We start from the raw sequence: 208,655 nt of genomic DNA, 5'->3' as shown, positions 1-208,655 counted from the left end.
TTAATGAAATGAAAGCTTTCCAGACTTTCCAGTTTAGAACAAGTTTCTAATTACATAATGTGAATGCTCTATGAACTTATTTATAGTATTTATCAAAATAATAATGGGATAATTAATTATGCAATTATTTATTTCATATCTGTCTTCTCAAATAGAACATAAGATCCATGAATAAAGAGCCATCCTTTCTATTTATCCTTGTGTCTCCAAGACCAACAGAATTCTCTGCCAATTGAACTGTTCAATAAATACTTTTGAGATGAATAAAAGAACAAGTGAGAATAAATTAATCGTCTGATTTCTATAGGGCAATTTCAGCTAGGGTATCAACCAATGATGTCAGTTTGGGTGATGTGGTATCTTGACTTGGGGCTTGGGTGTTATATTCTAGTTGATACCTAGGAATAAAATATTAAGCCAGAAGTCTATTGGGTTTAAAGGTATAGTCAGTGAAGGGTATGAGGAAACCTAAAATGTAATAGAAATCAGGAGACCAGAGACAGACCAGGTAAAACAAAATTAATTTAGGAGCAATGCTAATAGAAAACTGACAAAATCCTCGAAATTCATATGAATGAAATTGAAGAGAAGTTTGCCTGAGTTAACTGGCCTGGATACCCATTTAGGATAGGTGGGTTGAACAGAGTTGGTTTCAGGAGAAATAAATGTTAACATAAGCAAAAGTTATGGTCCAAGGCAAGGACATAACTACTTATTTTTTCCTTTAAATTTTAAATACCTCCTTTGAGTTGTTACATATTACCCCTTACTATAACTATTATGTTTTCTTCATGGGATACAAACTATTTGTATTACTTTACAACAGGTATTCCTAAACCATTTAGGAAAGCATTAAAAGTAAAGCATGTAGCATGAAGAAATTTAGAATACTTTATTAGACTAGAAGAACCCTGCTAGTTTTAATTAATAGTCTAGTTCTCCCAACTAGAAATGTATGTCATTGCCTGCCAGATTCCATCTATGCCTTTGACCAAGGAACAGCACTTATTTTTTTCTCTCTCTGGGGGCTTGAATTTAATTATAGTACATTGTTTATTGCTCTGATCTTAACAATAGTCTTCTGCAAAATATTCTGCAGTTAGATCAGTAATATGAGGACATTAACTTCAAATGGCAGTTTTACTTTCTGACTGTGATTTATTTTTATTACTCTGAAATACTTTTATCATAAATAGGTGGAAGAATAAATTTTAATACTTTTTTTCCAGGTGATATTTAATACATTATTGTACATGAGATTTTTGTCCTGATTATTTCATAAAGATGTCTTTTACCATTTGAAATGCCAGCATCTGACAGTTGTGAACCCCCTACTTTGTTGAACAAGCTCTAACTCGGGAAAAATACCAAGAGTATACATGTGATTGACCTTTAAACAAGCCTTGCCTTCTATTAGAATTTGTAAGTGTCTGTGGCTAAGCTTCCCTCAAAGGAAATTTTTTCTATTATATATTATCATACAAGAAATACTTAGTTTTTGAATTCTCCAATAACTTTGCATTCTGTTTACATCAAAATATCAGACTCAGAGGTAATATCTTCAGTGTTCTGACAGTTACAACACTTAATTATCATATAAGTACTTACAGATTTGTTTTCTTTCCCATGGTGCTTCTTGTTTTGATCAATATTAGTTGTATAGAATCAAATTGGCCAAATTCCACACATTATATTTCTTTTATTTTATACATACTACCTAGAAAGTATATATCTTTTCAGACAAATCAATTGCCTTCTTTGTGTCTCAACTTCCTGTCAGTAAAATGAAAATTTTGAAAACAGCCTATTGAGCTTCCTTCCATTGCTGTCACTCTATGTTTATGTATTCTCAGTGGCGATTATACTATTCCCAAAGATGTGAAAATTGCTTTGGGGGGAAATGTGATCTTAGTGTGTAGCCCTCCAAAGGGCCACCATATATAAACAGATATACAGTAAATAATGATATTAAAATTCCATGAAAGGGAAGAAGTGATTAAGAACAGTATCTGTAGAGATGCCCAGGTGGCTCAGTGGTTGAGCATCTGCCTTCAGTTCAGGGTGTGATCCCAGAGTCCTGGGATCAAGTCCCATTTTGGGCTCCCTGCAGCGAGCCTGCATCTCCCTCTGTCTATGCCTCTGCCTCTCTCTCTGTCTCTCATGAATAAATAAATTAAAAATCTTAAAAAAAAAGAACAGTATATTTAGAAAGGTTCCTTAGGAAGTGATTATTAAAAACAACAACAACAGAGTTTAGAAATACTACTCCAAGCATTTATGCATCTCAATTCATGCACCCAGGCTAAAATCATTTTTAAAACTCTGTTAATCCTTTTTTCATTGACATCATAGAATCATATAACTGCCATATAATGTAGGTCATACATATAGGTATTTACAGTGATTATTTTTCTATCTAACGTCTGTTTGCATGCATACATTGTTTATTTTTTTCAAACCTATATTTCTAGGTCATTATTTCCACAAAAGGACTTGAACCCTAACTAAAATTTTCCTCAAGAATAATTATAAAACATAGAGAAAAATTTCCAGCTTAATAAATATTTTCTTTATGTTGAGAATTGTTGGATTAAATTAGTTCTGAATGATAAGCCATGATTTTAAAATGCAGCAAAAAATCAAGTATGATTCAACTTACTACCCAAATATATATTTAGAACAGTTTCTTCTTTTTAATATTAGATACAAAGTATACCAATACAAAATGTGTCTTGAAAATGTTGAATCCAACATTCAGTGGAGATATACTAAGCATATGTTTGTCTAAACATAATTCTAGTATAGATTTTAATAACAATTCTAGTATAGATTTTATAAACATAATTCTAGTATAGATTTTTTTAATTTCCCTTTGCTTTTCATGAGGAAATTAAAAAAGAAAAAAAGAAAGCTTAAGTAAATATAAGCAAATGACCCAGGTTAATAACAGACTTGTCATCAAAATGTAATCAATTTTCACAAATACAGAATTATACTCTTGAAGGTTTTATACTTTACAACAGAGAAGCAGGTTAAGTTCAGATTACAGTTATTACTATTGTGGCTCCCAAGAGTCTGGGAGAGTGGATAAACCTGCTATGTCTTGCTATAGTTTCATTGACCAAATGGCAATTTCCAACAAAAATAAATATATGAGTAGGTAATACAGGTAACCTTTTCTAAGTTTTAGACTAATAAAAATATCTAAGGTACAATTAAGTGGATAGTTAATTTAACTTCCTATTATATTATGATGATACTTTGCGCACACACATACACACACAAACAAAGGTACAAAACACCCAGTATAAATATGTCATGAGTATGGTAGGCAGAATAATGGTCCGCCAAGATTCGTATGTAGAATCCCCTGAGCCTTTGAATGTGTTATATTACATGAGAAGGGGCAATTAAGGTTGCAGATGAAATTGAGGTTGTGAATCAACTGAACTTCAAATAAAGAGATCATCCTGGATTATTCTGTGGGTGCAGTATAATCACAAGGTTTCATAATGGGGAAAGGGGGATAGAAGAGTTATAACACAAGAAATGGCATCATGAGAAAGATTCTCCTGGCCATTGCTCACTTTGAAGATATAAGGGAGCCACAAGTCAACAGTTGAGGGTAGCCTTGAGAAGCTGGAAAAAGCAAGAAAATGGATTCTCTCTTACAGCCTCCATAAAGGCATGCAGCCCTGCCAATTTGATCTTAGGCCAGTGAAGCCATCTCAGATTTCCGAGCCCTGGAAATAACATATGTAGTGTTTTTTTTTTAAGCTGCTAAATTTATTGTGTAATTTGTTATAACAGCAGTAGGAAACACATAGAATGAAGTAAATTATTTGAAGACTAGAAATATATTACTGAGGCCAAATAAATTACAAAAATATCAGAAATAACTTATGCCTTTAAAAACATTATTTCTGTAGACAGGTAGTACAGCAGAATAATTCAGAAAGTCTTTAGAAGTAACTTACTTTGTTTCAGATCTTAGCTTTACTGTATTCTAGGTGGGTAACCCTAACAAATTGCTTAATATCTGTGACTGCATTTTCTCATTTTTATAGTGGATGAAATAATAATTGTACCTCAAAAATTAGACCAAATAAATAACTCTGTTATTACAATCAATAGTACCTGGCACAGAGTAAGTCCTATGTACATCTTTCTTATTATTTTTATATTATCCATTATTTGCTATTTGTGCTATTATTATTCAGAGAGACAGCACTATAACATCCAATTTCATTTTTGTATTATATCTTACATAGACATAATTCTTTTGTTTTCAGCATTATACCTGAAGGAACTAGTATAAATTTTTAGCCTTCGGTTATCTTTATAGACTTACAGAAGAAGGTTATTTTTAAGGGACATTTTGTAATAATCTCATTATCATAGGTGAAGCATGAATCTGTATATTAGAGATAAATATGAAAAAGTTGATAACTTTTAAGCCATTTGGTTGTGAGCATTTCAAAATGAATTGGCCCATTTTGAGGCTATCGTTCCTTCTTTGCAAATATGTAATGATTTAATGTATTGCTCTATCTAGACATATGTACTGAAGACTTAAAATTTATGAATTATCTGCTGTTTTGTGTTATGTTTTGGTTAAATAGGTCTATTATGAAAATGAAGTTGTTTATTTTGGGGTGCATTTGTTTTGTGTAAAGAGGACAATTTACACCGAAGATAAACTTCTTTTTTTTTTCATCCTCACCTTTTAGGGAAGTGTTGATGTTAGCAATTTTTAAACAATGAAACATCCATTCCCCTTAATATATTTATACCACCACAAATTCACTTATATCAGACAAACTCAAGGAAAGGAGAACATATTGTACATTGCTCAAAGCTACACAAAACCATTGATATGTAAAAAATTATCTAATGACAGTTTTTATTTTAAAAATGAAATTACTTTTACACAGAGTAAAAAAGAAACCCAAGCACTGCAAAATCGTTTTTTTTTCCTCTACTTTTGTAAAATGAATTTAGATTAAACATTCCTAGCTTCATCTAGTTTTTTGAAGTCTGTTTTTATTGTACAAGATGGAAAGATGTTTTGCAGTTATAACCACATCAAACAGTGAAAGGTGATACTTTGATAGACTCAGCATCTTGTAGAGCTGTGAGAATTTTGAAAGTCATCAAATCCACACACACTCAGCTAAAATTTGACAATATATTGAATAAACCATTAAAATTTTATATCATTTTTCATATTTAGGATATGAGAGATCTCATGTATTTATGCTATGACATAAGCCCTTTCAGTTTGCCTATTTATAGTAGAAGTTAAAAATACTAGAGTGTAGTTTTGCTCTGTTTTCATGATGAAATTTCATGGGCTTAAAGACTATGTTGAAGCTTATTTTTCCCTGTTCTTCTAATTCTTTGTTCCTTAGGTTACTATTTCCAATACCTGGTCTTTTTCTCAACATAGACTTCAAGTTTACTCCAAGTTTCTAGAGAATATATTGACTATAATTTAATTGACTTAATTTACTTTAAAGGCAAAACATTTACTTGTATTCTCACTAGATATCACCACTTTATGGATGACAAATCAATCTTGTTTTCATTGAATGCATCTGGCATTCAACATCCAAGCCTAACAAAAACTACAATCTAACGAAGATGAGAAAAAAGAACATCTTCTGTTTTCTTTAGATTGATAAGTCTAGTCAAACAACTGAAATGTTCATTTCTAGAAGAAGCAAAACTTCTTTATCATCAGAACTGGATTTATCACAGCTGAGTTTCTCCTATACTTAAATTTCCTTGGGATATATTTTTTTAATAAATTTATTTTTTATTGGTGTTCAATTTAGCAACATACAGAATAACACCCAGTGCTCATCCCGGCAAGTGCCCCCCTCAGGGCCCGTCACCCATTCACCCGCACCCTCTGCCCTCCTCCCCTTCCACCACCCCTAGTTCGTTTCCCAGAGTTAGGAGTCTTTATGTTCTGTCTCCCTTTCTGATATTTCCCACACATTTCTTCTCCCTTCCCTTATATTCCCTTTCACTATTATTTATATTCCCCAAATGAATGAGAACATATAATGTTTGTCCTTCTCCGATTGACTTACTTCACTCAGCATAATACCCTCCAGTTCCATCCACATTGAAGCAAATGGTGCATATTTGTCATTTCTAATGGCTGAGTAATATTCCATTGTATACATAAACCACATATTCTTTATCCATTCATCTTTCGATGGACACCGAGGCTCCTTCCACAGTTTGCCTATTGTGGACATTGCTCCTAGAAACATTGGCTGAAAATCAGCACAACAGGCCCCTCCCCCAGAAGACTGCATCCTTGGGATATTTTTTAAAGCAAAGTTGATTTTAAAGGTAAAAAAGGTAAAACCAGTTTAATTAGAGAGATCAAGAAAGCATAGGTGAATATCACTTTGAAAATGTTGCAGTATTATCTCAGATAGTAGGATATGATAATCTTTCAACAGAAAAAATACAAGTATTTCTATTCAGGGAATTGTAGGAATAGAAAATGTGAAGTGGGAGGATATGGTAGTAGAAACTGAAAACTGAAAAAAATTATGTTAAAACATATATTTTTATGTTTCTTCTGTCCTGAACCCTGAGGACTAGATAGCCCTGTGAAATTATTTTGGTGCAGCTTTAATGTGGATGTATATGATATTGTTTTTTTCAAAAGAAATTCATGATGGAAATTAAAAATATAGGGAGAAGTTTAAAGTAGCAAAGAGTCTTTATCTCTCCTTTTTTTGTCCAGTTTGAAAACATGGCATTAAAAACACACATGTGTGTGCTTGTGTGTATAGTATAATGTATTACAAATATATGCATATATTCTTTACTGAAGTGAAGTTTGAAAATTGGCATGAAAGTTATAATATTCTCCTTTATTCAGGATAATAAAAAATACAGTGCATCTTTTAATATTCATTTTATGAATACTATTGTGGATTTCAAATGCTAAAATGCATCCTTAAGTGATTTTGGCTTTTATAGAAAGGTGGTAGGGGCAGCTAATGATATTTTTTTTAGAAAGCATGGAAAATAAACAATAAAATAAAGCTTTATTTTAACATATTTTAGTAAGAATTATTATAAAATAACTAAGACTGCCTTAAAGGGTATTTTTCCTTAAATTTGTTACAATTTTAGTGAAGCAATGCCAAGCAAGCACTTCTAGACTCTTAAGATATGAACTTAAATTACTATCTGTAAATTGGGAGCAGAAACTTGTTAATTTAATTTTAAAAGGCCTTTTTAGGGGCCCCTGGGTGGCTCAGGGGATGGAGCATCTACCTTTGGCTCAGGTTGTGATCCTGGGGTCCCGAGATCAAGTCCTGCAATGGGCTTCCCGCAGGGAACCTGTTCCCTGCCTCCCACCTATGTCTCTGCTTCTCTCTCTGTGACTCTCATGAATAAACAAATAAAAATCTTTAAAAAATTTAAAAGGTCTTATTTGCAGATTTTTAGGAAAGACAATAATATAACACTAAGCATCAACATACACAATATATTATGGCCCAAAAAAATCTGTTTTGCTAAGTCAAAATAAATATCAAACACTACTTCCCAGTGTTTGGCAGTTTTTTTTGTCCCCACAAAAATTCCTTGACATATTATGTACCCTTGTATTTTATAATATGAATTTATCTAAAGTGGTTTACATGCTGAACACCTTTGGTAATAAGAACAAATCCTTTATTACTATTTCCAATGTTCTACTTTGCAAATATGTTTAGTAAGTAAATGCAGACGAGAAGAAAAAATCTAAATGAACCTCTCAACTATATCTGAAAAAGGTCAAGTGCATTACTTAAAAGGGGCCTGATAATTAGTAGGACTCACAAGCCTCCACAGGGCATGTTAACAAAAAGCTTTAGTAGAAGAGCACAGTACATGAGGAGAAAGAAAGAATTTACCATCATAGAGGGTCTGATGCTTTCAGGTATAGCCCCATGTTTATTCTCAATTGCACATGTTCTTTTCATCAGATTATAAATCAACAAGACATGTAAGGCATCTTATTTTCAGGATTGCCCAAAAGTTTACAGTAGTACTTTTTTTTTTTAAAAAAGATTTATGTATTTATTTGAGAGAAAGTGAGCACCAACAAGAGGGGCAGAGGGAGAGGGAGAGAATCTCAAGCAGACTCTGCATTGAATAATAAGGCCCTGTGGCAGGGCTCAATCTCATGATCTGAGATCATGCCTGAACCAAATCTAGAGTCAGAGGCTCAACTGACTATGCCACCCAGGCACCCCTACAACTGTATTTTTTATATATTTACTGGTTATGTAGCTAAAACCAGGTTGTGCAGATTGAATAACCATTAATCTGTCTCTAAACAGTGTGGGCAATTTGGCACTGGGCACCTATACTATATGGGAGTTTCAAACTTTATCAATAACTAACAAATCTTTATTGTAACTAACACATCTCAATTCTTATCCAATGTCAGTACCAGATTTCTAGACATTCCTAGAAATGAGCACAGAGCAGACCAACTGCAGCTGAAAGATGACCCTACCTTCCACACAACTGGTAGTATCTTCACTTCATTGAAGAGAAAGCAGAGGCAGAACCAATGATCAGTTCTCTCAAGTTTATTGTTGAGAGAGCTAAAATGGTTACCACCTATTGACACCTAGCCATGAATCTTCTAGTGGAACACACACCTCTCTGAACAAGAGTCTGATGTTTACTTTTGGCTAGAATTAGCCTATACATTCAAAGTTCTTTTGATTAGAATGACAAATATTGGCAAAAAGTGAGAGATTTTGTGTTTTTTCCATTCTCTTTGGGAGCATTGAGTGATCACATAGTGATTTCAGACATGGACAAAGAAGCAAAAAGAAAGAAGGAAAAAGAGAGGAGAATAGAAGAAATAAGGAGGGAGAGATGAAAAGCGAAGGTGACAGGGAGAAGAAGAAGAAGAATCTAACTCATGCAAAATTATAAATGCACAATTAAAGATCTTTGTCTTTTGGCAATCTCCCCAAATACATCCATGTCAAAATGAGAAACAATATCATAAATTCTGGGAATTATTTACTAATGGTAGAAATATGAATTATAAAACACAAGGATAGTTTTCACTGGGATTCAAACAATAGTGGAAATCCCAGTTCAGAGTAGCACCCATCTCTGTGGAACTGTTAGTTTTACAGGGTATAGTGTGCATATAGGTACTTACTAAAGGCACAATTCTTGTGTGTGTGTTTGTCGGGGAGGGAGGTTTACCCATTTTAGAACTCTTTAGCTTAATTGGATTCTTAATTTTATCAAAGAGAAAAAGATCATAGGCAAAACCATGGTATCAAGAAAGCATAATATTTGCTAATTATAAATGAATAATCTCTATAGCAATTATTTAAAGCTAGTAGAAAAAATAACTTTCCAGCACCATTCATGACTTCTCACTTCTTTATTTTTTAATACTTTTTTGCAAATAATACCATGTGTTTCTAACATAAAGCCATCATCTCCCTTTTTTTTTTTTTTTTTAACTGGAGCTTTATGTGTTCTTGATATCAACTTCACAAAGAAATGCACTTACTGTAGCAGGTTTTCTGGGTCAGAGTGCACAGAATTCTTTGGGAAAAAAACTGAAAAGAAAATATATTTTTATTCTAAGACTTAAACATGTAACTCTAAATATAAAAAAAGTCTTTAAATTTTCCACTTATGTTTATTCAATTAAAATATCATCTTTATCATTTTAATACATATATAGCATCACATAACAGTACTGCTGTGGTATAGCTGCACACATTTACTTCCAAGAGATGGCCTGGCCTGATTTTAACACAAATTGGGATAACTGGTGTGAATACTACTCTTAACTGAAAGAAAGCACCTCATTATAGAGCAAAAGTAGCTTGCTCAAATCATTCAGTATAGATATCTTCCTTAAACCCCTCTCTAAAAGATACATTCGAAGTATGAGAGGAAATCAGAAATTTGGCATTTCAAATAGGTATTTATTACAATGCTATTTCACTTTCTCTGGCCTTTTTGAAGTCCAGTTTACTACTTCTTTATAATGTTTTTGAGTGCTCATCACTTCTTTTCTTTCCCACTTTCTGTTATTAGTTCTCAGCACTGAGGAGGGTAAAGAACATAAAATTTATTTACCCTTCCTATGGGTGTCGCAGATCATGAGGAAGGAAACTCAATTTCCTTTAGCTAACTCACAGTGGAGCGACTATAGGGAATAAAGAATCTTAAAAATAAGATCTTCTCCTTTGACACAGTATCTGCTATATGCAGGGTTAAATTATCTTGGATCACTGCGGTAATTCATACTTTTTTATTCCTGTTGGTAGTAAATCTTAATCGATGCTCTTATGTATTTGAGCCATCATGAATTTATCTGTCTAAATCCTGCTGTCAAGAGGCTGCAAAGTATTAGAAGCAAAGCTATCAAGAAAAGAGAACTTTCAGAATTCAATGGGATTCTGAATAAATCTCACACACTAAAACATCCTAAGGGGGTAACAGCATGCACTCTGATATTAAGTTTCTTATTTGTTTGTTCATTTATCCACTCAACAAATATTTCTTTGGTGCTTACTATGTGACAGGCAGTATTATGTATACAGTGTCCTCATGGAACTTATATTTTAGTGGTAAAAGACGTTCAATAAAAATACATTTTATAAATAAAAATCATGTTAATTATTATAGAGAAAAATAAAAGAGGAGAAATAGGAAGGATTGAAATAAAGGATTATTAGTTATTGAGCAGGAAAGGTCCTTTTGAGGTTAAAATTAATAAAATTTGTGGTCAGAAAGGATCAAAATTTATGTTTTTGGAAGAAAAGAGTATTCAGACAGAAGGAACCATAGGACAATTTTGCTTGGCTTAAAGCTTACATTTTCCTGTCATGGTTGCCCTGCCTGAGTCAGCAATAGCTTAGCAACCAATAAAAACTTGACACAGTTGTTCATAGATTTGGCAGTTTCTCCATCTTAAATATGTAGAAGTATTTCAACATAACAAAATTAAATTTTAAAATTATTATTATTGTGAAACAATATAAACTTTCAAAAAAATAAACAGAATTTGCCAAATATCCATATACTAATATCTTATATATAAATTTAATCTTAAATTTCTGCCACATTTTCCAAAATTCTTTTAAGGAAGTAAAGCCTCTATAGGAGTGATGACAACACTGACTCCATCTTTGGCCTTCCATCTTGTTGTCCAAACAATGATGTCCCTCCCTCAAGGCTACATGTTCTAGGCCCCCTGGAAGTTAATGTAAGCCCTGATCAGAATGCAGAAAGGCTTGTTCTGATTTTCCCTAAAGGGAAAGAAAGTATAGCAATCTCCACTTTAGCTAGCCATTAGAAATGACTGGTGTACAGATGGCCCCACTGGAGATAACTACCATGTGACCCCACCACCCTGTCCTTATCTCTATAGGAGCTGGGGATTAAGGTCAAGGCTTGGTGACGAATATCTTCAGAGAATGGGAGCAGAGAATTGTTGTGGATGCCCTGGATCGTCAGCCCCACTTTCTTTCTGTCACTAAGTTACCCTGACTAAAACTCTGTGTAAAAAGTATGTTGTGGCTTGCATTATATTTTGGTTTCAAAATTCCTTCTCAGTCTGGAGGATACTTTACCGATTCTCCTCCTACCCTTTAAGAAGCGTCATAGAGACAATGAAGACATTTGTATACCTGTGTTATTTGGGTTTATTCTTGGAGGTAACAAAATAGTATCAAAATCAAATTGTTGGCTGATGCTAGCATGGAGAATGTGAATATGGTTATTAGGCCACAAAAGATCCAGCAGTGAGTAGAAACACCCCATCTAGTCCAGCATGAAAAAGAGTTGCCACAATGAAAAGGACAAAGCATCAGGAAGGGGACACTATAGAAAAGAGCTTCAAATTTCTAGAAATTCAACTTTCTACACAGGTAATGCACAAAGGCATAGATATACCAAGAAGCAAAGTCTACAAAGATTGCCATATTCTCTGATGATGGGATGAGATGTAAACACACAAAGTATATCTTTATCCCCAAAAAACGGTGCTCAGGCAGTAAACAGTACAGAAGGCCACAGAGATCCACTGGAAGAAATGTCCGATGTGTACCTACGAGGGTATACAGAAAGGGATTGAGTTGATCAGAAGCATATAATCTTCTTCCAGTGAAGAGACTGTGTAGAAATAAGGAATGACATACTTGGCCAGCAATATATGGAACCAGTGTTTGCTGCCTTAATCAACATGTGGCAGGTAAACAGAATGCAAAAGATGGCAATCCCATCATTATCTCAGAATACAGTTACAGATCAGGAGATATATTCAAGTTCTATAATCATTATGGAAGCATCAGAAGCCTAGTCCCTGCAGGCTTGAGCTATCTGGACTGCTAATATTTGATGATGATAGTAAAGGAAGCTATAGGACAGGGACATACTAACATTCTGAGTGATGAAATAATGTGGATAAAATGAAGTGCATGGAAAATTGCACAGAAATAATCATTAAGCCTGGGTAAATCATTCTAAATAGTACCACTCCTAGCCATCAGATCAGTTATAGAAATTTTAAAAAACCTTCTTCAGCCAGGAATTGGGTAGTCCAATAATTAAAGTACAGATAAAATTTGTTGATGACATTTTAAAATCTCAGGACAGCCAAGAAACAAGTGAAGAAAGATAACAGTGACCACTAACAGGATGAAAACCTTCCGGGAGCCTGGGTGGCTCAGCAGTATAGCGCTACCTTCAGCCCAGGGCATGATCCTGGAGACTGGGGATCGAGTCCCATATCAGGCTCCCTGCATGGAGCCTGCTTCTCCCTTTGCCTGTGTCCCTGCCTCTCTCTCTCCTTCTGTGTCTCTCATGAATAAGTAAATTAAAAAATCTTAAAAAAAGAAAAGAAAAGAAAAGAAAAGAAAAGAAGAAAAGAAAGAAAAGAAAAGAAAAGAAAAGAAAAGAAAAGAAAAGAAAAGAAAAGAAAAGAAAAGAAAAGAAAAGAAAAGAAAGAAAAGAAAAGAAAACCTTCACAGGTGGGGATGCCTGGGTGGCTCAGTGGTTGAGTGCCTGCCTTTGGATCAGGGTGTGATCACAGTGTCCTGGGCTTGAGTCCCATATCGGGGAGTCGAGTCTGCTTCTCTCTCTGCCTGTGTCTCTGCCTCTCTGTGTGTCTCTCATGAATAAATAAATATTTTTAGAAAAGAAAACCTTCACACGTGTCTTCTGCCTCTCAAAGGTAACTGTAAAAATCTCAACTAAGTCACCTTGACAAGTGCTGGCAACTCAAATAGTCGCACAGCATTCCTCAAGAACTCTGTTCCTTTGGAAAAGAGGTTCTGAAAATATGTTACTGGTTAATTTTTTTTTAATGGTAGAGTACACTTCATTGAGTAAAGTGAAATTAAATGATAAATAAAAGGCTTACAATTATTAAAACAAGTAAGAAAACAGTGGGGAAAGTTATGGATGGAATGAAATGCTTTCCACAGACTCTAGAGCCTTACGTCAGTCTTCAAACATAGGGCACCACTGACCCATATAGGATAAGAAAATTGGATTGTCTAGCTTCCTTAGAGAATAACAGCATAAGGAACCAATGTAATAACACTTGCCAACTGAACTCTGGTTCTGTACCTTTCTTACATAATGCTTTTTAAATCTTTTAACCTATTTTTAAAATCTGAAGTACTGATGCTATTAAAAATTTAAATCTAATTGTCATAAGACTACTTTACCTAGCTGGGATTTCATATGTTCTTAATATATGATCAGAATGCAGGAGACAATTAATTCCTTTTTTTAAAATTTGGAATTGCCTTTCATTTGTTGCTATAATCAGACTCTAACAGGGTTTCTCAACTTTAATGTGCATATAAATTACCTGGAGATCTTGTTAAAATGCAGATTCGGTTTCAATAGGATTGAAGCTAAACTGAGTCTAAGAGTCTGAATTTCCAACAATTTCCCAGGTGATGCTGATGCCGTTGATATGAAGGTAAGACCTTCAATGGCAAGACCCTGGACTTCACTTTTACTATTGCAACCCCAACCTTGTCCAGCTGAGAGCTTTCCTATTAGTAAGTGAAGTCAGGCCTGGAGACAATGAAAGAAACAGATGAGAAATTATAATAGTTTTTTTTTTTTTTTAATTTTTTTTTTTAATTTTTATTTATGAATGATAGTCACATAGAGAGAGAGAGAGAGAGAGGCAGAGACATAGGCAGAGGGAGAAGCAGGCTCCATGCACCGGGAGCCTGACGTGGGATTCGATCCGGGGTTTCCAGGATCGCGCCCTGGGCCAAAGGCAGGCGCCAAACCACTGCGCCACCCAGGGATCCCATGAGAAATTATAATAGTTTTTAAACAAACATCTCATCACCTAAAGAAATTGAACTTTTTCCCAAACAGTGGTTTTCTTGCAGGCAAGTTGTTAGATCTGCAGAGATGTAAATAGGTTATTCTTTATACAGCATAAGCTTATCTTAAACACTTTGTAATATTTTTGATTAACATGTAGCAAGAAATAGGCCTCTGAAAGTTAAGAACCACAAAACAATAAAGAAAGTAAAACCTTTTGTTGAAAAGCTCCAATTCCCATGTTAACATCTCATTCACAGCCTAATCGTAACCCAATTAAGAAAATTAAGATAAGTAGAAACAGCTGGAACAGAAGGCACTCAGAGTGAAGTGTACCCTCCACACTCATTATTTGATGGAGATCATTACCCAACTCTACACACAGTGCATGATATTTGATATGATTGGACTAATTTATATCTGAAAAGAATAAGAGCACCTATGTAAAGAAATGAATTGACCTATTAGCTCTGATTCTTTAAACACTCCATTATTTGATGTTTCAAGTGGAGCCATGTGATAAGCCTCAGTAATGTCAATCTGCTTTCTATGTCCCTCTATGGCTTTCCTCTTTTTCCTTTTGGTCATGGTATTATATTCATCCTATGAGGCACTGGTAACAGCATTGAAAGGTCCAGTGTTCCAATGTGGTAAGTTTTAAAGACAGAATGAAAGCTTGGTTTGAATTTTACTTTGCTAATTGCACAAAATTAATCTTGCTATTCAAGGAACTCTTACATTGAGGAAAATCCCACATTGTTACAGCATGTTGTTTAAGAAGACAAGCTATGTATGTATCACAAAGGGACATTTTTTTCTCTTTCTTTTTATTTTATCTATAAGAGGTGATGGATATTAGCTAAGCCTATTGTGGTAGTCATTTCACAATTCATGTAAATCAAGCCATCATACTGTATACCTTAAACTTATACAGTGATACATGTCAATTATTTCTCAATAAAACTAGAGGAAAAAAAGACCACAAGTTATACTGCTAAAATTAGTGATTTAAACTCTCTAAGCCTTACTTTTCTCATGTGCAAATAATAGGTAGTAACAGTGCATATATCACAGGGCTGTTGAGAAGACCAAATTAAAATTCAGGTAAAACCCTTGGATTATACCTGGTCTATCCAACTACTCAGTAAATACTAGCTATCTTTATGTATTGGGACACAGCACTTGGATTATTATGATTCATGATCTCTCTTCAAGATCAGCTCCTAGACAAGTTAAATACATGGTAATTTATAGATTGTCCAGTGTGTCTATTTATGGATATCTTATCATTCCAGCATCTACAATTCTGCTGTGGAGTTCATGAAAACAACTAAAATAAATTACAGGAAAAAATAATACTTTGATATGTACATCAACAATATGAATATAAGCTAAAATATTAATGAAGACATAGTTTCAAATTATCTTGGTGTGTTTCCATTTTAAATAAAAACTCAAAGATATTGCATTTTCTTATCTGAAATAATGTTTAGTTGTTATCTATGGCTTCTGCATTTTGAGTGGTAAAGTAAGCAAACATAATAATGCAATATATTACATGATATCTAAGGACTACGAACTCCCATTCCCCTCTACACACACACACTCTGTACTATACCTCCAAATATGTATTTATGGGAAATATAGCCATCTAGATAGTGTCCTGAGAAAATTCTGATAAATTTGAACTTTGTCTACACAATACTAACATGACTCTTCAATTTGATCAAGACCGAAAAATAACTCATCAATTTCATGATAGGTAGGGTTGCTTCATGCAATTAGCCCGTGGTTCACTAAGCTCACCGATCAATTCAGTGAACTCAGGCACTGAGTCTGATTTACACTGAAATGATTTATATCAAGCACTATTCTGATTTACACTGAAATAATGATCTTGTTGGTTGCTTAGCCATATTAGGGTTGGAGAGACTTCTCAGATTCTATAAGAAAAGGAGCTACTAGCTCTATTTTGTATTACCAGGAAAAAAAAAAAAGGAACAAAAAAAGATTTGCTCTCTGGTACATATGTAATGCGTTATATCCACAGGATAAATGGGCTAAATTTCTATTTCTGATATAGCAATCTCTGATTCAGAAGAATAAAAATAATATATTCATGACTGTGACTAGATTTGCATTAACATAGCTAAAGGTAAAATTTTACCCCTTGTGTTTATGCTTCTTGACAATCTGGTACTTAATTTTGGGGGAATTTCTATTTCCAATATCCCTAGGCAATATGCATATATAGAAATGTTCAGCTACTTAAAACTGACATGGAAGCAATTCTACATATCTTTTATGACTAACGGAAATACAAAAAAAAAAACAAAACAAAACACTTTCTAACTAGCTAAGCTTGACAAGCTTAGATTTATATTTCACAAGCCTGATTATTTATAGCCCATTTATTTCCATACTAACTATAGAACAACAAAATAGTCAATGACATTTGACAATTATTTTGAAGATTTGTAGCCAAATTAGTTTGCATTTTGTTTGAATTGTTTTTTCCCAATAAAGTTATTATTTTTTAAGAATCTAAAGAAAAATAATTGAATATGCGTAGTATTAAGAAATAAATAATGGTTCTTAAAGAACAAGAATAATTTCAACTAACAGTAAATTTAATAATAACTGGTGCTTTTTAAAGGACCAGCATTCAGCAATTAAATACACAAATTAATCAGTATTGAGATAATATACGATTATTGGGAAAAAAATGAAAATATAAAGACTCCATGAAATAATTGTCCATACATCCAATCTTGTAAAGGCTTTCCTGGGCTCCCTGACTCCCCTAGGGCTCCCTCTGGTTTGCCTTCCTAGATCCCACCAGCAATGTGTGGTCCTAACTCCAATTCAATTGCTCACCTGGGGAGCTAGAAACAAGAATGGGGGCTGTGGGAACACTGTGAACCATGCGGAAGAGATTCAAGGTGCTGGCAGAAGCTTCCACTGCTGGTGCTCTCTATGCATGGGTTGCAGGACTAATTTAGATGGTATGGCAGCAATGATGCATGATGAAGAGATCTACTTGCAAAACTTGGTATGGAAGGAAGGATAGGCTGGAAGGCTACCATTGCAGCCAGGGCACTGGCACTTTCATCATGGGCAGTGGGGAAAGGATGGGCAGCAAACCCGAATGTGTTCAACCACATATGGCTACCAGAGACCCAAACACTTTGAAATTTTCTCAGAAATACAGAGGCACTGGGACACCTGGGTGGCTCAGTGGTTGAACGTGTGCCTTCCACTCAGGGCTTGATCTTGGAGTCCCCAGATTATGGGGCGCCCTGCAAAGGAGCCTGCTTCTCTCTCTGCCTGTGTCTGTACTTCTCTCTCTGTATCTCTCATGAATAAATAAAATATTCTTTTAAAAAGAAAAGGAAATACAGAGGTTCTGGGAAGTGTTCCACATGTGGGGATTCTGTAATGCTGCTGAGGAGGTAATTGGAGCTGGAAAAACTTAGCACAAAAAATCGTTTCCTATGTGCCAAGTGTGGGAGGGATTTTGAATCAACAATTGTATAAGAAAGAAATTGAAATCTATTGTAAAGGATGCCATGCAAAGAACTTTGTGCCCAAGGGATTGGCTATGACTATAGAGTATGAGTCCTTGTTTACACTCAGTAAAGGTATAAACCCGGAACTGAGATCACATGTTGAGATCATCTAAATTCTATGAGCACATAGGTATTATTACCCTTTCTGTCCATGGATAGGCTGATTGACAAGCAGCAGGAAGAGAGTACTGTATCCTTTTGCTTTATTCGTCAGTATTTTCAAGAGCCATTTCTTTTACATTTTATTTTTGAAATTTATTATTTATTAACTTACTTATTAGAGAAAGAGAGAGAGAGTGGGGAAAGGGGAAAGGGGCAGGGAAAGGGGCACAAGCAGGCAAAGGGGCAGACGGAGAGCAGGGAAAGGGGCAGACGGAGAGAAAAGAACAGATTTCACACTGAGCAGGAAACCCAACATGGGGCTCAGTCTCAGGACCCTGAGATCATGACTTGAGCTGAAGGCAGAAGCTTAGCCCACCAAGCCACCCAGGAGCTCTCTTTTACATTTTGAATAGAAGTTCGAATTGAAAGTAAAAAGAATCCCTATGTAATATTTACTATTCAAATATAATATTTTAAAAACATTTAAATTAATATTAAAGAAATATGTTATAATATAACTTCTATTCCATTTAAATTTTCAACCTTATTTGCAATATCTTGTTTTGTAATTGGGGCAATATCCTAAGTTTCACTAAAACTCAGCATCTGTAAGTTTCATTTGGCTTAATTTTCTGGTACATCTTTTTAAATACTTATGGGCTATAAAGACATAAAAAAAAAACCTACAGATTTCTGAGAGGCCAAAAGTTGGATTTGAGGAGTCCTTACAGATCATAATTATTATGGGCTACAGAAAGGAGTAGGGAGGGTAACACAAGATTGCTAGGAAGTACATGCTTTCTAGTAAAAGTACACTTTGATTCTTCCTAATATATACTTGATATGTCCTTCATACCATATTTCATTGAAAACTTCACCAATTCTGTTCATTGTCTTCAATATGTGGTTAAAAACCTATATTTGGATATTTCCTTGATTTTATCAAGCCCAAGTTCCTAATTTTGTGATTTTTTTTCCCCCAAAGATGAACTTTGAAATCTGTTTGTCCCCTTGCCTATGACAACCTTCTTTGTTTAGAATACTCCTCCCTTTCCTTTCTTCCAATTAATTCCTATTCCTTCTTTTAGTTTCGGTTTTGATTTCACTTCGCCTAAGTCAGGAGGGCTATGTTATATTGCAGTAACAAATAATCCCCAATCCTCGTGGCTAACAACATCAAATGTTTGTTTTTCACCCAAGTTGTCCGTTTGATGTAGGCTGGCAGGAGATTCTATTAATTCCAGCTCCTTAAGGTTGGCAGAAGCCCTATCTCTTCCTTTCAGGATTGAGGTATGGCAGTTAATGAGGAAGGAAATGCAATATGGCATGCACTGGCTGCTTAGGCTTCCATTCCAAAGATGACACATTATTTCTGCCCACATTTCATAAACTGAGCCAGTCACCTGAATACACCCTTTTTAAACAGGAATATTAAGAGTACAATATAACAGTGTGCCCAACAGAAGTACCAGACATTCGTGACCATCACTTTGTCATCAAGGGAATAAAAACTGCATCATATTTATAGTCATAAACCCTGGCTATGCAGCGTTTAAATTCCACGTGTATATCCTGAGTGCCTATTCTAACAATTTCTAAGTTATTTATTACTAATAAGCATAACATATCATCCTTGCTCTTGAGAACAGGAAATCAACCTTCAACCATAAACTAATTACCATTCCATCTCTAACTTGCAATACTAGAACATGCTTAAAAAATCAATAGGCCTTTGAGGTGATTTTTTTCTTTCTTTTTTAAACTTTGAGGAAAGACATTTGAGCAAACAACTAGCTTGCATAATCAAGGGTAGGACAGCATTAAAAATTAGTGGTAAGGGGGCATCTGGGTGGCTCAGTGGTTGAGTCTGCCTTTGGCTCAGGTCATGATCCCCGGGTCCTGGGATCAAGTCCCATATTGGGCTCCTGCAGGGAACCTGCTTCTCTCTTGTCTCTGCCTCTCTCTCTCCCTGTGTCTCTCATGAATAAATAAATAAAATCTAAAAAATAGTAATAATAAGTGCTAAGGAGCTCCTGGGCAGCTCAGTCAGTTAAACAGCCAACTCTTGTTTTTGGCTTAGGTCATGATCTGAGTCCTGGGACCGAGCTCTGTATAGTACTTCACCCAGTGGAGAGTCTGCTTGTAATTCTCTCTCCCTCTGCCCCTCCCTCACCTCTCTCTCTCTCTCTCTCAAAATAAATAAATAAATAAATCTTTAAAAAATAATAAAAATAAGTAGTAAAGGTGAGACAGGATGAGGAAAGATCTATTGCCTTGCTAATTAGCTTCCCATTTTCTAAGGCAGTGGTATATTCAGACAAATGGTAAACCTTGTCATAACATTGAGGAGGAACCTAAATTTTCAAACTAGAACATCTAAAGCATAAATGAGGTCCCAGAAAGAATTACCATTTTGTTTTTAACTATGGCAGAGCAAAAAACTGAGTGTGTTTCCCCCATAAGAGGGAAACACACTCTCTTCTCCGCCCAAATATAGGAGACTGTGAAGGTGTTAATGACAGACCTGAGTATGCACCAAAAGAATTGTAACATCTGCACATGGGCAAAGAGTCCCAAAGGCTGACTGACAATTCTCCTTTAGCAGATAGCTCTTGAAAGGGAAAAATGAGTTTCCGTTATCACCTGTCACCACTTCTCTAATGAACACAGCCTGGATCTGACTGGCAACCCCTTACCTACCACTCACCCCTGCCTCTGAGCTGTACCCAAATATGGTTATAGAATAGTGCTAGGGAGAACATCTGTTTTTTATGCTGGAGCCATATGTGTGCTCAGCATATAAATCCTTTCTTCCTGGGTCATATGATCACATGATTTTCTTGTACTTCTATGCATCATTTTTCAATTAGTTTTATGTTTTATTATTTTTTATTAGTTTCACTAAAGCTGATAGTGTCTGTAAGTTTTTACCTAGCTTAATCTTCCTGCTCCTTTACACATATGAGAAATGCTCTCAGGTTAATGGAGATACATGGACATGTGGTAAAATCAGTTTGCAGAAACATAAATGACAAGACTTAAGAAAGTAAATTCACATTTTCATTTGTGTAACAAGGAAGAGGGTCCTTGTTTAATAGAATTTAAAATAAAATTCAAAAATTATAAGTTAATCAAATTAAGATACTATATTCTTATTTATTGCAATTCCCTAGCATTTTGAGCATTGTAGGATTCTTAGTAAATATTGTCTCATGAGAATGATGATCATCATTCAGTGATTGATGATAATAAAGTCTAAATAATTTTGTAGAGCTATAGCCAATTCAGATTTATTATACTGCCTAACACTTCTGAGGAACTCGAGACTAGGCATTAGGACAAAATTATGTGGTGCAGAAATATTTCTCACCCTGATCCACCTTCAACATTTGTAGACACTTACTTTGTAATGCCTTTCAAGCATTGTGAGCCATGATGCTATTCATTTACAAACAAAACAAAAACCTTAGGATATATCTCTCTCCTCTATGCATTTATAAGTTCATTTCCCCCATTGTCTTTTATTTACATGGGTTATTTTAAAAATAGGGTTATTTTAAAAATCATAGTAGTGCAGGAAAATTGACCTTAAAATTTTTTACTTTTTTTGGTCTTCATCATAGGGTTTAGCTAACAATAGTCTTGCTTTTTCAGAATAATAATACTTATATAACAATAAAAGACCATCCCTATAAAAGTAAAAAAAAAGAGAGTAGTTAAATACAAATGCTATAATTTTGAAGTGTTGTGCTCTGGTTTGAAAAATACTCCCTTTTCTTATGATATTTATAGAAGTAAAACCCAAGATGATAGTGTTTCCCTGAATTTTGGTAGATGTGCAAATCTGATCAAATAGAAATATAATATGTTTTATTTGCTGGCACAGGTCCATATTACTTAGACAGAGTTAGCATTTACCTTTGTATTTCTTTTTTAAAAAATAAGATTTTATTTATTTACTTAGAGAGAGAGAGAGCACACAAGCAGAGGGAGAAGCAGAGGTAGAGGGAGAAGCAGGATCCCCACTGAGCAAAGAACCTGATATGGGGCTCAATCTCAGGACTCTAAGATCATGTCCTGAACCAAAGGCAGATGCTTCACCTACTGAGCCACCCAGATGATCCTACCTGTGTATTTCTATTTAAAAAATAAGAAAAGGAAAATTACTGTTTTTCACATTCACAATTAAATATTAAGTACATATAAATATCTACAATACTATGGGAACTATATAGCACACTATGGATAAAGTAGTAAATACCTTAGCATCATGCAGAAGACATAAAAAGAAGGAAATAACAGCTACCACAGAGAGAGATGAGTGCCATAAGAGAGAAGTAATCAGTTATTGGGGCTAGCTCTGGGATGGTGTATCATAAGGCTTGTCAGAGAAAGTAATTTTGAAGTAGATCTACAGATTGAAAAGTAGTTTAATAGAGAGTTGGAGATGGACAGCAGATGCCTGATGGGTATGTATGTATGGGTGTGTGTGTTTTCTTTCTGTGTGTGTGTGTGTGTGTGTGTGTGTTGTAGTGTGGTATAGTGTGGTGTAGTTGCAGACAGAGCAATATAAGTGGCTGAACAGATAGAGGAAAGGACCCAGTTTTGAAAGTCTTATAAGCTCTATTAAGAAATGAAAATTTTATCTAAGAGTAGAACTGGGTCTATAATTTGCAAAATGAGGATATCAGGGTCTTCATTCAAAGAATAATAATTTCAGGGGCACATGGGTGACTCAGTTGGTTAAATGACCAAGTCTTGGTTTTGGCTCAGGTCATAATCTCAAGGTCCTGGGATTAAGCCCCACGTGTATTCCACACTCAGTTGGGAGTCTCCTGGAGATTCTCTGTCTCTCTCTCTTCTCCTCCTCTCTCTAAAATAGAAATAAAAAAGAGAGATATACTAAAAATAGAAACTAGAAAGCCCTTGGTATTCCTAAAAGAATTTGATGGTAATATATTTGAGACAAGTTACAAGAAACTATGTACAGTATAGAGAATAAGGCTATGGGGGATCCCTGGGTGGCTCAGCAGTTTAGTGCCTGCCTTCAGCCCAGGGCTTGATCCTGGAGTCCCAGGATCGAGTCCCAGGATCGAGTCCCGGGATCTAGTCCCGGGATCGAGTCCTGCATCGGGCTCCTGCCGTGGGGCCTGCTTCTCCCTCTGCCTGTGTCTCTGCCTCTGTGTGTGTGTGTCTCTCATGAATAGATAAATAAAATCTTTTAAAGAGAGAGAGAGAGAGAGAGAATAAGGCTATGAATAGAACCCAAAAATAAACTAACATGAAAATTATATGCAAAAAAAAAAAAATCCTGAAACACAGAAGAAAGAAAGAAAGACAAACAGACATAGGTGGAAAACTAGAAAGGTAGATTCTACAGAAGCCTATAAAAATGTTTTTCAAGAAGGAATGTGTTGTCAATGGCATAAATGTTTCCAAAAGGTCAAGTAAGGCAGAAACTGAAAAGGAGCTTATGATAAAAAATCACAGTGGCCTTGATGGAATTGGTTTCTTTTTTTTTTTTTAATAAATTTATTTTTTATTGGTGTTCAATTTACCAACATACAGAATAACACCCAGTGCTCATCCCGTCAAGTGCCCCCCTCAGGGCCCGTCACCCATTCACCCCCACCTCCCACCCTCCTACCCTTCCACCACCCCTAGTTCGTTTCCCAGAGTTAGCAGTCTTTACGTTCTGTCTCCCTTTCTGACATTTCCTCTCCCTTCCCTTATATTCCCTTTCACTATTATTTATATTCCCCAAATGAATGAGAACATATAATGTTTGTCCTTCACCGACTGACTTACTTCACTCAGCATAATACCCTCCAGTTCCATCCACGTTGAAGCAAATGGTAGGTATTTGTCGTTTCTAATGGCTGAGTAATATTCCATTGTATACATAAACCACATCTTCTTTATCCACTCATATTTCGATGGACACCGAGGCTCCTTCCACAGTTTGGCTATTGTGGCCATTGCTGCTATAAACATCGGGGTGCAGGTGTCCCGGCGTTTCATTGCATCTGAATCTTCGGGGTAAATCCCCAACAGTGCAATTGCTGGGTCGTAGGGCAGGTCTATTTTTAACTCTCTGAGGAACCTCCACACAGTTTTCCAGAGTGGCTGCACCAGTTCACATTCCCACAAACAGCGTAAGAGGGTTCCCTTTTCTCCGCATCCTCTCCAACACTTGTGGTTTCCTGCCTTGTTAATTTTCCCCATTCTCACTGGTGTGAGGTGGTATCTCATTGTGGTTTTGATTTGTATTTCCCTGATGGCAAGTGATGCAGAGCATTTTCTCATGTGCATGTTGGCCATGTCTGTGTCTTCCTCTGTGAGATTTCTCTTCATGTCTTTTGCCCATTTCATGATTGGATTGTTTGTTTCTTTGGTGTTGAGTTGAATAAGTTCTTTATAGATCTTGGAAACTAGCCCTTTATCTGATATGTCATTTGCAAATATCTTCTCCCATTCTGTAGGTTGTCTTTTAGTTTTGTTGACTGTATCCTTTGCTGTGCAAAAGCTTCTTATCTTGATGAAGTCCCAAGAGTTCATTTTTGCTTTTGTTTCTTTTGCCTTCGTGGATGTATCTTGCAAGAAGTTACTGTGGCCAAGTTCAAAAAGGGTGTTGCCTGTGTTCTTCTCTAGGATTTTGATGGAATCTTGTCTCACATTTAGATCTTTCATCCCTTTTGAGTTTATCTTTGTGTATGGTGAAAGAGAGTGGTCTAGTTTCATTCTTCTGCATGTGGATGTCCAATTTTCCCAGCACCATTTATTGAAGAGACTGTCTTACTTCCAATGGATAGTCTTTCCTCCTTTATCGAATATTAGTTGACCATAAAGTTCAGGGTCCACTTCTGGGTTCTCTATTCTGTTCCACTGATCTATGTGTCTGTTTTTGTGCCAGTACCACACTGTCTTGATGACCACAGCTTTGTAGTACAACCTGAAATCTGGCATTGTGATGCCCCCAGATATGGTTTTCTTTTTTAAAATTCCCCTGGCTATTCGGGGTCTTTTCTGATTCCACACAAATCTTAAAATAATTTGTTCTAACTCTCTGAAGAAAGTCCATGGTATTTTGATAAGGATTGCATTAAACGTGTAAATTGCCCTGGGTAACATTGATATTTTCACAATATTAATTCTGCCAATCCATGAGCATGGAATATTTTTCTATCTCTTTGTGTCTTCCTCAATTTCTTTCAGAAGTGTTCTATAGTTTTTAGGGTATAGATCCTTTACCTCTTTGGTTAGGTTTATTCCTAGGTATCTTATGCTTTTGGGTGCAGTCTATTCTGTAGAAAGTTCCATGTGCACTTGAGAAGAATTGTATTCAGTTGAGGTTGGATGTAAAGTTCTGTAGATATCTGTGAAATCCATCTGGTCCAGTGTATCATTTAAAGCTCTCATTTCTTTGGAGATATTGTTCTTAGAAGACCTATCGAGTATAGAAAGAGCTAGATTGAAGTCACCAAGTATAAGTGTATTATTATCTAAGTATTTCTTCACTTTGGTTATTAATTGGTTTAAATATTTGGCAGCTCCCACATTCGGGGCATATATATTGAGATTGTTAAGTCCTTTTGTTGGATAGATCCTTTCAGTATGATATAGTGTCCCTCTTCATCTCTCACTACAGTCTTTGGGGTAAATTTTAGTTTGTCTGATATAAGGATGGCTACCCCTGCTTTATTTTGAGGACCATTTGAATGGTAAATGGTTCTCCAACCTTTTATTTTCAGGCTGTAGGTGTCCTTCTGTCTAAAATGAGTCTCTTGTAGACAGCAAATAGATGGGTCCTGCTTTTTTATCCAGTCTGAAACCCTGTGCCTTTTGATGGGGTCATTAAGCCCGTTCGCGTTCAGAGTTACTATTGAGAGATATGAGTTTAGTGTCATCATGATATCTATTCAGTCCTTGTTTTTGTGGACTGTTCCACTGAACTTCTTCTTAAAGGGGAATTTTAAGAGTCCCTCTTAAAATTTCTTGCAGAGCTGGTTTGGGGGTCACATATTCTTTCAGTTCCTGCCTGTCTTGGAAGCTCTTTATCTCTCCTTCCATTTTGAATGAGAGCCTTGCTGGATAAAGTATTCTTGGTTGCATGTTCTTCTCCTTTAGGACCCTGAATATATCCTGCCAGCCCTTTCTGGCCTGCCAGGTGTCTGTGGAGAGGTCTGCTGTTACCCTATTATTCCTCCCCATAAAAGTCAGGGATTTCTTGTCTCTTGCTGCTTTAAGGATCTTCTCTTTATCTTTGGAATTTGCAAGCTTCACTATTAAATGTCGAGGTGTTGAACGGTTTTTATTGATTTTAGGGGGGCGGAATCTCTCTATTTCCTGGATCTGAATGCCTGTTTCCCTTCCCAGATTAGGAAAGTTTTCAGCTAGGATTTGTTTAAATACATATTCTGGCCCTCTGTCCCTTTCGGCGCCCTCGGGAACCCCAATTAAACGTAGGTTTTTCTTCCTCAGGCTGTCGTTTATTTCCCTTAATCTGTCTTCATGGTCTTTTAATTGTCTGTCTCTTTTTTCCTCAGTTTCCCTCTTTGCCATCAACTTGTCTTCTATGTCACTCACTCGTTCTTCCACTTGGTTAACCCTCGTCGTTAGGACTTCTAGTTTGGATTGCATCTCATTCAATTGATTTTTAATTTCTGCCTGATTAGCTCTAAATTCTGCACTCAAGAAGTCTCTTGAGTCCTTTATGCTTTTTTCTAGAGCCACCAGTAGCTGTATAATAGTGCTTCTGAATTGGCTTTCTGACATTGAATTGTAAACCAGATTTTGTAACTCTGTGGGAAAGAGGACTGTTTCTGATTCTTTCTTTTGAGGTGAGATTTTCCTTCTAGTCATTTTGCTCAGTACAGAGTGGCCAAAAACAAGTTGTATTGGGAAAAGGAGAAAAAGAGAGAGAAAGAAGGAAAGAAAAGAAAAAAAGAAAAAAGAAAAAAGGAAGGAAAAAGGAAAAAAGAAGAAGAAGAGAAAGAAAAAGAAAGAAAGGGGGAAAAAGGTTGGGGGAAGCAATCAGAAATCAAAAAGAAAAAAAAAAAAAACACAGGGGAGTATCTTCTGATTCTGTGTACTTTAAGTCCCTTGACTTCCCCTGGACCTTGTCCGTCTAGCTGGTGTTCTGGGGGAGGGGCCTGTTGTGCTGATTTTCAGGTGTTAGCACTTGGGGGAGCTGCTCTGCCCCTGCCTGGTGCAGGGCTCAGTGGGGGTTGTTTACCCCGTGGGGCCCCAGGAGGAACCACCGCAGTGGCGGGGCAGCTCTGGAAACCTGGATTCAGCTCCGGCAGGAACTCCGTCTGCAGGGCCTGGAGGCTCCGGGGCGGGGCCGCTGATCTGCTCAGCTGGGGCAGGAGCGTCCTTGCCGTCCTTGGCCCTCCCGGCCTCTGCCTGTCCCGGGGGAGGCGGGATCCTGGGCTGTGTCCCGGCGCCCTGTGCTCCCGGGGCCTGCGCTGGTGGATTCGTGCTCCCGCCCCGCAGCCCCCTCCGCGGAGCCGCCCCCGAGCCCCCCGAGCTGCTCCGGGTCCCGCCGTGCGCGCTGCAGCCCTTAGGGAGCTCGGCGCACTCTCCCGGGGCGCAGGTGCCTGTTACTGTCCCCGGGAGCCCGAGGGCATCCCCGCCCTCCTGGGTCCTGCTCCACCTCCCCGCGAGCCCCTTTCCCCCGGGAAGGTCGGTGCAGCTCCTGCTCCTCCGGGACGGGGCTCTCCTGTCCTGGGGACACTCGCCCCGGCCTCAGCCCGGCTCCTCGCGGGCCCCTCCCCCTTGGAGGCCTTTTGTTCCTTTATTTCTTTTTCCCCGTCTTCCTACCTGGATAGAAGCGCGAACTCTTCTCACTGTAGCGTTTCAGCTGGTCTCTCTTTAAATCTCAGGCCGAATTCGTAGATTTTCAGGATGATTTGAAAGTTATCTAGGTAATTTGGTGGGGACAGGTGATTTGGGGACCCTGCTCTTCTGCCATCTTGCCCCTCCTCCGATCTGGAATTGGTTTCTAACAATGTGTGTGTATGTGTATGTAGGGTGATAAAAAACAAAACAAAACAACTAAGTAGATAACTCCAAGAGATTGTTTCTGAAGAGGTTAGAAATTAAGTGATCACATAGCAGGGCTAAGAGGAAAGACTAGAAATGAGCATTGGGCAGTATGATAGGGAAGGATGGCAGACGGAATGATGGTTCTCTGAAGATGCTTATATCTCTAAGCCTCAAAACTGTGAACATATTTCCTTAAGTAGCACAAGTGGCTTTGCAGATGTGATTAAGGATGAAAGCAGAGATTGAAATCATATGCTTCCTAACTGGAGGCCACAAGCAAAGAAATCCAGGCAGCCTCTAGAATTCAGAAAAGGTAAAGAAACAGATTCTCCCATAAATCTTTCATGAGGAACAGAGCTCTGCTGACATCTTGAGTTTAGTCCTCTAGGACCAATCTCAGATCTCTGAGCTCCAGAACTGTGAAATAATAAATGTGTAGGTTTCTAAACCACTAAGTTTGTGGTCATTTTTTACAGTAGCAATAAGAAAATAATGCAGAAGCTATCATTAGGGAGAAAAAAATGTAAAATATAGAAGAAGAGGGAAATCAATAGTGAGACAGCCCTGAGAGAAGCAGGAGGAGATGAAATCTGAAGCCAGAGGAGTTGAGCCTGGACAGAAGGAACCAAAGGATGAGGGTACAGAAAAGCCCAGGCTTTACATAGGCTAGAAGTAGAGAGAAAGTGGTCATATGGGAGGTCTGAGAAGAGAAAAGGGGTTTGAAGTAATTGAAAATTAGATTAGAAAGATGCCCTGGAAAATTTAGAGAATTTCTAGGAAGTGCTGAAGGCCTTTGTAGACTTAGAAGTCTACCCATATAGATCAGCAGACACAGCCAAGTAGAACTATGTATTTTGTTTATAAGTGTTCATAAGTTCAGATTCAGGAAAGTCAGATGTTGGATTGATTTTTAGGTGAAGTATTAGAGCAAAGTAAATTATATCATTGGCAAGATAATGGCTACAAGGATGGCCATGTGTTCTAAATCTGTTTGATCTTATCTTCTATTTTAAGAAGTTGAGACATTTACCCAAAGACATACAGGTAGTAGGAAAAGGCAATATTGCCCTCACAAACCCCTACTCATCCTGATATTAAAGTTCATATCTTAGTTACTTCATCATGTATCTGTCATTATGTAGCAAAATTAGTAGGGATGTATAAACTAGTGGTAGATAAAAGATTAAAGGAGAAGAAACAAACAGATCAGAATAGCCACAAACTCATTTTTGTTCCTTCAAATAATCTTGAGTTGATTATTTTAACACCAGTTTATAAATATTCCCCAATTCATAAATATAACCACTGCTATCTACTTGGTTGCAGTGCTGCTCAGCATGCAGAATACTATGCATGGATTTCATTCATTAAAAAAGACTAATATTTTGAGAATATGTTTTACTTTGCTAGTAATGACTACATGCTGAAGAAACTTCCAAGGTTTTATTTAGATATATATATTTAACACAAAATTATAAAAGTGCGTTATCTGAATTTCCTTAAAATAGTTAATGTGTAGATTCAGGCTTAGAAAGAGCAAGAAGTATTCTTTCTGTTTGCTCAAGATGCCTATCTTTGAAGATCTATTTTACCATTATCTTGATCAATGAGTGGTTTTAGTGGGGGATGAACATAACTTTCAAGTCCCAGTGGTAAACATATGCATGCATCTGACTTATCAGTTCTTCCTTCCATGGATGAGTACTTAGTCCAAAAGAGCAGCCTATGGCCCAAGCTGGGCTAATAAGAATCTTTGTTGGGATTTTCACTGAAGATATCTGGAAAAACGCATGCTTTTTATTTTTCTCTCTGGCATGCCAACCTCCAAGGAATATATGAATTGGCAGTTGCCTGGGGCAACTTGTTGCTTCACTTGAACAGCATCTTTCTGAGAATGAAGTCAAACAGAGCGAGAAAGGGAGAAATAAAGAGTTCTCAACAACTGAATTCCTGAAGCCAACCATGCCTAAAGACAGTGTCATCTTTTGAGTCATTAGGTTTTTTTGTGTGTGTGCTAAGGATAGATTGAGCTGTGTTGTCATTTGTAACCAAAGTAACCATGACTGAAAAAAAAGAGAATAAGTATATATATATATATATTTTTTTTTTTTGCCTTTATTAAGATTAGTAAACTTAATGGAAAAAATCTATCAGTTTGCTTTCTGTTATGAAAGTCTTAATCATGCTACTCTTTCAACAATGGTTTCACATCAGAGATAATTTTTAAAGTTTCAAGTGCAGTGAAACTTCTCTAACAAGGAGAATCTTTGTCTATTCAAATTATAGTACAGGGGATGTTTCCAAGAGATTATGTTATAAAAGACTGAAAGTATGAACTTAGAAATATAAATTAAAGAAAGAGTAAGTGCAAAGTCATAATTAGAAATTCGAGGAAATATTGTTTTTTATTCACCAGGATGATGGCTCATTTGTCCATATAGCCACATAATCAAAAACATAATATATTGGGGGCACCTGGGTGGCTCAGCTGGTTGAGTGTTTGACTTCAGCTCAAGCCATGATTGCAGGGTCCTGGGATCAAGCCCCTCATCGGGCTCCCTGCTCAGTGGAGAGCCTGCTTCTCCCTCTACCTCTGCCACTATCCTGTTTGTGCATGAGCTCACTCTCTCTCTCTCTTTCATTAAACAAAAATTTAATAAAAAATGATATATTGGAAATAAAGAATTTTGGAAATTTTAATCCTGTTTGTTATATGTGAAAATTTAAAGGACCACTTTCATACAGCTTATGAGAGTTTATATTTCTATATTTAAGCTCTTTCTTGCAGTCAGAGGAGTTGAGCCTGGACAGAAGGAACCAGAGGATGAAGGTACAGAAAAGCCCAGGCATTAAGTAGGCTAGAAGTAGAGGGAAAGTGGTCATATGGGAGGTCTGAGAAGAGAAGTGGGGTTTGAAGCAATTGAAGATTAGATTAGAAAGAAAAAAATACTTGCAGGGTATTTTTCTCTATACATCTCTCTAACATCTATAAGGGAAGTTAACATTTAAGAGTGTATACCACAACTTGTGCAATATTTAAAATCTTTATAGAATATTAAAGGTAAAATGTTTACATATTTAACATCAAGTAACATGCAAGTTCATGTAATTCTTGCCTATTACAAAGAGAATTAATATTAATGCTAAATAGTTATGATTAAATTTCCCAATTAATAACCTTAGCAAATTTATTCTAAGAAAGAAGAATATCAACTGCAACATTTAGCTTTGTCAGAAAAACTTTCCAACCTCTGTGACCTAAAAATTCTTAGGGATTTTAAGAATTTTAAATGAGACAAATTCATTGGTTACTGATTTGTGGTTTAGCTGACTTCCATTTTCAATGATTATTTTTTGTCATTGAGAGATGTCAGTCTGAGAGTTTAGCAGAGTGCATTGCTATAAATAATGCAATACAAGACATGTTAATATGCAGTTAAACCAAGTGTAATATTGAATATATAGTCTATGTGATAAAGGTTACACTAATTAAGAAAACACACAAACACATGCATGCAAACATATATATTAAGAGTTAGTAGATAAGGGAATTAGATCATTTCCTGAAGGTTTTTTTTTAATCTGTATAATCTCCTTTGCACTTACTTATTGCAATGATTTTGGTTTGTGTCGATATTTACTACTGCTATTAACAATTTTCTAAAATACTTTTTCAATAATCTATTATATTTGATAATTGTCATCCATGAATGTTAAAAATTACTACAGTCTATTTTCATATTTCATTTTTAAATTTATATTTCATCATGCTTCAACTAGATGTATGCTATCTCCATTGGAGAGAGCAAACAAGTAATATTGATTATCAATTATAGTCTTTAATTATTTAGTATAACTTCCACTCAGTTATTTTCCTAGTCATTTCTAATCATTGAATAGGCTAAAATAAGATATTTCCCTATTTTTATAAATTAGTTTTAATAGTTCTTGTTTAACAAGGAAGACTGTATAAACTTAAGAGATCCTTCTGATCATCCAAACTGGTACCCCTAGCCCTATAAGACAGCATTTGTCTCAATGAATTTATCATTGTCTAAAATATGGTAAAGACTTAGATAAATACAGACTAATTTGAGGAGCATATCTTTAAAAAAGGTTTATTTATTTTATTTGAGCACAGGCAAGAGAGAGTGTGCAGGAGAGCAGGGGGAGGCACCAAAGGAGGTAGGGGGAACAGATCCCCTGCTGAGCCCAAAGCCTGGAGCAGGGCTCATCTCACAACCTTGAAATCATGACCTGAGCCAAAACCAAGACTTGGACATTTAACTGACTGAGCTATCCAGGCACCCCTTTGGAGACACATTTTAAAAATATCCATATATCTGAGCTGGTCATACATTAACTAGTCTCATTCACTGACTGAGAAAAGCCCAATGATATGCTAATTTTTACTAAAAACACAAATGTGCCAAGAATGCTGAAGTTAATGCTTTTTCTTTCTGCAGATTACTAACATGTAAAGTCAAAGTATAATTCAAAAATATTTTATAAAATGCACAATTATGTGAACTATGGCTCATCCTCTCACACTGAAGGCAAGTTATATCAAGCACTACATTAATCAAAAGTTTGGTTGGTGATCATGAAGGCAGAACAAGGTAATTAGTAGATATTAAGGAGTTTCTTCTAGCTAGCTAGCAACAAAAATTATCTTTTATTTTGGGAAGCCTTGATAAAGGAGCATGAATGTTGGATTCTGCATATTTAAAGCCCCTTCTCCATGACCAATCTCAGACTTTGCTATGCTTACTTCTACTCATAGACCATCCCAGTGTCCTTAGATGGCTTTCCTTAGTGTGACACTAAATGAGGTCTCTTTTATAACACTGGAGTGGTTACTTCATAGCACTTAGCAAAATCTTGATTTAAATAATTGCTTAGTCAATGTCTACTGTACTGTAAGCTTCAGGAAGTCAGAGCCTTTACCTGTTTTGATCATTATTTCATACACAATGCTTGATCCACAATAAGAATTTTATTAAGTATTTTTTTGCATGTTGCAAATGACAACAAGCTTCAGTCTCTAACCTGGCCTTGCGCTGTGGTATAAATGAATCCTTTCCCTCCCCCAATCATATGTTGAAATCCTAACATTCAACATTATGATATGAGGAGGCAGGGCCTTTGAAAGGTAGTGATCGTTAAGTCATGAGGATGGAGTCCCATGAATGATACTAGTGTCCTTATAAAGGAGACTCTATACAATCTCTGTAAGAAGGCACTGGGCATGAACCAGGAAGAAGGCCTTCACCATGCTAGTACCTTGATCTTGGACTTACAACTTTCAGAACTGTGAAGAATAAATTTCTACTGTTCATAAGCTACCCACTCTGTGGTATTTTGTTATAGCAGTCCAAATGGACTAAAACAGTTTGATATATGCTTGATTAAATTTTGATTTATTAAATTAAATTTGTCTTCCCAAATATCAGTCTCTTAAGAATACCATGATTTGAATTCTGGGACCTTTTATATATGTTATCTAATTGTTTACTCTCATATGTGGCTAAATTTACTGAATGTGAATTTTCTAGTAAACCATTGGGACAATCATATATTTTGACAACCATATATTCTTGGGTGTCCACTCTGTTAATCCAACATACCTTCCTCTGAAGCACCTAAATTCTAGGACAGAGAACATTTTGAGTGTACACATTTAATAACAGTTCCATTTTTTAATTGTTTAAATGTAATGAGTTGTTGCAATATATTTTTAGTCGACTAATTATGAATGTCAAAACATCTAGTGAATTCACATGGGAATATATATATATATATATATATATATATATATATATATGTCTTTCTAGACAAATAAGACTTTGTTTTTCTGTTTGGAAGTCTAAAAGCTCAAGTCCATGTATCTCCTTCAGTTAGAGTTTTCAAAAATAAATGAATAAATAAGCATACAAACCAACTGACCAACCAGGAAGTGATGTTTCAGGCAATGTAGTTATTTGAATATCCATACCTCATAAAGCTGTGAAAAACTCCTAATGTAATGACAATTCAGTTTGTGGTGTATTTCAATTCTATGTTTCTAAGTGAGTTGGCTATGTAACAGAGACTGATTTTTCATTAAATTAACTCATTCTGAGGTTTATCTAGACTCCAAATGTATGAAAGCTCTCAGATATACAATACTTCGTATAGTAAATGTTCAAATTTCCCCAAAGTGATTTTTATCACAGAAATCATTTTAGTATTCCATTGGGAACACATCTCCAATACAATAATGGCTAAACTCAAATCAAAACATATATATTTATTGTTACATGTTTCTAAGAATGGAGAAAGTAAAATTAAAAAGTCAAGGTTAATTATTAAAATATAGAAAGGAAAATAGAAATTGGTAGATATTCATATAGTACTATGGACTTTCATTTTCATAGGATTTGGTCTGTACAATACCAGAAATGCCATAGTCCTATGAGAATATTTAATAACTGGAGATAAACAGATACTGACACATAGGAAACTAAAGGCACTGACTAGCGCATAAAGGACCAGATAAATACTAACGTCTATCAAGAACTATAAAGGATCTGAATTTCTAACCCTCTCATAAGCAAACAATTTAGCCTGCTATCATCGTATAGATGCTGGTAGGAGGCACACAACTACTAGGCCAGAGACAGAGCAGGGTTGGTTACTCAGAATAATAGCAGTACATCACTTTAATAGGTCAGACTGAGAAAGACAAATACCATATGACTTCACTCGTGTGGAATCCAGAAAACAGAGATGAATAAACAAACAAAAACCAGAACATACCTATATATACAGACAGCAAACTGAAGGCTGCTAGAGGAAGGGGTAGAGGATGGGCAAGATGGGTGATGGGGAGAGGGAGATACAGGCCCCCAGTTATGGAATGTAAAAGTCACAGGAATAAAACACACAGCTTAGGGACAATATTCAGTGATAGCATAATAGCTTTGTATTGTGACAGATGACAGCTGCTCTTATGGAGGGCATAACATAATGTATAGGGAAGTTGAACCACTATGTTGGACACCTAAAACTCATGTAACACTGTGTGTCAAGTATAATAAAAATTTTTAGGGGATCCCTGGGTGGCTCAGCGGTTTAGCGCCTGCCTTTGGCCCAGGGCGCGATCCTGGAGTCCCGGGATCGAGTCCCACATCGGTCTCCTGGCATGGAGCCTGCTTCTCCCTCCTCCTGTGTCTCTGCCTCTCTCTCTTTCTATGTCTATCATAAATAAATAAATCTTAAAAAAATTAAAAAAAATTTTTTTAAAGTATTTTTAATATGTTATTTAGCATCAGTTCCCAAACCCCAGTTCTCACATGGCAATGTAAAGATGGCCTAAGAAAACAGCACAAGCAATGTATTTGATTACAAAAGAGGGCAACCTCAATTTTTAGAATGGGTAGAAAGCATGCCCAACTTTTGCTTCAGAGAAAGACACTATCTTTATTTCCCAAGATTTTTTGCTATATAGACATCCTTGAAAAGTGAGTCTGAACAAAAGAGTAGTAAGTGTCTTGCTAATAAAACATGCAGAAATATGAGAGAGCCACAAAGAATTGTTTCTCAACAATGGGTTCTTTAAATAAATTGAACAAGGATCATCACTGGGCAACTTAACAATCATTTTGGATTCTGAAATAAGCAATAAACCTGCACTTAAACTTTTGGATGGTGAAGTGTGACCATTCTGAATCATATCTACCCATTTCTGGAGCTCCGTTTGAACCTGAGCATTGTCTTAACAATAACTCTCTATTCATTCTCTAGAATGATATTTTTGTTTAAAAAACCAAAAACAGCAGAATTTAGAGGTTTTTAGACACCAAGAAAGGAATGTCTATAATGAGTAAAAGGAAATTGATGGATTTAGAGTTAAAAGCACAGTAGCATCTCTGTAATGTATTTACCTAATTCTAAAAGAATACAGAATGCCCATGAATGGAATTATCCCTATCCCCATCACATGTGCTATGTAGCCATTTAATCAAGGGATACAGGTTGTAATGTATAATGAACATGCTATGTTTGAGATGCCTATTAGATATACAACTAAGGACATATAATAAAGTATTGGGTTAACCATCTGAACATATAAATTAAGTAATCACATAATAAATATTTTTACTCAGCCATTAGGAGAATACCCACCATTTGCTTCGACGTGGATGGAACTGTAGGATATTATGCTGAGTGAAGTAAGTCAATTGGAGAAGGACAATCATCATATGGCTTCACTCATACGGGGAATATAAGAAATAGTGAAAGGGATTATAAGGGAAAAGAGGGGGAATGAATGGGAAGAATTAGAGAAGGTGACAAAACATGAGAGACTCTTAACTCTAGGAAATGAACAAAGGGTAGTAGAAGGGGAGACAGGCGGGGTGGGGGGAATGGGGTAACTGGGTGATGGGCACTTGATGGGATGAGACTGGGTGTTATACTATATGTTGGCAAATTGAACTTCAATTTTAAAAAATTAAAAATAAAAATAAATAAACATTTTTACAGCTATGGTATTAGATGCAATCATTCAGGGTGGAGAATAAATAAAAAAGAGAAGAAAAGAAAAATACTCTAATCTGAACTCTGGGGAATGCCCATGTTTAAAATTTTAAAATGGTCTCTCCAAGAAAGATGGCCTTGATAGAAAGAAAAGGGAAAGAAGAGAGGAAAGGGATGTGTGATTTCAAGGAATCCAAGAGAACCATCCCAGAAAGAAGGGGAGGTTGATGAGATTTCAAATAAGATGAGGCTAAATATCGATAAGTGAAGAACATGATGGTTTTTTATTACCTTAGTACAGTCTGGGTAGTTGTGGAACCAAAGCCAATTTACTGGTTCACAAGTAAATAGAAAGTGGTAAAGTCAGACACAAATTAGAGAAGATGCTTTGGATATTTTTTTCTATAAAGAGGAATTGAAAATGGCCCATCATTAGTGAAGTTATGTCATCAAGAAGAAATTTGTTTGTTTGTTTGTTTGTTTGTTGGACAGTAGAATTATAATTCATTTAGTTGGAGACAATCACTTAATGGTGATAATCCAGTAAAGCAGGATAATTTGGTGATTCAGAAGAAAATGATGAATATAGGGAATAAGCTAAATTTTTAAATAAAGTCAAATATATATTATTTAGAACCAAGGAAAAGATATTACTGATAGGAGTAAGAGAAAAGAAAGATGAAGGATACAAATGGTGTTGGATTATAGATGTATTGGTAGGGAAAATAGTTCCTCTTCTGTGTTAGATTCTATTTTCTCAATAAATTTGAAGTGAAATCATTATCTGAAAGTAAAAGGTGGTAGGGAAGGGAAATGGTGAGACTTGAAAAATTGTAAAGGAAAAGATGCCAACAGAAAAATAGTAGATTTCCTTGGCAGTGTTATTTGTGTTTGCCATTGTGAATTAATAGTGAAACTGCTCTTCCCCCACAGCGGGTTTGGTGCTATGTGCAGAGATGACTTTGCACTGATGGATGATAGAATCTGAGTGGACCAGAGACTCTTGAATGTTTCCAATGAGGATATTTTAATAATACATCAATATGTACAAATTGAGTGAACATGGAAGTTGCAGGAAGGAAGGTACTGATGAATGGAGAAAATGAAAACAGTAGAATAAATAAGTTGGATCAGTAAATAAGAAGTGGTTGTACGAAAGTTGAAAGGCTTAAAATAAAGCTTTTGAAAGTAGAACACACCCTGTCTACCTTCTAGATCTGAGGGATGCAGGCAAAACATTATCATGGACAGTTACATTTTAGATAAGATCAGGAGGTGAGCAAAAGTTTTAGGGATTTAGGGATTGTTAATTAAGTGATTCAGGGCTTCCAAGGACACAGTGTTTTAATTCTGACCCTCACAAAGGGGAATGAAAGATGAGATCCAATTAGAAGATGCCCAAGATGGTAAGAAAATCAGAGTTCAGGTGACAATGCATAAAATGGGGTGTGTTGTTTCTGGAAATTACAAATATTTCCCACAATAAGTAGTAGTAAATAGTGGGATTTGAAATGGTTGTGTCATTGGGCAAAGTGAGCTATTACTTCAAACGTCTTGTTATAGGTTCCTGGAATCATTAGTCTGTTTTATAGCTAGAAATAGTATAACACTGTTGAGGAGGAATGGATAGTTTCCCCTAGTTCCTAAGCTAAAGTGTCTCCCCTAGATCTTTAAAACAATACAATCAGAAATAAAATAGACATAGCTTCAAATCCTAGCTATGTAACTTAATTCTGGGAGAATCACACAATGTTAAGCCAAGAATATTTCATTTGTTAAGAAAAAAAATAAAGAGAAATATTGGGAACAAAGGTAATTACTCTCATATTGGTAGAGTGATGTAAATGTTAAAGACTAAGTGAAATGAAGTATATAGGAAAGTATCTACAGAATGTCTGAACATTATTTTCTTTTCCTGCATTTCTTCTTATCAGACCTGTTTTACCCGTACCTCTCTCCCTTATCCCACTGCCACCAGCCTACTATAATGATAACTTTAATAGTGGACTTTAATAGATAACTTTAATAATTTAATTTTTGATAACTTGGCTCATAGTTAAGTTTCCTAAATATTTATCTATTGAATTACAAAAATATGTAACTGTGAATATGTTAAATCTTCAGATCCAATAATTGCAACTTTTGTACCAAGAAGCTACCAGTATCATTTTTATTATTTAGAAAGATGTGAAAAAGATGTTTCTTTAACATTTTGGATAGACAACTGTTGGCACTTTAGGTCCTCCCTTTTTAATTTAATGTACAGAGCTAGTACAATTTCTACTATATATCACAAATATGTAGATGATATTGTTTTTCTGCTTTGTAAATTCTTATCAGCTCCCTTGATTAATGTTTACTGAACTCCCACAAAGAACATGACATTGAATTTAATAATTTCTTCAAAGCTGATGCATCAGCACTGTGGGTTGCAAGGATGACTTAAAACAGGAGTACTCTACAAAGGTGGAAAAAAAAGCTTTCAGATTATTCATTCTTCTTCCCAGTGCTTTTGTCTTTATGGTCCTGGCAATCAGGCATTGTCTTTGCTTTGCTCACTTTATAAAATGCTCTCTTAGTACTGCTAGTCTTATTCTTGCTATTTAACTTTTTTTGTTGTTGTTGTTGTTGATGCCTTTATATAGAAATCATAAATGGATTACACTCCCAGAAAGAAGAAGGTTAATTGTATTCTTATTTTAAAAAACTGATAATAATAAAATTTTGTAAAATTTGGAATTGCAGCACCTGGGTGGCTCAGTTGGTTAATTGTTAATTGTCTGACTTCTGCTAAGGTCCTGATCTCAGGATTCTAAGATCCGAGTCCTGTATGGGCTCTCTGCTCCTTGGGGAGTCTGCTTGTTCCTCTCCATCTGCCCCTCCTCCTCTCATGCATGTGTGTGTGGATGTGAGTGTGGGTGTGTGCTCTCAAATAAATACATAAAATCTAAAAACAAATTGGAATTAACTCCTTTCTAACTCCTTTCCTGAAAATCAAATGGGAAATTCCTTTAAGTTAGATCATAAAATATAATTAGCACATGCCCTCCTTTTCATGTTTTACACAAATTTAATCATTCTTTTTTGTTGCTAGATAATTAACATACATTTGAATTCATATATGCTTTAAAAAACAAATTTTGATATATCTGCAAACTTTCTTTGCTAATATGATATGAAATTTCTCTGTTTAAATTTTAATGATATAAACCCACAGTGCTAAAACTCCTATGCTCTTTGCCTGATGTTTCTTATTGATGTGGTCTGAAGATGCATATTTTAATTTAAAGCACTACCAACAGGAAAATGGCACTTCTTGTTTTCTAATACAGGGTAAATCAAGAAAAATAAAACTGATAGGAAGGCCTGGGTGGCTTAGAGGTTGAGCGTCTGCCTTTGGCTCAGGGTGTGATCCTGGGGTTCCAGGATCAAGTCCCACATCGGGTTCCCTGCATGGAGCCTGCTTCTCCCTCTGCCTGTGCCTCTGCCTCTCTCTCTGTGTTTCTCATGAATAAATAAATAAAATATTTATTAAAAAAAGAAAAAACTGAGAATATAAAAATTAAGTACTTGGAAATACTCAAGTCCAGGAAGATCCTGTCCACATGCTGGTTTTCTAAGTAGTGATTATATTAACAAATGGCTTTGCTCCCAGTCACATTGAAATCTTCATGTGGGGGTAAGGGTTTTAACTACATACAAATGGGTTTCATTCATTTGGAACCTTGAAAACAAAAGCAATAATAACTTATTTAACCCTGTTTAGTAATCAGATGGTGTTTATTTTGTTTGTTTTGCTTATTTGTTTCTTTTCTTTTCAATACAGTTTTCCTTTGGTCTTTTGCTTTGCCTGACGAATCAAACAGTATTTACTTCTTTGATTTGATTAAAAACTACTTCAGTGGAGCTCCTGTATCCTTGGTTATTAGAAAAATGTTTATATAATATAAAAATCTTTGACAGGTAATATAACAGGGACCCCTAAGTATCTGGAGTAATTTCCAGAATATTATAACCAAATGAAAGGAAGTCAAAGACTCCAAAATACAAACTCTCTTTCCAATATTTTTTAAAATGATCAGTATGTAATAGGAGTTGTGTGGGGGTGGGTGGGTGGTTGACTAAATTAGGAGGATGTTTTAGAAGAAGGTATAATAACACCTATAAAAATATATAAATCATCCAAATTATTTTCCTCTCTGAGACAGATTTTGAAATGGTCACAATATGCTTCCCTGATAAGGATTGCAGCCAAGACTTAAATAAAATTTGCTAAGATTGCATGACTAGTGTTTTCTTCTTGACTTTTTCCTCGGATCCTAAATGGCCAAAATAGCAAAGTCGAGAGTTTTAGTAACATAGATATACTTTAAGAATTCACAAATTAACCTAGCTTCCCATTAGTATAAGTAAAACATTAGCTTTTCATGGTCTGATTTTTAAAACCTTTTCTAAAATTTTGTGTTTGCCTTTATTTTCATGGAGAAGGCTCATTTAATTCGGTCTTTGTTTATTTAAGTCCAAATTCTAGAACACAACTCAATTTCCAGTACTCTGCTTCTGGTAACATCACTTTTGTCTTTGAAAAATTTCTGGTTTACATTTCCTCTTTCTGTATTCATTTGGGGGGCTTTTTAACTGAAAATCTTTTGTTTCTGTTAGCAGATCTAGCTTTCTCATTTACCAGCTCCTCCAGAGAGCTCTAAGAACCTCCTGATTTGTCCTCAGATCAAAGGCCCCCAAATGAAACATCATATCTTTAAGATGCATTGTTTTGTCTACAGAGAAGAGTTGCCACTTCTTTGGTCAAAATCCAATAGAAGCTTCACTTTAACCATCTTTGTGGTCTACTCTAATACTTCTAATGGCTTTTGAGATTAGACCCAGTGACCTATGTTGTTTCTGCTTACTCCAATTTGCTTGATAGAAAAATTTTTAAATTTCAAATTTTGAATGAGACACACATCTGGGCTGAATAAGTCAAAAAGGATACAATTCCCTTGGGAAACTATAGAACATAGCCTCCTTTATTCTTCACTACTTTACATTGAAAGAAAAATATCACCTTTTTCTCATTACTGTCTTGTAGAGTAAAAATATCAGCATTTATTATATAAAAGCTGCCACTCATACCCAAACCGTGATGGCACAGCAAAAAAAAATATTCTTCAACATTGAAAGTTCATTCATGCTGACTGTCTATGTGGTTATACATAGGTGTACAGAATTCTAAATTCATTAATTTCTCTTAATAAGCCATTTTCTTAAAAAAAACACTTTTAATGACCTTTTTCCTAGTATTTAATCATAGCTTTTGGCATAGATCTGTAAAAACAATTATGAGACAACACATGTTTGGCAGCCTTGTCATTATCTCACGAGTTAAGAAAGGTCAGACTTGCAATACTTGGATGGAAATCTCCAAAGAAAAGCCAGGTGTTTCATGGATAAGCATTAGGAATTCACATGGAACAACTCTGTCCTTTGAGACAGAACAGCATACTCTTGATAAGACAGTCAGTAAATTCCCACCCTCCCCCACTCTATCCCATGAAGCAGCTGTTGTTTTCAGGTGAGGAGGAGACAATGCTCATGAATGCACATATTAAAAAGAATGAAAAATGGACAGTAGCAACTTTTTTAAAAACAAAGTTCTTCTAAGAAAGTAAAATAATTGAACTGATAAGATATAGAGTTGTTTACACAACATGGTGACTCTCCTCATCTCTCTCTTTTCTAATCTGCACAAGAGAAAAGAGAGAAGGCAGGTATTCATGGTGATTAATTACACACACATGCCTCCCCAGAGTCACATCATGGTGATAGATGTCTGAGTAGTGCTGAAGTCCTCTAATTAGGGCTGACTGAATATCGTAGATTAAAATTCTAAACATTAGGCTTTGGGGAAAAACTCCAGCCCCCATTCAATTTTCATTAGCTTAGAGTCACTTCATATATTCAAAGTTATCTGAGAAATATTTATAGGTTTCCTGAGAAATTTAGCTACATCCCAGGAATGCTGAAATTTGACAATTATTTTAAATTCTTAAGCTGACTGGGTTCTTTCAGTGGCACCTTCTAGGAAGAGGCAATGTCCTCAAAACTTTAAAATAACTGAAGAAAACTAGAATATTTTTTCAACTGTGTTTATGTTGTTTGATCCTTAGTTTTAAAGCCTTAACCCAGTTTTCCTGTAATAGATTTATACCTTACTTGAATTTTTGCTTACTGTACTCTTCTAAAGCAAAATTCTCATTTCTTAAATATGTTAGCCCTAAACACATTATTTAGTGTAGAAAAAGAATCCAAGTAAGTTTTATTTTTGCTTTTAGTTTCCAGTTTTTCAAAGGGGAAATTTTATTGTAGTACATAATGTATACACAGAAAATGATGTAAATTAGAATAAGTAAAAAAATTAAATGAGAAAAATAATTTCAGCAAGCCATTGAGAGTTAATGTTAGTAACTGATAATTTAACTCAGTGAACAGATTTAGTAAACTTTCTTAAAATCTGGCAATTTGGTCTCCACACTGATTTGCATTTTTTAATAAAGTCATGACAGGTGATACTGTTTCTGGTGGTCAATTTCTAGCTTGCTTGTTTTTCTTCCTCAGCTTGAAATCCAAGAGGGCAAGACTGCTTAAATAAATTCAGTAAGACTGAATAGAAGAGTTTGGGCGGAGGGAATGTACAAGTAGAGAGTCCTTAATCTAGAATCTGCTCCCACCTCTAAAAGTTGCCTCTGGCAGGACTCTTGGACACTAGTTAGCCTCAGAAATGCAGACAGAGCCTCAAGCAAGAATTCCTATTACTGAACTAATCCCAGGTTTGAAGACTATCACTTGCTTGTCAGCTGAAAGTTTAATGAAAAACTTCATGGGCAAAATGACAACCTGAAGGTGGGAAAAATGAAAATCAAGCCTTGAGCATGTAAGAAAATAAAATAAACAGCTTCCCCATTTGGTTCTAGCTGTCTACTCTGCATTTGGAGGTATCAATTACTGGGCATTTTGTACTGGTTTTCATTTCTACACTTTTGTATAGAAGTGGTGTATAAGAGTCTTCTCCCACATAACTTGTACATTTTCCCTGATATCATGGCTGAGATGGGTCAGGAATGGGCATTTTTCTTGGCTTATTTTATCATTTGGATAACTTTAGGCTATTAGAAAAGGAACTGAGCTTGTTACTTCTTACAGCATATATCTACTGACTCAAAGGCATATTTATGCCATTTCTAATATCAAGACAATGCTGGGAAAGAGATCTGAGCACCAAATGGCTCTAGTTAAGAGTGAAAGGTATCCCTGAGACACAAGGGAAAGGGGTTTCATGCATAATTATAGAGAAACTATGTCAGGTTGTGTATTCTTGCTTGTCACTTATACGTGGTTAAGTTCTATTATCCCTTTTGCTTCCTCCTCTGCTTTTTGTCATCACCAGAAAAGTCCTACAAATCCTTTGGTTAAAATATTCCTATCTCTTGCTGCCAAGTTACCATTATTCTTTAGGCTTTTCAGTTACTGTTTATCCAAAACTTTGAAACCAACTACAAAAACATTTTCCATTCTTTTCTAAGGGTTAGTTACTATTGGTATCAAGTAGGACTACATTTCTTTATAAATTACAAACAGCAAAGAGATAAGTGGCTTCAACAATACCTGCATTTATTTCTCTCATATGTGGAATTCTGGAGTTAAGCCATCCAACTGTTGGTATGCCAATTTTCCCAGGTAAAATCTCCAGAAACACAGGTTAATTTATCTTGTTGCACTCCTAGGAGTGTTTTTCATCCCTAAAGTCTTTATTATAGTCCAAAATGGTTACTTTGATTGTTATAGTCTAAAATGGTTATTTGATTTCAAATGTCACACATGTTCAAGGAGAAAGGAGTAAAGTAGAAGGAGCAAAGGACACAAGTCATTTTTATGAGGAAGATTCCCATCCGCTTGCATCCCACTGGCCACATCTTAATCGTAGGGTATATGTATCTGTATATGATTGAGAAATACAGAAATACAGAGCCCTACTAAAATTAGGAATTCTATTACTATGATAAAGGGAGATATAGATATTGGATAAACAAGCAGTCTCTGATATTTTGTACTAGAAATTACATTTTTTAAACCTAAGAAACTTGCCAGTAGCAAGTAATAAGTGCTCTCTGGCTTCTAACCTTACTTTTAACCTGTCCTGTTTAAAAGGTAAGTCAATAAACCACTCTAAGCTTTAGATATCTTAACAGCAAAATAGGGAAAATAATGACATCATTTTCAGAAGGTTATTGTGAGGATTGGTCATATAGAAAGCCATAGCATAAAGCCCTGTGCATGATATGAGTTCAATAAGTATTACCCTCCCTTTATAACTTATTTCCTTGTATGCTAGTTTGTAGTCCTATAGGAGTTTTAATGATTATGTAAAATTGACCACCATTGTCCAACAGGAAAATCACACAAGCTGAACTGTGAGTATATTTCAGTATACATTTCCTAGTATCCACACTAAAAAAATAAATAAATAAAAGAACAGGATTAAATTACTTTAATATCTTTTCAATTTAAGCTTATATAGTCAGAATGTTATCATTTCAACCTGAAATCAATATAAAATCATTGAGATAATTGTCGTTTTTTATGTACTAAATTTTCAAAATTGCTATGTATTTTACACATACAAACCATCTCAATTCAGATTAGCAATATTTGAGTTTTTAATAGTCAAACATGGCTAGTGACTACTTGTTGAAATGCAATCTATACCCTGAGATTTTACTTGAAGCAAAAAAATGCTGAGGCTCATAACTCCTCTTTTTCAGACACATTGAACATTTCCAAGACAATATCTAAAATACTCCAAATTAAACTTTCCTAAATATATACACAATAAACAAAATCCTCTTTTATGAGTTAGAACTGGCAAAAGGGAAGATTGAGGACACATTTGAAGTGTAAAGCTTCTTAAACAGGAAATGGAGAGTAAATTTTAAAAAATACTGAATGTATTAATGTGCATTTGTATATGTTCCATCCATCCAATCCCCAATTGAGATATTCTCAATTTATTTAATGAATGTTAGTTTTGTATTCAAATACAAATGCAACTTTGTTTTAGTCCGTTAATAATAAGGAAAAAATCAATGAGATTTTAATGATCTTCAATAAAACTTTAATTATTAGAGGCAAGTTTTTCATCTCAACATTAAAGCTAAAAAGTGATAATTAGTTGTTAATATGATAAGTGATTATGTAAAATGGGTCATAATCAATGGTATTGAACATAATCCAGTTGTACCACTGAGAAGGAAGAGTCAAATCAACACTTGATTTTTGTCATGGCTAACAAAATCCATTATTCTACCTCATAAATGAAAAGAAATAAATAGGTTGAATATAAACAATTAAAATGCAGACAACTAACTCATGAATTTCTATGGCAGTAATTAAACAAAATTGGTCAATTCTCAATATATATGCTTTTACTGATCAATTTAATAATTTTATGATAAAATTGGGGACACCTGGGTGGCTCAGCAGTTGAGCATTTGTCTTAGGCTCAGGACATGATCCTGGGATCCTGATTGAGTCCCAGGGCATAGGGCTCTCTGTAGGGAGCCTGCTTCTGCCTCTACCAGTCTCTGCCTCTTTCTCTCTGAGTCTGTCATGAATAAATAAATAAATCTTTTTTTAATAGATTTTATTTATTTATTCATGAGAGACACAGAAGGAGGCAGAGACAGGAGGGAGGAGAAGTAGGCTCCATGCAGAAGCCGGATATGGGACTGGATCCCTGGAACTCCAGGATCATGTCCTGAGTCAAAGGTAGATGCTCAACCACTAAGCCACCACGTGTCCCAATAAATAAATAAATCTTTTTAAAAATTATGATAAAATTGATTCATGTTCAAAATTTATCAGAAAATTAGAATAAGATTATTTTAGAAAAAAAACTCCCAACTTGAAATCTTTTGTTTTGTGTATGAAGAAACCAAGACTCAAGGAAAGTAAGTAAATTTCCCTCTAGATAACTGGTTTGTGTCATAAGTAGTAAAATTAGGTTTTAAAACTAAATAAAAAAATCTACATGAGGGATGGCTGGGTGGCTCAGCAGTTGAGCATCTGCTTTGGCTCAGGGCGAGAGACCGGAGTCCTGGGATCGAGTTCCACATTGGGCTCGATGCATGGAGGCTGCTTCTCCCTCTGCCTATGTCTCTGCCTCTCTCTCTGTGTCTCTCATGAATAAATAAATAAAATATTTTTTTAAAAAACTACATGAATTTTGAGGATTCTAATTTTTAACAAATGTTTAAAAGACAAATTTTAATTTCATGTTACAATTATACCATGGGACATGCACCACACCCCTGCTTTTTTCATGCACACTCATCTTAAGCCTTCCATCCACATGGGCTAATAATTTTCAGTTTCCTTCCTTGGGGCATTCACAAGAACCATCTAAGATTTCAGTGAAGTCAGGGACAGTGCTTTCATTCTAGGGATTTAAAGGTCTCTGTATTGGCTTGAAACGAGAATTTTATGCTCTCAAAATCTGGGAATCCAGATGTCCATAGTCAAGGTGTTGGCAGGGACATAGTCCATCAAATGGCTTTAGGTGAAGGATCCTTCACCTTCTCCAGGTTCTGGTGGTTCCCTTGTTTGTAGCAGAATAACTCCAATGTCTGCCTCTGTTCTCACATGGCTTCTCCCTGTGACTCTGTATGTCCTTTCCTGTCATATATAAGCATGTTCTTATTGGATTTAGGGTCTAATCCAGTATGATCCCATCCCAATACTTATCTTAATTATATCTACAGTTAACCACATTAACAGGTACCAGGGATTATGATTAGGCATAACTGTTGGGGAGACATTATTCAATCTACTAAGGTATCCAAATGGTTTTATTTGTACAACTTATCTTTACAAAACAAAACGATACCATATCCATCACGGTGTAATGTGACTGCAGCTACCATTTGAATAAGGGTATCATATTCTGCTATTACCTCTTTTTATCAGTTTGACTGCCTTCCTTCCCAACAACCAACCAACCCCAAATCTTCAGAAATTCCATTACCATCACATGCCTCAAATGCTAGAGAAACTTTCTCTTCTACCTTCATCTCACCTCAGCTCAGTACATGTGGGAATGTTATTCATGTGGTACCGCTAGCATGCAAGGGGTTATCACTCCCCTAAGCATTATCTTCCAAGAGGGTTTTTGACAGTTGTCTGACTAGTATTCCAATCTTAGTATCCTAACTATAGAATTTGCTCCCTAAGACCACTTGTGTTATCAAATGTTCACCAAAGACAGACCCGCTAACAGGATTTAAATACAATAAGTTTGTTTGAGAGGTAAACTTTACTTGTAGTAAAGTTGAGGAGTCATAGACGGGAGGAAAGGCAGCCAGTTAAGGATTCATTATCAAGGAATGATTGGAACTTAACCTGTAGAGAAACTTGAGAAACAGAGTAAAACACACATCTCAGTATTAATCAACCTAAAAGGCAAGGGGCCTTGTGTCTTTATAAAATCTGCTCCCCCCCATCCTTTGATTGAGGATTATTTCCTGGGCTTGCTGCCCATGAAGGCTGTGTTTCATTTTATGTCTTCAGGGGGGAAAAAGGAACAAATCTGACCAAATAGGACTAAGTTATAGCTCACGGAAGTAGTATGGCTCTGGATATGTGCGCACGGTAATGGAGCATCTATTACACTTACACTGCAAACATTTCTTTATGTTCCCAAAGTTTGTTCTTGATTTATGTTCCCATTTATCCTCAAATAAACATATTAGATTTACTTTGTCCTCTTTTCAAATTGTGAATTTTCTCTCCTAACATGCAAGCCAGATAAGGACTATTTTTGTCAATTTATTTGCATCAGTCTCAGTAACTGATGGAGTACTTAGCATATAATAGGCTCTCCAAAATACTAATTAAAATTAATTAATGCAATATCAAGCAATTGCATTCACTTGTGATCATCTGAACTGGTGATTCTGTTTCCATAGACAATAGGTGGCACTTTCTGTCTACCTGTTATTATGTCTGCATTCAAGCAGGCTGGAAATCAGATATCTTATTGACACTTCAAAACAGTTGAGAATTTATAATATTTTTAAGGGAAAGTTTTAGATTTTTGTTTATCTGGCTTATTTGGGAAAGAGTAAATACTCCTCCACAGATCTAGCTTTTAAGAAAACAAAGTAGCAGGACCTTTGTTATGGAAGTAATTTAAGGAAGCTAAATATAATTTGGGCAAGTATAAATTGTGACACCAAAACAAAAGTGATCTACACAACACAAAGACCATTTCCTTCCATCCTCTTCTCATACTACACACATATACATAACATCAATTGTGTCTACAACTAACTTAGAGAGATTTAAAAAAAGATAACCTATTCTTTATCCTTTTTTAAAGGGACTATACTATAGTCCTTTATATACCTTCATATCTCCTGTGCTCTGGTACCTTAACTACTATATACCAGGAATTAAATAAAATCCTTACTTATATGAATTCATATATGGTTATATTACTCCAATACATTCAGATATTATAATGTACAAAATCTAGATATAATTAGCACATCTTAACATTTAAATCTCATTTTGGTCCTCTCTTCTCTGTTCTTAGAAAAGAGATGTAGATCTTCCATCAACTTAAAATGCATTTATGTGAAGTTTCTCTGTGTGTTTGTATGTGTGTGTGTTCATATCAGTGTTTGGAGATTGTCATAAGAAATTATGAAGAAAATAAAAAGTACTATTAAAATAGATTTGTAGCACTGAAAACAAAGCTCAGGCCAGAGAAGATATTTAATAATTATTTGTTGAATGAATTGCGCTAGATTTCTACTTAAACTTTTCTCGTGCACAATTAGAGAAAATATCTACAAAAACATGATCTTCTTGACATTATAGAACAAAGCAGTAAAGCTCTGCTTGGGATATATTTTTAAACCTGAATAATACTGATGGCCAGTATTTTATTTTTTATGCCTTCATGGCTGCACTGAAAGAAGAGAAAAATTACTCAAATACACTATTACCTTAGATTTGTTTATTGGTAAACTAAATATCCTAACATTATTTATCTGGTATAAATGTGAAGGAAGTTTCTTCATCTGGTTAGCTGATTTCAGAAATGTGCAGCAAATATATCAGAAGAAGAATATCACACAAAATATAATACATTAGGATGCTTCCCTTTGATAAATGAACACTTTTCAAAGAATTCATGATCATCTATTTAACAGACTAATGGTATAATTTGTTCAGTGTTGCTTAAAACTGTAATAGCTCCACTCTACAAAATAAGTGACTTCAATTAAAACATAATCTAAAAAATGTGACTCACATACTGACCATAGAACTAATATTTGATAGATACTTGAAAATTCAGCTTTATGATTTAGACACAAGAGAGGTTTCATATGAAATACTTAATAGTATGCTACAATGGTATGATATCATAGTGGTCCTGAACTTCTATTATCCTCAGCCAATAACACCAGTTTCTGAAATTAAAGTTCCTCAAATCACCCAGGTCACTTCCTTCAGCATAGTACAACAGTTGCAGAGCTTCAATAAATGATCCTATCTCCCACATCACCTTATCTTGGCTCCACCATCCTGCGAGATCTAACCTCAGGTCAGCAGAATAGGATTTTGGGTGTGAGGATCTTCAGTTTCTTTACTCAAATAGAAAAAAGAAAAAAAAAAAAAAGGTAAGGTCAATTTCCTAGGGCTTCCATTACAAACGACCACAAAATGAGTGGCTTCAAATAACAGAATTTATTCTCTCACAGTTCTGGAACCAGAAGTCAAAAGTCTGAAATCAAAGTGGTCAACAGTCAATTCTTTCAGGAGTTTTAAAGTCTTAGGCTTTGAATCCATTCCATGCATCTTCTAGTTTCTATGGTTTCTGGCAATCCTTGGCATTACTAGTTTAGAGCCACATGACTCCATTCATTCCCTCAGTCTTCACATTGCCGTCCCTTCTATGTGTCCATATCTTCTCCTCTTATGTCTAAATCTGTCTTTCTCTTATAAGGAAATTTGTCCTTGGAATTTGGGGCCACATATATATTTTATGATAATCTTTTCATCTCAAGGAAACATTCACACTGTCAATGTTTAGAATGTGGACATATATTTGGAGGGTCACAGTTCAAACACAGTTTTGTAGTCACTACTACAAAAAGGTTGTTAAAAGTCAAAATAAGAGAAGTTAATGAACCAAGATTTATTATAATTATTAGACAACAAAATTATTTTCTTACATGTTCTGGTGAATTCATAGTTATAAAACAGGGGTTACACAAATATTTTGAGAAGGGAGTTATATGATAAAGCACTCTTTTATACACTTTGAAAATGAGTATTTTTGTGTGTATAATGAGTTGGCATACTTCTGCATATGAGAGAGAGAGAATGTGTGTGTGTTTTGAAAGATGTTTGAAAGAGGAGTACTTAGTCCTAATAAATAGCTAACAAAGGCAAAGAGATGCTGTAATAATGAAGAAATATGCTGAGCTCTGGGCTAAGAGAGAAGGTTTTGAGAGGTTTTTAGAAAACTTTTTTAGAGCAACAGCAAAATATGTAGTTTGTGTCTTTGATGTTGATTACTATTCAAGGAAGATAATTGAGTCTTTTTACATTGCAGAAAAAAATACTTGAAGAACCAATATAGGAAATCCAGTAACAAATTTTTTAAAAGGTAGGTTCTATTTTCAAAGGCATATTTGTTATCATAATAGCTTAGTACTTGCTACACTAAGATCATTATTTATGGAAGGACTTTTTTAAAGAGATATTTATTTATTTTAGAGAAAGAGTTCAAGAGAGCTAGTAGGGAAAGGGGAGAATGAGTAGGGAAACAGACTCCCTGCTGACTGCAGAGTCCCATGTGGATCCCTAGATCACAGGACCCTGAGATCATGACCTGAGCAAAAACCAAGAGTTGGACACTTAGTCACCTGAGTCATCAAGGTGCCTCAGGAAGGAAATTTTCTTATTTCATTTTTTTGTGTGTGTGTCAAAATAACATGTGATCATAGTTTAAAAACTCAAATGGATATCAGTTAAAAATGCACATTGATAATGTAGTTTTTACTCACCCTTAGAAAGCAGTCTAAAAAGAGGGTAAACACACAAAAAAGGGCTAAACATACTTTTGACAAAAAAAAAAAAAAACATACTTTTGACAAAAAGGAGAGAGAAGGACCAACAGTAGATAATGGAAACTAGAAATGACAACAAAATTTTGGAAAATTGAAAGTAGATGGAAAAGTAATATCGGACTGAGGACACTAGAACCTTTTAAAATCTAAAGCTATACAGGAAAGAGTCAATTAGATTCAAGGTAATACAAGCCACCTAAACTGCTCAGGAATTAAAGACAAAAAAACTGAAAATGTTTAAAAGTTTTGGTTAAAAGTCCATAATTTTTTATGAAGAAAAGTTGGTCTCCTAGATATCTTTCCATCCCATTTCAGGGATGATATTGAGTACTCTGAATCAAGAGACACTGAGCAGAATGGAGACATTATGCAAATAGAGGTTTTATATGAAAATTTACCTGACTTTTCTACCCTCATACTCTTTCTGAAAGAAATGATGACAGTGGGTATTTATTAAGAAACAATAGAAATGTTGAAAATAGAGAAAAATGTCACAAAATTGAAACAAATTGACAAAGATGAAATAGGAAAAATGCAAGTTGATTTAGAAGATTAATCTAAAAGATTCCACATATGATTCAGAACAGATTCTGAAAAAAGAGAAGATGAGAACTAGGCTCTCCTTATTATCAAAGAAGTAATTCAATTTTTTTTTTCAGGACTAAAGGTCAAAAGTTTCAAAATTGAAAGTCATCTCATGCCCAGAATAATGAATAAAATGCACACACACACACACACACTCACAGACACATGTCCATCAACCTAAAACAAACAAACAAACAAACAAAAAAACCAGAAAGGACAAAGAAAAGGTGCTTAGAGCTTGCATATAGGAAAAAAAAATTAGGAAGTAGAACGTTGTCAGATTTCTTAACATCTGCAATAGAACCTAGAAGACAATGCAGAAATGTCTGTAGGTTCAGAGGAAAAAAAGCATTTTAAACTTAGTTGCTGTTAAATCATCAAGCTGTAAGTTAAGACTGGGTTTAGTATAATATTTTCAGACACGAGAGGATTCAAAACACTGTGTTCTGGGTTACCACTTCTCAGAAATTCTATAGCGGATGTGCTCCACACAAAAGCTGTAATAAAAGAAGAAAAAGGAAAACCATGGCATCAAGGAAATGATGAACAGGTTTTTATAGAGAAAGAAATGAAAGACAACCCTAGACAGACAGAAAGGAAGACATCATTATACTGGCAGGGCAGCTGGCCTGGGAGGGAGCTAGCCAGCCAGACTGGATCAGCCACGGTGAGGGGTAAATTTAAGGAGGGACATTAAGAGTGAAGAATACATGTAATGGAAACTGATGGGTTTGAATGTTTTATGAAAAGCTTCCTTGTTTTGTCAGAGATTTTGTAGATAAGTCTCTAATGGGTTCCTTTTAATTTACTTTTGTTTAGGTTAGGTTTCTCTCTAAGACTACAGGTCTTGATAAATATAGAAATATGTGACCAGTATCACAGTGTTGCGTTTGTTGGAAACAAAAATGGAACTCTTTGAATCTAGGTTGTGCAGAGGAAAGAGCAAACAATGGCACCTGCAGGCAGGCGTTCTCCGTCCCTGCTACGCAATAGTAAAGCTGTTTGGTACACTATCTCTGGCTCTCTCCTGGCTCAGACATGTCCAGTGAGGCTCAGCCCTCATGGGTCATAGTCATAAATGCTAGAATATTGAATGTCTTTTTGCTTGGAAAGGCCTTTGTTAAGGTACTATAAGAAAAAATATCACTTCAAACCCAGCTTTTTTTCCTCTGAACCTACAGACATTTCTGCATTGTCTTCTAGGTTCTATTGCAGATGTTAAGAAATCTGACAACGTTCTACTTCCTAATTTTTTTTCCTATATGCAAGCTCTAAGCACCTTTTCTTTGTCCTTTCTGGTTTTTTTGTTTGTTTGTTTGTTTGTTTTAGGTTGATGGACATGTGTCTGTGAGTGTGTGTGTGTGTGTGTGCATTTTATTCATTATTCTGGGCATGAGATGACTTTCAATTTTGAAACTTTTGACCTTTAGTCCTGAAAAAAAAAATTGAATTACTTCTTTGATAATAAGGAGAGCCTAGTTCTCATCTTCTCTTTTTTCAGAATCTGTTCTGAATCATATGTGGAATCTTTTAGATTAATCTTCTAAATCAACTTGCATTTTTCCTATTTCATCTTTGTCAATTCGTTTTAATTTTTTTGACATTTTTCTCTATTTTCAACATTTCTATTGTTCCTTAATAAATACCCATTGTCATCATTTTTTTTTATTCTAAGAGTTCTTTCGTGTTTTATGATTGTTTTATGGCCTCTGTTTTTGAGTCCAATCTCTTCTTTCGTTCTCTGAAAATATTAAATTCCTTCATGTCTGAATTTACTTCTGCTTGTTCTTTGCAATGTTTCTGACTCTGTTTTTTTCAGATACTACTTTCATAACTCTATGGTTTTATTTCTTTCTACCAGTTGTGGCACTTTCCTCAAATATCTACAGATCTTTGGCACTCACAAGCATCTTAGAATCTCTGTGTGTGGGTGTGGTTTGAAAACAAAAGACCTTCCTATAAGATGCCCAGTTACAGGTTTCTGTACATATTTTCTCTTTAGTCTTTCATGTTCCCTGAGATGAATTTCCCAATCTCTTCTCTGGGAGTGTAAGTCTAGGGATGTCTCCATTCTGCTCAGTGTCTCTTGATTCAGAGTACTCAATATCATCCCTGAAATGGGATGGAAATATATCTAGGAGACCAACTCTTCTTCATAAAAAATTTTAACTTTTAACCAAAACTTTTAAACATTTTCAGTTTTTTTGTCTTTAATTCCTGAGCAGTTTAGGTGGCTTGTATTACCTTGAATCTAATTGACTCTTTCCCGTATAGCTTTAGATTTTAAAAGGTTCTCATCTTCTCTTTTTTTTGCTTGGAAAGGCCTTTGTTAATGTACTATAAGAAAAAATATCACTTCAAACCCAGCTGGACCAACGGGAAGCAAATAGGGAAAAAGAGCACAGTTCTATAATTTTGCTAAAGGTTGTATGTACCTGCTGTTTCTGTCCAGTGGTCAAAATAATCAATGGTCAGATTTTGATGAATCTTTATGAATAATCACAGTTAAATTTTCTGCCTTAAGCTGGTGAACTGATCAGGAATCTACATATTTTTGGAAATTTGAGATAAGGAGTAGGGAAGATTCAAATCACCAGTAAAACCTGAATTTCAGATCCTTGTCAAGCACTGAATATGCCTTGCTCAACAGGGATGATAATGTCTTCCATTATTGGATCATCTATCTATAAACCATGTATTAACTACTCCTCTCTACAAACTAACACATTTTCTAAACCATAGTATCTTTATCTATAAACTAAACAATCATCTGAAAAGATTGTGTTTACATATAAAGTAATCAGTAAGTGTCCATAGGTATGTACTTTGAAACTAATGAGATAGTGGGAATTTATGGTTATTTTTTATTGGATTTAGGTATCTGGCCAGTATTCTGTATATCGTACTTAACCAACATTTTCTACTATCCCTCCTATGGGACTCCTTCTACCCACATCCATATTCTCTACTGCAGAATTGGGCCTAAATACTCTTATTTGCAACCTTCAGCCCTTTCTCTATGTGACTGACTCAAGATTGGATCCATGTCTATTTTGCTCAGAGTCAACAACAGACTCTCAAAAATCCTAATTTTAAGAGTTATAAATAACTGAATAGATCTTCCATTAAAGTTTAGCCAAATGTATTCCTACTATGTGTTAAGTTACTGTTCAATTAGTAAAATAAACATTTTTTAATCTTTAAGTAAATTTCTCTTCCATAAGGCAAAAAAATTCCCTTAGCAAAATATTTTTATGTATTAAATTATACTTTATTAAATTTATTTATTAAATATTTATTATAGTTTATTAATTTATTAAAATTTTATTAAAATACTTCTATGGAGCAATCACATTTAACCTACATTATAACAAACAGAATATTTGTATATATGTAGTTTGCCAACTTTATTAAAATTGTCTTTATAATAAATGCTGTGTCAATGTTTACATTGATATAAATTTTATCTTGTATGAAATATGATAATGATAATGAATTGGTAGAATAAAAAGCTTATAGCTTTACCTACCTCAAATATCACAAATAAAAAAGACTATGGTATTATACTACAAATCTCTCACAGAAAATCTCTCTACTCATATGACTATTTCTATTTCTAGTTCTGAATAAGATAAAAATAAAAAGACAGTCTTTTTATTTCTGATTCTAATTCTGCTTTAAATTTAGTTCATTGAAAGAAGTTAATAAGAGATACAAAACACCTTCTGGCTACTAGCAGATATAAATAAGAAGTAATTACTCTCAATAGCAATTTAGCACTATAATTTCATTTCTATTTATATATTGGTTCATAAAATCAAGTAAAAAACACTTTAATGTATTCCTGAAATTGCTCATTAAATTATTATTTATTAAGGCACTGAAATATCTATGATGTTGAATTTATCAGACATTCTAAAGTTCTAAAGTGAATTCAGAGGGGAAAGCATAATTGAAATCAAGATGCGAAGGTTTGTAATTCCAAATGGTTTCTGATAAATGCAGTTACCATAATCTGGAAAGTAAGTTAAAAGCTTATTCATTTGGATCATATAACTTTTCCCTTTGCTCTTTTATGGCAGTGTTCTCTATTATTTTGCCATTTGTTATTTTGACAAACAGAAGAGATTTATAGAAAAAGCAGAGGGCAATGGATATGAGTAATTTTAATCAAGTATATGTACCACACCAGTGGTCTTCCTACTGCCATGCTATTGCAGATCATGGCCTGTCCTATGGTCTGCAATAGCAATCTCTCATTATAGTTAATTTCACATGCAGTTAACTTTATCTTCTCAAAAAGATAGCTGAGATGATTTTCTATACTTAATCAAAAATTTTTGGTTAAACAAACATTTATTATTTTAGAGGCACTAGACTTGGAATATTAAAAAAGGTATGTACCATATCCTTAATAATATCAGGGTTGAAGGGAGACATGAAAGCAGTTCATTATGCTAAGGGAAGATTCATATGTACATGATTCTGGGAACCCTAATTCCCCATGTAATTTATTGGAGATAGGACCTTTAAGATGGTTAAGGTTAAATGAGGTCATAAGGGTGGAGCCCTGATCCAGGGTAACTGGTATCCTTACAAGAAGAGGAAGACATACCAGAGGTCCCTCTCTGACACGTAAGGACACAGCAAGGGGGTGACCATCTGCAAAACAGAAAGAGAAGGTGACTCTTTTACCACCCTGAACTTTGACTTCCAGCATCCAGAACTCTGAGAAAATAAATTTCTGTTGTTTATTTAAGCAAGCCAGCCCAGGGTATCTTGTTATGGCAGATTGGACTAATATACACAGAATGGGAAAAAATTAACCCTGGGTGGGTGGATGAGGATGACATAAAACTTTACAGAGAAGGTGACTTTGGTAGTTAAAACAATGACCAAAGATATTTGCATCCCAATCCTGGAAACAAAAGTTACCTAATATGGCAAAAGGGATTGTGTGGATAAGATTAAGTTAAATATCTAGAGATGGGAAGATTAATCCAGATTATTCCACTGGGCCCAATTTGAGGATGCTACACTGCTTGTTTTACAGATAGAGGAAGGGGTCATGTAGCAAGGAATATGGGTTGTCCTGAGGAAATGGAAAAGGCACTGAAACAGATTGTCTCCTACAATCTCCAAATAGAATGCAGTCATGTTAAAACCTTGATTTTAGCCCCCATAAGACTCATTTCAGACTTCTGATCTACAGAATGGCAAGATAACAAATTTGAATTGTGTTAAGCCACTAAGTCTGTGGTAATGTGTTGTATAGCAGGAGGAAACTAATACAGTGGCATTTGAACTTGCTCTGGAAGGCAGAATCAACTTTCAGAAGTAAAACAAAGAAATGAGTTATGGAAAGCAGTTTTCATGGCATAGACATCAGCATGAGAAGAATGGCAATTTCAGTAACTACCTGTGATTCCATTTGATGGACAGTAAGGGATGAGTTGTAGGCAAAGGATTGGATCCGGGCAGGGTTTGGAATTTGGAAATCTGGTTGGCCATGCAAATAAGTTGAGTTTTGTTGTGAGGAGTGAAGGGAAGTTTTTAAGCAGTGTCATGCTTAAAGATCCATTTACCAGAAGACTAATGAAAAGACAATGTGAGGGGCAAGAGTTGGGAATGTGGGCTGGGAATAATTCTGATGATAGTATGAAGGTCAATTGGAAGGCGAAGACAGTGTGATCTTAACCTGACTTGCCAGATCTATCCTCTAGTCTCCCTGAGCAGACCCAGTAATTTTTTTTTTTATTTCTGCTCTGCTCAATCTGTCCAACTTCTCTTATCCATGCAAGAAGTCAATAACTAAAATGGTGCAGGCTAGGGGTGCCTGAGTGGCTCAGTTGATTAAGCATCCGACTCTTGGTTTTGGCTCAGGTCATGATCTCAGGGTGGAGAGATGGAGCACCTCAGGGGGCTACATGCTTAGTGGGGAGCCTCCTGGAGATTCTCCCTTCATGTCTCCCTCTACCCCTCCTCCCACCTGAGGGTGTGTGCACTCTCTTGCTTCTCTAAAATAATGGATAAATCTTAAAAAATAACATTTTAAATGGTGTAGCTGTAGTTAAAAGAACAGTATCAACTTTATAGGGTGCCTGGGGGGTTCAGTCAGTTAAGTGTCTGACTTTTTTTTTTTTTTTTTTTATGATAGTCACAGAGAGAGAGAGAGGCAGAGACACAGGCAGAGGGAGAAGCAGGCTCCATGCACCGGGAGCCTGATGTGGGATTCGATCCCGGGTCTCCAGGATCGCGCCCTGGGCCAAAGGCAGGTGCCAAACCGCTGCACCACCCAGGGATCCCATAGTGTCTGACTCTTGATTTCAACTCAGGTCATGATCTCAGGGTCGTGGGATAGAGCCCTGGGAGGGACTCCATGACATGGAGCACAGAATCAGCATGTTCCTCTCCCTCTACTCCTCCCCTTGTTCTCTTTCTTTATCTTAAATAAGTAAATAAATTCACTTAAAAAAAAGAATATGAACTTTTTAGTTTTTATAATCTTACTAATTTGATTCCCGTATCTGGATATTGAAATCCTTACTCACTGAAGAACTAGTTATCTAGAATGCAAGAATATACACGGATTCCTGTTTCAGGCATCGCTACCCTTTCCAGGTCACTTATGCTGTCTGTCCTAAAAATTTAGGAAGTTACAACTCTGTGCTTCTATAATTCATGGTGCACAGATCAGCATTATACATTGGCATTGCTACTTTGCATGTCTACGTTTTTTGGTAGGCTGTGATTCCTTTAGGGCTGAGAGAAATCTCACTATATCTCCAGTATTTACTAGTAAATAATAAATGCTTAATAAACGTTTATTGAAAATACAATAAATGATAAATGAATGGCAACCATTGTAGTGGTCATCTTCATGCCCATTATCTTCCCAGAGAAAATTATTTAAATTGTACAAGGAGAAAAAACATTCCAGCATCAAACAATGTATATATGAGATTCAAAATTCAGAATTGAGAGTGTCACATGGCCAAAGAAGATTTCACAAGAAGAAGAAAGAGCAGGCATGATCAGATACAGTAGCATGTGCATTCCATTCAGACCAATAATCTACAAATAAAGACTCTCAGCAATAACCAGTCCTTCACACAACACCCAACCAAACCATATTGTTGGTACTATTCACATATTGTTTAGAGCAATTGACTTGAAAGAACAAAGGAGTTCTCAGAATGTAATGGTAATGGCTTGAACTTCTTTATTGTCCAAATTATTAGAATTTTCATGACTTTGCCTAATTACTCATGTATTAATTACTTAACTATTTTATGTATTTATATTTGACAAAATAACCTGATTTGCTCTCTAATTAATGTAAAGAATTTTACTGTTTCCAGAATCTTCTCTATCAGCAATAACATCAAATTTATGAGAACTAATCTCATTAATATTAATGGAATTTTTGCACATAAATCGCATCATGTATCACTGATAGACGAGAAGTTGGTTAAAAAATTTTTAAAAATATACCTGCCCTACGACCCAGCAATTGCACTGTTGGGGATTTACCCCAAAGATACAAATGCAATGAAACGCCGGGACACCTGCACCCCAATGTTTATAGCAGCAATGGCCACGATAGCCAAACTGTGGAAGGAGCCTCGGTGTCCAACGAAAGATGAATGGATAAAGAAGATGTGTTTTATGTATACAATGGAATATTACTCAGCTATTAGAAATGACAAATACCCACCATTTGCTTCAACGTGGATGGAACTGGAGGGTATTATGCTGAGTGAAGTAAGCCAGTCGGAGAAGGACAAACATTATATGTTCTCATTCATTTGGGGAATATAAATAATAGTGAAAGGGAATATAAGGGAAGGGAGAAGAAATGTGTGGGAAATATCAGAAAGGGAGACAGAACGTAAAGACTGCTAACTCTGGGAAACGAACTAGGGGTGGTGGAAGGGGAGGAGGGCGGGGGGTGGGAGGGAATGGGTGACGGGCACTGGGGGTTATTCTGTATGTTAGTAAATTGAACACCAATAAAAAATAAATTAAAAAAAAGAATATATGAAAATCAAACCATCTTGTTGTATGCCTTAAACTTATACAGTGATGCATGTCAATTATTTCTTAATAAAACTGGAAAATAAAAATTAAAAAAAAAGTCTCATGTGCCAAGGACATTAGCGAAAATGGATGGCATCAAGGGATTGAAACCTTATTAAAGCATAACCATCTAAATTATGTCTACCAAAAAAAAATTATGTCTACCAGTGTTAAGAAATAATTGTCATTATATCATAGATAAAATGGCCTTTTGCAGAGAAATGAAACAGATTCAAGACCTTTTTCCTATTTGGGGGAGAGGAGTGTGGTGACACCTTCAAATAGAAAAATCACTGAATATATCTTTTGGCATAAAATATTTCTGACAGCTCTCTGATTTCTTTTGAAAATATCTATTTTCATACTCTTTTAACTTATGCATTTAAATGAGGAGGGGACCTCAATTTAGTGCTTACTCTCCTAAATAGTTCAATCTAATTCTGAGTAGCTACCTTTTGCTCTGCTTTGAAATCCTCACTGCAAGAGTACAGAAGACAGCTGTAGCAGCAGGGGTAAAAGTGGCATGATTACCGTAGTAATAGAGATTTTCATCAACAAGCAAAGTTAACCTTAGGCTGAGCAAGGCACAGGATTCATAAGGCAGCACCTATTTCAACTTGAGAATTATCAGTCTATTGCACAACTACTTCCCCACTCTGTGCACTAACTGAAAATATTTAATTGGCAACATACAGGAACTAATGTTGCAGCATGTGGGGAAGAGATAGCCATTTCCTCTTTCTCTTTTCTGTAAAAATCCATAATAACTTTTCGACTGAATCAAAGCATTTTATCTAATCTTTATTAAACATCCTATCAATGCAATTTTGAATGAAAACAAGTATCTCGAAGAAGGCAACTTAGTTGAGTAAAAATAAGATGGAATGAAATGAGAAAAATCAGCTATTTGTAAAGACTGTCAACTTCATCAGGGCATATGGGATGTTTGAGTAATTTCAATCCACTCATTTTATATTTTCAACACAGTTGCCAGCACATTTATTAAATGCTTATTATGTATTGTAACATTGTAGTAGATATTCGAGGTAGGAATAGGAGTAAACAAAAAAAGAAAGAAAGAAATATTTAACAAAAAAATACACAGTGTTAAGTGCCAAGATGAAAATTATAGGATCATAGGAGCATATGCCGGAGATTTAATATAGAACAGAGAGCAGGGAAGTGTGGATGTCAGAAGAGCAAGGACTTCTTTAGAAAGTAATGCCTAGGGGCGCCTGAGTCTGACTCATCATTTAGGCTCAGGTCATGATCTTGGGGTCCTGGGATTGAGCCCTGTATCAGCCTTGAGCTCAGTCTGCTTGAGATTCTCTATTCCTTTCCCTAAGTCCCTCCCCTCACTCTCACACTGTCTCTCTCAAATAAATCTTTTTGTTTTGTTTTGTGTTTTTAAAGAAAGTAGCATCTAAGATCTGAAGGAGTGAGAGATGTTCAATTACTAAGGATGGCTGAGGGCTGGTGGTGGGAGGGTCCAGACAGAAAGAACAGTGCTGGTAATCACCCGAGTCAGAAAGAACTATGGCAATGCAGGCTCTGATTGCTGAAACACAGAGCACTGGAGGGAGACAAAGTGAACACAGAAAGATCGTGACGGACCCCAGTGTACAGGTTGACTTTTGGCTTGTATCCTAAGAGGTATCAAAGCTATCAAATTATTTAGTAGGGAAATGATATGTTCACGTCTGAGTTTGCCAGACATCACTCTTCCTTTAACATGAAAAAAAATTAAAGCAGAGAATGGATGACATTCAGGTATACAAAACACTTGTCTTTCTGGTAATGACTTAGAAAAACAATATATTTCTTGATGGTAAAATTCTAGTTAGTTTAGCATTTAAAATATTCATATAATTAAATTCAGTATTTGAGTTTAAAAAACATTTTAGATCAGATATTGCAGGTATTAATAGAATGTCATCAAATGTCTATAGGTAAAAATAAAATAGGTAAATAATAATTTTACATAAGTCATAATTATAGTAGATACTGTAAAAATATATTATAGGAGGATACACTTTTTAGTAGTGTTGGGAATACATTTAAAACTAAAGCTATCATATTATGATAAATATTTGCATCCATTTTCCTCTGCAAATAACTTTTAGATAATGACAGTGGAGTGCAGAAACATTTCAAATTGGCCTTTTCCTATAGGCAAAAAGGTAAATGAACAACAAAAAGAGTATAAATTTCATCAACAGCTAATATTCAAGGAATATTTGTTTTCCTGCTTGTTTCCCATATAGTGATCTCTTTTTTAATTTAAAAAATGTATAATATACCAAACATACCAAGTAAATAAATAAAAATAAAGGCTGTGGCATAGATCACAACACTTAGATATCATACATATTCAAATCAGAGATCCATTCTTGATGGGACATTGAGGCAAAGCTGATATTTAATTTCTCTGCTTTGTAAGTTCTCTTCACTAGCTTTTGTTTGTAACACAGTGAGGTTGTACAGTTATTCAGAACTTGCATCCTTTTGACACAGTTATCAATAAAAATGTACAAGACCCTAAAATCTTTAAAATTAGCATTTAGTGACACTTACAAGTAAGGTTTTAATTGATAGAAGGATACTTGGCATGCAAAGTGCATATTATATGTCATCCTTAATTTACTGCCATGGTAAGTTCCATGCTGACTTCTGTAAAGGTAAAGTCATTATTTATTCACCTCAGATCAAGAACATGGCATGCCTTTTAATTTCCAACCTATTGCAAGTTTAATCTGAATATCTCTAGAACAGTTTTTGGCATTAACTCTAGTGGCCAAAATGCAGATGTTTACCCTTGAATCATGTGCAAACGCCAAACTTTCAGGCCATTAGTATGTTGATCCTGATAAAGCAAATATAATTTAACTTCATTCTCAAAAGAAGGAAATTAGATATTACTGAATTTCTCAAACTTTCTAAACCATCAGTGAAAAATTGAAGATGCATTTAAACCAAAAGCAAATTAAACTGTTTCAGTGCTTACGAATAGATACTAATTTTATTTTATTTTTTTAAAGATTTATTTATTTGAGAGAGAGAGAGAGAGAGAGCTCGCCCGAAGGGGATGGGCAGAGGGGAAAGAGAACCCTCAAGCAGACCTCCACTTAATACAGAGCCCAACTCAGGGCTCGATCCCAGGACCCTGGGATCATGATCTGAGCTGAAATCACAAGTTGGACACTTAACCAACTGAGCCACCCTGGTGTCCCAAAAGGTACTAATTCTAATTTAAAGACAAAAGCTATTTCGTAGAATTAAAGTCTCAGCTTTCATACAATAATAAATAGACTTAATAGAACAGAAGATTTCTAGAGCTGGCTTAGAACTAGCTACAATATGGTCTTGACTAGGCTTTTAGCTTTGTTTGCTTAAAAATATTAGGTATAGGGGATTGCTGGGTGGCACAGCGGTTTAGCCCCTGCCTTTGGCCCAGGGCGCGATCCTGGAGACCCGGGATCGAATCCCACATCGGGCTCCCGGTGCATGGAGCCTGCTTCTCCCTCTGCCTATGTCTCTGCCTCTCTCTCTCTCTCTCTGTGACTATCATAAATAAATAAAAAAATTAAAAAAAATATTAGGTATAATTTCCCCCCTTGAAATCATCAAAACATTGAAAAATAAATGAGAAAGTAACAATTTTATGTACGACACACACCTATATATATTTTATGTACTATATATATTTATACTACGAATATTTATATGCAAGGCTTTATGTCTGATACACATAATTTTCATAATCAGAAATATTTTGGAGGCTTTTATTTGTATGTATACTATTGTGTCCCCATCTTTGACTTATAGTTTTTTTCAATAGTATCAAAGACACTCCTTCAAAGTAGTATTCATAGATATGATTCTGTTGAATTTTAAAGTATATAAATATCATGGATTATGATGACATGTATAAAGATGATGATGGTATTCTGTTAATAGAACATGTATCTTTTCCATTGGTGGTGTTTTCCATCAGAAACTAGAAATTTTCCATTAGTGCCTGGAAATTCTTTCCCAAGGCTCTTTAATTCTGACCCACAGCAAGCCTTTACAGGATGGTAGAGCTTTCATGGTAGTCCCTGGTCACTAACAAAGTGACATGAGAGTTGGGAAGAATTATACAACAACTGAAATAACTACTGTAGATTTTGATTATGCAAAAAAGAGTATTATTTATTAAAATCTATTTCAGATCTTTTCTTAGATACATTAAAAACAAACATCATTATTTTTTTTTAAATATTTTATTTATTTATTCATAGGGACACAGCTAGAGAGAGAGGCAGAGACACAGGCAGAGGGAGAAGCAGGCTCCATGCCGGGAGCCCGACGTGGGACTCGATCCCAGGTCTCCAGGATCACACCCTGGGCTGCAGGCGGCGCTAAACCGCTGCGCCACCAGGGCTGCCCCAAAACATCATTATTTTAATGTATGCTTTTTCCTCATTCTTTACTTTGCACCCTAATGCAATGCCCTTGTAAAATATATACTTATTAAAAGATGTAATGGGAACCTTATTGTAAAGTTGAACTTACACATCACTATTAACAGCTACTTGTATAAAATTCTGTTTCAACTAACAAAATGAAAAACAGGAGAAGAGAGGCAGCCAGAGTCTGGCAGAGCCATAACCAGTAAGATAACATGAAGACATGAAGACAAGAAGGAGAAATCATGCGAAGAACCCCAATTACCTTTTAGTCAGAACAGGGCATTAGATAAAAGGAATTCAGTAAGTATAGATTATTGTTAAGGGGGCATTTTTTTGTAGTGCCTCAAATATTTATTTCAAAATGGACTTTGAAACGAGTTCTGCTTTGATTTGTGAACACACCAGGAGAAGGATAGACAATAGTCGTGCAATCAGGGCAAGTAGGTTTTTCACTCATACTAAAGGTTATCATATGGAGGAGTGGACTAACGAAGTAGAAACCACAATATGTTTGAATCCAGAATTTATATTCTCATATATTTAACTAATTAATCTGATATATTGGGATATTAACTGGAAACAAGAATTGTTGAGTGTTTGCTGAATACAGAATCTCTGCAGGCTGCATTTTTAAGAACAAAGACTCCTAGTATTGAACACAGTGCCTGATTATCATAAGGACAAAAAACAATTTGACAAATTAATGCACAAAGGGCGTGGAGAATACATAGTCCCTGGTCCCCAAATATTCCAATTGTATATAGAGGTGCCTCTACATAAGTAATTGTATATAGTGGTAATTTTATATCATACCATGAAAGGTACAGCTTAAAGTACTGCAAACAGAGAGAAGTAGAGATTCCTTAAGTTACCAGTATTATAAGTTACAAGATAAAGAATACTTGGATAATATCCTCCACATGTATAGTTAGATGACATTTAAATAGATTGTACAAAGCCATCAGTCCACTGAACACTTGAAATTTAACCAGCAAGAAAATTTAGGTAAATATTTTTTTTACGATGGTCAGCAATCACTCTGAAATGTCAGTGCCAACAGACAAAGGATCATCAAAGTTGTATATGGGTTGAATCATATGCCAGGAAGAGGTTTGGAAGCAAATGGGTGATACACTAATGGAGAGTATAGGAATGGTAGGGAACATTCAGGAAATTTTCCATTAGTGATCAAAACTTAAATAGGACATACTCAAACTAAAACAAAGAAATCCATTAAAAGGAGTCTGCGTGCACAATATAGTGATTCAACAATTCCATACATTACCTGGTACTCATCATGATAAGTGTACACCTTAATCCCATCACCTGTTTAATCCATCCACCCATCCACCACCCCTCCACACACACACAAACATCTTCCCTCTGGTAACCATCAGTCTCTCTGGTAACCATCAACATATGACACTGTATGTTAACCATACTGGAATTAAAATTAAGTAACTTAATAAATAGAAAAGTTAGATATTTTGAAATCTTAAAAAAATAAAACAAAAAGAGAGTTCACAAATCTGTCTATAAGTTACGCACAAGAAACAGAGCCTGGGGCAATAAAAAAACAAAAACAAAAACAAATGGGCAGATCCAGTGGCTCAGTGGTTTAGCTCCACCTTCAGCCTGGGATGTGATCCTGGAAATTGGAATCCCATATCGGGCTCCCTGCATGGAGCCTGCTTCTCCCTCTGCCTGTGTCTCTGCCTCTCTCTCTCTCTCTCTCTCTCTCTCTCTCTGCATCTCTCATGAATAAATAAATAAAATCTTAAAAAGAAATAAAAATAAAAAAAACAAATAAGAGAAACAAAACATCTAGAAGTCCAGGCAAGGTGCTGATAGGTCATGATGGACTTTTGTTAAAAACCCACAGCTCTCACCCCAACATGGTTTGAGAGAGCACACTGATTCAAAGGGCTAGAAAAGGTAATGTTCTTTACAGGAATGTATAGACAATATTATGCCATGTGCATTCATTTCCTAGGGTTGCCAGAACAAACAACCACAAACTGGGTTGTGGAAAGCAACAGAAATGTATTGTCTTACAGTTCTAGAGGGCAGAATTCCAAAATCATGTAGTTGGCAGAGCCATAACCCCTCTAAAACCTGAGAACCCTTCCTTACTTCTTCCTAGCTTCTAGTGGTTTGCCAGTGATGCTTGCATTCCTTTGCTTGCAGCTGTAGTGCTTCAGTCTCTGCCTCCATCATCACATGGCCATCTTCTCTCCATGTGTGTCCATCTCTATGTCTCTGCTCCTTTTCTTTTCTTTTTAAAAGATTTTATTTATTTATTCATGAGAGACACCCAGAAAGAGCCAGAGACACAGGCAGAGGCGGAAGCAGGCTCCCTGCAAGACTCAGTCCCAGGACCCTGGTATCACACCCTGAGCCAAAGGCAGATGCTCAACCACTGAGCCACCCAGGCAACCTTCTGCTCCTTTTCTTATAAGGAAACTTGCCATATTGGATTCAAGGTCCACCATATTCCAATATGACCTCATTTATACCTTTGTTACAAATGCAAAAATCCCATTCTCAAATAAATTTCATATTCACAGCTACCAAGAGTTAGGACCTAAGCATATCATTTGGGGAGGGGGGGAGGGATAAAATAGAAGTCTTAAATCTTGTTTTTGACTAATTACAATGGCCCTGGTGCAAATGGGAAGCTTAAACCAAAAAAGTAGAATAGTGGTTTCTGCAAGAAAAAGCCAAAGGCAAGGTGGACTGATGAAACAACGCTAACAGACAACATAGGACAGACACTGCTCTAGCCCCTTTACAAACAGCCGTACATTTTTCCTCACTCTGATGACATGAGGCTGTAGTTTTCTACTTGTTTAAAGATTAAAAAGCTAAAGGACAGAGATAAAGAATTGCTACGGGGATCCGTGGGTGGCGCAGCGGTTTGGCGCCTGCCTTTGGCCCAGGGCACGATCCTGGAGACCCGGGATCAAATCCCACATCGGGCTCCCGGTGCATGGAGCCTGCTTCCCCCTCTGCCTATGTCTCTGCCTCTCTCTCTCTCTCTCTCTCTCTCTCTCTGTGACTATCATAAATAAATAAAAATTTAAAAAAAAAGAATTGCTACGATGTGTCAACACTGGAAATTAAACTCAGATAGTCCTGCATGGATTTTTTTATGTGCTTAACTAGGATAAGATTTAAAATCACAAGCTGGTTCCTCAGATCCATATGAATTGTTTGTTATCAACTACATCTTCCTTCCTCCTGCTTAGCAGCATTGTAAGGTGCTAATGGAGGGGAAGCTTAGGACTGGACGCAAAAGGATTACCAAGTTTACAAAACACAGGTCAAACTTCAGGACTGTATCTCATAATTATAGGCATACACTTAAGCCTCTATTTATTCTTGTGATAGTACCTACTTCTATCTATGCGAGAATAGGTGTCTAACTGGATCACAAAGTTATATATACCCCCTACTTCCCTACACATTTCTCCTCATTATCTATATTGGGAGAAATATCTAAAGAGCTGACATTTCAGCTTGCTACTTTTAAAATTTGCTGTGCTTAAATGTTTTATAAAAAATATTATCTATATAGACATACATACACATATGAAAACAAATATAAACATAAAGGAACATATACAAAATACTTTCTCAGGTTTCTTACAAATCTGAGTATTTTAGAGGCTGAATAATATTTTATCAAATCTGTTTTCCATTTTTATTGAAACATCAGCTGCTGTGGCACCTGGGCGGCTCAGTGGTTGAGTATCTGCCTTTGGCGCAGGTCGACGCCTGGGTCCTGGGATCGAGTCCCACATCAGGCTCACCACAGGTAGCCTGCTTCTCCCTCTGCCTGTCTCTGCCTCTCATGAATAAGTAAATAAAAGCTTACCAAAAAAAAAAAAAATCAATTGCTGGATATTTCATTGCAAAATTCACTTGTAATTGAAGCTCAAAAATAATGTACTGGGAAAATGTTCTTGAACTAATTAAACCAAGATAAATGTAATAAAATATATATCTCAAATTAGTAGTTTCTTATTTTAGATTTATTTTCTTCAAAATACAAAAGATCGGAAAGTAATATTTGACATCTGAAATATAACCATAGGACACATGAAACTTTCTTTTTTTGATATTTGGCAGGTGAGTTATGCTAAGCTTCTAAGGAACCCAGTTGGGTAGATCACCAGCAAATCAAGAAAAAAAAATGTATCATATAACCAAATAGTTTGAAGCTACCATAAAGTACTTGAACCTATGCATGCTCCTCTACTGGTGTTTTGTTCTGGGGCACTTTATTATAGTCAATAAAATTGTGATGAGAAAGAATGGACACAGAGAAATCAGACTCCACTATCACCAAGATAGATAATCTCATTGAAATACTAGGAAATGAACTGATTTTTACATCTTGGTCACGAGGCTTAAAGTATATATCCTTTTCTACAAGATATAGGCACAGTTTTCTGGATAGAAACATCATGGTTGGCTGATCTATCAATCTTGTTGAATAGAAAAGCAAAGAGTTTGCAAACCTTAAAGCAGTTTCTACAACCTATGCTGGGAAACAAGATCTGGTTCAAATTGCTCCATCTGATGCTTCCACAGACAATTAATGGAGCACTTAAATCTGTCTACTGCAAACAGCAGTGATACTGAGGAATTAAATTCACAGTGAACTAGGGACCAGTAAGGTTGTAGTATTTCAACCTCTGTCAAAGGGGGAATCATACACACACACACACACACACACACACACACACAATTTCCAAAGTGATATACTTTTTTTTTTTCTTTTTAACAAAATAAAGCAAAAATCTAAAGTAACCCTGCAACACAATGCTACACGTAGGAAGCTATCATAGTTACTATCTGAGCACCATGTGGAACTTGGTTACTAATATAATTGTCAGTGGAACCACCAGTGTCTGCGCTGCTCTATACCCATTCAGACATGGTATCTTTTCAAATTGAGTCTGGGAAATTCTGGCCACTACTTTTGTGATGGAGCATCTCTCTTAGTTTTAGGGACATAAGCCTAGCTCATTCGGGGAAAATTACATTTTAATTTTATTAAAAAAAAATTTTTTTTCTCGGCAGCCCCGGTGGCTTAGCGGTTTAGGGCCGCCTTCCCCCCAGGATCCTGGGTCTCCAGGATCACGGTGATCCTGGAGAGCCAGGATCGAGTCCCGCGTCAGGCTCCCTGCATGGGGCCTGCTTCTCCCTCTGCCTGTCTCTCTCTCTCTCTGTCTCAAATAAGTAAAAAATCTTTTAAAAAATATTTTTTCTTTAAGATTTCATGATATACTCCATACCTAACTAAATACACTATTGTAGCACAATTGCTGTTAATGGCATGAAACATTTCCTTGAGAAATTGAAAACATTTGAGGTAAAATATCGACTTTAGTTAAAACATTTCATATTGGAGAAGAATGTAGTGTGGACACTGAAACACTTTCTTTACCATGGCCTCACAAGGGAAATGGATAAAGGACCTTCTTCTCTTATTAAAGACTTTTTTTGTTGTTGTGGAAAGAATGTTTGTGGAACAAAAAACTAGAAAGTACAAGATATGTGACTTTCTCTATTAATTCAAAATTATGTTAAAAGGATATGTGATTACTTAAGAATAAGCTCTTTAAGTGAAACAAAATTCATGTTTAATTCATCAATTATCTCTTATTTAAACAAACTCATAGCAATAATGACATATCTTATAGGATCTCACTGTTAATGACTAGAGTTGGATAAAGAATGAGATATAGGAAGAAAATTTATGCACTGATATTATATTCTCATTTTCTCGGGGCTTAATATAAATTTATCATTCATTTAATACATACTTAATTGATCATCCACTGTGAGCAAGACAATTCTTCGGGTGCTATGATACTACTTCTTTCTATAGTTTACCAAAGTAAATTATTGATCATGATAATGATTTTTCCTTAATACTTTATCATAAAATATTGTAAACATATACCAAAGAAGATAAAGAGTGTAGAGAATTTTCACACACACAAAACTAAGTTTCAACAAATAATCTATGGCCTATCTTGCTTCACCTATTCCCCTTTATTTCATCAATAAGTAATTCTGTAATTATCTATAAAATATGAACTTTCTTCTATGGTTAGGTTTAGTTTTGTTCTTTGTTTCTTTACAAAACCACTTGACCATTATCACTGCTAAAATTTGACAATCTTTCAGTGTCATCAAATACCGAGTCAGTACTCAAATTTCTAACTATCTTTTAAATGTCATAAAATCCGACTTAAAAGACTTTGGAATATAGCCCAAATACAGTTCACACACTGGTGCTCTTTGATATGGCTTTTAAACTTCTTTAAATCTATAGGTTCTACTTTTGTCACATTTCTCCTCTTCCTTCAGTTTATTTGTTGAGGAAAACAAGTTTTTGTCCTGTAGAGTTTTTGCACTATATAGATTTTGCTGATTGCATCTCATGGTGCATTTCAAAGTGTATCTCTGTCATCTGTAGTTTGATTTAGAGGATTGATAAGATACAGATGCAAGTGTCATGGTGTAAGTGGAGAGTGTACTTTTATTGCAAGTACACAATATTTGATTGTCTTATATTTTGGTTAACAGCTTTTGATGCCTAGTGTCTGGATACATTGTTACCAGAAGTTGTGAAATATTCTAAGTCTCACATTCATTTTTCCATTTATTAGGTGGAGTACTTTTATAGGGAGAAACTCTCTATTCTTTACTATTAAGTTTTATAGTGGTAGCCTTTATAGGTAAACCAAGACCAATACTTGATTTTTCTCTTACATTGCATATTTTTAAAATAACATATTTCTTTACAAGCATCTTCCAATTATGAACAATTTTTTTTATTGTTAGGAAATCATAGATTTAAACATATTTTATCTGCTTCAACTTGCTACAATTATTTTCCTTAACAATATAAAAATTTCTCTATCTTTGCTACTACAAGCTAGATTGATTGATCCCCTAGAACTTTTGACAAGATTCAAGTGATCTTGGATAGCTTCTTTGCTCTTTTTTTTATGTGATGAAATGTTTTATGATCATGTTGTACATTTCTGGCCACAGATCTGGAATTATTTACTTTCACTTTTGAAAATAAAATAAAAATAAAATAAAATAAATAAATAAAACCACCCTCATTTTGGAATTGTCTGATGTTCATCATGATTAGATTAGATTCCCATGTTTCATTCCAGGTTGACAAATGACCTAAATGATGTCATGTCTCTCAAAGGAAATCACATCAGGATGCATACAATGTGAAGCTGCTTCTCACAGTTGACATTAATTTTTATTAATTAATTTTTTTCACCCTGCTATTTCTTCATTTCATACTTACAATTTTTTTCCTTGAAACTAATAAGAATTTGTGGGGAGGCATTTTCAAACCATGCAAATATTCTGTATCTAATAAAAAAATATTCACCTAGATTTGGCAACCATTAATGATTCTTGCCTGAACCAATTTTCACTATGATAGTTATATTTTTTGATCTCCTGCAATCCCTTCACATTTAGAGGCTACCAACTGGCATCCTACTATTAGAAAAAGCCTTCCCTCTCCTCTTCATATCCATTTATTTATCTGTTTATATATGATTGCTATATACTCATGGATTCTTATTTTGTTGCTCAAATTATCCAAGATTTGGCCAGTGGGTGTCACTTACAACTGCCTCCTATGTCCTTGTAATATGCTCCATATACTTACTTTTTATCATTATTATTTTAGCATTTCCTTACCTTCTAGAAAAACGGTTTTCAAACTCATGTTCTGCCTTTCCTGACCAGCTTTGGAGTTAAGACACTTATGAAACCAGAACAAATCTGACATCATATTCTGATAAGTACATTATTAGAAAGTAAAATTAGAGGTCAAGCTCTGCTGTGAATATAGATGAAAAAAATCTAACAATATATTAGGAATTGAATTCAGAAATATTCTTTGGTAGCTAAGGACAATGGCTACAATGAAAAACCATCTCCAAATTTTTCTCTCCAAATAAAAGTATATAGTAAAACAATCCAAGATTATTTACTTGTTAGTTTGTTTGTAGAAGAATCTTCCAGTTTTGTGGTTGCCTTTGGCCTGCAGAACCCCCAAATTGCATTCTTATTTTTGTTTTCCTCTATACTATCCTATCATCAAAGGATCTTCTCTCTTCCTTTTGCCATTTTTGTCCCCCAGAAGCTACATATTTTGAAAGTCTCATTTATGTCTCTGATATCCATGTGAATGCCATCTGTCCTTTTATTTTATTTATTTATTTATTTATTTATTTATTTATTTATTTATTTATTGCATCTGTCCTTTTATTTATTTTTTTTTTTTTGCATCTGTCCTTTTAAATGTCAATAGTGCCTCCCCCTTTAAATCATATACTTAAAAATCTCTTCTCTGTAGATTATGTCGTGGTCTGCCCAGATACTTTTTCAGCATTTCTAGATTGGATTTAATAACTTTGGTCTTCACTGCAAATCATCTTCAGGTTCCTCTGTCTAGTCTCCCTCTTACAGTTTCCCCAGAATTGTTCTCATTCTGTCTTTGCTTGACACAAAGACTTGTGCCTGGGCAAGACAATGTGGTAGCCTAAGAGGCCCTGCACTGAAATGTGGTGGTTTTATTTTTTTCTCTTTTTAGGTACAATTGTTTACAGTTTCAGCATTCTTTGTCTTCAAATTGTGTTATAACAAAATTTTTTTTTACATAATTCAATTTTTACAAGTAAAATAAAAGAAGGATAAGAAGGGTGTTTTTCTTCTGAACAGAAAACAAAAAGAAACTAATGATGATAATCATATGCAAACAAACAGAAACTGAACCTCAACAATTATAAAATGTTTTAACATAAACATAGGAGAAAATATTTGTGACTTAGGGTAAATCAAAAGTTTTTGTCCATGACATCAGAGCATGATCTATAAAATCTCCTACCTAAAATATTACTCAAATACTAATGTTAGAGAAAGATATCACAAGAAAATAAAACTACTAGCCAATATCCATGATGGATATACACATAAAAAGTCTCAAGAAAATACTAGCAAACTGAAATCAATAGTAACACATTAAAAGGATCTCACACCATGAACAAGTAAGATTTAACCCTGGATGCAAGGATGGTTCATCATACCCAAATCAGTAAGTATGATATGTCACATCATAGAATGAAAGATAAAAATCATATTGTCATCTTACTAGACACAGAATTTCAACATACTTTCATGAAAAAAAAAAAACCCTCAGCAAATTGGGTATAGAAGGAATATACTTCAAAATATAAAGGAATACAAAAATATGTAAATACTTGGGCAGCTCGGGTGGCTTAGTGGTTTAGCACTGCCTTCAGCCCAGGGTGTGATCCTTGAGTCCTGGGATCGAGTCCTGCATCAGGCTCCCTGCATGGAGCCTGTTTCTCCCTCTGCCTGTGTCTCTGCCTCTCTCTCTCTCTGTCTCTCATGAATAAATAAATAAAATCTTTAATATATATATATATATATATGTAAATACATAATAAGCTCATAGTTAACATCATAGTCAATAGTGAATGGCTGAGGACTTTATCTGTAAGTCTGGGAACACAAGGGTGCCCATTCTCACCACTCCTATTTAACATATACTGGAAGTCCTAACCAGAGCAATCAGGCAAGAAGAAAGAAAAAAAAAGTATCTGAATTGGAAAGGAAGAAGTAAAATTGCATGTTTGCGGAAGACATGATTGTGTATATAAAAAACTCTAAAGATTCCACCAAAAAACTATTACAACTGATAATTTTAGTAAATTTGCAAGATATAAAATAAATACACAAGAATCAGTTGTTTCTACATATTAAAAACAAATTATCTAAAAAAGAAAATAATTCCATTTACCATAGCATCAAAAATAATAAAATAGTTAAATAAAATACTGTATTTAACCAAGGGGGAGGGTGTATGAAAGATCTGTACACTGAAAATTGCAATTTATTGATGAGAGAAATTGAAGATAGAAACAAATGAAAAGATATTTCATGTTCATGGATTGGAAGATTGAATATTCTTAAAATATTTACACTACCAGTACCTATCTATTTAATGCAATCCCTTTCAAGATTTCAGCGATTTTTTTTTACAGAAATTTGAAAAAAATCTTAAATTTGTGTGAAACCACAAAGATCCCAAATAGTCAAAGCAATCTTGATAAAGAACAAACCTGGCGGCATTACATTTTTTTTTTGTTTGTTTCCAAACTTACCATAAAGCTACAGTAATCCAAGAAACATGGCACTGGCATAAAAAGACACATAGATCAATGGAGCTGAAAGGAAAGTACAGAAATAAATGCATGCATATATGGTCAATTAATATTGATAAAGTAGCCAAGAATACAAAATGGGGAAAGGACAGTCTCTTCAATAAGTGGTGCCAGGAAAACTGGACAGCCACATGTAAAAGAATAAAGCTAAACTCCTATCTTATACCATATATAAAAATTAACTAAAAATGGATTAAAGATTTAAACATAAGATCTGAAACTATAAATATCCTAGAGGAAAACATCAGAAACAAGCTACTTGACATTGGTTTTGGCAATAATTTTTTGTATATAACAACAAAAGCGCAGGTGACCAAAGTAAAAATAAACAAGTGGGACTACATCAAATTAAAAACTTTCTTCACAGCAAAATAAATAACAAAATGAAAAGGAAGCTTATGAAATGGGGGAAAATATATACAAACCATGTATCTGATAAAGGGTTAAGCAGAAGGAAGGATAAAACAAACATTAAAGTAGAAATAGAAATGATATAGAAACAAACAAACAAAACCAGAACATATCAGTAAAACCAAGAGCTGGTTCTTTGAAAAAAATAAAATAAAATTGATAAGCCTTTAGCCAGACTTATCAAAAATAAAAGAGAAAGGACTCAAATAAATAAAATCACAAATGAGAAAAGAAAAATAGCACCACCACAAAAATACAATTATAAGTGAATATTATGAAAATATATGCCAAAAAACTGGACAACCAAGAAGAAACAGACAAATTCCTAGATACATCTAAATTACAGAAACTTAAACAGGAAAGAATAAATAAAATTTGAGCAGACTGGTAACCAGCAAAGAAATTGAATCAGCAATCAGAAAACTCCCAAAAAGCAAAAGTCCAGGGCCAGATGGTTTCACAGGTGAATTCTACCAAACATTTAAAGAAGAATTATAGAAAAGGAAGGAAAACTTCCAAATTCATGCTATGAGCCCAGCATTACCCTAATACCAAAATAAGATAAAGACTCTACTAAAAAAGGTAACCTCTGTTGTACATGGATGCAAAACTTCCCAATAAAATACTAGCAAACCAAATCCAAAAATAGAGTAAAAAACTCGTTCACCACAATTAAGTGGGATTCATTACTGGGTTGTAAGGATGGTCCAGTATTCACAAACCAATGAATTTGATATACCAAATTAATAAAAAAAAGAATTAAAGATGATAATTTCAATAGATACAGAAAAGGCATTTGACAAAGTACAACTTCTGTTCATGATAAAAATCCCAAACAAAGTACGTTTAGAGGGAAGATGCCTCAACATAATAACATCCATATATGAAAAACCCACAGTTAATATCATCCTTAACAGGGAAAAATGGAGAGCTTTTCCTCTACAGTCTTGAACAAGACAAGGATGTCCACTCTAATTACTGAAGTCCTAACCACATTGTACTGGAAGTCCTAACCACAGCAAACAGACAACTAAAAGAAATAAAAAGCATCCAAATTGACAAGGAAGAAGTAAAACTTTAATTTTAGATGAAATGATACTCTATATAGAAAACCTGAAAGACTCCTCCAAAAAAAACTACTATAACTAATAAATAAATTCAATAAAATCACAGGAAACAAAACTATTGTACAGAAATCTATTGCATTTCTATACACCAGTAGTGAAACAGCAGAAAGAGAAATTAAGGAATCAATTCCATTTATAATTACACCAAAAACTAGGAATAAATCTAACTGAAGAAGTGAAAAACCTATGTTCTGAAAATTAAAACACTGATTGAAAGAAATTGAAGATGACAGGCAAAAAGTCCTTTGACATCAACCATGGCAATGGAAACAAAAGCAAAAATAAACTATTGGGGCTTCATCAAAATAAAAAGCTTCTGCAAAACTAAGGAAACAATCAACAAAGCTAAAAGGCAATCTATGGAATGGGAGAAGATATTTGCCATTAAATGACATATCTGATAAAGATTAGTATCCAAAATCCATAAACAACTTATAAAATTCAACACCCAAAAAACCTAATAATCCCATTAAAAATGTGCAGAAGACACCAATAAACATTTTTCCAAAAAAAAAAAAAAAATCCAGATGGCCAACAGACACATGAAAAGGTGTTCATTACTCATCATCAGGGAAATACAAACCAAACTACAATGAATTATCACCTCACATATGTTCAATGGCTCAAACCAACAATATAAGAAACAAAAGGTGTTGGTGAGGTTTTGGAGAAAGGGGAACTCTCTTGCATGGTTGGTGGGAATGCCAATGGTGCAGCCGTTCTGGAAAAAAGTATTGGAACTTCCTCAAAAAAAGTTAAAAATAGAACTACCCTACAATCCAGCAACTGCATTATTAGGTCTTGACCCAAAAATACAACAATACTAATTCAAAGGGATACATGTACCCTGATGTTTATAACATTATCTACAATATCCAAATTGTGGAAACAGCCCAAATGTCCATTGACTGATGAATGGATAAAGAAGAGATGATGTAAAAAAAAAAAAAAAAGAAAAGAAAAGACAAAAAGAAGAGATGATGTATGTACATACAATTGAATAATACTTAGCTATAAGAAAAGAATGAGTGTTATTCTGTATGTTAGTAAATTGAACACCAATAAAAAAAAAAAAAGAAAAGAATGAAATCTTGCTGTTTGTAATGACTTGGATGGAGCTAGACACTGTTATGCTAAGTGAAATAAACCAGTCTGAAAAAGACAAATACTACATGATTTCATTCATATGTGGAATTTAAAAAACAAAACAAATGAGCAAAGGGGGAAAAAGGAGAGAAAAAGGCAAACCAAGGAAGACTCTTAACTATAGAGAACAAACTGATGGTTATCAGAGGGGAGGTGGATGGGGAATAGGTAAAATAGGTGATAGGGACTAAAGAGGCTGTGATGAACACTTGGTGTTGTATGAAGTGTGGAATCACTACAACATATTCTATATTCTGAAACTAATATTACACTGTATGTTAATTAATTGGAATTTAAACAAAAACTTAAAAATAAAGTAAAAATAAGCTATGTAATAAATATTTATGTAAAAATTCCAAAATATATAAGTAACTCATACCAATTAATACAAAAAAAACTGATTAAGAAATGGGCAGAGAAATTGAATAGAGATTTTTTTCTGAAAACAAACAAATGGCCAACAGGTACATGAAAAGGTCTTCAAAGTCACTAATCAGGGAAATACAATTCAAAACCACAATAAGATATGACCTTACATCGTTAGTGTATAGAAATGCCACCGATTTCTGGGCATTGATTTTGTATCCTGCCACGCTACCGAATTGCTGTATGAGTTCTAGCAATCTTGGGGTGGAGACTTTTGGGTTTTCTAGGTAGAGTATCATGTCATCGGGGAAGAGGGAGAGTTTGACTTCTTCTTTGCCAATTTGAATGCCTTTAATGTCTTTTTGTTGTCTGATTGCTGAGGCTAGGACTTCCAATACTATGTTGAATAGCAGTGGTGAGAGTGGACATCCCTGTCTTGTTCCTGATCTTAGGGGAAAGGCTCCCAGTGCTTCCCCATTGAGAATGATATTTGCTGTGGGCTTTTCATAGATGGCTTTTAAGATGTTGAGGAATGTTCCCTCTATCGCTACACTCTGAAGAGTTTTGATCAGAAATGGATGCTGTACTTTGTCAAATGCTTTCTCTGCATCTAATGAGAGGATCATATGGTTCTTGGTTTTTCTCTTGCTGATATGATGAATCACATTGATTGTTTTACGGGTGTTGAACCAGCCTTGTGTCCCGGGGATAAATCCTACTTGGTCATGGTGAATAATTTTCTTAATGTATTGTTGGATCCTATTGGCCAGTATCTTGTTGAGAATTTTTGCATCCATGTTCATCAGGGATATTGGTCTGTAATTCTCCTTTTTGGTGGGGTCTTTGTCTGGTTTTGGAATTAAGATGATGCTGGCTTCATAGAATGAATTTGGAAGTACCCCCTCTCTTTCTATCTTTCCAAACAGCTTTAGGAGAATAGGTATGGTTTCTTCTTTAAAAGTTTGATAAAATTCCCCTGGGAAGCCATCTGGCCCTGGACTCTTGTGTCTTGGGAGGTTTTTTAATGACTGCTTCAATTTCCTCTCTGGTTATTGGCCTGTTAAGGTTTTCTATTTCTTCCTGTTCCAGTTTTGGTAGTTTGTGGCTTTCCAGGAATGCGTCCATTTCTTCTAGATTGCCTAATTTATTGGCGTATAGCTGTTCATAATATGTTTTTAAAATCGTTTGTATTTCCTTGGTGTTGGTAGTGATCTCTCCTTTCTCATTCATGATTTTATTAATTTGAGTCTTCTCTCTCTTCTTTTTAATAAGGTTGGCTAATGGTTTATCTATCTTATTAATTCTTTCAAAGAACCAACTCCTGGTTCTGTTGATCTGTTCCACAGTTCTTCTGGTCTCGATTTCGTTGAGTTCTGCTCAAATCTTTATTAACTCCCTTCTTCTCCTGGGTGTAGGATCTATTTTCTGTTTTTTCTCTAGCTCCTTTATGTGTAAGGTTAGCTTTTGTATTTGAGTTCTTTCCAGTTTTTGAATGGATGCTTGTATTGCGATGTATTTCCCTCTTAGGACTGCTTTTGCTGCATCCCAAAGATTTTGAACAGTTGTATCTTCATTCTCATTAGTTTCCATGAATCTTTTTAATTCTTCCTTAATTTCCTGGTTGACCCTTTCATCTTTTAGCAGGATGGTCCTTAACCTCCACGTGTTTGAGGTCCTTCCAAACTTCTTGTTGTGATTTAGTTCTAATTTCAAGGCATTATGGCCTGAGAATATGCAGGGGATGATCCCAATCTTTTGGTATTGGTTCAGACCCGATTTGTGACCCAATATGTGGTCTATTCTGGAGAAAGTTCCATGTGCACTTGAGAAGAATGTGTGTATTCAGTTGAGTTTGGATGTAAAGTTCTGTAGATATCTGTGAAATCCATCTGGTCCAGTGTATCATTTAAAGCTCTCGTTTCTTTGGAGATGTTGTGCTTAGAAGACCTATCGAGTATAGAAAGAGCTAGATTGAAGTCACCAAGTATAAGTGTATTATTATCTAAGTATTTCTTCACTTTGGTTAATAAATGATTTATATATTTGGCAGCTCCCACATTTGGGGCATATATATTGAGGATTGTTAAGTCCTCTTGTTGAATAGATCCTTTAAGTATGATATAGTGTCCCTCTTCATCTTTCACTACAGTCTTCGGGGTAAATTTTAGTTTATCTGATATAAGGATGGCTACCCCTGCTTTCTTTTGAGGACCATTCGAATGGTAAATGGTTCTCCAACCTTTTCTATACACTAACAATGAGACTGAAGAAAGAGAAATTAAGGAGTCAATCCCATTTACAATTGCACCCAAAAGCATAAGATACCTAGGAATAAACCTAACCAAAGATGTAAAGGATCTATACCCTCAAAACTATAGAACACTTCTGAAAGAAATTGAGGAAGACACAAAGAGATGGAAAAATATTCCATGCTCATGGATTGGCAGAATTAATATTGTGAAAATGTCAATGTTACCCAGGGCAATATACACGTTTAATGCAATCCCTATCAAAATACCATGGACTTTCTTCAGAGAGTTAGAACAAATTATTTTAAGATTTGTGTGGAATCAGAAAAGACCCCGAATAGCCAGGGGAATTTTAAAAAAGAAAACCTTATCTGGGGGCATCACAATGCCAGATTTCAGGTTGTACTACAAAGCTGTGGTCATCAAGACAGTGTGGTACTGGCACAAAAACAGACACATAGATCAGTGGAACAGAATAGAGAACCCAGAAGTGGACCCTGAACTTTATGGTCAACTAATATTCGATAAAGGAGGAAAGACTATCCATTGGAAGAAAGACAGTCTCTTCAATAAATGGTGCTGGGAAAATTGGATATCCACATGCAGAAGAATGAAACTAGACCACTCTCTTGCACCATATACAAAGATAAACTCAAAATGGATGAAAGATCTAAATGTGAGACAAGATTCCATCAAAATCCTAGAGAAGAACACAGGCAACACCCTTTTTGAACTCGGCCATAGTAACTTCTTGCAAGATACATCCACGAAGGCAAAAGAAACAAAAGCAAAAATGAACTCTTGGGACTTCATCAAGATAAGAAGCTTTTGCACAGCAAAGGATACAGTCAACAAAACTCAAAGACAACCTACAGAATGGGAGAAGATATTTGCAAATGACATATCAGCTAAAGGGCTAGTTTCCAAGATCTATAAAGAACTTATTAAACTCAACACCAAAGAAACAAACAATCCAATCATGAAATGGGCAAAAGACATGAACAGAAATCTCACAGAGGAAGACATAGACATGGCCAACACACACAGGAGAAAATGCTCTGCATCACTTGCCATGAGGGAAATACAAATCAAAACCACAATGAGATACCACCTCACACCAGTGAGAATGGTGAAAGTTAACAAGGCAGGAAACCACAAATGTTGGAGAGGATGCGGAGAAAAGGGAACCCTCTTGCACTGTTGGTGGGAATGTGAACTGGTGCAGCCACTCTGGAAAACTGTGTGGAGGTTCCTCAAAGAGTTAAATATATACCTGCCCTACGACCCAGCAATTGCACTGTTGGGGATTTACCCCAAAGATACAAATGCAATGAAACGCTGGGACACCTGCACCCCGATGTTTATAGCAGCAATGGCCACAATAGCCAAACTGTGGAAGGAGCCTCGGTGTCCAACGAAAGATGAATGGATAAAGAAGATGTGGTTTATGTATACAATGGAATATTACTCAGCTATTAGAAATGACAAATACCCACCATTTGCTTCAACGTGGATGGAACTGGAGGGTATTATGCTGAGTGAAGTAAGTCCGTAGGAGAAGGACAAACATTATATGTTCTCATTCATTTGGGGAATATAAATAATAGTGAAAGGGAATATAAGGGAAGGGAGAAGAAATGTGTGGGAAATATCAGAAAGGGAGACAGAACGTAAAGACTGCTAACTCTGGGAAACGAACTAGGGGTGGTAGAAGGGGAGGAGGGCGGGGGGTGGGAGTGAATGGGTGACGGGCACTGGGGGTTATTCTGTATGTTAGTAAATTGAACACCAATAAAAAATAAATTAAAAAAAAAGAAAAAAAAAGATATGACCTTACATCAATGTTTTGATGGCTATTCTCAAGAAGACAAGAAATGACAAGTGTTGGCTAAGACATAGAGAAAAGAAAACATTTATGTACTTTTGGTTGTAATGCAAATTGCTATAGCTACATAATAGAATACAGTATAGGGGTTCTTCAAAAAACTAAAAATCTAACTACTATATAATCCAGCAATCTCACTTCTGGTTGTATAAAGAGGAAAACAACAAAAAGAGTATCAAAGAGATATGTGCACTATCATGTTCATTACAGCATGATTCACAAAAGCCAAAGTATGGAAACAACCTAAGTACCCATTTACAGATGAATGGATAAGGAAGATATTATGTAGTTATATATATACAGAGAGATAGATATTGGATACATATATATACATAGATAAAGAAGATATTATATATATAATGGGATATTATTCAGCTATATAAAAGGAAGGAAATTTTGACATTTGCAGCAATATGAACTGATCTTGAGGGCATTATGCTAATTGAGACAAGTCAGAGAAAGACCAATACTGTTTGATCTCACATGTAGAATCTAAAAAAAGGAACGCATAGAAACATAGTGGTGATTGCTAGGAGTAGGGGTGTAGGTGGCGGGGTGGGGAAATGAGTGAAGGTGGTCAAAGAGAAAAACTTTCAGTTATAAATAAGTAAGTTCTGGTGATCTCATATATAGCATGGTCACTAAATTAACATGTTAATGTATTATATACTTGAAAATTGCTAAGAGAGATCTTAAAAGTTCTCACCTCCCAAAAATGATAGCTATGTAAGGTAATGGATATGTCACTTAGCCTTACTGTGACAATCTTTTTTTTTTTCACAACATATATGCATATATCAAATCATCTCCTAGTGTACCTTATACAATGTTGTATGTCAATCATATTTCAATACAGCTAGGTCAGGGGGAAACAAAGGACCCAATCTTCTGACCTAAACATTTTTAAATAAGTAAATAAGAGAAACTAATACTAATAATCATTTAAAAAGACAGAAGTCAAGGAAATTAAAAAAAAAATAAATCTCTGAAGGGAGGTTATCTTTGCCCCATAGTAAAACATACTATACTGTCTGTAAAATTAAAGCCCTTAGGTACCAGCTCACAAATAGACATCACATTAATGGAATAGAATAGAAAGTCCAGAAATGAACCTCAGAACATACGGATATTTAGTATATGATAAAGGAGGTATTTTAATATTTTAAAACACTGGGATAAAGATGAACTTTTTAATAAATAATGCTGGAACAACAGAACAGCCATATAGATTATATTGACTCATACACTACATGAAAATAAACTAAATGAATTAGGAATCTCAAAGTAAAAAATAAAGCCATACAAATGCCAGAAGAAACCTGAATAAATTATTCTTCAACCATGGTATAGGGACATACTGACTTTGACTCAAAATCCTGGGGCAATAAAGAAAGTGATCAATTTGATGACATTAAAACACATGGCAAAATTAATCATCAACAAACTCAAAGGACAATTGACAAACTAGTAGATCATATCCACAAATGAAAAGCTAATATTTTTACTACATGAAGAACTCTTAAAAGTTGAAGGACAAAGAACCAAAAACACCATATTGGGTTATAAATTGGATAAAGGTGTTGTAAAGTGTGAGCCAGTTGGAATATAAATCTAGGAAATGAACTGAGGTCACCTTGGAAAAGAATGCACAGAGAAGAAACACAGGATGACAAAGCCCTGGAGAACTCAAGTACAAAACATGCTGGGAAGAGGGAAAGGAATGAAGAAAAAAAGGACTGGAAGAGAGCAGCCAGTTGATAAACAAATCATGCTCATCTTGTGTTCTTTTTCCATCTTAATATCAAAAAAGGCTCAGAGATGAGTCCTATTAAATAACAAGAAGCTACTAATATGACCAAAAAGATCTGTTGAAAATATACTTTTCAAGCCACGCAGTTCATTGTTATTTTATATTATTTGAATAAACAGTCATGATCATTTGGGGATTGAATTAATGATTTACACATTTCATTAAAGTAAGCTAATTTGTGGACATCTTAATTAAAGCTTCTACAATGACATATAGAAATTCTTCACTCTTCGTTTTACACACACTATTCTTTATAATTGGTTAAATACCTTTTGGAAGCATTTAGAAAATTATTATCTTCTCTCTGCTGTACAGAAACATGAAAATGCAGCTTTTCAGAGTACAAAGCTTTTTTTTTTAGGGGATAACAAATCCTAAAAGAAAATAGCTTACTAAATAAAATATTTTGAGAAATAGACATTTTCTAAAACCACTTAAAGCATATATGAAGTGAAGAATATAAACACCCGGAACACTGTTTCATCTATGCTACCTCATACTTGGTGGCCCTTGTTAAAATGCAGTGACAATAAATAGAGCCTGCTGTGTTTGACGCACTATTTGGAGTAGCTCCATAGAGTAGAGGAACATTTACTGTTTTTAATCATTAGCTTGAAATGATTGATTAGCAGTGTTACTGGAGTGCTAGTCATTTAAATATAAAAGCACTTTGAAGTTTCTAATTTTAGAAAGAAATAATTGAGTAAACAGCCAAGTTAATCATCGTGGATGCCTTAGTGTCAAGACGGGCAATTCGTAATTTTGAAAAACAGTGGTATAAAGTAAAAAGAAATCTCATCAAGTTAATGTGATTTGTTTCCTGAAATGTTATTTAAGTCCCAACTAAACTTGAGTCACTTTGACACAGATTGAGTATAGTAATGAAGGAGAGAAACCTGACTTACTTCTACATTTGAAGACACTTCTCATTTATACTTGTCCTCTCAGAAAGCGATTCATCACTTCAAGTATATGGCTTCATATATATCATCCGTTAATTTTTATAATAACCAAGTATGTAAAATGGGTTATTTTGATACCCAACGTAAAGTCCATGTTCTCTCTGATTGTCAACAGAGAAAGATTGGGAGACTCAAAAATGAAAGTTTTAGTTATCTTTAAAAGACTAAGAAAATTGTGGGCAAAAGCAGTTTTCAAGACCAAAGATTTGGAGAGTTTCTTTCAACTCTGTAGAGATTTTTTTTTAAATTATTCAAAATAGATAGCATTCCCAATACTTCAGAAGTCCTCTACTTTTTGCATGTTTTCCCTTTTTTTTTAGGGCCTGTCTTGCTTTCATATTCTACTTATTAATGTCTAGGAAGAAAGGAAACTGTTGAATGCACTGATGTTAAGGATCTTATTATATGAATATTCCTAATGGCAAATGCTTTTTCAAAGAGAAGTTCAAACAATGAATTCTTACCCTACATGAACATAATGCTTTAAAATCAGATTAGAGAAACACCGGAATACATAACAGTAAATGCCAAACTATATAATTTTTAGGGGATGTTCATATAGTGAAATTGCTCATACACAGATTATTTATATGGAGTATCAGGTTGGAGAACCTGGAGTATATTTTTAGAAGGCATAGTTTGGAATAACATAGAGCAAGAGTTCCAAAATGTTTTAAAACATGAATAGTATTATAATGTTTTGTAGATCTCACATAAAACTAGTGTCATTACTAGAAAATTCAATTATATAAAGTGTCTCTAAAAATGTGACCATTGTTGGATGGGTTTGTATTGAATTGATCTGAATTATACTTAGAAAATAGTAAAGGAATTCCATGTAAACTATTTTAAGTTTTTCTAATGACTATGTCCGATGCAAATAAGAATTTGAGGGCTCTTTTTTTTCTTTGAGGGCTCTTTTTAACAACTTTGCCATGGTCAAACCCCTCTAACCCCTCCACCTGAAATGTACACCTGCACACTCACAAGTTTATGACTCAGCAGCAAGAACACTCAGAAGCAATACACACGAATACAAGGCAGTATAAACAGATGGTCAATAAATTACTGATGGAAAACAGGTTGTTGACATTTTAAAATATTGAGAGGAAGAACTAATACAGGTAGTCCTTATGCTGTAAGGATATTGTTTTCCTAAAGTATATTTTTAAATACTTTAGAAATTGAAAATTATCTCTTTATAGAAAAAATAGTGGTTAGGTTGTCAGAGAGAATTTCACTTACACACTTCTAGGACAATTTATTTCTAAAATCCCACTTGGGAAGATGGAAACACACTTTATCTCCTGCAGAAGAATGGCTAATCTATTTTGGTAGATGTGTAAAGGGTAGGTTATAGAGGATTTATATCTATCTATCTATCTATCTATCTATCATCTATCAATCATCTATCTATCTATCTAATCTTTTTATCTATCTATTTCTGTGCCTGGTTACTTGTTTCCTTAACATTTGTATGACAAGAGCAAGCTTTTATGCACTCCTTGGAGTTTTATACTGTGCATGTCTGTGAGGTGGGTATCAGAGGTCACGTGTTTACATCATTAACTACTTGTTTCAAAATGTTCTTAATTGTTCTTTGTTTCTGAGGCCACTAGGTTTAAATGATTTGACCAAATGTATACTGAAGAATGTCTGCATTGAATGAAACATGCACCATGAAACATGAAAGGCTGTCACTATAGTTTTAAATCCTCTAGTTTTCCAAAAGTGCAATGTGTTCATAGTGAAATCTTTCTGCTAGTGCATTTTAATTCTGCTAAGAAGGCATAGCCTATGGAAGTTAAAACAGAGTTCATTGTCCATAGAATCTTACACTTGGCCTTTGTCCTGAGTTTTCCAGCAAGAGCTCTCATTAATATCAATTTTCCTGACAGCTTTCATGATGTGGACACATTAATACTAGGACTGGATTGTGATCGCTGACATAAACTACTGAACTGCTGTCAGAGAGCAGTGACTTCAAATCATTTACAGAGGATTTAATGTAGTGAAGAAAATTAACCTCATCAAGAACTTCGCTTGTGTATGAAGTAAGTAATATATTTATTACTTCCTAGTAAAAATGATTTGGGAGAGAACATGCTTTTGTGGTTCTAATTGAATATGAAGCATCAAAACATGGGATTTTACCTTATAATTTCCACTGATGTGTGTGACCCCAGGAAAATCATTTTTTAAAAAATTCTTCCTTTAATAGCTCAACAGTAGCAAGATAAATCATGACTGTTTAAAAGTATGTGTGTTTTCAACGTAAGATACCTCACTTGAGCATAAGGCTTAATGATGCATTTCCTTTTAAAACTTACAGTGAAACACCATTATATTCTTAAAACAGAAAGAAGCATTTCCAAATATTCTATGAACATAAAAAATGGACTAATACATGAAATAACTTTCAATTTCCATCGTGTCAGTGTTCTTCCTTGTTCCTTAAACCTTTAGTAATGTATGCAAGTATGGTCTTAGATTTTTCGTGATAACAACTCTGAGCTTCAACCTATTGACTCCTGCATCTACTCCCACAGGCCTGGTTCAGCCTTCCTGACTATAATAAGACGTAGGGAGCTACATCTAAGGTGCAAGCTACTATAGTGCCTAGAATTTCAACTACACTTACACACCTCCAGTTCTATCTTTTCCCATTTGATATAACGAACACTAGAGGAGTTAAAGCTATGTGAATTTGGAACAACTGACTTATTAGCACTAAGAATTACTAAACTAAACTGGTAGAATAAAAAAAACAGTTTCTATTAGTTACCAATTTCATCCATAACCTAAAATCTGTTTATAATCAGTCTCACCTTCCATCTGCTATGCTAACTCCTAGCCAGATCTTTTTCTCAGGTGAAGCTGCCCAGATAATGTGTACTGCTTCACCTCTAGTTAGTCTTTTCTTCACTTAGATGAGGATTTATCTCACTACAATTTTAGTCATGACATGAGGGGAGAGATAATCTATCCAGATAAGCAAGAGTGCCTACGCAAAGTGCGGATTGCCAAGGCATTGCTACCTCTACTGATGAGGCATTATGTTCTTGATTCATTCCTCTTATAATTAAAAATATGCAGAAACATTTTAATAATCTTTTTGTGTCTCATATGCCTAGGCATATCTTCTCAACCAAGGCACTCTTACTGACTGGCAGTCATGGCTCTCTTTTGGACCAGGCCATTTTTAACTAAAATTTCTAGCTTAGTGCATTTTCTTTTCATTATTTCAATCAACGACTAAAAATATTCTCAATTTTATTAAACTTAAAAAGACCTTTGATAAAATGCAAGCATTATTGTGATTTTGATAAAAGTTTTACTTTTATATTTCCTTTAAAAATATTATTATTATAGTGAACGATGAAATATAATATGAAGAAAATTACCTTCTATCCTCCATAAATCCGAACAATTACTTTCCAGGGAAAGAATAAGTTATGATTTATTTGATCTAAACTAACACCATTCCATGTACATACTCAAACATATTGTGTTCTCTGAAACTCACTTTCAGTCAGGATTCTAAGTAGGGGGTGGAAAATAAGCAGTTGTGGTTTCCTTGCCCTAGATAACATTTTGTTGAATTTCTACTCTCACATGAATTCTAAGAAAGGAAATAACTGTATAGTCACCAAGCTTACACAAAAATACATAAAAACCCTCAATATTTAAATGTATGAGAAGTATACTGAAAATCAATCACTATTCACTAAGTAAAAGATAAAATCAGTAGCTCCTATCATTTATTTTTTATACATAAATAATAGGGCTTGCTGGATAAATATATTTTATAAATTAAAAAGATATTCCATATTTAAAATTTTTTAATTAAATAATTTATACTTTAAAATGTTGATAATAGCAATAATAATCATGATAATCTATCTGCATTTTTCTTTTTTCTTTGCATTTTTCTATTTTGCACAGGTGGCAGAAAATGGGAAAAACATGTTTACACAGCTCATTTTTTTAGGTAGTTTCCTTTTCCTTAGCATTTTTAGAGTTGCTGAATTAAGACTATGGAAAATGGATCAATTACTATTCAGTTTCGAGTCACAAGATTCACTGTTAAATTGTAACCTTACAACAACAAAAGTAGTTAGGAATATTTCGTTTGATGATCATTGCCATTTTTTTGATTGGACATGCAGGGGAAAGATACCATAAGCTTTCATAGTCAGAAGGGTGTCAACAACCTTTAACTTTTAAAAAGAAAAAGAAAAAGAAAAACAAGGACACCCATTCACATTCAGGCCAGAATATACTCTACTATTTTGTACATAAGAAAATGAGCAGCACTAATGCAAACCGAAAGTGAGTATCGACTATTCCTTTTCTCATGCTGCTGCCCCTCTCTGAGCGAGAATATAATCATAGGTAAAGCAGATAGAACTCTCAGGACTGAGTAGTGGATGCCAGAAAGAGGAACATAAGTGGCCAGCTGCATCCTCGATGGTAGAAAGAATGATTTGGTGCCCTTCATGCTTTCAAAAGCTTTGCTGCCTAAGGCACAACTGCAGATGTATTATGATGTGTGTCAAATCTAAAATTGGGTGTGTAGGAGGGTGCTCTGGGAGTAGGGCAAGAGCCACTCTCAGCATGGAGAGGACCTAAATGGGATTTGTGAGGCCTGCTTCTCATCGGAGCTCCCCAGGCTGTTAGAAACTTAACTGATATTGTCTTTTGACAGATGATAGGCGTAGCAGTATGTAAAAATGTGAAAGGAAAGCACAAAAGAATTTCCTTTCTTCCCCCTAAAGAGATCTTTTGTCATATCCTGAGCTTATGATGAGTTGAATAAAATATATGTGAATAAAATAATTTGAGTTATTTTAGTGATAAAACAAGAATAAAAATCACCATGTTAATAAATAACTTGGAGATGTGTATGTTGTGTATGAGTGTGTGGTGTGTATGTGCGTATAAACTGAAATTCTTGGAAGCACAATAAATTTGACACAGTTTACACTTTCATCCATTTAATCTGTTAGCTGTCCAAACTACAGATCACAGCAAATAGCCTTTGGTCATGACTGTGATTTAGTTTTTCTGGGATTTGTTCACTACTTCATATCAGTTAAATCAGAAGGCTGGCACTGTAAGACTAGTGTATAGAGCCAGAGAAATAGATACAAGCCATATTTACTTATGGTTTTCCTTGCTAAAGGCTTCCCCCTGCAATTAGAATAAAATCAGCCCCGAGGGTGTTTCATGGTCCTGTTCTCGCTCCAGTCTCTACTGGCTCCTACCTCACACTTCCCTATTTTCTCTCTTGCTTTTCTCCTCCAGCCACATTGGCTTTTCTTTCTTCAAAAAGAAAAGCCCATTCTCTACACCTGGAAAGTTCTTCAGATTTAGTCATGGCCACCTTCCTGCCATTCACTTTTTAGCTTCAATAGCACTGCCTCCAGGAAAGCTTCCACATGCCTTATCTAAAATTCGCCCCAAACTCAGCCACTGGCAAAGTATAAACTTGCTTTATTTTTTAAATAGCATTTGTCCCCATCTGAGAGTTTTCTTATTTATTTGCTCATTGTCTGACTTCCTACACTTTCAGCTCCACATGTGAGCTCCATGAGGGAAAGATTTTGCTTATTTGTTTGCTGCAGGGCTGTCACAGAGTGACTCCTCCATTAATGCTGAGGCAGAGATTGGATCATGTACATATTTGATATTTGCTGGAACAGTCAGGCCCTAATCAGAACTTCTTATTTTTGTATAAAGAAAGTCATGGAAATAAAATTGTTAAAATACAGCAGAGAAATGGAATGATTTCATAATGCTAGGGTAAATATGTAATTTTCCATAAATCTTTTCAAATAAAGTGAGATATTTCAATGTGTTTCAGACCAGTCTACAAATTACTCCCTGCTACTTTAACGCAACACAAAGCTTTAGCTATTATGAATTTATCTCTGCACATTTTAGAATTATTTCAAAAAAAAATTCTTCCCCTCTGATTCCAAAAGTAATCAGTAAGATACTATTTATTGCATTTAAAATGGCAAATAGAATAAATTACTGATCTGGTGGTTTTGTTTTTTTAAAGAAGAAAATAATAGGGCAATATTGTGCACATATATATTCAACTAGATAAATGTAATCCGCATTGCCAGATGCAGTTTTAACATTTGCTTGATTTATTTCTACATCAGACTGTTTATCCATGTCTGTTCTCGGCTGGGTAAAACTGCATGAATGATAAATTAATTGAAGTGTCTTTAAACTCCTGTCCGCTTTCACATGGTCTAACAGCAATAGATGCTCACCCTTTCTCTAGAACTCTAGATTTCCCACAAACAAAACTCATTCCTTAAATATAATCCAATCTTCTCAGTGACTTCAATAACACAGAGCTGATCCTATCTTTCCCTTTAGTGATATAAATCAATTGACTCTGTCATTCCAAGGACAAGTTCCTTATTGTGGTGCAAAATCTCTTCCAGACTTGAACCTCTCTTCTTCACATATCCCACTTTCAGCCATATCATCCTAGTGACCTTTCTCTCCCTGTTTCTGCATATCTGCATCTACTAATTTATTGTGCCTGAAATATCCCACCAATTCTTACCTCTCTCAGATTTGTGCAAGTGATCCCTGATCACCACTGAAGCCCTGGCCTGCTTATCTTTTCTTCAGCACAAACTTCCCTGAGCCCTGTAAAATTTTAGGAGCCTTCAAGTTCCCACATTATAGCACACATCACATGTTTTTTTTTTTTTTTTTTTTTTATAATCACCAGTCTGTCTTGCATCATTAGATTTTAAAATCCATGAGCAAAAGGAACTTTGCTTTATATTTTATTTCTCACTCACAGTACTCAAAATATTATGGAAGTTTAATAATACATTTGTGAATAAATTAATAAATGTGGCAAAAGGAAGAAAACAAATGACTAAAAAATGTGAAAAGGAATATAATGGCCTTTAAGCTCCATGAAGATAGATACTGTTTTATCTGGATAATTGTATCCATTGGATCTAGCACAGGTCTGGCACAGGCATGTAATTTAATAAAATATGTTAAATAAGTAGACAAACTAACATTAGACAATATATAGATATGGTTTTCCAGTTCAAGTGATTGTCTCAGTGTAGAAAGTCTACTCAGTAGGTTACAAAATGGCTAAAAATGAAACTCTGGATTTAGGGATAATTAAAGTCCCTAAAATTCACCTGTATTTTCAAAAAATAGTAGGGTTTTTTTTTGAAAACTAAAGAACGCAGTTAATATACAGCCTCCAGCATAAGCTGTTCTGACAGCCAATGAGTGGCCAGTTAATGTAAGGCATTACCAATGTTATTTCTACTGTCATGCCTACCTTTCATCCCCTTTCTGCTCCTTTATTTTTTATTTTAAAGATTTTATTTATTTATTCATGAGAGACACAGAGAGGCAGAGATGTAGGTAGAAGGAGAAGCAGGCTCCCTATGGGGAATCTTTCTTTTTATGTATATTTTTTTATTGGAGTTCATTTGCCAGCATATAGTATAACACCCAGTGCTCATCTTGTCAAGTTTCCCCCTCAGTGCCCATCACCCAGTCACCCCATCCCCCCGCCCACTTCCCCTTCCACTACCCCTTGTTCATTTCCCAGCGTTAGGAGTCTCTCATGTTCTGTCACCCTCTCTGATTTTTCCCACTCATTTTCTCTCCTTTCCCCTTTATTCCCTTTCACTATTTTTTATATTCCCGGAATGAGTGAAACCATATAATGATTGTCCTTCTCTGATTGACTTACCTCACTCAACATAACACCCTCCAGTTCCATCCACGTTGAAGAAAATGGTGGATATTCATCGTTTCTAAAGGCTGTGAGAAATCTGAAGTGGTACTTGATCCTGGTACTCCATCCCAGGACTCCAGGATCACGCCCTGAACCGAAGGCAAACACTCAACTCAGGCATCCCCTCTTCCTGATCCTTTTACCTGCACTGCAAGATAAGAGATAGACACTTGAAAATAAGAAGTATAAAGAAAACATTCATATGTTTTAGTATGAGTAAAAACAATAATCACAATTTTTTTTAACTTTAGCTTCTCAACTCCTGTGACTTTTTTTCTTTTTTTCTTTTTAAGATTTTATTTATTTATTCATGAAAGACACAGAGAGAGGTAGAGACATAAGCAGAGGGAGAAGCAGGATCCCTGTGGGGAGCCTGATGTGGGACTCCATCCCAAGACCCTGGGATCATGACCTGAGCCAAAGGTAGATACTCAATCATGGAGCCACTCAGGTATCCTGTGACAGTTAATTTTATATATCAACTGACTAGGCTGAGGGATGCCCAGATAGCTGGTAAAATATTATTTCTGGGTGTGTCTATGAGAATATTTCTGGAAGAGATTAGCATTTGCCTTCATAGACTTTAAGATCACCTTCACCACTAGGAATGGATATTAACGTCTATCATTCAACCCACTTAGGGCCAAATAGAACAAAAAGGCAAATTCAGTCTATCTGTTGAACTTGAAAATCCATTTCCTGACCTTGGACAACGGTGTCCCTCATTCTCCAGCCTTTAGATTCAGACTGCTTCTTACACCATTGGCCTCTCACTTCTTGGGACTTTGGGTTTGGGCTGGAGCTACACCACCAGCTCCCCTGGCCTCCAGCTGGCAGATGGGAAATCACAAGACTTCTATCATGTGACCCAAACCTCGTAATGAATCTCTATATGTAGCCTATTGTTTTGTTTCTCTAGAGAACTGTGACTAACACAGTTATTAAGGCATAATCCCTGAACACTGAGTGAGTAATGTCTTCACAAAGCCAGAAATAATGGAAAATCCTCAAAGCCACATTACTGCATTTCTACTTAAAAACAAATTATATACTGGAATTAGAGTATAGTACATCTTTACAAGTGGAATGGCCCCAATTTTAACCAAATACATATTTTAATAGGAATTAAATAGGAAATAATCAGTGACAATAGTAGATATTGAGAATGTAAACGTATATGCCCCTATAAATATGAATTGCCAAGCCACCCACATATCAGCAACAGAATTCTCAAGTAGTATGTTTGTTGCCTCCAGCCTCAAATTCATGACATTAATTTTCTAATTAAACATGCTTGTCTCACTGCATTTTGTGTTGCTACAATCTGATTCGGTGCTAAACTAGTTCAAATTGTTTTATGTTTTCAGTCTTCTGATTCATTGATATGCATTATACAGCACACTCTTCTTTCCAACACAACCAGATAGGAAATCCTTCATTTGTATTCCATACAGTTTGGGTAGCAATCTGGATTTTCTGTCAATATTCCATGATGATATGTTCAGGAGACTCATTCCCCAGAATGCTAGAGATATTTATAGATTTGTCTGGCAAGAAGGGCCAATGTGACTTTGCCAATGTTCTAACAATTGCTTAGAGTATTTAGAAATGAGTCATCTCATAAGCAGCCCACCATCACAGAAGCTGATTACTCATTGTATTCACACAGTGATGATAATAAATAGCTCCATAAAAGGAAAGATTAACACAAACTTTGTTGCATTCATGTAGATTGCACTACAGCATTTTGAGACACCTAAACTTGAATTGCTAGCACAGTTTTTGTGTGACCACCCCCTCAACAAGAAAAACTCGCCTAGTTCATGATTTGTCTTTTTCTTTTTAGAGATTTTATTACTTTTAAGTAATCCCTACACCCAACATGGAGCTCAAATTTACAATCCTGAGGTCAAGAGTCACACACTCTACCAACTAAACTAGTCAGATGCCCTCAGCATTTGTCTTAAAAGAAGCAAATTCTAATGTGTGGGAAATATCAGAAAGGGAGACAGAACGTAAAGACTGCTAACTCTGGGAAACGAACTAGGGGTGGTAGAAGGGGAGGAGGGCGGGGGGTGGGAGTGAATGGGTGACGGGCACTGGGTGTTATTCTGTATGTTAGTAAATTGAACACCAATAAAAAAAAAATATTGAAAAAAAAAAAAGAAGCAAATTCTAGGTAATATGAGAACATGAGAAATAGTACTTAGCACCTTTTCTCTTAATTTTCATGTGTCTTATATGAATTCTCTATACTGGAAATGAAAATTGCAAGATTAAGAAAGCAGTTGGAGAAAAACCCTAAGCTATGACTAAAGTCTTCTGGAATGGAGATGATAAGCTGGAAGGTAAGGCAAGTGTGTGGTGGACAGGGAATGGAGGAAGGTGACTCCGAATTTACAAAAAGCCTTTCACATAGATTCCTTTTTACTTCTGTACATGGAAATTGACTCTTATGGGGTTTGCTACACCAAAAAGAGAGCTAGAACTTACCCTCTACCATTTTTTCTTCTCCTTCTATATCTTCTTTCTTCTCTTATACCCAGCTCCTTAACTTTCTATTAGGGCCCTTAAATAGTTGTTCTACTAGAAGAAATGTTTCTTCCTTTTTTATTAAGTAATTTTCTTTCTTTTTTTATTAGGCAATTTTCAATAACTTTTTTTTTTTTTTTGAAGAACAAACTCTTCTTGATCTTTCTTTTGTACTGGTACTTGGGAAATCTGAGAAACATTGATAGTGAAAAAATATAATCCATAGTTCTAAATGATATAATAGTGTTTTTACAAAAAAGGAAAACATGTTATATCATATAGTAAGATTAATATAGCCTATATTATGGTAAAATACGTATAGTACTTGACATTTCAGAAAATGAAACGAAGGGCACCTGGGTGGCTCAGTTGGTTGAGCACCTGACTTTTGGCTTTAGTTCAGGTCATGATCTCTTGGGTCATGAGACTGACCCTCCAGTCCAGCTCCACACTCAGCAGAGAGTCTGCTTGAAGCCTCTCTCCTTCTTCTCCTCTTTCAGATAAATAAACAAATCTTTGAAAAAAAAAAAAAAGAAAACTAAATAGGTAAGCAACGGATAGACTTGATAAATACTCCCAGGAAAGAGAGAAAAAGCTTAAGAAGATGGAATCTATGAGGAAATAGATAATATTTAAAAACAAAAACAAGCAAAAACCCACCAAATTGTGTATTTTAAAACTTGGAATATTTAATGTCTCTGGAAGAGAGAATAAAATGAGTAAAACCATTTAAGACATGATAGGACAAAACTCTCCTTATCTAAAACAAAATAAAAACATGTCTGAAACCAGCATACAATGTTACAAATAAATTTTATAGAAAGAGATCTATACTTATTCATGTGTTTAACTTTCAACACAAAGAACTAATCCAATAATCCTTTGAGTATGCAAAAGAAAAATGAACATGCAAAGGTACCAAACCTAGAAACAAATAAAAGTCAAACTGACTGAAGACTGTTTTATGATGTTAAATGCCAGAATAAAACGGAATAACCTCTAACATTTAGAAAGCTTGGGCTGGTGTGAAAGCCACGCTATAGTTTATCTGTGAACAAACAAAATGGTATTTTCAGATATGCAAGTAATCAGAAACTAATCATGATTTTTTTCTGAATAAAGTATTTGATTCCTTGTATATTATTAGATTCCAGAAAGATGAATCAAGATAGGAAACTCAATATTGGGAAGTAATGATTTAAAAAAGACGAGGCACAAAGAATGAAAACATAAAATATAGAAATAGTGAAACAATTACAATCTTAGATAAATAATATTATTTAAATATTTAAAATGTGGTGTGTGTTTGTGTATGTGTGTGATTCTGTGTGGTTGTGAACGTGTTCACAACTGTTCCCCACTTGCTCTGCAGTCTTTTTCTACCATAATCTAGCCTAAGATTGTTCTTCATTTTGTCTGTTAACTAGTTTCCATCAGCTTGCTGTTTTCCATAAATTGGTTTTAAAATTTCGTTTATTTGTGTAAGACTTTCTCATTCTCTTAACCACAACAGATTTATTTTGCCTTAGGTCTGTTCATTTTGTTCCAAAAAGATCAGATGATGGAAAGCAATTCCATTTGTCAGTTTGCCAGCTATTAAAAGTAAACTAGGGCCCTATTCCTTATTTCCTAAAGCACACTCCTTATTTATATGTCTGAATTTGCACTTATTTGCAGCAAATGAAACTGATATATATTAGAGGGATTGAAAGTTTTCTTTAAATTATAATTAACATACAATGTCATATTAATTTCAAGTGCAGAACTTATTAATCTGACAAGAAGTCTCTACATTTCTCAATACTCACTATGAGAAATGTAGTTACTATCTGTCACCATGCAATGTTATTGCAATATTATTCACTATATTTTCTATGCTATACTTTTCATCCCCATGACTTATTTTATAACTGGAAGTTTGTACCTCTTAATTCCCTTTATCTATTTTGCCCACCACCCACCCACCACCCTTCTGGCAACCATCAGTTTATTCTCCATATTTGAGTCTGTTTTTCATTCGTTTGTTCATTTGTTTTGTTGATTAGATTCCACATGAGTGAAAACATATAAAGTTTACTCAAAAAGTAAAGATAAAACTATCATATGATCCAGTAGTTCAACTACTGGGTTCCTACTCCAAGAAAATAAAAACACCAATTTGAAAAGATATATCCACCCCCCCCATGTTTATTGCAGCATTATTTACAACAATCAAGATATGTAAACTACCCAAGTGTCCATCAATGCAGAAGAATGGTGGTTTCATCTCTTGTAATTCTATCTACATCACATTTCTTTAACTATAACATTTTTATCTTAGGAAGTGCCATAAGATCTGGATACTCAATTATGATATTTCATAGGAAAAACTAAGGTTTTGGGAAATTGAATGTGGTTTAGCTACATTTTCTAATCTCTGGATAGCTTAGGCATGTTTTAGCCTTTCTATGCTACAGTTTCCTAATTTATAAAAAGTGAAAAATCCAAATGATTTGTTAAGTTCTTTACTTGTGTACGTTTTTCTAAAGTTTAAGGAAGTAGTTTGGCAGTAAGTGTAACATAATTTTTTGAATAGCATTTTGAACAAATTTATTATAGTTTAATAAGCAGTGGACTGGTTTTATGAGTATCTGTGATTACATAAAGAAAATTCTTCAAGCAAAACCATCGAGGGAAGCATACCTTAATTTACAATTGAAACCATAGGGAGAGACAATAAGATGTTAACAAATAATCTAAGAAATGGACTGCCTAGAAATACAGACTGGATTCCAGCTTTATCTCTGGAGTTGATTAGCAAAGATGAGAGATATTACCAAGGGAAAGCAAATCCTATTATGTTTCACTTTTTAAAATTATTTCATTCCACTTTTAAAAATTTATGTGTGAATTTCAGGATACCAGAGAACTCAAAATTAAAATGTGATATACATGGAAGTCATAATCTGAAGATATTTTAGGAGGATAATATCATGAACTTCTGTATCAAGTTTTTAGGAGGGAAATAGATTTCCCCCTGCTTTTGTTTCAAGGCAAAGTTTCCATTCCTAGGACACAGTATGATGAACTTTCTTCTTGAAGAAATTATATTTAAGTGAAGTCCTCATGTCTAAATCCCGAATTCTGGGTCTAAGAATATGTAGTCTCAAAGTGGTAAAGACTTTAATTTCAAATCTACTGCAAAGAGATGAGGCATTCTTACAACTTATGTACATAGTTGGGTCTTCTAGAGACAAGAAGTTAAGTTTGTTAGATCTGGGTATTAGAGTTGAAGTACCTCTGTGGGATGTGGTCACATAGTTATGTTATACTTTTTAAGGAAAGAAAATAATTTTCTACATGACAGAGGCATGAAGATTCCTTTGGGTCTAGAAAAAAGGAAGAAGTTTCTTCTTCTCATGGAGTTGTGGGAGATTGAAGTCTAAGAAATTGTTAACATGATATTAGAAACAAAAGGCTTACAAATCAAAGAAAGAGCAATGCTAATTTCCTGTGTTAACTTGACTGGGTTACCAGGCGCCCAGATACTTGGTTAAACAGTATTTTGGTTGGGTCTGTGAAAACTTTCCTGTGTGATATTAACATTTGGATCTATCAAATGAGTAAAGCAGATTCCCTTTTCACAGTGAACAGGTTTCACCCAATCCACTGCAGGCCAGAATAGATCACAAAGTGAAGAAAGAGAGAATGAGACCTTTTAGTCTAAAGGTCTTCAAACTGGGATATCAGTCTTGTCCTGCCTTCTGTCTAACATTAGAAGTTGGCTCTCCTGATTCTCAGGCCTTAGTTGGCAGATTTGGGGACTTCTCAACTTCCATAATCATGTAAGCCAAACCTTCATAATAAATCTCTTTATACACACACACACACACACACACACACACACACACACACACACACATCTCCTATTGGTTCTGTTTCTCTGGAAAATCCTAATACAGAACCCCTTGCATAAGAATGCTACTTATGGACCTCAGTTGACAAAACTAGGAAAAGACCCATTGTCCTATATTTGTACAAAAGTTACCACCACCTTGGCATTCATTCTAGTGGTGGTCTTAGGTTTTAGGGAAATTGAGAGGCATTCTCCTTGGTGTTCAAGTAGGCATTCTAACAGGACACTGGAGGGAGCATTAGGAATCTGGTAACTTAAGGAGGCCTGATAAGGAGAAAGTAAGTGGAGTTGTTACTGAGATATAGATTCAGGGACTCAATAATAACTGGAAATCACTCAGAAGCCTACCCAAATCTATGCATTGTCTTAGCAATTTTTTGATCATTTAAATATAAATGGAACAGGTCTTAAGTGTACCATTTCAGACATAACCATTATAGACAATATTCTTGAACTTGGGTGACTAACTGCCTATTCCATTTGACCCAACACATGTATGGCCTCTGCTCTTTTTCTATCAATGATACAGTCATTCAAAATGCTCCCACATAGTGAAAAACAAGGAGAAAAATATCATTTTATTTATTTGGGGATAGAGGAAAATATTTGAGAACATTATTTTTATCAAGATGTTTTCTTCCCCCACTACAAATGTTGCAAGTTAATCCAAAATGCTTCCTCATTAGGAATAAAGCTATTAAAAATAACTACAACTGCATAACTATGCCACTGTTTTTAGATGCCTAATTACAGAACCTCTTCAGGGCGATGGAAATGTCAGCTCATTAGAACACAGTTTTTATTATTTGAAGCAGACTACAACCAATATAAAAGGTGCCACCTTGAAGTTAGCCATTTTGCATGACAGGATAGATTATTAAATTATTATTATTTCTAAGTCCTTAAATATACATTGAAACTAATTCTGAACAAGGTTTATTCCTTATGGGAATAATGTGAAGGATAAGAAGAGAAAGTAAATCTAAATTATGTCAAAGTGTTTAATAGGATGATTTCAAATTCATACATTAAGAAAAATTAATGTAAGCCTTCATTTTATAAAGACTGTCAGCTCTCTTTTATTCTGATCTATGTTTTGAAGCTTTGTTGGTGCTGGGTAGTATTTTAATTAGGCAGCTATTTTTTCTCACTGCAATTCTTTTAATATCTCGACTATTAGTGCTTAGTGAGGGTAAGTAGTAATAGACACATATACTCAGGAAATGAAATTCTCATATTCTTATCCATCTGGAATATACATGATGAGTACCTCTGAGTGATTCTATGAGGCTCCATGAGTAAGCCTGAAAGGTCAGGCAGGTAAGAGATGCTAATACTTATTTCATCCTGTCAGAGGCACTGAAGGAATTCTCCCAAATGCATGGTATTCAATACTGAGGCCAGCAAGAGCTTTACTATTTTTCTTACTGTAACTATGAATGTGTTATTCCAGTGAAGCATGCATGCTTCTATCTTTATATGTTCAAATAGTGTGACAAAAGAACTTTAGAATTTCCGTGGAAATCATTTGTTGTCAGGCAATCTGTTTCTAGTCCTCATCTTTCCAAAATAGCTGAGGAACCTTCAAAAATTCCCTTTCCATTCTGGATCTTGGTTTTCTTCAGTGGAAAATCAAGCTTGACTTACATAGTCTCTGAAAGTCTCTTTCAGTGTTGACATTCAATGACTTCATTTTAAGAATTCAGTCTCTCTCAACTGTCAAAAGAATTGCACTTTCCTTTTGTACTCATTACAGTGATTTGTACTGCTACCTTTCTCTTCCATTATTTATATTTGAAGAGCAGGAGTCTGCACTCCTCCTAATCAAAGGGGCTCTGCATCCTCAGTAGAAGAATAAGAGGATTTTACTTCTGTGGTGTTAGGATGAGAGAATAAATATCTATTTCTTCTGGACATCCATAATAGCTAGCAGAATTAGTGAATCACATCAGGATTCTATTTTGAAGTGACTCATGAGATATTCTAGAATATCAAATAGGATTTCTCCTGTTGCCCTAGAATTGATGCCATAGCCTAAAGCTGAGGACAAAATTACTATGTACCCCACAGTCGAAGGTGAAAATGCTATGAGCAGGTGAGATCAGACAATCTTCCTCAGGTTTAATTAAGAGGCTTAATAACTCAGCTCCTTGCTCCTGCATCCACCCTCAAGCTAACATAAGAAGACTGATAATATTATTAACCTCTTGAGTACAGGGTCTATGGATGAGAGATCTAAGGCCATGTGGCCCCCAAAAAATGATTTGTAAAGACTAAGCACATTTGCAAGCAGTGGCATCAACAACTGTGTTTTCCATCTTGCTGCTTGCTGATCTTTAGTACCTGCTGATACTGCAGATAAAAACAAAGGTGGAGAAATTGATCCTAAGAGCGTTTTGGGGCTTGGCATTATGGTTTTTATGACTTATTAATTCTCTAAAGAGGGAAAGAAAAGTATGATATTTGAACTAAAGAGGAGAGTCCATCTCTGATTTCTGAACAAGGAAGAATTATTGAGGCTGTCTATGCCACAGTGATAGAAGGGGAAGTGGCTGTGGTATGCCTGAGAAGAAAGTGCTGGGTCATTTACTTCTCGTCTGGGACCCAAGGTGGGAGCAAACAAAAACTTCAGCTGTGCCTATGACTTCACAACTAAGAGCAGTGGGCTTATCAGAGGGAAGAGTCTGTTGGCTGCTACAGAACTACATAAAGGCACGCTCAACTTGGTGGCATATATCAAGAGCATACGCATGTGAAGACGACCATATAAGCAGAGAACTAAAGATCAATAAAAGCTGACTAAATCAGAGTGAGGTTTTTATTGAAATGTCAGAAGACCTCGACTTGGCTTAGACCCTATCCTTGAAACTTGAGCTCCACACTGGAGTTCATGCATGAAAGAGAAAGAAGGAAGAAGTGTTCTAAAGCCATGCCAAACCCTTTTTTTTTTTTTTAAGATTTTATTTATTTATTCATGGACACACACACACACACACACACACACACACACAGAGGCGGAGACACAGGCAGAGGGAGAAGCAGGCTCCATGCAGGGAGCCCGACGTGGGACTCGATCCTGAGTCTCTAGGATCACACCTCAGGCTGCAGGTGGCGCTAAACCGCTGCGCCACGGGGGCTGCCCCCAAACCCTTTTTTTTTTTTATTGGTGTTCAATTTACTAACATACAGAATAACACCCAGTGCCCGTCACCCATTCACTCCCACCCCCTGCCCTCCTCCCCTTCTACCACCCCTAGTTCGTTTCCCAGAGTTAGCAGTCTTTACGTTCTGTCTCCCTTTCTGATATTTCCCACACATTTCTTCTCCCTTCCCTTATTTTCCCTTTCACTATTATTTATATTCCCCAAATGAATGAGAACATATAATGTTTGTCCTTCTCCGACTGACTTACTTCACTCAGCATAATACCCTCCAGTTCCATCCACGTTGAAGCAAATGGTGGGTATTTGTCATTTCTAATAGCTGAGTAATATTCCATTGTATACATAAACCACATCTTCTTTATCATTCATCTTTCCAAACCCTTTTTTTTTATTGCAGAGAGCCACACCAAGGGATGTAATCTGACTCGGGTAAGGGGGAAGATCAAACTCTGAACTGAGTTGAGAATAACTTTTAAAAATGAAAATAACCAAATCTTATATGTAAATCTTCATATGAAAATAACCAAATAACTATTTTTTATAGGTCATTCTATTTACACAAGGTGACAGAAATTCTGAAATGGAGCCAAGATGTCTTGAAGCCTTCCCAGTATGACGGGAGGATTCATCAGAATATAGTTGGAGACAGTTATTTGAAAACAAACAAACAAACAAACAAACAAACAAACATATTTAGACCCTCAAGAGTTAAGACTCCTCCAAAATTCAAGAAAACAGCCAGCTTTTTCCTTAACTCAGCTGGGGGGTACATTTGGAATGGAACTCACTACTTTGACTTAAGCCACAGAACATACTTTCAGTTTCCCAATTTTTCACAGCTCTTCCAAAATTCTTTCTCTAAGTTGAAAGATTCAGAAAGAAGAGTATGAATGAGACACAGATCATTTACTGAGGCATGCATGGAAAAATTCCATTTTTTAAATCTTTAAAAATCCAGAAGCAAATAATTTCTTGTTTTAGCTTTCTAGATATCTACTTTTATTTCCAATTTTCTGGCAGCCAGACCAATGTACTTGGTTTGCGACCTATCTTGGAATATTAGATCTCCTATTTCAAGGAGCTCACCCATCGACTTATTATCAATTATACTTGAAGAATTTCAGAAGTGGATTCTGTTTTATTCTCTTGCTATTGTTACACAGTCTGACACTATGTACTTACAGCTCATGCTCACCATCACACTGAGACTCGCTGCTTACTGTTTTCAAAGAATATTCTTTGGCTGAATATAAAATAACTCACTGGTCTCTATGGGGGAATAGGATTCATTGACCACCGACTGCTTCCTTAATCAACACAGAATTTCACATACAGCATTTAAATCTGAATATTACAAGAGAAAAATATGAAGAAAATATCATCTTAAACATAAAAATCATAGTAGGAACTTTTAATTATTAACGAGAATTGGATACCCAGACAATGTGCAAAACTGAATCTGAGTGAGGCAAAAAAATTCTTCAAACTAGATCAGCTATATTAATAAACTTGTAATCATCAGATCTCAGTGGAGATATAACTGATATTGATCAATTATTTTAAGATGAAAACCTTCAATGCATTGCAGTTGTTAATATCCTGACTGAGTCAACTGAATTTTTCCATATCTCAAATGTCAAAAATTTAAATCTCAGCTCTGCTTCTTTCTGTGTGAGCTCAAACTGTCTCATTTTCTTCTAAATTATCTTCTAACTTTTTACTGCAGAATACAGCACATAGAAAATGCCCAATAAAATCAGTTGTAAATATTAATATGGTCATCATCAATAAGACAGGATTTTAAGGATATTGATATTCACAGGCACACAACCTGAACATATGTTTTTTTGATGTCATGCCTGCATAGATGGTTTGTGGCTTTGACCAACTTTTGGATAATATTAGAGGTATATGGTTACAAGTCTTTCTATTATTTTAAAGAGGAGGGATGAATTACATATATTTTGCACAAGCTCCTGATTCATTACAGTGTTTTCAGAGGAATTTTTTGGAAAATTCAGAGTGCTACATATAAAAAAATCATTTGGAACTGAACTATAAGACTATTGTTTGTGCTATAAATATTATAAGCACATATAGCAAAATAGTTGTTTTTTCGTATTTCTTAAGTTATAGCCTTGGCATCTATAGCCCTGGATTATTACCACTACAATTTTAAGTTCTATTTATATTAACTGAACAGATTATGAACCAGTTAGTTGGTTAAGAAATCATAAACCAGCGAAAGCAACCTCTGAAGGCAGTATGGCCCTGTTGTTAGGCTAGGGTCTACCTGGCTATAAAAATAGACCCAAAAACTCATTGGTTTAAAGGAAAGAACCATTTTTTTTCTCTCTCATGTAATCATTAGGAAGTAACCATGCCAGCCCAGGTGGCAAATCCAATTCCCATCTCATACTCAGAAGGAGGAAGAAAGAACCAGAAAGAACCAGGAAGAAAGAACACATTCAGTTCTTTTGAGGGCAACTTCCACATTGGCACACATCACTTCACAGATATTCTAAAGACAAGAACTTACTCAGACACATATAGCCACACAATATCATCTTTAACTGGGCTGAATACTGTGTGCCTAATATTGAAGACAGAGATGGTCAAATGTGGACTTAAAACCTATGCCCAGATAAATGCCAAGCTATGATTATATTCACAAAGAACTGATTGAAAACAAATAAACTGGAAAGTTTTTTGAGTTTTCAAAAGAATTATATTGTTAATTATACCAGAAATGTAGCATATAAAATCCAGTGGTTCTGCCCCAAAATAATCTTAGGGCTCAAACCCACAGAAAGAAAGAGTGAAACATGAAAATAGGGCAAAGGAGCATAATGTATCTGATTCATATGTGATACCTGAAATAATACAAGATTTATTCAGATAGAAAGTTGAGGAATACAAAGGACAATAAACAAGAAAGCTCCTCCCTGAAAGCAGGACTTAGGTCTCAAGAAGGAACTAAATTCCAAGAAGGGCCTCATGGCTCTGCCCTGTATGTGATCAGCCAGTGACATCGGTTTCAAAGTCTTCTCTTTTCTAAAGGGCAAGATTTTGTTGTTTTATTTATTTTTTTGTTTTGCTTCTCTGCTTATGGCTATCCTGTTTCTTCTCCATTCTCATATTAAATATGAGGCACTTAAATAGTTAATGTATAAATTACTGGACCAGGAGGAGTCAATTGCAGACCTGAAGGAAAGAGAGGTGTACCTGACTCAGATTTGAGGATGGCATGGCCTCTTTACCAGCCCTAACTGCTTAACTCTGGAATATTATGTTGAAGGTAAGTGAATGTGTATCTTGCAAAGTTACTGTATCTTCAGGATCTCTCTTTTTTTTTTTTTTCAGGATCTCTTTATTATGGTAGCTTAGCCCAGGCTTCACTGATATAATTTCTATGTTTTAAACTGCAGGTCTACAAACTATGGCCTATTGGCCAAATCCAAACTGTCACCTATTTTTATTTAAAAAAAAAAATGAGAACACAGCCATTACCATTCATTTGCACACTGTCGTGGCTGTTTTTGTGTTACACATGCAGAGTTGAGTAATTTTAACAGTCAATGCTGGCCTGTTAAATCTAATTTACTGGGCAGCCGGGTGGCTCAGCGGTTTAATGCTGCCTTCAGCCCAGGGTGTGATCCTAGAGGCCCAGGATTGAGTCCCACATCGGGCTCCTTGCATAGAGCCTGCTTCTCCCTCTGCCTGTATCTCTGCCTCTGTGTGTGTGTGTGTGTGTGTGTGTGTGTGTTTATGTGTCTCATGAATAAATAAACTTTTAAAATCTTTTTTAAAAAAATAAATAAATCTAATTTACTATCTGATGTTTCACAGAAAAAGGTTACCAACTCTTGGTCTAACCTCCAAATAGTAAATTGATGAGAAGACTTTAAATAGAATGGCTACAGTCAGGAAGATCTGACTCCTTTTCAAAGGTTTTCTGGTGGAAAAGTAAGGAAACAGAGCAAGAGCAAGAAAGAGAGAGGATGGAACAGAGAAAAGGCTCTGTACTCTTATTGGAGTAAAATAATGTGTTTGATTAGTTTAACTAATATTTTTAATGTCCTCTCTCTGCTTCTTTATTGCTGCCAAGGTCCTAAATTTTGCGTGTAGGCCTGGACCTTCTCTATTACATCAGGAAAGAAAATCATCTCAGAATCCCATGTCATGTATGAAGAGACTTCAGTATTTTCCAGGAGTGAACAACTCTGGCAAATCCTAACACTCGGGGGAAATTTTCCAGGTAAGTGGAGATAATTTCCCTTATTCTGGGAATACTACTACTACTTCTGCTTTTCTTTTTTTATAGTCCTTTTACTATTCAGTGAGACCTGGGAAAATTTTCTTCAATCATCCAGCAACCTTCCTAGAAACCATTGCTACATATGGATACATTCCTATTGTACCCTATGAAATATAGCCTCCTTTATGTCATTTTATCTAATCTTTTACTCATTCTGATATGGCCTTATTAAATGTAGTTGTGACCTTGAATCTACATAACCAATCTGACTCCTTTCATCATACATGACTTTTTTTTCTATTTATTTTTATAATTATTTCAGTTATTTACCTATTACTTTAAGAAAATTCTGCCATCTGGCCTTCATGAAACCAAGTTAACAAGCACTATGTTAAATTTTATAAGATATTCACTTTGTCTTTTCAAATTACTGTCACATGCCTAATATAACTGAGGGGATAGTCAAGAGAGTAAACTTCTATAAGCATATTGAAAGCAGTGAAGTCTAACCCTCATTAGCACTTGGGAATGATTGCTTCTCTACATTACTAGAGGAATGCTGAGAGTTTGGTTGTCTTTGCAGGTTGGGTAATCTAATGACATACTAGAATTCTAAAGATAATGAGTACATTATCTTGAAATTCCTAGTATTTAATTCAATCACTGATAAAAACTTGATGCTCTATTGAATTTTTATTGATGTGGGGGGGTTGTTTTGTTTTGCTTTTTTTTTTGTTTTTTGTTTTTTAAGCAAATAGTTCTACACTATTTATACTTTCTTCTGATCAAATGCTATTTCTTCAAGGCAAGCCACTGGAAGTTAATAATTGCTAAAAATTTCCATCATGGAGTATAAGAATATTAAGGTTAGTATTTCCATCATGGAGTATAAGAATATTAAGGTTAGTAAACATAAAGAAAATTCATGAGTGCTAACTGGATATGAAACAAGTTGCATTAAAACCAAATTTTGAATCTTTTTTGTTTTTTAATCAGGGAAAGGAAAGAAATTTTGGAAGTATTTTTCAAATATTTTTAGATTTGTTCTCTTTAATTCTGTACTAACACATCCTATTAAACACAAAATGGTTTAGAAAACACTTTGGACAATTTTGTTTGCATGTAGCATATTAACAAAAATATTTTAGGCTTGACTCCTTAAAGCATAATGCGTTACATTTGTGTAAAAGTTTGAACCACTGTTGAAAACAGTATGGAGGGCAGCCCTTGTGGCTCAGCAGTTTAGCTCAGCCTTCCGCCCAGGTGTGGTCCTGGGGACCCGAGAATGAGTCCCACTTCTGGCTCCCAACATGAAGCCTGCTACTCCCTCTGCCTGTGTCTCTGCCTCTCTCTTTCTCTCTGTGTGTGTGTGTCTCTCATGAATAAATAAATAAAATCTTAAAAAAAAAAAAAAGAAAACAGTATGGAGATTACCCGAAAAATTGAAAATAGAATTACCATATGATCTAGTAATTCTATACTGGGTAATTACCCAAAGAATATGAAACAATTTGAAGAGATACATGCACCCCTATTTTTATTGCAGAATTATATATAATAGCTAAGATATGGAAGCAGCTCAGGTATCCATTGAGAGATGAATGAATAAATAAGAGGTCATATATTCCATATATATATATATATATATATATATATATATATACACACACATATATATACATATATACATATGTATGCCATAAATGTAAAATATTGGAATGTGCAATATTACTCAGCCATAAAAAAGAATGAGATCTTGATGTTTACAACAACATGGATTGACCTAAAAAACAGACTAATTGACCTAAAAAAACCGACTCTTGAGTATGGAGAACAAACTGATGGTTACCAGAGGGGAAGTGCCTGGGAGCATGAGTGAAATAGGTGATGAGGATTAAGAGTACTCCTATCATCATGAGGACTAAGAAACTGTATAGAATTGTTGAATCACTATGTTGTCTATCTGAAACTAATATAACAGTGTATGTTAACCATACTGGATTAATTTTTTTAAAGACTGAAAAAAAGTTTAGAGTTTATATATTACTAATATATCTTTATCTCCCTCTATGTCTCTCACGAATAAATAAATAAAATATTTAAAAATAGAATGAAATAAAATAAATTTTTTTCCAGGAATATTTTAGGACTCTAATAGATAAAAATCAATGGTAAACCAAAGCTATACACCAAAACACCTAAAAAAATAGCCCCACTGACATTTTGAAACTTGTCTTTTGATATATTATAGGTATGAATTTTCTATATTTCCTATTAGATTGTATATTATATTATGCATTCTGCTTTTTAAATTTCCCTACATTATCAATATTTTATAATAATTAAAATAGATATGACATATTTCCTTTTACTTCAATATCAATTTGGCTATGTTTTATATTCTATAAAATGTTAGATGAATTAACCGATACACTTGCAGTATATATATTTGCTTTTTTTTTCTTGTCAATTTCTTTCTTGTTTGTATGCTATTTTATATATTTTCTGATATAATACCAGAAGTGGAATTATGATTAATATTCAACATTGATAAGATTCTTTAGTTAGCATTTAAGAATGTAATGTCCTAGTAAAGAACTTGGACCTAATGCTAATTTTTCTGGTATGAGTCCTTAAAATGTAATCACTATGGCTCTCCAAGAAAAAAACATTTTTGCAATTTTAATGAAGGATCTAATTTAATATTTTGGTTTCAAAGGGTAGCTTTGGAGACTTTCACTTGATCCTTACTACAGTAGTGACTCTTATTTAAAATGTACAGGAAGTTCTTGCAAAAGTATCCCCAATAAAATTAAGGTTAAATTATTGCTCCTTGCACTATTAACCATTAAAAAGTCATAGCAGTATGTGGGCCTCTATGGGTTTTGAAAAGTATATAATGTATGTAGGAATATTCTTTCCATCAATTTGTCTGATGAGTTGGAAATTGACAATTTTGAGTGAGACTCCAATAAAGTTGGAAACTTATTCAGTTAGGCCAAGCTGTGGTGCAAGATCACATTCAATATTATAATTAATACCCATGTTTAATAAGGATTATTTGTGTAATCTAGAAAAACCCAATTAGAAAGTCACAATACAGAACTTCTAGGTTCTGGAAAAAGGACAAGATATCTTAGAGATGTAAAAGCTCACTATTTGAAAACCTCTTCCTGGCATACTACTGAGCAATAATTGAGATTGAAATTAAGTGGCGAAGTGACCTCAGCACTCATCATGAAATGGGTATTGTGCAATCCATCAAATCATCATTTTGGGCAGGAACATCAACAGTCCATTGTATGATGAAAATTGTGCTATCGGAATTGGACCCGGCCCAGAAAGTTACATGAACAATTGATTCAGAGATTTATTACATGCACTGCAGTGATCTCTCTTCCATAACTTAAACCTTATGGCCCCATGGAGAAAAACTCAGGCCTCATATACAGTAAAGAGATGTGGCCTAATTAAAGATATACATGGTTATCTGGGTAGGATGCATGCCTGGTTGATCAGAATGTAGAGAAATAAAAGTAAAAGGTCATAAGAAAAAGATTCTGGTGTAGAGGCATGTAAATGGACCTAGTAAAGAGGATCCAATTATCTGTCTGATAATATGGTGGATAGATAATGTATCCAGTGAATGCTTGCCAGTCTCTATGCCCAGCTATACTGTTACTTGCGAAACAAGACTCATGAATAAAGTGCCCATGTTTGTAGAGATGGAGACTCATGAATAAAGTGCCCAGGTTTGTAGAGATGGAGACTATATATGCAGCCAAGAGCGTTGGCTTTATCTCACAATCCTGTTCTAACTACTGCTGTATTGAGTATTTTATTAGCAGTGAGCCCTCCAGGAGAACAATGAACCATCTGAGGGCAAGTTAACTACGTTAGATCTCTTCCAATCTGGGGCAGCAATTTTCTTTGTTGGACATCTAGGTAGGGCACAAGCCTGGCAACCTATGCCTCACACCAAAAATAAATTCCCTTCCCTATTCCAAGTGTTTCTGCAATCACTACTATTCACAGGCTTAGAAAGTGACTGATAAAAACTTACAGGAAATCCCATATAATTCAGCTTCGATTAAAGGAGCCATTTTATACGGAAGCATGTGCAATAATGGATACAGTTCTAAATAATCCACTCTTTCTATTACATATCAAAATACCAGGAAATATCAGGCAAAGACTGGCATTCAAATAAGACATCAACTTGAGAATTGACTCATGGATGTTACATATTCATTGAGAAAACATTCAATGTATAATACTATGTCCTCCCTATATAGAGGGCATGATCTGAAAACTAAAGGTGGAATTACAATTAGCTTCTTTAACTATCACTTTTAGTGACTCACTTATAGAAATTGTACTCTGCTTCTCTACAAACTAAGCCTTGCTGGTTAGGGGCTCTGGTTCCCAGTAGAACAACAGTATCATTAGAGAACATGAACTAAACTTGAGGCTTTGGATTTTTAAATAACTTTTTAGATCAATGGGGCAATAAAGGAGTTCTATACTGGTGGAAAGTAGTGGATTCTTATGATTATGAGGAGGTAGAGTTGTTGCTACATATTATGGGCAGAGGTAGAGTATGTTTGAAACTTGGAGAATTCACTGGGAGTCTTTTGGTGCTTCCGTAGTTTGACAAGGCAGGTTGACAAAGGCAAGGCAATCAAAGCTCAGCCTCCTCAAGAATGAAGGCATGAGTTGACTAATCAGGCAGCATATATCACACTCAGCTTATTTGATTCTTTTTATCTTTTTATTATTTCAAAAAAACCATATTCTCTCTATTATTTTATTGAGAAAAATTAGCAAACTTTTTTTGTTTTCTATAGTGTAAGATGTATTACAACTAAATATGCTATTAATTCATTTTATCATGCACTAAAAATCATTTTCCCTTTCAATAAATAGAAAATTAGAAAATAGATATCTATATATAGCAATTTATCTATCATCTATATAAAGAGGAACATTTGGGATTAGCTCAGAAAACAGGTAATGTCTAGAAGGAAATTCATTTAATGGCATATGGATTTTGATTCAATTGTACTCTCATACACACACCATTTGCTGGTAGACATCCTTCCTGGAGATCATGTCTATAATTAATGTGTAAACTATTCTGAGACTCTCATTCAGATTCTCATTATTTTCCATTCTCGCATGCTTTGATGAATTTGGCACAAGGTTATCTAGTTAGACTCCAAAATTACCACTTGGACTGTGTTTACTCCATATTCAGAAACATGATGGTGGGTTCTCTACTTTACTTGCTAACAAATTTAAAATCTCATTTGAGGTTTTCATCTTAATACCCCTCAAAATTGCTCTTCATGTTTTACTTCCATTTATTCAACATTTAAAATCATGTATTTTAAATATATATATGATGTCTGTTCTCCTGAGCTGTTTTCACATCTGTATTTACATAAATATATTCTTGCTTCTACTCCCAACCCTTTGTCTAACAAAATCTTTTTTTTTTTAGTATTTTTATTTATTTATTCATGAGAGACACAGAAAGGGAGAGGCAGAGATAAAGGCAGAAGGAGAAGCAGTCTCCATGCAGGGAGCCTGATTGTCTAACAAAATCCTAATGACGATTCATTTGAACTGTTTTTCCATAAGATTTATTTTGTGATGACTCTAAATTGGAAGTGATTTCTGGGTTTTTCAGTTAAAGCCCTCATTACAGATTTGTTGCTTATGCTACAATATATTTATGACTTATTAAAATCTTTTTTAAACTTTCTATTATTTAATTTTAATTTCCTTTTGTTATACCAAATTTGAGTCCAAGTTAACCATAATGTATCATGTGTTATAGATATCAATGTTCCTTCTCTCATCCAACCTGACTTCTAGATCACTTAGTTATTTGAAAGCAAGGTATTTATATGATTTTTGTTTCAATCTTTTGTTGCTATAAAAAATCTTCCAAATCTTACATACATTGGTCAAACCATTGTAAAATAAACAAGCCCTTAACGTTCACAATGAGTTTCCTTTTGAAAAAGTGATACTAAAGTATATTTCCATTGCTTGACGTAGTCTATTAACATCATGTTACAATATTTCTCATGACATTTACTGAAGGCCTATAAAGAATTTTAGTGGTAGGAATATAATAGAGAAATTTATTATTTTTGCCACTATTATATGAGAATTTAATTTGTTTGTAAGAAGTAAATAAAAATAATAGTCAAAGAAAGAAGACATTAACTTATTCAAGACAATTGTTTGACTATAAAAAATAGATTTTTGTGAACCATCAGCAATATGACAAAAATGTTTATATAACAATATGAAAGTGTTGAAATTCATCAGTACTCAATTTGGAATAATAATTAATTCAAGTCTACTTGTTGCAATATAAGTACAATTATGTAGAGAGAATTCATACACAACTTTAATGTTCTTTAAATGTCATAAAATGTTCTTTTGAACATGATTAAATTACTCAAATTCGAAAGGCAAGCAATGTCACTTATGTTAATGTAGCGTTAATGACATTAAATAGAAAAATAACTTTTTACTTAAAAATAAGGCAGCAAAGTCCACCTAAAAGGCAAATAAATGCTAGATGATATAAATCCTGAAATTAAAATAAAAACTACACATTTTTGAGTTTGTTGAAATACACATAACCTGAAAATTTTCAGCCATGTTTAACGTTGTGTGTGCCTATAAATTATGCTGTTTAGAAATAATTATTGAATCTTTACTATGTCTTCTAAATCTGAGATTATAATTTTACAAAACCTTTACTCTGGTAAGCATGGTAAATTTGAAAAAGGTATATTAAATTGTTTAATATATTCTGCAATAATAGATTTACACAGCAACATCGAAATTTATTCATGGTCACTTACAAACTATAGATGGCCACATACAGTACATACAGCCACAAAAACTGGAGCTGGGAATTAGGCCAATTTAAAGGGTTTTGCAGGTACATTCAAATCAAGTAGTTCAATAGGCAAGTCCAGAGAGGATAATTAAGGGCAGATGGTAATTATACACATTTACTCAGCACTCAGAAACAGAAAACATTGGAGAAGTAGCAAAATTAGTGGGATGACAGTGTACTCAGTGTGATACTGGCAGAGTTTGAGGAGGATATTGCAACACATCCAAGGAGAAATGTGCAATAAATAACTGGATATATGTATCTGGAGTTTACTAAAGATGTTTGAAATGGTCATCAGTATCTAAATGACAATTGAAGCAAGAGGAGACAATGAAGATCAGAAAGAATCATCAGAGTGAAAAGGGAAGACTGGCTAAGTATACAAGGTACCAATATGTAAATGAAGAAAAAGGGAAAAGAGACATCCATAAAGGATTTTGGGTAGGGTTAGCCAGAGAAACAGAGAAAAAAAAATCAGGAGAATGCAATATCAAGAAGGAAAAAGTTCTACATTTTTTCAGACACTGCTTAGAGGACAAGATATATGAAAAGTGATAAACTTTTGGCCATAGGAATAAAAACATTGGTGATCTTGGCAAAAAAATAATTTCAGTGAAGTAGAGAGGGGTAGGCAGAAACAAAACCATGCTCAACGTATTTCAAGCACAAAACACATAAAAATCACACTCAGGTACATCAAAATAAGACTTCTCAAAACAACTGTAAAAAGAAAATCATAAAAGCAGTCAGAACAAGAAAGACATATTACATATACGAAAAAGACAAAGATGATAAGCAGATTTTTTCCATGAAAAATGAGAGAGAAAAAACAGTACAGCAATATATTTAAAGTATTAAAGAGAAATCTCTGACAATCTAAAATTTATTCTCCTTGCAATATCTTCCAAAAATTAAAATGAAATACAATTTTGAGACCTATAAAAACTTAAATAATTCATCAAAAGTATAACTTCACTACAAAAAATAGTGTTAAGAACAACTTGTCAGGCAGAAAGTAATATGGATGTACACCAAGAAATAGAGAGCACTGGAAATGGCAGGTTTTTAAAAACTTTTCGGCCATTTTACTCCTAGGTATTCACTCAAGAGAAGGAACATGTACACCTGCACAAAGACTTACACAGGAGTGTTCTACACAGCACCTTCCTTTGTAATACTCCTACATTGTAAAGTTCCCAATTTCCATCAGTAGACAAGTGTGTAAGCAACCTGTTGTGTTTAACACTACTCAGCAATACAAAGGAATGAACTAGTGGTACTTGCATCAACATAAATTAATCTCAAAATGATTATCTTTTTTTTATTTTTTTAAATTTATTTATGATAGTCACAGAGAGAGAGAGGCAGAGACACAGGCAGAGGGAGAAGCAGGCTCCATGCACCGGGAGCCCGACGTGGGATTCGATACCGGGTCTCCAGGATCACGCCCTGGGCCAAAGGCAGGCGCCAAACCGCTGAGCCACCCAGGGATCCCTCAAAATGATTATCTTGAGAAAAAACAAGCCAGATGTTAAAGGCTATAGACTATAAAATTTTATTTTTATAAACTCCATTAACAGTAAACCAATATATAGTACAGAAAACAAATGAGTAGTTGCCTCCAGGACCTGCATTATTGATTTCAATATCATATGAAAAATCATTTAAAAATTAACAGGTAAAACACTATGTACTAATTAGAGAACAAAGACAGTTGTCTAATTTAAAAGTGTCTTAGAATTTCAGCAGTGTAAAGCTTTGAAGTTCAAACCCAAAGGAAAGGAGAGACACTGCCATAGGAAAAGTGTCTTTGATAAAATGGGCAATTAAATAAAATACCCTCCCCCCAAATATGATTAAAACTAATATTCGTTTGTAATATGTACTTTGTAAAATGATTATACCATGTACAAATACAGGTATTGAAAGCTTGAATGTAATGTTACTGTCATCTTATCTTAACCAAAATTTCACTTATTTCAGGACTAGGACTTCTGATTCACTTCTGTCTTCTGTCCATGCCAGTTATCCAAAGGGACCTTAAAATGACATTTCTTTCTTATTTGTTTCCATGGCACACTGAAATCAGCATGTACAGCAAATGGGAAAAATCATGTCTGTCTAATCAAAAAGTTGTATTTGTTTCTCACTTATATGTAGAATTTAAGAAACAAAACAGAGGATCAAAGGGGGAAGGGAGGGAAAAACAAAACAAGACAAAATCAGAGAGGAAGACAAACTATAAGAGAGTTTTAATCATGGGAAACAAACTGAGGGTCCACAGGAGGGGAAGAGGGTAGGAGGATGGGTTAAGTGGTTGTTGGACATTAAGGAGGACATGTAATGTAGTGAGCACTGGGTGTTATATACAACTGAAGAATCTCTAAACTGTACCTCTGAAACTAATAATACACTATATGTTAATCAATTGAAGTTAAATAAAAATGTTTATTAAAAAGATTGTACTTATAAAAAGTATCAGGAAGTAATGTAATGAGAATGTAATTTTAAAAAATAGGTCTTACATTATATGTTCTCATTCATTTGGGGAATATAAATAATAGTGAAAGGGAATATAAGGGAAGGGGGAAGAAATGTGTGGGAAATATCAGAAAGGGAGACAGAACGTAAAGACTGCTAACTCTGGGAAACGAACTAGGGGTGGTAGAAGGGGAGGAGGGCGGGGGGTGGGAGTGAATGGGTGACGGGCACTGGGGGTTATTCTGTATGTTAGTAAATTGAACACCAATAAAAAATAAATTTAAAAAAAATAAAAAAATAAAAATAAATAAAAAAATAGGTCTTATATAACGTGTGTGTTACAGAGGACGTGGAGCGATGATTTCTCTATTACTTAACATTGTAACATTAGTAGATATCAAATAAGCATTAATTTCTTTCCATACAATTTTAGAACATCTTAATGAGGACCATATCTATTTTTAGATTTTTATCTGATAGTGCAATAAAGTATAAACATTATACACAACTTTATCATATACTAATTCCTTGCCATGAGTAACTCAGGGCAGGCACTATAACTCAGAATCACAGAATTATGATCATTAATCAACTCACAATATGTTAAAGTTCCCTTTATCCAGACCTGACCACTTCCTGATTTTTTATGCATAAGAATAAATTGCATTGATAAAACAACTTTGACTTCTTCTCACTCTCCAGTTTCCCTTACTTGCTATTTGGCAAATATTTGGCAAGTAGTATAATAACTACTTGGAGATGAGCCCAGCCCTGTTTGTAGTGGATTTACTGGTCTCTGTGGGGGTGAATCACACGACCCACAGATTATATAAATTAATCAATATGTTACCAGTCATTTTTCCACCCTGGAAAAGCAACAAAAAGGCTAAAGTGAGCCTTAACATTCTGATCTTCCAAGGAAGCATGGATGATAAAATTTAAATTTTCTAGTTTCGGGATCCCTGGGTGGCGCAGCGGTTTGGCGCCTGCCTTTGGCCCGGGGCGCGATCCTGGAGAACCCGGGATCGAATCCCACATCGGGCTCCCAGCATGGAGCCTGCTTCTCCCTCTGCCTGTGTCTCTGCCTCTCTGTCTCTCTCTGTGTGACTATCATGAATAAATAAATAAAATCTTTAAAAAAAAATTTTCTAGTTTCATTGCTAGTATACACACATACACACATACCAACAATGAACACACTCAAGAGGACACAAAGACAAATGAACATGCCATATATATATATATTATATATATATATATATATATATAATATATATATATATACTTTTTAAGGTGGGGGTAGAAATGAAAGGTCAAGCTATCAAATTTTCTGCCAGAACCAACCAAACTCTATCTAGTATTAGAATTTCTTCTGAATCATTTAACTGGCTATCTTCTTCACTAGCATGAGGCTTGACACAAAATGTTAAGAGATTTCACTGAGGTTTTGGGTTTAGGAGTATTTCTCAAATTAAAGCATTTGTTTCCCCAGATCTTACAGAAAGTAAAAATCATGATTTACAGTAAATCAAATTATTTGTTTAATGCTTTTTAGAACACTGCATGGTGCAGGGAAGCCAGCTTAGAAACTCTCAAAATGTCACCGTGTAGATGAATGCCTATCAGCTTTATTAAATATTCAGAAAAGGCTGGAAATATTGTTTATGGAATTCTGAAAGGAGGTTTAAGTTTATGGAACTTTTGAAAAACTCTTTCAAATAAAGCATTTGGTAATGCCAAAACATTAAAAATTATAATCTCAAAGTTATAGAAAATTAACTTGTAAATTAATTTAGATTTAAAATCTTTAGAAATGGAATAATGCAAATGTATAGTGCTTCTGCTATCTCACTGTGAATCTTAATATTGAAAATTCTGGGTGGCTCAGCGGTTTGGCGCCTGCCTTTGCCTCAGGGCGTGATCCTGGAGTCCCGGGATCCAGTCCCACATCGGGCTCCCTGCATGGAGCCTGCTTCTCCCTCTTCCTGTGTCTCTGCCTCTCTCTATCTGTGTCCCTCATTAATAAATAAATAAAATTTTAAAAAAATTCTATGACATGTTCTAAGTCTTAAAAAAGCTATTTTAATAAAATAAATTGCTAAGCATGCTACCTTTGCTATTAAGAGGTAATCATAATATGGATTTTTATAATTAATGATTTTTTAGATGAAATTATCTCTCACATAAATATGACAATTTTTTCTTACATATGTGTACAAAGGTAAATGAATGACTACATTGCTACTCTTACTAGTGAATTTGGAATAACAATATTTCAAAATACAGGGAAAATATCAACCTAGCATTAAGTCAATCTAACAATGTTTCCATTAAATTAGAAATATTATATTCTTTTTTCTCACTCTCTTCCTAAACCAATTCCAGAACTAAATGTACCAAGTTGTTAAATCAATAGTTTGAAAGAGCACATCTCCAGATAAATGCAAATGATGACAAGAGTAAATAAATCTGATTATGTCCTTGCTACAAAAGTTATCACTGAGACCAGTAAGGCATATATGAATGCTTAATTGCTTTTGTGTATTTAAACAAAGATGTTTAACAATTCAAGAAGCTTGTATAAGTCATTTGGTCTCTAACAGACAGTAAAGCAGGGAGATAGTTTAATTCTGTATTTCTACCATCTTGGACAGTACTGCAAGAGAAAAGTCCAATTATTTGAGTGGGTACATATTTTGCCCAAATAGTTAGCTACTACTGGGCTGCAGAAATAAAATAAAGAGACAAAGAAAAATACCTTTTCTGTAGATTCTGAGAAAAACAAAACCCACAGGTTTTTCAAAGCCAAATAATAAGGAAAATATCTGCTTCAAATAGATATTGACAAATATACATCACAGTAGGGTCAAAGAAATTTTAAAAATAATAATAGTGTCAATATGTGGGGAAGTAATAGGTACCATATTAAATATTGGTCAGAAAACAAATTGTCACATTTCTGGTGCAGGGGAGATATTTTATAATATATAAATCTGTAAAGCTATGCGTACACTAATCTATCAATTTTACTCTCTGAGCATTTATCTGAAGAAAATAACCCTGGCTACATACAAAAAATTACCTAAAAGGATATAAATTTTAAGTACCCCAAGTGGCAAATACAGAACTAGTTAATTAATGAAATGTATTTATATTATAAAATACTATGTGATTATTAAAAGGATGTAAAATGTATTAATTGGATACAAATACATCAAGGACGTATTGTTGATTGAAAAAACAATGCTATTTATCTCCATATTTTTTGAGGTTATTGTTAACAATTAAATAATTACAGAAGGTATATACTGAATTATTTCTTGGCAGAAAATTAGCTGCCCTTTCTAGTTAGATATCACTCCATCCCAGTATTCAGGATTAATTTTAGGGATTTCCTGTTTATAGATCATAGAACCTTCCTCTTCGCTCAACCACACCTGATACATTCAGGCAGCCATGATTATCCTGGCCAGTCTGGACTAATTGCATCTTTCTCAAAATGTCATCTGACAGTTTATTCTCTAATTTTACCTGTAATGTGTAAACTTGTGAGATATCAGAAATAATACTTGTTTTTTCGTTTGGAAAACAGAGAAACCAACAAAGCCAACACTCAGGGAAAGCTAAGATCAGAGGTTGAATAAAAGACTGTGCAAATTCTGGTCTGTGATTCTAACCCATGTCTAAGCCCTAGCTGCAGTCTTAAATTTAATGCAATGAAAATCTTGTATTCATATCATAAATTCCTCATTTTGCTTATGTTACCTACAGTGAATTTCTATTATACGTCCATAAACATTTTCTCTGCAAAAGTTCTAGAGTTATGTTAATAGTGGCTATTATTAACAAATGTTAATACTGGCTATTAACTTGTAGTAGAATAATAGACTTTCTTTCTTGTGTATATGGTATTTACAGATAAAACTTTTAGAACTTTATTTGGCAGATGTTTGTCAGTGGCTACTTCCTGCAGGTGAACCACCTGAAGGAATGAGTCACAACTCAGATTTGGAATCTGGGATGGGGAGACTCTATATACTTTCTATATTTAAAAATTTCTATGTGCCATAGTAACATATTTTCCACTAATTCCATTTCAAAATTTGAGCAAATATACTTTGCCATAAATTACTCTCTGAGCATTTAGGAAAATCATAAAGGCAGAAAGAGAAAGAGATAGACATGGAGAAAGAGTGAGAGACAAAGCAAGACCCAGGCAGAAATATGAAGTAAGATTAAAAGGGCAAGAGAGGGCAGCCCGGGTGGCTCAGTGGTTTAGCGTCACCTTTAGTCCAGGGCCTGATCCTGTGGAGCCGGGATGGAGTCCCACATCAGGCTCCCTGCATGGAGCCTGCTTCTCTCTCTGCCTGTGTCTCTGCCTCTCTCTCTGTCTCTAATGAATAAATAAATAAAATCTTAAAAAAAGGTGGGGGGACAACAGAACAGATAGCACTCAAATTCCCTTATGAATCTGGAGAAGAAAATGAATTTGTTATTCTAAATAAAATGTGACCTTCTCTATCATTGGGATGCTAAGGTGTATGCCTTGTATACAAGGGAAAGAATTTGTTTCAACTGCATGCAATTGTATTCTAAAAATAGTTGTAAAAAACTTAGTTATACTTTTCAGCATTTACCAGAAACTAAACTAACCCTACAAAATGCTATTTCGATTCCATTTCTATGTCTTTGCCAATGGATTATGTGATTATTTATGAGGCTATACAATGAAGCTTTCAGCAGCTCCATGTTTTGAAAGTCCATTTTCAAGATTAAAAGGCTATAGAATTGAAATATATTTGTTCATGAGCCAAAAATAGCAGTGCACTTATAAACAGAAGGGAAATTTTATAGGTATATCAAAACAAAATTATTGCTTCTGTAATTTCTGAATTAAATTTCATTTTTACATATAGAATGATCACAATATTAAAAACTATTACATTCTAAATATAAGAATTTCCTGATGTAACATAGGAACTGGCAGCAAATCCCAACACTAAAAAAAAAATACAATTCTGTCTAGTGGTTTTCTTGAGATTAAGATGCATATTGAAAAACCTTGAAATCCATTAATCTCTGATGAAAAACATACTTAATGAGATTTTTTCCCTTTAAAGTCATTTGCTTTAAGAAATATGTATCATCTATTGCTCTTGACATGAATTCAATCTATTCTATTGTCTATAAATACTTTCCTGGGTACAATGTGACAGTAAGCCATAAAATGAAAAGGACTTTACTGTGAAAATCAGCATCAATCCATTTGTGTATTTTATAAACACTCTTCCCTTCTCCAATGACCATGAGAAGAGACTTTTCTATGGTAATGACCTTTTTTCGTTGCAAAGCAACACATTGCTCATATGAGAGAAAGCAATGAATGTTTCCAATAAAATTGCAAGTGTCAGCAACTGTGTCAATCAGATAACAAATGAGTGATGTTGATTAAGATATATATTTCCATCTTAGTACCTAAGTATTCAAAATTTGTAAAAAGTGTGCTAACACATATACTTTCTTAATTTTTGATCTTCTTAGTAATGAGAAAGTTTAAAGAACGCTTTCATTCACCTGTATCTGCTACAAATTTCAAGGAGGAAGTGATTAAAAAATCCATATTCAAATCCAAAATATTATAACTGCATTTTCAAGTAAGTGGTAATATATTTTAACATTTTTTATGAGTCACAGGAGACAGATTTTCATAACTCTTTTGACAAGTTTATTGAAACATAAATTTGTTTTCTCTTTGGAACAAGACACCTTGTCAATGTCATTCTCGGACTATTTATCCTCATATTTTTTTCATCATTACCATGAGTTTATTCGACTTAGATTAATTAAAAAAATATGTTGGAGTTTCACTATTGTGCATCTATTGTCCACTGAAATAATGGACTTAGCAACAATCACTAATGTACCTTCTATAAGCACTCATAATAGTGTCCATATCCTCTTTTCATTTTGTTATTAAGGATCACTGAAAAATGTTTCATTTTAACATTAAAAAATACTAAATTATGGACACATAAAAAGTCATTAATAAGATCTACCTACTGCATTATAATGCTTCCCTTATATAATTTTACATGATTTGATAATTATATTTCAAAATCAAGATATATTTTTTGCTTGGATTAAATATGAACCCAACAACCCAAGTGTAATAACATAATTCAGAATAATTATTCAATATGACTCTAAAGCATCATGGTAATTGCATATATTTTAAAGTTCATTTTATATGCAAAATTTGTTGCAGGGAAATATAAATACTGTATGTTTTATACAAAGTTTTAAATAATAAATATATATATGGCCAAATTCTGTGAAGAAAATTGCCTGGAAATAGGAGTCCCAGGAGCAAAATAAATTACCATTAAATAAGTTATAATTCATGTGCACTTTTAAATGATAAGTGGGAATAACATTACTATGCCATACAGATTCTATTTATTTCCTGGATATTCTGTATTAGGTATAAAGTTACCCTCCATTCTAACTTTTATCCATCAGAACAGATTGGAAATAAAGTACATTTTTTAGACTTATTTATATCCAGTAATTTCTTTCTAAGAAACAGATGTTTGGAGGATGGAGCTGAGCCCCAAGACTATTTCCTACAACTATGGCTGATAGGTCTGGCAAGTAATACATGAAGTCATTCCATAGCCAAATTCATTCCAGGATCCATTCTCTGGCTTCCGAGATGGGAGAGGCAGTTATGTCAGGAATGACTGCAGCTCCTAGCATTAGGCATACTCTAATGGAAGCTTCCGTAGAGCAAGTCTGTGTTATTTTGTAAGTCATTCTTAGATGATTCAATTGAGAATTTCCTTTCAGAACTCCCATTAATTTTGTAAACACCAACATGCCTGTTGTAATTCCTTTCCTATTTAAAATAATAGGAGTTGTTTTTGCTTCTGACAATGATCTATGAATGATGCATTATTTTGTACAAGAATTAAGATAGGATGGCTGCTCGCAATGGAACTTGATCAAAGAAGGAAAATGACAAGTTATGTTTTAGCTTCTCAGCTCAGGGCAAATTCTGAGGACCAGATTTCATTTTTATGACTATTCTACTAGATCTTACATCTTGAAAATCTTACTGAAAACACACACACACACACACAAAAACAGACAACAAAATCTGATATGATAAGGCAAGTACTATAATACAGTATGCTAAATTCACAGCTATTCTGGAGGTACTAAGTAAAATTTCTCTTATTTATTAGAAAGGCTGTGACCTACATAATCATCGTGAAGACATCCTGATAAAATTCAAATGAATCTACACATATTGGATACAGAAACTTCTGCTTTTCCCCTATTAAGACTATTCCTATCTTGTCTGAAGATCTAGCAATTACTTCACCTTAGGTATTTTCCTTGCAATAGAACACAATATACCTAGCCCATTTTTACCACATGTCTGTATCTAGCACTAATTCAGAGCCAGATCTCTAATGCCCCAGCAAACAATTTTAAAGTCTGAACTGACAAGAGAATTTATAGATTTTGCTAATTATTATCAGGAATCTGAAGAATATATGTAAGATTCTGGCAGTGATAGATAAGAGGGAAAAAGATAAATGGTTTGGATCAATATAGTTACTGATACGGACATATTTGTTGAGCTTATGCCTACTTCTATATATTATTGAAAGTGAACTATTGAATCTTTATTGTTGAATTACCAGTTTTTAATTGTATATTATCAGTTTTGGCTTCATGTATTTTAGGGCTCTCTTGTCAAGTACCATATGTTTATGATTGTCATATTTTTCTCATGGATTAACACTTGTATTGTTTAAAAAGTGTTTTTTTTCTATCTTGTAGCATTTTCTGTTTTAAAGCCTACTTTCTTCTTGTAATACTATAGGTATTGCAGCATTTTTATGGTTGCTGTTTGTAAATATACCATTTTCCATTCTTTGCTTTCAATCTTTTTTTATATTTGAATCTAAAATGTGCCTCCTGTAAATATTTTTTAATCCTATACAAATATTTGTCTTTGAATTGGATATTTAGTCTATTCACATTTAGTGTTATATTGGATATAGTTGGATTTATATTTATTTCTTATTTTATATATGTGTCATGTCCAGTTAGCTTCTTCCTCTATTCCTCCTTGTTTCATTTTTCATTGAGTATTTCCTATGGTAACATTTACATTTCTTTGATGCTTTCTTCATTGTATTTTTAAAGTTATTTTCCTAGTGGTTTCCCCAGGATTACATGTATATCTTAACAGAATCTGCATTGAATGTCAAAAAAAAAAAAAAAAAAAAAGAAAAGAAAAATAAAACACCTTAATTCTAGTGAGATTTTAAAATGTTGTCTCTATACATCTAGGTAGTGATGCGCAGTACCAACGTATCTGTTGCTCTCTTAAATAATAATAGTAGTAATAATAATAATAATATTTATTTATTTGAGAGAGAAAGGGAGAAAGAAAGAATGAGTAGGACAGGGAATGCCAGAGGGAAAGAGAAAAATTTGAGCAGACTCTGCACTCAGCACAGAACTTGACAGGGCTCAATCTCATGACCCTGAGATCACGACCTGAATGGAAACCAAGAATTAAACCCTTAACCAACTGTGTCACACAAGGCACCCCTACCTGTCTATTTCTATAATTTGGGGGGAAGTGCTTTGGCTTGTGACTTCAATTCCCTTATAAATCTAAGAATACTTGTTAATTTTATTTGTTCAGTTTTTTGCTTGTTGTTAGGCCAGAGTGATGACTTCTATGATCTTTACATGTGAAGCCAGAAAGTAGAAGTTCCTCCATTCTTTTATTTTTAACCAAATAACTCATTCAAAGGCTTCAAAGTTAATTAAATTTGAAGTCTATGAGAATATTATATTGCATTTTTGAATGATGTATTGGTGGTAACATATATAAGAATAAAAAATGCCTTGAGGAAAACATTAATATCTTTATTCCAACTGAGTCTCAATAATGTGAAAGAAATTAGAAATCAGTGAATTGCTGTTGATTCTCTTTGTTTTGTGGCTCACTCTGTATGGAATATTTAAAGTGTATTTATAGTTTACTCCTTCTTGATAATTAATAATTACAATCTAGAGAAATTATTATTGCAAATTTTTTTGTTTAATTTCTGTTTTTTTATTCCTCCCTTTATAAATTGTTGCCTATAATGTAGCATATGTCTCAATACCTGACAGTTCATTTAATAACATTGTTCATTATACATCCAGTAGATCTCGATAGGCAAGTGGTGAATATGTGGCTTTATCTTATTATTTTGATGTATAATATTTGGTTTTGCACCAGATTTAAAGTTTACAAGGATTACAAGTAGCTCCACCAATCCCATTAACTTGCATATTCAAAATCAAAATGGTTAAGCCAATGAAAGAAAAGAATTTACAAAATACAAAAATATAAATTCTCAGAAATTCTCAAAAAAGAAAATTTTATCTTAATAATTCTCAAATCAACTCAAATTTAAAACATTTTGTCAGTCAAATATATGTTGAAACTTGTGATAGCCAAGATGAAATTAAAAGCACTGAATTTACACTTCTTCCTTAAACAAATTGAAACTTAACACAATACAGGAAACAATACATTTTAAAATATAAGTACTTGCTTGGATCACCTATAGTATAAGACAAAAATCCACAAAAGAAGGCAAATGATCAAAATGAGCCCAGTGAGCTTTCTAACTCACTTCTGATAGATAACTTCTAGACCAAAGAACATGACAAGGAACCTATATCAAGATATATCACCTAATTGCTAAAAACCAGTAATAATATAAAAATCTTAAAAGCAATAAGAAAAAGTCATATTATATACAAAAAAGCAAAGAAAGAATGATATCAGTCTTCTTGTCAGAAACAATAAAAGCCAAACACAGTGGAGTGGCATATTAAATGATTAAACTTTTTTCACAGGAATATATATATATCCAAAAAAATTGTTTTCAAAAAGAAAGACGAGCTTTTCCACCTGTTCATAATGTAGAGTATTGCAAAAAATATCATTCCTACATAATAATGAAAAAAATGCTGACAAACTTCAAAATCTTAACTTTTTTGGTGACCATCAAAGAACTGAAGTTGCCTAGCATCAACCAACAAGCAACAGTATTTCACTGGAGGGGGTCAAGAGCATGGAGTTGGAGCTGTCTCTGATATATATAAATGTTAAAATGTTAAATATATATATATATATATATATATATATATATATATATATATATTCCTGAAAGTTGAAAATGGAGCATAAGCACTAGGAAACCTTTCTGACACCTAGCTCCTATTTTAAGCATAGGTGAGAGAAGCTCACCACTGGAAGACTATGAAACTGTAGTACGCTGAAGGTGCTAAAAGCAGCAATGGTACCCAAAATCAGATAATCTTCTAACTAGACTGGCACAAGCTCTGGCTCTAAGAGTCTAACAGGAGAGGAGTTATAAGTACTATTTACCTCAATCTTTACTGCCCTATGCTCAACATCCAGCGTGAAATCAAAATTATGAGATACTCCTAAAACAAAAATTAAACCAAAAGTAACTATTGAACAATAAAGAAACCAACAGATTCAGAGCTGATTCAGATTTTGCAATAATTGCAGAACACAAACTTTCACTATTTGCAGACAACGTGGTAGTCTATGTAGAAAACCTGAAAGGCTCCATTAAAAAATTGCTGGAACTCATGAATTTAGCAAAGTTGCAGGATATAAAACCAGTATGTAGAAATCTGTTGCATTTCTCTGCTCCAATAATGAAGCAAAAGAAAAAGAAATCAAGGAATTAATCTCATTTTCAATTACACCAAAATAATATGATATCTAGGAATAAATCTAACTAAAGAAGTAAAAGATCTATATTCTGAAAACTGTAGAACTCTTATGAAAGAAATTAAAGAGGAAACAAAGAAATAGAAAAACAACCCATGCCCATGTATTGGAAGAACAAATATTGTTAACATGGCTATGCTACCCAAGGCAATATACACATTTTATGTGATCCCCATCAAAATACCATCAGTATTTTTCATAGAACTAGAACAAACAATTCTAAAATTTGTATGGAGTCAAAAAAGACCTTTAATAGCCAAAGCAATTATGAAAAAGCAAAACAAAACTGGAAACATTACAATTCCAGATTTCAAGTTATATTCTAAAACTCTAATCATCATAATGGTATGGTACTGGCACAAAAACAGACACATAGATCAATGGAATAGAAGACAGAACCAGGAATGGACCCACAACTACGTGGCCAACTAATCTTTGACAAAACAGGAAAGAATATCCAATGGAAAAAAAGACAGTCACTCCAACAAATAATGTTGGGAAAACTGGATAGCAGCACACAGAAGGATGAAGCTGGACCACTTTCTAACACTATACACAAAAATAAACTAAAAATGGATGAAAGGCCTTAATCTGAGACAGGAAACCATCAAAATCCTAGGGGAGAGCACAGAAAGCAGTCTCTTTGACCTTGACCTTGGCCATAACAACTACATACTAGACACATTACCATAGGCAAGGGAAACAGAAAATATGAACTGTTGAGACTTCAAGATAAAGTTTCTGCATAGCAAAGGAAACAATCAACAAGACTAAAAGGCAGCCTATGGAATGGGAGAAGATATGTTCCAAAGACATAAAAATATATATAAAGGGGTAGTATATATATAAATATATATACAATAATTATAATTATATATAAAAATATATATAAAGGGTCAGTATGTATAAAGGGTTAGTATTCAAAATCTACAAAGAACTTATCAAACTCAACACCCAAAAAACAATTGACCCAGTTAAGAAATGGGCAAAAGACATGAATAGACTCTTTTCTGAAAAAGACATTCAGATGGCTATAACAGACACATGAAAAAGCCTCAACATCATTCATTATCAGGAAAATACAAATCAAAACCATGATGAGATACCATCTCATGTCTCTCAGGATGGCTAAAATTAACAATAGAAGAAAACAACAGATGTTGGCGAGGATGTAGAGAAAGGGGAGCCCTCTTGCATTGTTGGTGGGAATGCAAACTGGTGTATACAGCCACTCAGGACAACTGTACAGAGGTTCATCAAAATGTTAAAAATATACCTACCCTACAATCCAGCAACTGCACTACTAGGTATTTACCCAAAGGACACAAAAATACAGATTCAGAGGGATCCATGCACCATGATGTTTATAGCAGCATTATCAACAATAGCCAAGCTATGGAGAAAGCCCAAATATCCATCAATAAATGAATGGATAAAGAATATATATATATATATATATATATATATATATATATATATATGCAATGTACATACACAATGAGATATTACACAGCCATCAAAAAGAATAAAATTTTGCCTTTACAAAAACATGGATGCTCTAGAGTATAATATGCTAAGTGAAATTAGTCAAAGAAATTCAAATACCATATGATCTCACTCACAAGTGGAATTTAGAAAGAAAATAGATGAGCATATGTGAAGGGGGAAAAGAAAAAAAAAAGGAGAGAGGAAAACAAGCCGTAAGAGACTATTAACAATAGAGAACAAGCTGAGGGTTAATGGAGAAATATGGGCTAAATGAATGATGAGTATTAAGGAGGACACTTGTTAGGATGAGCAGTGAGGGTTATATGTATATGTATATGTAAGTGATAAATACATAATTCTATTCCAGAAACCAATATTGCACTGTATCTTAATTACCTAAAATTTAAATTTAGAAAAAAAAGAAAAAAGAAATCAACAGATTCAGAGCTGATTCAGATGTTGTAATACTCAGAAAGGAACATTAAAATAACTATTATTAATATATTGATGGGTTTAGTAGAAAAGGAGCATGTCTGAGAGTAGAGAGAAAGAAATTATGACTCAAATGGAAATGCCTGAAGTGAAAGATAAACAATATCAATAATAAAAATGTTAACAACAAAAAGTAGAATAAGAAAGAATTTATTTGATATGCTGCTAGTTTGATTCTCTTAATTTCAGTAGCCCAGAAAACCACGTAGGTATGTGCTTACTGATGAATTTTCCTGTGCACAGCATTTCCGTAATTATATTTTCTTTGTTCTATTTCACTGAATCTTCAGTCTCTTTTTCTTCCCAAATAGGTAGTAAGAAAATGAACTTCCTAGTTTGTTGCTTTGAATTGAGTACACAATTAAACATTTATATATTTTCCATATAAATATTTATCCATGCAAATGCATGTTATATATATATATATATATGTGCATATACATGTTTGTGTTTGTATTTGTATGTGTGTGCATATCTGTTTACATAGATTCTGATCCTGACAATTAATGTACTTGACATCCCTTTTGGTTCCAGGCCCCTCATGAATCTCTAAGCAGTTGTCTTTTAAAACAGCAAGGTTGAATAGAAATAGTCTTGAATTCGTATTTTGTTCTGCCTCTTTTCAGATATGTTTCCTTGGGTAAATGATTTAACCTCACAGAGTGTACTGTATTGCCAAATAAGAGAAAAATATATTATCCAATACAAATGGTCACTGAATTCTTATAAAGTGCTAAGCTTAGGAGCCAGCACAATGAAAGTGGATATTTTCATGAATCATAAGAATTTATTGTTATAATCAAATAAGGAGTTTCCTAAATTGTAAAATCTCATTTATATTCTTATTTTAAAATTTTGAAATCCATTTATTACTATATGGATATTACTATATATGCTAGTTACTTTTTTAATATTTTATTTATTTATTCATGAGAGACACAGAGAGAGAGAGAGGCAGAGACACTGGCAAAGGGAGAAGTAGGCTCCATGCAGGCAGCCCGATGTAGGACTTGATCCCAGGACTCCAGGATCACACCCTGGGCCAAAGGCAGGCACTAAACCACTGAGCCACCCAGGGATCCCCCTGGTTACTTTTTTCTTAAGAAGTACTTAAAATGCCCTTTTCTTGTGTTCTCAATTTTTCTATGCTATTAAATATGCATAAGGTGCAGTTTTTGGGTTTTATTTGAATATTTATTTTCTGTTCTCCTATATTTTATTTGAAAACTTTCCTAATTCACATTGATGCGGATCCTGGCAAGTATATATTTCCAGTGATGACATGACGCACTTTGACCCTTATAAAAAGTGCATTCTTATAATTATATAAACTATTTTTCCAGAAACCAAATTTAGTAGCTCTACAATCATATAATCCACTGGGAAGATTTTTTGCACTGCCATCAATTCCACAAATCCTTCCTTTTCCTGTGTAGGACATGGGACATTAGTGATGGTCAGTTACTATTCTAAATCTTCCCCTCTTCCCTACACCCACACTTCAGAGCTATAGATTTTTCTCTTATTAATATCTTTAAATACATGTTTTGTTATTTGACTATGATAAGAGGTATCAATTAGTATTCTTCAGAAAGAACATTACCTTTAGCTTTTGAGTACAATATTTCTTCTTTTTTCTGTGCAAGTTCTTTCACTATACAGACTCGTGTTTTTTTTTTAATTGCCTGTTTTCTCACCATTGCTTTGTTTTCTAGATCACTTCTTCTGATCTTCATAATCTGTAACAGGATAGAGCACAATGTTTTTCTTCACATAGTTCCACTGTTCCTCTATCAAGTAGACCAGTTGGCCTTAAGCTCATACATAATTTGGAGTATCTCCAACAGGAAGACATTCACAGAAGGATGCCGTGAGGTTTATCAGAAATATTTCTCTTAGGACTCAAATATCTGGAGGTACCAGAAATATTGTGGCTTTCCCTAGCAAATCCCTACAAACTACACCAGCAAATTGATAGATTAACATACGTTTTCACAGAAAACTTATCAGACTTGAACTCCTCCCAAGACTTTATGAGTTGCAGAATTTATGGAAGCTTGGTGTTAGCTAAGATTTTCCAGTAAACAACCAATCAAATAAATGCTATTTGACTGGTTGGTTGTATATGGATATTTATGGATGTAGATGTGTATGTATACGTACATACACACATATTTCTGGAGGTTAATTTCCCAGTCCTACTCAAACCTTCATCCTCTGTATCTCTTTCAAACCTTGTACCCTCTGTGTCTTTCTTTCTTTCTTTCTTTCTTTCTTTCTTTCTTTCTTTCTTTCTTTCTTTCTCTTTCTTTCTTTCTCTTTCTTTCTTTCTCTTTCTTCTTTTTTCTTTCTTTCTTTCTTTCTTCTTTCTTTCTTTCTTTCTTTCTTTCTTTCTTTCTTTCTTTCTTCCTTTCTTTCTTCCTTCCTTTCTTTCTTTCTTTCTTTCTTTCTTTCTTTCTTTCTTTCTTTCTTTTTTAGTTTCTTCTTTCTTTTTCTTTTTCCTTCTTTCCTTCTTCCCTTCCTTCCTTGCTTCCTTTCCACATTCATTGAGAATATAGTTATTTAGAATAGCAGTAGTTGCTGAGTTCCTCATGATTGCCTCTAGTGGAAGGAAAACTAGCAAAACACAATTGGGTAAACAATCACATTATTTTATGTTATAAATAGTTACAACGATAATGGAGGAAGGACTGTAATAGAGAAAAGTAGGAAAAATGCAGCCCTATGTCCCTCTGAGGAGTGAATAGTTAAGTAGACTTCTGAAGAAAGATAATCATTCAAGCATAAAAAAAGAGGGGGAAGGAAGCCAGAGATGAAGGATACTATGATGCAGCCTAAGGAGAAACCTCCTAAACATCACCAAAACAACCTATTGATTAAGCAGAGCCTTGTTGATCAATTACTGTGTAAAGAGACACTGGCCTCACAGATTGCCAAGGGGAGGTTAAGGACAAGATATTTTTTATATTATTGCAGCTTGATTTAAGGCAGAATTTTCGATGTAAAGCTTATTGTCATGGACAAAGTTCCTTATATAAAATTTTAGTGTTGATGGAAACAGGGTTGAGGTTTTGAAATGGACTTTGAAGAATAAACTGTTGTTTGACAAATCCAGTTGAGTGAACTATCACTCTGTTAAAGGAGTCCTTCACCTTGATTTTGGCAAGTTGAGTAACCTGCTTTTCAGCTCCAGAACTTTTTGAAACCTAAGGTTATTTTTCTTCCTGAGAAAGAATTTCCTAGATAGTGAAATCATGTTCATGGAGTCAGTCTTCATTTTTTATCCTTTTTTTTTTTCATTTTTTATCCTTTTAAAGAGCTCTAGTGTAGATGATTTAAAATTTCAGTATGAGAATGTTTGGAAGAATAAAAAGGCCAGATTCTAGTGCTTCCTTTGGCAGCATATACACTTTAAAAAGGACCAGCTTCTATTTAATATCCAGTAGAGCATGGTGAGGAATACATGTCCAATGCACAAAATCATCATTGCTGTGTTTAATGAGAATAATGATCCCCGCTTGCATTCTACAAATGTCATTCTAGCTTTTGGGTAGAGAATGGATCAGAGAATGAAAAAGAAAACAAATGTGACATTTTGCCTTCAGTCTGGTTCTATACTCAGTTAAACACATCAAATTTCTTAAACTATGAGAGTTTCATATTTCTAAAAAGAAAAAAGGTTGTATTTCTAAAAGACCTACATTTCAAGATGGACTCAGAATAGCAGATATTCCTAAAAGAAGCCTTGAATTACAAAATTTAAAATTTTTCATAAATAACAGGAACTATGAGTTTTTAAGAAGCCTTAAAGCCTTACCTCTTGAAGCCAGCATAAAATAAGAATGTTCTTATATTTTGCAACTGAATATGGATTTTTTTCTCAGAATTAAAAAAAAAACTGATTGAAACTGTGCAGTCAGAATTATTGCCTGCCTTAAAATAACTGGATATAGGTATCATTAGCATCATTGGTTCTTTCTGCTTGGGGACTTTGATTTTTTTCCTTTTAAGTGTATTTTTTTTTTTTCTATATGAGATAGGTGACTTTTCACTCTCATCATTCCAAACTTGTTTATGATAAATTTCCTTTGATTATTTAACAATAGAAAGAGAAATGGGGCAACAAATAATGAGGTTATTGTAATTATACAAGCAAACTACTATACTTTGGACTAATTCAGAAAAGTGTAATAAAATGAAATTGATATATACATCAGACATTAAACGGTGGATGAAAGGGAGTCTGTAATTCTATCCTTATATCCTTTGTCCATTTTTTAGAGATTAATAAAGCAAGGAATATTGGAAATGAGCCTGAAATAATTCAGAAATCATTCTTTTCTTTTTATTCTACTTAACTTTTATAATGAACAAGTTTAGAAAATTTTCATACCTGCAAAAGTTTTCATCTGCATCATCAGTCAATACTTGTGTAGTCTTAAAGCCCACCTTCAATTGAAGTCAATTGCTCTTGGCTTCAGCTATGAAAAGATAGACTGTGAGTTCCCTATCTTTGTGGTTGTCACCCTAAGACAGGATGGCCACTGATAAAGATGTTACTCAATGAAACATTGAATTTCTTATGTCTCAGATGTTATGATAATCAGCAGTAGAATAATATTTTAAAAACCACCCTTCTCAGAATTTATAACATCTTTTCCATTCTTTTGTTTTCTATTACAGAGTTTAGGACAGGTTGGGTAGAAAGACCTGGAGGCCACAACGACTTTGTGAGATCCAAGATCTGTATTGATCATGCCTATGCCAGTGACCAGGAACGGTAGTAATAACTCCAAATAGTAGTAAAGACAGAGAGGGTTGAGCTACTGCCAGAGGCTGGTTGCCAATCCAAATGTCCTAGTGTGTCACCATCTGGCACAAGTGTTAAAGGTTGCCAACCTCTTAAGTTAGAGCAATCATATGTATCAGCAGGTTTCCTGTCTTCTCTGATCACCAACAGATTGGTTCAAATACTACATTTTATCAAAATACGGTACTGAGACACTTTACATTGTTATGAATATAACTTGCTTAAAAATAACTTGCTTATTTGTCCTTCAAATTAAGTGTAACATTCAGATGGTAAGTAAATGTTTTTGTAAAGAGTAAAGGAAGTACAGCTACTAACCTGTTAAAATGAAATTGCTTATTAATGATAAAAGTACAATTTTATTAAAAGAAACTTTAAAAAAACTACTTTTTAAAATAGCAGTTTTTATTCTAATAAACCATCATTGGGATCCCTGGGTGGCACAGCGGTTTGGCGCCTGCCTTTGGCCCAGGGCGCGATCCTGGACACCCGGGATCGAATCCCACGTCGGGCTCCCGGTGCATGGAGCCTGCTTCTCCCTCTGCCTGTGTCTCTGCCTCTCTTTCTCTCTCTGTGACTATCATAAATAAATAAAAATTAAAAAAATAATAAACCATCATTGATAAGATTAATGTGGTTATAATATCATTATAGTTAAAGTTTTAGGATACTGTCCCAAACAAGACATTGTCAACGATGATGAAAAGTTCTGACCTATTTTTTTATTTGGTGGAAAACTTATCTTAAAATTTTGATAATGATATTGAAGTAACTATTAAAATAAATCTATTTTTTTCTCAAATGAGTAGAAAAGAAATATCCTGGAATTACAATATTTAAAGGGTTTATCTCCATGAGTGGAAAATAAACTCAAAAGTGAGATTATGTTAAATAGGTCACAAGAAATGATGCTCCTTTCTCGTGATTTAAAAGACACACTTAAATTTTCTTTTCTTTTTTTTTTAAGATTTATTTATTTATTTGAGAGACAGTGCAAGTGGGCAGAGGAAGAAGGAGAGAGAATCTCAAGTAGACTCCACACTGAGTGCAGAGTCCAACTCAGGGTAAATCTCAGAATTCTGACATCAGGATCTGAGCCAAAATCAAGGGTCGGATGCTTAACAAACTGCAGCACCCAGGTTCCCCTTAAATTTTTTTTAATAAAAAAGTTACAGAATTATGGAGTTAGTAAACATTGACCCTATGGAATAAATAATATTTTTTGTCATTTCCAATTTCAATATGAATATAACATACTTTTATCTAAAACAACAGCCATGCTGTTGCAAATAACATTGATTTACATACATGCTTACCATCTCTTCTTTATCCATTTATCTACTGATATATAGGTTGTATACATAACTTGGCTATTTTAAATAATGCTGCAATAAACACAGGAGTACTTCTATCTTTTCAAATCAATGTTTTTTTATTCTTTGGGTAAATAATAGTGAAATTACTGGATTCATATGGTAATTCTATTTTTAATTTTTGAGGAATCTTTAAACTGTTTTCCAGAGTGGCAGCACCAGTTTGCATTCCCACCAGTAGTGCATGGGGGTTCCTTTTCTCCACATCCTCACCAACACCTGTTTCTTATGTTGTTAGTTTTAACCATTTTGAGAGGTGTAAGGTGATATCTTGTTGTGATTTTGATTTGTATTTTCCTGATGACTAATGATGTTGAGCATCTTTTCATATGTCTGTGATCATCTGTATGTCTTCTTTGGAGAAATATTTGTTCATGTCTTCTGCTCATTTCTTGCTATATTATTTGTTATTTTGATTTGAGTTGTATAAATTCTTTTTTTTAAAAAGATTTTATTTATTTATTCATGAGAGACACAGAGAGAGAGGTAGAGGCACAGGCAGAGGGAGAAGCAGGTTCCATGCAAGGAGCCAGATATGGGATTCGATCCTGGGTCTCCAGGATCACACCCCGGGCTGCAGGCGGCGCTAAACCGCTGTGCCACTGGGGCTGCCCGTATAAATTCTTTATACATTTTGGATACTAACCCTTTTTGGATATGTAATTTGCAAATATCTTCTGTTCAGTAGGTTATCCTTTAGTTTTGTTGATAGATTCCTTTGCTATGCAGATTTTTTTTTTTGGCTTAGTCCCAATTGTTTATTTTTGCTTTTGTTTCCCTTGCCTCAGGAGACATATCCAGAAAATATTTCTGAGGCTAATGTCTGAGAAATTACTGCCTGTGCTCTCTCCTAACATTTTTATGGTTTCAAGTCTCACATTTAGGTCTATAATACATTTTGAGTTTATCTTTGTTTTTGGTGTGAGAAGGTGGTCCAGATTCTCAACACTATTTTGGTGACTTTTTCCCATTGTATATTCTTACCTCCTTTGTTGAAGATTAATTGACCATACAGTATGAGTTTATTTCTAGGCTCTCTATTCTGTCCCAATTATCCATGTGTCTGTTTTTGTGCCTGTACCATACTGTTTTGATTACTGTGGCTTAGTAGTATATCTTGAAATATGGAATTGTGATGCCTCCAGTTTTGTTCTTCTCTTTCAAGACCACTTTGCTAATCAGGGTCTTCTATGGTTCCACTCAAATTTTATGATTGTTTGTTCTGTGGGAACTGCAGTTGGTATTTTGATAAGTATTCCATGAAATGTGTAGATTGCTCTGGGTAGTGTGGACATTTTAATAATATTTGTTCTCCAAATTCATGAACATGGAATATCTTTCCATTCGTTTGTGTCGTTTTCAATTTCTTCCATAAATGTTTTATTGCTTTCAGAACATAGGTCTTTCATCTCTTTGGTTAGTTTTATTCCTAGGTATCTTATAGTTTTTGATGTACGGGTCTTTTACCTCCCTGGTTAAGTTTATTTTTAGGAGTTTTATCATTTTGGTGAAATTATAAATGGAGTTGTTTTCTTAATTTCTCTTTCTGCTTTTTCATTATTATTGTATAGAAATGCAAGGGATTTTGTGCATTTTTTTTTTCTGTGACTTGTCGGTTCTAGTAGCTTTTGGTGGTGTCTTTAGGGTTTTCTACATATAGTATCATGCCTTCTGCAAAAAGTAAAAGTTTTACTTCTACTTTACCAATTTAGGTACTTTTTATTTCTTTTTCTTATCTGACTGCTGTGGCTAGGACTTGCAATACTATGCTGAACAGAAGTTGTAAGAGTGAACATCCTTTCCTGGTTCCTGATGTTAAGGGGAAAGTTCTCAGTTTTTCACTATTGAGTGTGACACTAGCTGTGGGTTTTTCATTTATTGTCCTTATTATGTTGAGGTGTGTTCTCTCTAAACCTGCTTTGTTGAGGGTTTTTATCATTAATGGATATTGTACTTTGTCAAATTCTTTCTCAATTTGCATCTATTGAAATGATATGTTTTTTATCGTTTCTTCTATTGACATAATGTATCATGCTGATTGATTTATGAAAATCAACCACTCTTGTATCCTTGAAATAAATCCCACTTAATTGCAGTGAATAATTTTCTCATTTTATCGTTGGATTTGGCTTGCTAATATTTTGTTGAGGATTTTTGCATTCATGTTCATCATAGATATTGGACTGTCATTCTCTTTTGGTTGCATCTATCTGATTTTGGTATCAGGATAATGCTAGCCTTGTAAAATGCATTTGGAAGCTTTGCTTCTTCTATATTTAGAACAACCTGGGGAGAATGAGTATTAGCACTTCATTAAATGTTTGGTAGAATTCACCTGTGAAGCCATCTGGTCCTGGACTTTTGATTGGTTGGGAGTTTTTTGAGTACTGATTCAATTTCTTTGCCAGTAATCAGTCTATTCAAATTTTCTATTTCTATCTATTTCAGTTTTGAGAGGTTATATGTTCCTAGGAATTTATCTATTTCTTCTACATTGTACAATTTATTGGAATATAATTTTTCAAATATTCTCTTATAATCCTTTGCATTTCTGGGGTGCTTATTGTTTTGTCTATTTCTGATTTTATTTTTTGAGAGTTTGTGTGTGTGTGTGTGTGTGTGTGTGTGTATGTGTGTGTGTGAATTTGGCTAAAGGTTAATCAGTTTTGTTGACCTTTTTAAAAAACCAGGTCTTGGGACACCTACAAGGCTCAGTGGTTGAGCATTCACTGCAATCAAGTGGGATAGAATTTTCTTAGCTGCAAATGTTTTCTCTTAGCACCTCGAGTATAAATACAATGTCATTTTCTTCTGGCCTGCAAAATTTCCACTGAAAAATCAGCTGATAGCCTTATGAGGTTTCCCTTGTATATAACTATTTTATTCTTGCTGCTTTTAAAATTCTCTTTGTCACTACTTTTTACTGTTTTAATTACTATGCACCTCGATGTATTCTCCTTGGTTTGATTTTGTGGGGTCTCTCTGTTACTTCTGGATCTGGATTTCAGTTTCTGTCCCCCAGATTCAGTAAGTATTTAGCTATTATTTCTTCAAATCAGTTTGCTGACCTCTTTTTTTTCTCTCCTCTCCTTCTGAGAGCCCTGTAATGCAAATGTTATATATTTGGTGGTGTTGCTGAGTTCCCACAGTCTATTTTAATTTATTAATATTGTTTTTTCTCTCTCCTATTCTGCTTGATTGCTTTCCATCACTTTGTCCTCCAGGTCAGTGATCTGTCTTCTGCTTCCTCTTGTCTACTATTTATTCCCCCTTGTATAATTTATTTACATTTATTGAGTCCTTCATCTCTGTTTTTTTGTTTTTGTTTTGTTTTGTTTTCTATCTCTTTTTTGAGGGTCTCCCTGAGATCCTCCACTTTTCTCAAGTAGTACCTTTATGACCATTACTTTAAATTATCTATCAGCATATTATTTATCACTATTTCATTTAGCTCTCTTGTGACTTTGTCTTATTCTTCTATATGGGACTTTTTTTTTTTTTGACTTTTCATTTTATCTAGCTCTCTGTTTCTATTATCTTAAGATAATAAATAGATATCTAGTATCTTAAGATACTCAATTTTTGCATTGAGTATCTTAAGTATATATATAGTAGAGACATACAGGTGGGAAAATGTATGAAATCACATTCCACTGATAGCTAGTAGTGGGAAATTGGCATAATTAGAGATGTTTTGACATATATGATATGTTTAAGAAAGTCAGCTACATCTCCTGCTCTTGAAAGTAGTGCCTTATGAAGAAGGTTCTATGGTACCCTATAGTGCAATGTGCTCTGTTCACCAGAGTCTGGTGCTTCAAGGGTGTCTCCTAAGAGTGTGGCATCCTACTGTTGTGGATGAGTCATGTTTGTCTTCAGTGCAATTGTCTGTAATGGTTCTCTTTGCCTATTGTGGGCAAGGCTTGGTCCTTAAGTTGTGGTCAGTCTGGAGCTGCCTTGGGCTTGATTTGAGTCAGACCAGGTGTTATCCAGTAGTACAATAAAAATGAACTGCAGAATAGAATCTTAACGGCAAGATACTTTCCCTGTGTTTTCTGTCCCTTGAGAAGCTTTAATTGGTTGGTGGGGCCTGCAGTCAGTCTAGATGTCTGCCGCCAGCCAGCCCACTGCTGGGGCAGCAGTTGGACTGTTGTGTACGGTTATCTTCCCCTCTCCCCAGAGCAGAAGTCACTTTGGAGTGGTGCTGCTCCCTGTTAGGGCTACTTGTGCATTACCAGGCTTGCAGTACCACTTTGAATGGGCTGTGGTTAAGGGTATATTGGAAATTAGGGGAATCTTCAGGAGAATGGTGGGGGGCGGTTATGCTGTTTAGCAAGGTCTGTGCTGGTCAACTGAAAGAGATAAATTGCAGCTTCTTGGGAAAACTCCTGTTCAGGCTTGGATCAAGAGAGCCTGTCTAAGGGGGAATGTGGGGGTGGGGCATGCTGTTAGCAAATTATATGGAGTGTTCATGCTAAGCTGGTTCCCACAGGTGTCTATGTATCTAGGTTGGGACATGGGAGGGAAATGTGCCCAATAGCTCTTTCATTCTTTGAGAAGTTTTCCAATGATCCCTGCCCCTCCAGCACACACTCTGAGATCAGAAAACATACCTCCTTCTTGTATGCCCTAGACATCTTTCAAACTTTTGCATCTATGCTGGATTTCAGTGGGGCTATTTTTTTTTTGTGCTGTCTCTTTAAAAGAAGGGACTCGTATCAGATAAAGGGCTAGTTTCCAAGATCTATAAAGAACTTATCAAACTCAACACCAAAGAAACAAACAATCCAATCATGAAATGGGCAAAAGACATGAAGAGAAATCTCACAAAGGAAGACATAAACATGGCCAACACTCACATGAGAAAATGCTCTGCATCACTTGCCATCAGGGAAATACAAATCAAAACCACAATGAGATACCACCTCACACCAGTGAGAATGGGGAAAGTTAACAAGGCAGGAAACCACAAATGTTGGAGAGGATGCGGAGAAAAGGGAACCCTCTTATACTGTTGGTGGGAATGTGAACTGGTGAAGCCACTCTGGAAAACTGTGTGGAGGTTCCTCAAAGAGTTAAAAATAGACCTGCCCTATGACCCAGCAATTGCACTGCTGGGGATTTACCCCAAAGATACAGATGCAATGAAACGCTGGGACACCTGCACCCTGATGTTTATAGCAGCAATGGCCACAATAGCCAGACTGTGGAAGGAGCCTCAGTGTCCATCGAAAGATGAATGGATAAAGAAGATGTGGTTTATGTATACAATAGAATATTACTCAGCCATTAGAAACGACAAATACCCACCATTTGCTTCAACGTGGATGGAACTGGAGGGTATTATGCTGAGTGAAGTAAGTCTATTGGAGAAGGACAAACATTATATAGTCTCATTCATTTGGGGAATATAAATAATAGTGAAAGGGAATAGAAAGGAAGGGAGAAGAAGTGTGTGGGAAATATCAGAAAGGGAGACAGAACATGAAGACTCCTAACTCTGGGAAATGAACTAGGGGTGGTGGAAGGGGAGGAGGGTGGGGGGTGGGGGTGAATGGGTGAGGGGCACTCAGGGGGGCACTTGACGGGATGAGCACTGGGTGTTATTCTGTATGTTGGCAAATTGAACACCAATAAAAAATGGATAAATAAATAAATGAAATTTCAATTTAGTGATGTTAAAAAATAAAATAAGATAAAAAATAAAAGAAAGGACTCCACCCTGCTGAGCCAATTGATTTTGAAAGTTCAGGTGTTAAGCTCCACTGATTATTGGGCCCTTCTGGTTTTCAAAGCCAAATGATGTGGGGATTCATCTTCTCTATGCAAGTCTTTGTGTCTGGGGTGCCTAGCTTGGGGGTCTGTTCCTCTCCACTCTTAATACCTGCTGCACCCCTTCCTCTCATTTGTCCTTTTGGCTCCTGACCATGTCTCTGCCCTTCCTACCTTCTTTGATTTGGTCACTTCTCTACATTTAGCTGTGGCGAATTTGTTCTGCCAGTTCTCATGTTGTTTTCTGGTTTATTTACAGTGATGTGGGTGTTATCTAGTTGTATCCATGGGATGAAAGGAGCTTAGGATCCTCCAACTCTGCCATCTTCTCTAGAAATCTGAAAATGTTTTAATAAGAAATTTTCCATATATACTTATTTTTGCATTGAGTATCTTAAGTATATATATATAGTAGAGACATACAGGTGGGAAAATGTATGAAATCACATTCCACTGATAGCTAGTAGTGGGAAATTGGCATAATTGGAGATGTTTTGACATATATGATATTAATATTTATTAAAATGTAACTTTAAATATATTAAGAAACATGTATCTCATATAATGGATTTATTTTAAAATGTATTCAACTAATTAAATAATGAAGGAGAATGGGAGTCTGCAGTTTAATAAGTAAATGAAGAATTCAGTGTATGACTGTTCCATCAGATATAAAACTGGTTGAAGTCCAACAAGGCCATAATCTATAGCAATTGGGATAACTGATTTCATCTTACAGGAATCAATTACATCTTTACTACAGAAAATTCTTTCAGTTAGCATGTAGCATTATAATGTCAAGGACTGTAAATCAGTAGTATATAATACCATACTAAGTTAATCTCCAAGATAACTCCTGAGTTGTTTTTCATTATATAGCAGTTAGGAATAATACTTTTTCCAATAGGTTTTAGATCTGTTTTGACACTTTATCACCTTGTGATCATAACTAATCTGAAAGGGTTTTTACTGTTCATAAAAATGTAATTTGTGTTCATAAATGTGTTTGTGAACTGGCTTGAGTATTTACATAGTCTTCTAAGAATATTCATTAACAATACAAATCTTGAGTTTTCTCTGTAGAGGCATACCTCATTTTACTGCACTTTATTGCACTTCATAGATACTGAATTTTTTATTAATTGAAGGTTTGTGGCAACCTTGAATAGAGCAAATCTATTAGCACCACTTTTTCCAGCAGCAATTTGCTCTTTTTTATGTCTCTGTGTCATAGGTTGGTAATTCTTGCAATATTTAAAAATTTTTAATCTTCTCATTTTTATGGTGGTCTATGAACAATGATATTTGGCATTACTATTATAAATATTTGGGGCCACCACAAACAACTCTTATAAGATAGTGAAATTAATAAATATTTTGTGTGTTCTAATTGCTGCACCACTTGGATATTCCCCTATCTCTCTCCTTTCCCCTGGGTTTCCGTATTCCATGAGACACAATATTGAAACTAGGCCAATTAGAGTCTACCATACAGTAGACTCTAAATGAAAGGAAGAGTCACAAGTCTCTCACTTTAAATCAAAAAATAGAAATGATTAAGCTAAGAAAAAAAGGCATGCCAAAAGCTGAGATGGGCCAAAAGCAAGGTCTCTCATGCCAAACAGTCACGTTGTGAATGCAAAGAAAAAGTTTTCAAAGGAAATTAAAAGTGCTACTCCAATTAACATACAAATGATTAAAAAGGAAAAAGAAGTGAAACAGTCTTATTTATGATATGGAAAAAGTTTTAGTGGTATGGATAGAAAATCAAAGGAGCCATAATATTCCTTAAGCCAAAGCCTAATTTAGAGAAAGGCCCTAACTCTCTTTAATTTTATGAAGTCTGAGAAAGGTGAGGAACTTATAAAAGAAAAATTTCAAGCTAATAGAGGTTAGGTCATGAAGTTTAAGGAAAGAAGCCATCTCCATAACATAGAAGTGCAAGATGAAGCAGGAAATGCTGATATAGAAGCTAGAGCAAGTTATCCAGAAATTCTAGCTAAGATACTTTATGAAGGTGGCTACACTCAACAACATATTTTCAATGTAGACAAAATGGCCTTCTATCAGAATAAGATGCCACCTAGGACTTTTTAAAAACTTTTATTTATTTGAGAGAAATAGAGAGTTCACAAGCAGAGATGAGTGGTAGAAGGCGAAGGAGACTCTCTGCTGAGCAGGGAGCCCAATGTTGTACTTGATTCCAGGACCCTGGGATCATGACCGGAGCTGAAGTCAGACACTTAACCAACTGAGCCACCCAGGTGCCCATCATCTAGGACTTTCATAGCTAAGGAAGAGAAGTCATTGCTTGGCTTCAAAGTTTCAAAGGACAGGCTGGCTTTATTGTTAAGGACCAATGCAGCTGGTGTCTTTAAATTGAAGTGAATACTCGCTGGCCATTCTGAAAATCACAGGGCACTTAAGAATTATGTTAAATCTACTCTACATGTGCTCTATACATGCAACAGCAATGCCTGGATGACAGTCATATGTTTACAACATAGTTTACTGAATATATTAAGCCCACTGTTGAGACCTACTAATTAGGAAAAGGTTCCTTTCAAAATATTTCTAATCATTGACATTATTGCCTAAGAACTTGGATGGAAATGTACATTAAACTAATGTTTTCATGCTGCTAACACAACATCCAATTCTGAAGCCCATGGATCAAGGAATCATTTTGACTTTCAAGTCTTATTATTTAGAAATACATTTTGTAAGGCTATAGCTACCCTAGAGATCTGTCCTCCTTTGATAGTCTGGGCAAAATAAACTGAAAATATTCTATGAAGGATTCACCATTCTTGATATCATCAACAACATTCATAATAAGAGGCCAAAATATCAACATTAAAAGGAGTCTGGAAAAAGTTGATTCTAACCCTCATGGAAGACTTTGAGGGACTTAGGACATCATTGGAGGGAGTAACAGCAGATGGGATAGAAATAGCAAGAGAACTAAAATTAGAAGTGGAGTCTAAATATGTGAATGAATTTATGTAGTCTAATGAAAAAAGTAAAAAAGATGAGGAATTATTCCTTATGGATGAGCAAAGACAGTGCTTTCAGGTGGAATCAACTCCTGATTAAGATATTATTAAGATTGTGAAAATGACAACAGAAGATTTAGAATATGACATAAACTTAGTTTACTAAACAGGGCCAGTGTTTGAGACGACTGATTTCAAGTTTGAAAGGAGTTCTACTGTGGATAAAAACACTATTAAACAGCATCACATGCTACAGAGTATTGTTTGTGAAAGGAAGAGTCAATCAATGCAGCAAACTTCATTGTTGTCTTATTTGAAGAAATCACCACAGTCAACCCAACCTTTATCAATCACCCAACTGATTAGTCAGTAGCCATTATCATCAGGCAAGACCCTCCACCTGCAAAAAATTATAACTTATTGAAAGCTTAGACAATTATTATATACATTATTCAGCAATAAATTATTTTTAAAATGTTATGTATATATATATTTTAAACATAATGCAATTGCACACTTGGTAGATTACAGTATTGTGTAAACATAACCCTCATATGCACTAGGAAAACAAAAAGTTCATTTGACTCATCTTATTGCAATATTTGTTTTATCGTGGTGGTCCAGAACCAAATCCAAAGTATCTCCAATATATGCCTATAACTAACTCTAGAGCCAGTCAGTATCGAGCAAGTACAAATGTCAGAGAATTAACTTCTTCCTGAAAATTTTTATATCAAATCTCAGATTGAGCTCAAAAAATCCCCTCTTATATGTCTTTCTACTTCAAAGCTAGAAAACCAACCTCAAGAAAACTTCTCTGTCAGATTTCATGTGCAGTACTCATAAATTTGGGTGAATTGCTATTTTATTGAGGTCCCACATATATGTCCCTTACCTGTCAGTTAATTTACTTCTTTTACAACTTGTAAAAATGAGACTGCAAATCAAGTAACAAAGCAGAACTATTTGAGCCAACATGGAGACATTTCCATACACCACATGGCAAAGTATTTCACAAAATTCTTGGTGAATATTCTGAAAGTACCATCTCCACATATGAAGTCAACCCTTATGTCTTAATAGTGGCAGTGCCACTATTGAAATGAGACTCATTTTCAAATAAGATACTTCAGATAAGGCCTTGGCTACAGAATCCGCTGCTCAATTATATGCTAGTAAATAGGAAGGCAAGATTTTATTGAATGCATGCAAATGTCTCTATTTCCCTAAAATGTAAGCAGGCTCAAAATACTGTCTTTAAATTATGGGTAAAAGCAAGAGAACAAAGAGGCCTACTGACAACCAGTTACCATTAAAAATGTTTCATTTCAGTTTAAAAATAGTCTGTCTACTAAAATCAGGGTTAGAGATAGTGACTCCTTCACATATCCATAAAAATAGAGAATTAAAATTTTGTCGACAGTATTCCTCACAGATAACCATAGTTAATTTTTACTCATAAGTTTTTTGTCCTGGATAATTAATTCTTGTTCTGCTGGATTATGGGTCAGCAATGTGCTCTCATGGAATACATCTGTTTCTAGACCATAAAGAACCCTGGATATGATGATTCAGTACACTTGTACAATCTGACAGTTACCTAAGCAATATCAGCTTCAAAGCCTGTATTACACAATAGTCTATTCTTTGAAATTCAAAGTACCTGATACAGTTCTTTCCACAATGCATTTTGATTGTCCTTTTATTTTTTAACATACAAATTCTAGATACAACTTAAAGCAGAGACTTCAGGCAACCATCAGAGGGAAGCAAAAACCTGTTTGATAATTATACTAAGTGATTGTGATCAACTTATTATACTCACTAACCATATCGGAATACAGAGGAGTATAATTCTTTATTTAGGTACAGCGGTTAGCTATTTCCCAAAAATCTGGTTAATGTTTTTCATCAGAGTAAGAATAAGCAATGGAATGCACAATCATCGACAAATCTCCCAGGTGTTTATAGAGTATATCAACCTTGAAAAATTTCTAATAACATTTTTCTTAACCTAAAATAGTCTAGGCATCTTTTCTGATTTGACAACTTTATGCAGGTCTTAAAATTGTATTGATCTAATTGAAAATATGGAACATAATAAACAAGTCTATTTCTAGTGTCTCTTTTTATAAAAGAAAGAACATATCTATTATTTTCCTACAGGCTTTCTGGAAAACATAAAAGATAGTTTTAGGTATAAATATTTTCCTTATAATTTTTACTTTTTATGAAATGAAGTTCTGATATTGGGATAAAAAATCAAAATATTTATCATAAGATATATGGCCATTAGATTAAGACAGGGATACCTGAGCAATGAAATTTTAAGAAAGCTTTATTCTACAAGTGAGGAAACTTTGTTCTATTTTTAATAATGAAGGGCATGATAAAGTCATCTCAAGATAAAATAATTTTGGTGGGCCATGGAAACCCTGCTATCTGGGCAGATTGCACAGAAGGTGAAAGATGATCGTTTATCATTTTAACAGTGAGAAAGCCAAATTCCAGTTTGGCATTAATATTTGGCAGTTAATGCTTCATAACATTTAAAAATAAACACAAATAAACTCAAATTGAGCCAACTTTAGCAAAAATATTTATACAACTGTTTGTATATGTATGTATCTAGTATTTGCATATTCTAAGCCAAGACAAGTAAAAATTTCCTTTCTACATGCATTGCAAATATTTTCACAATCATTCAAGTTTTGCTTTTCACTATCTTCCTTCAAATTATGGGATAGCAAGATACTTTAAGATTATTTATTAATATTTGATTTAGAAAACATTTTTATTCTGTCTACATATTAAAACTTTTCAATATACATTTTCTCTAGGATAATCTGAATTATTCATATTAATTATACTTTTTAACCAAAAGAAATAATATAAATTTTTAAAAATCCTCAGTTGTTATTTATTGAAAATGGCTATCATATTCAGGCATCTTAGTAAACTATCAAAATTCATGAATATGTATAACACAATTTCCCAATGCTACATACATTTATTTTATATCATTTTAAGGTGGTGAAATGATATTAATAGTACTACATTACCCAAAAGTATAGTCTCCTGAAACATATGACAGTAATAAGCAAAATGCCTCAGTTTAAAATTATGCTTGGTAGTCAATGTTTTACTATTCACATTACTGAGAAATACACAGAAACCCAAATAATATTAATATATTAATGTTATTTAATATTTACTCACATCTTTGCATTACTCAAAATCTTATAAATGTTTTTAGCTGATACACAACAAATATAATTAGTGCTATAAAAATTTTCATCAGAATTGTCATTCAATTTCGTTGAACGCTAACTCACCTTTAAAAATTCTTAAATATTAGTTACATGAGTATTTTCAACTTATTTGATAAATAAACCTATCTATGACATACAGGAAATTCAGACTAAAGAGCATATTATGATAAAATAAATTTAAATTATAAAAATGCAATGTATTCTTGTGTTATTCTTCACAATGGTAAAGCAAAGAGAATACACAATGTTGCTTTATTTTCTTAGACAAAAATTATTAATCATTTTTATTTTTTCAGAGATCCATTTTAATTGTAATAATCTGGATTCATTAAATGTTCTGAAAAAGCAGTTTTAGAGAGAAGAATTTATGTTTTAGTTAGACTTTTAATAATATTAAAAGTTATTTCCTTAATTTCTATCAATTTTGGAAAAATATTTATATGTCAATCTGAATATAGCCCATTTAATTTGAAAGATGTGGTAATCTAAGTTATTAATTCACTCCAGAGATAGTAAAATACTTTACACTCACCTAAAAAAAAATAAAGTCTTCTGCCAGAGACCCAGATCCATGGAAGAGCTGCAGTTTCAGCCACCAATGAAAGGTAAACCTAGACAAGACTCAGAAAACTGCTCTCTTTGCGAGTGGTTGCAAAAGTCTTAATTCATTTGGACTCATCAATAGACAAACAAATAAATATACAAAGAAAAATAAATAAAGACTAGATTCTTGATCATCTTTCATGTGACAGGACTAGTCTCCTAATAACTCACTTAATAGAGATCATCAAATCATCATACTTAGTTTCCATCCATTGTTCCTTCCAATGGAAAATAACTCTTCAGTCTGCATGAATCAGAAACAAACAAAAACCATGATATTGGAAGAGACAATAGAAGCAAACCTTGATATCCCAGAGTTAGCAAAATTAAAATTCGGTTACACTAAGATTTTACTCCATAAACAAAAACTAATTCTCAAGTTTAAATAGCCCTTTAAGTACATACATTTCTCCAGTAAGGCGGTTTACTTGGCCCCAACAGGTGAGTCCATGTGTATACCACTCAAGTATACACTTGAGTGGATGATCTACATCCACTTGAGTGGATGATCTACAAAAGTACTAAACTCTAATTTTCAAATAGGTTTAAACACATTTCATATATTTTATTTAATTTTAATTAATGAAGGAACAACAATATATTAAAACTGATCCAAAGAAAATTTGAGAAGTCAGATGATAGATAGATGATAGATAGATAGATAGATAGATAGATAGATAGATAGATGATAGATAGATAGATGATAGATAGATGATAGATAGATAGATAGATAGATAGATAGATAGATAGATAGATAGAGTGAAGAAATAAGAAGATAGCTAAGAAGTAGAGGTACAGACATTTAATTTTTTTAAGGTTTTATGTATTTATTCATGAGAGACATAGAGAGGCAGAGACATAGGCAGAGGGAGAAGCAGGCTCCTTGAGGGGAGCCTGTTGTGGGACTTGATCCCAGTACTCCAGGATTATGACTTGAGCCAAAGGCAGACACTCAATCACTGAGCCACCCAGCTGCCTGAGACATTTAATTTAATGAAGAAATGTTTGGAAAATATGTGTGGGCTAAATGCAACCATTTTAGGTCAATTAGACCATAAACTGTAATTTTTGGTATATTTATTCTACTGGATAGAAATTATTTGCATCTCTACCTGACAAAATTCTACTAGTTGAGTTGTAACTTCACTAAGCCTGGGACCTACAGTCAGTAGTAAATATAAGTGCATTACGTTTATTTAACTAGATAACCTTTGGGTAGCCTCTGCCCTTGTATGACACGGTAAGGAGGTGCCACCTACCTTTTTGTCTTCTAAGTTTTTGATAGTTTTTCTAACAATGTTTAAATAACCTTCAAAATTCAATGATTGATTTTGTAGAATAAATCAGGCACACGTATAATCCCCTTATTCTTTTGTCTTAAACTCATCAATCAGTATAAAGCAGCTGAATGGCCTGCTATATATGGTTCTCCATATATAGCAATTGGTATGTGTTGGTTTGTATGTGACTGTATGGGCATATTTTTACAAGGAAAATTAATTACTACAGATTCTATAAATTAAGGCATGTCACTATTAGGACTTTGAAGGTTAGACATCTCTAATATGAAGTATATATCTTCATCCCAGACATATTCATTTAATCAGTAGATCAGTGGAAAAGATTATCACTTGTTACTGTGGGCATGCTACTATACAACAGTTTAAAAATTGCTCCGTTCTACAGGTTCAAAATACTTAAAAACTCAGAGAGGGAGTAAGGGCAAAGTCTCTTGGAGGAAGCTTTTATCTTGCTTACCATTAGTTTAATTGCTGAACTCATTAGATAATTACTTAATGCATTGTTTTCTTTAAAATTTATTTTAAAAGAAAGAGAATCAAGTATCTGAATCACATATAAGTGATCCACATTCAAGTTCTTGAATGATTCATTTTTCTGGCTATGTAGCTCTGATAAGACTATTACTTTCTGATGACAGCAACCTGAATTACAGATTAATTATAAAATAGAAGTACTTAGAGGACAACCTGGCCAATTCATTCCTATTTCAGTACAGGAAAAAAATATAATCGATGGTTTAGATTAATGTTAATTTTATTGGGTCACTTAGGATTCCTCACATAAAAGGATTTTTCAGTTCTTTATAAGCCAGTACGGGAGTTTAGTAATATGAACAGATATGTTCTCTTGTCAGTCCACCACAGCTCTGCTCTCTTCCTTGCCCCCTAGAAATAAAAATAATGCCTAGAATCTGAAGATGGTTAGGGTAAAAGATACTTTTGCCATTGTCCTTGTTCTTTATGTTGACAATTAAAGGACAGCAACCCCACCTTCCTGTTTCATTTGTCACTTAGGTTCAAGTAAGACTATAGGGGATGTGCTATGTAAGGTATTTGCCATATTAATCGATATATTATTTTTAGGTTTGAAGAACAATGGAAGAAGAATCACTAACTTTTTTCTACATCCTATTCAGTCAACCAAGAAATCTCACTTTCCATCTCTAATAGGAACATTAAGTAGCTCTGCAGTATATCAGTGGATAATATACAAAAATATATAAAATAAATGTATGTAGCAGTGGGAAATTGTGTTATATGTATTCATGTAGTTCATGAATTTTCATGAATTTTGATAGTCTGCTAAGATGCTTGAATGTGATTGCCATTCCTCAATGAACAACCACTGAGCATTTTTTAAAATATTATTTCTTTTGGTTGAAAGTTAGAATTAATATGAATAATTCAAATTACCTAGGGAAAATGGCTGTTGAGAAACATAAATGTATAGAAAGAGTAAAATTTTTTTTAAATTAGTATATAATATATTAGTCTTAAAGTGTTCGGTTATTCTATAATATGAAAAAGTCTAAGATGAGTCAGTAGGGCTGCACTCCTCTGATTGTTTTAGGAGAGAATCTGTTTTCTTGCCTTTCTAGCTTCTACAGGCTGCCTGAATTTCTTTGGCTTCTGCCCTTCCTCTATTTGTTAAGCCAGCACAGTAACATTTCAAATCTCTCTTGTTTCCTCCCTTCACTTTTAAGGACCCTTGAGATTATATTGAGCACTCCTAGGAAATTCAGGATAATCTTTCTGTCTCTAGATTCCTACTTTACTCACACAAAAGTCCATTTTGCCATGTAAGGCAATAAATCCACAGATTTGGGGGATCAGGACATTGGAAACCTTTGGGGAGCCATTTTCCTATCTTCCATATCAACCTCTTACCAACTGTTTCTCAACAACAGATAGTGATGCTGATTTTCTGAGTTTTGTGTTAATGCATCATCTTTTTCATTGCCACTTTTATGCTCACCTCATTATACTCACTGGTATGAAAATCTTGTAATTTCTAAATCTTGTTGGGAAATAGGAGAAGAAAGAGGAAATGACTGAAATATTCAGGAGACCTCAGAAGGAAAGGATTTAAGAGTGAAAGAAGATGAGAAGTGCTTTGATAAACCAATATTTGGGTCACAAAAACAGCTAAGGTAATAAATTTTTAGTGTAATGTTTTAATTATAATCTCTAAACTTATATTTTATTAGTTTCTTATTGCCACCTAACAAACTAAACACTTAGTGTGAATTTATTTTCTAATAATTTTCATAAGAGTCTGGAAAGTTATTATGGTCTTCTCCTTATGGTCTTATAAGGCAATCAAGGTGCCAGCTGGGATATGTTCATATCCGGTGGCTTTCCTGGGGGAAAAATCATTTATACACTCACTCTGATTATTGGTAGAAAACATTTACTTATGTTTGTATAATTAATAGCTCCTGATTGCTATTGGCCAACTGTTGGAACAACCCACAAATCCCAAATATAGTCTACAGTTCTCAGTCATGTGGTCTTCTCCAGACACCATTTACAAAGTGGCTCTTTGCTTCTTTAATCCTAGGAGGGGAATATCTAATTCTTAATGAATTTTACCTGCATTAATATAACCATGGTCATGACATCCCATAATCTGCTATTTAATGTAAACTAATCAAGGAAGTGGCATCCCATCACCTTTGCCATATTCTAATATTTTGGGAAGAAATAGTTTATGGATTCTGCCTACATTTAAGGGGAGAAGATTATACAAGACTACAAAGAGTGTGATGCATTAAGGGGTCACCTTAGGGTATGTCTACCCTATATATACATAGATGTATAGTTATTTTTAAATGGTAGAACTTAGATCATTTTTAAGAAATTTTTGTACCTGATGGTGTTATCTTCTAAAAGATTGAAGATATCCCTCCCCCCAAAAAAAGATTAGAAGATATACGGAGAAAATAACTGACACCATAGTTAAAGACCTAGGATCTTGAGCTTTTATGTAATTTAGTTATTAACCATCCTTATCAATCTAGGATAAAAGTATATTTACTTCTCAATGGCATCTTTTGTTATCAATTCAGTTATTTGTTCAAATGATACTATTGAGTACTTAATTATATATCAATTATCAAATGTTAACATATAAATATGAGTACAATAAGAGTCACTATCCTCAAAAGCTCAGAATCTTCTAATGTAAGAACACAATTAAAATGCACTGTAATACATATTATAATGGAGGAGTTTTGGTGCTGGCACAAAAGAGAAAAATATTAAAAACTTTTGGTATCAGGAAAGGCGTTGCTAGAAAAGTTGGATTGGCTTGGGTTCTTAAGGATCAACATTCCACGGAGGTTAAAGGAAAAGTTTTATTGCCATGATGAATCTTCAAGCTGAGCAGAGAAAACAGGATATCCAAAGCATGGGAGCCAGTCATAAATTGGGATTCCCAAGAAAAAGAGACTGAGATAAATTTTGAGGAGGTATGTTACTTGGGCAATCATTCCAAGGTGGAGAAGCAAGGCACTGGGAATGAGTAAGATGATATAAGGATGCAATGATTAAATAACTGCTACCAAAAAAATGAGAGTTTGATTCTGCTAAGTCCTTCTTAGAAAAGAATAGAATGCCCAAGGAAATACAAACGATTTTAAAAACATATTATGAACAGCTATATGCCAATAAATTAAGCAATCTAGGAGAAATGGACGCATTCCTGGAAAGCCACAAACTACCAAAACTGGAACAGGAAGAAATAGAAAACCTTAACAGGCCAATAACCAGGGAGGAAATTGAAGCAGTCATCAAAAACCTCCCAAGACACAAGAGTCCAGGGCCAGATGGCTTCCCTGGGGAATTTTATCAAACGTTTAAAGAAGAAACCATATCTATTCTCCTAAAGCTGTTTGGAAAGATAGAAAGAGATGGAGGACTTCCAAATTCGTTCTATGAGGCCAGCATCACCTTAATTCCAAAACCAGACAAAGACCCCACCAAAAAGGAGAATTACAGACCAATATCCCTGATGAACATGGATGCAAAATTCTCAACAAGATACTAGCCAATAGGATCCAATAGTACATTAAGAAAATTATTTACCATGACCAAGTAGGATTTATCCCTGGGACACAAGGCTGGTTCAACACCCGTAAAACAATCAATGTGATTCATCATATCAGCAAGAGAAAAACCAAGAACCATATGATCCTCTCATTAGATGCAGAGAAAGCATTTGACAAAATACAGCATCCATTTCTGATCAAAACTCTTCAGAGTGTAGGGATAGAGGGAACATTCCTCGACATCTTAAAAGCCATCTATGAAAAGCCCACAGCAAATATCATTCTCAATGGGGAAGCACTGGGAGCCTTTCCCCTAAGATCAGGAACAAGACAGGGATGTCCACTCTCACCACTGCTGTTCAACATACTACTGGAAGTCCTAGCCTCAGCAATCAGACAACAAAAAGACTTCAAAGGCATTCAAATTGGCAAAGAAGAAGTCAAACTCTCCCTCTTCGCCGATGACATGATACTCTACATAGAAAACCCAAAAGTCTCCACCCCAAGATTGCTAGAACTCATACAGCAATTTGGTAGCGTGGCAGGATACAAAATCAATGCCCAGAAATCAATGGCATTTCTATACACTAACAATGAGACTGAAGAAAGAGAAATTAAGGAGTCAATCCCATTTACAATTGCACCCAAAAGCATAAGATACCTAGAAATAAACCTAACCAAAGATGTAAAGGATCTATACCCTCAAAACTATAGAACACTTCTGAAAGAAATTGAGGAAGACACAAAGAGATGGAAAAATATTCCATGCTCATGGATTGGCAGAATTAATATTGTGAAAATGTCAATGTTACCCAGGGCAATATACACGTTTAATGCAATCCCTATCAAAATACCATGGACTTTCTTCAGAGAGTTAGAACAAATTATTTTAAGATTTGTGTGGAATCAGAAAAGACCCCAAATAGCCACGGGAATTTTAAAAAAGAAAACCATATCTGGGGGCATCACAATGCCAGATTTCAGGTTGTACTACAAAGCTGTGGTCATCAAGACAGTGTGGTACTGGCACAAATACAGACGCATAGATCAGTGGAACAGAATAGAGAATCCAGAAGTGGACCCTGAACTTTATGGTCAACTAATATTCGATAAAGGAGGAAAGACTATCCATTGGAAGAAAGACAGTCTCTTCAATAAATGGTGCTGGGAAAATTGGACATCCACATGCAGAAGAATGAAACTAGACCACTCTCTTGCACCATATACAAAGATAAACTCAAAATGGATGAAAGATCTAAATGTGAGACAAGATTCCATCAAAATCCTAGAGAAGAACACAGGCAACACCCTTTTTGAACTCGGCCATAGTAACTTCTTGCAAGATACATCCACGAAGGCAAAAGAAACAAAAGCAAAAATGAACTCTTGGGACTTTATCAAGATAAGAAGCTTTTGCACAGCAAAGGATGCAGTCAACAAAACTCAAAGACAACCTACAGAATGGGAGAAGATATTTGCAAATGACATATCAGATAAAGGGCTAGTTTCCAAGATCTATAAAGAACTTATTAAACTCAACACCAAAAAAAACAAACAATCCAATCATGAAATGGACAAAAGACATGAACAGAAATCTCACAGAGGAAGACATAGACATGGCCAACATGCATATGAGAAAATGCTCTGCATCACTTGCCATCAGGGAAATACAAATCAAAACCACAATGAGATACCAGCTCACACCAGTGAGAATGGGGAAAATTAACAAGGCAGGAAACAACAAATGTTGGAGAGGATGCGGAGAAAAGGGAATCCTCTTGCACTGTTGGTGGGAATGTGAACTGGTGCAGCCACTCTGGAAAACTGTGTGGAGGTTCCTCAAAGAGTTAAAAATAGACCTGCCCTATGACCCAGCAATTGCACTGTTGGGGATTTACCCCAAAGATACAGATGCAATGAAACGCTGGGACACCTGCACCCCGATGTTTATAGCAGCAATGGCCACGATAGCCAAACTGTGGAAGGAGCCTCGGTGTCCAACGAAAGATGAATGGATAAAGAAGATGTGGTTTATGTATACAATGGAATATTACTCAGCTATTAGAAATGACAAATACCCACCATTTTCTTCAACGTGGATGGAACTGGAGGGTAGTATGCTGAGTGAAGTAAGTCAGTCGGTGAAGGACAAACATTATATGTTCTCATTCATTTGGGGAATATAAATAATAGTGAAAGGGAATATAAGGGAAGGGAGAAGAAATGTGTGGGAAATATCAGAAAGGGAGACAGAACGTAAAGACTGCTAACTCTGGGAAACGAACTAGGGGTGGTGGAAGGGGAGGAGGGCGGGGGGTGGGAGTGAATGGGTGACGGGCACTGGGGGTTATTCTGTATGTTAGTAAATTGAACAGCAATAAAAAATAAATTAAAAAAAAAGAATAGAATGCTTCCCCAAATTGCTTATTTGAATGGTGGGAAACTGGATCACTTATCTTCTTCTTCTCTCACCTCAGTAAGTGAGAGTTGCTACAGGGGTGTTCAGTTTTCCTTGCTTTGCACCTGTGCTGGCTTGAGGCTTGAGACTTAAGATGGCACCTGTGGTGATATAAAAAGTAATGGAGTAAAGCAGAAAGATGAGTCATTATGCGTGATCTACTAGCATTGCCAGACAAAATTGTCCATGGCATCTGTAGGTAAAATTAAAGGTGAACCAAGGGATATGTAGTGAGGAACCAAAACTGATCGCAAATGAGATTAAAACAATAAGATGCATTCAAGAATTGAGTATAGCTTTAAGAATTTAGTATAAGAATTTAGTATAGCTGAAGTACCAGGTATGGGATAGACTCTGTATGGAAAAAGAGTTTTGAAATGCAATGAGATATAAAGATACTAACATATTGACCCTGAAATAAGACAGTAGAACTAGGAATTGAAAAGAGGATGAAAAAATACATCATAATTCTGCTAAATAATTTACCAATATTGATTTTTGGTTATTTCCCTCCAGTATACTTTAATGTATATATTTCTTGGTTGCTTCTAAATCTATAATTATAATGTCAATGTATTATATCATTCTAAAGTTATATGTAATTAATATACATGTATACATATCTACATACATACATGCACATATATATAATGTGAAAGTATAAAATGTTATAAAAATTTCCCTTAAAAACATCATTTCTAATGTTTCCCTAATTTTTTTTCCTGAGTAAATGCCTTAATTTACTTCTTTTTCCTGAATTATTTTCATTTTTTCCAATTCCATCTGATGGACATGTCTATGAATAAATTTTCCTTCATTACTTGGATTTTCTATTAGAATAATAGCTCTCAAAAGCAGAATTATTTGGCTAATGGCAATTGATAGCTTAAGGGTACTAACAATTTCCCTTAATCTTTTACAAAAAGATTGAAGCAGTTGTAGTTAAACCAAGAGTAGATGATGATAGTGATGACTATGTGGATGGAGATAATATTGATCACAGAGATAATAATATTGTAGCTCTACTTCCAAGATTGCACACCCTTCAAGAATCACACCTCTACTTTTTAGTTCCCTCCCTTAAATCTAGAGTGGTTCTCTCACTCATTTGTAACAAAGAGAATCCATTCCACATGATGCTGTGTGGTTCAATGGCTAGTTTAAAATATTGCTATAGCTTATTCCCTGGCTACAGGTTACTTAACCTGTGAGAAGCCAGTGTTCATTTGAGAAATCTATTTGTCTTGGGACTTGCTATATTTCATCAATCTGCCAAGTGAAAAGGTCAAATGGAAGGAGAGATGCCTGGATGGTACCGAGCTATTCCTGATATTGTAGATGAGATACAAAACTTGTGAATCTAGAAGAAATTATCTTAGCTATCCAGCCCAGTTGCTCAGATAATTCCAGCTCAGCTGTCAACTGATTGCAATGACATGAGAGATAAGTGAGAACTGCTCCACTGAGCTCTGCCAATAACAAAACCATGAAAGATAAAACACTGATAACCAGAAGATAATAATAGAAAAACAACAATAAAAACAAAAATGTATCGAGTACTTACTCTACTCCAGGCATGATAAAGACTTCATAAGCATTAATTTATTTAATCCTCAGCAACCTTATGCCATTATTACATAATTTTAATAAAAAGTAGATGTAGGTTCAGAGAGTTATGTAACTTGCTAATAGTTACATAAGTAACTGTGTAAGAAGTAAGAATGAGCTTTAAATCTGCTTTTAATTTTGTCTCTATTAAAGTATCTATAGCAATGCCCCTTAACAGTATTTATATTTTTGCAAAGTAAATTCATAGAAAATGAATTCTCACTATGGTTTTAAGTTACATAACTTTAATTTATATTTATGGTGATGCAATTTTTAATCTAGGAGAACATGAAATAAATCTGTAAATGAACAATAATGTCAATAAAGTAATAATACTGGGGATCCCTGGGTGGCTCGGAGTTTTAGTGCCTGCCTTTGGCCCAGGGCATGATCCTGGAGTCTGGGATCAAGTCCTGGGATTGTGTCTCACATCAGGCTCCCTGCATGAAGACTGCTTCTCCCTCTCCCTGTGTCTCTGCCTCTCTCTCTCTCTCTCTAAAATAAATAAATAAATAAATAAATAAATAAATAAATAAATAAATAACAAAAAAGTAATAATAGCATGCATTTATATAAATCACACTTTTTTTTTTCCTTTAGAGAGAGAGAGTGCACATGCAGGGGAGGGGCAGAAGGAGAGGGAGAGAGAAAATGTTAAGTAGGCTCCATGCTCAGAGCTTAGCGCAGAGCCCATGATGGGGCTCCATCTCACAACCCTGAAATCATGATCTGACCTGAAATCAGGAGTCGGATGCTTAACCAACTGAACCACCCAGTTGTCCCTATATAAATAATTCTTCTAAATGTTTTTTATATATCTCATTTAATTCTCCCAAACTACTGACAGGAACTATCAATAGCCATATTTTACAGGGAAACATTTGAGGCAAAGAAAGATTCAGTATTTTGCTCAACTAGTAAGTAGCAAAGTCAGGCTTGGAATAAAGCCTAGCTACAGGGCAGTATGTATACTTAAGCAATGTATATTGTGCTATATAAATACATTGTAATGTTAGTATTTAAAACAAAAATTTTGACTGTCTTAAAATTAATTGAAACCATCACAAAGTACTAATATTAATTTTTGAGAATTCAGGTAGTCACAATAGCCAAAATACAAAAACAACCTAAATGCCCATTAATGAATGAATGCATAAAGGAAAATGCACAAATAAAATGTGATTGTGTATATACACACACACACACACATACACATATATACACATATATTCATAATAATATTATTCATCCTTAAAAGAGAGAGAAATCCTGTCATATGCAACAGGATGAACCTGAATGACTTTATGCTAACTGAAATAACCGAGTTACAGGAAGACAAATACTGCATGATTTTATTAAATGAGGTATCTAAAAGAGTCAAACTCATAGAAACAGAGACTGGGGGAAAGGGAAATAGGGAGTTACTTCTCAACAGATAAAAGTTTTAGTTATACAAGAGGAATAGGTTCTGGAGATCTGCTGCACAACATTGTGCCTATAGCTTTGAATACTGTATTGTCCACTTAAATATTTACTTATTTTTTATGTATTTATTTATATTTATTTTTATTTATTTTTAATTTATTTTTATTTAAATTCAAGTTAGTTAACACATAGTGTATTATTAGTTGCAGGGTAGAGTTTAGTGATTTGTCAGTTACATATAACACTCCATGCTCATGATATCAAGTGCCCTTCTTAATGCCCTTCACCCTTTATCCTATTCCCCTCTTTCTGCCCTCCAGCAACCCTCAATTTGTTCACTATAGTTAAGAATCTCTTATGGTTTGCCTCTCTCTCTGTTTTTACCTTATTTTATTTTCCCTTCTCTTCCCCTATACTAATCTGTTTTGTCTCTGAAATTCCACATGAGTTAAATCATATGGTTTTTGTCTTTCTCTGACTTGTTTCACTTAGAATAATACCCTTTAGTTTCATCCACATCTTTGCAAATGGCAAGATTTCATTCCTTTTGATGGCTGAGTGACATTCTATTTCATACACGCAGACACACACACACACACACATACACACACGTCACTTTTTCTTTATCCATTCATCCATTGGTGGACATCTGGGCTCTTTCCATATATCACCAAATGTAGAGATTGCTGCTGTAAACATTGGAGTGCATGTATTCCTTTGAATCATTATGCTTGTATCCTTTGGATAACTACCCAGTAGTGCAATTTCTGGTTCATAGGCCAGTTCTATTTTTAACATTTTGAAGAGCCTCCATCCTGTTTTCCAGATTGGCTGCCCCAGTTTGCATTCCCACCAACATTATAAGAGTGTTCCTCTTTCTCCACATCCTTGCCAACACCTATTGTTTCTTGATTTGTTGATTTTAGCCATCTGACCAGTGTGAGATGGTATCTCATTGTGATTTTGATTTGTATTTCCCAGATGATGAGTGATGCAGAGCACTTTTCCACTTAAATATCTAAGATGGTGGATCTCATGTTAAATGTTCTTACTACAATTAAAAAAATTCGTGTAGTACCAGAGATAATATGTCTTTTAAAAAAAGATTGTGTTTATTTATTAATGAGAGACACACAGAGAAAAGCAGAGACACAGGCAGAGGGAGAAACAGGCTCCCCCTAAGGAGCCCAATACAGGCTTAGGACCCAGGATCCCAGGACCCAGGATCATGACCTGAGCCAAAGACAGATGCTCAATCACTGAGTCACCCAGGTGCCTCAACAATATGCCTTGTGGTGAACAATTAAGAACATGCTAAATAGCACATATTTTAAATAGTAGATACAAAAATTACATGGCTACAAAGCATATTTGTGTCAGTTTAACTTTATAATCATCATCTTCAAAAATCTTAGAGATGATGCTATTTTGTTTTGTTGTTGCCATTGTTATTACTGTTTGAATCTAAAGAATAAATGAGATCATGGTAAATTTGCCGGATATGTAATTCGTATCCAAAGAACTGCAAAAATCAAGTCCTATCAGCCTAATCTAATTCCTTATTAATAATGATTAAATCTGTATTGTGCTTCATTGATTGCCTGCTCTGCAGGCTGCAAAAGGCTCAATGTTTACTGAATGCAGATTTATGATCGGAAATCAAGAATGAGCCAAGAGATAGAATGTTCCTTAAGAGTAATAGTGTTTGAATTTCATATGACCTCAGTGCTAACAAGAAGGACAGTAAAATTTCTCTAAGACTTTTATTGGTGAGATTTATTTTCAAGACACAGTGAATGGAAAAGCAGGTACACTGTCAGGCTACAGGAAAACAATGAATCCCATTTAATGGATTTCATGTATAAAAGTGCCTGTTTGCCTAACTGCTTCCTTTTCTGGACAGTCATTTTATTGTCTACTTCAAACCTACATTCACTAACTGTGTACTTATTGTGTATAAAAACAGCAGTTTATTGGAATTGTAGACCACTCTTAAAAAAAAAAGAGTTCTAATTCTATTTTAATACTTAGCTCCAAAAAGCTACTGCATCACTTTGCTAAGTTTTAATAACAAAGTACCACAGACTAGGTGGCTTAAACAGCAGAAAGGCTCTTTGGCCATCTTCTCCAATCTGTGTTGGTGTCTTAATCTCCTCTTATAAAGACACCAGGCATGTTAGATTATAACCCTCTGGAATAATTTTATCTAACCTTAATTATCTCTTTTTAAAACAGTATCTACAAATACAGTCACATTTGGAGGTACAGGGGCTAGGACTTCTCCATATGCATTAAGGTTGGTGGGACAAAATTTAGCCCGTACCAGCTACCCTCCCTCCACTGTTGCACAATCCTATCCACCACAGGTGTTTTGTGTTTCCTATAGAGAATCCACAACTCAAGAAGCTGATTTTGTGGCAAATCCTGCTCCCTTTAAATCAGAGATTGCATACATGCAATCAAAAATGGCCAGAGAGGAAAAAAATAGTTAAAAATATTAAATACCTTTTCAAAAGCTTCTAAAAGGTAAGAACCTCTGAAATATTTCGGGACTGATCTATACTAATATATGTACCTTCCATACATGACAATAACATCTTTGAAAATTTTCCAAAAGAAGTAGATTATAATTTTCAAATAATATCTGATAATCATATTAAAGAAACAGTACAAGTTATTTATCAAATTAAGTAGTTGTTTTTCAGTAAATTCCCTTTTCTTAAACATTGTGAAAGAGAAATGTTAAAGTTTTGAATGGAGGTATAAAGTTTTACAATGTCCAAATTATGTTGATGAAAATTACAGACTATCATGGAAAATTTTTTAAAAATGGGGAAAATGGAGATCATAAACGCAAACAAAATAGGCTTTACAAACATTGTAAGTTTTCTGTGGTTGGCTAGGGTTGATGGCAATTGGACTCAAGGATTGTATGTTAATACTTTCAGAGTCCATCTTTTCCCTGTAAATTCAAAGAATCTGTGCAACTTCCTAAGGACAAACCTTACTAAGAACATATTAGCCCTTCCCTTGTTGCAGTCCTTTTCTATCATTGGCTAAACGATATTGTCTTAATCCTCCCATCAAGTCAATTCATATTAACCTGAACTATAATGTACAAAACAAATGTATTACAGGTTAATATTCATGAAGAACTGTTTTCTAGAAGAAGAAGTATCACATATACACAGTATCGTGAGACAAGATAGAATATAGTAAGAGCAATAAACATTGAAAAAAAACATATACAGCTTCAGAATTCTGAAGAAAGAGCTCTTTCTATGAATTGAGATGTTGGGAATGATTTGTGGTGGAGAGGACACTTGTATCGGGTTTAGAATTGTAGGACAGAATTTGATTCCAAGAAAAAAAAAGAGCATGAAAAAACGTAGAGAAGGAAAAGAGTCAGGCTTCTATGATGAACAGGGAGATCTGTTTGTCTCAAGGAAAGATTAGATGAAGACAATAAAATTGAGAAAATTTTCCTTAAACCTATGAAATTTGAATTTCATCTTTTACGCAAATGAGATAATTCTGAAATGAGGCCTCTGAAGAAGAAGTGAGTGCACAAATTCTATTGCTTATTTATTGGGCTCTAAAGTTATTATACTGGGGTGGGGAGCCTCAGTGGTTCAGTCAATTGACATCTGACTCTTGATTTCAGCTCATGATCTGAGGATTGTGGGATCAAGAGCCACAGGGACACGTGGGGCTCATTGCTCAGCGGGGAGCCTATTGTCCCTCCCTGTCCCCCTCTGTCCCTCCCCACTACATACCTGTGTGTGCATGTGCTCTCTCTCTCTCTCTAAAAATAAATAAAATCTTTAAAAAACTGGTTATTATGTGGCAAAAATCTTTGACATTGATTTTTTAAGATGAGAATTGATGTAAGCAAGGTGAATTCTGAGAAGAGAAGGAACTGTTGCTAGAGTTATAAGACATTCTGACATTATAACTACATAGCTAATTGTGGTGATTCTGATTCTCAGAAAGCACAACTTGTTCATTTCTTTTAAAAGTATCAATGGATATACTTTGGGTTGACACTGATGAAATAGGACCAAAAAAGTCACTAAATATTCTCAGTACATAGGTACTGTGAAGTAATGTGTGACAATGGTGAATGAAATTTTATGGAAGATAAAGAGAAGTAATAATTCCTGGATTGCATTCAAATTGTTGGAGCTATGATGTCCAATATGGTAGCCACTAATCATGGTGGTTAAAGTAACTAAACAAATAAAAATTTCATTTCCTCAGTCATAGTAGCTACATGTCAAATACTCAACAGTACATGTTCCTAGGACATTTCCATCATCATAATATTGGACAGTTGTAGCTTTAGTGCAACTTTGGTGGATTAGCAAATTAAGAGTGCATAAAACAATTTGAGATTTAGGAATTGTGCAATTTATAACATATATAAATACTGATATTTTGCTTTATTATGTACTATAAAACAGTGCTTTAAATAAGGTAGTTTAAGAATAAAATGTAAATATATATCTAGACAAATTTAATTTTGTTTAAATAATGCATATTTTGTGGAAAGTCCCTCTTATATATTAATTATTGAATGTATGTTTTAAAAATATGTTTGTTTTCTGAATAGTTGGAAAGTTCTGAGTATCGATATATTGAAAGTGTTTATTTTGTAGATGTGTATTTTGAGATTATATATGCAGAAGTTCAGTTGTGAGAATATTCATCCTTCAAAGTATGAAACACACATTTGCTGCTTTTCTTCCACTGAAGACTACTGGCTAAATATATTACCAAAAAGAAAAAGTAAGCAGCCCATTTGAAATTTTGCTTATAAACTATTCCTAAAAAGGATTTGCTTTATAAAGTAACAATGATCTTACCTTATTCTAATCAGATATTTTTAATTCGTTTTTATGATTTCTCTGGGAAAGAGAGATCTATTTTAAAGTTTTCAATTTCCCCCTCTTTTACCTTTTCCTTCCCTTTTCTATTCAAATATATTGTATAGATTCCTAATTTGCTTTAGGGGCACAATTCAGCATAGATAAATTATTTAATAGCAAAGGTTTCCATCTTAGCAACTTCTAATGGAAGCAATAGAAATACATGGAAAATTGAGGAATAGAACACTGAAATTTACTTTTGTAACAGTTAAGCACTTTTCTTGAAATATTGGACCAATTATTTTGGTCTATCCATGAAAAGACAAATCTTTGGTGTCCTTCCTTTTCTTGCTGTTATCATTTTGCTGCCAAAGTTAAATTTTTTTGAACCGTCATAAAACATTGAACATCAGGAATTGAAGACAAAGCATAGGTACAAAGCACTTTGAACATCAAACTGGAATAATCAAGAAATAGTGAATGAAAGACATATTTACTGATTGTTAGAGGCAATGTGTTGCCTTAACATTCATGTCACTCTAGGTACATGTCTTTGATTTTTCAAAACACCTCAGTTCCTTCTTATCATTATTAGGTGTTTTTCTTTTTCATATTTGTTTTCTGCAGTGGTTTTAAGTGGGAAGATTGCTGGACCTCTTGGACTCAAGATGAAAATCAATTATCTTCTAATGAATTCTTACACTTCACATATTTTTGCAGTTACAAAATTAATTGGGTGTAAATGAAAAAATTACTTATCTTACTTTAAATTTTTAGTTAGAGAATATGGACCAAGAAGTATTTGCAGAATTCTCTGAGAATTCATATTATGGAAATTTTACAAAGCCTATAATGGCAGAGAACATTAAGTCCCCAAATTGCAGCTTAGCCTGAAGGTGACCTTTTTGAAGTCTAGTAATGTAAAACTATACTTCTGAAAATAGGATGCCTTCAGTGACAAATGGAACTTTCTCTTCAACTAGAAAGAACTACAAGAAAACTTATTTTCACTGTTTATAGAAAGAACTACAAGAAAACTTATTTTCACTGTTTATGATGCAAGAATCCAGTATGTACATCATGTAATATTGTGTGCACTGGTGTTAGGCTAAAGAAAAGAATTTTCACTTTAAGGAAGTAAATGATATTCAAAATATAGAAACTAATGAGAAACTAATGACTTTCAACGTGCATTTCAATCATAGAGCTGTTATATTTCTAATTTGTTCATTGAGATATATTATTTCTTCTTAAAATGTACCTCTGTGATTTTGTTGGTAAAAGGAAAATGTATTAAATGGATATGAACTATCAAAAATGCATTGATTATGCTAAAGTCATTTGAATTTCTTGAACTCTAATGAGAACACTGATTTTAGAGGGATATTTGTTTAAACCTACATTTTGCCACATTGCATGTTTACATTCCAAATACAATTTGGGGGGTATAGTTTATAAAATATATTTTATTATAATTTTGTTTGTAACTTTTGTAACTTTTGTTTGTAACTTTTAATCATAGAATTATAATCCCAAGGTTTGAACAAACCTGGATGTTCATTGTTCAACTCCCTCCCCCCACCATTTTTTTAATACCTATTCCTCAATTTAGGATGAGAAATTTAGTATTCCTAAGGCAAATTCTTTTACCTTTGGGTAGGAATGAAAGTTCTTTAGTGTGAGCTACATTCATAGACATTGAGGGAGGTCTTCCCATGTAAGTGCATTGGATATTAAAAATCTAATGTGGATTTCATGTTACTTTGTAATCTTCCCTTTCCAGCTAAAATTTATTGAACATCTGAGCCAGATTCTAAGATTCAATGATGAAGTAGACACAAAACTTGATCTCTAGAAATTTAAAATTATAGTCAATTAGTAATTAACCCCTCATCTCTATGTGTTTTCCTTCCCAGTTTCTTATTAAGTATCTTCATCAGAATTTTTTTGAGGTCTAGCTATCTGCCTTTCAGTTATAGTTAGTAAATTAATTCCTAGTTAGTTTCCCCTCCCTACTTCCCTCTTCTTTGTTTTCTTTCTTTGTTTCTTCCTTCCATTCTTCTTTTCACCCAATGATTACTATTCACTGGGATGAACTGAGTTATTTGCCACATTATTTTCTTCATGATTTGTACAAATGACAATGATTTTCCAATTATTTTTAATCAATATGAAGTCATTTTCTAATTTCTAAAAATTGTAATTGACTTTTCCCAATTAAAAACAGTTTGTTAAGAATACAAAAAAATGTGTCATTGTGAGATGATGTATTCCAATTCTTATCAACATAATTACATTTACATCCCTTAGATTAAGGAATACAAATCACTTAAATTTCATCTTATACATTTGTGATAATGTATAAGAAATAAATCTGATGACTATAGTAACATTGTAATTTGAGTTCCATTTTCAGTTTATTATTTATAGCAGTCAAAAAACACATTTGTAAGTCTTCATGGTAAAAAAAGTATTACTATGTATACTGAATATGTATATGACTTGATTGACTGAAGCAATGAAAATCTTTTTTATTGCTTAACATACTTGGCATATTTTTAAAGTTAGTTTGCATAGCCATATTTCTGACTATAATTACAAGTAAAAGCTTGAAGCTTAACTATTAACCCAATTGAAGAGAGAGTTTAGGAAAAAATATATGGAAATAGAAAAGTGCCCATGCCCTTCAACTGTGGTAATGAACTGAGGAAGAGTCAGAGTGTGCTAATGTTGGAATATGTTAATCCTTGAATACTGCCCAGATAGGATTTTTCATTGTGGCTGATCAGCACAATGGCTCCAGGAAGACCATCCTGATGAGACTGCTATTTGACTGTATGCTCCAAATTGCAAATTGCATCCTACATAAATTTCTTTCTCCTTTCTTAGGTTCAGATCAGTTTGGTTTGATAATGCCACTACGCATCAATCTGTACAATTCTGCTAATCCCTCTGCAGAAAATATGAGGGATTGAAATACTTCAATAAATAACTGACCTCTGTGGTGAAAAAATAAAAAGAGAATTTGCAGTTTAAGATGTCTTAAATTTTAGGAAAATAAATCTATATTAAAATAAATCAATAATTTGCAGTTTCTGAAAATAATTTACTTTGGAGACTAGCAAAATCAGTTTGCTGTACTTTTCTAGAGGATGCAGAGAAATGGGGAAGTGTCATCCTAAGGAGAAATCAAGAAAGAACCCACTCTCAATTGAGGCCTTTTGTATTTTACAAATTTTTCCTTTATTAAGTGGAAGAGAAAAGTAAAGGAAGAGAAATAGTAAGTTGTCATTTTGGGAAACTGTTTATTGATCTGGCATAAAGGGACTTTTACCTTTGTCTGATTAATGGTTGTATTTTGACCTCTGTTAGAAGTAAGAGAGGAAAAGCTACTAGACTTGCAAGGTTATAAACATGCTTTTGGTCGGTCTCTGCTCTAAGGACATACTCTCCTCTGTAGACACTGCCCAATATGAGCTCACCTGAGCTACACATATAAAAAGGGCTTCTATTTAATCTCAAGAGGAGACTAGATACACATTCCTTCCTATCTCCCAGATTTCTTTTCTTCTCTGACTTTCAATACATATACTAATGTGGTATATATAAACTGGTACTCTACTACAGAGAACCAGAAAATTTCATCAATAAGAACAAAAAAATCACTTTCACTGCATAATGTTCAAGAAATAAAGTTGTAGGGGCACCTTGGTGACTCAGTTGATTGAGCACCTCACTCTTGGTTTCAGCTCGGGTCATAATCTCAGGGTCCTGAGATCCAGCCCAGTGTTGTGCTCCCTGCTCAGTGGGGAGCATACTCGAGATTCTTTCTCCTTCTCTTTCTGCCCCCTCCACCCACTTGCACACACATGTACACACACACACTCTCTCTAAAATAAAGCATTTTTTTTAATTTTTTTTTTATTTATTTATGATAGGCAAACAGTGAGAGAGAGAGAGGCAGAGACACAGGCAGAGGGAGAAGCAGGCTCCATACACCGGGAGCCTGACGTGGGATTTGATCCTGGGTCTCCAGGATCGCGCCCTGGGCCAAAGGCAGGCGCTAAACCGCTGCGCCACACAGGGATCCCAATAAAGCATTTTTTTAAAAGTTGCACAAAAATACATTTGTAGGTTAGAAAAATGTGAAGCTCAGTAGAATTGTTCAATAACTGATTAACCAGCTTTTACTATGTCATTTTCAGAATTACATAAACATAATTGTGATCCCAATATTAATTATGTGGCATACTTTGATTAGCAGTGAAATCTTTTATTTTGAAACATTTATATTGATATATTAATATATACTCTTCCAAAACTCCTTGGGTAATCATGCAGTATATGTTTTTTTGAGACATAGTGGGATATTCAAACTATGGGACTTTTAGACTAGAAATATCCTAGTATGGTGCTCCTGAAAGTAAGTGTGCCCACGGCCCATGTGTACTCTCCACTCTTCTCTGTGAGACCTAAATTTAACTGAGTTCTGGCACTGAACCAAGAAGTATGACCACCCCTTAATTATTTGCACTTGAGATCAGGGTAACTTTTTTGAAACATCTCTCTGTGCGTTTTGTTAAACATTATGGAGCTTGGAATTCAGAATGAGAAAGCCACACTCTGATATTAAAAGTAAGTTTAGTGTTCATTGTCACTCTCAGAATGTTTTGCATAATTTTGTAATCATTATGCCTTTCCATTGACTGTTTTCAACTTAGTATGCCATTGTTTTCAACGGGCTTGCCACTGGCAGATCTGGGTAGCAGTTTGATTTTAATATCCCTTTCAGTATTCCTTTGCCAGCCTAAGCTTCTCTTCTTGCTTTTGGCCCCTCAAGGCAGCATTCTAATTGGTCCCCTTCATTGGCAGGTATCTCACATGGAAGATGCTCTGCAACTTTTATCTTCTTATAATAAAATAGATGCTTTGTGTCCCCTTCTCATGGTGACACTTTGTTGCTAATGTGATGCTGGGCAGCAATGTGTCAGACAAGGCAACACATTTTGTATACTTCCCAGCTAATAAGATTGTATTAAGCAAGGGCTTTCTGAGGGCAGTGCCTTAAGTAATAACTAATGACATATGGCTGGTCAGTGCCGGAGATATTTGTATTCAGGCAGAGACCTTTGTATTCTGTTTAAATTATAATATATAAGGAGATTCCTACTCTTTCCATTGTTATATTTGCTGCTTTTTCCCTCATTGCTAAAAGCACCTAATTTTGGAAATTAAAAAATATATAAATCTTAGTAGTTCCTTTACGATTTGGAAATAATACCCTTCCTTTTAAAACTGAAATTTTTATGTCAAGTATTACAGCAAATTTTTTCTGAGCTCACTTGGAATGAACTGACAATAATTACCTCCTAAAACTCAACATGATTCTTGGCCACATCAGAAAAATCCCACATGACAATATGACATATATTAAGTACAATTATTAAAATATACTTAAATATTTTTTCAAGTTAATAAAAAAGGGGAAATATTTTGCTATAGTCTATGGAGGACTGTATTCTAGTCCCACTTTCATAAACTAATATGATCTTTGATAATCCATTACTGGACACCCACTTCCTTTTCTCAGTTTTAAGTTGACTTTACCAATTGGTCTCAGATTCCTTTTGCAGTGAAAATTATACGTTTTTATGTGAATTTGCAAAGAAGCAGCACACTAGATTGATAGTTTTATAAAGCAGATAGTTATTACCTCCTGCCATTTGGTTAGAATTGAAAGTTGGCATGCATTAATGTTAGAAGATGTAGAAGGAATTAAATGTGAAGAAACTTCTGGCCAATTCCCTTTTCCAGTAAAGAAGTCAACAAGGAAAAAGTGGAAAATTCACTTTCTTTGTTTCCTTTTCTACTCATGAGTACAAAGTAAAGTTATATTTGGGTTCAAAGAATGCAGAGAATATTTAGGGGAAAAATCAAATATTTAGTTACTTAAATAGAAGAGAAAGAGTCTTACTGTGGCAATATCTCATGCCAGCTGTGTGTTTCTACAGCAAAACTGGGAGCAGGGACAGATTTGTGAAACAATCATAATCACAGAAGGGGACTGAAGGAAGCTAGCCAAGAGCAGATTACTGAAAGGGCAATTGGGTCCCTGAAAAATAATTTACAATGAGGTGGTAGGAAATGGGGCCAGGACTAGACCCTGAAATAAGGTTTCAGAGGGGCATTGATGCCAATTCTGCACCTGTCTATCCCTAGCCATCCTGCATGTAGACCAAAGCCCAAGAAAGATGGTTCTATGAACATATCCAAAAGTCATCACCCTACATTATAATGCAAGCCACTGCTAGCTTAAAGGGTCTGAGGTGATGAAATAAAGAAGGAAGGAACATCTTCTCTTACATGTCAGAGAAATACCTATTCACATGAAAGACTCACTAGGAAAATGACAGAATTAGTGTCACACTTATATGAATGGTTGGTGCACTAGGGTTGATGTTAAGACTTAGGTTTAACAGTTGAAGCAACAACAACACTGTTAGGATGAGTGTAAAAAAAAAAGCTAAAAAAAAAAGTTAAAAAAAAAAATCCCAATTGGACATGTCCCCTAGGACATGGTTAGGAATAATGCTGAGAGCAAGAATAATTTCACCACAGGGCTCACACACCTTCAAAGGTTTACCCTAAGAAAATTAATTTGGACATTCAACTTATTATTTTCATGATCTTGTACTTCCTAGTCCCCAACCTCATTTCCAAAACTCCTCTCTTCCTTTCAGGTAATTATGACATAGAAGGAGTTATGATTCGTTTATCTTTCTACTGATACCCAGTAGGGAACTTCTCATTCTATCAACCTTTTGGTCAGAGGCATGAGGTTATTCTGTGGGCATCGATGGGATTTGTTCCATTAGCTCATGGGGTGGAAGAATGTGACTGACTAGTCACTTACAAGTGCCTAAAAAGAAACAGGTGTTAACAGATGAAGCAGATGGCAAAAAACAGTAACTTGTTATTTGGGGCAGTTAAGAACTTAGAATTTTTATCCTCAAGATTGCAAGTATGAAAATGACATTATTTACCCATATTGGTGAATATCAAGTATGGAAGCTACACACTTGAGATTCTGGTGAATCTTGAGCAGATTTTAAATGCTTTCACTAGGGCAGCCCAGGTGGCTCAGTGGTTTAGCGCCACCTTCAGCCCAGGGCCTGATCCTGGAGACCCAGGATTAAGTCCCTTGTCAGGCTCCCTGCATGCAGCCTGCTTCTCCCTCTGCCTGTGTCTCTGTCTCTGTCTCTCTCTCTCTCATGAATAAATAAATAAAATCTAAATAAATAAATAAGTAAGTAAGTAAGTAAGTAAATAAATAAATAAATAAATAATACTTTCACTAATGACAGTTGGGCTAAGTGTTAAATTCTAAGTCTGAAATCATTTTCCCTCAGAGTTTTAAATTTATTACCCTGTTTTTTTCTTGCATCCAATGTTGTGGTTGAAATTCTGAGAACTAAGAAAATGAGAAGAAAATTGTAATTAAGGAAATGATAATATATACTAGAATCACTGAATTTGTAATATTCTCATTATGAATGAAAAGTATATAGTTATCCAGTTCCTCGAATATAGAAAAACAACAAAAATCAACATAATATCATCATAATGTGTAAGATGCAACATAGTTTAAACAGATGGATCATCACTTAAAGTAAGAGGTACCTGAGACATGAGTTGAGACAAAATTAGGATAAACTGTCAATTGAGACTGAATAAGGAGACTGGGGTAGATGGAAATAGAGTGCCAGAAAGAGTGGTAAAACTGAAGTATGTGACTTTCATGAATAATAGAACCACCACTATTTTCTGTCATGTTCTATCATATTTACTGGTATTCTAAGCGTCTCAGTTTCTACAAAGTCTTGCATAATTACAAAGCTCTAAACTACCCTCAATATCCAGTAAGGCTTTCATAAGGAGCCTGTTACTTGGTGATTCAAGGCTTCCTCAAGCCACATAAATGTGTATTTAGGGGACTTCACCAGAGTTTTTCCTAAGGCATATGCCTACATAGCCAGAGAGGATGTAAAATACCTATGCAAACCATTCTCTCTTTTTGTACACATGAAGTTCTTAAGACCAGTACTTGGAATACTTGATGTATTTTTAATTATCAGTGTCTCAGCCTCCTCTTGGTGTCACCTTTGAAGTCCATTGTCATTCTCTACCCTTCAAAGTACTCAGTGCCTATTGAGTGGTAACCTCTTCTAATATCGGTATTACCCTGCTTACTTTGATTGAAATACATTCAGAAAGTTTATCTGTCAGAAAACTTGTATTTTTATGCTTTTAATTCTCATGCTTGTAAAAAGAAAGGAATAGTGAACATTAATAATCACATTTTAGGAGATGAGATGAGCTTTCTTACTGACTTTAGACCCTAAAATATAAAATGTGACACTGGAGATTTTATTCTTTTTAATACATATCATATTTATGTGTAAAGTGTAATTTGTGAGGGTAGAGAAAATAGATGATCACAGTTTCACAGTTTTAGATACTAATGAGAATTCAGGTGGAAATATGGGATAGGATATATGGAAAGAAGTAAAGATTGAAAATAGAATTATATGTAATCCATATAAAAGTAATAACTGAATATATGAGTGGAAAAGTTCCCAAAGAAAAGGGAGAGGGGAAAAAAAGCCAAGACACAACCATGTAGAATACCCACACTGATGACGTGAAAGGACGTAAAGGAGTCAGCAAATTGGGTAGGATCCCAGAGGTAGGGGGACATCCAGCAGAGGATCAGTGATGCCAAAAGAAAATAGTATATCAAGAAAGGAGGAGGAGACCAGAGAACAAAGGAAGGAAGTAGAGAAATTTTGTGACAGTGAAGAAAGCAGAATAAAAAAGATATACACAAACTTAAAATAGAAATGTACATGAATTTTCTACTTTATAAATGGGCAGTTTGGGTCTGCTATATTATAGTCATACACCATAAATGTCAAACAGGTTAATTAATGAATGAATATAAAATGAATATGATAGTTATCAAAGAATTAATGAAAGTCTCATTAGCGGTTGGATGACAGAGTTTTCAGAGAACCTATACACCATTCTGTTGTGACATTCACCAGAAATGTTCAACAGCCTGAAATCAAAAGAATTCTGACCATGAGGAGGACAAGGACTGAAAAGTAGAATGGCAGGTGAGATAGGTCATAAAGGGAGTTAATGGCTTCTAGGCATTGGGCAGAGCAGCTGGGTGGCCAGGCTGACCATAAACCACAGACCAGATATAGGTATAGATATAGATATAGATATAGATATAGATATAGATATAGATATAGATAGATATAGATGATATAGATATAAATAGAAATAGATAAAGTGGTGGTCAGGGGTGCTAAGCAGTTGGGTAACATGGAAAGGAAGACAAGTGAGTAATCATAAGATAAACTCTGTTGATTCTCCCTGACATTCTTCTACAGCAACATGCAAATACTTTGAGGACTGGACATATAATTTTCCCTGTTCATATCCCTAAATGCTCATATACGGTGACTCCTCTTCACAGGCCTGATTCCTTCTCGATCCTCCTCTAGTGCCTGCCAATAGCAATCTGCCACATAGAAAGCTGATATCAGTGGAGAAAAACTTAAAGTCTGCATTCTGAGAACACAGAAACCTCGGCTCACTGATTTACTCATTGTAGATTTTGTTTCTGTCCCTCCCGCCTCTCCGTTTTGTCAAGGGAACTGAAATAACAGCATCATTAAAGACTCACATAGTTTTCCCCATATCAACCAGATCCTTTGCAGAACCATTACACACACAAACAGCTGCATACAACCATAAGAGGAGACCCCTAATTACAGCCCCAGAAGGTAGTGACCACGAAATTCTACAGATCTGGGATTACCAGACTGAGATGACTTGGTCTGGGAAACTATTATCTATGGTTATTTAGGCTTTCCCAAGGTAGCCATGCACAGAAGCTATTAATGAGGAGAAATGGGAGGTATATAATTTTAGTAAGACAAAGAAGCCTTTTGCCATTTTCTAGAGCACTTTGAATCTTTATTTTATGATAGCTTAAAGGTGAATTCTAAAGAACATTAAAATTTTGTCCCTTTAAATTTTAATCATTTAATCATTTCATTGGTGATTACCACAATATTTAACTTAGACTATATTAAAAGTATAAAGAATAAAGCATCAGAGAAAACCATATAATATTCTATGAATACAAGTAGTGGGAATATATAAGTAAATGAGAATTAAAGTGACTTCAAAAATAATCTATTTATAATGGTTCTGGATATAATCCCAAGAAGGTTAACAAAAATATAAATAGCAAAAGGAGTTTTCTATCATGACATCTACTGCTATCTAAGTATCATACCGCATAAATGCACAAAGAATCCATTCAAAAGGTTCAAAAGTTATATTCACCATTCATCCAACAAATTCATGATGTACACTTTTGAGGAAGTACTCTGCTAGATATAGGAATACGATACAGGAATAAATCAGACTGAATATTACTGTGTAATCTTATAATCCTATTTCACTGACTATATTATACCTAGCCTTCCATGTTTATATCACTATGGTTTCAGCATATTTTTTGTGAAATATGAATATATATGTGTAAAAAAGGATATATGTAAAATATTAATATATGTATATATGCAGTCACCATCATTTTTGGTGCATAAAGTTTATTTCCTATATTGCTTTTCATTTATAAGAAATAGCATTGAAACTAAATCTTTGCTCACTTCTGGAGTAATCCACTAGGTTAATTCCCAGAAGAAGAACTGATAGATAGAGTCATTTTAAAGCTTTTGGTGCTTTGTCAAGCTGTGTTACAGAAAGCTTATATTATTTTATTCTCCAATCAGTAGTGTATAAGATTTTCCATTTTCTTCTACCACTGCTAACACTGAGTGCTATCACTTATAAAAAACTTGATGATTTGATCATTAATGAGTGGTGGCTCATTAACAATTTTATATTTATTTCTTGGTTTATTAATGAGGTTCAAAATGTCTTCATGTGCTTGCCAGCTATTTAAATTCATTCTTTTATGTACTGCATGTTCTTTTTAAATTTTCTACTAGAAGTCTTTTTAATTGGTAAAAACCTTTTTATTATTTATTTAAAATATAAATCATCATACACAAATTAAAAAGTGTTCCATAAGAAGAATGTTTTTATTTTACCTTTTCTGCTCTTCTGCAAATCCTTCCACTAAAGCTTTAGGTAACATATGTCATTTTTCCTTTTCATTTATCTGTGTCTTTATTCTAATGACTAGGCTGACAGTTTAGCTCAAGGGTAGCATTTTGTCATTGAATTGTTTTGCCAGTTACTTGGTAAAGTTAAGCTTTGGGGAAAAAAATAAAACCCTGTCAGAATTGGGGAAAATTCATTGTACATTATAATGAAGAAGAATATATTTTAAGAAATTTTACTTCCTGATGGAAGCAACATTCCAGTGTATAACAGACACCATTTAATATAGTGGAATAGCAAAAAGTATATAGTTAGATTAGAAAGTGTAATTGTGCTAATTAAGATGAGACTTATAAGCCACTGTTAAGTAACTCATGTGGAAGGAAATTTTCTACAAGCAAAGAATTTATTAATACTATATAACCAAGAGGATCCACATGTCTGAATTAAGCTATTAGATGAAGCAGCAAGTGTGATAGTCCTAAAATCTTAGAATGTTCTGTTGATAGCCCTTTATTATCTGAGGAGGAGACACTTCTCTGACACCCAGGAAGAAATTCTAATTTTTAATCACACATTTGGGATGCATTTGACCACTTCATGACCTTTATTTGAATAGAAAAGCTACCTTGGAATGTATCCATTTGCTTTCTCCCATTTTCTTTGCTTATTAATAATGGTTGGAGTAAGGACAATTTTCAATACATGGCTCCAGAAATAGATTAAATGTATAAACTTTATCTCTTGCTTCTAATAGAGATTGACATTATTATTTGGTTACCTGCTATAAAATAAACAAAATATTGGTATCTTTCACTTTTGCCTATTAGAATAACACTTTATTAATGGGATATCAAAAATAAATAAAACGTATGGCCAACATGGAAGAAAGATAGTTTGTCAGACAGATATAAATAAAAGAAATATGTGTATAATATCATTGTGTTCTCTGATCCCACTAAAAATATACAAAAATAGCACTTTATTCATTTTTATAGGATCTTCCCCTGTAGAAAGATTATTAGGAATGGCCTGCAGAGAATTTCCAGGATTAGAAGACACATGTACATGTAAAGGATCTGGTCTAACTCCCTGTTTCTACCTTCACCATTAGTTTTGTATGTACAGTGGCTCTGTAGAAGTTATTTCTATCAAGTTCTCTATATTTTGATTTAGTTGAAGATTTAGTTGAACACTGTTAAAGATCATGTAGTTCAACCTCCTCATTTTACACATGAGAAAACAGAGATCTTAGAGGTTAAGTGATTTGCCCAGGGTCACATAGCTAGTTAGTGCCAAAGTAGAAACTAAACTACAGGATTCCTGATTCCCAATTTACCTTTCCACTTTACTATGATGACTTTCTAAAATAGTACAAGACCTTAAATTAACCTTCTAAATAGTTAACTTTCTTAAGGTTATTCAGAATTTCTGCCAAGCAAGTAGAAAACTATATTGATTTGTTTCACTATTTGAGGTTACCTGTGTGTTTTTTTCTTTTGTAAAAAGAAAACAAAATCACAATCTTCATCAACAACAAACTCACATAGGTGGCCTAGAAAAATCTGCATATTTATTATAAAACTCAAAAATAATAGCCTATTGAACTCATAGTTTTTTTTTTTTATTTTACTTTAAAGTGATTTGCACATTATATATTGTGGGCAATTCACAATTGTTAAGTACAACAAAGATGTGTGTTAGGGTTGTAGGAGATTTCCTTACCCCTTCCATCCTCCTTTCTACCATATACCTTAATAACTGTCATCCTCCAGCAACCTCTTTTAGGTTCTCAGATAACTTATAGGAGACCAAACCCAGTTTGGAATAGAAAATTAAGTCTTTGATGATCTCAAGTTGCCTGCTCGCATTGTGTGAGCCTACTGCAGAACCTCAAGCCAAATTCAGTGGTTTGAACATTCCCAGAAGTTTGTAGATATTACTCTCCTAAAAACATTTCAATATATTTTCTAATCCCTTTTTAATTAACCTCTGTCCCACCACCAAAGGATTTAAAATAATTAATAACTGGAATAATTATCAAGAGAGACATAAGGAACATTCAGTGTTTCTTCATTGTGTCCCAGCCTTTGCTCATATCATCTTCATAGGAGTTTCTAAGTGCACATTATGATAAGCACTACCTGATAACTAGTTCTCAGGAAGATTTACTATTACATAAATCTTTTAGACACAGATCTCAATTACAATCATAATCGTTCTACTTAATATCCAGGATCTAAAGCTCTGAATAACCCCCAAAGCATTCAAAGCTACAATAATGCTGGAGAATTGAAGATTTTTTCTTTGATTTCTTTGCTATATGCTAATTTTCAAATGAGATTTTGAAGTGTTTAAGGCAACAGAAGGAAACGAAGAATGACCCTTGAATCAAGAAGAAAATTAAACATGCTAAAGTAGGAAAAAGAGAGATAAGTGAAAACAAAATTAGTAAGGTGGGTTAAGGTATCCAGTGTACTAAATAACTCAATGCTACAGATTTTTCAGAAGTAGAAGATGAGAGCTGCTGTGTTTTGTCTTCTGCCCTTAAGTTGTTCAGGATGACTCACCCTGACTTCTTTTAGAGTATGCCACTTATTTTATATTACATTCACTTGATATAGATATTCTGAGATGGAGAACTGTAAACGGGTGGGTCATTGTGGAGTGTTCTTTGGAGATAGGATGGTAAGATAAAATGAAGAAGCAAGACTAGGCAGCAGGAAAACCTGACCTAAAAAAAAAAAAAAAAAAAAAAAGGAAAACCTGATCTGCAATGTAGTTGTGGCTAAGGCTTCATCCAGTTATATGTAGAGCTTTGGAGATGGGATGACAGAGTTGCCCCAAATTGAAGCATGAGGATATGCCTCTATATTTTTGATTAGTCACTCACCTTGAGCCTCCCTCAGAGGAGACAGAAATAGATGAACCCATACCTCGTGGACTGAATAAGTCTTAGTAAACAATGCTACTGTAATCCTTGAATCTAATAGGATCGGCACTGTAGGATGGACACTGAAGATATAAAGAGGGTCAAAGTCCAGAAAATGAACAAGGGAATATGGGTCTTACTGAAGTGGCTGCCCTCCTGATTATTTATACTTGATATGCTTTTAGGAAATAGATTAAGGCATTGAAGTTCTGCTTTCTTCTCTCATTAATCTTGCCTCACTTTTTTTAAAGATTTTATTTATTTATTCATGAGAGACAGAGAGAGAGAGAGTCAGAGACATAGGCAGAGAGAGAAGCAGGCTCCATGCAGGGAGCCTGATGTGGGACTCCATCCCAGGACTCCAGGACCACGCCCTGGGCCCAAGACAGGCACTAAACCGCTGAGCCATTCAGGGATCCCCCCTCCACCACACCCTTGCTTCTTTACAAGTCATATCCTTAGAGTATTCATGAGGAAATATTCTGCACACAACTCTTTTATGCAGAGTCTGTCATCACCAAAGCAAATTTAAGAAAGCTGATACCAGGATGGAACTTTACAGCAGATTCTTAGATGAAATTTTGGACATTGACCACTTACTAGCTGGCTGAAAGTAAGAAACCCAACACTCTTAAAATGTGGAGGATGGCTAGCCCCTGGCACAACACATCAGTGCAATTATTAAAACTTCCATTGGTGGTAAACTGGCAAGTGACAAAGGTAGAAAGAGATATACTAGCTTGTGTAATATCTTAGGTAATTGAGAGAAAGAGGGAAATGGTAATTAAAAAGGCTACAGAATTCAATGACTTTACTCATATAACAATGATTAATTTAAGAGAGATAATGACAAACTTATATTTATTTGTTACTAATGCAAGACAAAGTGTTAAAGTCAAAGGAGTCCTTGACAGCACTTACGGAAGTCCTAACCTTCTGTAGCTGTGTCTGCAGGATAGACAGAATTAGAACCAGGCTTAAGACTTAATCATAAAGATTGACAGTTTTATCACCTAGAGATTTTAGCAGATAAACTACATAAAGTAGTTCCCTCTACTAGAAGGGAACAGAACCTGGAAGGATAGCATAGGAATCCAATATGGATGGTGAGCAATGCAATTGCTAAATACACTGTAATCTAAGTGTTTTATTATAATCATTGTTATAATTTTTATTTAAAAAATCAAATGTATTTATGCCCATTAGCAAGGATAATGAATATGTATTTTTAAAATATATGTGTAAACTATGTGCAAACTCTAAGAACTAAATATGATCATATCATATCTCTGCTTTAAGCCCTTTAATGTTTTTCTATATTATTCAGAGTAAAAGCCACATCTATCAAATGGCTTCAAGGTCCATCACTAACTTTCCATGATATCATCTCTTACAACTTCCACACGGCTTCTATGAGGTCTATGTGATTATAGAACAAATATTTTTCTGTAATTTAAGGATTTCAGAGTAAATTTGCCTGAACCTTAGGATTTGGGCTAAATAACCAACCTGGAAATAAAATTATAACTAACTAAATCTGAAGAATATACATGTAACAAGAAATTGCATTAGTAATTAAACATCTTCCTAGAAAGTAAAGTGCAGGCCCAGATGCATTCAGTCATGAATACTAGCAAATGATTAAAAATAATAATAATAATGTCAATGTCTTAAGAACTCTTCCAGCATATAGAGAAGGACAGGAACACTTCACAACTCATTTTATGAAGCCTCTTTAACCCTAATAGCAAAACCAGAAAAAGATATCACAAGAAAAGTAAAACTACAGAACAATGTACAAAATCTTCAAAAAAATTTAGCAAGTAAAATCTAACAACACATAAAAAGAATTACATACCATGGCTAAGTGAGATTTATCCCAAGAATGCACAGCACAGTTAATTTATCTTTCAAAAAGCTATTAATATGATAAACCATTTTAGTAGAACAAAGAAAAAACACGACAGTCTCAATGGATACCAACAAAACATCTGAAAATCTGACATCTATTGATGATTTTTAAAAAAGACAAAAAAAAAAAACATGAATAGATGGGAACTTTTCACCTTCACAAAGATATCTATGGAAACCCTCAAAAAAAAAAAAATAACACACTTATTGATGAGAGACTGAAGGTCCTCCCTCTACTTTTGGGAATAAGGCAAAGTTGCCTGCTCTTGCCATTATTCTCAACACTGTACTAGAGAATGGCTAGTATAATCATACAAGAAAAAAAAAAAGACATCACATTGGAAAGAATGAAATAAAACTGTTTTTGCTTATAGATGATATATCCCCACATATAAAAGTAATTCACAAAAGAAAATTATTAGAACTAACAAACAGGGCAGCCCGGGTGGCTCAGCGGTTTAGCGTCGCCTTCAGCCCAGGGCGTGATCCTGGAGACCCGAGATCAAGTCCCAGGTCAGGATCCCTGCATGGAGCCTGCTTCTCCCTCTGCCTGTGTCTGTGTCTCTCTCTTTGTGTCTCTCATGAATAAATAAAATCTTAAAAAAAAAAGAACTAATAAACAATTACAAGGTTGCCTGTTACAAGATCAACATACAAAAATCAATTAAAATCAATTATATTTCTACACATAAAAAATGAATGATCCATAAATAAAATTAAGAATATAATTTCTTAGGGGATCCCTGGATGGCGCAGCAGTTTAGCGCCTGCCTTTGGCCCAGGGCGCGATCCTGGAGACCCGGGATCAAGTCCCACGTCGGGCTCCCGGTGCATGGAGCCTGCTTCTCCCTCTGCCTGTGTCTCTGCCTCTCTCTCTCTCTCTCTCTCTGACTATCATAAATAAATAAAAATTTTAAAAAAATATATAATTTCTTTAAAAAAAAGAATATAATTTCTTTTACGATAGTTTCAAAAAAAGAATAAAATACTTAGGAAAAAGTTTATCTAAAGAAGTGCAAGAAGACTTGAACACTGAAAATTATAAAACACTGATGAAGGAATTAAAGAAGATCTAAGTATATGGGGATGCATTTCTTTTTCATGAATTTGAAGACTCAATATCATTAAGATGGCAAATATACCAAAATTGAGTTACAAATTCAATGAAATCCTTATCACAATCCAGCAAACTTTGAGTGTTTGTACGTGTATGGAAATTAACCTAACAATCCTAAAATTTATGTGAAAAAGTACAAAACCCCATATAGCCAAACAAATTTTGAAAAGAAATCACAAAGTTAGAGGATTTTCACTTCACAATTTCAAAACTTACTATATATCCACATTTATTTTTTTACTATTTTATTGATTCATGAGAGACACACAGAGAGAGGCAGAGACATAGGCAGAGGAAAAAGCAGGCTCCCCACTACAAGCCCAATGCAGGACTCGATCCCAGGACCTCTGGATCACGATCTGAACCAAAGGCAGACATTCAACCACTGAACCACTCAGGTGCCCCTATAACCATATTATAAGACAAAATGTTACTGGCATTAGAGATTAACGAAACAAGTTAGAGTCTATAATAAATCCTCATTATTTGTGATCAATTGATTTTAAAGAAGGGTCATAGGACAAGTAATAGGGGAAAGTAGTTAATTTTTAAAAATAATAGTGGAGCAATTAGATATTCACATGCAAAAAGATGAACTTAGACTCCTACCTCATTGCATGTATAAAAATTAACTCAAAATTGATCATAGAATTAAATGTAAGCATTAATGTGATAACATTTTTGAGGAAAACAGATCTTGGTTAGGCAAAAATTTCTTAGATGTGACATGAGAAATATGGTCTGTGAAAAATAAAATTGATAAACTGAGCATCAAGATCCAAAACTTTTGTTCTTAAAAGCACCAGGAGAAAATGAAAAGAAAACCAACAGAGTGAAAAGAGTATTTGCAAAATATTGATAAAGGACTGGTATGTAGAATATACAAAGAAGGCATTTAAACCTTGAAAGATAAAACAATTCAACTTAAAAATGGGCAATGGTTTTGAACATTTAACTATATAAAATATATGAATAGCTAATAAACACACAAAAAGATTCTCAATATCATTAGTTATTAGGGAAACTCAAATGAAAACCACATTAAGATATCACTTTATCCTCAGTAAAATGACATAAAATTAATGTTGGTGATGATAGAAGAGAGGATGAACCTTCTTACATAGATTATAGAGATGTAATATGATGCAGCCACTTCGGGAAAAAGCCTAGCAATGATTTAAAAGGCTAGTAAACATCGGGTTACCATATGACCCAGAAAGTCACATTTTGCTTATCCATTCCTCAAAATGAAAACATACATCCACAGAAAGCCTTACATACAAATGTTCTTGCCAGCATTATTCATAAGAACCCCAAATTAGAAACAAATGTTCATCAACTGGTGGGTGGATAGACAAGTATCCATACAATAGAATATTTTTTAACAAAAAAAATAAATCTGAACTATATACAGATAAATGCTGTGATACTGATGAACCTCAAAAACATTAGTCTGAGTAAAATAATCCAGACATGAGAGACCACATGCACAAGCCCATTTCTATGAAATCCAGAAAAGGAAAAACTAGATATAGGCAGAGACAGCAAATTACTGGTTGATATGGGTAACTAGGAGAAGGAGATGAGCAGTGAAAGCTTACAAGGGATCTCACTGAGGTGATCAACATGTTCTAAACCTGATTTATGTTGACAGTTGAACAACTTGGTAAATTTACTTAAAAATTATCGAAGTGTACTTTTGAATTTTTATGTAAATTTGATATGTAAAATGTCTCAGGTTATTTTTTAAATGACCACTAATTACCTAGCAAGAAGTACAGACAGATTTACTTCTCTGGAAGTATGTGTTTAAATTCAGGGAGTAAGAACCAGGGCCATGGGGACATTTCATGGATTGTACATTAGTTTAATATTTTTTGGTGGAGAGATTAATTTACATTTCAAAGGACTAGAATCGGGACCTAGGTAATTCTCTAAAAAACACAAAAGGGATAGAAAGTACTGCTTCCTTCTCCCCTGCTAGCACCATCCAGAATTCTTTTTTGAATTTGGTGTTCCTCATTTATAATTCAGATGTATATGTGTAAAATGGTACTTGCTTTCATTGCATCACTCCATAAGCAAGAATTGAGACACAGAGAGACTTCCTAGTTATTTGTTCAAAGTAATAATAATTAAAAATAACCTACTCTGTTCCATAACCTTTGCATGTGAATTCCAGATAAGTTTTTAATATTTATATTTGTTGATGCAACAATCTCTTTGGTGTTCTTGACACACTATGCATACTTCTGACTTTTATCTTTAAGTTGTTCTATCTGGACTTTTTTTCCACCAAATATATGAATGGCTATGATCTATACTTCATTTAGGTCTATGATAAATCTTTCTAAGATGTAGCCTTCCCTTGCACTCTTCCTACAAAAGTCGTCCCTTCTACCCTGGAATGCTCTATACCTTACTCTGCTTTCTTCTTCACAATATTTGTCATCATCCAAAATATTTATTTGGTAGTTTAGTCTGATATCCCTCCATATCACTCCATGAGAGAATGGTTCTAACTGCTATGTTCTCAGCATCCTACCTAATGTATGGTTAGAGCTCAATGACTGTTAAATTAGTACTGAGTGAAGGAAGAGCCACTAGCAAATATGGAAGTATCAAGGAGGCTTTACATATGAGCTGACATTTAAGCTAAAATTTAAAGAAAAGGTAGAGCATTACCTAAAAAAAGAGGGCAAGCTAGCTGTATGGACGGAAGAGTAATAGAACCAACACTGTCAGTGTCCTATGGAAATTAGGAAGAGGTCTGATGATAATGAAAGTAAATTCGGGAATTGTTCTTCAACATTTTCTTTTGTATGTCATATTTGATATATAACAATGTATAATATAATCCATAACATATATGGATTTGTTACATATTTCTGCATAAAGAATCTATATAGCTGACTACATCTTTTATATTAGTTCTTTTAGGTTAGTCCTTTGCTTGCAGAAAACTAAAAGTTTTGCATTCTTCTTGAAGCCTGCACTTATCCAAGAATCAGTAATTGAGAGCAATTAGAAAAACAGAATTAAAAAGGAAGCATCAGAAACTATTTATGTGGAGTCTAGGAAACAAAGTAAATGACTAAACAAACAAAAGCAGAATCAGACCTAAAAATACAGAGAACAAGCTGATGGTTTTTCAAAGGGTAGAGGTGTGAGAGATGAGCAAAATGGGTGAGGGGGAGTGGGAGGTACAGGCTTCCAGTTATGGAATGAATAAGTCACATGGGGATAAAAGACACAGTGAATATAGTTAATGATACTATAATAGTGTTGTGTGGTAACAGATGGTAGCTACTTTTGTGGTGAGCATAATGTAGCGTATAGAGATGTTGAATCACTATATTGTACATCAGAAACTAATGTAATATTGTGTGTTGACTACACTAAAAAAATTCCAAAACTAACTTAACATTGTGTCAGCTATATCAAAAACTTTTTTTAAGAGACTATTTTACTTTTTCCTTTACATGTAAAGATATGATTTCATAATGACATGGATGGTAAAGTGAAAAACTATAATATTTCCTTACAGTTAATAGAATTTAGCTTCAGGTTAACCAACTTAGGAAAAAGTTTCCTAAATTCTGAATTTTTGAATAATTATTCAAGAGCTTTATCCAGTAAAGATACAACATGAATTCTGTTGTAAGAACAATGTATAACCATCTTAAATGTTGGGATGTTTTTGTATGACTGGAATAATCATGGAATTCTTACTTTGCCAAGCCTAAAGTCAAAAAGTATGTAGATTACTGTTATGAACCTGCCAAATGGGTGGGTAATCATTAGTTGGTCTAGAGACAAATTGTAAATACTCGGTGGCTTTACAGAAAAGTCTATTATTCACTTAGGCTCAACCTAATGTGGGCTGGCAGGAGGACGTGGGGTAGGTTCTCCTCACTCTGGTGCTTCTGGGATCTGAACTTCCTCCATCTTCTGTTCTTGCCAGCATCTCAACACATGGCCTCTGAGTTGGCAGTGTCAGGGAAGAAGCAAGCAGCCAGCTAACACAAAAGATTGCTAATGTCTTGTTCTGCAAATGGTACATTTACAGTGGCTTACCTAAATTAGTACAACACGCTTCTATTTTCAAGGGAGTTAGGAAATGTAATCTTCCAAAATGCCCAAGGGGGAAATAAAAAAAGAGGATCTATATACACATGAACTCTAGTTGTGTCCACCACCTCTGGGTTAAGTGTGAGAACATCGGGGAATTTGTACAAAAATAAACACTACTCTTTCCTCAATTTTCTATTCCCAATAATGTTTTTATTAAGTATTTTCCCCCAAATCCTGATTTGCTTTTAAATATCATATAAGTATTTATATTTTAAATATTCATATAAGTAGGTGAATAATCTCACCTACTAGTCATTAAATTCCTCAACATTCTGCACAGGTTTCTGCTAACAGAGTGTAAATTCTACATTTTTCTTTTTCTTCTCCAGCTATACTATATCAATTACAACACTTCCATGTCTGAGTATTTAAAGAAGTGCTAACCATGATTTTTTTAATTGCTTACTGTTCAAAATTATAAGTCAAATCTCTCTCCCTCAAAAAATAATATTTCTGGCAGATATTTATTTCCTATCAGGATTGTTAATATGCAGGATGTAGAAAAAGTAAGAAACGCTATCTCTCCACTTAGGCTACAATTCTACTAGAGGCAACACTCACCATATGTAATACTTTGTTAATAACAAAGGACACAGCCAACATATAATTAAGTGTAAAATTTTTAAAGAAGATAAATGAAGATCATGAATAATGCAAGCTTTGCGAGGAATGTCAGTTTATCAGGTCCTTTTTTATTAATTTTTTTTATTTATTTATGATAGTCACACAGAGAGAGAGAGAGGCAGAGACAGGCAGAGGGAGAAGCAGGCTCCATGCACCGGGAGCCCAAGGTGGGATTCGATCCCGGGTCTCCAGGATCACGCCCTGGGCCAAAGGCAGGCGCTAAACCACTGCGCCACCCAGGGATCCCATTTTATCAGGTCCTTAAACAATATGGATAATTGGGCTTAAGCTATGTGTGCATTCAAAGTATGAACATTCAGAGGTATGTTCTTAAGACAAAAAGCAGAACGGATCATATTATAGTGCATAAATCTATATTGCATGACATGGATGAAGCTAGATAGTATAATAATACTAAGTCAGGGAAAGACAAATAGCATGATTTCACTCATATGTGGAATTCAAGAAATAAAACAATTGAGCAAAAAGACAGAAAGAGAGAGGCAAATCAAGAAATATCCTAACTATAAAGAACAAAGTAATAGCTCCTAGAGGGGAGGAGACGTGTGGGGGTTGGGGAGGAGAAAGGGGCAAATAGGAAATGGGCATTAAGGAGTGCATTTGCTGTGATGAGCACCAGGTGATGTATAAAATGTTTAAATAAATAAATAAATAAATAAATAAATAAATAAATAAATAAATAAATAAATAAAATGTTGAGTTATCATATTGTATGCCTGAAATTAATATTACACCATATGTTAACTAACTGGAATTTTTAAAAAAACTTTAAAAATAAATAAATAAATAAACACATATATTTAAAAAGTAATTATAATAGTCAGTAACTCAAATATCATGGCCATCTCTTGTAATGTTTCAAGGTGTCAAGGTAGCATTAAATTTTTCTTAATTTTTAAATTATACTATGGACTTGTAAAAATATTTTCAAAAAACTTTGAAACTTTTTTCTTTAAGATTTTATTTATTTATTCATGAGAGACAGGGAGAGAGGCAGAGACACAGGCAGAGGGAGAAGTAGACCCCATGCAGGGAACCCATCACTGAACTCGATCCCGGGTCTTCAGGATCATGCCCTGGGCCAAAGGTGGCACTAAATTGCTGAGCTGCCCAAGCTGTCCATATACTTTGAAACTTTAGAAAAAAAAATAAAATGAACAACTAATCATTAAGTCCCTGTTATTGAATCTGAGACACAAGTGTAAATAAAAATTTTACAGATATCATCATTTTGCTGAATTTACATAGAAAAATAGAGTCTCAGATTCTAGAGGAACCAAAAAGACAACTTCATGTTCTGATGAGAAAAACAAATCACTAAGTTCTTACTATTTATGTCAGAATAAACATTTGTCGAACAACACACATAAAAAAATAAACTTCAATGTAACAGGGAGTAAATAAAGGTTAATTATTTTGTCTCTTCTGATTAAGTAAGAGTATGTTGAATTTTGGCCAAAACTATTATAAGATTTGTAGTACAAAGAGTAAGTGCCCTGTGACCATCATAAGCTCCAGGGTAGGAATGAATTCCTTAGTATGAAAATTTTTACTATATCAGATAAACATTCATAAAACAAATTAGAAGTCTATTTCTAGTGCTTACAGTTTTCTTTAATGTTATAGTATCCCAATGCCATTCCTTAAAAATATTTGTGCAATATATCTAGAATTCTAAAGTTATAACACATGAAAGGGAATACAACAGACAATACTAGAGAGAGTTCAAAATTATCACTATGTGCATATAATGATCATTTTCTTTTTATATAAATCAAGAATAGATTTGCTTCAAAACTAAAATGTGATCAAGGTTTGCTTTTTCTAATAGAACTGGTTATAAATATGTAGAATGCTTTCTACGTTAAAATATTTTATATAATGAATAATATACTTAATAATGTATAATTAATTAAATTGTACCCTGCTGTAAAAATGAACAGAAGTCCAATAAAATTTTGAATAAAAAATAAGTATCAGAGCCAAAAAAAAGAATCAGTGTTCTATTTGTAGACGCCCAATATTGTTAAGACAAATTTAAATGTGTTCACTTATTTAAGAAGATACATTTTACATTCAAGATAAACTACTACAAATGAAAGTATTGAGTTCATAAATTGAGATTTTAGGCAATACTGTTTTTATGTTACTTATACTTGTATTTCATTAACATTAAATAATTTAATTCAAAAAATAACTTGTGTTTTTTTGTTTTTGTTTTTTTAAGATTTTTATTTATTTATTCATGAGAGACACAGAGAGAGAGAGAGGCAGAAACACAGGCAAAGGGAGAAGCAGGCTCCTCTCAGGGAGCCTGATGCGGGACTCGATCCCAGGACTCCAGGATCACATCCTGAGCTGAAGGCAGGCCCTAAACCACTGAGCCACCCAGGGATCCCACAATTTGTGTTTAAATTATGTTTGGCATTATGAATGATGATACCATCCTTGACATCATGTTCCTGACAGTATAGTCAAGGAGAAAAACTTATATTTGTAGAAGCTATAAAGAGTAATATAAATTACAATTAAGGATACTTAAGAACAAAAATACAGTTTTTACATGATACAATGTTGAAAGGTAAAATATAGGAGAGGTAAATATACCCCAGAATCATCAGATAAGGAAAGCCTCATGGATAGGAATAGACTTCAAATACTTTCTTAAGGATGGATGAGATAGGCTTAGGAGAATATTTAGAAGCAGTTCAAAAAAGTAGTGATTTCACCCATTCGCCTGTTACCTCCAGTGGCTTAAATACGTAAAGGTGTATAATGGTCATAATCATCTCCCAAATATTAAAATAAGAGAATTCTTAATAATAGAGGAACTATATTATTCCAACTAGAAATTCATGTGTTCATGCTTTTAAAGACTTTTATAACAGTAATAATCATTGTTTATTCAAATATTAACTTTGTTTATTAAAAGATTTGTATAGTAGGTTTTTTTAATAACTGGCTCAAATAAAATGATTAAGACTCTCATCGAAAGTTAAGGGGAAAATGTCTCTATAAATAAATATTTATCATAGTCCAATTAATGAAGCTCTACCAGGCACATAGATACAAAGGTTGCTGGTCTTGTGCTGACATATTTCTGTTCATTAAGTTATGTTTTGGGGATTTTTTCTTAGAAAAAATAGGAATACAGCTTCATAAATAATAACTCTCCTTTGGAAATTATCCAAGGTAGCCTTAGGCTAAATCTTAGACTTTCACTTTTAGCTCAGAGTAAAATTTTGGGCAGTTACACACAACAGGCTGTGCAAGCTCAGAATTGATCTCAGAAAGAAATGGGAGTATGAAGGTCTAATAAATTGAACCAAATGAGGTGATTTTTTAAAAATTAAATGGCTCTTGAGATCTTTATAAAAAAGAAAATAAGGAGCTTTTGATACCAATATGCCATCTCTTAACAGAAAAGTATACCAAGACCTAGAAGGGTGCACAATGTTTACAGGTATTAGTGACTGTAATACTACCATTTTATTTTCTACCAACCATAGGCAGCAAAGTGCAAAATATGTCTATGCTTTGTGAACAATGACACATAACCTGTTTTGGTTTTTGGTTTTTGGCTTTGCTTGTTTTGCCATTGAAAAAAGGAAAATAGAAACTGTGTGTAAAATAGTCCATTTTTAGAAGTAAACCCAATTGTAAATTAACAGGATTCTATTCAGATATTCCTCTATCAGTGTTATCTACCTAGATCAATAGAGAATTGAAAGGAAAGTCTTCAGTATACTACTTCTGTCTACCTCAACAAAGATGAACTAGTTTCTTATGTATATTAGTTATATTGTGAATATCTTGGAAAAAATTTAAGATAATTTTGTCATTTTCTTCCATTAAAATTGCAATTTATTTTTCCCCCAAGTGTTCTTAGTAGTCTCACTGATAGGTAAATGAAAGAAGAAATCTGTATCAATAAGGGATTGGGATTTTATCTTCTACATCATTTCAGAAAAAAATAATGAAGAAGGGACAAGACTAATTGAGATAATGGAACATATTTTAATTAAGAAAAGAAGGAAGTAGAGACATAACTCTGCTTATAATTAAAATGTGGAAGGGTCAAAGTACCCTATGATATAAGAGATCATAATGAAATAAGAATGACAGTTGATAATGAGCAGAGAATAAAATGTTTAAAGTTAATATTTCTGAAGAATAGTTTTCAGTGATGACCAGATTCAAAGTGTGGTCATGGAATAAGATGTTTGGTGTAGAATAAGCATCAAGTTCACTAGAGATGAAGAGGCTAATGAACTGAAAGGTTAGAGATTTCTTTTAGTGTCTTATTAATAATTTTTTTAAATGAAAGATTCCAGAACACTTTTTATAAAGGCAAATCTATGTATTTCTCTTGAATCTTACTGATTTAGTCTACAAGTTGCAAATGGTTCTGCATGCTAAATTTGACACATTGCCTATTTTTGTATGGCCCCTGCATTAAGAATAGTTTTACATTTTTAAATATTTAAAACAAAATTTTAAATAGAATATTATTTAGTGAAACATAATGTATAAAAAAATTGAACTACAGTGTTCACAAATAACATGTTATTGAACACAGCACACCCATTATTTTACATATTGTCTATCGAAGGGTGCTTTTGTGTTTCAAGAGCAGAGTGGAATAATTGCCACATTGATCACAAAGCTTAAAATATTTGCTACCTTATCTTTTCCAGAAATGTTTATAGACATCTGGACTACACTAAGTCAAAGGTCTAAAGGATAAGGTATCACCAGATTTTTGCAACAGATGCTACATCACAGTTATTATTGTCACAGATGTTTTGTATGTATTAAGTATGTAAAAATCTGCTGATAATTTTATCACTGACTCTGCTTTATCTTTAGTGGGTTTTTTTTTTTCTCAGATATATCATGGATAGTCTTAATATTTTGCTTCCAAGTATCTTCATGCTCTTAACCATGAATATACCTGGTTCTTATTTTATAATTAATGAAACAGGTTAAGAGCAAAATAAATCACCCAAGGTCAAATCTAGGAAGTTTCATAGTATTAAATAAAGACAATATTTTTAATCTCAAAGTCTATATTACTTTTTAATATGCCACATTGATTCTTACAAAGTACATTAATGTTATTCTGGAACTGCTCTGTTCAAGGAATAATGATCATACTCACATGTCCAACATGTGACAGAGTTGATATTTTTCCTCAATTCATAAGCAGTACTACTCATCATCAAATTAATCAACCCTAACTTATGTGTAATTTGTTAAAACAGCCACAGTAGCCAAAAAGCTGTGCTACAGGTCAGTACTTTTAAGGATACAGATTTCTCAGGGTAGACAGCTCCTGTTTACTTTAAAAATCTCTGGCTATTGACTACTTGCTAATAGCTTTGGCTATTAACATTTAAACTTGGAAATATTATAATTTGATAATATTAGACAATGTTTTAGAACATATAAATTGGTATTTTAATGGAACACTTTGTTAGTATTGTTATCATATTCTGAAATTATACGTAAGGAAAAAGATCTGTATTTTAAATTATGCAGGCTTCTACCCCTAATTTCTCTGAATGTAGGGTTCCCATGATGTATAAGTACTTTTACTTACCAATTTTTCAATAATCCCTAAGTTACACAATATTGTTTGTTTAATTAGTGCTTAAGAAAATTAGTTTTTAAATTTATATCTTTCAATAATTACTCTACATTTAAATGGACTAAATGCCCCAGTCAAAAGAGAGCACCAGAGTGGCTAAAAACAAAACAAAACAAAACAAAAAACAAGACTCATCAATATGCTATTTACAAGAGACTAATTTTAGACCTAAAGATACCTCCAGATTGAAAGGGAGGGGGTGGAAAACCATTCATCATGCTAATGGACATCAAAAGAAAGCAGGGGTAGCAATCCTCATATCAAACAAACTAGATCTTTAAACCAAAGACTATAATAAGAGATGAAGATGGACACTATATCATAATAAAAAGGTCTATCCAACAAGAAAATATAATTATTGTAAATATTTATGCTCCTAACTTGTGACCACCCAATTATATAAACCAATTAATAACAAAATTAAAGAAATACATTGATAATAATACAATAATAGTATGAGACTTTAACACCCCACTTACAACAATGGACAGGTTATTTAAGCAGAAGATCAACAATGAAACAAGGGCTTCAAATGACACACTGGACTATATGGACTTCATAGATATATTCAGAGTACTTCATCCTAAAGCAACAAAATATACATTCTTCTCTGGTGCACACAGAACTTCCTCCAGAATAGATCACATACTGTGCCACAAATTAGTTTGACCAATACCAAAAGATCGAGATTATTCCATGCATATCTTCCAACCATAGTGCTTTAAAATTTGAATTTAATCACAAGAGAAAATCTGGAAGAAACAGAAATACATAGAGGTGAAGGAACATCCTACCAGGGAATGAATGTGTTAACCAGGAAATTAAAGAATAATTTTTTAAAATACATGGAAACAATGAAAATGAAAACACAACAGTTCAGAAACTTTGGGATGCAGCAAAGTCAATCCTAAAAGGGAGGTATATAGCAATACAGACCTTTCTCAAGAACCAAGAAGTCTCAAACACACAAAGAAACCTTACACTGAGAGGACTTGGAAAAAAAGAACAGCAAATAAAGCCTAAATTCAGCGGGAGAAGAGAAATAATAAAGAATAGAGCAGAAATTAATGAAGTAGAAATCAAAAGAACAGTAGAATAGATCAACAAAGCTAAGAGCTGGTTCTTTGAAAGAATTAATAAGATCAATAAATTCCTAGCCAGATATATCAAAAAGAAAAGAAAAAGGACCCAAATAAATAAAATCATGAATGAACAAGATCACAACCAACACAAAAGAAATACAAACAATTATAAGAACATACTATGGGGGATCCCTGGGTGGAGCAGCGGTTTGGCGCCTGCCTTTGGCCCAGGGCGTGATCCTGGAGACCTGGGATCGAGTCCCACATCAGGCTCCCGGTGGGTGCATGGAGCCTGCTTCTCTCTCTGCCTGTGTCTCTGCCTCTCTCTCTCTCTCTGTGACTATCATAAATAAATAAATAAAAATTAAAAAAAAAAGAACATACTATGAGCATTTATATGCCAACAAATTAAGAAATCTAGAAGAAATGGGTGCATTCCTAGAAACCTGTAAACTACCGAAACTGAAACAGGAGGAAAAAGAAAATCTGAACAGACTCCATAACCAGCAAAGTAGTTGAAGCAGTAATCAAAAATCTCCCAACAAACAAGTCCAGGGCCAGATAGCCTCCCAGTAGAATTCTACCAAACATTTAAAGAAGAATTAATATCTATTCTATTGAAGCTGTTCCAAGAATTAGAAATGGAAGGAAACTAACTTCCAAACTAATTCTATGAGGCTGGCATTACCTGGATCCCAAAACCAGGCAAAGGCCTCACCAAGAAGGAGAATTAGAGACTAATATTTTTAATGAACAGGGATGCAAAAATTCTAACCAAGTTACTAGCTAACAGGATCCAACAGTACATAAGGATTGTAACATTCACCATGACCAAGTGGGATTTATTCCTGGGCTGCAAGGGTGGTTCCACATCCCCAAATCAATCAATGTGATATACCATGTTAATGAAAGAAAGGAAGGAACCATATGATCTTTTCAATAGATGCATCCTATCTCAGTCGATGCAATAGATGCACAAAATACAGCATCCTTTTTTGATTAAAACTTTCTGCAGTTCAGGGATACAGGGAACCTAGCAATATCATAAAAGCCATATATGAAATACCCACAGCAAATATCATTTTCAATGGGAAAAAACTGAGATCTTTTCCCCTAAGATCAGGAATATGACAGGAAGCTTCACTCTCACCACAGTTGTTCAACATAGTACTAGAAGTCCTACCCTCAGCAATCAGGCAACAAAAAGAAATAAAAGGCATCCAAATCAACAAAGAAGAAGTCAAACTCTCACTTTTTGCAGATGGCATGATACACTATGCTGAAACCCCAAAAGACTCCAACTTAAAATTGCTAGAACTCATACAGGAATTCAGCAAAGTGGCAGGATATAAAACCAGTGCACAGAAGTCAGTTGCATTTCTATAGAAAACAATGAGGTAGTAGAAATAGAAATCAAGCAAACAATCTCATTTACAATTGCACTAAAACCCATAAGATATTTGGAAAAAAACTAACCAAAGAGGCAAAGGATCTCTACTCTGCAAACTATAAAACACTTCTGAAAGAAATTGAGGAAGACATAAAGAAATGGAAAAACATTCCATGCTTATGACTGGAAAAACAAACACTGTTAAAATTTCTGTGCTACTTAAAGCAATCTGCATATTTAATACAATCGCTATCAAAACACCAACATTTTTCACCGAGCTAGATAATCCTAAAATATGTATAGAACAAGAAAAGACTCCAAACAACCAAAGGGATGTTGAAAAAGAAAACCAAAGCTGGGGGCATCACAATTTTGGACTTCAAGCTCTATTACAAAGCTATAATCATCAAGACAGTATGGTACTGAAACAAAACCCAACACATAGATCAATGGAACTGAATAGAGAATTCAGAAATGAACCCTTGACTCTTTGGTCAACTAATCTTCAACAAAGCAGCTAAGAATATCCAAAGGGAAAAAAAGATAGTCTCTTCCACAATGGTATTGGGAAAATTGGACAGCCACATGCAGAAGAATGAAACTGGACCACTTTATTACACCATATATAAAAATAAACTCAAAATGGATGAAAGACCTAAATGTGGGACAGGAATCCATCAAAATCGTAGAGGAGAATACAGGCAGCAACCTCTTTTGACCTCAGCCACAGCCAACTTCTTCTAGACATATCTTCAGAGGCAAGGGAAACAAAAACAAAAATGAACTCTTGGGACTTCATCAAGATAAAAAATTTTTAACAGCAAAGGAAACAACAAAACTAAAAGACAACCTACAGAATGGAAGAAGATATTTACAAATGTCTTCGCAGATAAAGGGCTAGTATCTAAAATCTAAAGAATTTATAATCTATAAATCTATCAAACTCACCACCCAAAAAAATAATCCAGTCAAGAAATGGGCAGAAGACACAAACAGTTATTTCTCCAGAGAGGATATACAAATGACCAACACACACATGAAAAACTGCTCAACAACACTCAGCATCAGGGAAACAAAAATCAAAACCACAATGATAGACACATCACACCAGTTAGAATGGTTAAACTGAACTCAGGAAACAACAGATATTGATGAGGATGTGGCGGAGAAAGGGGAACTCTCTTACACTGCTGGTGGAAACACAAACTGAGACAGTCAGTCTGGAAAACATTATGGAGCTTCCTCAAAAAGTTAAAAATAGAGCTACTCTATGACTTAGCAATTGTACTGTTGAATATTTATCCAAAGGATACAAACATAGTGATTCCAAGGGGCATATCCACTTCAACGTTTATGGCAGCAATGTTCACAATAGCCGAACTATGGGAAGAGCCCAGATGTCCATTATTGATGTATGGATTTACAAAGAAGAGGTATATATATATATATATATATATATATATATATATATATATATACCGGAATATCACTTAGCTATCAAAAAAGATTAAATCTTACCGTTTACATCAACATGGATGAAACCAGAGGGTATTATGCTGAGCAAAATAAATAAATCAGAGAAAAACAGTTTTCATATGATTTCACTCGTGTGGAATATAAGAAACCGTGCTGAGAATCATAGGGGAAAAGAGGGAAAACTAAATGGGAAGAAATCAGAGAGGAAAACAAACCATGAGAGATTCTTAATTATAGGAAACAAACTGAATATTGCTGAAGGGAAGCGGGTGGGGGGATGGGATAACTGGGTGTTAGGCATTAAGGCACTTGATATAATGATTTAAAGTTGTTATATGCAGTTGATGAATCATTAAATTCTACCTCTGAAACTAATAATATACTAGATGTTAATTAAATTGATTTTTTTAAATTTATGATGGTCACAGAGAGAGAGAGGCAAAGACATAGGCAGAGGGAGAAGCAGGCTCCATGCACCGGGAGCCCGATGTGGGATTCGATCCCGAGTCTCCAGGATCGCGCCCTGGGCCAAAGGCAGGTGTCAAACCGCTGCGCCACCCAGGGATCCCTTGATTTTTAATTAAAAAAAGAAAATTAAATAGTTTTTGTCAAAAATTAAGAACAGTTTCAAAATAAACATCCTCTCCTCTATAGGTATATTCATCAATATTAGCAACTTTTCAATCAGCAACTATGCATTGAAAATCTGTGCTCACAAAAGCATGGTACTAGATGCTGTGAAGGTACATTTTCACAAGGCATTCCAAAAACTCATATACAGAATCTCACACATTGAGACAAAATTAAAAGCAATATATAAGTTAATAAAGATTCAAAATTACATATTGTGATTCCAATTGTGGCTGGAATCTACAATATGATTCCCCTTGAAATTGTTGGGGTATTTGCAGAACCATCTATAATTGTTGATTACTTGAGTGTAGCAAACTTAAATGATCAAGACCAAGGATTCTAGGGAAAGAAAATCTATTTACAGTTAACTGAGCCTAGAATCTAACTCCAATTTACATAATGCATGAAATATTTTGTGCTTGAGTTACTATACACTCAAGGATCATATTGCCATAAAAATTGGCAAAAAACATTTAAACTATGATGTTATCAAGACTAGTTCACTATATTAGATAACTTTGTCATTGAAAACAAAGCCATTTGCAATTATGGCTCAACTTATTTGAGTCACTAATATAAAACATCTATATTGGTCTGCAATTTTTGCTCTCTTATTCCAAGTAAGTTTACACAGCTCAAATAGTTTCATAGTGCTTTCTGTCTCTGAAGTATCAGAATACTTACATATTACATAGAGATTATTTTTAAAAATAATTTATACTCCTTTTATTTCTTCTATACAATTCAACTAGGATATTGGTTTTTGAAATTATGTTCATAATTTGATTATATTAACTATAAATAATATAAAAGGGAAGGGGTATGAAATATTTTTTTTTGTAAAAGTAGACTTTGAGCCTCCTATAACTAAAAATTACAATCAGAGACTATACCCTACAAACCCAGAACAGAGAAACTTGCTGTGATTTTAGAGTGAGTATGAAAGACTTTTATAATTCAGAATTATATAGAATGTGAGCATCCAGAGAGGAGTGGAAAGTCCATGGCACACCTGCTTAATGGCTTGAGCAATTAGGGGTATAAATGCCAAAATATTTCTAGGGCTATATACATATTCCCACTGACTGAAGGGGAAAATTAGGGCAAGAAGAAAACACAAGGGCTTGGAAACTCAGAGATCAGGCATTATTAAACAAGAAAGAGGTTGTAATAGAAAGTGGTTTTATGCTTGCTGCTGCTATTGGCAAATGGATGATATATTCAAAGTGTGCTTTTCAAACATTAATCAGGAAGGGGAGTAGAAAACAAACACTAAACTGAAGTGTTATCTGGGGAAAAGAAGAAACAATAATAAAAAACATTTCAAAGGAGGAAGGGAGTTTTGGAGAACATTTTGAAACTAGAAAGTTGTGAGAAAAAATACTCAAGTGGCAACCAAGTTTTTGATAAGAGATTTTAAATTTTCAGTTGCATAAAAAATAGTGAAAGAGAATAAAGGAGAAAGGAGAAAAAATGAGCGGGAAATATCAGAAAGGGAGACAGAACATGAGAGACTCCTAACTCTGGGAAACGAACAAGGGGTGGTAGAAAGGGAGGTGGGCAGGGGGTGGGGGTGACTGGGTGATGGGCACTGAGGGGGACACTTGATGGGATGAGCACTGGGTGTTATGCTATATGTTGGCAAATTGAACTCCAATTTAAAAAATGTAAAATAAAATAAAATAAAAATAAATAAATTTTCAGTTGGATTTTAAATTTTCAGTTGTGTTTACTATGAATTTTTCCTCACAGAAAGTCTATATAAAGAGCAGATCAAAACAAAAACAAAAACAAAAAACCCTCAAGAAAAGCCTGCTCTCATTAACCAAATGGTTAGGAAAGTTGCTGTCTGGGAAGCCAGAAAACATCATGACTATAATTACTCCACTCCAGTCAAATCCCATAGAAAAATCTTTTGTCCTTTCCACTCTCGTTCTAGTCAGAGCCTCAATTTTCATCCCTACTTGTGGTAAAAAAAAAAAAAAAAAAAAAAAAAAAAAAGGCCCTTGCCCTGCTGTGAAGATGCCAGAAGGAACTTAAGGGGGATCTTGGGCATTCATTGCCTCTGGTGGGTCATAAGTGTCTCAGCAGGACTTGATATCAGTAGAGAGACCTAGTAGGAAGCCTGTATATCCACGCTCATCAGGCAGTAATTGGGTGAGACCCTGGCCTTCCAATGTGAGCCTCACATTGTCAGAAAATGCGTGTTAAGGGAAGATGTGAATAAGATCGCAAACCTCACAACATAATACCCAATGTCCAAGACTCGATTAAAAATCAAACATCATACCAAAACCCAGGAACCTCTCACTTGAATGAGAAAGGACAATCAACACACATCAACCTGATTTACAAATATCTGACAAATATTTTATTTTATTTTTAAAGATTTTATTTATTTATTCATGAGACACACAGAGAGAACAGCAGAGACATAGGCAGAGGGAGAAGCAGGCTTCCTGTGGGGAGCCGGATGCAGAACTTGATGTCAGGATCTGAGGATCACAAACTGAGCCAAAGCAGATGCTCATCTACTGAGCCACCCAGGCATCCCTCTGACAAATATTTAAGCTGCTATCATAAAAGACTTCAACCAGCAATTACAAACACACTTGAAGCAAACAAACAAAAAAGAAACAAACAAACAAAAACAGCAAGTCTCAGCAAAGAAAATAGAAGACATGGAGAAGAGTCAAAATGAAATTTTATTTTATTTTTTTTAATTTTTTTTTTCAAAATGAAATTTTAGAACTGTAAAGTATAATAGCCAAATTTTATTAAAAATAAAAGAAAGAAAAACCTCAAGGTTGGACTCAGTAGAAGAATAGAGAGCACAGAGTAAAGACTGAATTTAAAGATTAACAGTAGAAATGCCTAATCTGAACAAGTGAGAAAATAAACTGAACAAGAATGCCTCAAGGACTATAATAAAGACCGAATATTCTAGTCATTAGAGACCCAGGGAGAGAGAAGAAAAACAAAAGAGCTGAAAAAGTACCAGAAGAAATAATGACTGGAAATTTCTCAATTTTGGCAGAAGACCTAAACCTATAAATTCAATTAGCTGAGAAAATTCCAAACAAAATAACCCCAAAGAAATTCATGCCAAGATATCATATTAAAATTCTGAGATGAAAGATAAGGAAATATCTTGAAAGCAGCAGGAAAGATCTAGAATGTTAATTGAGCTGGAAGGATGTGACATGTGACAGTATTCTGAGTAATACTTTAACTGATTTGGACTATATTGACAATATATAAATTAAAATAGCATGCCTCACATGTAAAGAAACTGAAATGAGCATGGAATACCTTTCCATTTGTTTGTATATTCTTCAATTTTTTTCACCAATGTTTTACACTTCTCAGAGTACAGTTCTTTCACCTCCTTAGTTTATTCTTAGGTATTATTTTTGGTGCATTTTTAAATGAACTGTTCTTTATTTCTCTTTCTGCAACTGCATTATCAGTGTATAAAAATAAAACCATCTTCTGTATATTAACTTTGTATCCTGAAATTATACTGTATTCATTTACCAGTTCTAGTAGTTTTTTAGTGGAGACTTTAGAGTCTTCTATTATAGTATCATGTCATCTGCAAAAAGTGAAATTTGACTTCTTACCAATTTGAATGCTTTTTTTTCTTTTTCTTGTCTGTTGCTATCTCTGCTTAACACTTCCAGTGTTGAATAAAAGTGGTAAGCGTAGACATCCTAGTCTTGTGCTAATCTTAAAGGAAATACTTTGTTTTTCATCAGTAAAAATTATGTTAGCTGTGAGTTTTTCATATATACTCTTTATCATGTTGAAGTAAGTATGTCCCCTCTAAACTTACTTTACGGATAATTTTTATCAGGAATGGATGTTGTAAAAAAATTTAAAAAAAAAGGAATGGATGTTGTAATTTGCCAAATGCTTTTTCTGCATATACTGAGATGATGATATGATTTTTGTCCTACCTCTTATTGATGTGATATATCACATTGATTGATTTGCAAATGTTTAACTACCCTTGTATCCCTGGAATAAATCCCACTTGATTGTGGTGAATGATTTTTTAATTGTATTATTGGATTCAGTTTGCTAATATTTTGTTGATTTTTGTATCTATGTTCATCAGAGATGTTGGCCTATATTTCTCTTTTTTCATTGTGTCTTTATCTGGTTTTAGTATCAGGGTAACACTGGCCTCATAGAATGAATTTGGAAACATTCCTTCCTCTTTCATTTTTTTGTAATAGTTTGAGAAAAATAAGTATTATTTCTTCTTAAATGTTTGGTAGAATTCACCTGTGAAGCCATCTGGTTCTGGATTTTTGTTGAGAGTTGTTTTTGATTCAATTTCATTACTAATAACCAGTCTGTTCAAATTTTCTATTTCTTCCTGATTTAGTCCTGGAGGTTATATATTTCTGGGAACTTATTCATTTCTTCTAGACTGTTCAGTTTGTTGGCATATAATCTTACATAATATGTTCTCATAATCCTTTGTATTTCTGTGTTGTCTGTTGTTACTTCCGATTTTGAGTTCTGATTTTGAGTCCTATTCTTCCTTTTTTGGTAATTCTGGCTAAAGATTTATCCATTTTATTGTTCTTTTCAAAGATTCAGCTCCTGGTTTCATTGATATATTCTTTTTACTTTTAAGCCTTATTTCATTCATTTCTGAATTCATTTCCAATCTTATTTTTTCCTCTTCTACTAGCTTTGGACTTTGTTCTTCTTCTAGCTACTTTAGGGGCAAGGTTAAGTTGTTTGAGATTTTTCTTGCTTCTTGTATTAGGTTGCTATTGCTATAATCTTCCATTCTAGAACAGCTTTTATCACATCTCAAAGATTTTGGACCATTATGTTTTCATTTTCATTTACATCCATGGATTTTCAGTTGACTCATTCATTGTTTAGTAGCATCTTATTTAGCCTCCATATATACAGCTTCATGCACTGTTGGTGGGAATGCAAACTAGTACAGCCATCATTATTTCCATATTTTTTCTTGTGATTACTTTCTAATTTCATAGTGTTTTGATCAGTAATGATGCATGATATGATTTCAATCTTTTAAAATTTGTTATGACTTGTTTCATGGCCTAACGTGATCTATTCTGGAGAATGTTCCATGTGGACTTGAAAAGAAGGTATATTTTTGCTGGTTTAAGATGGAAAGTTCTGAATCTATCTGTTAGATCTGACTGTTCCAACATGTCATTCAAAGCCACTGTTTCCTTGTTGATTTTCTGTTTGGATGATCTATTCATTGGTATAAGTAGAGTCACTATTGATTTCCTTTATGGCTGTTAATAGTTGCTTTATGTTTTGGGTGCTTTCATGTTAAGTGCATAAATATTTAAACAATCATTATATCTTCTTATTGGAGTGTTTCTTTTATCATCATGTCCCTTTGTTTTAAAGTGTATTATGTCCAATATAAATATTGCTACCCCAATTTTCTTATTAAAAGGTCCATACTACCCAAAGAAACCTACAGATTTAATAAATCTCTATCAAGACACCAACAATATTTTTCATGGAACTAGTACAAATAATTCTAAAGTCCATATGGAACCACAAAAGATCCTTAATAGCCAAAGCAATATTGAAAAAGAACAAGAAAGGAGGTATCACAATCTCAGATATGAAAATATAAAGCAGTGGTAATCAAAGCAGTATGGTGTTGGCACAAAAGTAGAGACATAGAGCCATGGAACAGAGAGTCCAGAAATAAATTCACAATTTTTTGGTCAAGTAATGTACAACATAGGAGGCAATAATATCCAATGAGAAAAAGACAGCCTTTTCAACAAATACTGTTGGGGAAATCAGACCTCTACATACAAAAGAATGAAACTGGACCAATTCTTATACCATACTAAAACAAGACAAAATAAAATAAAATGGATAAATATCTAAATGTGAGTCCTGAAGCCATAAAATTCCAATAGAAAATATAGGCAACCATTGCTTTGACATCAAGCATAGAAACATTTTTCTATGGGGCAGCCCCAGTGGCTCAGTGGCTTAGTGCCGCCTTCAGCCCAGGGCCTGATCCTGGAGACCCAGGTCGAGTCCCATGGGGGCTCCCTGCATGGAGCCTGCTTCTCCCTCTGTCTATGTCTCTGCCCCCCCTCTGTCTTTCATGAATAAATAAATAAAATCTTTTTAAAAAAGAAACATTTTTCTAGATATGTCTCCCCAGGTAAGGGAAACAAAAGCAAAAATAGCTATTGGGACTATATCAAAATAAACAGTTTTATGCAAAAAAGGAAACCATCGACAAAACAAAAGGTAATCCATTGAATAAGAGAAGATATTTGCAGATGATATATCCACTAAGGGGCTAATATCCAAAATATATAAAGAATTTACACACACACACACACACATAATCTAATTAAAATGGGCAGAATACATGAATAGACATTTTTTTCAAAGACATATAGATGGTCAACAGACACATGAAAAGCTACTCAAAATCGCTAATCATCAGAGAAATGCAAATCAAAACACACCTGTCAAAAGGGCTAAAATCAAAAACACAGGAAACAGCAAACAGTGGCAAGGATATGGAGAAAAAGGAAACCTCATGCACTGTTGGTGGGAATGCAAGCTAGTACACCCACTGTGGAAAAAAAGTATGAATTTCCTCAAAAATTACATAAAATTACTATATGATTCAGTCATTCCACTACTGAGTATTGGAGTGTTTCTTCCATCTTTTCTCTGGGTATCCAGAGAAAGTTAAAACAGTGATTCAAAAAGGTACATGCTCCCTTATGTTTATTGCAGCATTATTTACAATAGCCAAGATATGGAAGCAACCCAAGTGTCCATCCATGAATGAATGGATAAAGAAGAGGTGGTTTACATATATATATATATATATATATATATATATATATATATATATATGAGATCTTGTCATTTGCAACAACAATGATGGATCTATAGGCAATAATGCCAAGTGCAATAAGTTAGAGAAATAAAAATACCATATGATTTCACTTATATGTAGAATTTAAGAAACAAATTAATAAAGAAAAAGAGACAAACAAAAAGACTCTTAGAGAACAAATGAGTGGTTGCCAGAGAGGAGGTGGGTAGGTTGATAAGTGAAATAGTTGGTGATTGAGACTACTCTTATCTTAATGTGAGCACTAAGTACTGAATAGAATTGCTAAAACATTATACTGTACATATGAAACTAGTGTAACACTATTATTATACTTGAAGTAATATTTTTAAGTTAAAAAAGAAATTGAAAGAATATTTACCACTGTAGTTTACCTTTGCTGAGAATAATATTTGCGCCTGTGTTAAAATTTTTCTAGTAGTCCTATTTAAAAAAAAGAAATTAATATAGTAATATATTAATTAACCAAAATTATCTAAAATGCTTATTTAAATGTAATCATTCCAAAATTTAATAGTGAGAGAGTTTATGTTTTTATACTAAGCTATAAAATTGTGTACTTAGCATCTACAATATATTTCAACTTAGACTAGCTGCATTCATGTATTAAGTAGCCACATTTGTCTTTTGGCTATTATTACTCTGTGTGGTGCAGGTCTACAGTGATGGCTTGAGAGACAATACCATGGCACAGCAACAATGGAATTTTCTGCTTCTATCAAAGCTTTTGTTATAAGACTTCCCAGTATCACTATAAGTCTCATTAGATATTAATTAGGAGAATATTTCCTAGATACAATGTGGTTAAAAATGTTTACTTATAAACACTTCTGTATATAAAGATTCTCTTTGTACTTTGCAACAACAAAAAATTACACAGAGAAATGAGACAATGAGGCAGATAGTCCTTCTGCTCTCATCTGAAATCACCATTAAAACTTTGATGCTAATCAAAACTGCCTCATGGCTCCTCTTTCCTTTTAGTAAATAAATATCAAAATTGGAACTTATTTTTTTTCAAATTGACTCTCTTTTGTGCAGGATATACACTGAGGTTTGATATGAAAACAGGGTTTAAATAATAAAACTAAAAAAAAAAAGGAATTAGTTGATAATTATTCAGTGATTAACCTCCAGTTCAGTTCTGTAGGTATCAGTACACTAACATCCTGATATCTTGGAAATAAACAAGACTAAAGGGAAAAAGAGAGAAGAAAGGAATGTTAATAACAACAAATATGGGGCATCTGGGTGGCTCAATGGGTTAAGCCACTTACTCTTGATTTTGGCTCAGGTCATGCCCTCTAGGGTCCTGGGATGAGCCCCACCTCAGGCTCAAAGCTCAGGGAAGAGTCAGTTTCAGATTCTCTCTCCCTCCCCTCTGCCCCTTGCACTCATGCTCTCTCTCTCTCTCTGAAATAAATAAATAAAATCTTAAAAAAAAGAATGATTCTTTGTTTCTATAACTTATTTTTATTATCGACTTGATATGACCTCCATCTAAATTTAGAGATTAAACATTATTACATCATGCTAATAAAACAGGTCAGTGTTTAAAATAACAGCAGTGGGGAACTCAACTCTATCAACCGTCATTAACTGCAAATTTGGTCAGATTTTCCCAGTATCATTAGGGAAAACCTCCAAGATAAAAACATAAAGCTTTAGTCTGAGAAAGATAGAAGACTAGGAAATAGTAGGCCTAAGTTTGGCAGCTAAAATATGGCTTTTTCAAATGTATATTAATCAGATTTCATTTCTGCTGTGTGAATTATTTTTCTGATATCCAAATATATATATGTGTGTGTGTGTGTGTGTGTGTGTGTGTGTGTATATGTATATTAGGGCATGGCACTCTAACAAAACTAGTCTTATACTTCTGCTACTCTAATGGGTACTTTTTTCATTTTACAATTCTATATAAATTCTGTCAAAGTATATTTTTGACAAGGATACAAACAAGACATCGTCCCCCACCTGTGATTTGTCACTTCCTTTAACTTTTGATGTGTAAAATTTAAAAATTCTCCGTGTTACTTAATTTCCAAAGTTCTAGGCATACCGAACTCTAAATAAGTAAGTAAGTAAGTAAGTAAGTAAGTAAGTAAGTAAATAAATAAATAAATAAATAAATAAATATTCAGAAAAATAAATAAAATTGGGGGAGTTTTACAAGGTTAGCATGGAAAGGGATCAGAATATGTGTCATAGTCAAGGGTGGTACATGGCCCAGCTATCCAAATATCTTTCATCACATTTATCAGCTGTCAACTAGAAAGTTATTCCTTCTTATGAAGCACTGTCCTGTGTGGTTATGTTTAAAATGTAAGAACTCTTGAGCAGGGGAAAATTCAGTATCTAGAGTAATAAGTTTATTGTTGTTTTATTATCTCGGGACAGCTGAGCCCAAGCAGCAGGAGAGACCTCTGAAATTAAAAGCAAGAGCTGAAGGTGGAACAGGAAAAATATCAAAGGTGGTAATTAGGAGTCAAAAGGCATGTTTGAGCTACCTCACATTTTGCTCAGTGCTGGTCTGAATGCCTTGAGAGAAATATCATACCCAAAAAGGCTGCTACTGTTTAAATGTTGGCATTTGCAGGGAGAAAAGGATAGGGTGGGGGATACAATGATAACATTTACTCTAACAGCAGTTTCTAGTCTGCACTGCACTGAGTACCTCTGATTTTAATTCAGATTCCCCAATTTTACTGGCTTAAAGAACCAGGGGACCTAGTTTGGGGCAACAGCAGATACTGAGAATATCCCAGAATGGAAAGAGATAGAAAGCTACTGGAATGGTCCCTCACTTCCCAATGACCCATCACTAGGATCACATTTTTACTGCAGCACCATATTTAACCTGCAGTCCTAATCAATCTTTCACCCATTTTTTTAAAAGTGCTTATTTAAATTCCAGTTAGCTAACAGTTTAATGTTAGTTTCAGGTGCACAGCTTAGAGAAATATGAAATAAATATGTTTGAATTTCAGGTTTCTACAGTGACTAATAGCACGCAATTAGTTCAAATTGTTTTGCTTAATAGAAAAATATCTATTTACAACCAAATAAGTTATACCAACATCCTAGAAAGGCGAGGTGGTAGATGAAAACAGGCAATAGTTTCAACAACCTTTGGACCATGTCTATAAAATATAAAAGAAAGGGTCACTTTATGGGTATTTTTCTTATTTTATCCTCCTTGCAGTCCTTAGGCAATTATTGGGATCCTTTCATAGTTGATTTAGTTCAGCTTTTGTTACATTTCTGAGTTACAAAATTGCTTCTTTTGTGGTAATTTTGAGGAATGCAACAACATATTTATATAAACTAGAAATAGTCTCTGAGGCTGATGGAAGCCAGCATTGTTTTTGTGTAAACATGGTCATTATGCCTTTAAATTGCAAATTTCATAGAAATCACTACCTAGTTAACTTTTAAAAACTTTTCCTGAAGCAAGAATGTAGGAGACTCAAGTTGATTGTACTTGAATATAGTTGCAGCACAAGTAATATAGCGAGAGACTTCTGCCTGGGGTACAAAACAACAATTATCTGTTTAATAATTACTTTAATGTGCTTAATTACTTTATCATTATGAATGCACTTTAATCAACAGGACAAAAAAAAAATCCAGTGTTTGTAGTCTCCTAGAAGAATACAGGAAAATGTTTGAGGCATTTTATTCTTTATGCCAGCAGCTAAAATAAGAGATTTTAGAAGTACCTGGAGATATGAAGATCCTAAATTACATGCGAGATATCACTGGAGAATCTGGAAATAAAAAGGATTTATTCTCTCTAGCTCATTGAATGCCGCCTTCTCACAAATAAATGCTCAGATGTCCTGATGTGCATTGCTTTCACTATTTCAATCTTAGTTTTTAAATAACTTTATAACAAATAATTGATGTTTTCTCTGACAGATCTCCTGAAATTCAACAAACAAAAGCATGAAATAGAAGCGTAATAAAAGTTCCTAATTAGAAAATTGGTCCCTAAGAGCACATTTTCTTTCAACCTAAAGGACTCCTTTATAGCCAGATCATTGCTTTGATTTTCAGTTGGGTGCTCTAATTTGCATGTGCACAACACACATGCACAATAACACAAAAACATTTTCTTTCAAGACAATTAAAATATAAAAAAATTATTTTTCCAATCAGGTTAACTATCCAGATGTTCTTTTAAATATATCACATATTTTCCTCTTTACTAACATCATTTTAGATTGGGAAAAAGTTCCAAGATATGGAGTTTACAACAAATCTCTGTCCTCATAGAATTTCTGTGCTTTTCCACAGAGCTTCTTTTATCTGTGAAAAGAATCGTAGCATATGTTTTTTGATATGTTAAACTTATTTTCTATCTTCTATGCCAAACATAGGAGCATGAAAAGTAATTATTTTCTCATTTTTTTAAATCATTCTTCATGTATAATATATATATTAAATTTCATCTATGTATTTATATTTTCCTTAGTACAGATTATTTTAACATGAAAATGCTTATTAAGTATAGCATTACAAATATTTTCAGATCAATGTTACTCATAATAGTCAAACATTTTTCAAGATAGAAAAATTAATTGATCAATTTAGACAAAATATTCCGCTTGAACAGATTTCATTAATCTGTTAATAATAGTTTGTGTAGAGCTCAGTTTAGTTTTCTATGAGCAATCAGGTGACAGAAAAGTGGCTGGGCTGTGTTCAGGTTTGGCGATAAGTAATATGACACAACTGTTTTTACTATAGTGTTCATTTCCTTTATCTGATCTCTTCAAGAATTATATTATATTTTATTTTAATGATATATATTTCATAACTATTATTTTCTAGTTGCTTTCAGTTTTCTTACCATTAAGTTTAATAAAATGGAAATTCTGAGTAAGTGTTAAGCTAATATAATGAAAGCATACAATATTGTAAAGACTGTAATAAAAATGCTGAATGTGTTTTCTTAGTGTTTAGTTTTAAGCTAAACTATTAAAAACTATTTTATCTTCACTCAAATACCTAAATTATCCAAATATTATTTTTAGAATAGCAAAGTGGCTTAATTTCTATGTGAATGAGATATTAAAGTAATAAAATTTGGAAGTAATGTCACGCTGATATGTGAATTATGTGGTATCCTCTCTTCCTGTGATGATCAAAATTACTTTATTTCAAACTCTTCAACTCATCTCTTCCACTGTCAATTCTTTATTATATACATAATAGGAAATCGAGATATAATTTTTTTTTCAAAAATTGCAATTCAGAGAATAAATCACAAAATAACCATTGCATATTAGACTTTGTAGTAGGAACATAAGTAAAAAATAATAAATCTACAAGTCAATTTGATATTTTTCATCATATTTTATTTCAATAAGATAATTCAACGGCCCACAAAGAAACTTTTATATCAAATTTGTAATAGTATTTTTTTCTGTAAAGTGATCATATCAAAAAGTAGTTCAATATTAAATTAGCATAATTTAGGTATGTGTACTTTTAGGAAACTTTAAAATTTTCACTTTTTATTACACATCAACGAGTTTATATTCTACTTCTTTACCAAGAAAATGCTAAGAAATTTAAAACGATGTATTATTGGTTTTAAAAACATACTTTCAGATTTCTTATAAGATGAAATAATTCAGGGACGGTTGGGAGGCTCAGTGGTTGAGCATCTGCCTTCGGCCCAGGGCTTGATTCCCGGGAATCCCAGGATCAGTTTCACATTAGGCTCCCTGCAGGGGGCCTGCTTCTCTCTCTGCCTATGTCTCTGCCTCTCTCTCTGTGTCTCTCATGAATAAGTAAATTAAATTTATTTAAAAAATGGAATAGGGGATCCCTGGGTGGCTCAGCTGTTTGGCACCTGCCTTTGGCCCAGGGCGCGATCCTGGAGTCTCAGGATCGAGTCCCACGTCGGGATCCCTGCATGGAGCCTGCTTCTCCTTCTGCCTGTGTCTCTGTCTCTCTCTCTCT

General features: G+C 34.4%; 1 pseudogene; it reads left to right on the top strand.

Moving 5' to 3' along the window:
- The first annotated feature begins 16,076 nt into the window (after positions 1 to 16,076).
- LOC144319919 (cysteine and glycine-rich protein 2-like) lies at positions 16,077 to 133,843 on the top strand (annotated as a pseudogene).
- Positions 133,844 to 208,655: the final 74,812 nt, after the last annotated feature.

This window comes from Canis aureus, chromosome 9, assembly GCF_053574225.1.
Source record: "Canis aureus isolate CA01 chromosome 9, VMU_Caureus_v.1.0, whole genome shotgun sequence".
NCBI lineage: Eukaryota > Metazoa > Chordata > Mammalia > Carnivora > Canidae > Canis > Canis aureus.
Note: the sequence above shows the minus strand (reverse complement) of the source record. Positions and strands in the feature narration are given on the sequence as shown.